The sequence below is a fragment of the Anopheles marshallii genome, chromosome 3 (genome assembly GCF_943734725.1).
Source record: "Anopheles marshallii chromosome 3, idAnoMarsDA_429_01, whole genome shotgun sequence".
Classification (NCBI taxonomy): Eukaryota; Metazoa; Arthropoda; class Insecta; order Diptera; family Culicidae; genus Anopheles; species Anopheles marshallii.
This window is the reverse complement of record NC_071327.1, coordinates 27,086,773-27,373,987: the sequence shown is the minus strand read 5'-3', so window position 1 is coordinate 27,373,987 and position 287,215 is coordinate 27,086,773. Positions and strand designations below refer to the sequence as shown.

At 42.3% G+C, this 287,215-nt stretch overlaps 25 protein-coding genes across 25 annotated transcripts; 15 read left to right on the top strand and 10 right to left on the bottom strand.

Moving 5' to 3' along the window:
• The first annotated feature begins 49,031 nt into the window (after window positions 1-49,031).
• Window positions 49,032-50,439, top strand: LOC128712430 (uncharacterized). Its single transcript, XM_053807323.1, has 2 exons — window positions 49,032-49,957; window positions 50,037-50,439. The coding sequence occupies exons 1-2, from the start codon at window positions 49,032-49,034 to the stop codon at window positions 50,437-50,439; spliced, it is 1,329 nt and encodes a 442-aa protein (XP_053663298.1).
• A 16,981-nt stretch (window positions 50,440-67,420) lies between these two features.
• LOC128714045 (FUN14 domain-containing protein 1) lies at window positions 67,421-68,852 on the top strand. Its single transcript, XM_053808921.1, has 3 exons — window positions 67,421-67,566; window positions 67,634-67,829; window positions 68,670-68,852. The coding sequence occupies exons 1-3, from the start codon at window positions 67,421-67,423 to the stop codon at window positions 68,850-68,852; spliced, it is 525 nt and encodes a 174-aa protein (XP_053664896.1).
• A 975-nt stretch (window positions 68,853-69,827) lies between these two features.
• On the bottom strand, window positions 69,828-70,716 carry LOC128715800 (L-xylulose reductase). The gene is made up of 3 exons (XM_053810717.1): window positions 70,656-70,716; window positions 70,321-70,573; window positions 69,828-70,251 (listed from the first exon to the last, which is right to left on the bottom strand). Exons 1-3 carry the CDS (start codon window positions 70,714-70,716, stop codon window positions 69,828-69,830), a joined length of 738 nt encoding a protein of 245 aa, XP_053666692.1.
• Window positions 70,717-71,335: 619 nt separating this feature from the next.
• LOC128713320 (glutaryl-CoA dehydrogenase, mitochondrial) lies at window positions 71,336-73,110 on the top strand. The gene is made up of 5 exons (XM_053808180.1): window positions 71,336-71,423; window positions 71,536-71,553; window positions 71,779-72,733; window positions 72,821-72,981; window positions 73,046-73,110. Exons 1-5 carry the CDS (start codon window positions 71,336-71,338, stop codon window positions 73,108-73,110), a joined length of 1,287 nt encoding a protein of 428 aa, XP_053664155.1.
• A 436-nt stretch (window positions 73,111-73,546) lies between these two features.
• Window positions 73,547-74,549, top strand: LOC128715071 (uncharacterized). The gene is made up of 2 exons (XM_053809954.1): window positions 73,547-73,781; window positions 73,849-74,549. The coding sequence occupies exons 1-2, from the start codon at window positions 73,547-73,549 to the stop codon at window positions 74,547-74,549; spliced, it is 936 nt and encodes a 311-aa protein (XP_053665929.1).
• A 1,082-nt stretch (window positions 74,550-75,631) lies between these two features.
• Window positions 75,632-76,585, bottom strand: LOC128712429 (transcription factor A, mitochondrial). The gene is made up of 2 exons (XM_053807322.1): window positions 76,527-76,585; window positions 75,632-76,406 (listed from the first exon to the last, which is right to left on the bottom strand). The coding sequence occupies exons 1-2, from the start codon at window positions 76,583-76,585 to the stop codon at window positions 75,632-75,634; spliced, it is 834 nt and encodes a 277-aa protein (XP_053663297.1).
• Window positions 76,586-79,107: 2,522 nt separating this feature from the next.
• On the top strand, window positions 79,108-82,160 carry LOC128714776 (zinc finger-containing ubiquitin peptidase 1-like). Its single transcript, XM_053809656.1, has 5 exons — window positions 79,108-79,427; window positions 79,502-81,218; window positions 81,290-81,638; window positions 81,716-81,927; window positions 82,116-82,160. The coding sequence occupies exons 1-5, from the start codon at window positions 79,108-79,110 to the stop codon at window positions 82,158-82,160; spliced, it is 2,643 nt and encodes an 880-aa protein (XP_053665631.1).
• Window positions 82,161-87,099: 4,939 nt separating this feature from the next.
• On the bottom strand, window positions 87,100-89,144 carry LOC128711817 (homogentisate 1,2-dioxygenase). Its single transcript, XM_053806704.1, has 4 exons — window positions 89,130-89,144; window positions 88,270-88,729; window positions 87,479-88,012; window positions 87,100-87,404 (listed from the first exon to the last, which is right to left on the bottom strand). The coding sequence occupies exons 1-4, from the start codon at window positions 89,142-89,144 to the stop codon at window positions 87,100-87,102; spliced, it is 1,314 nt and encodes a 437-aa protein (XP_053662679.1).
• A 1,050-nt stretch (window positions 89,145-90,194) lies between these two features.
• On the top strand, window positions 90,195-92,130 carry LOC128712428 (glyoxylate reductase/hydroxypyruvate reductase-like). Its single transcript, XM_053807320.1, has 4 exons — window positions 90,195-90,247; window positions 90,973-91,074; window positions 91,141-91,913; window positions 92,009-92,130. Exons 1-4 carry the CDS (start codon window positions 90,195-90,197, stop codon window positions 92,128-92,130), a joined length of 1,050 nt encoding a protein of 349 aa, XP_053663295.1.
• Window positions 92,131-92,506: 376 nt separating this feature from the next.
• Window positions 92,507-93,885, bottom strand: LOC128715460 (glyoxylate reductase/hydroxypyruvate reductase-like). Its single transcript, XM_053810363.1, has 3 exons — window positions 93,815-93,885; window positions 92,702-93,444; window positions 92,507-92,625 (listed from the first exon to the last, which is right to left on the bottom strand). The coding sequence occupies exons 1-3, from the start codon at window positions 93,883-93,885 to the stop codon at window positions 92,507-92,509; spliced, it is 933 nt and encodes a 310-aa protein (XP_053666338.1).
• A 650-nt stretch (window positions 93,886-94,535) lies between these two features.
• LOC128715459 (glyoxylate reductase/hydroxypyruvate reductase-like) lies at window positions 94,536-95,713 on the top strand. The gene is made up of 3 exons (XM_053810362.1): window positions 94,536-94,684; window positions 94,759-95,525; window positions 95,592-95,713. Exons 1-3 carry the CDS (start codon window positions 94,536-94,538, stop codon window positions 95,711-95,713), a joined length of 1,038 nt encoding a protein of 345 aa, XP_053666337.1.
• Window positions 95,714-95,785: 72 nt separating this feature from the next.
• Window positions 95,786-96,543, bottom strand: LOC128715462 (28S ribosomal protein S7, mitochondrial). Its single transcript, XM_053810364.1, has 2 exons — window positions 96,509-96,543; window positions 95,786-96,437 (listed from the first exon to the last, which is right to left on the bottom strand). Exons 1-2 carry the CDS (start codon window positions 96,541-96,543, stop codon window positions 95,786-95,788), a joined length of 687 nt encoding a protein of 228 aa, XP_053666339.1.
• Window positions 96,544-96,894: 351 nt separating this feature from the next.
• Window positions 96,895-97,639, bottom strand: LOC128715463 (transmembrane protein 186-like). Its single transcript, XM_053810365.1, has 2 exons — window positions 97,273-97,639; window positions 96,895-97,208 (listed from the first exon to the last, which is right to left on the bottom strand). The coding sequence occupies exons 1-2, from the start codon at window positions 97,637-97,639 to the stop codon at window positions 96,895-96,897; spliced, it is 681 nt and encodes a 226-aa protein (XP_053666340.1).
• A 266-nt stretch (window positions 97,640-97,905) lies between these two features.
• LOC128715458 (transducin beta-like protein 3) lies at window positions 97,906-100,372 on the top strand. The gene is made up of 2 exons (XM_053810361.1): window positions 97,906-97,934; window positions 98,005-100,372. The coding sequence occupies exons 1-2, from the start codon at window positions 97,906-97,908 to the stop codon at window positions 100,370-100,372; spliced, it is 2,397 nt and encodes a 798-aa protein (XP_053666336.1).
• A 9,346-nt stretch (window positions 100,373-109,718) lies between these two features.
• On the top strand, window positions 109,719-118,693 carry LOC128710917 (pH-sensitive chloride channel 2). The gene is made up of 8 exons (XM_053805782.1): window positions 109,719-109,807; window positions 115,280-115,294; window positions 116,912-117,021; window positions 117,096-117,181; window positions 117,259-117,574; window positions 117,656-117,814; window positions 117,879-118,375; window positions 118,445-118,693. The coding sequence occupies exons 1-8, from the start codon at window positions 109,719-109,721 to the stop codon at window positions 118,691-118,693; spliced, it is 1,521 nt and encodes a 506-aa protein (XP_053661757.1).
• A 1,882-nt stretch (window positions 118,694-120,575) lies between these two features.
• On the top strand, window positions 120,576-122,288 carry LOC128714106 (fatty-acid amide hydrolase 2-A). The gene is made up of 3 exons (XM_053808982.1): window positions 120,576-121,111; window positions 121,192-121,316; window positions 121,387-122,288. The coding sequence occupies exons 1-3, from the start codon at window positions 120,576-120,578 to the stop codon at window positions 122,286-122,288; spliced, it is 1,563 nt and encodes a 520-aa protein (XP_053664957.1).
• Window positions 122,289-122,885: 597 nt separating this feature from the next.
• Window positions 122,886-123,958, bottom strand: LOC128713832 (BLOC-1-related complex subunit 6). The gene is made up of 3 exons (XM_053808701.1): window positions 123,646-123,958; window positions 123,005-123,581; window positions 122,886-122,931 (listed from the first exon to the last, which is right to left on the bottom strand). The coding sequence occupies exons 1-3, from the start codon at window positions 123,956-123,958 to the stop codon at window positions 122,886-122,888; spliced, it is 936 nt and encodes a 311-aa protein (XP_053664676.1).
• Window positions 123,959-129,788: 5,830 nt separating this feature from the next.
• On the top strand, window positions 129,789-138,685 carry LOC128711238 (S-adenosylmethionine decarboxylase proenzyme). Its single transcript, XM_053806105.1, has 7 exons — window positions 129,789-129,937; window positions 134,443-134,529; window positions 136,893-137,403; window positions 137,498-137,590; window positions 137,727-137,747; window positions 138,314-138,469; window positions 138,548-138,685. The coding sequence occupies exons 1-7, from the start codon at window positions 129,789-129,791 to the stop codon at window positions 138,683-138,685; spliced, it is 1,155 nt and encodes a 384-aa protein (XP_053662080.1).
• A 3,749-nt stretch (window positions 138,686-142,434) lies between these two features.
• LOC128714842 (protein PPP1R35 homolog) lies at window positions 142,435-143,162 on the bottom strand. The gene is made up of 2 exons (XM_053809722.1): window positions 142,806-143,162; window positions 142,435-142,746 (listed from the first exon to the last, which is right to left on the bottom strand). Exons 1-2 carry the CDS (start codon window positions 143,160-143,162, stop codon window positions 142,435-142,437), a joined length of 669 nt encoding a protein of 222 aa, XP_053665697.1.
• Window positions 143,163-146,464: 3,302 nt separating this feature from the next.
• Window positions 146,465-210,706, top strand: LOC128715894 (6-phosphofructo-2-kinase/fructose-2,6-bisphosphatase-like). Its single transcript, XM_053810812.1, has 9 exons — window positions 146,465-146,570; window positions 163,904-163,924; window positions 208,120-208,302; window positions 209,109-209,188; window positions 209,264-209,647; window positions 209,715-209,855; window positions 209,930-210,257; window positions 210,321-210,448; window positions 210,605-210,706. The coding sequence occupies exons 1-9, from the start codon at window positions 146,465-146,467 to the stop codon at window positions 210,704-210,706; spliced, it is 1,473 nt and encodes a 490-aa protein (XP_053666787.1).
• LOC128715895 (alpha-N-acetylgalactosaminidase) lies at window positions 152,988-161,280 on the bottom strand. Its single transcript, XM_053810813.1, has 6 exons — window positions 161,078-161,280; window positions 153,961-154,405; window positions 153,715-153,876; window positions 153,457-153,654; window positions 153,216-153,380; window positions 152,988-153,146 (listed from the first exon to the last, which is right to left on the bottom strand). Exons 1-6 carry the CDS (start codon window positions 161,278-161,280, stop codon window positions 152,988-152,990), a joined length of 1,332 nt encoding a protein of 443 aa, XP_053666788.1.
• Window positions 210,707-216,151: 5,445 nt separating the features above from the next.
• On the top strand, window positions 216,152-217,150 carry LOC128711554 (glyceraldehyde-3-phosphate dehydrogenase 2). Its single transcript, XM_053806435.1, has one exon. It carries the CDS (start codon window positions 216,152-216,154, stop codon window positions 217,148-217,150), a length of 999 nt encoding a protein of 332 aa, XP_053662410.1.
• Window positions 217,151-219,993: 2,843 nt separating this feature from the next.
• Window positions 219,994-222,696, bottom strand: LOC128712427 (CTP synthase). Its single transcript, XM_053807319.1, has 6 exons — window positions 222,531-222,696; window positions 222,035-222,205; window positions 221,190-221,946; window positions 220,972-221,128; window positions 220,545-220,683; window positions 219,994-220,472 (listed from the first exon to the last, which is right to left on the bottom strand). Exons 1-6 carry the CDS (start codon window positions 222,694-222,696, stop codon window positions 219,994-219,996), a joined length of 1,869 nt encoding a protein of 622 aa, XP_053663294.1.
• Window positions 222,697-224,175: 1,479 nt separating this feature from the next.
• Window positions 224,176-225,773, top strand: LOC128711560 (outer mitochondrial transmembrane helix translocase-like). The gene is made up of 3 exons (XM_053806440.1): window positions 224,176-224,342; window positions 224,714-224,952; window positions 225,016-225,773. The coding sequence occupies exons 1-3, from the start codon at window positions 224,176-224,178 to the stop codon at window positions 225,771-225,773; spliced, it is 1,164 nt and encodes a 387-aa protein (XP_053662415.1).
• Window positions 225,774-258,154: 32,381 nt separating this feature from the next.
• On the top strand, window positions 258,155-286,787 carry LOC128714303 (Kv channel-interacting protein 4-like). The gene is made up of 5 exons (XM_053809179.1): window positions 258,155-258,578; window positions 266,075-266,266; window positions 286,172-286,245; window positions 286,374-286,586; window positions 286,677-286,787. The coding sequence occupies exons 1-5, from the start codon at window positions 258,155-258,157 to the stop codon at window positions 286,785-286,787; spliced, it is 1,014 nt and encodes a 337-aa protein (XP_053665154.1).
• The last annotated feature ends 428 nt before the right edge of the window (window positions 286,788-287,215 follow it).

Genomic DNA, 287,215 nt, shown 5'->3' with positions numbered 1-287,215 from the left:
ACGCAATTCTACGAACATGATTTACGTTCTCCTATCGAAAATAAATTAAATTTCGCCCTGCAACCCATTTGCCTACTTCTTGTGCCAGGGTGGCACACAGTTTCGGTACACACTTGAATCTGCTTCAAAAGCGAAAGCGGTTATAACTGCATTCTTTTTTTTTCGTTCGTTCCCTTCCCCCATTAGATGCACACGCGATGCACATTTCGCAAGCTGGACTGCAATTGCGCCGATCGGAGAACACGTTTTTTTCCTCGTCTGCCGCCCCCGTGTTCCCGTGTGCGCAACTATTCGCGGTTCGCTATTCAGAGCTTTTTTGTTTGATTGAGGCAGCTCTCCGTCGTGGAGAGGAGGTGAAACTAAAATGTGTGTCAAGGTGTTCGTTCGTGGTGGGCTCCACACTATTTTTCTATCACTCGAGCCATAAAACACGCCGCGGACGGTTGCAGCAGCAGCAAATGCAACTCAAAATTGAGGTTGATTCTAGATATAATCATTTTCCAACTCCGAAGACGTACGTGGAGAGGTACCTCTTTTGAGGTAACTTTGGAATTTAAAGTTAAATTTTTAAATTTTAATCGATTTTTCCCGAATCATATATTCACAAAATTGATCCCTTATGTCATCCTTTATGTCAAAATGCTATGTCCTTTACGAATCTGTACAGAATGATACAACCCTGTTACTGGATTAATTGACACAACAGCTTTCTAACTTATGGTATGATCTGCCCCAATGTTGTATTGGCACATGACTTTACTCGACATTGGGCGGGCGGAGCAGCAGCTAAGAATCTTTCATTGATTATTTTACCTTTCATTTGTGTGCTTATACCATTACTCTTTACGTTACAAATAACTCATTCCAGAACTCACCTGTAAAGAAAAAAGAAATAAATGAAGCGTTAGATTTGGACATTCAAAGTGAACAAGAAATACAATAAACTTAGTTACCAAGAAATTTATTATGATTAGTTTATTTAATTTACTTATGTTTAGTTCACCATCTTTACCACCTGCTACGTAAAACCTTGAAAAGGCGGGAAACAAACCCGGAAATACGATCCCGTCCGGAAACATAAATCCTTCTCCCAAACGATACGTGACGTACGCTAATAGTTTGCAATGCCATCTATTTTATTGGAATTTTATGCAATCCTTTTCAATTTTTACTTGCCACATCCGGCCCAACTGCAAACGCTGGGAAATCAATAACCCTTCGGCTTTGAACTTTGTACAAATTTCTCCACCATGGGAACCATTTTCTCCATTGAATTATGTCTTTCCCCGTGCACACGTTAGCAGAACAGAAAATTGTCAATCAATGTACAAAAGGCCGAAGGAATTGATTTCGATTTCCACGCGATCTAAACACCCTACGCGGAACATACACACAAGGGATTAAAAGCAACCCTCGGCCCTCTTCCACTTCCTTCCCCCCAGAGTGCGATAAATCGTGCAACAAAACACGCATGCACGTGTAACTCGACGAAGAAAAAAAAAACATATCTCGTACCAGCGATAGATTTAAGGCAGGAATGAAGAATGCAGGGAACGAAACGGAACACAGAAACATATCGCAAACATAAATCTCGTGTGCGGATATGACACAGGCATGGAGGAACCCCGTATATAGCAGCAACAGCTGGTTTTCTGTGCGATCGGGGCGGCGGTACGATAAAAATGTTCAGCAAAGTTTTGGGCGAAACACACAAAAAAATGTATGCTCAGTTCGCCAAACTCATGCGCGTAAGGCGATTATCACGCGAAAAAGGGGTTTTGAAATGAGGGCGCGATTTATGGCGATTTCAAACGATAAGCTTCATGTGTGTTCGCACTACTCGTACAAAACTGCTTTGCTTGTATGAGGGGTAGATTTTTCAAAAGAATATTTATGTAAGTTTTGTTCTTAATTCAATTGTATACCTCCGTATCGATAAGAGTGTTTTGAATGCTTATTTTTCTTTATTCATTAAAGTGAATCAATAGGAAGGAAATAATGGTGTAAAAAATCTCCCAACATCAATATTAATTGATCTCTACTTCTCCAAAACGGCAAATCGGGTGCATAAGGGTTATATTTTAAACTAATAAAAGTAGTCAAAATGCGGTCACATACCGAAGCTAAGAAGGATTTTTGGATGTTGGAATAACAAAAGTGGCGAAAAATAAGCCAAAGGGCAAGTATAAAATGATCGCAACACATGATAGCATAATTGTGGCACATGATATCACAAAACAACAAGCGATATTTAGCAAAGTACAAACTCGTCCATATAAACGCGACCAAGGACACTTTTTGAGAGCCAGACGCTGAAAGTTTGTTGATTACTAAGTGAAAACAAGAGAATTTTTGTTATGAATACAATATGGATACAAGCATTTTTTAGATAATAAGGATTTTTTACTAATTAGAACAACTTAGGTGGTTATGATAACGATTGTAGTACGGTCTTACGTCGCACGGTGAGAGCTGCGCATAAACAAATGGCATCAAATGATAGCACAATTGAGGCAGATGATAACACAATAGAGGCACATTACAGCAAAAAAAACCATGCGATGCTAGTCAATTTATTTAAATATCTTGCCAACAGATTAACCTTAATCTCGAATTGTATTATATATGATTTATCGTTATCATATTATTATTAACTTGAGAATATTAATATCATAAAACAGTGATATTTGTAACAAACCTATGAGAAGGTGCAGATAAGCACAAAGAAGTTACATTATTACATTACTGAAAATCAAAACTGGCAAAGAACTGAAATTTGGATGCCAATGTAACACAGATTTAACCCTGATATCGTTGCAAAAACAGATCGTTACCAACCATTAACATGACGACAGACGGGAAAAAGAAAGACTTATTTTTCCACGTGCCGATTTGCATAACCATCCAATTGACGGGGATGGTTTGCCATGGTTCTCGTTGTAAGCAATGCAGCACAAACCCAGACAACGGACGGCGGCGTCCAATGGTCACAGGAAGTCAAAGAGCACAGGCTATGCAAAACCACCCCACTTAACTGGACCTCGTTGATGAATCCGATTTGACAGCCCGTCAGCTCATCCTCCGAGACAATGGGAACACTGGTTGTGTGTGTGTGTGTGCATGCGGTTCACTACTGCCGCGCCAGTGCCTTCTGTCTGGAAATGACCACAGCTGGACGCACATCAAACCCCCGCGTCAACCAGCATCGAACGGCGCACGACGACGCTTTCGTCATGCTATGATTATGCAATCAATAAATTATGCGGGACACGAATACACACACACACACGCACACATCCGTCCTACTGCTTCTGCCAGCGTTCGTCTTCATTCGCATGTGAAGGAAACGCACGATTGGCAATTGCAAAACTGCAACTGCATGCAATGTTTGCGTCAATGATGGGGTGGGCGGTGGTGTGTTCTACCGCAAATGTTGCCTTCCACCATTTTCCACCATTTCGGAAATTCATTTATTATTTTTCACCATCAAATTGCTTCCTTTGCGGGGACCACACGTCGCGTACCGGAAGGACGAAAAGACTTCTAATTAATAATGCATCAACAATCAAACAAATGCAAACGGTATTGTGTGTGTTGTGCATTCGGTCGAATGCGGGAACGATACAGGCTCATAAGCGAAGGAGTATTGAATGCTTTCACTATTGTCGGTGCTCTAGGTATTATTATAAATATATTCGTTAAATGTATTAAATAGTTTCTATGATACAGAAACATAATTTATAGTTCGTATTTATTTTCATTTATTTTAAAGTGACTTTAATAAACACTTCAAGATGGAATTGAGAAACTTATTAACAAAAAAACACAACATTTAATCGCCACAATTCATGGACATGCATAACGTTTTTTAACTGAAATCCCCCGGTTCGCCTGCTGTTTGTGGCACACGTGTGCTAACTTCCATTGTGACCAGAAGAAACACACAAACAACCATAAAAAAACTAAAGCAGCGATTTTACTCCCTGCCGGGCGATCACTTGCGTTCGCAGATACATGCGAATATTATGCGAATTAAGACGGGACCATTGCTAAGACCCGTCATTTGTTGAATCAATATGCTCCCAGTGCGGTTTCCAGTTTCAAAAATGCACCCCAGCTGTTTGCCGGTTGGCTCGTGTTATGCAGCGTAAGAAGCTACTCCTCGCCACAAGGGCATTTGAAGAGGTTCACAAGTGGTTTAGATTGAATTAAAAAGGAAGCAATGAAAAGCTTGGCTGCACGCATTGTGCAATATTAACGTTAATTGTAGTTGAAACATAATATTTTAAACTTCATAATTATAAGTTCCTTTTTTAAAGTAGAACCAAGAAAAGATTAATGATAACTTATCAGAGAATTTGATGCAATTATATTGCAATTTACGAAGTATCAAGTCGTTCGAAGATCAAAAAGGGATATAAAAACAGGCAGAAACAAAGGCAAATTTTTAAAAACATAATATACCATTATTTTGCACGGTACAACAATAAAACAGATGCATTCGTATGAGTATACTTGTGCGAGAAATGTTAGAAATAAAAACAAAACAAAAACTTTATTGCGAAAAGGCATTTGGCGCAAACCTTTTATTTCGCATTCGTTTCGATGCTATCCATTCCTTTCCCTTCGATTCCTTCTTTCAAGCTTTCAAGACCATCATGTAGGTCAGTAATGGCATGGCCGAGAGGCAATACACGGCTATAAAACGCAAGCCATAAACGAGTGCCCAGAGTTCACCAGTGGCCAGTAACGCCAGTTTACCCACTTAGCAAAATTTAAAGCTTTATGGCGGTACACACTTTGCTGCACACAGCACCAAACAAACAAAAACTCGACTGCAATAAATCACTTTCTGGCGTGAACGAAATGGCGCACAGGACATCACAGGAGCGTAATAGCACTTTAATGCTACAGAAAACAATAATCACCTTTGATTTTGTGTCAGAAAGAGCTCCTTCAGTATTGTGTAGGTTCACGTCACTGACTCATTTTTGCATCATATATTCAAAAACTGTAGAACCCTAGCAGTGATCTCCTAAGATTGATCAGTTTCACATATTGAATTTTAGTATTACAAATAAAAAAAACACTTGTTGAATAAAATAAAAAAAAACACTTCTATACATCTAAATAATAGCAATAAAGAGTAAATATATTAATCCTACTAAACTAATCCTTTCTCGATCGCTTGTTTTCATTACAACACTCACAAACGTTACTTCATAACACACAAGTGTAGCTTATTTTCTTTACAAAACCTTTTTTTTTTCTTTCTTGCTGCTCAAAGTGACCTGCCAATGTAAACATCAACCCACAGTGTACACACATGCGTCCTCGTTATCTCTCGTGCTAGGGCCAAACGTTGTACGACGCTAGGCTATAGGGTGCTGGCACAGTGTGTGATGAGGCCATCATCTTTGAAGGCGCTTCACATCGGAACATTTGTGTCGTTCGGGCCGATTGATAACTGTCAGGAAGTGGAAAGTAGGCAACAGAATGTAGGTCACCGAACCCACCTACCCATGCCAGCCCTTTGGGTTATGTTTCCGAGCACGGCCATTGTTACGTTAAATGGTTGTGTGTGTGTTTTTTTTTGTTTTTATCTTCAACCTACAAACAGTGAGAATTGATATCCACATTCGGGTAGATAAGGCCGTTTTTACAGCGTCGGGCGATAGATAGGGAGTGGTGTGCCAAACTTATTGAATCGCGCAAGCGAATAAGATAAACGGTGAGATTGATAGTGAATCACAAAGCAGCTTTTACGGTATCACAAGAACTGGATATGGAATTGCGTGCACAATTTAGTGAATGTTGATTCGACCAGGCTGTTTACGCACATGCGGATTCAAGAGTTGAAATATTGAGTTAAAATTTGGTCGATTACAGTGTGATCTAATCGATTAAAGTTTGATTTATGAAACTAATCACAAATATTTATCGTTGTTTAATTTTTTTTTTTGCAGGCCTTCGCTTCGTGAAGGTTTTTAAGGTTATAAGTAACAATGGACAAACATTTTTTTTGTATGGAGACATTAAATATAGCGTATATCACTGAATTTCATGAAACAAGCACTGGAGTTAAGCTTTTTGTTTTAGAAAAATTACATCCAGATAAGGTAAGCAACAGATTTTGCAAGTTGGTACAATTTAATAAGAGACCTAAGCTCGTATATCACGCATTTTAAAACCTCAATAAAAACCCCTTTTAAAAATAAACATTTAAAAGTTCCAAAAGATAACTAAAATTACCCGAAAGCTGCTGCACATCAGGAAGGACCCTTTTTGGACCATCCCAGAACAGAGATCACCATTAAACGAAGGAAGATAAACAAAACCTCCGTGACACTAAAACATCGACCAGTGGTGATCAGCAGCGTTAGCGGATTATGCTTGGACACTCGCACACTAGCAAAAACAACAAAAAAAAACCCTGAAGCACTCGTCGTTGGTTTCGCTTCCGTACCATTCAACAACCCTTTTCGAGAAGGAAGGGCCACATTTCGCCCGCATATGTGGATGGTATATTGCTGCTACGGACACGATTCAACAGTCACCGAGAGAGAGAGAACCCAAAGCAGGTGGTACACTGGTATGTTGGTGGTCGTCGAAGTTGTACACACCCCGTACACAATCATGCCCAGAAAGATGAATTGATAAGTGTATAGAAATTTATTGCATTAAACTTTTCCTTTAAATGCGTTCAATCTTATGTGATATTCTTCGACATTATAAGAAAGATTATGTAACAAGCGTAATAAATATTTTTGTCCAGCAAACTACAACAGAACTCATGAGTTGGATTGTAAATATTGTCATTAGTTACAGTTCGACATAAAACTATGTGAAAAGCAACTTAATAAACGGCGATGTGATAACGAAGTGACTCGATGATATAATTTACGATCTAAACTAGAAGTCCACCCGTTCCAAGGCAAACAACCGCGAATGAGGAAGCGTACACGGACGGTCGAGACGTAGCTTTCCTTCACGTTTCATCCGGCGTTTATTTTTCGGTCCCGTGACACGGACACGTGCAAACCCGGGGAAGACAGAGCATAGTGTGTATGTGTGTCTCGCTTGCGCTTCCGCATTTCTACCAAGATGTACAGATGCCAACAGAAGGGAGGACACATTCACACGCGCACGTACACACATTATTCTAGGATTCACCCCTAACTGTGGTTGGTTTTTGGAACGCACCGGGGGAAATCGGAAAAGTTGGTGGACACAAAAAAAAAGCCGGGGGTTGTCGCGCATTCTTGTATGGGTGAACGCGTACGTCGCTTATCGGTGACCGAAAGCCCTACCACGCACACGGTTACAATCTCCTCCACCACCAGCAACCCGTTGAGGAGGGCCCGAGCCCTTATGGTAACCCACCCGGGGGCGCACGCCATTGGAAGAACTTCGCGAGACACACCAAACAAAACTCTCTCTCGCGCGTGCATTAGAAATAGACGTGAGGTGTTTGTTGCCAGAGAAAATAAGGGGGAGCCCCTGAGAGCTTAGAAAACAAGCGCCCGCTCTGTGTGTGCTCTGCCCTTTTTCACTATTGCTTCTGGTGGTGTTGCTGCTGCTGCTGCCATTGACGATTTTACGGAACGCACGTAGACCACAGCATAAAACACCACCATCGCGCGAGAAGCGCACCAAGGGGATGTTCGACGAACGGGTGGAGTCCAAGCGAAAAGAGGGGCAAGCAATCGACCGCGAGAGTGGTGCGTTTGGGTAAGCGCAGCCAGCATGCCGGAGTGCCCTTGTGGGCGAATGAGAGCAAGATTGGGATGGAGCATGATGATGGTGGAGCATTATCGTCGAGAAAATAGAAAATCGTTAGGGGTGTAGGTGGTAGGATGGTCGAAAACGGGGAGCAACAGCACCAGCATATCATGCTCGCGAGAGTCAAGAGAGGATCGAGAGAACAGCGACTTGGCCCCTCAAAAGGGGAAGTCGATGTTGTGTACATTTTCTGTTTCGTCATTGTTTTAGTTCTTTTTTTTCCTTGGTTGCTTCCTTCTCTAAAGCGCTTCTTTGCACTTCTTCCAATGTACAAGCTTTCCTCTTACCGTAAAAAAAGCACATACCTTTTATATCAAGACGCTAGAGAGTTTTTTTTTTCGTGTGCGTATATGTTGCGTGTGTTAGTTTACGTATTACTTGATTCTATTTAGCTTTACTTGGGCTGAGTTTTCGTATGATGACTTTTGTTGAAGATTTTACATTTTAAATACAATTCAAGCTATTGTTTCGTTTTGCATTGCAAATTGAATTTTGAAAGTTTACTAAAAGACAAGAACAAGAAGAAGATTAAAATTTCTTCAGAAAATTCTTACAAATAAAGAACCTTTTCAGAAATAGAAGATGTTAAATAAATAAAAAAATAATTTAAAATAACCAACAACTTCAAACAACCTAGTTTTAAATCTATTTTATCAGAAACACAATTATATAACAAGGAATTTTAAAGAAACAAGCATGTTTACTTGATCATCTGCAATGTAAAGTCAAAAATATATCAGTCCGATTCGTTACCGTATCCGTACTGCACCCTGTGAGTTAGATTTGTTTATCCATCGCCCGGAGCCGTAAACTTGAAGGCATAACATCAACATAAGCATACACTCACGTCAAGATTCCAAACTTTGCCGAGATTGAAGAAGAGAAATAACCATGACACAACGACAGACGTACGACTGCATCATACCGAACGTCCGTGTTTTTGTTGTCATTCTCAGACATAACTTGGTCCGCTCCAAAGATGCGTTAGAAATGGGTGAGAGAAGTGGAACAAAAATCAAACACTGCGTTTATGGTGTCCCTTTTAAAAGCGATTAAAACATAATCTGATCTAAAAACTATACTCTCAATCGTTAAAAACGCATTAGGAAAAGTTTTTGAGAGCATAAAATATTTCCAGACTTGAGGGACACAACGAATCGGAACTATTAACTTCCTTGAAATCCTTCCACCCCCCTTTTGTTTATGGTAATCTTTGTTCACTCTGTCAATAAAACAAACCCTTTTTGATACGGTGAATGAACACACAATGCCAATATGCTCGAAGTTACTGCTTTGCTATTCCCAAAAGGAATTACAATGCTGTTGAGCACTTCTCGTGCATTCCTCTCTTTCCCACGCAAGCTGGGAAAATGATGCATTACCGGCATAATTTCATCACAAACAAATTGAATTACCTTAAGCAATCACCATGCCCACTGATAGACCCGCGCGATTGAATGAGAACGAAATCCCCCGCGCAAAACATCGAGAATATACGCGGGGCGATTTTTTACGCGACAATGACACTGAATAATGTGAACAATTAGCGAAATTTCACATCGCCAACGGCATCCACGGGCAAAGTTGTGAGGCCGCACAGCCAGCGGCACACAAATAAAGTAATTTTAGCGAAAATTATTACAACCAGGCAAAAAAGGGTGGTGTAATATACCGGCTGCCGGGTTTTCTGCGAGACGTCGGTTGTTTATTGAGTTAGTAATTAAGATGGCAGGTCTTGTGCATTATTGGGGAGACTTTTTATTAAGAGAGAGAGGCGTTTATGTTAATAATGCTGATTTAGGAAAAAAAAAGTTCCTCTGTAACACACTATAACTATAAGTAATCCGCTTGCTATAACACATTTCCTCAACAAATCGCTCAACTTTCTAAAGCTATACGTGAGTTCTAGAAATAAACAAAAATAACCTTTCACATGCAACATTAAGTTCAGGTCATCCAGGTAAAGGGTGTTCCCCCCCCCCCCCCCCCCCCTCAACTTACTGTCAGTCGCACCAGAAAATAGTACACGAACACGAACCATAAACGGACCGAAAAGAGAAAGGGTCAAACAAACACCACATTCCAAAGCGAAAACCAAACTAGTGGAGAAAGCCCGAAAAGGCAGCATGTGATGAGAAGGTGATGACTAAAACCAAAACTTCAACATCTCACCACATACCCACACACACACGCGTCGTGTTGGGGGAGGTTGTTGACCGTCATCAACAACACTGCTCTGGTTGGTGAGAGATAGTGCATTCAAAGTTGTTTCCATCTGTTCCCACACAACAACATTCCCCAAAACTAGACCTGCATAGGAGATTATCGCTCTGTTTCGAGACCGCAGACACTACAAATAACCCACCGGCTTTATTATACCGCGGAAAGTGTTTATCACACCACCACACACGCAAACACAAAGAGACCCGTCGACAACGACATCACACTGTTTTCAGCTGGAAGTTGTAGCTCAGAACACTGGATGGATCTCCAAAGGAAGCCATAAATCGGGCCCTCATGAAGTCCATGCCGGTGTGTTGCACTCTTCATGCACCACAAACTCATCCGACCATCCTCAGTCGTGGCGATCAGAGACGGTGGCGATCCTAGGGAAAGTAGGAAAAATCGATGAAACTCATACACAATTTCACCATCGTATCATTCAGCTCAGACCAGACAGTGCCAATGCGGATGCGGAGTTTAGCAAAGGTGCAGCGACGTCAACCGAGACATCGGTGTCACGGTTGACAAAGGAGTATACGGTCCGGAGAGAATTACTGCGGATGTCCACAGGCATTTTCCCACCCACCGCAGTAGACGAAACAACACACACACACACACGTTGGGGCTGGACCGACCACCACGGATATCCCTTCCAGGCAACATTTGGATGAAGCAACCTCGAAGAATGCAACCATTTTGACATACCCAATAGTGACATAGTGATGAGACCAGAAGCCAGACCATTTCATTAGCAATCCCTCCCCTCCTCTGTTGGTGGCTGTCTGGAAGCATGGGTTTTCTACCCATACAACGAGTTTACGCTGGCTGCATATTAAATATTCAGCAAGCCCGATTTCCTGGGGCTTCACCCGGTAGACGGTCGTGTGTGTGAACGAGATGATCGTTTATCGCGTTTGGTGAAAATGGTGATTTATCAATTTCTGCCGGTTATTAACGTGAAGGTGGTGGAGTAGACTGTCCACAACAGTTCGGTGGATGGTACAATGTGCTTGTGACGTGAGAGAATTTTTGCACCGTGCTTTGAGGCATTCTAAAGGTATAGAACATTAGTTTACGTGTGAATACTTCAAATAATTCATATCCCTAAGTTAAAATGCTGTCAAAATTAGCGTAATGGAATTTGAACAAACAACGAAATTTAAAAATAATCAAAGCAAAAATATAATGCAACAGTCGAGTAATTTTGTGAATTGATGAGCGATTTTATTTCCTAAATGGAACATCAATCAAATGCAACAATTCCGACAGGAAAGAAATGATTATCGAATGTTTATACAAATTACTCTTCTCTTCTTAAGCCCCCTACCAAGCGATGCCAAGCTCGGTACGACAATTAAGTTAAATTATTCGCACTATGCGATACATTAAAAACATTTAAAACATAAAAGCCCATTTGCTAGTCATCACCATGAGTGGAACCAACGAACAAGAATTCTATAAAATCACACCTGAATGTGAGCCACGGCAAAGTGTACAGGTAATAATCGAATTTAATTGCACAATTACGCACATGCAGCCAGAACACTTCAACCCATAACCGACCCGTGCGTCATGTGTTTCGGAATGATCGACGTTTGACGAGGAAGCTGATGGCGCGGAAAGAGAGAATCAACGGCTGCCATAATCCATCAGTACCATAATCCGTGAAATATGTGTAATGAAGTGTGTATAACTGATTGCAATAATTCACACTTGCTTCGTACTCTCTTTTTTCCTTTTTTATGTAACATTCTTTTGCACCCAGCGTTTGAATGCATGTTACAATTTGTAATAATCAAATTTGATTATCAACACTGTTTTCATAATCAATTTAAAAGAGTTTTAAACACATTAAAACAAAGGTGCAATTTGGAACTGGGGGAGTTTGTAGACGGATACGGATGATTAATCGCCGCAATTAGTATACCTTCACGGATCTTTTAAAGTTTTACACTTGCACTTGCATAGAAGAACATTCAAAATTGAAATAAAAATGCGTTAAATCGTTATTCTTTGCAGTTTAATTGCAGGGTTTTTTAAATGACAGAACAAGGCATGCGCCTACCACACAACAAACGCAGTACATGGCATTTCAACACCCTTAAAAAAGACCACAAGCCATACTTTAATGAAAGCACATGATATCACAATGAAAGCGCGGCTTACCACAACACCAGAACGACGGTAGAAGTGAAGCATCCGAGAAGTATAAACGTGTACTAGAATGGATTATCACTGCCAAAAGTTGATTGTTAGTAACATTTACTGTATTTTTCATGAACGAAAGCATATTTCATTGGATAAATACAGTTAATATTTCTTCGATTCAAAACAAACAACGTTTAGTTGTCAAAATCCTTCGCAGAGCGAATTTATACTTGTCGGATCGTACTTGGCTTATACCGTCTTGTTGGTGTTGTGGACTAAGCCTGCTGGGGTTGTGGTGTCTTCTAAGACCGTTGAAATATCATGTGCTGCGCTTGTTGTGATAGTCGTTTGTTGTGTTCTGTCATCTCAAAAAACCCTGTAATGTTTGAAGATGCACGAATCATTAGACACTCGCAATCTCCAGAGATTCATTAATCTTTTGAACGTGCGTAAGTGATTAAAACAATTCACCATTGAAGATTTATGACTCTTCTTAAAAGCACTGGTTTCTATTGCCTTTCTCACCAATTCATTGCGAAACCCTGCATCATATAGAACTTGGATAGTATACTTCATGGCATTGAGATTCTACCAGTGGCGCCAGCAGTTGTAGAACTCCTGTGGTTAATCAATCAAAACACAAAAACCCACTGCCCACACATTAAAATCGTCCCTGTCTTCAGCTGTACTAAATCTTGCTTCCTATGTTGAAAGATTCTCTCGTTTACAGTGAAAGAGCCATACGTGTTGTGATTCTCGTCTATTTAAAAATGTAAAAACCCCAACCTCGGCCACGAAGGGTTTGCATTCTACAGCGAGAGCTTCTGCCTCCCGATACGAGATCACCGTACGTTGTTCGTTGCTATTGTAACAACCGAAAAAAGGGGCCCGCAGGGTAAATGGCGGCACTACAAACAAAAACGGAGACACGAGAGTAGTATGAGATGTGTGTGTGTGTGTTTTACCAATAAAAGGTTTCCCGCGTTTCATGCATCCGATAAACAGAGTGAGGAATGGAAACTCAATCCTGTTTAATTGTTACAACGACGAACACTCACCGGCCGAAAAACCAGAGAAATCCTTCAACATTCAATTTGGCAGCATGAATGCGTAGCACAGACGTGCCGGAAAGGAAGTTTAGAAGCGACCGGTCTACAACCACCAAAAAACCGTGCGGTAAAACATGACTGATTAGGAAGTGGAAAGGGAATGAAAACTACACACACAGGTATAGGAATGAAAAATGAACCATCAACAGAGGGTAAGGTTTTGGTAGTGTATGCAAAAAAGGGTCTCCCAACACAATAGGTACAGCAGCACAGCCACCAGGAGACAACTTATTTGCCCTTATTTTTTTTACAAAACTCCAGTACTACAACATTCGTTTAAAAAGGCAATTTAAAAGGACGCTGATGTTGTATTATGCTGTACCCCCAACTGTTCCGTTTTCACTGTGCAGACAGTGATCTGGCGGGCAAACATAGGGCACCAACACCAACACTAAAAGGCTACAATTTATTCCTTTCACGACGGTGACGAAGAGTTTAACAAAAAAAAACTGATAAAATATAAATCGTTTGTATGTGTACAGGTGAGGAAAGGACAAAAAAAAAGTTCGTTAAATTCCGTTGAGCATGTATCTTTTGCTCATAAGGCGGCTTCTTGTTGCCGGTGTATGCGATCCCCCGCCAGGTGTTACCTTGCTACGGAGGAAACATTACACATCAGCGCCTTATTGATAAGCAAAGAAACTGATACGATTTGAGCACGTTTATCATTTTTCATGATTGAAAAATATCACCGGGGGATCGGGCGCATCTTTTCTTTTGCAGAGATGTCTTCAAAAGGAACGTAAAATTGTTATAAGAAACTTGACATTACTAAATAGTTCACTATTGAAGCCTTTATTGGTTTGCAGTAGTGTTGTGCTTGGTGAATCTCGTAAGAAGAGTCCTTCTTATGAATCCTTAGTGAGGAGTCATTCAAATCAGAAATCAACTCTCAAAATATTCATGAATAATCAGAGCAGTGGCACGTCGTGTCCCAGTAAGCGTCATGGCAGTAAGCGAAATGGTAGTTAGAGCCCATTTTTGGCAACTGATGACGGCGTGATTCATTAAGATTTATAAATCTGATTCACCCAACACCCAATGATTCTGACAATTGATTATGAAGATTCGCAGAACTGAGCATGAAACTTGGATCTCTGAAGAAGCATGATGATAGGCTTCAATAACAAACAATTTTACAATATGATATAGCAAACGTACGAATAGCCTTCGTTTACGGACATAAAAACAACATAAAAATGTGTAAAATCTTGGGTCTGTGAAGATTCGTCAATCTTCAATAATGCGTAACACTTCAAACATTTTACAAACAATACCAAGGATCCATGTACCTTCAAACATTTTGAATCTTTTTTACAATAAAGCATTATTGTATTTAAAGCAATTTTATTTAACTACGAAAATATTATAAAATCAACACCTTCATTAGCGTATCGAATATCCGTTATTCAGCTCGCGTGATGTGAAACAGACAAAACACGGAGCAAAGAAAGCCATACTCTGATTTCTGGAAGAAGCAATCGCTAGTATCTTAAATATAAAATCCTTCACTAACATACGACTGACACACAGAACGATTTCCGACCGTTTTTTCCACCCATCACGGAACAAAACAAAAAAGGTGATGGAAGGTCGAAGATGCAGCAATCGCATCAACAGCAGCCAGGCACACAACGGCATAGAACATCTTTCTCTTCCCTTCCCTCAAAAATCCTTCCTTGCCGAGGGCTTAATTCGCGAAAAAATTCCGTTGCGAAAACCCCGCGCGTTCTGCGAAGAGTCTGGGCCGGGTAACCCCTTCTCATGTGCCCCTACATTGCCAGAATGGGTTGATTTTTTTTTATGTAAGGCTTTATTTTTTGCTAAACTCCTCGTCTTTGCCTAAACCATAGCTAAACATGTCTGCCCATCAAAAAGTCGTAACGGTTTCTTCTGCTGCTAGTTCTAAGCCCCAACCAGACGAAGAAACGACCGAACAGGGCCGAAGATTGAAAGAAATAAAAAGAAAGAAACCACCAATAAAACCGACCTCGGAATCGATGGGCTTCTGGAGGCAGCAACAGGCAGCAGCACACCGTCGAGGCGGGATAGATAGAAACCTGGCACATGGTTTCTTTTCCTTCAGATGTCTAGTGGGCTACAGGAATCAGGTTATTGCAGAAAACGGACTGCGAAGATGGAGGGAACTCGTTAAGCAACTGTACACAATCGATACCTAATAAAGTCCATTTTATCTTTACTGCCATTTTAATGGTGCGGTTATAACGTAAACCAATTTAGGTTTAATAACGTATTTTAAAAAAATTATCATACTATTCTATTTAATCCATACTCAGCAATTGAATTCATCTCTCTAGTAAACAATGCAGAAGGTAACAACACTGGAAGCTGTTTTGTACAATTGAGAAAATAATAGTCAACTTTTACCACTCCTTTTTATGTCAAACAGGAATGTTGGCCATAAACTTCACCCTTCTTTTAGTCACTTGTTGAAACAGCGTTTTACGACACTCTACACCTTGAGAGAGGGTTTTCTGCTTTCGCACGACAACTCCCGGATCGTATCTTAGAAGCCCGCCGCATGCTTACCTGCGAAAGAAATTGGAGATAGAAGAAAAAATGGAACATTAGTGCATGGGGCTCGACGGTGACGGATGACAGTGAGATGGTCAGTGTAGGATAAGAATAAACCCATGAATAAACAGATATGCATGGGCAGGACAAAGACGAAACTATGGCAAATCAATTTTTGCAGCATCGTACCCATGGACCATTGAACCATTTTAACCAACCAGTTTACTGGGGGGAATAGACGAAACAAGCGAGAGCAAAAAAAAACCATCATACGAAAGAAAAACAACGATCCGGACAAAACTACTAAACCCTGCATATTCCAAGATACCCGGCGTGAAGAATTGCAAAACACGTGCTGGGGAGAACCAACTCTACCTCCCAGGAGAGGGTTGCATCTTCAAGCTTTGAAGTTCGCTTGTGTCTTAAGATAAATGACCTCAGCCCAAGTCCACACACACACACACACACACTCCTAAGAAGAGGTCTCCGGAGTCTAGCAGCGTTGGCGGCCAACGACCCAACAACGAAACCTTCATGCCCAATGATTCAAGGACACTACCCACCTCTGTGTACTCTGTTGGCCGGTCGCACCCTTACACAGGGTGATGTAAACCGTGGACAACGTGAATGCTCACAAACTTCAAAGAGAGAGAAGAAACTCTCATGAAATCGTTAATTTTGTTAAGAATTTCTATTAAAATCGTACTGTAAAACTGTACGATGGATATCATAAGAACATTCTAATGTTTTATATTACTATAAGTATTAAAGATTCGCTTCAAATTGGAATTCCTTTAAAGCCTAAAAACTTCAATTCATTCTAATTGGATGTGGAATTGATTTAGTCATTTAACGGCATCCCCATTTAGTGTGGTTATCAATTACCAAAGTATGCCCATTGTAAACACCTTATCGTTACTTTTCTTAGCTTGATTTGCGCTTGTTCTGGTTGTGGAACAGCAAGACTTCACTTCATTTTATGTCTTTGCACAAAGAGGAAGAGTTTCAAAATGCTTTGTGTTCCATTTTGTTCGTCCTAAACAACAGAAGGGCACACAGAACACGCAGCGCTCGCGCACATGCCGAAAGATTTATGTGCATCGGTTGCACAAAATGCAACCAAGCGCGCGCGTCCGAGGCCACCAACTGCTAATAGCACCACAAGCTAAAAGCAAACGAATGAACGCATCGTGTTATCCATCGGGCCGCGATAGAGCACACACCACAAACACACCGAATCTCGAGACCGTTCACTCGGCGATCGCATTCGTTCCGGTGTGCATTGCCCCGCTTTGGCTGGGAGGTTCTTTTTTTTTCGTGCCATCGTTGTTGCTGCACAAAATTGCAAACTGCGCCCTGCCTGCCGAAGGAATTGATTCCCCATTTCAGCCCCTTCTTCCTGCGCGTAACGCTGTTGGCTCACTCGGGGGGGGGGGGGGGGGGGGTCAGTTATTTGCAGCTATTTCCGTCTGCCCGGGTTCGGGTGCAGTAACTGCGCGAAGGAGAAAACCAAATTGCAAAGCCACAACAAAGTCACATCATCCGACCACACGCCCAACAGTCAGCCGCACACACACACTACACAAACGCGAGTGCGTTTTATTCTGGGACCTTTCGATCGGTGCATTTTACAGCGCGCGTGGGGTGGGAAGGGGGCGAGTTGTCGTTGGGAGTGGGTGACTTTTCGGGGGCAGTATACATCCCCCCGGCGGGTGCGATGATCTCTGCGCTTTTTCGTGCGCATTTTATTCAACAAAAAACGGCAAGTGTTTGGTTTTTTGTTTGTTTGCACTGAAGAAAGATCTTTACGCATGTCTGTTTTATGTTATGTTATGTTTTATGTTTTATTTTAGTTGTATTTACAGTTTATTTGCATTAAACATGAAAAAACCACAATTTTTCAGAAAATCCTACAACAGTTGTTAATAAAATACAAATAAATGCGAACACAACCCCGTTGACGTTGAGGACAACAAAACCTGAAACACGTTTTGTCAAAATCAGCTGATCATTGAAAAGCATACAAATTATCGCACGTGCTCATGCCGTTCACCAACCTCGGCCGTGCACACAACACACATTTATTTTGGTTTTTTTGGTTCGTAGTAAACCAAAAAAAAAATTCAACCAGCCCCCCACAAAAAAGAAAACAGTCATACACTCGCAGAGAACTCGCCCCCAGAAGCATGTTGTTCTCACCTTCACCAACCACCTTTTTTCAAGGGCTCGCAGGAAGACCTGAAGATCGGCGTGAATGGAGGGGGACTCGTTGGGGTGAATAGCTCCTCAAAAAAAAAACCCCAGAACCGGTCCGAAAACAGAAGAAAATACACACACACACCGACAATTACTGTGCACAATGTTACTCGTTACTTTAAACTCTCTGCTTCCTTCTTCCTACTGCGCCCCAACACCTACCGTGGTCTTTGAAGGTCTGTGGGAAGATTGAGTGAAATGCTGGGAGTAAAAATGCACTTGCAGTAAACAAAAACTCCTTCGTAACAGAGACTCATCGCATCCCGTTTCCTGCGTCGTATCTCATTTTCCCCTTTACCAGGGTGGTCCTTGAGGACGACAAGGGTTTTGGAAAACCTTCGAAAGTGGTTGTGTACTGGGGATCCACCAGAATAACGTATTCAGGATTTTTTTTTTACTAAATCTACGTGACATGGTTATTTTGGGATTCTTTGTAATATTATTCTTTAAATTGGTGATATTGTTTGTTTATAACAATCAAGTTTAACATTACTAAATTAATTCAGAGTAGCAATACGGCCTGGCCGTTCTTATTGAATTAAAAAAAATTAATTCAGATGATTGATTTCTACTTTGATTACCCTAGGACTTGCTAAGATCCCTAGGCATTCCTTGAACAATTTCAAGAGCTTGTCGAACTTATAGTTCAAATCTCATCTAGCTAATGCCTCATGTGTAACTCTGACTGAAATATCTGTACAGTCTATATATTTTAGATATCAATTGAACTATTTTTTTTTTAATTAAGCTTCATTTACATCTAAATGATGTAATAATGCAACTGTTAGAATTGGTTGATATGAATAGAAATATTATCTTCAATATCTTAATCAATTAAAACATGATTCTTTTCGTTGTTCGAGCAACGCTCAATAAAATCAAATCAATACTATAACAAAGCTTCAGTAACAGAAGTACAATATAGACAATAGAAATAGAGGAGTTTATCCACGAAGCATGACAAACACAACACCCAAACAAAGTACACGTCAAAACCCAACCCCAGTGAGACTGAAAGCTGGCAAATTGATGGCTATGGAATTGGCACAGTTCTGTCCTCCTTCCTCTCCTGTGCGTAAGAGACCCCCCCCAGTCACCATCGCCATCCGCGCATCATGTTCAACCACCGCCCGCGTGGACCAATTTCCATCGCACAGAAAAGCGGTCAGTCATAAACCAACAAAATGTGCCAAACGGCAACGATCGTCGCCTCAGTTGAATGCACTTTACCAACAAGAACACACTGTTCGGTGGGTAGGATGATGAACTGGGCGCACTCGGGCGACCTGCATGCAGCGATCAGGTGAGTCCCCCTCTCCTCCCTTTGACGAGGCGAGACGCGAACTGATCTTCGTCGCGAGCTAATATTGCGCAGCAAATGCGTCCCCCTTTTTTTTTTACTCGTCCGTTTCGCCTGTTTCCGCACGGTTTGGTTTACGATCGCTAGAGAGACCACGTTTACTACACACAAAACCTCGAAAGATGGGTGTGTAAGAAGGAACAGAAAATAAAACACGCACACACAAACGCAATCATGACTGCGGGCCCCCCCCAATCCCCATCCGGTCCGGTCCCGTCGTCATCGGATTGACCAGGAAAGACCGGCCCAGACCGAGACCGCGAAGAAACCGACCCCGCGAGACGCGAGAGAGAAGGTTCAATAAACTTTTCGTCTTCATTTTAGACACTCGTTCTCGGGAGGCGTTCGACGCTTCAAAGTCTCCCCGCCCCCGTCCCGGCACGCAGTGTAACACAGGCTCCACACCCCGGTTATTCTTTACGAGCTGCTCCTCAAAACGGCGGTGCGCGCATCTGTATTAGTTTGCTTCGGAGGCGCCCCGCTTGAGGCTTGGAGAAGGCAGGGGGAAGCTCTCCCGATCCTCTATCAACCTCCGTCCCCTCCCCTTCCCTCCCATCCCAGCCGCAATAAGGTAGCAACACATGAAGAAGCATGATCAAATGCACCATAAAACGATCTGTCTGTTGGAGGACCTACTCGAAACGAAAACGGCCTATATGCCCCCGGTTTGGGGGTTGTAAACAGTTTTGCCACCGAACTGAATGTTTCGGATGCGCGGTTGTTGCTGTATTTCCGAACCCCGAAGAAAAAAAATGCCTGCAAAACCCCCGTTCGGTTTCATTTTTTTATGAGCTCATCCCTTTTGCTTATTCACTGTATAATCAGCATGAAATACCTGCGCGCGCGTCTTCCTTCGTACAAAATTGAAAAAAAAGAGAAGGTGCAAAAGGAAACACAAAACATATAAATCAACTAATGAGCTTGAACAATAAAAAGGACTAAATCTTCACATTTATGTTGCGACGATTTTTTTTGGCCTGTGTTGCCTGATAGAAGCAGATTTTGGGTATGGTTTAAATACCATCAGACAATAGTTTTAACTCCCAGAGACCCTCAATTCTTAAAAAAGGCACTAAACTTAATATGCTGAAAGAGGTTTCATGGTTGAACATTCATCATCGCAACGCCACAAAGCGCATGGATGTGTTAACGTTAAACGATTCATATTCAATATGGCAAAAACTGTTTAAAAGCGCATAAATGTCTAAATGTTTGTGATTGAAATTCAATTTTCATGTCCACTCACAGATCGCTCTCCTCTGCTTGTGTAAATAATAATAAAATCGACTATTAATTCATCGTTATTTCCTGCGCTTCAGTTCACCCCACGGAAGATGTGTCTTGATGTTTTTTTTTCTCTATCTTTTTCGAGTTTTATGTTATGTTATTTATCACACACCAACGCCAAAATAAATTGTTTTATTTGCACCTTGCTAATTCGACATAATTGGCACATTTTCGGCGTAGCAATGCAGCAACGATCAAGAAGCGTGAGGGCATTATCAGTGTCTAAAAGGTAACAACACACTCCCTTGCTCCTCTCGCATTTCCACCTGTGCCTCCTGGAGACCTCTTCCCAAATGGTACCACATTAATGGTATCGCGGTGTTGAAATCTCTTATAAATTGCACTCTAATCTCCTTGCTTCATTTAGCAGTTTACGTTTTATCATATTCACAGAAACGTCTTGAACCAATGGCACACCGAAGGTGGGACCCCGCTGGACAACGAAACCGGCAACAGCTCCGATGCCTTTTAAATTCACGTGCACGGGATGATGATTGCACTCGGGCCTTTGGCCGATGGTGATGATCCGGTTACCGGTTTTTATTGCTGTTGCAAACAGCGGTAGTCGCAACCACACGAAGCCAACATTAAATAATGGACTGGAAAGCCACGCGGAATGCTAGATGGTTGGGTATGTAACGCATGGAGGAACTGGTTTCGTTTGGTGTTTTATTTTTTCGGGCTTTATTTTGATCCATTTCACCAACACCAACACTCTTCTCCAGTGCATCCGAATTGCGTGGGGGTGGGTTGTAGTATTGTTGCCCTTGTGTGACACAATGACACTTATTTTGCGTGTGCGGTTCAAACCGCTCTGCATCCTCCCCCGGAAAGAAGGAAGGAACGAGAGAATGTACGAAAATTGTTTATGATGCGTGAATCGTTATTGTCAAGATGACAAGTGATCAAACAAGCTGGTGAAAGACACTTTCGTGCGCCACAGATGCTAATCCGCCTTCCGTTTTGCCAAACGGAAGCTTTAAGCAAAAGGAGTGAGGTTTGGTGCGTAAGAATGGCATTTGTTTACATCGGCAGACGGTACGCATGCGAGGTGCCATGGCATGGTTTAGGTCTCTGTTGTGGAACATAGAATTTGGGTCATGATCACTAACGGTTTACCATAATTACACCTGACATTAAAGCATAATCGTAATCTATGTGAAAATCTTGACTATGTTTCGTGGGTTTCTTTTTTTGTTACATCCAGAAATATTGAAGATATTTAAATATATCTTCTCCAAGATGCTCAGGAAAGTCTGAAGTCCTGGAATTCGGAGTTCCCAAATCCTTCACGCCACTCTGCGTCTGTCCATGAACACAAGTAGTCGATTACCTTTTGGAGTTAATCTGGAGTCTACTCCGTAAGATCCCGGCGTTGGATTCGTTCGACAACGGGAAAAAAGTGAATTCACCAGTTTAGACGAGTTGAGTCTGTTGCTCTGTATCACGTCTGTATCATCATGATTTTCACACAGAACTTGGAAGAATTCTTATAAAAGTCGAACCCCTAATATTAAAACAATTCATCCAATCAGTAAACCTTCCGAAATTGAACGTTTCATGCGTCACCTTCAATTCAAGTTATAATTCCTTAGCTCAAACTTCTGTGAAACTATTCTACTTGTGTTCTACCTTTCGTTTCCATTCCACGTGAGTCGTGGTAACATTCCTAGAAACGATAGCTCCCCAAATGGGAATTCCTAGGCACACACACGGAAAAATAAACCGGTTCCTCTGAGTGACGCGATTAGACCTCGATAACGGGGTTTTGCGAACATTTATTTTTCCTCAATTTCTGTGAGTAATCTTCTAATCCAACCCGTATTGAACGTTATTCGTTCGAGCACACAGGTGAAATATTGGAATCGGTGTCGCCATAATTCGCGTTCCCAACTGGTTTTTGATTCAGCATCAAATTGTCTTCCCCTTGCCACATAAACACTAGAACACACACAGGAAACTCTTATAAAGCATTCTTCGCCCATTCGACACGCAAGGTGTAAAGTAGAATACAGCTGTGTAGGAAAGGAGGAAACATTGGCCAGGTGAATTCCATCGATGCGAATCGAAAGCTGAAGCACGATGTAGGGCCGTGACGTCAGTAAGTTCGCTTGGACACCGTCATTACGCACACCAGAGAAAAACACATCAGCATCACACGCGAGAGAGCGCGTTGACCGAAAAATGGCAAGAAAGTTAAAGAGCCCACACACTTGCGAAGGAAAGGAAAGAGCGGCATACTGCGACATGCTCCAAAACTCTAGCGCTATTCGCACATCCTCTGTGTCCATACATCCACTAACCGCACGATTGCGATGTATATTCGCGTCCCGGTTTTTTTTCCCCACCATCGAGTGGACCATAGTACGAGCGGCACGCGATATATGCGAGGCACTTCCACACACTTGCTCCAAACCCACCAGTCAGTTTGCGCCAGTATTTGTATGCGGGTCCGAATGGGGTCCACCCCCAACAGGTCACCCCCCAAAGTGGTGCGCAATGGTGGATTATTGGACGCTACATAGTTCGAAGCACACGCAACCACAAGCTCGTCCGTACGCGCCGGGGAGCAGCGCACGTACCCGAGGCTTCCTCGGGACCTGATCAGCGACACGATCGTGGTTCGTTGAACTTTTCCTCTCGCAACAACTCGCGATCATCTGCCACATACGGGGGTTCTTTCGTGTTTTTTTTTTGTGTGTAATATCCAATCCGTTTAATGAATCAGATTGACTCTGATGTCAGTTTACGATGTAGATATAATTTCTATCGACAAGTTAAAAGCCGACGATCACTCAGTAGTCTGAGTTCAGCGTTTAGTCAATTAATCGCAGCAGTATATTTTGCGCAAAATGTGCACAAATATTCAGAAACCGCGATGCGTACGCGGTACCCCACAGTACACAGAGAGCACACGGAAGAGAGAAAGAGCATACGCAGTACTGCAAAAAGAGAACACTTCAATTTCGAGAGCCAGCCCCCGAACGACATTTCGTTGAGGTAGGTCAACAGATTGGCGGAGCATCTTGTTGATATGGAGTGTAATTAAGTTATTGTAATAAAATTCAGACCGATTTCGCTACCGCCCAAAAGCAACTTGTTGAAGAATTTTGAAAACTTTTCAATATTCAAGAATAACCGCAACTGGCACAGTCTCAACACATCCCCCACCGAATTGCGTGCGATAGTTTGCTTTGCAGTATGTTTACACGATCGTAAAACTTTGCGTGCGGTTGCATTAGAAGCGTGACGTCGTTTATACAACAAACATCTTCGGAGCAATAAAAAGTAACTTTTATGTCCTAGCAAACGGCACACACACACACGCAGGGAAAACATTCGCGCCCTCCTTCAGCGAAACGGGAAAAAGAACTTTCCCTTTTTTTTTTTTGGTTCGAAATTCGCAATAGCGCAATACGCCCGAGACACAACATAAATGCATTCAACCGAAAACTTGCAACCATGTTGTTTCGCTCTCGGTTATACTTTATTAGATTTATCAACAACGGTCGTAAAAGAGTTGGTAATAAAATTACTGAAAAACAAACAGCACTGCGGATGATGGTTAACAAGAACAGCATGTCAACCTTCATGAATATCTGCCCGTCTTGGGTGTGGATATGTGGCCGTTGAGATGCGCTAAGTTGAGTTTATTTTTATGGCACAACTGAAGTTTGTGCGTTTGGCCGTGCCCCCGTGCATTGCAGGAAGGGGAACAGACACGGCAAGAATAACTTTCTATTTTAAGGGTGCATCCATCGGGATGCATATGCCCGAGATTACGCAGCGCATTGCATCGCAGCTGCCCTTTTTTTTTACCGGCAACGCATCACAATCCCATAAGCTCGTCCAAGATTTATCCAGAGCACATGGCACGCTACCTACCCCGTACATATGTACGTAATGCCATAGTTTTTTTTTCCTACTGCTCACTGCAAAACTATGCTTAACGATTATTACCACATCGGCGATTTACTGTACCGTCAGCACACAACACGTGTTCGAGAGGTGCAGTAGTGTACATTTTGCGTATGGCCAACTATATTGCTTGCTTTATTGCACACTAACACACCGGCAAATAAGCTATACTAAATATAGGCTACCGCTTACTATCATCGTAAACCGTCGGCTAATTATTGAGTGGACTGACCGCGAGCACATCAGCTGATCGGTGATGGCAATGATTTGGTGCAAAAAAGCTAAAAATGGCCATCCGGTTCGTCGTAGATGCTATTAAATTATCACAATACACCAGAGATGGGAAATTTAATTCTTTTCATGGATTTGTAAAAGAGATAAGAGATAAATAGATAAAAAGATAAGAGTAAGAGTTAGAATGAAGATTTAATTCTTAAACTCACTCTTCAATATTTTAATAATTTCAAATAAGCAACGGGCGCGAAAAAACAGGGAGGAGGGGGGGGGGGGGGGGGGGAGTGAGGAGGAGATGAGGCGCTGCCTTTATCTCATAATTTAAATCGTGTTTTAACTCGCGATTAAACTCTTTATTTCTGTGGGAGTTAACTCATGATTTAATTCGTGAGCTTTATGGTCGCCATGAAGCGTTAAATCTTAATTATTTTAAATGGATTTAATTCTGTGTCAAAGAGTTATAAATACTCTTCTTGGAGATTTGAATTAACTCACTCCCTAGAAATATGTACATCATTCATTCATTCTGAATCATTATGTACATCACAACAATTGTTATGTTACATAACGACATCAAGCAACAGTTTTGAATATCTGTTAAAGCTTACTCATCGATGTTTGCATACGTAACGATAAGTAATCCCTAACCGGCTGCAAACGTCATCGACCAGAAATACACGTCATGAGTCAAACCTACACACAATCGAACGATTAATTTATTCGAATGAATGAATATATTTCCGTGAGTAGAGTGACCATATTTATCGCTTTGTTGCTTTATATGTCACGATACATACGATAGAGTCCGAACCAGGCAAAACCGTCGCTGGATGATGGAAGATAACAAAAAAAAAATAGACACATTCTCTTGTGATAAGCTGGCGCGATGATGACGTTCACGTTTGAATTTCAATGGTATTTGTTTAACAAAACTCCGCGCGTAAATACCGCCACAAATGCGGAACACGGCTATCCATCTGTATCCCATCGATAAGCACGTGCTTCCATGCGACTGCTTCTCTTCCATTGGCAGCACAATGAATCACGCCTTTACATTCCTTACAATATTACCCGTTTTAGACGTTTTGGACACGTGCTATGCTTGGTTTCGGGAAAATATCCTACGTCGCGCGCAGCTGCACCCGATTTTTCACGTTACCCAACCGATGCTCGTGGGCTACGCAGGATTTCCACGGACAGAGCGGAGATCCAATAACGGCACATGTTTCGGCCAACTGTCACTGCACTCTCTTCCTGTTGCTCTGCACGCCGTGAAAATTGCCGGCATGTACGGTCTGCATATTAAAGATGCTCCTTGTTACATTACTTGCATCCCTCAGAGCATAATTATTGAGCGGAACAAATGGAAATAGTTCACGCAACTAAACTACTTCAACCGGAGTGATGCATCGAAACGCAGCGCCTAATGTTAAGAAAAGCCACCGCAATGCAACAAATGCACTTTTCAGATGACATTAACGCGTCCGGATATTGCTGGATAGGAATGAGAGGAGCATGGGGAAGATAATGTAACGTGACAGATTTTCATTTCCGGCTGCATTAAGAACGCATTAACAAGCTATACTGCTTGTGGATGTAAGGAGGTTTAATAAGCGTTTCCTGTTAAACGATGCTCTAAAACGTTACCGTGAAACATTAATGGAGGTACCATATACCAGACTAAAAGTATAGCACACTTTGACATTTTAACATTGAAACACGTTGGAAACCACCGAAAATATTCATTTAAAAAGAAAAACCTCAACAAAGCGCCATAAAGGAATGAAACTTTCGCCCCGGTTACATTACGAGGAGCATTATGTCTTCATGATTATGATTATGCCAAAAATACTAGAACAGATTATGTGCACCCAAATTGCTCAACAACCTGCTTCACAGCTGTAAAAACTGTGAAAAAAAGAAAAAAAAACAACTTACGCAACATGAGATGTGATTTGCAGTAAAAGGAACGACGCTCTTAACTCTTCCAGTGTGTTCTGATGTTGGAGGAATCTTCTTGAAGATTCATTATCGCAAATGAATCATGAATTAGTAATGATTTAACGAATATGCTATAGCTTTCACAGTAAATCTTTTACACATTTGAACATTGGTCTAAGGTATATTTACACCGATTTTAAATTCTTCAAGGAATCGTGAATTTTTAGTGGCTCTTGAAGCTTAAAAGAATCATTATTGTTCCGAAATTCAAAAATCTTCAACAAAAATTATAAATCTTTATGAATTCTTGAATATTCAGAAGGTCTTAAAGCTTCATGCATCATCAGAAGCTCTTGAAGCTCCTCAGATACATAAATCTTCAGAGGCTCTTGAAGTTTCTCAGGTTGCTGAATCTTCGGAGGCTCTAGAAGCTCTGATCCATGAATCCTCACAGACTCTTGAAGCTTTAGGGATTCATCAATCTTCAAAAATATATAAAATTTCTAGAGCTTCAGGAATCTTCATAAATTCGTAATTCTTCAGAGATTCAGAATCTCCAGAGATTCTTGAAGCTTCAGAGGTACATGCGTCTTCTTATGTCTTATGTTAACAGTAATATCGAAATTCCCAACTATTACATAATCAAATACTTTACGCAAATGTTCATCCTCCTATCTGTAGTGAAGTGAATACTTAAAAAAGCATCCATTTTGAAGTAATAAAGTTTAATAAAACAAACAGATGGTAATGTTCCTTCCCCACCTTAATGGGTTGAAATAGTGTTGTGCAATTATAGACTATTCCCTTGATCATTCTTGCTCACAAACAGGAAATTGTGCAATCTTCATTGCCTCTCCTATCTGCCTGCCAGCCACAAACTAAACCAAGCACAAAATCCCTGTCTTCTCAACCTCCACATCATCCTGACACGATCGAGCTGCCCACAGTCTTCCAGCTTCGACCGTCTTCCAAGCTAGTGTCACCCGGGTTCCAATGGCGGCAATCCGATCACAAGAAAAGCCTACCGCTTACGGCGCATTAGAGATTGCATATATCCTATGCGGTATGGCGTTTGTAGCGTGCCAGCATAAAACGACAATCTTCAAGTCACGATCGTACAAGGCACAGGGGGAAAGGGGGTTATACTGCGGCACGATCGTAATACTGCAAACTGTCGCGAATGGAGGACGTTGAAAAATGAGAACGACTTAACGAGGTACAAACTCCGCGAATCGCAGCGTGCAGCAGAGTGCAGTGGCCTGCAGCAGCTCCACGCGAAACATCAAGCGAATGCGATGTTTTGTGATGGGCTCGAGCGGTATTTTTTTGTCATTCGCAAAACTGCACTCACAAGCACAGGCGCGGGCTTTGTTTGCGCACCGACCCGACACACACGGTAATGAGCGCACACATTGCTTGGGACACAATCGTTTCGCTACCCACGGTACAAACAAGTACCGGTCGAGCTTTATTTTAATCGAATGTAATACTATTTCTGGCACGCACAAAGGGTCTTGATTTTCCTTTTTCTATATTTGAACCACGGTTGCGATCGCTTACGGCAAACGAAGCCAAAGAGCTTACGCAATAACACGTGAAGCGTAGGAAAAACGAAAAATGTTAGCATACAGTATAATAATAAAGAATATTATTAATTATATTGACAACATTTAATATATTTTCCCCGTAGCAAGGACTGTCCGGCTACGTGGTAAAATTGAGTTTAGTAAGCTAACAATGGCAAGCATGACCTAGAATGTCTTTACGCCAAAAAGAGAAGGAGAGAGAGAGATTGAATAACTTTAGAACAGGTGAAAAAATACTAAAAATTAAACATAAAAATACAATTACAAAAGACATGTGCGAAAAATGTTATAAGCACAGCGAAAAAAATTGTTAAACGATACCAGAACAAAAGTAATAAAAAACACCAAATATTTCATCGTACAAATTATCTAACATGAGAGGTGTGAAAAGCAACGAAAAACAAATCTCATAATAAAGAGAAATCCAATGTACTGACGACAAAACATACCGTACAAATCTCCGTAAAGTAGTGTGTACAACGAAACAGACAGCAGAACATATGCAAATGCAAGATTGGGATCCATAAAAATGGAAACGGATTTATTGGATAAACGAATCAAAGCATATTGCAAACAAAAAAACGCACAACTCTGCTGACGAACGCATCCAAACACACACACACAATAACACACCACATGCATAGCACATGGTCTGGAAGTACACTCCCCCCTCTCCCTGCTCTACCCGTACTGGAAAACCCGTTAGATGGCCCCTTTAGTTCTTTGTTTCCCTTGGTAGGCCCGTCGAGGCAAAAACTGCGGTCTGGCTGGAGAAGCAGGGAAAGGGGTGCATTCGTACTGCATCCCGTCACCGTCCACCCCACACAAACACAGACGAGAGGATTCGCTGCAGTGATGCATTTTGCATTTCGCACCGTACGGACACACACAACACACACATACACATCTAATTCTACTGTTTAACGTTCGTGGTCTAACGGTGAATAGAGTTTGCTATTCCTATGCTATGCCTTCCTCGTGTGCTTTTCACTGGACAATTTCTGTTGGGACAGAAATTGAAACATAGCAGAAGTGCGGTAAGAATTCTTCTGATTTATATGAAATTTGTTGGATAATTTTTATATGTTTTGGTCTATGCACAATGTTAGTTCCTCCAGCAAACCGGATCAAATCAGATCTGAGAGATCAGCAGAATCAGAACTCTTCTCTTCTTTTTAAGGCTAGGAAATTGCAATTTTCCACGATTTTACCATGAGGTCAGTAACTCGTAAGAATACAGTCGATGCCGCTAAATGTTGTCTAGTAGCCACCAATGTTTGACAGTGGACATCAATGCTTATCTCTTATTTACGAATTTCTGTTACTTTCTTCATGAATTTTTGTATGTACACAACATCTAACGAAATACACTTCTTTTTTTATTTAGTTGATAAATGAAAATGAATTTATTGTGTATAAAATGTTTGATTTTAAGATCTAAATACAAAACTCAAAAAGCCTTGCAACCATGTTTTCTTTAATTCAACAGGTGAGATTCGATTAAAATTTCAATTGTGTTCGTTTACGCAGAACTTTGACCATTTTTCATGTTTTTTATTGATCTAATTCTATCTAAATTATTTTGGAATAACAATATTCCATACATGTGAGGTAATACTTGCGACAAAATTGATGATTACAGGACAAAAACTAATGAACACTCTCAAAAATTGGTAGCAACGAGACAAAAAATTATTAGTTAGAGACAAAATTTAGCAGCAACGGCTCTAAGCACAATTTGTTTTGATATAAACTTCATTATTTCCCAAAAAATCGACAATAAGTTGCAGTTTCTGATATAAGACCTTTCAACTTAAAACTAAATAACAATATCATTCACAATAGATCCTCAAACCATGAGGAAATAACACTGATGCAAACTTACTTGTACATCCCACATTTCCATAAGACATTTCCGTAATCTCCTATACGTATCTTGTGTTTTTCGTTTTACTTTTCTCTCTTGTAGTTTGCCACATAAAATCCCCACTTGTACGATAAAAAAATACTCCTCATTGATCCCCGCCGGGAGGGCGAGAGCATTTGGGCTGGTGGTACGGGCAAATGCATCTGTTTTTATTGCAGCTTTCACTCGGGCAAATCGCGCAAAACTTGCATCATGTCATCGTCACCACCGGCTGCTCTACGTTGCCGTTTCAGGTTCGCACTGCCATTGTACACAAACTGTTTAAATAAAAGACCACCACAATCAACCGTCATCATGTCGCGCGAGGTGGCCCTCCGCAGCACAACACAACGGCACTGGGAAAAACAAACACCGCAACGCAGGGCTCTGCTGTTTGTGCATTGCATCGCGTTTTACTCCAACAATTTATCGTATTTATTTTATACCCCCCAGGTCATCCGCCCGTGTACCACCGTGCGCCACAACGCAACGGTGACCCCCATCGAGGGTGGCAGTTGAATTTATGATCCAAAGCAAACGTACTGTGTGTAGGATTCTTACAAAATAGTTTAAACGGAGAAAATTCCAGGTTGGAGTGACGTCTCTCTCTCTCTTTCTCTATCTTTTGCTCTGAAGTTTAAAGCACTAGTTGGAAACACCCATTCCGTTTCTTAAGTTGACATATAGCCATCAACACATCTTTAAAAGGTTCCATCATTGAGCAAAGCAACGTATTGAACACCCAACAAATAATTGAGTCCAAGAATGTATCACATAAGCGTACCACGACCAGCGCGCTGAGCTACTAACAGCAGGTTCAAAGTAATCCTCCGCAACTGCTGCTGCTGCCTCGAGCACACCATAAGAAGCAGACGGCCGTTGGGCGGTGGTGGACGCTAATGGCCTACCAACCAACAATAAACACACAAAATAGAGAGAAAGATAGAGCGAAGCGGAGGCACAGCAAGAAAGCCAATGGAAAAAAAAGCAAATGGACGAAGGTGATGCTCCAAACGTAGCGGACTGTGCAGGCACGACATTCAACAACGAATGGAACCTGAAACCCTTTATACACCCGTGAAACGCACTTCCCGCTCGTGCACACGCATACTTCGCAGACGTTTCCTCCAGAAGCGACTTCAACCTTTGCGAAGGCGACCTGGAGATCTTCTCCTGAAGGTAAACGAAATATTTCTTTGTTTGCTTCCATTGACATGGCCGGTATGAGAAGGAAAGAGGAGTTTCGATTTACGTTTACTCTTCTTCAATACGCGAAGGGGTTTTATTTTCTTCTAAAGTGCAGCGATGCGTCCTAGATAAGGGTGAACAAGAAGATCTTAATATTATATTAGTTTTCGTCTGTCCATTAGGTACGAGCAATGGTTCTGAAAGAATTAAGCTATAATCATTCAAATATAACAACAAATAAAAATAACCTAGCTTTAACCAGACCTCATGACTGTCTAACCTCTGTTTGTTGGGCCGGTTAAATAGTACAGTCGGTAGCGGTATGATTCAACAACATACTTCCTCTCCCGGCCTTGGTTCAAATCTCAAGCGGACCTCATACGCGCAGAACTTAAAATCAACTTTTTCCGAAGTTTATGACACTCCATCAAGGAGAACTCGAAACTTGGAAAGCGATTTTCCCAGGTAATTTTGCATTCTACTTCGATTAAACCACTTACTGCGAATATAAAAAAAAAACCATCCCCTCCAGCTCTAGTCCAGAAAAAAAATAAGAATGACATCACACACACACACCCTGTGTACATGGTGGGGTGGTTGTTCCATCCACCATCCACCTCGATAAGGAAAGCAAACGAGGAAGATCTTACGGGGTGCAACATCGCGCGGAGCAAACATGGCCGATGACGACAACAACCGGCGACGACGATCCAACGATACTAAAAACCATTACCTATCCCAAGGCGAAAACCCCGCGATGATTCGCGTGTTTCGTTCGGCTCTGGTTGGCCTCACTAGTGTGTGCTAATCATGTCATGGAGTGCGAGCGGAGGGCACTGTTTGTGTTAGAGATTGTTAGTGGGGCTCGCTGAATGAATATAGTCGGGAAAAAATGCCTCCATTATAGCAAACGGAAACAACACAACGACAACAATTCGAGTCTCTATCAAAAGAAACCACCTCTACGAGGCTCTTTCTCTGTGTGCGAACACAGGTCTACCGCCGACAATCAAAATACGATATTTAGCGATACACATAAATGCAACAGAATATTGCAGGTCGCAACTGTGAATATGCATTCTCGCTGTGTCGCTCTGAAAAAGAACATTGATTTCTATTTTGAGTTTCAATGCTTTATGTTCAGCTCCTTCCACTCGCTTGGCCTGATAATTGTCCTTCGGAATGCATTTTCGCTTGTTTGCTATTATTATTGTGGTTTTTTTTTTTCGTTATGTCTGATGCATTTCTAGGTCTTCCAACACAGTTACGACCGAGCGTTCCCTCGTACTCTCTATTTCTTCCACCAAAACTCATCCAGGCCACCCTGCCGCCGGGTAGGATGGGCGGTGTGAGTGTGCCAGAGCGAGGGGCAGCAACAAACGTGATTAAGTCCCCGACCCAGATTCAATCCAGTTGCAGCTGCATTTTGCAACCACTATCGTTAAAGGCTTTACCACGACATTGCAATTACTCGCTGAAAGATAAACGGCCATGGTGCTTAGATACACCAGGCCCAATACATATATAAGCCTATAAAACCCCCGTCTCCTTCAAGGGCAGTACAGGTTTAGATGATCGAACGTGGATAAGTGGATCAAAGAAAAATGTTTCATAAAATGGTTTCATATACTATGGAATATACTGCAATATGACTTCTAACCAGTGTGTAAAGCCCAATGAAAGTTATTATTCTACAATATAACCCGCCTGAGGCTATCGTCTCGGCCTTCAATGATGAAATCGTGCAACCAACCAAGCATTAGAACGATGCCGTTTTACTGCATTCGAAGCCACATCGATGGCAAGCGACAGTGAGAGAGTAGTGGAAAACTCTGGTTAAACTTACCCACACATAAAACGGAACACAACCAAGTGCATCAACGGCATGCAAAAATGAACACAAAACAAAAGCAATTGCCGTCTTAAAGAGAAACGTAAGCACGAAACACCCAACAGGGTGCCGTAGATGCGTTGGAATTTGTGGAACTGATGGAGAACCGCACGTCTAAACATGTGTGAGATAGAGAAAATGTAGAATGAGGTAAGTTATGATGGAGGAAATCCTTTCCGAACCTTTTCCTTTTTATATGTGTTGGGTACTATTTAAATAAAGGTTGTTAGGTACGAATTTCCAGGTTCTCCAGAATTTTCCAACATTATTGAGTAACTAATCATGAGAGAGTTAAATCTGAGATTACCTATTAACTCATCCTTCGAATTTTTACAACACTTGAGTGAGTTGTTAGTCTTTGCGAAGTAAGTGAAATCTCAATCAATCTAAACTCCTCACTCTCACATCTAACTCACTCAATCGTATTTAACTCACTCTTTTCGTGAGTGATTTGAGTCACTGAGGACTGAAATAAATCACCAAGGAGCAATAAAATGCCTAGAAATCCAAAACTAAAAAGCGTAAATGTGGATCACTTTAATACGCAACACATATTCTTTTACGATTGTTTGTGAAGATAACAAAACTGATAAAAAAAAACAAATGTGCGCAAACTTCAAACCGCACTCACACCTGTTTTTTTTTCTTCAAAAGTGTCTGTTATATTTTCTGAACATTAATAATAAAAAAACAACCTAAGTTGTGCAAACAAAGCCCAACCCATTTCCACCTGTTCTCGAACGGCACCAGCAGAAGCAAGGAGACACAAAAGCAGCTGAAGAACACACTCAGCTTTATTCAGCAAGCCGCCGTACAGCGGAAATGAGGCGACGAATGCTGCGGCACAAGAGAAAAAAAGGGGAAAGAGCAAAATAAACATCCCCGGCGCAAAAGACGACCGAAGGGCGCGCGTGGTGTCGACCGACGACGCGGCGCGAATGCAATAAACGTTTGACCTACATTTTTGGCCTGTCTTCGCAGTACAGTTGCCGCTGGTTGAAACACTTCAAAGTACTCGCTTCTTGATGGTCCTCTGCCTGCTGGATTTCTACCAGCAAGCAGCATCATTAGCCAGTGTCAGTGTGAGAGGAGTTCCTCTTAGGTTCTTCGCTTTCTTTCCTAAATGCATAAACCAACACATACAAACAATTCCTACAGCAAGATCCTGATCTGACGCAGTTGGGCAGATCGGAGAGGAAGTTGTGGCATTAGGCGGCGGCGAACGCAACCAGAAAGATGACAGGATACATTTATTGCATGCGACTCATCAATCAGGAAGTGGATGGGATGTTAGAGAGAAGAAAAAAACTTCGGAAAGTTGTATTTCCGGTGATGCATTTGTTTTTTTTTTCCTAAAGATATCGTCTTCAGATGAACGGTGGAAAGTTTATCAAGTAAACCAATATTTTATATAAAATAACAATATTTTAGAGCTAGAAGAAATCCACAATATTTTAGAGTTAGAAGAAATTTATGTTTAGAATTTAGTATATATTTTGGGATAGAAAACGTAAAAAAACATTCATCATCGCACAACCAGACGTTCTAGAGTTAATGCCCTCACTAAGTAAACTTTTGTAATATGAAATTAAAACCCCAATTATATTGATTATTCGAAAATTGGTAAAGCAACTAAAAGGCCACTTATTATTGCATAAAACTTTAAGCAACATTTATGTAAAATTTGTTAATGTTGATGAACTTTTTTAATAAAAGTAAAGTTGTTCAAAAATAAAACATTATTTTGAATAAATATCAGAATTTAAAAAATCAAACATCCAGAAAGAATAGCTACAAACTGTTTAAACTAATCTAATCTAACAACTAATTAAAGTGCAATAATAAATTTATTTTCAGCAGGATGGAATACATATAAAATTACTCCAATAGAGGATTCTTCTAAACAATATCGGATTCTTCTCACAAGTAAGCACAAATAGAACAGAAGCTACCAGCAGAACACAGTGGCCAGAGTGGTGTGGAAACATCGTTTTCCTTTGTGTTTGGCGTTGTGTTGTGTACTGAATGCAGTTGTGCAAGTTGCATTCTCGTGATGGGCAACAAAACACACACACACAAACGCATACACACAAAACCCGGCCAGGTAGTGAAGTTCGAGATCAGGTGGCAAAAAGAAGGTAGGAAAACCAGACCGTTTTTTTTGTTGTTGTTTGTTTGTGTGTTACAACCCCTCATGGGAAAAGAAGGCAAAACTGGGGGAAAAGAACCCCACTGCCGGGGAGGAGAATTGATGAATATAAAGACGATGCCTGAAATTGATGCACCAGCGGGCGTGCAACCGTGCATATGATACTCACAAACACACACACAACGACGAATAATGTTTGGGTACGGGGCTTGGCTTACCTTGGATTCTGCTTTTTGTGAAGGTTTGTTGTTTCGACCTGTCTAGAATCTGTTCTGTTTCGGTTCGCGTTGTTCCCGAAGCCCCCGAGCAAAAAAAAAAAACAGCTCTCTTTCCTTAAGCAGTCGCGTTCTTATTACAAAAACGGTGAGGTTAGTCCGTTTTTTTGGGTTGTTGTATAGATTTTACAGTATACTTCGACAGGAAAATGATGCTGAACACTTCTTCACTTGGCAGTGATACGATTTTGAATTTAATATTTCTTTTCAATATTAAAATTCTTTCACAACTTTCTGCTTACTACACTAATTAATGTGGCAGCTTTGTTTTCGTTTCGATTGAGTATGAACACAGTTGGAAGAACACACTAACACACACACATCCGCAGCGCACGCAACATGTGAACAGACCCACGGGGTACGCACTCGGCACACGTTGCGATCGTGATCTCACACACTCTCACTCGCACACACACGCGCACAGTGGGTGTTGTATCTGTATGGCGAATTAAATGATTTCAATCGCTGCCAGAAGGCGAGTCGATTGAGGTGGGCAGTGGTAGAATAAAAAGTATGCTTTCCGGCACGGAATCTTTGCACCTTCAACTATATCCTAGGGATTTTTAGAGGAGTTGTCAAAAAACATTAAGTTAGCAAGTTAAAAAATCAAACAACAAACGATTGAAAGAAGCCTCTTAATGATTTGTTTTTGTTTATATAAAACAATCGTACAAGCATGCAGGAAAAGCATCTGCGTTGTGTTTTCCCCGCATGACACCATTTTTCCTAGGCGTTTAAAAATACACACATTAAAGCATCGCAACAAACCAAAAATTTCACTTCAAATAGCTTTTCTACGGTTTCCCACACAACAGCAGAACCAGCAGCAGCAACCCTGAACTGTGTCATGCGTTTGCTTTGTTTTCGTTACAACCACACACGCACACATTGCGCACTGGCTTGGTGTGTTGCAATCAACACACAACTGTTGCCCTTTTTTCGCCATATCAATCTATTCCTTGCTATTACCGCCGCGGTTAAGGAAGATCGCCCCAACACGTGGATTCGTGCCGCTGTTCTTGTTTCATATACAAAATAATCCATGTTTTCCGTAAAAAAGGGTAATCAAAATGGACAGCGTACTGATGAAATCATTTACAATTCAAAACACAAAGCTAGCGAGGCCCTTTTTCCACCTTATTACACTCGGAAGTAAAACCACTCGTGATCGAACAGCTTTCTTGACCTTCCCAAACATGCAAATCAACACCCAACTGTCCGAAAACCGAAGCAAATCATCTTAACGACTTCATTTGCTTATTTTACTGCTGTTGGTGTACGTGAGTGGGCCTTCTTTCACTTCCAACAGTGACGTACATTCTTCCAACACTTGTTTGGATCGATTAGATGCTGCTCTAAAATTAGTCTTATACGGCAAACGACAATTTGTCGTCCAACTCTATTTTGTTTACATAACTGTCAAAACCATCAAACGCACAAACACAAATAACTCAGCAGCAAATCATATTTCAATGCAAATCAAAGAATTTATAATAACTTCGAACCGAGCGATGAGACGATGATATTCTTTTAAAAATTGGTTATATGTATTATGTTATATGAATTGAAGACGTCATAAAAAAACAAGAATGATTCTCCAATGTGTGTCTGATATTTGTGATGCTCAAGAGGCATGCATTCAAACTGTGCCAACTACATGTTTTTAAAAGGATTAGAGAAAAACTAATTTATTTTACGACACCTTTTTCCATGTTTAAAAGGGTTTTTTTTATAAAAACTTCATAGATTTGTTTTTGGCATTTATTGTACAAGATAAACCTTAGAGCAGTGCCTGACACCGTGACACCGAACTTCGCAACACGTAACAATGAAACATTTTTTTCAATTTTCTTGTTCTATTGAATTTTAAAGAAATCCAACCTAACTGACCGATTCCTCGCATTCCCTATTTGTGTGCCCCTTTTGTACTACCGATAAAGAAACACTTTTTGATAAAACAATACACACACACACACCTATTCATCAACGCAAGGAATAGAAAAAAAGATGCCTTCAACAACAAAAAAAAAACAATTCTTCCTACAGAAGAAGAAGGGCAATCCCCCGAAAATGTTTCCCGTGAAAATCGGCCAAACACAAGGGAAAAACGGGAAATGTACACCACCATCAATTTCCCCATTACTCTTCGCCTTCCTTCCTCGTGATTGCGCCCAGTAACTTGGCTGCTTGCGAAGAAAACTGATGGCAAAAAAACCTGCGCTAACGGTGAGTAGTAGTGAGCAACGTGAGGGCAGATTTTTCACGCTCGATCCATCTGGCACACGCACACCCCGATAGGGCTCACAATTGGCCCTTTTTTCCACCCCCTGTGATACAACACGCGGGAGATGGGACGCAGAATGGTGCCACCCTCTCCGGCCATCGTTGAATAAAACACCACCCGCTTTAAGCCCGGGGTGGGCCGCGGCTGATAAACGATGACGTGCGCGTGAGGAGCGAGCACCGTGAGAGGGAGAGAGATGAGCAATGAGACGGTGTGAGCGCTGTGAAAGCGGCTGCCTGTAATGCTCGTTCTCGCTCGCTCAATTACGAAACGACTGCAGCAGCGTATATTACCGTTTCTTCGCGTGCTGTTGTTGCGCTACTGTTACTTATCTACTACTACTACTGATCGGTACTGCCCTGCCTACTAACAGCACGAAAGCGTGTGCACGCACACAATCGTACGTTGACAAGTAAAAAAGGTTTAACACATTCACGAGCACACGTACTATTGCCCCAAATGCACGGTTAGTAGGCACGAATTTTCACGCCAGTGTCGGACACGCACGTTAGTAGTAAAGAATGGGAACACACCTTCGGCAAAACACCACACAAACACACGCGCGCGCAACGCCCGCACTACTGCTCGAGAGGTTTACAGGCAAACTATTTTGCTGTGCTGGATGGATGGATGATAATTCTGGCTGCACTTATACGCTTCTTTCCAGGGTGTTATTTCCTTTCGCACTGCACACTACACAATACGGCACACTAGGATGGTTTGCAAACAATCGATTCGCATGCACACACACAACAGCTAATCACTTTGCTGCTGCTCCTTTTGCCTGCTGTTGCGCGCGTTCTGCCGTTATACCGTATTTCATATCCTCTCTCTTTCTCTCTCACTCACCCGACCCCGTTTTCGTTTTCACTTTTCTTTCCCTTCTTCCCCACAGCTCGTTACCGTGCGTTCAGACCAAAACACCCGAGCAGCGTGACGTGCGCGCGTGACGTCCGTACGCGCTGGATTTTCGATTCGAATTGAATGAAGCCGCTCTCGTCGACCGTGCTGATACCGTGCGCGTAAACCGGTTGTTCGGTTGTTTTTTTGGCCGCGGAGAGCACACATTCGGTACTCTCTCACCTGAGTAAGTGCAGGGCTGTTCAACCGGTTTTGTTTTTTCTGAGAATAGAACTTGTTCTACTTGGTAAAAGCCGGTGCAGCAAGGCTACTGAAATGATTGAAAAGGACCCAATGTGTCTATTTCAGTTAAAATAAATTTCCTAAATTCCTAGCACCAGGTCAAGAGACGCTCAGCTCTATTGGCTGGCGATTTGTTTACCAGTTTACTATCCCTAGGAAAGAATCAGATGACTTCAATTTTACTTATAATCTAACGACTAAATGTTACATAAAAATCTAACGTGAAACAGTCTTTTATATTTAAGTTTGTCTTCAATATGATTCAAATTCATCTGTCCGCGCGCTTTCATCGGTTCAGAAAAGTAAATGCTTTCCAGCTATTGTGCATTGTATTATTGATTGGGTTATCATGACTTATTTGTTAGGGCTGAGACTAAGAAATATTGCGGTAACATTCATTCAATGAAACAACAGATTAAACATAAGCAAAACATAGACCATAGAACATGGTATTCAGATGTAATGCGGCAACATATTTATGTGAAACAAATCTATTTATTCCTCTTGCAGCAAAAATGTTCCCGCAGCATATATTTCATCCATAGGTTCACGCAATATTTCGAAGTCTACCCGGCTCCCATTAGTCATTAGTTATAAGCAAAGCGGCATTGGAGTTTCCAAAGAAAATTATAAGCAATTTACAATGTAACTTGTTATAGACGTGCAGTAACTTAGTTGCTACTAGCCTTCAGTTACGTAGATCCAACCAGTAAACCCCAACCTCGTAAATCTATGAATTATAGTCTTGAATAATTGCATTTGATTTTGCAAAAAAATGCACTGAATGTTGCACAACTTGGTCGTGTTGACACGGTCATGCTATTTCCGCAAACTGATCAGCACCCGCCAGTTTGCATAAATTGTAAAAATGTGATTCCCATTCCAGAATAGACCGGAAATATCTGCACGAGATTATGGAATTAAGCTTGAACGTCGTTTACACATCCGAATCTAACTGAAACCAAGCACCAATTTAAACAAAATAAGCCAAATAGGCAAATGGTTTGCGCAAACTGCGTTTAAACACAACGATGTAACTGAGTACTGAGTTGCGAGAGTGATGAATCCTAAACGATGCATGAATTTTTAGTCATTCAATATCTTCGAAATTCTTTAACTAAATCTTTGATGAGTTAAATTATAACTACAATGACTCTTAATATGAGATTCAAATTAACAAATCAAAAAACGATAAGTTTAAAGAAAATTTCCAATATAAATTCAAAATGCTGGATTTTTTACGAAAAGTATCGAATCGTGCTGGGAATCGCACGTATCTTAACCTTCCACTAACAAAAGAACGCAATGCGTTTTCAACGAAAGACGAACCCTTCAATCTCTCATCCATCGTCCATTGCTCAGTCCCATTTCTGAGCTCACAGTATGCGGAGCTTCTTTCTCACTTCCCCACTAGGCCGAACGAATTAAAATCTAAACTACTCTCTTTCTGTCTTCTTCCCGTAACTACCGGCAACTCGCATCCTCGCTTTACTATTAACGACTTCCGTTCTCTCGCATGCTCACCCTCTCCCATGCGCATTCCTTTTACCGACACAAATTTTACTCCTCTTCTTCCGATTTCTTCTCACCACTTCCTGTTACTTCATACGAACTTTATACGCACACACACACACACACAACCTTCATGATTGTGTGCGAACGCGCATTGATGATACTCGACGACGTTCCCTTTTCCATCCCCTAATCGGGCACACATCAATGGAACGGGAGAGCTGAGCGAGCGAAACCGCGAGTGAGCATGGTATTGGAGGGTTCGAGTCGTCACGTAGGCACCCCGACGTCGGCAGGACAGATGCGAACCGATGAGCTGCACTTTTTTCATTACGGCATCGATGCACTTTCAGTTCGAATTCGTAGTGGTGTCGCTTCCGAATGAACACTGTGCGTCTGATGAACCGGCAGTTCATTCATCCCTCTTATGAGATAGGACACGGACCAGTAGACGGCAAACTGCTGCTTCGCAGACTAATCTAATCAAACGACAAACGGCGTTCTAAACAACCCAGTAGCAGCAGCAGTTAGCATGCAAATTATCATTCCAAGATTGTGTACCATTTGAGGGTTGGAATCGGCAGCTTTCGAAGGAAATAAGGCTGCAAGATGCGTATGTTTCCGTGTGGCTCTAACACACATCTAAAACATTGAGGATAAGCTTAGAATACGAGCATTGCTTACCGAAGAGAGGAAGGAAACAGGAAGAGAACTAGAGAGCACAAACGGAACCAGGAATTTCCTGGATGTGGCACCAACACACACACACACACACGCACAAACGTTGCTTTCTGAACGAACCCTCCGCACACAGCGGAGATTGTGGCCCACTTGGGAAAGGGAAACATTAAAGGATATGATTCTATCGGGACACAGCAGGCCGACCTTCCTATGGGCAGAGGCTTCGCTATTTCTAAGGTTGTGGTGTGATCACAATCGATCCAGTGGAAAAAGCTTATCCTTCCGATGCGATACTTTCGAACTAAGATTAAGCATGTGCCAGTTCAACCAATTGATTTCATTAAAGAATGTTTTGTTAAACAACATGAGCAAATGACATACATTAATTGGAAGAGACTCAACTAGTTGAGGGTAACATAAGATGCACAACAAAAAGTGTAAAGTACAACGATTGTAAATCATTTCTTCTTGTGATAATAATATTGACGTAACAAATTTTTGAAGTGCATCGTATAAACTCAACGTACTTATTGATATTTTCTTATTTGAAGTTGTTACAATCATTTTAATTTATATATTATTATACAGACCAAGTGATGTTGCATATTATATGATGTTTTAAACATTATATTATGTTATTTCAACATGAAATAAACACTACCATCAATCCTTTTGACACAAAAAGGCCAACCGTATCCTATCAACCTTTGCGTCCAGTAACATTTGCCAATTGTCACGCATTAGAGCTTACCAATTGACCCAACAGAAGCCTTCCTTTATCTTCACAACCAATTCCAATTCCCTGGAAAATTCCCTGCTCATTGCACGAAATTGTTGGCGAAAAAGGGCGTTCGGCAATGGAATGTTTTCCTTCCATCTTGCCACCCCACAGCAATGGGCAATTCGTGCTCTCGGGTAGCGCTCGGGAGGGACGACATTGAGCATAAACGTAGAGACAGAACCGAAGAAAAGCGCGTTTCATGTGGAAAATTTGGTATAAACAACAACAAACATGCGGGAGAGGACTTATGTTTCAACTCGCGCTGTCTACGACCACGACACCGTACACCGTCGTTTCCTCTGAAACGGCAGGGAAAAAAGGGACAAAAGGGGCCAATTTTCTCTCCAAAATCGATAAAAAACCATGCTCCCGTAGGAATGGATCCGAACCACACATCGTCGCGCGTCGACTTTCCCGGGAATTGCCGAGAAAGTGTGGAAAAAAGACTACCCAACATATCCCCACGCGCTACGAGCATTTGCGGGAGCATTATGCGGTGCCCTACCATCGGTAAGGGAGGGTGGGAAGAAACGCGAATGGAAAATTGTTCGAAAGAAAAGAGAAGCCTAATGGAAACGGAAGCGCGGTTCCACTGTTTACGGAATGAGAAAACCGGAAATGGTAGTGCCGGTTCCGGGAACCGTTTCCGGTCAAGCTAATGAATGGACCAGTAGCTGGACATGGATTGGTAGCGAGCGGTTACTTCGAAGCTGCCACACAATTACACGTAAGAAGAACCGCTCTTCGTCTATTAATTTGTTGTTTTCGAAGTAATTGGAGTACAAATATCCAGCAAAGTTCTGCTTGGAGCATCAACTGTTCCACCTGGTTCGATTGGACAATCGACCCAGTACAGCTCAACTTAATAACACCAGCACTACTTCATATTACGTGAAGTTTACTTTGGAACTATCTATCGATGCAACAGATAACAACAATGTTTACTGTCTAAATACAGTAAAAAGAAGGGTGAATGGTTCATGGAAGACATCTTTATTCGACTCAAGAACTTATGCTTTCATCACATTTACAACTTGTAGTGCTGTATGATCATTATCGCACAAAATCATTCAACATTGTCAAACAACTTAATCATTTTCTTTAAATACAAATATTCCGCTCACTTTATGCCGTCGTTCCCTGTGAGCATAACCATCTCTCCTTCCTTGAAAATAATAAAAAAAAAACTTGCAAGCCGCTGTTACATCATATCAATTCCCAGTATGCACCCGTGGAGCTTCGCAGCGATAGAGCAGTGACTTAGACACCTCTTCTAATATATATATTTTTTGCCCTCAACCTCTTATCAGCAAGTAACCGTTGGGCAAGCCCTACACGTTATTCACAATTTTGGTGACATGCGTTCGACAGTTCCGACCACGTTGGCGAGTCCCTACTCGCTATCGTCCATTTCATTATCTTGCACTCATGCCACGGGAATGACGGGGTGGGGTTTGATAAGGTCTGTTTTTTTTCGATAGAGAAGTTACATTGACGCTATGGGAGAGGGGCAGTGAAACGATTAGTGTCGAATCGTTAACCCTACGAGCGCCGTTAGGTCATGATTAGTGTCCAATTCGGAGTTCATTTGCCATGATCGATTAAAAAAGATCATAGATAGGCAATCTAAATTTCCTTGCTGTAATGTCCTGTTACAACTTGTGGAACAATGTACAGGACTACTGCATATGTTAAGTAGACGTATACAATATGTCGTAAAAAAGTCAATCATATTTTTCAGATATTTTAATTTTAGTGTGCTTTACTTCTTTAAAAACGGTGCGCCTTCTAACATAATTCTAACAGAATTCCAATTTCAGAAGTATCAGTACCTTACCAAGAAGAAAATCCTTAGTAGATCTCAAGCCGTTTTGCTCTTCAGAACTTTAAAGTAAATGTATATGAAGTTTTAAACTACATCGAATGTTTCTGAAACATATTTGAAGCGAACTCTGAATATAATGATGTTTTGATGAAACATTAGCTGAATAAACTAAAGAAATATGTCTATGGTTAAGTGTTGACATTTCAAAAATGTTAGGTTCAGTGGAGCACCGATTATCCGGGTGTCCGATTATCCGTTCAGCTAGGAACTGACAGTTCCAAAGGAAATTTGACATAGTCCGGTCTACACCGTTGACAGAAAAATGAAAGAACTAATTTCATAAATAAAAGAGCTCAAATAAAAAAAACCAACTGGAGTTTCTTTTGCAACCATAAAACACACAGGAAAAATAAATTATGCACTAAAACAGCCCTACCAATGATGAATTATACGCTGATTTTTATCATAAAAATGCAATGTGTCTATTATCCTTGTTATCCGATTATCCATCGATTATCCCCGATGAGCACGGATAATCGGTGCTCCACTGTAATTGTACTTCAACGCTCATGATTACCAAAACATTCGAATTCACAACCTTCCAGATAGAACATTGAACTTAAATCAATTAGAAAGTTCAAAATCTCCGATGTATTGTTATATCTAAAATGTTTTAAGAACAACGAAATTTTCAACACTGATTTGATTTTAGATATTCCAGTATGCAGACATCTCATTATGTGCGAGCTATACATTAATTAGAATGATGCAAGGATACATTCGACGCTAAAGAAACCAGACCACCAGATGGTGTCCAACTGGTTCAGTTGTATGGCAAACATTCTAACATTCACGATGATTATAATAATTGTTGTGGTAACAATACGAGACCAAGCTAATGAGTTCACGATCTCGTCGGTTGAACACAACCGGTGTCCACATCCAAGAAGTGATTAAGCTTTGGATAATAGGTTAACAAACCTTCCTTCAAAGGTGGTTACCATAAAAAAAAACCGGGGGAAGAGAAGAACAAAACGCTTCACAGTAACATTGAAATGACAGGTTGAGAGGGGAATTTTTGGCGGCGAACTATATATAAATATACATACGAAAATCATCATTAAGCGTCGAACCATAATGCATCTTTGCCCGATCAGGCGAATGACCATACTGCATACGACGGGGACGAACGAGGGTGCACTATACACCACAGCACAACGGCGAACACACTTTTTCCGATCTAATTTAACCACCGACGTAACCCTGTAATTACCGCCCGAGACTTAAGCGGCAGAGTGTCAGTCCCCGGCACAGCAGAACAGCAGATTATCCCGAAAAACGAGAGTATCCTTGAAAAGCGACCGAGGAGCCGTATATGAGGCGCAAAACGTCTGGAGGAAGTGATCCTGTGCTCATTTGGATACTTTGTGTGTGCATGCTGCTGCTGCTATTGCGAGCAAATTCTATGCGTTTTTAACTCCAATCTGCAAACACACAATAAGGTTAGCCAGAGTTTTGCTCCTCTACACATTTACCGCAGAATAAAGACTAACCCTTCTGCGATAGAACGTTTAACGTAGAAGAGACGGTTGGCAGGCGCAGGGTGATGGGATATCAACCCAAAAAACGGAAAAGATTTATCGCTCCTCGAAGGCTCCCAAAAGCCCGGGGGCCTCCGAAGGTCCCGGTGCAGAAGCCAAACCAAAAGGAAAGAGCCAAAGCCGCAGCAACGTGTTGCATCAACGATACGATCGCGACAGGACAAGGTCAATGTAATCGAACAAGGCCAAAAACTGCGCCCGCCCGAAAGGCGAAACAAAAAAGATGCAACATTTTGGGAGCATTCGGAATGAAAAGAAGCGAATTGCACAACGGGCAGAATCAAAAAGCGAACCGAAAGTGGGAGATAGAGAGAGAGAAAGAGAGAAAAACATAATAAGTCTAACATTCTGGAAGACTTCAAGATCCCGGGTGCATTTTTTTGCTTCCGTTTTATATCGTGCCCGATTAACCCTGTGCAATGAATGGCTTACACTTCCCGTTGATGAACACACCGTTGTCGCGGTTAGATAATGAAGTGTGTTTTGTTTTCTGCTGGTGTTCTTGATTGCAAATTAAGCACAAAAAGAAGGAATATATTTATGTGTCACATTTGAAATACTTTCTTATTCGCGTCCAAATTTCGGTAGAGTCCACGCTGCAACAGTGTCACCTTCTAACGCTCACACAAAGAATGCATTATCGAATGCGAAAACAAAGCAAAAGAGCGTATCGTATAGAATACGAAAGTGACGGAATTGATCAGCCGAAAACTTTCAATTTAATTGTGGCAAATGAATGGTCTAAAATAAAGTTGTGTTTAAACATAAGGCAGTGGTCGGCAATGTGTGTAAATCCAGCTTGGTAAAATATTTTGGCCGGCCCGATTGAAAATTTTGAAGTTTTTCACAAACGAAACAAAATCTCTTCACCACGACACCAACAATGTATGTGTGTGAATCATCATCGTCGTCAAATGTTTGCTCAAAGATCCTCAAAGATTCATGAATCCTCAAAGATCCATGAACCATTCAACCTTCACGACCTTCCACAACATGACTTTCTTGGAGCTTTCGTACGTCGTGTACCAATTAGCGTTTAATAAGCCCCAAGAACTCCAAGAACTAAGTTGCCAAAAATCTGCCCCAACTGCCATTTGGCTTAAGGCCTCAACAGCTACTGCTCCGAGCATTCGTGGATTCTTTTGGGAGAAGATTCATGATTTGTATGACTCCTCACTTATGAAAATGAAAATGTCAAAAATCATGAAAACGTTCAAAATATTTTACTCTGTTTTTTTGGAAGGACAATGTGGGTGTAACTTTAATCTCAAGTTCTTTGTAAGATGTGCTCAATATTCTACAATGGATTAGACACGCTAGAATATGGTGAGCTAGTCATGTCAGCACAATGACACCGAACGACCCGAATTTGACGAATTTCTAGGGGACAACGCTCGATTGTGTGTATTTAGCGTAGAGGAACTATGCAGCAGACTTAGATCAAAAAGCGTAAGAATCAGTCAATATTCCTTTACAAGAAACTATTTCGTTCAATGCGTGACTAAATACCGAGTTTACCAACATAATCACTGTTAACACTGTTAACTGAGAAGTGCCGTTCAAACGGATGTAGAAATACGCGCAAACGCTGTCAAATTTCGTGCTAGCGCAACGTCGCGCTCGTAGCTGTTACGGAAAACCTTTAAAATTGAATAACTTTTTAATGCGTGATCCAAATTGGATGAAATATTCCAGAGAAAATTAGGATATTTTTTTAAATTTCTAAATCTATTAAGTATTTTCCTTAACTCGTTTGAAATGTGCAAACACATTTTGTCGATGTTTTTTTTTCAATTAACAATATTCAATTATAATTATGTTGTATAGAAAATTGAAAATAAATTAATAAACGCTTTTTGTTGCCTAAATAACTTTCCTCAAGCATTGAAAACGAAAATCTATCATTTTTTACAATCCAATAAATCGGTATTTTTTGCTTGAAATCAGGTTTGTTTTGTTTTCTGTTTTTTTTTTTTTGCATCTCCGTTTAGTATCTGTTCAGTACTCGTGTTAAAACTACTTTACCAATGGCACAAATACCGGAATAAGTCAAAAACAGAGTGTTCACAGTAGAAAATATGGAACAGAAAAAATTGAAAAATATGTTTTATTCGTGTTGATTTCATTAATTTAGTATTTCACATTTTCTAGAAAAAATCACATTGTTCATGGGTACAAACAAACAAAAGCCAATCAAAACAAAAAATAATAAAATTCAACGGTCAAAATCCACACATTTCAAACACACACTGGAAATTTCAGTGGCGCTGCCAAAAACTGGTGTTCACACGTATGTTGAACAATTTCGAGCGCGAGTTTCTACATACGTCTGAACGGCGCTTGAAAACTCTATTAACTTCAATAAACAATATTTTTTTTAGCGAGCTCCCTTTCATTTGTCATGACCACTTACAAATTTCACCAGGTTGTCTTTTTCCCTTTCATTTGTCATAAACCACTTACAAATTTCACCAGGTTGTCTTTTTCCATTGGTTGAAAGACTTACCTAAAAAGAAAAACAAACAAACAAACAAATTTACATAATTAATAGATAATATCCACCGAAAAGATTTAAAATGCAAATAATTTATCCCATTATGTAAATTGCATTGAGCGATAAAATGGTACGCGTCGAGACAGATGTGTTAGATGATTTAAATCATTTAGATGAGACACCGGTACGCAAATATAAACCAATAAAACCGTCTAAATTTTACTCACAATAAAAAACAAGTTCCTGATCGATGTGTTTGCTATCCAGGCACGATCGAAATATGATCATATTGAACACTCCATCATATCCTTGGTAACTTTTTATTGTTTCTCTAAATACAAAACTTATTTCTGTAGTTTTACGAGCCTAAATGGAATCATGGGAAAGTCGTAAAACATCTTCCGCAAGGCAAAAAAGTTTCCCGATGATAGATTTGATCATTATTGTATCGTAAATCATGCTTTTCTGCACCACATCCGAATAGGCGCAGGAATTTATGATGGTCCAAGATATTTTGCAAAACAAAGCATGCATTGAGGAACATTTTCCGTTGTTTAGGTGACATTCTTTCGGCAACCTCCAAATTGAACAGTCCTGCGGTTTTAAAACATTTTTCGGCTTCAATCCAAATTTTACGTACAAACTATCTACGAGCATGCAACCGACTACCACTGCGGAAACAAAAGGTTAGTACCTTCAAGTGAGAAACATCGTTCGACATGATAGCACCTTTATCGCATAATACATTATTTCTAGAGCGATTCAATTTTTCTGCTATAAAGAAAATGTTCAGTATGACGAAACCAGCTGACAAAGCTATAGTTGAAAATGTATCGAAACCTATTAAAGGTACGTATAAAACCTATACAACTAAATTTACAAACCAAACAGCTAAACTCAATAGTGTTCCACTTCAGAGCCAATGAAAAACGATAATAAAAATGCAAATCTCACGGATCTTGATACCAAGCAATCACAATCTGAAATTCCCGCTGCACATACAAAACCTCGCGATGAAGAGCTAGTATTGGGTAAAGAAACGTCTTCTAAGGAAATTGTGGAATTAGAGCAGTCTGAAAATAAGGTGCCTCCAATGGACATTATCCCCGAAACAGAACAAATGGATCTTACTATAAAATCTCCTCCGGGAAAAATTCCCATTGAAACGGCCTTGCATGATTTACACACTATAGATGTGAATTCTAATCAAACGTCGTCGAAAATGGCAATGCCAGAGGAGTCACCTATCAATTCCGATCAGCCGAAGGACGTTTCGGAAGATGTGCACACAATTGTGAACAGTGAACATGAAATCCCATATGAGGATTCCATTCCAACAACGCCAGCCGAAATATTGCAAGATCATAGCAATTCAATTCCAACAACGCCTGCCGAGACATTGCAAGATCATAGCAATTCAATTCCAACAACGCCTGACGAGACATTGCAAGATCATAGCAATTCAATTCCAACAACGCCTGCCGAGACATTGCAAGATCATAGCAATTTACGAGAGTTTTACACCATGGCACACCCTGCAACAAAAATGCAAATAAGTGATCCGAAAGAGAGCAATGTCGAGGCCATAGTGAAAAGGAATATGTTGCGAAAGAAAAACCAAAGTTCTACGATGTCTCTTAAAGATAGACAGCAATCATCGAACAAATCAAGCCAAAGCTCTCTCTATTCGTCCTGTCCATCAACATCGTCCTTGTGTCATTTGACCGAATTAGCACAGCCAAAACCGGCAGCACTGCATAATACTTTGTTGCGTTTGCGGCAACTTCACGGTAAAGATGCGGAACATCTCGCTAATATCGAGCGTCATCTACGAGGTCTTCGCAGCGGGTAAGTTAAGACGACATATAATTCTTTCAAATTTCATTACCTAACAATCACAAATACACTTTCATTCCATTGCCACCAGTCCGAAAAGGAGATCCGATGAGAGAACAAATGCAACTGCCGCAAATAACGCCACAACACGAAAAAGGACGAGCAAATCAGCGCGAACTCAAACGAAACCGTCGATAGCCGTCGATGAGAGAACGTTGGGCGAACGCGAAAGCCTGGCTTTGGATAAATTTGCGTCGAATCTGTTCACCAAGCTGGAAGCAAAGCGGGTACTTGAGAACTATGAAGTCTCCAGGTTACAGATGCCGGCGGAGATCGGATACTACCGGGCTGCGTATGATGCGCTGGTCACAACTTTCGGGCAGCCGTATCACAAGTGTACGCTGGAGTTGTATCAGCAATTGGCCGGTGAACTTGGTATCCAGGCAGAGATGTTCGTAATAGACAAAACACCTGCTATTACTAAAGCTCAATAATAATAAATAACCAGCCGCCAATGCGCAATAAAAGGAGATAGATGGTGAAGTTCCAGTTGAAATTCGAGGTATTATTGAGAAAATATTTTGGACTAGTAGATATATAGTAGACTAGTAGACTAGTAGACAACAGTATTGCTCTTGTGCTTAGTGAATCTTTTGATAAGAGTCAGTCATATGATGCTTTAATGAGAAGCCATTCAAATCGGGGATCGACTCCTAAAAGATTGATTAATCCTCAGAGCAGAGACAGATCATCAGAAGATATATATGCTCATACGAGGAGGACATAAATATTGGACGATTCGTGAATCATAACCCCATCAGTCTCTATTCAGTCCCCTTTTTCAACCCCATCAGTTCAATGCAAGCACATGATATCACAAAGGCCGCGAACCTTATCACAAAACCCGTACTACGGTATCAGCCAAGTACTATCCGACCAGTATAAACGCGCTTTGGGAAGGATTTTGACAACCAAACGATGTATGTGTTGATCTGAAGAAATATTTACCGCATTTACCAAATTAAATATATTTTATTTCATGAAAAATATTACAGCGTTGTTTAGATGACAGAACACCACAAGCGCCTATCACAACTAGCAGCAAATGACATTTCAACGGCCTTAGAAGACACCACAAACCTAGCAGGCATACGTCAATGAAACCACATGATATCACAATGGAAAAGCGGCTTACCATAAAATCCTTACGACGGTATCAGCCAAGTACGATCCGAGGAGTATAAACGTGTCGTAGGATGAATTATCACTGCCAGACGTTGATTGTTAGTAAAATTTACTGTATTTTTCATGAACGAAAGCATATTTCATTCGATAAATGGGTTGTCAAAATCCTTCTCAAAGCGCGTTTATACTGTTAGGACCTTACTTGGCTGATACCGTCGTACTGGTGTTGTGGTAAGGTGCGCTGCCATTGTGATATCATGTGCTTGCATCGAACTTTGGCTGATGGGGTTGTGGTGTCTTCGAAGGCCGTTAAAATGTCATGTGCTGCGCTAGTTGTGATAGGTGCTTGTGGTGTTCTGTCATCTAAAAACCCCTGTAAATATTAGTTTACCTGTCCCAACCAAATAATGCTGCTTGAACAAAAAACGTGGCATGTAACAGTAGCATCTTCATCGACTAATATGTTATTCTTCCCTGGGTCCTAATGCTCATGCATAACATACAAGAGACGTAGTCGATTGTTTTTTTATGTTTGCTTTACTTGTGGTAAAAGAAAATGCAGTACAGCAGAGATAATTTATTCTTCATAATATTTATCTTTGTGCGCCACGGACCGCGCGTACCTGCGCTCATCGTGAAGAAATTTATCTTCCACCAAGGAACATGCTAACCACCAGCAGGAGCGCACCACACAAAACTTCAACAGTGCGACCAGTACATACCCCCATAACTGGAGGGTGGCGAACGTGCGGACATGGTTGCCATAAATTTTCATTTTCTAGTGCAGGAGTGAAAAGTATGAGCGAAAAGTAACACGAAACGCCCTAATCCCAAGGGAAGAAAGACCGTTAGCCAACAAGCCAACGTACGGCATCGACTTTCGCGCGGATCGCCTTTTGCTGGGGCCTGCAGGAACTGCAAGATACCCGCAGTAAGGAAAATCTCTCCAATAGAAAAAAAAAACCCCTGAGAGCGGCAGCGATGAAAATCCAGATCTCGCGAAATGTGAGGAAAAATCTGGCACTCCCAAGAAAGATATCCGGTGGAGATTTTCTTAGCTCACATCCGGAAGTTTCGGGATAACCGAAAGGAATCAAATATCTTTCACAACCGCAAACGTCGCAATTTTGATGGTAAACATAAAGGAACACTTAAAGCACATGGTTTTTCAAATAAAAAACGTACATAAGTATTTTGCTTCGATCATTGTACTGGAAGGAAGAGCGAAAGACGCGTACACACGGAGTTAAAATAAAAATTAAACAACAAAAATTGGAAGCTTCGCACATTTTTTGTCGGATATAAACGAAAGCTTCGTCTATGTACCATCTTCATGACTTGAGGCATTCATATCATCCGCACTCTTCCGGATCCTTTTGATGTTGAAGAATAGAATGGAAAGCTTCACAGCAACACCATACGTCCGGGAAAAATTCCCAGGGTTCAGAAGTCCGTTGGTATGTACGGTAAATCGGGCATCCTCCGAATACACCGATAGAGCATCCGTGTAAATGCGGGAAAGCTGTGAAAGCACACACCCAAACACATGCTGGCTGCCGAAAATCGACCGAATGCCGAACGGGACGACACACCGGCAACCAAACCAAAAGCGAGTGCCGTGCAACGACCACATAATCAGCCGGTTTATGGTGAAAAACACCCGCCAGCCGTAGGGGAAGAAACACGAATACATAGCGCCAGGGCGGAAAAATGTCTTGCTGAAAAGAGAACCGATGCACGGTAGTTTTTCGAGCAACCACCTTTCGCGCAAACCAAGACGAAAAGTTAAACCCAACAGTTGATGTTTATGTTTTTTCTATGTGTCTCCCAGCAAGAAACTTGAACTGTCGACAGCATAACGTCCCTTTCCCGTTTCTTCCACAAAAGGAATGTTTCGCGCAAACTTTCTTCTCGTTAGGATCGTTTGGATAGGTAAAAAAAAAGGAAACATGCCCAAGAAAAACCGCATCACCACGCTTCAAAACAAGGAAAACCCAGGGACGCATCATAAATACTACGCCCGCCCAAACACGATTAAGAGAACGGGGCTGTGTACAACACCTTCCCTGGAGCGGTCGGTGGGTCCTTCGGGTGTTCGCGTGGGAAACTAGATGCTAGAAGTGAGCAGTTGAATCGTAGAAGAAAAAAAAAAACAGTCCTACGGTATGTATCTTTTATTTATTGCTCTACTTCTTGCCCTATGCTTCCTGTCCGTACTCCCCATGATATGCAAAGAGAGCTTAGCGCTTAAACAGATCCTATCGTGTAAAGAAAATTGGCTGTCGGTGTTTAAGTGTGATAAGCCCGTGAGAAGCCAGACAAAGAATGCCGGCAAATAATGGTTTGGTAAGCTTTTCCACAACTAAACCCGGCATTTACCCGGACGCCCGTTGGGTAGGTAAATGTCACACCGTTTCTTGTAGTGAAGTAATGGAGTGAAACATGAGAAAAGAAGTCATGAAAGCGACATGAAATTTATAAGTTTTATAAAAGATTGATTTGCATATTTGTTTATAAATAAACATAAATGATACACTTAAAAAAGATACACAAAAAACGATAATACGGCAAAAAGACGTTATAAATGTAACAAAAATATATAAAATAAAACGAAAACAAAAAATAAGCAAAAACATACAAAATGATGAAAATGAATGAAGTGAATGAATGAATGAAAAATATTAAAAGAGAACAACAACAGAACAATAAAAAATATAACATCAACAATAAACAAAAACATGAGAAAAGAAATAGGAAGCCTCATGACAATTATAAGTTTTATAACAGTAATATAACGAAAATGATAAATTGAGATAAGATACAAAATAAAGCAAAAAAAAATACCAAAAATTAAAGAAAATATATTAAAACGAAAAGACATCACATAACATTACAAAATCACAACAGAACTATAAAGCCATTTACACAATTTGTTTTACTTTGATGGAAAATACGAGAAAATCTTTTCCCCGACCAACGTACATTAGCCGGACAACGCAAGCAAAATATCGATACATCAAAACGAACACATTGCACACTCACTGTTGTAAGCGGTTTCACCAGGTTGAAGGTCCTGGTCCGGCTAGAGACACGGAACGCTTTAAGCTCTCAGTTCGCCAAATCCAATCCCACCATTGCACACCGGCGCGACCGGCGTTGTGGTTAAAGTTTGGCCCTTCCCGACGCGAGGAAAAACCCAGACGACAATAAACGAACCCTGGGTGCCGGGGACGCTGGTGGCCAGTACGTTACACCCGAAAATCGTACCAGACCGTCGCAGTTGCACTGCACAAACACGACACAACACAACCGTAGCCGTTTTTTGCGTGTGTCGGTGTACCATTTGGAAGGTTGTTGACTTACACGTAACCCCCGCGGTACGTTTGGTGGGACGAAACAGGTTGTAAATACGGGTTGAGCAGACAAAAACAGACAGACAGATAGACAGACAGTCAGACAGACACCGGTCCGCAGTTTGGGTGCAAGGACGTACGGATGCGAACGCTCGGGCGCCGCGCCACGTGGTGTGCAACGGACGGCTGAGCGGTTGCAGTTGAACTCACGTGCTAGGGTGCAAATTTTCTTGCGAAATGGGCGAGCGCAAAAGGACGAAAAATTACACCGGCCGGTCGCATGCGGGCCACCGATACAATCGCATCAAACGCGCCGCTACCGGGGAGCGCCACGGAACGGTTTTATGAGTTGCTTGCACGTTTGCTGTCCGTCGCCTGTGGTAGTGAAATGTAATTTCCATTACGCTTTACGGTGGAAAACTGCGAAACTGCGTAGCATGGTTTGCTGCAGAGACTATTTTCTTGGAAGAAAGCAACCGGAAGGATGGCGCAAAAGGTTCGTCGCTTGGGGATGGGTTAACTCTTGCGTTCAATTTAATATTTAATGTGAAGCAAAGTTTTAAAATGTTTTTAAGTGCTTAAAGTGTAGTTTTTTTTGTTGTATAAATATTCAAGTATTCAGTAAGTTAAATTATAATATTTACGTTAATACTTATGCATTGTAACCGAGTATGCCTGGGATATAGCAATTTGCAAGCAGGAAATGTCTTGTAAGATTTGTAAAATTTTCTAATTTTTTTAAAAATATTAATTATTTCATAATATATTTTAAAGTTTGATCAACATTAAAGTACAATAGAATTATCACTCACAAAGACTTAAAAAAGTGACCCCTAAAGACATCTATTCTTGAAGGGTTAATACATTCAATCGTGTCGTATAGTTCCCACCCGACTTCCCACCGTCCTCTGGTCAGCTTGAGGATAGGACACGGTCACCTACCCCACACCACGCCTTAGGACACCCACCCCGTACAGCAAATCTGATTGTTTGACAGCAAAACGGCTTATCTTCGCCAGTGAAGCGACAGAAAAGACAAGACACCGTTACGATTGTTTCGGTGCTCGGGAAAACAGCGCAACAAACCCGGAAAAAGCGGGGGCGATGGTCGGGCCCTCGCAGGAGTAGACAAGGACCACCATCGGTCGACCAAATGTGGGTGATAAATTGGCTAGATGTTGACTTCAAGTTTATTTTCCAACTGTAATTACCGTTGCCCTTTTTGTTGTCCCTCTCGACTATTGGAAGGATTGGTTGGAATCTAAGCCCCCCGAAGGGGGGCAATATAACAACGCTAGCGTAAGGATGTAACGCATGCCAGCAGTGAACCTCCCTCCCAGTGATAGGGGTGTTTCCTGCAGGAAAGGAAAATGCCGGGTGACAACCTTTCAACGGCTAACTGTCAGCAGCCTTTAGCACCGTGTATTGCAACGATGCAACCAGGAGAGAGAGAGAGAGAGAGAGAGAGAGAGAGATAGAGAGAGAGAGAGAGAGAGAGAGAGAGAGAGAGAGAGAGAGAGAGAGAGAGAGAGAGAGAGTTGAACGTTGAAATATAATTACGAGCCACCGGTTCATTTCCCTTTCTGGAGGATCTCTCATGGACTCACGCTGTATTACGTGCAGTGTAAGTTATTGGATTATCTTCATCGTCCAACCGTTGCGTATTGGAAGTTAGGATGACACGAATGAAGATCCTAGACGTTTGGGTACGATGAAAACAAGGGAGTTGTGGAAGTTTTAGATAAATTTAAATGGATAACTTTGTATCTAATACAATGCAGATTGTGAGACCAAATCTAATCCTTATTTACAATAAATGGACACAGCACTTGGATGATTTAACGTTATTAGTTATCGCGAAACTACTCTTTCAAGACATTTTGGACCCTTTTAACCGATTAAAGAGCTAAATACAATCAGCTAGTGATGTGCACAATGAAAAATGATTTTTTTTCGGGTTGAAATCCTTGAAAAGAATTAATTTCCCACCTCTACAATAGATGATTAAAAATTAAATTCTAATCATACGTTGCGATAGATCCCCTATTCTTCCTTATTTGAAGCATGCCCAAACACTTCCGTTTACTACCTCAACAACCTATTAAAGTTGAATATCAATTATTTTTACTGTTCGTTTCCTGTTTCACAAATTGTCGCACATTTGGACACATCCGCTTCTCATTTCGCTATTTGCACAAAAACGAAGCGAACGCGAACGATCTGATGTACTCCTGTGTAGCACAAATCCTGTGTAATGCCGCCACGTAATTTACCGACCCGAGTACGATTGATCCCACATCCGGTGCTCCAGCGGTCATTGACCGTACCCTGACTGGTGACTGTTCGTGTGGGCTGTGTCTCGGCAGAACCCCCCATGAATCCCTGCAGAAATCCAAACCAAACCAATAAAGCCATCGCGCACACCACACTTAGTCCCTCCTTGTCGCCATCGAATGCTTGGCCCCTTCGGCATTCGGGGTTTTTTAGGACGGAGTGCGATAAATCGGTAGCCACAAACAAAACCACCATCGCGTATCGCGGTGATCCACAGTGTAGCACGCGACTGTGCTAGAGCGGACACTGAATTGCGTCCCGGGTGAATCCAGCACGGGAACTACATCGAGAGGCGCAAGTCCCGCCAAAGTCCCGGGTGGTGTTTTTAGAATTAGAAAAGTAGCTTCGGGCAACGCGAAATGGAATAATCGAATGTGCTAACGCCATAGCCATGCGGTGGATGCATGCTGCTCGTAAATGGGTTGATTGATAAGTTGCATGTCCGAAAATGTGGCAATAAAATAATAAAGTGTTCCATTTCTTTATTATTTAGTGCATACTCCCGGTTGATTAGCGCATTTTATGACCATATTTGATTATAGTTTGTGCACAGAATGGTCCATTTAATTTATGCTGTCTGATCGGTTGCCACTTAATTAAGCGTATAGTAAAAAAAATGAAAAGTAACTAATTCGTCCAAGAACATGAAATTATTGAAACTTAATCTCAACATATCAGTTCAACAAACTCCAAGAAAATGTTATTTCGCACCAAAAACTATCAACTTTTCAAAATCATTCGTTACATGTTACACCGATCACGCGGTCAACAACTCAATTTATACCCTTTACTTTTCGTTACCGTCTAACGTGCATGTGCTATTTTAATGTGCACCGATGATTATTATCGATAACGGCAGGTGAAATATGCAATATCCACCGTTAACTCTTCCCCCGGCCGGTAGATTTTGCAAAACTTTTACCCTCGTTGCGAATGTTCCCATTACAAACAAGCTGCGAACAAACGGTTCCATTCTGGAACACGTAGCGCTATGGTTTATACACAACACTACCCAGCACGGAAAGCAGGAAATTTTCACTTATCAAACCCACCTGGAAAATGCCTGGCTGGAACGCCCACTTACGGTCGCGGTTTGATTTAGTGTGGTGATAATGGGTGTACAAATTGCATCGTACTTTCATTACTTTCGTTTTTTTGTTTCTCGGTGTATTTGCAAGGAGTGAGAGTGCACTGTAGATGGAGCTGCCTTATTGTGAAAGTTACACCATAGAACTTTTTTTTTAGGGTTACATCTAATGTGAGACAGTCACACGATTGCCGACACAACCCTAATTTTACAATTATGCATTTTTTACACGTAGATTGTAATGATAGGGGTTCTTCATTTGTTTTATCAAGACATTGGAAAATTACTATCCTTAGGATAATAATTGCACACAGATTTTACTATTGTACTTCTATTATTTTCACAAGATATACTACTTCAAGTACTTTAAGAGCGCGATTCTGTAAATGTCAATGATTTACAAAATGGTTCCAGTTAAACAAGCTATTTTCATCATCAAATTCGTCAGGTTTTTGCCATCAAAAACAAGAAAAAGTTTTGTCAAGTAAATTCCGTAAAGATCATCAGAAAATAAATAAAAGCCAATTGGTTTTGAGGTTTTTGATAAGTTTCCAAAACTGCTGATTCTTTCTTCGATTTCTATTATTGGAATTCTTTAAACATGCTGACTGCGTATCTCTTCTTAACGAGACAATCATTAAAATACTAAACCTGGATCAAATTATAGCCAAAGCCTCCAGACATTATTTCTCACATCCGTCACATCCGACACAGCCGTATTCATTATTTCTCTCCTTCAAAAGTAATCGTCTAAATGGAATAACAGCATAAACCATCATCCGTTGCATATCAAGTATTCCATTAGAAAACACTTTCAACCTCCAACCCCGAAACGCAACCATTCCCAAATATCGTACTGTCGCATATAAACCGATGGCGATGGTGAGTTCATTTTACACCACACTGAGCAAATGCGATACACGCTAGGATGGACCAAAGTCTGGATGATTCCGCTCCAAAGGACAACAGGATGGAAATCAGGACTGTGGAGGATACTGTAACATTGAAATCGTACGTTGAAATATTGGAATATACGCACCAGGTACGAAATACTATGGCAGTTGCCAAATAAACGTAAACGGCAGTTGCCTCACGGTACTACAATTATTCCAAACCTGCTACGAATATGAAAAGGAAAGCTGCGTGAATGTAGACAATTAGTCGAAATAGCAAAGTCACGACAGGTCAGAACCGGACAGTTCCGGAACCCGGGAACCGGCGAAAGTGTCCGTATCATGTCATCCCTTATGGTACGAATCTCAACCCCTTTACCGTTGCGAAGGGATGATCCTAAAAAGATGAAACATGTCCAAACCGAACCATTATTTTGAGAATATCTTACTTACATAGATATAACTTTAATTGAAATAATAGTTCTCCTAATAAGTGTACAGAGGTATAATTAAATCGTTAACTTATTCAATATAATTTGTTGTCCTACCTATAACACCCGGCACAACAAAAAGGATCAAATTACTTTTGATAAATAATGGGGATTCAAATTGTCGCTTCATCCTCCACATGAAGTGGTCTAGTGTCCGACAGACTGAAACTCCAAAAAGTAACCACATGGAGGGTTTTTATGCCGTACGACCTTGTCGTTTTCTTTTTACTGAAATTGACCCTTTTTTATTTGAATGGCAAAATCTCATCTTTCATCACAGCACCGTAAAATTAGACTCGTTTAGCGCGAGGTCAACATTATTTGCAAATTTAATTTTATTTGCATTACAAAAATATATTACTGTACTGTTGGTTACTTACTTATCCGGCGCTACAACCGCTTCGCGGTCTTGGCCTGCTGCAGGAATGCTCTAAAGTAGAGTTGTGCTTAATGAATCTTTGAATGAACAGTCATTTTAATGAATGTTTAGTTAGGAATTATTTAAATCAGGAGTCGGTTCTAAAAAGATTCATGAATTCTCAGAGCGGCGGATCATGCCCCTTGGAGCCATAAGGATTCAGATTCATTTATTCTGTTCGAAGATCCATTCGGATTCATGAATACGAATCAGATTCACCCAACACTACTCTGAACCGCCCACGGTCGAGCGCCGTTGTCAGTCAATCTGTTATTCCGGTCTTTCTGGCGGACGCATCAACGCCATCACTCCATCTCAATTTGGGCCTACCACGCTTCGTTTGTCCATGTGGACGATCTAAAAGGACTTTACGGGGTGGGTTGTCCGGTGTTATTCTCATGACCCTCCAGGGTCTGGCTAGTCTAATCCGCTGTACGACAGTAAACCGTACAGCCCATAGAAACCGTAATTGTAGCGGTTCCTCCATTGTCCTTTCACTCATACGGGACCAAAATCTTTCAGAGCATCTTCCTTTCGAACGTGGCTTTCGTCATTTTTGTACAACATCCATGTCCATCCAGAGCGGTTGTGAGTACTGGAACTACGATGTACTGTACTGTTACAATCACAAAATAAAATAATATAATTTGCAGGAATAGAAATATGTTGAACATGTTGAATAAACTTAAAACCACAACCCTATCGTTGCGAAACCTTGCGAGGTAGCAGTAAACTCTGCCTTTACAAGATATCCGTTTCGCTCACTGTTACCGCCGTATTCAGGAAACGTCAACGAACCGCCGGACCAATTCCACTTCTAACCGAGACGAACATTATGTATGACATCCGCCGGAATGCTAGAGGCAGGATTTCCAACCTCACACAAAGATACAACCGAGCTTAAACTATTGCCAAAATCCCCATCCAAAAATGCCTATTCACCACATTCGGTTTGGTTTCACATTGCACTAATGCTAGATGATTTGTGATGCCGTCAGATGCCGGTTCGGAATGGGTAGATGCATAATTTACGCACCGCACGAGAAGAGCGCACCAACGTCAAGGGCCAATAAAATGCAGGAGTTCTGCAGCAGGGAAACTCAAGTAAAGGTCGTGCTGCTGCAGTATATATCGAAGATTCAGTTGCATCAATGATGATCCCTGTCTTAACCATCACAATAAAATGCAGTAAATTACAGGGTAAAGCTTGGATTAATTTATTTGAATGTTTGACATTATTCATGTACTAAAGTAAGTAAGAATTGGATCATAATATTAAGGAACCATTCTGTAAGGTTCCGATAAATATTACATGGTTTTGAACAATCAATTCGTACCTATAGCCAAGTGCTTCAGTTGTCGCAATACATGTACACCACTTTTGGACAGAAAACAGAAAATGATTACAAACATAGTGCTGATTACGGAATGTACCGATTAAACGATGGTTTTAATTAATTAAATCCTCCGGCACTTGCTGTTCGGCGGACATCATAGGGACCACTTCGATATAAAAACGACATTTTTAGTTTTAACTTCGATACATTTCCTACCATCGTACGTAGGATTTATGGATTATGTTGAAAAATAAACATTTACAAGGTTTTCAAAAATTAAAACCCGGATTTTGGTATTATTCCAAACTAGAAACCGCGCTCAAATTGGACGAAACATTTCTGATTCTGAGAACATAGTTCTCGCCAACTTTGAACTTTGATTGTTTTATTAAAAAGTGTATTTAGTACATCTAATCCTAATTCCAAAAATACATTGCAACTTTTCAATTAAAGGTATTGAAAAGAAAGCTTCTAAATAGTCATGTGTAGAGCGCTTCCCTAAATGCCACCATTCCTAGAAGGTTTTCGTTGAACGAACAACTGTTTCGATGCCACCGGATATGCATCTCCCCAATAGTAAAGCCATCTAAATTCAATCCACATTACACCCAGCGTTTTCGGTTTTCGGCCCTACTGCAAATCGATTCACCCGAAAGTACGCCGATTTTGCGTCCGTTTCCGAACAAATGCTAGTAATGGTTGAAAGTTCGAAAAGTCCGTGTACTTCATCCAACATTCTGCTGTCCCTTGCGGCTCGCTTTGCCGTCGCACAAAGAGACGCACACACAGTGTTCTAGCGCGTTACTTTGTGCTCTTTGTGTTTCGAAACGATCGAAACCCGGCAAACCCAGACACCGGCACAGACATGGGCGTTTAGTGAGCATGAGGGAGTAGAAAAACCACGCATGGTAGCATATTTTCGGGGTGGAAATGTTTTGTCTGGCTTGTCGCACACCCGCCAGAAAGCTCTAAACCGTCCGTTCGCGAATGAGCCTGGACTGTGTGCGTGTGTGTGTTTGAGAAAGTTCGTTGACGTACCGGTGGGGTTCCTTTTTTGGGGGGTGGCAAACCTTTCCCTGGCAAGATTCGGACTAACAAGGCAGCAGAAGTAGCTGGAGGTTTAAAGGGGGATTTGAGATTTAGAATGAAGCTGATGGAATTTAAAGCAAACAAAGGGTAAATAGTCGTGCATTAGGGCGTGTCTCTTAAAATGTAGCTAAACTAAACTTCAAGATAGGGAAGTACCTTCTGGTCGGAGGGACATTCAACAAATAAATCCCTGAGATAACATTGAACAATTGAATAATGATAAGCAATAATGATAAATTGAATTTGAAAAAAAACTGGACCACAACTGGACTGGACAAAGCTGGAAAATGTTTTCAAATATCGCTTTACCATACAATGCTTTGTATTATTCCTTTGCAACTACGTCCAAGGAATGCACATTTTTTATCAAATTCCCTCATCATTCGCCAAAAAAAAAGATAACGTTTAAAATATTTTATATCCCCGATAAAGAATCGAATTTACCTAATCCCATCTCGTTCCAACGCAATCCATCATTCATGCACGTATGGGCGCAACGATGACACACCACCGTCACGTACCGGCGGAAGACACGTGCGACGACGTGAACCAATCCTAATACCACCGAAAAAAAAACATTATTTTTATGCTCTAAATCGGTGAACAGGAAAGGAAGCAAAAGGTACTACCGCCAGCAAAAAGAACTCCCCCTCGCTTGGATGCGTTCACGCCGTAAGACGCGTATGAGTCACGCAGGGGTTGGGGCGGCACACACCTAACCGCTCCCGAGCATGCAGCAAGTATCCAAACCGTTCTGGTAGGGCTTCGAAGAATCGAACCGAACTTTTTCCCGTGTCATCTTCATCGGTTGGACCTGGCGTTCTGCCCTTGCTGCGTGGGGAGTAGAGTACGCATTCAACAAGTCGTTGAACTCATTATGGAACAAGTTCATCCGGGCCGTAGTTCTTCATGCGAGCGAGGGTACGGAAGACGACGTGCCGGTTCTCACGACGTACCTTCGCGGGTGGATCGGTGCGTATCAGTTGAAGATGATGCAAGGTGGAGGTGTACCACAAAAAAAAACGGGAGGTGGCGGTTGGCTAAACAGGAAATGGCTCACGTGAGGAGCATTCCTTTAGATCGAAAAAAAGAAAACGAGCTAACCGGTGCTAGAACACGTGAGGGAGAGCAAAACTATTCGCTCTCCCTAGAACTTAGCTCTAGTACTCTTCTTTCCAACTTTCCAATGGCTAGGCGTAGAACATGTTTCGTGCTAGTGTTGATTGAAACACACAGCATAAGATCTTCACCGGCAAAGCATAGACCAGTCGAGTGCAGAGAATGGCGTCAAGAAAAAAAAGAAACAATCAACCGGCCGTTTGCTAGTTGCTAGTTCTTTGGAAAGCCAAACGGGTTTCCTTTTTTTTTTTGTTTTGGTACCATTAAATGAGACGAGAGAAAGATACACTTGCTAACATCTGACGCAGGAGAGCATACTTATTCACCTTTGACGTGATCTTCCACGATCAGATGAGGATAAGAATCCAACATGGCACTGAATGATTGTAAACGCTCAGGCGATGTAGGTTATTGTTCGGTGATGAGTAAATATAATATTTTTTTAATAAAAATTCTAATAAGTATCGATGCTGAGTCCGACAAATTCACAGTACGTTTCATATGTCAAATAGAACGTTGATTAGTGATGGAAGTCTAGGTCCTAAACTCTGTAGTCATATGGTTGATTGAAGCCCGTTGGGTTGTTTTATTTGTGCGTATGTAAAAGAAATACTCTGCAAAATCCATCACCCTGGTGTGGAGACCCTGTTAAAACACGCACGATGGCACAGTAGATGTTGGACTGTGACTACGTATTCCAGCTTACGGGATCGACAACACAATGTTGTGAACATTAATATTCCATAAAACTTTAATATTATATTTTGTATGTGTGTAGTTAGCAATATAGTTGCTCGAAAAAAAGGAAAGGACGGAGGACCCCAAATAGAATTAGAATTGCAATTTGTATTACATTACAAGAATAGTATTCACTCATATGTTTAAATTCGTTGTCTAAAGTTAAACATTTTAATTTTTAAATACATTCCTATTATCCGCTACGCCAATTACTGAATATTGAATAATAATTTGAGAAAAGCGGGGGGGTTTCCTTTAAGATTGCATTACCTTCATTCCTTTTAGCATTAAACGGCATGATCTTATTTTCTATTCAAACCTCAAAACATTATCTCCTATCATTCCTGAGTTTCATAGACATTCCCTATATTACCCCTCCAAAAAAACTACTGAATTGCAAAAAAGTTAATGAAATAAGCAATAGGAGTTTGTAGTTGCCTTATTGACTCAGTGTTATTATCCAAACATTTAAACAAAACTAATTCAGTTAGCCGAAAAATAAAAAAAAACTGTTATAAGAAACCCTTTATCATTGAACCGTTTAGCAATTTCCTTTTTTATATTCTTTATGAAGAATCCTTTCGGGATAAAAAAAAACATTAAACTCTTTAGTAGAACATGTACAAACTAAATTAAGGGATATCTTCATCGCATATCGCACTTTCACACTGCACTTAGAAAACTGAGGTAAAAATGCACTTGATTGCAACACAAAAACACGCACACGCTACACTATGTACTTGATTTTTGTCCCTATGCGCCTTTCCATGGAACTAGCACACAATTATTCACTAATAACACACATTCATTTAACCGGAAACTTTTAGCCATTTTGTCAGAAGACCACACGCGACGAAATTAGAACTGTCAGTGCATTGAAAGTACTTACCATCTGAAGGCATTGTAGTGGAAGTACACCAACCCTAACCCGTACAGAAACGGTGCATCTCTCCAGTGATCCGGCTTCAAGGCGTAATACTTCTGGTACGCTGATAAGGCTGCAAATCATCAAGCAAATATAAACTGTTATAAATATTTGTCCACATTTTCATTTCGTTTCGTTCAGGTTACCTTTTTCGTAGTCCTCCAGCAGCAGATGGAAGTGGCCAAGTTTGCAGTACGTTTTCGGATCAATGTTAATATCCTTTTCCTCGTCACTGGTACTATTTTCTGCCTCCGGTATAACTTCCCCTTCCGTACTATCTTTTATCGCTACACTGTCATCTTCGGTTTTAATCTCATTCACGGCAGACGAAGACTGTTTTGTCTCCGCCGCAATCTCGGTAGACATTATCTCTGCCGGTAGACTTTCGTCGATGGTCACACCAACATCGCAAAGGGGATTGGCTGCTTCCTGCTTTATTTTAACCACTTCGGACAATCCGGCCTCAGCTGATGTTTTCTCCTTCGACTTCTCCTCGTCATCGTGAGCCTTCTTCTGGTTGTACGCCTGGATAAGCATACGCTCGATATATTTCACCGCCTAACAAAAAGATAAACCCCATTGCAGGGTGTCACAAGTAGACGAAAAAGTTAGCAAAACAAACGCATTTCAAGGTTAAGGACGTGCTTCACGGTGACCCTACCTTCAACACCAGTGCCTTCTTCTTCAAGTTTTCCGGTGCTGATAGCTTGAGAAACCCATACTGGCGGCTGAAACGAAATGCATAGCAGTTACTTGCGGCGTTGTTCGACATTCTTTCCTTCCTTTGTGTGGAGATCATTCCGCATACCTGTCGAGCGAAGCGAGTGCCTGCAGTTCTTGCGTAGAAACGCTGAATTCGCCGCTTTCGAGGATCATGTCCCTGTTTACCAAACGCAACGATGCCAAACACAAATCTCAACTGGTGGGAGGAAACCGTAGGAGGAGGAAAAAGGAGAAGGAAACACTGTTCACAACACACAAACACTAAACACAAATAGCACACGGAATTAACGCATCGTACTGCGAGTGGTAACCCGGGAAGGATGTTCAGTAGTGCCTCACGGTAATCGATCGAACTACGCGAATTTTCCTATTTTACACGATCGTACGCACCGAAATTTGTGATAACGCGCGGGGCCTACGAAAAAACACTCTCCACTGACAACTGTGACGTGAGCGTACTCTGCGTGCGTGTCCCGTTTAATTTCGAAACGCAAAAACTGAATGTTTATGTTTACCTAAACTGCAGAACAAATAGCACCGATCAAATTAAACTGAATTGCACAGAAATAAAATTAATTTATTTACATTCTTCGAATGGTAAAAGTTTTATATTATGAACAATTTAATTTACACCATGTTCGAAAATTCCGCTCCGCGTCAAAGCACAGCTGTCACAACTGCCAAACGGCGCTGGGCGAAAAGAGGAATAGGGAAAAGAAAACAAACCCATCAAAGCAACTTACAGCTTCTCGCGAAGAAAGACGGAAAATTCACCACTGTGGTTCTAGAACAAGTTACGGGTGTGTGAGTGCATTGGGATTAGGGAGATAAGTAAAGAAAAAGGAAACCCTCTTCTAAATTTTACTTCCCCGACGCGAAGAACCGGTCAAACGTTGCAAAATTAAACGGAGGTCGTCGGGTTCGGTGAGTTTTCTCACGCGGACTAAATCCAAGCTGCGGAAAGTCTTCTCAGGTGAGGGAAAAGAAAATCCGAAAGCATGAAACCTAGTGGGACGAAAAGCGGCTTTCCCGTGATGCGATGTTGAGGGTGTCGAAACATGCCGTGAAATTATGGGACGGCGTTCAAGTTCAATGTGGTTCTAATACTGCACGACAGTGGCCTTCGCTGAGGTCATGATGGCGTCGTGTAGATTCTTCTTGTAATTGCGCTGTGGAAATGAAAAAAATTGCCACTAATATTCTAGACAGATTCTTGGGTGAACAGATGAGTCAAGAGTGTATTTGCGAATTTGAGATTCTTATTACGTAATGCATGGAATACTCGTGCAACAATCGTGGCATAGATGTACTGAAACGGCTACAACAGCTGCATTTCCCTCTCCCAATGATGCATGTAAAAATAGAAAAGCTTCGCCACATTGGAATGGAAAGTGAACCAATTTTTAACGCAATGTATTTTTGCACGCTTGTCTCACCTTTTCCGAACAAGCCCAGGGTGGCGCCTGTCCGGAGTTGATTGCCAGAGATAGCAGATGCTTCAGGAATTAAGCAGAAGGTGCATAACCCCTTTCGTGATCAGCTGATACACTTTCGTGCGCGCTATATGTTGCCATAAATTTTGGCGGTATGCAAACAGAATGATAATATTCTGCCTTGTGGTTTTATTATGATCTGCAGTAGATAGCGCTTGTTTACTATTGCATCAGCGAAAAGAAAGAAGGATAAAAAGTGACACAAACGACATACTTCTTTAAAGGCATTCCTTTCGAATTCTTCCTGTTTTACTAATTATTTACTAATGTTTTCTTTCCTTCCCACAGGAATGAGCGACGGAAAAGTTAAAAAAGACGCAACTAATAAAGAAATCATCAATATGAGTGACGCCGCCGGATATCTTGACCGTTTTGTCGGTGATGTGAGCAAAAAATCGGCCACCAAACAGATACTAATCGGTGCTGGCAGTGGATGGTAATTGAAAACGACGCTTGGTCATGGTAAACATTTGCTAAAACTGTGCATTTCTTCCTTTAACCAGGGCAACCGGTTACATCACGATGAAAGTAGGCAAAATGGCTGCTATAGCGGTCGGTGGTGGTATCATTTTGCTGCAGTTGGCCAACCATCAGGGTATCATTTCTATCGACTGGAATAAGGTGCAGAAGAAGGTGGATAAAGTCTCAGACAAGGTGGAAGAAGCCGTCACCGGTCAGGGACCAAGTTGGGCGGATAAGGTGAGTATCGCTGTATGTGTGCGACGAATTTATTACGTTTTCCCTCCTAACCGTAGAACAAAAAGAACGCACCGGCTGAAATAAGATCACTAGAGCTTTTTAACGGTTTTTCTCCATTGCCTTTTATGTTCCATATCCGTGTTATGTCAACTCACATCGTCCTCACATCACCACGGTTCACGGTGCTGATGCCTTCATCTGCTTACAGGTGCTAAAGATTGCCAAAGAAAATTCATATCTGGCAACTGGATTTGTTGGTGGTTTTCTAATCGGTATCGCTTCATAAACAATGATGCTAGGGCCTTGGTGTAAGGAACGGAAGGGAAACGATCAACAATGCCATAAAGCAGGCCGTACACGCAAACGAAGGACGTGATACACTAAGAACTACAATCAGAGCGTCAAAACACAACTTCTTTACAGTTTCAAATCGATCGTATGATCAAAAATCTTTCTTTTTTTTAGAGACACTTTGGTTTAGAAACCCTCTACAAAAACTGTAAATGTTTTTCTTTTTTGTGCTACGTTTCGTCTCATGTTGCTCGTTGTGCACAGTAAAAATATGATTTTAGCTCTTAAATAAACAACATTCCTATCGATTTTTGTCTACGATAGGGATAACCACTAAGTTTTGTTTTTTGTTTTGTTCATTTAATTTTGTATTTAGTTTGCAAATGATGAAAAACCGCCTTCCTTTCATTGATCTCCATAGGGAACATAATCGGTTTCAAAATTGTCATTACCGCGTAGCTTTTAAACGAGACATGAACCAATGTATTTAAGCTTTAAACTAATGTTTTTCAATCTGTTTTTCTCCTTTTTTTAAATTCCATTTTACAGGCCGAACGATTTGTCGATCGTAAACTGAACCAAGCGGAAGATGTACTGAACAAACGCACGAAAAAGGCTAAAAAGTGGTACACCAATCTGATCGGAGATGAGTCCGGGTGCAAGGTGAATGATCTACACATTTTCCTGTGTGCCTTTGCGGCGGGCGTTGCAATCGGTGTGGGTACTGCTTAAATGCGCAACAAGAAGCACCCAAAACGTGGAATAGGCGCACACTTGTAGAGGGGAATTGATCATTCTCACATAACCATTCGAAGTCTGTACACCTCAGGGCAATTTTCTGCGAAAAAAAGACATCTGAAAATTCCCATGCAAGGTGAGAGGAAAAAAAAGTGCGTTAACGGTTATTTATATACAGCATAATAACCGGTAAAAACGTTCCAAAAATCCAGCTATAAATCGAACAAAAGATCCCCGATAGGAATGTGATGGTAAATGTCTCACCGCGAATCTCGATCATACAACGTTCCATGTTTTGTTTCACTATTTTCCCTCTACGGTTGTGTTACAGTGATTTGATGTTTTGTGATTCTACACGTTAAGTGCGAGATTGCTATTCTATGCGCCATTTTCCATAATGAATATTTAAAACTATTTGTGTTATAGAATTTAAGTACATTCAACCGCTCGAAACGCCTTGCCCCGCATCACACATCTACTGTACTTAAACGTTTCGCTGGTGTAAATCTAATTCGAGACAAGGAAACCGAAACTCGAAACTGAAAAGGGAAATGAAATGGCGCACAATACCCTGAATCTTCTTTGCATTACAACTAGACGCCAAAGAGCACTAGATTTCCGGCAATAATCTTCATTAGATCCGACTGAGAGGGAACAAAAACACCCAGAATTGCCACAATGAAACAATCATATTTGTGTGTAGCTTTTAGTTGTGTTTAGAAACTCGATACCAAACAGCAATTAGTCAAGAAACGTTCTTTCCATTACAACCGCATTACGTATATTCATTGAACTATCTTTAGTTATCGTTCTAAACCCAGCTATCGGTAAAATATTTATGCTTTTATTTCATGAGTTCTCTTACCACTTTAGAAAAACAAATGTCACACAATAAATGGAAAATTTCAAATGATAAAACATACCAACGCGGTTTCCTGTGGGATATTTTCTTCAGCATCCGATCACCACTCAATTTCCAGCCAAAAATCCACCCTCAATCGGCAGGGTGTGCCCATTGATGAAGCTTGATCGCTCGCTAAGCAAATAAATGATCGGTTCCACCACCTCGTTTACTTCGCCGAACCGTCCGAGTGGAATTTTTGCCTTCAGCGGATCTGCCTTGGCCGGATCGGACCAATTGTCCCGTCCCATGCGTGTCAGAATGACGGTCGGATTAACGCTATTGACGCGTATCTTGCGTGGCCCAAGCTCAAGGGCTAGATTTTGCGTCAACCCATCGATGGCCGCCTTGGACATGGAGTAGGCACAGTGCCCGTGAATGGCCTTGATGCCTGCGAGCGACGATACGTTGACGATGCTCGATCCGGGGTCCATTTTTGGAACGAGAATCTGAGCAACGTTAAATGCAGCTTTTACATTTATATTGAATGTGCTAAAATACATAAAAAATAAGCTATAAATGCATCATTCTGCGAGCGAAATTTGCGTTATCCTCCTTTACCGATCGTAATCTTCTTCGGTTAGCTCGAGAAAGGGTTTGATAACAGCAACACCGGCATTATTGACCAATCCGTCTACCTTTCCGAGCGGTGCTAATGCGGTTCGGGTTTCTTTCCAGTCGCTTAGATCGACCTGAATCGTTTCAACCCGCGGACAATCGCCCTTCAATTCGTTCAGCGGTCCTATCGATCGAGACACTGCGATCACCTTTGCACCCAGACGATCGAGCGTACGGCACAATTCATTTCCGATGCCTAAAAGCAAATGTCAGTCAATTAATTATGTTTTTACCTTAACCCGATTTACCGCCCACGACATCGTTGTTCGTTTTCCTACCTTGCCCGGCACCTGTTACAACGATAGTTTTACCCTTAACAGAACAATCCATTACATCCATTTTAATCCAACCCGGACGACGACGCACAAAGTACTTGAATTGACACTTCAACGAATGGTCCCCGAGCTTGAAGGAAGTAATCTTATCAGCTTAAATTTAAGTACCCTGTCCAGTGGATGCGTTACTTTCACGAGATTCGCTCTTCGCTCAATAAGGATGCATTGCTAGAATATCTTCCTAGCAGCTAAGGAAACCGAGCGAATTGTGTATGCGTATGTTGCATTTGCGCACCATGAAATTGCTCGCGCAAAGAAAACAAGTTCTCTCGGTTCGCGGAGAGACTCACACCCATCCAATCGGGTGAGGGTGTTATCAGCTGTTAGTTGTAGAACCTGATAGGAGAACCCACTTGAATGCGTGAAACACTGAATGTTCAACATACATTCGCCTCTCAACCGGACACATAACAATCCTCTCCCTCAAGGGGCATGAGAATGGCTCAAACTCTACTGTGTCCGTGGTGTTCTTCACTTTACGTCAGTCTTTCGCGAGCACCGTGCAAAAAAGGAAGTCAACAAAAGAGCGCCCAACATTGTTGCGATCGGGGTGAAGTGGAATTTACGCACCAACTGTGACCTCATCGTACGGGAGCTACGTCAATCGGTATCAAATAACAAAAATGGCCTTACGATTATTGTTTGGAAGCAAAGTTCTTCAACACAAACCAATTGCCAATGGACACGGGATCTTTGCACGATTCAGCCGAGGTAAGATCGATTCTCCATTGGCCACATTGTTATCGTGTTGCGAGGAATGTGTTGTTTTGAATAGTTATTGTGCGTACGCCTAACTCCACTACCCATTCTGTCCTGTTTACAGCGGCGTCTACTGATAAAGGTAAGTCGTAGGAGATCTACCATTCATCATCGCGTCAAGATCTTGTCGTCGTCAGGCGAGCCTTTTAGATGGGCGATGTGCGAGAGAAAAAAAGACAACGAAAAGAATCTGCGCGATAAGATAGCCGGGCGGTGTGTCCCGTTCGGTTGGAGGTATGTTGCTATGTTTGAGTGGGCAATTAATTCGTTGCTTTCCTATCTTCTTCACTTCCTCCCCCCAATTCAGGCCCCACTTTCGACTGGGAGGATCCGCTGAATCTGGAATCACAGCTGAAGGATGATGAAATCGCTATTCGCGACTCATTCCGGGCATACTGTGAGGATAAACTCATGTCCCGTGTCATCGAAGCCAACCGGAATGAAGTATTTCATAAGGAAATCATGAAGGAACTCGGCTCGTTCGGTGTACTAGGTTGCACGATTAAGGGCTACGGATGTGCCGGTGTTAGCAACGTCGCGTACGGATTGTTGACACGTGAAGTAGAACGAATCGATTCCGGTTACCGGTCTGCTTTCAGTGTACAGAGCTCACTGTGTATGGGCGCTATCAACGACTACGGCACTGATGCACAGAAGGAAAAGTATTTGCCTCGTATGGGACGCGGTGAAATTATCGGATGCTTCGGATTGACCGAGCCCAATCACGGCAGTGATCCGTCCGCAATGGAAACACGTGCGGTGCACGACCCAAAGACAAAAACGTATGTGCTTACTGGTAGCAAAACGTGGATTACCAATTCCCCCATCGCGGATCTTTGCATCGTATGGGGTAAAACGGAGGATGGGAAGGTGCGTGGCTTTATCGTAGATCGAGCGGAAAGTTCCGAAGGTTTAGCAACGCCCCGGATCGAAGGAAAGTTCTCGCTGCGTGCTTCTGCAACGGGCATGATACTAATGGATGAAGTCCGAATTCCGGAGGATAATTTATTACCGAACGTGAGTGGCATGCGTGGACCGTTTGGATGTTTAAACAATGCGCGGTACGGCATTGCATGGGGTGCGCTTGGTGCAGCTGAATCCTGTCTTAAGGTGGCCCGCGGGTATACGTTGGATAGGAAACAATTCAAAAAGCCGCTAGCCGCGAATCAGTTGATGCAGAAAAAGATGGCCGATATGCTGACGGAGATCAGTCTCGGATTGGCGGCCTGTTTGCACGTCGGACGTCTAAAAGACCAAAAGCTGTACGTATTCCTAAAGCGATAGCAGAGAGTAGCTAGGGGTTAAGATTGTTATGTTATATACATTTTTTGTTCGTTTTACCGGTACAGACACACGCCGGAAATGATTTCAATGCTTAAACGTAACAATGCCGGCAAAGCGTTGGAGATTGCACGCGTAGCGCGTGACATGCTCGGTGGAAATGGAATCGCCGATGAGTACCACATTATTCGCCATGTGATGAATCTTGAAGCGGTTAACACTTACGAAGGTAAGCAGAGAAAGGGAACGTTTCATCAGTTTGTTAAAATTTCTTTATTTCTATTCGCTTCAAGGAACACACGATATCCATGCACTAATCCTTGGACGCGCAATCACCGGACTGCAGGCATTTGCTTAGGACACTAATAATGCTACACTCAAACACTTGCATTACACTACTTGTTTGTAAATAAAGCATATTTTATGTTTACTCCCAAGTTTTATTAAATTTATTTGGTTCTGCACCAAGTAGAAACGATGCAAATGAATAATTTTTGAACGATATTTTGCATTCAGGAAAGCCGGTTCAAATGTTTACATATTGTACCCCCGTTTGACAGTGGTTGCGAAAAGGCCTTTTAGCTCGTGTCAAATTACGATTATGTCAAAATTGTAGAACGAAGAGAACAAAACGAAGAAACCAAAATATTCTTTTCCTTTCTGCGTGTTTGTTGCGTTCGGACAAATTTGTGCACTCTGCAAAGTGAACCACTTTCGTTAACCGGGAAGTAATGCGGGACAAATTATAAACAGGAAATAAAGCTATTAATAAAACAGCCACAGCGTACATAACAATGGATGAATCAGCCGAGTTGGTACAGCAACCGAAAACGCAAGAAGAAATTTTTGCAGCACGGCGTGAAGCGCGGCGAAAGAAGATATTGGAAAACTCCAGCAACAGACTGTCGAAAATTGTAGGCCAAGAAATATCTCCACCTTCACCGAAGTTGACCGATACAGTGGTAGAAGAAAGTACCAGTACTACCAGCTCGGACAATTTCAGCTACGAAACATTTCCTATAGACGATGGTAAGTGTCGCATATTTGCATGACGTAGCATTACGATTCGGTTTACATCTCGTTTGTTTCTCCGTAGAAAATACCTCCGATTCTTCGTACGGCGTTTATCCCGATCCTATGGATGAACGGCTAGAGTACATTAGCCCACAAGTTCAAGCACTTCTGGCAAATTCCGGGTTAAACGATGATTCCTTTCTAAACGCGATGAGTGGCGGACCTAGTGGTTTCGGCGGTACTAACGCTAATGGGGACATTTTCCAACTGCTGAATACACTTAACCAAACACAATCGAATGGAGGACTATTCGGTGCCGGTATGGGAAACGCAACTGCATCACAGCGCACTTCCGCCACAAGCCAACCTACCTCCACCGAACGCAACAATTCCTGGTACGCAAGAGCGTTTCGTAGTAAAATTCATCTCGTAGTTGCATCGATCATCACGTATCTGTTATTCGCTACAGGAAACGATGCGTATATCGGTAGCAACGTGTTCCTACCCTTGCTAGCATGGGCATTGATCGAGCTGCTAATGGTCGGCACATCGGAACCGGCCAACGGGCAGATGCTGCTCAGTATGGTCTTTATGCTCGGTGGCGTACCAATGAAAACGTCCCACACCATCTTAAAGGTGATGAACACGTTCAACAAGGTGCTTAAAGATGTTGCCTTCTTTATGTTCTTTTTCGTGCTTACCCACCTGTTGTGGAGTACGCTATGGTTGGGTATCGAGCTACGGTATGTACTAGGTTACGATCAGCTCGTAGCACCCTCGTAGTGGTGCTGATTCCATGCGTTCTTTTTCTTTTGTACCTCTTTCAAACGACCAGAGGAGAAATCAAACATATGCTTCGGGAAGGGAATAAACGTCTTTAATGTTTCACTTGTCCAATCTAAATGTAGCTGCTGCCATTGTTTCGTCTAATCGTAAACTAGCAACTGTTTCTCCTTTTTTAATACTACCATTTTATCTCGTCGAAAAACTGCTCCCAATCTGGTAGAAGTATACCAGTGATGAAAAGTGCGAAAACTGAAGGGAAAAAGTGTAAAAGGAAAACGTTACATAAAATAAAAGCCAGTCAGTTTCTTCTTACACTACATTCTGTAACAGATAAAACGGTCAAACCCGCGTTAGTTGTTATCTTGTTTACAACAGAGGCATCATTTCAAATGAATCATATGGTGTATTAGTAGTTAGACCAACTCATCGTAATGTTAACATTCAAAGAACACTTCGTGTCAGGCACAAATGAAGAACACAAGCGGATAGATAATTTCGGAAGCGAAAAAACACACTGCCAATTTTCTTCAATTACTAATCGTTAGCTTTATGATGTCTACCTTAAGTCGTTAGGAAGATGTTTTCCATCTAAATACGCGAACATCAGAGTTTAATAGCAAAATGAAATGTGAAACATTAAGTTCATAGCAAATATAAATCACAAAAGAAAAACAAAATGCAATCAAACAAAGGTAGCGGCAACAGGAACATGGATTGGTTTAACATGGGCACACGTAAAACCAGTACGACAAGGCTAGCAACAAAGCCCGGTCTTCCATGCACCGCAACCACTGTCAGAATTTAAATATCGATTTCAACTTGTTCACTATACCCTTCTGTTCTGCTTGCTGCTGTGATTCCTGCGTGGAAACCTTGGCGGATGCCGACGATGGAAAGTTTGTTTGTTCACTCGTGTCCCTACTCGCCTGAGGATAGTTTTGGTCATTCGATACAATGGCTTGCTTTGGTTCGACCTCCTTCTTTTCGATGGTACTTGTAGCATGGTTGAATGTATGTTCGTTGCTGCTGTTACCGCTACTACTTATGTCATCCCCAGTCAAAGCGGGACACCCGAGTTCCTATGGACGAGTTGTGGTGGAGGTAGGGGATTTTTTCTGCTTCTGAGCTGGGGCTGGGTTAATTCTAGGCATCGGAATACCACCCTTTTTTGCCATCGAAGATGCTGGCGATGGTGGTAGCAGAACGTTCTTCTTCCGAACCGCTTCCACATTTTCCGTCGACAGCATTTTGTCCTCCCATTTCTTCATCTCCTCCTGGTATCGTTTCATATCGGCTTCGGCTTCCTTGTTGTACGGTTCCTTTTCCGCATCGGTCAACTGTCTCCACTGTAGGCCAAGATTTTTCATCTGCATTTTATTGTCCTGCTTCGACAGTCCGAGAACTGGTTTGTTCTGTTGACAGAACCGAAGATATCCATTAATTGGCCGTTTCGGACGACCCAATTCCTTTAGCAGGCGCTTTTGTTCGCGTTTGATTTTTCCTTCATTGCGCTGCTGTCGTTCGAGCTTTATCTCCTCCTTCTGAGCGTCGGTTAGCTGGCTGAGGTACTTTGCATTCTTTTGCAGCCAAACTGCCTGCTCGCGTTTATACTCCTCCTCGTACTTTGTCTTGGAGGTCTGATCGAGCGATTGCCACTTGACCGCGGCTAGCTTCGCTATTTCCATCGGGGTAGCTTTTGGATTAGCGCTGGCCAGTGAAGATCGAACACCCTGGACGTACCTTATGTAAGCGTTCATGGGTCGTTTGGGTTTTAATGGGACAGCTTCGGCAAAGTTTAGAGAAGTCGTGATATGCAATCCAGAACATTGTGCCGATGCAAGTTGGCCGGTTTGCCTGAAAGGAGAGAGCGTTCAAATGAATTAAAAAACTGTACCTCCGAGGGAGTACGGTGTACATAACCTACAGCGTCTACAGCGTCAAAACAAAGAACCCCACAAGAACTAGCAAACTTACCACGAGGAAAGCAACAAACGTGGACTGCACAACAGTCTTGCCAGTGTGTTAAACTGCATTTTGATTCTGGAATTGCAAAACGCTCGTAAAAGAAGCCTAATTTAGAGCGGAATAAAACTTAACCACTGCGTTTTTACGGCAAGCTTGCCTCTTCTGGCGTTGCCAATTTGACAATAATGGTTTGTTTACTTTATATGCGCGCTTCTTTTCTTTGCAGTTCAACTGTCAAAGCGTGATTTTCTGGAATCAAACAACTTAAGAAAACACACTGAATAATCTCTGTAGATTTTGGCGGATGTTAAAAAGATGGGAAAATAACCGCGTAATCTTATTTGTTTTTTTGTTTTCGTAAACTGGCCGCCATTCGCCCATCTTCGAAAAACATCCTTCCGTTTCGAAACGCCTCGCATGAGTGTGCGTGAAAGCCTTTTGGTGACTTTTGCAGGTCCTGTCAGTGCTTACGTAACGTTGTTGACATCGCGCGCGTCCAGCCAAAGCAGCTGAGCAGGGATACAACGGGCGCTGCACGTAACGAGGTCGCAAGGAGCATAAATATGCTCCATTCATGATCGGAGAGAATCTCCCCTTCTGCTGCTCCCCTTTTTATAAACCTACACGGTACCAAAACCGTTCGTTGGGTTCCTTTTTGCTTAGGGGTGAGTATATCGGGTACACTCTCCAAGTGTACATACATATGTATGCGCACACTGATGAAACAAAAATTCCATTTCCAAAAGACCGGCACCGGTGAGAGAGAGAACAATGCCGTCCTTTTAATGCCGATAGGCCTTCTCTTAGGTAGGCGTAAAAGTGGGACAAACTCATCCGATATTGCGGTTGTACACGAAAGTACAACAGAGAAAAGCTTCTACATCCGCCCGCCTGCTACGATGTTTCTGCTTCCCCTCGAACCAGACGGCTCGAGAAAAAAGGAAACTGGAAAGGAACGAAAAAAAAAGCCCGTGAAGCAAAATTCTGCAGTAGTGCTTTTCTTCCTGTCGTAAACGGAACGGCCGTGCGTTATATCGCGACGTTCGATATCGTACTGGTCGGGGATGTGGACGGAATGTAGGCTCCTTTAGCTGGGGTGCAGGTTCGTGTCCTGCAAAACGGGAACCGATTGCCATTGCTGTTGGGCCATCTAGGAAACGGCACTAAACACACAGTGAAACAGTTGTAAGGATATTCGTAAAAAGAAGGATATTGCCATTACCGTTCCTTATCCAGCCATCGGCCAATCATCAGAAAGGGCACGGGAGACGGCACTTGTGAAAGCATACCCAGGAAGCGTCACGCAAAAGGTTTACGGGAGTGACGGAAGTGAATGATTCGTTAAAGAAGTTCATCCTCGTACATCTTGAACCATCGTTAACCAGCGGACCAATAGGTGTCATATTAGCAATTTGCTAATGCAGTCAAAGTTCTACTCAAGGAACGTAAGTTGTGCTTGCCAGGAAGGATCAAATCGACAAACCAACCGTCTGTGGTGCATTCTTTGTTTCTTCCTATCTGTGGCTTCAATTACCTTCCACCGAACGCAGGTTACGCAGGACCCCCACAAAATATTAAGGCCATTGACTGTGTGTTCCGAACCACCGCTAGGTCTGTCGATAAGACATGCAAAGAGAGTCACTCGTGTGTGTGTGTACGTGTGATGGGACGATTCGGTGCCCCAGTTCTGCGAGTATCTATTCTTAAAGAGCCATTCTAATTGATTTTTCTTGCGTCGCTTTTAAAGAAGCTGTACCGTTTGTGATACTGCCCCACAATATGCCAAGATAGAAGAGAAAACAGTGAAAGTGTACTCCGCTCGAATAAGCATTCTTTCGCAACGCAACCATCGACCTGACCTGCAGTGGCAGTAACCTCTTCCACCGCATTGCTCTATTCTGTTCCATAAATCAATATCAGCGAGTGTATGTTGGGTAAGGGTATAGCATCGTCGTTTTGCGAGGAGGTCCTTGCTGTGCTTTTGTTATGCGCCCTCCGTCCTGTTTATGCTGCACGTTTGGCCGATTAGCCGCTCCTGCGAGTTGTTTTGTGTTGGTAGGAAACAGCACGGATTCGCATGCAGCACGCGGTTTCGGACCGTCCCCATGTGTTAGCGAGTAGAATTTTAAGTTTTGTTCAGCATTTGGTCGTCCGCATGTCGGAGATGAACCGGGCGCAAGAAGGACCTGGGGTGTTTCAACACGCTAGCGACATGCAAACCAATTTCGGTAAGCGTCGGAATTGAGGCGCTTTTATGTAATCGGACAAGAAATTGATAAGTCGAACCTTCATCCGCACATCCGTGTTCGAAGGATACGTAGCGTTCAAACTTCAAGCGTTCATTATCTTTCACGTTATCGTGCATCAGTTTGCTGTTGCTCTCGTCGCAGCGCCTCACCACGAATAAAAGAATCTATTTTTGACCTTAAGGGCTTTTCGGATATGAAAACAGCCAACCTGCCGCACTTGATTGGAAGTGTTTTTCATTGATTTATAACGACCCCTGTTCCAGTGGCTAGGCTTGGCTGACGAGTGGCTCATTAGAATTAATTTGCTTTGCTACTCCACAGAGCACCACTGTCAGTGAACGATGGCTTCACAGAATGGGCGCGAATCCAAGGATGGTCTCACGCAAGGAGGTGGGAGTGGTTCCACCGCGAACGGCGCACCGCTACAAGGACAGCAACAGCAGGAGCATTCGTGTGAAATCTGCGGCATGTCCGGTCTGTCGGATGACGCGATGCGTGACCATACGCGACAATACCACGTGGAGGGAAGTGCACAATGTCCGTTCTGTGGGTTGTCCGGTGTACCGGCAGCCGAGCTACTGCTCCATGTGAACCAAGCTCACCTGGACTACCTTACGCCCGAGAATGAACTGATGAGCTTCATCGACGATCAAACACCAAGGTAATGCCTGCACTTGATCGGTACTCGGCAACCGATCAAATATACAATGGAAAATACATTAATACACTTCTAAGCTTTTGCAGTGTCGACGGTGATTCGGATTCCATCTCCGACTGCCGCGGTTTATCGCCCTCGATTACATCTGAGCTGTTGACACCGATGTCAACTAGTGGAATGAAGGCGGGTTTCAATGGCAGTACCATCACCACCATTACCACCACTACCAGCAGCAGCAGTAGTGGCCACGGTATGATGCTGACCAGCGGTAGTGGAAGTTTCACCACCATTTCGTCCAATACGGGAAGCTACAGCAATCATCATCAGGCATCTTCCCATCAACCGGGTTTGACACAAACGCATCACAACGGAACCAATGGTGTGCCGTTGACAGGGAAGATGATTGGAAGCTCGTCAACCGCTGCTAGTAGTAGCAGCATGAGTAGCAGCCGATCAAGTTTGGGAAGTAGTAGCACTAATCTAAGTAACGGATTACCGAACGGTACCACATTGACGGGGCACAGTTCGAATGGGAAATCTACCAGTCAACACTACCACTTTCCCGACGTTACGATCGCATCCGGTAGTAATGGATGTATTGCTGGTGAAACACACACAAATGGTACGGCAGCAACTGGTGGAACTAGTGGTCCTGTGATGAATGGTGGCGGTGCCGGCTGTACCACACCAGCTGGAGCCGGTGCTGGTGGACAAGGTTCTCCGCTAAGATCACAGCTAGGATTGAAGCTTAAGTCACACAAGCCAAACTCCTTTAGCATCGCCACAACCGGCTCGGAAGTGGCTAATGGTGGACCGGATGTGAAAGGAGCCGGTGCGATTTGTCCAGCCACCATGACGATTACAACGATGGCTACCACGATCACAACGAAACAAGCGAGTCCTCTGCAGTGTCTGCTGTGCCCGTATACTTCCGACAACCCGACGGTGTTAGAGGAACACATTAACCGTTCACACTTTGATCCGCTCAGTCCGGGTGTGAATGGGGCGGGTGGTGGTGGTGGCCCGGGTGGCGGTGGAGCAGCAGGTGGAAGTGGGCAACACGTGGACACGCTCAGTGTTTTACAGTGTCCCATCTGCAATCGAACGTTTGAGTCGGGTTCGGATCTCGAACTGCACGTAAACATCGAACACCGGGACATTCTAAGTCCTGCCAAGGCAGACAGTGGTCGGGCTACGAACGGGACACCGTCCGGTGCTGCAGCACACAATGGCAGTTATGGCGGTAGTAGCAGTAGCCTCTGTCCGGTGTGTGGCATTTCGTTCGATCACATGAAAACCCAGGACATGGAGTACCACATCGAGAAACACTTTTCGAAAAGTCCACAAAATCCGTACCAGGGTGGCGCTGTTGGAGGTGGAGGTGGTAATAATCCTTCCGGTGTAGCGGTGGATCTAGAAAAGCAAGCGCAAAAGTTGCGCGAACAGCGTGAATTTGAAATGTTGCGCGCTCAGTACGGTATGGATGATCAGGGTAATTTCCGCGAGCAATCGGCAGCCGCTATGCAGCGCGCAGTATATGCGGGTGAGATGAGTGTGGCGGATTACTACGAGCGACAAGTTGGTTTGCGGGCAGCTGAATCTCATGGTGTAGATGATGGTTCGTCTTGCACGAAATCGGTGTCACCGCGTGTACTGTCGCTGTCATCCACTTCACCAAACGTGATCAAAACGTACGTCTGTTCGAGTGTAGATCACTATGCGTCCAGCTACGGCGATAAGGGATGGGGCTGTGGCTACCGGAACTTGCAGATGATGCTCTCCTCATTGCTACAGGTAAGTTAGTCGCCGTATACAAATATCTGCCGGTAGCTAGTTAAACATCTTACTTCATGTCCAAATTGCAGAACACCTCGTACAACGAAGCTCTCTACTCTGCCTGGGGATCGCATGGGCCGGCACGAACAGCTATGCCCAGCATTTCTCGGTTGCAACGTATGGTAGAGGCAGCCTGGGCACAAGGTTTCGACATTCAAGGTTCGGAACAACTTGGTTGTAAGCTTTATAACACACGCAAATGGATTGGTGCAACGGAAATTGTGACCGTTCTGTCGTGGTTGCGTATCCGGTGTGAATTGGTCGATTTTCACCGGCCCACCTCAGCTGATGGGCGCCACCCGGAGCTTTTTAATTGGGTGCTGCGCTACTTCGAAGAACCGCGCATACATACGCCTCCATTGTACCTGCAGCACCAAGGTAAAGCTTTTAATCATCATATACCTAGTATTAGACAGTAATCTGCAATGTATTTTTTAAATGGTCGAACTATTTAGGTCACTCACGCACAATAATAGGAATCGAACAGCGAACGTCGGGTTTGTCTTTGCTGGTACTCGATCCAAGCCATGGTCCTCGGCAAGTTGCAGCACTCGGCTCGTCACAGGATTCGTTACGCTTGATTCGCAAAAACTCTGCGGCGATGCGTGCTCCACAATACCAAGTCGTGGCAGTAAAGGGACTGATCGACACCGAGGATCAATATCAGGTGAGTAGAACGTGGAGAAATTTCAGATTAATTTTTTTAGGCAAAATTTTGACAACTATCTTCGTAGCTAAAGGGCAATCGAATTTTTATTATTCGTTGAATAATTTTCGTTATTGTAAGATGGAGAACGTTTTCAGGGTGTTGAATGTTTCAATAAATAAGAGAAAAAACTAATTTTCTTTCCCCAGGCTAGCAAAGTGTTGAAATCATTACGAATTCCCCCTGACCGTTGACGAGCTTCGCTGTGCTTCCGGTCAGTTCGTCCTAGAGCAACAGCAGCACAACGTTTTAATAACTCCAAGCACTACTGCTACAATAATGTCTACCTTTAAAAGGAACTGCACGCGCAGCAAAAAGAAGTGATCGAAACCTTTTAGTTTTTTTTTTATAATAATCCTAACCGTAAGCTTATTCGTTTTAAATGCAAGCGACGAAAATTGCACCGTAAACTTAAACAATGCACACAGCAAAGCTAACAGGAATGCATTAGATTAAGCCCAATACAATAGCAAATGCGCTACGTTTAAAAAACAGTACACACTATCATTGCGGCAATTTTTGGAGAGTTCTTCTTGTGCTACATTGTTTTGAGTAACGACAGAGTCGGTAAATGTCTGTGTACAGGGAAAAATGAGAAATCAATGTTTCGAATGTCCTTGGCGCCTCTAAAAACTAAAAATCAAACTAGAAACAAGCTGTTATAAAGGATTTTGTGGGATCTTAGCATAGTTGAGAATTGGTTTTATAATATTTTTATGGACGTAAATGTTAGTTTTGCCACTTTCATCTTTTTATCTTATTTGGTTCTTCGATCTTTGAGGTGTCTGCCATTCCTAATGGGTGACCCGGGACTTGAATGACTTATCTACGAATAATTAGACGGGCGTGATCTTTAGCCATTTACGATCGACCATATTATTTAACCTAGCCTGATGATCGATGAACGATATTGGGAAAGGTTTCTGTTGATAGAAATGTTAAATTATTGTAACTTTCTTGTTATAAACTTTCGTTCAATATTTACTGCATTGTGTAAGCTTTAAGTTAGTTAAGTAAGCTTTTACTGAGAATAGCGTAATTTGCTCAAGGAAACAAAAAATAAAGCAATTTTTACAAAAAAATACAACTATGTTTGCTCGTGCGTCTCTCAGCACAACAACCAGTCCATCTGTATCGTTTCGTTCATTGGTCCTGCAAAATAATTATCGGTAAAATCGGGTTCAGATACGATGTGATGTTATGCCATTCGGACATTCTTTGGAACGTATGCAGAAAACATTTCTAGTCCCCCTAATTGAATGTACACTGTAATAGGCTAGAGACGCGCAAACCTCGTGAGGAATTCAAACGGAAAATTAAAGGTAGCACACATGACAATCCTTTTTCTCCCCTGAAACAATTACAAAATGCGAATTGTATAAACGAAAGGCAAAACTATGCAAAGGGCGCGGCTCGAGCATGAGAATAGAAAAGCAAAACAAACATGAACAACACAACACGGTACACCTGCAGCAGCAACAAGAGTGATCCTAGAAAACTTTCAATTAAAAGGATTGTGATATAGTAAATATCCACGTGGAGCATGCTCCGCCACAAAAGAGAAAATGAACAGGCTAATAGCCCCTTTCGCAAGGGAATATACAATACACAATTATAAAACTAACAAATGCCGTATGCACATAACGCGGATGGGTGAAGGCTCTTGGATAAGCATTAATGCACGCGATGGTGAAATTCGAAAACAAAACGGTACAAAATAATACAATTCGCAAGCGAGCATTGTTCAGCAGCCTGTACGTTATGTACGTTTTTTGCCCAAGCAGTACTAAAAACTTAAAACTAATCGAAACAAAATACTAAGTAAAACGGAAGGGCCCAGAGTTCGACGATACGAAAACGATGAAAATGGTTGTAACGGTTTTCCTTAGCCTGATACAAGCAATTATGTGCACTGAAATATTCAATCGCATCATCATTAAAATCATAGCATTGTCAATAGTTTTATTTTACGCTACTTGTAGCCCCTTTCTTACTAGACATTCCAGGCATTCAATGCAACCTAAGCAACCTAACAAGCAATACAAAAAAAAAACCATAATTAGTGACGGTACAGTGAATATCTTAATAGCTTTAACACTTACACGTTTAGTGTGATCTCTTTTAAGCGTACACATTTGCTCAGGAGGTAGGATTAACGAGAGTTAATTTAGCGTCGGCATAAGGCACACGTCGTACGTAATATAATTTAAGACATTTAATTTTTGCTACCAACTCAATCATTGTCATTGAATTATATAGACACAGCGCAGCGCTTACCGATAAGAATCGAATGATTGTGATTATTTTTTTACGCAGCTTTCACAGTAGTATCGTTTTTGATGTAGCTTGATTTTCTTTTAGTGAACAGCAGACGAGCAGAAAATTTGATCCAGTTAACAATAGGGTGCAAATGCCGCAACTGGCAACTTTGCAGCTCGAATATAGAGTAATGGCAATCGATTATTTGCACAGAACCGCAAAAGCAGAAGTGTGTGTAGCCTTTTTCTGTAATAATTCCCTCTACTTGCAACAATCACAGCTTATCACCGTCCATGCGTGCTGCATTTGTCATGAAATATAATAGTGTACATGCTGATTTTGCTAACTATTGCATAGCCACACAACGTAACCAAACCGAGAAATGGGAGGAATTGATAAATTTGCGGCTGCTATACCCGTGTGCGGCAGTAAAATTATGCTGAGAATCAAAAGTAGAACGGAAACGTGTGCGTGTGAGTGCGCAACATAATGCGTAAATAATGCAAGCTATTTAAAGCAACAATTGAATTGTTGCATTCTTTCAGTTCCTGTGCGCCACAAAGTTGCGTTACCCTGCACTAGCGAAGCGGTAATCCGCAACCCTATCGAATGTCCCCCGGTACTAGACGCGCGAAGTTTAAGTGATAGTAAACCAGTAGCGAGGAAAGCGACATTGAAACACCAAAAAAGGGCGCACTGTACCGAAATTGCGAGCGTAGTTGAAGTTGAGTACTGAGTATATATTAAAACAAATTTAAATGTTAAGGTAACAAAAATACTGCAAGTACCTCAACTTGGACCGTCCCCACTTGTGCGGTATGCTGTCTGTGGGAGGACGTTGAAGCACATGCTGTGGGATATGGGATGTAGAGCGGTAGCAAGCAAGATGTCCATAAATTTCATAATTCTTCGCGAGTCACGGAATTGCTGAGCACCATTTTATTGTGCTACGAAGTTGTTTGTGTTTGTATCGATTTGATTAATGTTAGCTAAAGTAACATAATAGACATGGGTTTTAATTCGATATATTTATATTCGAATATATTTTGCCACCATTTGTTGCAGAAACACCAATGAAACCAATGAGGACGCGTTTTGGTGTCTGGTAATAGCGTAAAATGATTCGCTTTACGTCGTATGCGTACTTCTAACGATCATTTTGTGTAGAAGCTATTTCAATACAGTGAGTGCTATAAATTTGTGAACTTTTATTAACAGTGTGAGGCACCGTAATACGGAACGAGAACTAGTAACAAAACTAACCACTCTGTGAATACGTTAATGTAGGGTGTGGAGGGTATAGTATAAGTCGCGTCACAAGCGAATGAAGAACACAATGAGATAATAAGCAAAACAACATACAAGAAAACTGCTGTTTATTTTTGTATGAATGAATACCTAAACTTATATAGTTCCATCATATTATTGTATTCGTAGCTAGAGGGGCAGAGGGGAAACAATTTACGGAAACAAACAAATGCACACAATCACGCACGCACCGCAAATACACACTGCGCCAAACAGGACATGTGCAGTGGGCAAGAAGATTACGGATATATTAACAAAACAGTGGCAAACAAATAGTCACCGACAAAAAAATGTAACACGAACGTCAAAACTTTAAACCAACTTACGTAAAATGTAACAAACACACACACGGTAATAGAACAGAAAAAGAAGGAAATTTCGAAACAAAACGGTCCTTTCGGCCACAAATGTCGCCGGTGGGGTCATGGCTCCCATTTGGTTGTACCCAAGTTTTATGTGAATTGTGTACATTTCGGCTGCATTACTTAAAATGGCATAAACAAACATTTGGCTATCGCACAAAGGCACAGGCTTCTCTTCACCCGTAACTCGTTAACAAAATAACCGGACATACGTGTATTCCGAACATACTTAGTACCTATGCTTCGTTTAATCCGTCGAATTAAGGTTTCGGTTGTAGACGGTTTGAACCGTTACCACAAAGGCACGAGGGTGCTTAACAATTTGTTCGTTTTTTTTTTTAAACAACAATCTCAACATGGACATTTATCTGTGCCTACCACCATACTGGCGGTTGAGCTGTGTGCACGTGTGCATTGCAGGTGTACATAGAGGAGTAAAGGAAGTAGAAAGACATTTAAAACTAGATTAAATATTTTGGAAGAGCGTCAAATTCGTTTCATGGTGTTACATTTCCTTTTAGTTCAAAAACAATACAAGAGAACAGAGCGAATATATAAATGGAAAGGAAAAAAAGGAAAAAAAAACACACAGAAATAGTAAAGAGGCAAATCAAACGAGGCAAAAACGGTGATGCAAAACGATACGAATCATAAACGTTCTTTTTAAAAACAGTAAAATAACAGCAAAACGTCGGTAGGGGCATGATCGTATGTGCCGGCACAACTTTAATTAATCGCTACCAAGCACCGCAAAATGGCTATCGGGGGGAAAAAAAACCGTGTTCGAGACGCGAATAGCTATAAAAAAGGCACAATAAAAAAAACCCCTCTATGATTGAAGTGTTTGAAGCGAACACATACGAGCCATGAAAACAAAACACAGAAAAATACCGCCCGGTACATAATTTTATCAAATTTGCTTCTTAAAGAAATATATCCGTAATTATCGTACACAAACAGAAAACAAATCCAATACAACAACCAAAACAAGGAAACGAAAAAGGATAACAGAAGAAAATCAACGAGATGATACAAAATGGAAAAAAAGAGAATAAAAATATAAGACGAAACAAAAAGACCACAAAAGCAAAAAAGTTACTTAATTTCGCAAACGTGTCGAAAAGAGTGTTTAAAGGAGAGTATTCGTCGGATTTCCCCGGGAAAGAACGTTTCTAAAATCATACACTCCTACGGGGTACGGAATTTACAAATGGAAGTGTTTTTCCAATGCTTGCCAACATTCGTAGTACCGTGCGTCCAACTTCTGGCAAGTTTCTTCACCCCAGCGTGTAACGGCCATACTCAACGAAGATTCGAACATGAAGGCTTGCGTACCATCGGCGATACGTTCCGGTTTAAGTGCCGCATTCGAAGCTCCCTCAAAGCACCGATGATCTGGTCCGTGTGGCGTCATCATGGAGTGCAGGGAGGCCCCGCCAGGCAGGAAGCCACCCTCCTTTGCCTCGTACCGACCGAATATCAATCCCATAAATTCGCTCATACAATTGCCTAAAGCGTTGAAGATAAAACAGATTAACTTTCGAAAATACGATTCACCTTTTGATGTGTTCGGAACTACTTACGGTGGTAGTACGGAGGACGGAAGGTATTCTCCTGTACGGACCATCTCGGTGGAAAGATAACGAAATCGGCAATGGCCGTACCGGGACGATTGCTCGGGCATGTAAGCACGGTAAAGATGCTCGGATCGCAATGGTCGAAGCTTACCGAGTTGATCACCATGAACCGGGCGAGATCGTACTTGTACGGTACATAGTTACCGTGCCAAGCAACCACATCGAACGGTGAACGGCCCTGCGTGGCAACGAACAGCGCACCCTGGAACTTGGACACGATTCGGAAGCCATCGACCGAACGATCCTCGAAGTATGCCGTCGGTGTAAGAAAGTCCCGTGGGTTGGCTAGTCCGTTCGCCCCGATCGGACCAAGGTCCGGTAGACGGAAGTGGCCGTCGTACACCTCGAGAATGTACCCACGGGAAGGTCCTTCCAATGCGACACTGAATCGTATACCCTGTGGGATGACACATATTTCGTTCGGTTGCACGTACAAGCGGCCAAACTCGGTCGTAATGTCCAGCGGACCTTGTTGGGGGACTAAATTACGAAGAAAGGGAGGAATATTTCGATTATTGAAGGGATAGATCAAAAAGGAAGCCTCGCTTACGTAATGCCAGGCTATCTATGACTTGAGTTAACAAGCTGCGTGGGGAAGACACCACCCATGAGCGGTGAGACATCCCTACTAGTAACTAGGGAACCTCATGGTCCCATACGAACTGGTTTGTGCAATATGCAAATTTGATTATCGTTAACGTCTTCTTCTGATTCATTAGTCATATCCATGATCTTACCAATGAGAAAGTCTCCATCACTGTTATAGAACGCCGTATCCTTCATCGAGCAGTTGGCAAGGTACACATGCACGGCCAGTCCATGTCGGGCACGGACATCACCCGCACCGCACACCGTATGCAGTCCTGCCACAAAGTCCACCTCCGTGCTGTCCGCCGGCAAATCGAACGGATTCCAGCGCATCTGGTTCGGATTCGGGTGCTGCTCTTCCCAGCCGGTTCCACGCAGGAACGGTGCCGCACCTTCGAATCGTTTAAACGGTTGATGTACAACCGATGGTCGAATGCGGTACAACCACGAGCGGGTGTTTTCGGTGCGCGGTGCCGTAAACGCACTGCCCGACAGCTGTTCCGCGTACAAACCGTAGGGACATTTTTGGGGCGAATTTTGTCCTGCCGGGAGGGCGTTCGGGAAGCGTGAATCTTCCGACGTGAAATGCGACCCAAATCCAGACAGATACTGTGAAGTGAAAAAATCGAAACCATTACTACGCTGTACATAATTTGGGTGCTTAGAACATGCTGGATTATTCCTTGGTATCACACAACCGAACCGAATCGAATGGAATTTTAAAAACACGATTAGAAAAACTGGTTTCATCATTCAGATACCAAGGGTGGACCTGTTAACCTGTTTGGATGCTTTTCACTTGGATACAGACTGGAGGCTCGTCAGACCAATTAAAATGCAGAACGTAGATGGGACAAAATGGACAAATTGACACGCAATTCTCTGGTACACTAATTGTTTCTTAAACTTAAACTTATTTAAAACTACTGATCGTTGATAATACGATTTTACGAACACGACGTCAGTCTTATCTGTAACGACACTAGAATCTCGGTCTTTTCTCTCGTACCTCGTACTCCGGCATCTTGATTTGTTAAACGGTTATCTCTCGGATGCTGTGTATACACTTTTACTTTTATCTTGCGATCTGTTCCACCACTTGTGATGTGCGTCTCAGTGTTCTGCACTGCACCCCTGTTCACCTGTTTCGGGATAAATCTCTTCACCAGAGCGCCCCAACTGTTCGAATAGTGACAGTCGACTGAAGTAAACCGGGTTGGTTCCGGTGGTTATTAAGCATTCAAAAATATTCTAATGCCCAAACCCATCCTCCCGCGTTGTACCGCGCTGCATTTGGTTCCCCACCCGTAAAGGATCGTCATCGTTCTCGCGGGCTTGAGGGACAACGTCAAACCGGATTCCTGTTCGTCGATCGTATTCCAGTTTTGTGACGATATGCAACGAATAAAGTGTGGCTGCGTTTGCGGGTGGAGGACATTCAGGGTGTGACGTAGTTGTTGTTGTTGCCAGGACAGAAGAACGCTCTCGCCGGTCGCCGTGGCTGGCGATAACAAACAACACGTTAGGACGGTTGTTGCTGGCCATTTCACGCTCGGTGTAAGATCATTCGATCTTTCCGACTGGTTTGATTGAAAATTGCTGACTCACGTCGCATATGTTGGTGATATCGATCGTTTTATATTAAGCAGAGTTCAATTTAAACTTATATTCTACCAATTTAGCTCATCGAGTTGTCTTCCTTGCGATGGCTCGATGTTCTTTACGCAGATAAGATAGCAATTTCGTTATGAATATTTTTTTGCGATAAGATGCTAATGCTGAGTAACGAGTTACGCATACAACCATTCAATCGAGTGTAGGTCAAATCTTGTCAATCCAGTTTTCTAAAGCTGATTCAACCGGTCAAAGGTTTGGTTCCCTTCGTACGTTTATGTTCGAATCAGTCGATGTGCAGTCAGACGCTGTGTAACGATCGGGCAACATATCAACATTGCACGTTTCGTAAAGTTGTTTTTGTACTATTTTGAATTCGTGTCGATCGAGTCGATTCAATTATAAAGTGTTGAAGCGTAAATTGGCTACGATTGTTGGTTGAAACATGAACGAAATAGCCATGAGATGTATTTTTGTTGCTCTGTGTTTGTTTGAGATGTTGCAAACAATCAGGTATGTTATTTTGATGAGGCATTGAGCCAAGTTTCGCACATTGACTAACAAACATTGGCATTAAGTACCAAGTAAGCTCAAGTATTTCAATAAGCACTATCAATACAACTTCAAAGGAGTGAACCAACCGAAGAAATTGACTTGTTTGATATCTTTTTTATTTAAAAATTAAATTAAATTTTTAAAAACATAAGCAATACCCTCGGAGGTGTAGTTTTTTTTCGAACCGCACTGTCCGTAGTACTTCGCTGTCAAATGATTTTTGTAAACAACCTGTCTTTTGGTGCAGCACATCTCAAATCAGCTGTACAATTTCTCGCGCTGCGGCGGTAAACGGAGGTAAGAAATAGAAGCAACAAAAAACAACAGCGGCAGAAAACGCACTCCGGAGAAAATTCCGGTAGAACGAAAGGGTAATATTTTCACACGTTATCTTCAGCACATATGCTGCACTTGATCCGTTTGATCGCTACTCGTTGATTGTTGATATAATGATTGAAACGAACAAAAAAACATTAAAGCAAAGTTTGCCTCTCGCGACACGTTGATAACACGACGGGCGTGCGTACCAGTGTATGCGTGCAATCGCGATTAGAACAATGCTTAGTGTGAGCACTAGTAAGGGAGGCTACAAAGGGTAGAGTTAGCAATAGTTCAGGAACTTGTGCAGTGAAGATCACAGCATCGGTTGCATTGCTATTTTGACTTTAACCAATTTTTTCCAGTGGACAAACGCCTTCAACGATGGTGAACTCGGGAAATCGCCCCGTCGTACTGGTTACAAACAAGGAAACACCGGAGAAGGGTATCAACAAGTTGAAGCTCAAGTATGTAATGATGGTTAATTCCCCTCACTGGGTTCGGAAATCATGTATGTTGTCCTATTCTTCTAGATGTGATGTTATCTTTCCCAAAAGTCATCCGGCAACACGAGACGAGATTCTGGAACTCGCAGGCCAGGTCGATGGAATAATGTGGGTTGGTCATATGGCGCTGAACGGTGAAGTGCTGGATCGTGGAGGCGAGCGATTGAAAGCTATCTCTACGATGTCGGCTGGCATGGATTACGTAGATATAGATGAGTTCCGGAAGCGTAAGTTCCCGCTTGGATATACCCCGATCGTGCTGAACGATGCCGTAGCAGATTCCGCAATTGGGTTGATGATTGCTGCTGGTAGACGGTATCACGAGGGACGTCTAGCCATCGATCAGTCCCAGTGGCAGGGAGGCCCACAGTGGTTGCTCGGACAAGATATTAAGGGTAGCACGGTGGGAATCATCGGAATGGGTGGAATCGGGCAAACGATTGCTAGGCGGCTAAAGGGTTTCGACATTGGACAGCTGTTGTACTCGGGTCGCCGACCAAAACCGGAAGCGGAAGCGCTCGGTGCCAAAATGGTGCCACAGGACGAGCTTTTGCAGGAGAGCGACTATTTGTTCATCGCTGTCCCGCTTACCAATGAAACGTATCACCTGATTAATGAGACTACGCTGGCCAAAATGAAACCTACGGCCGTACTGGTAAACGTGGCGCGGGGTGATATCGTCGATCAGAAAGCGCTCGTAGCAGCCCTTAAGAAAGGTACGATCTTTGCGGCAGGTTTGGATGTGATGACCCCGGAACCACTGCCAGCTGACGATGAGCTGTTGGGTCTACCAAACGCAGGTAATGTACCACGCCCTTATTTGGAACTTTATCAATCTTCGGGACGTCACGATAGTATGGTAATATCACTTTCACGATTACTTTATCTTTTACAGTTGTCGTTCCCCATCTGGGTTCTGCTACGGTTCAGACAAGGAACAACATGGCCGAAATAGCAGCACTGAATGTGTTGGCAGGAATCGCCAAAACGCCAATGTTTTCCCCCTATCCGTATTAATTCCAGTGATTTAACGTATGCCTTATACTGGGGGGGAAGGGCAAGGTACGATTTAAGATACATCAACGTTCACGCTTATCAGTTACAAAGGTAACAAGGCAATGCTGCATTAAAAACCACTCTCTGTGAGCCAACCTAACCAAAAAAAAAGGAATTAAAACGGTTTGTATGAGCACGACTCGTAATTAACGTAATAATTTGGTAGTTTCGGAAATGTTATGACTGATTATACACAGGTAGATAGAGTTTAGAGGTGGTAATTTTATGTTGGAAGGCAATAGAGATCCAACTTTACTAGTATTTGTAATCAATTAACATCCTTTTACACCATTAAAGTGCCTTTGATATGTGGTAAAACTAGTGGTGGCATTTTGTTTTATTGAAATTGTGATGGCATCGTTTCATTTCGCAATCCATGGATTAAATTTTCCACCGCCCGTATAGCCATTTCGTCCCGCGTTCTTTTCGTGGCCGTTCCCAAATGTGGTACAATCACTGTGAAGACACCAAACGCAGAAACATTAACAAAAGAAATGTAATATGAGGATAATTGTCGATAAAACTTTCTTACCACAGTTGGGTAATTGAAACAGTTCACTGTCTGGTGTAAATGGTTCCGTAGTTACGGTATCTAATCCTGCCGCTCTTATTTTACCACCTTTTAAGGCATCGATCAATGCGGGCTCATCGACTATCGCACCTCGTGCAATGTTAATAAGTATGGCGGAGGACTTCATCATTGCAAATGCGTTGCGACCAAACAACCCGAGTGTGGCGTCGTTTAAAGGACAGCTAATGAAAATGAAGTCGGAACGTACAAGAAGCTCCTCGAACGGAACATGCTGGGCATTAAATCTATCAGCACTGGTTTTAGGAGTTCGACCACTGTATAGAATTGTACCGATATTGAACCCTTGCAATCTTCGGGCGATCACCTGTCCAATTCCACCAAATCCAACAATTCCAACAGTGGAACCTTGGATTGATTGGCGAGAGTTACAATCGTCGCAGGAACGCAACAATCCATCATTTGCGGCAACCATCAGACCAATTGCCAAGTCCGCTACGGCATTATTTGGGATGAACGGTGTGTGCCCAAGGGGAATTTTCCTTTTAGCCAATTCTGCAGTGTCTACACAATCTACACCATTCATCGTAACCGAAACTGCTCTCAGCTGAGGTCCACATGCATCCAACACCTCCCGATCGAGTTTCATCTTGTAGTTGGTCCACAGAAGTCCATCAATACCCGAACAGAGATCAAGAATTTTAGCACGGGATGGAAAGTCCTCCTGGGGTACGATCACGTCACAACTAGCAGGATGGGGAAAAAGAATAGCTATTCCGAATCCACTAATCGGAAACTTATAGGCTGGGCACACACGTACGTCCACTGGACGTCCAAAATCCACGAAGTCATACAAAAATTCAAAAAAATTGGGTCCTGCCGTGGACGCGTCCACAAGCCGTCCACAAAGCACGAAGTGAAAAAGGAATCGGAAATAACTATTAGAATGACGCGTACAGAGCATAACGGGCTTGATCATACGACAAATGCTGTCTCGCTCGTGCGTACGGTAAAGGATAGGCGTTTATGTTCGGCTTTGCACGAAGTTGGTGTGGACGTGGGCAGGACGTGGACGTCCCGTGTGTGCCCAGCCATAGCATCAATACTGATACTCACTGTTCGCGCAGTAACTTCAATGCTACCGGCTGCACCTGATGATGGGTTACCAAAACTCGCGGTCGTCTCATGGCTTCACTTCAGAAGGTCACTGTTTACCGATGGAAAATATACAACACACAAACAAAAACTAGCAACAGCAGCAGGATCTTCATATTGACACTGTTGATCGGATCGCTGCCACACAGTTCACGTTACCAAATGCTATTGCGGTGATACTCGTCGTTGGAATTCTATTTTGTAACCTCATCCGGTAAAACAAACACGACTGATAACAATTTTGCTTTATTTGAACAAGTCTTGCAATCAAAAATACGAAATATTTTATCAAGCTCCTACATGAAACATTGACGAAAGAAGAAGGTTAACTATCAGCAGTTTGCTATCAGCTGAAAATATTAATGAAGCAAAACTAATAGAAATTATCGGCAAGAATATCGATCATGTGTAAAACAACAAATTCCGAAAGGAGAAGAGGTAATTATATTTATCAAAAAATTAGAAAGGTGATTAAAATAAATTAAAACCCACAGCAAACGGGGATTCAAAAAAATGTTTTTGAACCCTTTTCGAACACGTGGTGATCGTTTCGGTATTCAACATGAATTTCCTTTTAAATTTTACAGAACTATTTACTATTAAGCACGTGGCGTTGAGAAGAAAAACAAAAAAGAAAAACAAGTGTTTTGTCGTGCCCATTAGCGAATTCTTTGTGCTTATCATGCGTACCGGACTTGTACGGCTCGCACGATCACTGCCAAAGATGCTGGAACCACTGCTAGTGCAACACAATTTTGGTGTCCATCGTCCGAAGTTGGCAGTAACGTGTTCCGACATTCCCACCCGCTACATCGAACTGCTGCAGCAAAAGTTTGCACTCGTGACCTTGCAAGCTGACCCTCCGAGCTGTGATATTCTATACCCTTATCGTATCTCTCTTCCAGATGTGACGTGATCGTGTGCCAAGGTACAAACCGTGCCGATATACTGCGTTCCATTTCCGGTGCCGAAGGAATTCTATGGCTAACGGCGGATCGACTCGATTCGGAAGCTCTGGATGCAGCTGGGCATCAGTTGAAGGTGGTCTCTACGATGACTTCCGGTATGGATTATGTAGAAGCGGAAGAGTTTGTCAAGCGTGGTATTGCTCTAGGACATACACCAAAAGTTGTAAATGATCCAGTCGCGGACATTGCGATCGGGTTAATGCTAGCTGCGGCTAGAAGGTTTCACGAAGGTCGGCTGAAAATCGCCAACGGGCAGTGGGAAATGCGTCCGCAGTGGATGCTGGGACAGGATGTACCCGGTTCGACGGTGGGCATCGTTGGATTTGGTGGCATTGGACAGACGATTCTAAAGCGCCTCAAAGGATTTGACATCGGACGGTGCCTGTATACGGGTAGAAACCGAAAGCCGGAAGGTGATGAAGCGGGTGCGTTGTTTGTGGATTTAACCACTCTGCTACGGGAAAGTGACTTCGTGTTCGTAGCCTGTCCACTGACGGAGCAAACAACCAAGATGTTCAATCGCGAAACATTTGCTCTGATGAAACCTTCCAGCGTGTTGATCAATGTAGCCCGTGGAGGGATCATTGATCAAGTAGCATTGATAGAAGCACTGAAAAGTGGTACGATTTTTGCTGCCGGATTGGATGTCATGACTCCGGAACCGTTGGACACTAACGATCCACTCCTATCGCTACCGAATTGTGGTAAGTGGTTAGTATGTTTTATCTCTTTTCCATATAATTCTTTGTTTTACAATCATTTACTTTCAGTTGTGGTTCCTCACCTAGGAACAGCTACTAAACAAAGCCTACTGGATATGTTTACCATCACCGCTAACAACGTTCTATCCGTTCTCGCAGGTGGATCGCTTGTTGCGCCGTTCCGTAAGTGATACAATAAATGGTTATTCATTTAATTTACTTTTTATTGACTTCGTTTTTAATCTGGCGCTAGTTTTCTGCACTTAGCTCCAACGGTAATGAGCATAGGCACGGTTAGCCTCACACTGACGATGTAGCTCGTGTTTCCGCTTTACCACCTTCCCCTGGTTGGCGGCCGCATCCAATATTTCCCATGCCATTTTTTCCGGCAAGTGTATCGTACGTTCCTTTTCCCGAATCGCTTCCAGCAACCACTTCATCGCGATAAAGTACGATCGTTTTTCCGTAATCGGTACCGGTACCTGATACCGCACACCACCACGCTTAATCGGTGTCAACTGCAGTAGGGGGCGACAATTCTCTACCGCCAGGTGAAGCAATTTCCGTGGGTTTAGCTCCAGCTTTGCCTTTTCCTCTTCCGATTCAGACAAATGGTACCGTTCCAGCTGTAGTCGCTTGATGTTTTCAAAACCTTTCTCTACCAGCTCGCGGGCAAGCTGCTTGTTGCCCTGTTTCATTACATAATTTGTGAACTGGCTGACCAGTGGATCGTAGAACACGGAACAGTTCTGGTTGTTGAGGGCGGCCTTGATGGGTACGTGCGATATTTTCGACAAATCGCCCGTCGTTTGTAGTTCTTCGATTTTTTCCCTGCTCACGATCGGTTCGATGAAGTGTGGCCCGTACTGGGACATCCTTGCAACCGGCACGATGCATTGTGCTGCAGCAGTTTGCCTATCCGGGAAGAATGCGTGTGAGTATTTCAGTTTATGAGGGATGGTTGGTTAGCAATTGATTCGTTCTACCTTTGCACAATTGTGCACACTATGCTTCGAAGCATGGTGGACGATCGATCGATGCAAAATAGCACAAAATTAAATGCAAAACATTACGTTCCTTGGGACCGGTTTTCTCCACCACACCAAAAGAATGTTGTGTTGATAAGTTTGACAGGACGTAAACATGCAGCGGGATGTGTCAAAATGGTACGCAATTTGACGTTTCGGTCAACCGAACCGAACCAAAACCAATTGATATTCTTGGATGGATATTGAGTTTCCTCGATTCGTTTTGCTTCTAACTTCAATAGTAAAGCACGCCGATGAATTACCAACTGGTGTAGAAATAACCCCAACTGTTCAATAACTTACAAACAATCCATTTTATTCGTTTCTACTCATGCTAGCGCATGCTACTTGGTAACAACTTCATGGCCAAATATTTTGTTAAACGCATGTACGTCGTAGATTTCGCCATACTGATGAACGAGCTTATACACATCGTCGTTTTCGTGATTTTTCACCGGAAAATAAAGCTTCAAGAACGATTTGGGCAGTTCAGTTCGGGACACGAGATCATCCACGGAATAGATCCGGTTTTGTCGTTTTCCTTTCGCGTCCAGAAACGAAATCTTCACCTTGCTCAATCGATCGTCACAGTACACGAAACCAACGAGATTATCCGTTATCAAGCCGAACAGTGAAAATGTAATCGTTGTGGTTAATCCTATAAAAGAGCAAATCGTTTATTCTATTGTCGTTTGGACTGTTTCGGACAAAGTATACTGTACCAATTGCTCCAATGATTTCTGCTGTGGTCATTGACCAAATGTCGAAGTACGCCATCCCCATTGATATTGGGACGGAAATACCGGTGAAAACCGCCGGATAAAATTTTAGCCTCTTCAAGGAGGCGGTAATCATGATTGACGGGAAGTGGTAAATTGTGTTCCAGTTCGTAGCTTTTTCCTCATTCCGAGCTGGTTGTTCTGTGCTGGTCAGTGCCGATTTTGTGGAGCAATGTTGTGCCAACCCACCGAATGAGGGTCTGTTGATGGTGGGTTGAATGCAGACGATTGATTGCCGGGTGGTCAGTGATGATATAACACTGCCCTTTTTAGTACACAAACCCTGAAGGATGCGAAACGTTCGCAGCATATTGAAGAATTGAATGTGAACTTTGGATTACAATCAGTATTATTTTACTGGGGACCCAAACCCGGGAACTATGCTCAAATGTTCACTACAAAATATTCTGCACCAAGTTGGTATTTTGACAACACACATTTGTGCGCAGTACTAGAGCAAATGAAAACATTCGAATGTCAAAACGCGCACGCAGTCACAACAAATCGCGTTTCAATACACGTGCTCCGTATTTTCCCGACATAAATTTGAAATTTTTATTAGAAAAACAGTGCAAAATGAATACGAAAGTGAAACTAAAAGAAGTGTAAGTAAAGCATGGTCTTCAAACAGATGAATAATCAATACCTGATGCATCTGCAATAATCTTTTTTAAGGTACGAAATCAAACAACAGTACAAAGCGTTCTACACCGGCGGTACAGTGGCGTGGAAGTCCGATGGACAGCAATTTTTTTGCCAAAACAATGGTACCATAAGTATTGTATCGATAGATAACCTGCACGAACCGGCTACACTTGGTGAAGTACAAACGGACAGCGAAATTACTGAGGATGTCATCTATACGTTCGCCATTGGCAACACCGGAGCCAGCATCGTGTCCGGCCATCGTTCCGGGTTGCTTAAGATGTGGGATGCTGAAACGCATACAGTTAAGAAAATGTGGAAAACCATGCACCAAGGTCCAATTTCGCGATTGGTCTTTAATCCATCCGACAGTGTGATTGCTAGTGGAGGTGCTGATTCAACAATTCGCCTATGGGATCCCACGGAACAGGTGTGTCATGGAACGCTGCGTGGCTGCGAAGGGATGATAAACGTGATCGTGTTCCATCCAGACGCGGACAGCAAAATCTTGGTTGCAGTCGGTGACGATACGAAGATTCGCGCCTGGAACTATGAGTCGCGCAAGTTGATCAAAACGTTCGAAGGACACTTTTCGCGCGTAACGGGTGTATCGTTTACCGAGGATCGAACGCACATCGTTTCATCGGGCAGAGATAAAATTCTCATTCTGTGGAATTACGATACGCAGCAAGCGGTTAAGACGATCCCAGTTTACGAAGCGCTTGAGTCGGTCGTTGTTCTACCGACCGGTATAAAGATTGCAGGCATTAAACTGAAGAAAGACAAAATTTATGCCGCGTGCGGAGGAGAAGATGGTCTGGTAAAGGTGTGGGAAATGACTAAAGCAAAAATAATTTACAAGCAATCGAATAGTCTCGTAGCGAAAGCGTCCGAAGAAGGCGGATTGGCAATAACTCATCTGTTCTACAGTCAATCCCTCGGTCGGATGGCCGTAGTGTCAGCAGATCATAACATTTTTGTGCATGGTTGCGAAAGCTTCGAATGTGTTAACCAGCTGTCTGGGTTCAGCGATGAAATCCTGGATTTGGTACTGCTCGGAAAACAGGATCGATACCTCGCGATGGCTACGAACAGTAGCGACTTCAAAGTGTACGACACTACCACAATGAACTGTCAGCTGGTAAAGGGTCACACAGACATTGTACTATCGCTGGCCGCTAACGATCGGTATCTGCTGTCCTCGTCGAAAGATCATTCGATCCGGTTGTGGAGTTTTAGCGAAGAACCGTTTACTATTCGCTGTGTCGCAATTGGACTCAAACACACGAACGTGGTTGGATGCGTTACACTGAGCAAGCATGCTGGTAATCTGTGTGCCAGTGTCAGTCAGGACCGTTGTTTAAAGACGTGGAAAATTCCTAAAAAGTTCAACCAAGAACCAGAAGACGAACTACCCCGGCTGCAGTGCGCGCTGACCGAGCTGGCCCACGAGAAAGACATCAATTGCGTGTGTATTTCACCAAACGATCGTTTGATAGCGACGGGGTCGCAGGACAAAACAGCAAAACTGTGGGATGCAAGCGATCTTAGCGTGGTTGGCGTATTCCGGGGCCACACGCGCGGAATTTGGGCGGTGCGGTTTTCTCCGGTAGATCAAATTCTGCTCACCAACGCGGCTGATTGTTGCATCAAGCTGTGGTCACTGGAAGACATGACCTGTCTGAAGACGTTCGAAGGGCACGACAGTTCGGTGCTGCGCGTTGAATTCCTTACCAACGGCATGCAGCTACTATCGGCCGGCGCCGACGGGCTGTTGAAACTATGGTCGATCAAAACTTCCGAATGTTTGCAGACACTTGACCGACACGAAAATCGTATCTGGGCGTTATGTGTGACGCGCAACGAAAGCGCGTTCTACAGCGGTGGTTCAGATTCCCAGCTCATCCAGTGGCAGGATGTTACCGAAAGCAAACGCCAGCAGGAACTAGACCAACGCAAAGAGACACTCCTACAGGAGCAGGAACTCAGCAACCTGCTAAGCGAACGAAAGCTTCTGAAAGCGTTGCGCCTTTCGCTAAACCTCGATCGACCACTGAACACGCTAAAGATCGTGAACGAGGTAATCAAAACGCAGGAGCATGGTTTGGAGGAAACGGTCCGCAAGTTGTCCAACGATCACAAGGAACGACTGCTACGGCATGCGATCGAGTGGAACACGAACAGCAAAAATTGCCGACCCGCACAGCTAGCGTTGCACGTTCTGCTGCAGGAAGCGCTCGCTGGACGGTTTCAGGTGAGCGAACTTAACAAACACCTCGAGGCCTCGCTCCCGTACACTGAGCGACACTTCAAGCGACTCACCGAGTACATGAAAGATCTAAAGTTTGTCGAGTATTCGCTAAACTGCATGCAACCTCATGCTGCCAAGATGGATTAATCGCAGGGGAATGAATGAAACAGCATCAGCTGACATGAGAGTAATAAGCATAAATAAAGGATGTGTAATTCCGATTCAATGTGTACATTGTCCAGTGTATTGGCTTAGTTTCATTACTTAACACTATTCCAGTCGCTCGGAGTGGCTGGAGAACCGTGCCGGTCGTCACCGTAGTAATAATCTCGTTCGAGCAGTAAACGTGGTTAATTTATTCACAATTATCTGTTTACCGACGCTTCTGTTTGGATAAGTTAAACGCGCTCTTGCTCGGATGTGCTCGCACTAATTAAACTGCTTTCAACCAGTACACGAGTGTACCTAGCATCCGGTGCGAGAAAGTAAGTCAAGTTTAAGACCACATTAGGCGGTGGTGGAGTTTAATCGGAAATACCAAGGCTAGGCGGTGTTTGGTGTCGAGAATGGCTTAAGAACCGAGTTTTAAGTAGATCAGATATTTCTTCAGACAATTTAAATCCAATTTTCAAAACATTCTGTGCATATCTTCAACCACTTTTAATGATATTTTTAACACATTTAATCGTCTCTGTTGCATCTGTTTACTAAGCTGCTATTATACAAAATTAAATTGGATTTAAAAAAATAGTTTTCAAAAATGGAAGACTTTTAAAATGAGATGATAAACTGGAAAAAAAATATATAATGTCATGCTGGCAGAGTCAATATAGATTTCACTTTCAAATTTAACAATCCCACTTATCGTATCAATGATTCAATGCGGAGCCAGAAGATCTTGGAAGCCGTTTGGCGCGCATAACCCAGAAACCATTCATTGCCCTTTTTTTCGCCATTTTTATCATACAATTATCGTGCAAATAATGAACCCTGCGCTGGCTGCGAATCTGCAGTTATTATTGTCCTTTACGGCACATTATCGCAACGCACTTCTGTCGGGAGCGCACTTCAAAGTCATCCCCTGGCTCACCCACCCCCCCCCCCCCCCCCCCCCCACCGGGAGTAATTAGTATTCACACCTTGTGCGATGCCGGTGGGGTAAGCGCAAATTGGTATGCTGCATCTCCCGATCCTCCCGATACGGTTTAATTAAGTACGAGTTACCCGTTTTCTGCTCCCGACCGTTTGACCGGGGGTGGCCCTGGTAACCCAGACCGTAACCTCGAACTTTTTATCGGAGAGAAATGTTCTAACACCGCCCCATGTCCATTGGCTTATAGTTACATGTGTGTTAGTGACTGTGAAAAGCACTATACACTTATCTTTTGTTGCCAAAATCCCTTTAAGAAATGTGCTTATTTGTTTTCTCATTTGCAGTGATCCAATATTTGTCCCAACACACACACACACACACACACGAACTGACGCAATTCTACAGCGCGTTTGTGCGGGGTTTACTCTCAGGCGGTACGGTTCGTGTACACTAATTAACGTAACGATCAAATATTTACCCACCAGATATTTGGTGGGCCGACGCGTCTCTCCCGTCGTGTTTGATTATGACACCCGGCCGTTTCATTGTCGTGTTGTGGACAAAATGGAGCGATTTAATATTTCGCCCGGTACCGGTCATGGCGCGCCGCATGTTTTTTATTTTGTACACTTAATTACGGGCCTTCCTTACTTCTGGTGCTGTTGGAGCAGTGATTCGGTTGGCGCAAAACACGTGCTGCACCTCAACCAGTAGCCTTATGATCGGGTACCTCTGAACAAACATCATAAAACCAGCTTCCGTCATTTGCCTCCGCAAGCAACAAAATAACAACAACCCCTTTCAACACCGTTATGCACATGTTTTACCCCAAAACCAGAGTTGGCCAGTTTGATCCCGTATGTACGCATGCACTTGAAGGCGTTAATGTCAAAACATCCTGCCAAGGTTTTCGGTTTGCTACGCGTGCGATAACACTTCCCCCGGTGACTTCCTACGTTGGAAATCAGTTCTAATTGAAATAACTCGTTCGGTTCGGTAATTGTTCGTGTTGTCATCTTGTTGCGGCCGATTATGATCAGATCTACCGGGTGCGGAGTTGCATGAGCCGGGAACTGTTTACACCTGCCGGCGCGGAGTTGATCGGACGGTTCGATTACATATTCTTGCCCATTCATGGCTGTTTGTTTCGTTGTCCTCGCAAAATTGGCAGCAGCACATCGCTGTTCAAGAATGGGCAACGAACTGCGTTCCCTGCGAATGAGTGTTATTTCACACAGCACAAACAACCCGCTGACGATTCATCACATTATGGCCACATGAAATATTATCATTTCCGGAAGCTTCGATGACGATCAGGTTTGATCAGGATTGATCAGGTTTTTCGATTTTTTATGAAGTATTATTGTAATAAATAATTATTACACTTATTTTATATTTAAAGTCTTATTGCTTATTTTTGTAAAATTTCTTTCTATTTACGTTTTGTAAAATTATTTATTTCTTCTTGTTGCTACAAACGGCCAGGCGCCTCCAGCTTGTTGTGGACCATTAAGGGGGTAGTACACTAAAGTCGTGATTTTTTTTATGTACATGAAAAATATGGAAAAAACAAATATTTATTTCGTTGTTTTCCGGCTGCAAGAGTTGTTTTTCGTTGTCTTTGGGTAATTCCTCTTGCCGCTACAACAGGAGCAGCGTGGTACCTGTGACGGGCAACCTAAGCTAATCGGCGGATAATATGGGGACCGCATCGTTAAAGCTACAACACAGTCGAATTTTTTCCCTAATATTTGATACAGTTTTATGACATCGTACGTAGGATTTTTTTTTGAAACCTTCAAGAAGAAATAATTTGCATCGCTAAGCGTTAAATTTTAAGGGTCCTGAAGCAGATTTTAGGATGTTTTGATTAAAAAAACCCAAAAATTTATCCATAAGAGGCACTTTTTAAGATAAAGAAAAAACAGCTACGTACGATAGCAGCGGAAATTATATAAAGCATGAAAATTTAAGTTGCGTTCAAATCGGACAGGAGAATGTCCGCCAACTTTAAAGTTTAAAGTCGCCACTCAGAGCTCTGTGACGTTGCTTGGCTTTTCGGACAGTAACTTTGAAACGAACAGATTTTTAAGCTTATAACACGTTTGTTTTTACTTGCGTAGTGCGCATTGCTCATATGACTAGCAACAAACATATCTACATGAAAATGATACACAGGGATAGGTCAGTACCGAATGCACCCGCATCGCCGTAGAAACCCCGTTTCAATGGGCAGTTCGCCGATGGTAAATGATTAAAAACCATCTTCTTCGCACGATCGTTCCGTTGCCTTCGATGTGATATGGTAATTGTTGGCACCTGTTCCCCTCCGGATTGCCGTCATCGAGGTTTGGCCCCAAAAAGGTTGCTAATTGAATTTGATAATCGAGTACCACCCCTAACCGGGCGGGATGGGTAGCAATCTGTAGTCGATACGATAATGAAGATGTATGCGATAAATTGGCCAGATCGGGGCCTGCGTTGCGGCTGCAGCAGCACCAGCATCAGCAGCGCATGCGGAGTGTGCACAGATCGTTGACATAATAGCGATTCGCGCTTTCACCTCAACTTCGCTGCGGCTTTTGATTGTGATGAGTCATGGCGATTGCAGCCCTGCTGTATTATGACCTCCGTGGGTTTTCCGCAGGAAAGGAGCAACGAAATGCTTCAAAGTGTAAACAATGAATCAAGTATTAAATGGGAGGATATGGTCCAAGCCAGTGTTGAAGCATTTTTATAACGCTGGATGAGTAGTTAATTGCCTTGTTAATACAGTGCGTGACATAATTATATATTCACATGAATTAATAATTTATTTTTTGGAAAAAGTTTTAGAGATGGATAAACGTGATTATCTTGGATGTTATAAGGAAAACAAAAGAAGTTTGTGATTTAATTGCCATGAGAATAATTTTTTTGCCTTAAGAACGGGGCCAGGCCGCATCGACGTTTTTTTTACCACGTAAGCCTGATAGTCCGTCCTTGCTACGGGGGATTGGTCCGGTCCATTCGTGTGAAGACCGGCGCTGCTACCATCATGCCACCGGTCCGCCCCAAAGAATAATTAATTATTATTAAAATATATCTGGTGGGAATTATATCCTCCATATTTATTTTCAGCTGAACAAAAAAAAACATGGGAAAAATAACAGTTAAATCAAAATTCATAAATAAATATGTGATACCCTTGTTCAAAACTTACAAATAGTTTACGGTATTAGTACGTATAAAGGAAAAAATCTTCGTGTTTTTGGCTCAAAAAAGGGTAATAACTTATGTGGACATGATGAAACATTATTGACCAAAAACAAACAGTTTTTTTATTACACTTTGTGTATATTTTTACCAATCTCGTTAATATTTTACTTCTGCCAGAGCTTTATCACAGATTTAGGGTTTAGCTTTAATTTTTATTAAAAAAGCTTCTTGCAGAATTGATCAAAAAGCCACCCTAACCTTACGCATAGCGTGTGCGTAGCCATTATTCCTGGAAATTCTATTTTCGTACCATACAATCAATGTTGTGAAATGGGTAGCGATGTGCTTCAGATGCACTTAAACGCAACGTGTTGTCCGCTGGTCCAATGGTCTGTCTCGGTACTGCTTACAACAGCTATTTCGAGAATGGTGCGGCAAAATCTAATTCAAGCTACGGGACAAACGCAAACATGAACCGTCCGCTTGTACCACCACTCGGCGGTAAAGTGTTTGCGGACGAATTGTTCAACAAATTCATCATGCCTGTAAATCGATTTCTTCTGTTTTACATACTACATCCACTGGCCGGTACTGGCGGTTACGAGCCCCTCGAGTGGTTAGTGCGGGCCGGGAAGTTGAACCACAGCTGCAAACCACTCGTACGAGCATCAAAACATCATAACATCATCATTACCATCAAATCGAGGCGCAGAGCAATTTCTAGGGTTGTGCGTTGCGTTCCGTTTGTTTTGGTACCGCGATATCGTACCTGTTAATTGTGTTTACTTGCTTGTGGTTTCAGATAAAATAAAGAATTTGTTTTTTTCGTCTCACCACGGAATTGACAAGTTTATTGAAATGTAACAAATGACGGGCAAGAGATTTTAACGAATCGTTTAACAATATGCTGCTTATTTTTTTTCCAACGAAGTTGTGTAGAATCTCTAGTGTTAGTAGCCACTAGTATGCAACACTTATTTGTTTGAATACTTAACTTATTTATAAAATTTAAAGCCAGTATTTCTAATAGTGGAACGTCGATTATCCGGGCATTTTCGAAACGGCCGGATAACAGACCCTTCTACAATGAACGTTTAATAATTGAAGATGAAAAAGACAGGTCAACAGGTCAATTCATATATTTTTAACATTACAAGTCATTGTTTACTTAATATTTGGAACATTTTCTAGGGAGTTGCACTAGATAAACTCTTTATAAAAAACGCTCAAGTTCCTTGCGATCCAACCAGTTGAACGGTTAAAAATTCAAAACTATTCTACTAGGTGTCATTTTTTAAGCCCACGGATAAAAAGCCCGCCGGTTAATCAGATCCCGGATAATCGGCGTTCTACTGTATCTATTTTTTCCATTTTTTAAATAATAAAATTTCTACACAAATTTCAGCAAATTTTTCTTCTATTTTATGCTCAGTACCCGAAAGATACTTTTCAATCCATTTTACACTGTTAGTGCATCGACACGTACCGAACACATTGTTCCGTTTGTTGTTCCGGGGAAGATCTTCCAACGGTGGTTGCTAAGGTGACGGAGAAGCCCATGTTTGACTTCATTTTCAAATACGGACGTTAGTATGTTTTTGTTATCACACTGCACCTTCTGATTGTTCTCGGCGCGTTTTGTTACGCTTTTTGGCATGAATCACAAAGCTCTAGTAGATGAGCAATCCAGTGATGAAATGATTAATGTTTGCTTATTTGCCCAGCCATTCGCGTCCGTTTGCATGCTAAGTGTTGATAAAAGCATAAATTACAACTTTATAACTAGCGGGGAAGTGATTAAGTGATCATAATAAGCTTTATTTAGTTATGCATAGCAGATTTTTGGAGGGTTTACTTAAGCGTCATGACTTGATTCGCTAATATTGCAAAACATTAGAACAATCTTCCCTTTTTTCTCTATTTGTCTACCAATTGTCGGGCATGTAAATTACCTGTTCATGAACTCGTTAGCTCGTGTTTCTTCTGCATCACTTCCATTACTTCCTTAACGGCTTGCTTCCTCTTTGTTGCTAAAGGCCTTTTTTGTCACCTAGCAATGGGGTTGGTTGTTTTGCCGAATAATTTCAATTTTAAACAAAATTTCAGAAGCAAACTAAAAATCGTGACACAAACACAGACTCTGGCCTGTTGTCGGGGGCGGTTGCGCCAGGGACACTCGCAAGACTCCTGATTGGTTGGCCGGTCCGAGCACTGGTCTCGGATGACCTCGAGCGGATGGGTTCCGATTTTCTTTGTCACTCAATAAATGGTCATAATGGCGCTGAACAACGAACGCGTCCTTCGGTGACGAGAATCGTGATAACGAGATATTTCGGTACGAGTACATTGGTGCAGACCGGTAAGGAATATTGATGACAGCTATTGGATTATTTTGCCAAAAAAAATGATTCAATTGATGGGTGTCCATTTGATTTACTGTTCAACATACTATTCATATTCATACATACATATTTTAGAGCCACACTGTACAGTGCTAGATTACTTATTACAATGTGCTAGATTACTTATTACAATGTACAACAGTATAATGTTAGCGTTAGTTAATTATTCGTATTATAAGATAGAATTCTTTGTTAATCATCATTGGTATCCAAATTTATTTGCATCGGAAAATCTGATTATTCCGAACCAAAACGTTCGGAATTTTACATTTTTTAATATATATTCAAAAAATCCTACGTACGATGATGGAAATTTTATTCAAGATTTATGGAAAAATATCGGGGTTATTTTATCTCTAATGTTGTGACTTCTATAATGTTCGTCGATCAGCATGTTACATGTTATTGTGTATAGATATGGTTAACACTTCCCAAAATTTATGAATTAATTTTTTTATGACCTTGAAGATATTAAAAACCTTTCATTGCCGTATACCAAACTATATCATAATTTAAAAGTGTAATATTGGAGAAACCTGGTATATAATGTAAAATTTATTACTTTATAGTTTACAAGTTGGATTCCATCGGTTACCCAAGTTGAAGGTTGTCGTTTTTTGCGTTGTATAAAATTTTTTAACTAAGCCATTTTTGCGTACCTTATAAGAATTTGAGTCTTATTCGACTTATTCTTCAATCGAGAATTCTTCGAGAACTCTAACCGGCCGAGGTTTTGAGTCATGACGACCTAATGGTAGGTTAACATTAAAATTAACTTCAAACATCTACTAAAAAAAATATATTCACACATCTCAATTATGACATCTAAGTTATTTTCAAATGATAAACGCATATATTCGCCTTGGCTTCAATAAGTTAGCGGCATAGCAAAAAACCCAAAATCGGGTTTCAGCTTTATAAAATAGTTTATGTATACGTGGCTTCGCACTACATTTCTGGATTAATTCAGAAAATTTCTTGAATTTTCGTAGAAATTATCACCACTTTGCAAAACAAATCATAATCCGCATCGAATTTGGTTCGATCAGATGATCACACATAAATTAAAGAATAAAACCTTAAATTTGTACTAAATTGTTGTACTAAATTAAATCACACTATGGTGACTCAAGTTGGAACTGATTTTTTAATTTTTTATCAATTTGGTTTAATTAGAATACATAAATTAAAGAATAGAACACTAAACCGTGTTGTTGTACTAAATTTTTGTACTAAATCCATTCATGCTATCGTGGCACGAGTTGGCACTGATTTTTTTGTTTTGCTTACGCCCGTACTAAAACAAACGTTGCACTATCAAAGAGACCGACAAAACGAACAACCGCCACCATACGGTGGGTCCCGGAAACCGAAGGCTCTCACTCGCGCCCAGCATCCATCGTGCGCCGCACGATTGCGTAGGCTCGTGTCCTGCCGTCTCACCAACTCCCCACCACCAACGTAGTGCCGGTGCCACCCGATGGCGACGTCATCAGCAGTATATCATACTAACAGGAGCAGCACATCCTCTTCCACCATTTTCGCTTGGCACCTTGCGCGACCTTTGCTGGTTCGTTGGCACACGCAAGAGCCGCACACGCACACAATTGGCGCAACGAACGCGACCCGATGAAGACGCGAACGCGAAGACGGCAGACCGGCGGCAGCTCGGATATAATCAGTTGCTCGCGGCCCGCGGTCGAACAGTAAGCAAAGCAAAGGCTCCGTGAACCGACAGATCACCCGGCCGACGATCACGTGCAGAACGAGCGCACGAGCAGCAGCTGTGTCCGTGCCCGTCTACGGTCACCACGTTTCGCGTTGCGGCTATTAGATAGTGTTTGAAGTGTCATGCGTGGGTACCGAGAGAATATTGAATGGTAGAAGAATCGAACGAAAGTGCGTTAAAATTGTGTGGCTGGCGCGAGAAACGAGCTGGCAAGCGAATTGCGTACTGCTACTCCAAAGTGCTCCAACGCAGTGGTTGTTTTAGTGTTTTATTTGGCACTTGAATGGTAAAAGCGCCATCGTCAGCAGGCGTTGATACACTGTTCAAGTATATCTTTTATTCCGGAGTGAGTTCTGGCCTGCGTACGATCCAATCGAGGGTAGAACAAGTGACAAGGTCAAAGGTTCTGGAAGGATCGTTAGATCCGGGGTGTGGAGCGATGATCGATTAAGGCAAAGGAAAAAAAACGCAGCTCCAACCACTCGATCGCAATAAGCGTTCGAGGTGCCGCAGTGAACCACGTACAAACAACACGCTTTACGAAACATTATGTGAGTTTTGCCACGGCCCATTTCGAAGCGGTCCTTCGGGTATCCTTCACGCAAACGTTCGCAGCGCTCCCAGTGAGTAGCGCCCAGTTGCCCCACATAAAATACGGATCCTTATCGGTTTTTTGATATCGGTCGCGTTAGTGTTTACGCGATAACCCGTGGCGGTGTTTTCTCTCGACGCAAAAACGACGCAATCGAACCGTTCCTAGCACGCTTCAAGATGAAGCTGCATTCGCTGTACGTGTCGCTGGTGTGCCTGTGCACTTTGGTTACGGTCGTGATAGCGCAAAATGGGGCTACCGATGGGGTGACGGTACCGACCGTCAGTGTGACGCCACCACCCCCACGGGAACCGTTGCTCAATGAAACGGAATTGGTGGATCTGAACCAGCTCAGCAGCAGCACGGCGCTACAAGCCGTGACACAGCCCTCAACAACGACCGTTGCGGTATCCTTCGTACCGGTGGACAGTTCCAGCACGACGGCCACACCGCAAGGGACGTCCACCACCCAAGGAGCAATGTCCCCGGAGGAAATACAGAAGTTGCTGCTGCCTCCGGCAACAGTGGAGGCCGACATCTTGCACGTTAACGTCTCGGACGATAATCGGCCGAACGCTAAATCCAGCAGCAAGTAAGTAACTGCCGCGCTTAATGACTGTAATGTGTGTCCGAATCTGAATACCGAGGGTAAGGGTAACAAAAAAAAAAAAACAACCGAGAAGTTGTTTAGGGCCATTACCGACAGTATTGATCGTTAGTGGATGTCTCTTAATTTCAGTATATTAACCACTAATTCGATGACTTAATAGAGTCATTTTGAAGGATAATTAAGCTGTGACTAAGCGGCAGCGCAATATATTTTTTGTTGAAGAAAACTTTATAGACGGTGGCTCATCGTCACGTGTAGGTATCCGCATCTTCTCAGGTGTTTTCTACAGTGATTTAAGCACGGCGGGATGATTTGAAAGCGATTTTAGTGATTTAAAGATGACGAAGGTTGTAATGTCAATTCTGTTATACAAACGATCACTTCTGTTATATCATTCGGCTTGAAGTTTAGAAACGATCGTAAATACCCTCAGTACTTGACCAAAATCTGTACTAAAAACTCAAATTTCACCCAAACTGTTAGCTCAGCAGGAGTAAAGATAAAACCATGAGAAACCTCTATTGCGCAATGTTTAATCGCCACTCCGCATACAGGAAGATTCGGAACATAAATCTGCGAACCCTATTTACCAGCCAGGTTTGTCAATCCGTATGTGTGTATTCACATCCATCGCCGTAGTGCTTAGCGTTCCTTTGCGGGGTGCCCGTGGTAGACATTTTTATCTCGCTACGGATGCAGTTGGCAAATAGCAGCAAGTGCTTACAAAGCGTTACTTACAATACACCTCACTATATACATAGATACGTGCGGGATCTCTGTGGGTGTGTGCTTGAATGTTGCTAGAATAAGAGGAATGATTCACATCTTCTTCCGATAAGGTTCTCTCTGCTAGGCGGCTGCTTTAAATTGCCACTGTACACCCACGTACGAGCACGTACGGTGAATACATTTTTTTATCTGTTTTCCAAACGATCCGCATAGAACGTTATTTGTAGCAAAGTTTCGATTGCTTGATTAATCATGTATTGACAACTAGAGGTGGCTTCTGGTTTAGGTGCGCTAGGCAGGTAGCTGCAGTTTTCGTGTCACAAAACCGACACAATAGATTGAACGGACCGAACTGCCGGACACGTTGTTGAGCGTTCTCTTGAGTGCCGAGTGCGTCTCAGAGTTCCCGGTGATGGACGTGCTAAAAGTGATAGATGACCAGGATCTTAGTATTTTTTTTAGTACAGAGTTAGCGTTTGACAGTTCGATGACAGATCGATGAAGGTGGTCTGACAGTCAAAACACTCTGCAGTGGCCTTTCATTCCGTCTCGCACGTGATCGTATTAGCAATGATCATGTATGTGCACCGTGTGACTTCCAACATCCATGCGGCATTCTTTGTCTTATGCGACCTTTTGACATTTACCGCCAAGACGATGAAAAACAAGATCATCGGTTTTGCTTTTTTTAACTGATGCAGAACCGCACTGGAACAGGTTCGTAATGGAACGGTGGATCTTTATTAAAACTGGAAGAATGTCTGGGACCACCCAATTGGATGTTGGGGTCGATTGCTTCACATCGGTTGTTCTCCAACACCCGGAGTGGAAACTGCTCGAAGCAACATGAAACCGGTTCAAAAGTGTAAATAAATCGCTGCTTCGCTGCTGTTACTCCACCGTAACTTCCTGGCATATATTCGCCGCCAAAGGGACAACAGGCTACACCGGTAGCTGCAACGGTTTGCAAACAGACCGAAAACACACCAAACCCCTAGCGAACCGGTGCCGGATGATGGAGTCGCTCCGGACATGACAAGTTCAATGCCGCGTACGACATTGAACGCATTTCTGTTGGCGCACTGTTGGACGTGCAACACTGTTTGCACACGCGTGTTGCAGGCCGTGTGTGATCGCGGTACCAGTGCTTCATTAGATTCGCACCAGTTTGTACCTTTCCCCTTCTCGTGTTAGCCCCCGTGGCTGCCCAGGCGAACGCTTATTAAATGGTGTGCTTTATTGGGTTCGATTTTATCGCCAGCATTACACACGGTCTACACAGAAACTCCATTAACGCGGGAAGAAGCTGTGCCCGCGGTTCCTGGCGCAGGTATCTTGATCGTGGTCGTGTCGCGCCACCTGCACTTATCTTGTTTCGGTGTACTCTTTGTGTCGTCAGAATGGGCAATGAATGGTTGGTCTGAAGTGTACAAATGAAAAGTTTTACATTGTTTGTTTGCTATCGCTAAACATGTTAGGGAAGCAAATTATGGAAGAAATTTTGATTAGGAAAAATGTTTGCTTAATAAAAAAAATATTTCAAACAACTAACAACATCAGCAATGGTTAATTTTTTATATTTTTTTTCTCGAAGAAGCATTCGTTAATTATTTTTACCGAAAAGTGTTTGCTATTTTGCAGCTGAAAATAACATCGTTCAACCGGGGAGCGTAAGAGAGCTGTTTTTGAGGCTTGTGATAGAATGAGTTCCGACTAATTTCGGAATCTTTCAATCCCATGTGACGGGCCGGCAGTAATTGACAAATCGTGCCGGCAATTGAGTATCATCAATGGCATCTTCCTCGTACGGTGGAAGAGTGTGAAACAACGAGGCGTGATTACGCCGTGGTGTTGTCCCAGTTTCCGGCCATTAAATATGTCGCCTAATATGGTGCACGTGAAGTGAGTTAACACTGCTTTTTTTCCGGGATAAAATTATTCTCTTCGGTTGGGATGTTTAGAACAGGTTTAGAACAAAACGAGAGGCAGAGGCCTCGATGTTTATTGATCAGGAAACCGATGTTCGGGGGAGAAAAAAAAATCACATCCTGTTTATCAGTTTCTTGCAGCAAAACCCCGACGAGTATTCGGAACCGTGGGAACGTCGTTGCTAAAACATGTCACACGATCTAACCTTTTGCAAGCATCTCCAAATTCTAAGAGCTCTTTATTGCTTCCCAACCCGCTCGTCCAAAGAACTGGTTTTGGCGGAAATTTTGCGATGACGGCACAGGGATGGCAAAACAACACTGGTCCTCGTCCGAAAATCGAAGTGTGTTGATCGAACACCAGCATCACTGGCCGAAGATATTTGCCCAATTATTTCATTTTTCGCCTCAATGGCCTTGATCGCATCATAAGGGAGAGAGAGAGAGAGAGAGCAAAACGCGTAACATCTTAGCCGCTTGGCTCGTATGCGCACGTTTCTGGTACGTGTCCGGTGCGATATTTCACGTGCCACCCCGCTTGTCCGTTTTCGAGCGTGAGTAACAGCGCCAGATCGCTCGTGAAATGTAAATACGTCTTTTTTTTTGCTGTAATTGGCAAACCATTTTTAATAACGCGGAACCTCTCTCTGTCCCTCGTAATGTAATTTCGCAGATCGTTGATCGCTTACAACCAGTAACGTGCGGGAAACAGGACAGGGAGAGTAAAAGGGGTTTGTTAGATAAAGGATAAAACTCGAAGGAGTCCGTCAAACGGGTTTAGTTAGAGATTTCGAGCTAGAGCTTAGTTTTTTTAGTTAGCTAAACGAGCTTAGAAGGCTCGCTTCAACCCAGCTGCCATGTGCGCGTCGTAATGAAAGTGAAACTCAAGCATAGCTGTTAACCCTTGCAGGCCGCGGGGGCACGAAGCAAAGTGTTATTAACTCGGTCACGTTTGCACAGTGGTTCGTAATTGATTTTGCGGTTAAATGTACAGTTTATGAGCGAATAAAAAGATTTATTAGCTTGTTGGGTGTAATGGAATGCGAAGACAAAATGCCACAAAAACCTTGATAACTCATAAAGGTTAGATACAAATTACCAAAGAAAAGTGTGTGCACGATTCTTTATAAAAGCAATACTACTCGATAAAAATAAAACCGAGAAAATTAAAATTAATCAAACTAAATTAAACAATAATAATGAATTTTCTATTAGTTTTTAAATTGTTATTTTAAATTTTTGTTCCTGTAACAAAATCCCTATAAAAGTTTAATGGTTTTTGGATTTTACCGCAGCGTTTTTTACCTTGGGATCATCCAATGAATATATAATTAAATGATATTAGTAATTATTTGTAAGTCTCATGGCTATTCTAATAAATTCTTCCGATAAATTAATATAAAATATGCCATTGTCGTAATATTGGTTATCGATTTTCACAATGAAAAGTGAAGATTAAGTAGTAATGGTGCTGTAATACAGATATTATAATTACTATCCTCTGCATTCAACGGTTGATTAAATGTACGTTGGCGGTTAGCAGCTTTATTAAAGGGGAGACAAAAAAAAGTGTAACATTAATGAGTGTCACCAAGCCGCAGATGACTTTATTACGTTCGCGCACGGCAAATAACGATCGAAGATCGGTGGAAGGACGACCCCCCCGAGGATCGGTACGCGTGTGAAAGAAGGGAAGGGTTGGGGAGAGGGGAGAGAAAAAACAGTAAATCGCTATCGACAGTTTCCAATTACTTCCCTATTGCTTGGTGTACGATCACCATACCCGTACGCCGGTACGCCGAGGTTCGATTTTGCGCTGCATACAAATCGACCAAATTTATGAAAACGTGTTGAGCACGTTTCATTTTTTTATCTTCCTTCCGCACCCCTTCCCTGGTGCGCCACGCCTGGTCGAAACATCAGGGCCAACCAACGGATCGCTTGGTACGGGCAGGTTTAATCGCCTCCCCGGGGCAAGAACCTTGCCTGCTCACAGCCACCTCGAGACGCCACTGTGCGACGTTGCATATTAAATGCATCGATTGCACTCTGCCCCAAAAGTGTGCCCAGAACTTCCCCCAAAGTGCGATGGGCAATGGTTCGAACCCAATTGATACGCACACAGCGATTATTGGCCAAGCTGCGCGTGTCCTTGATCTTGACGGAGGAGAGGCGAATAACAAATGTACGAACTCGATCGCCGCTGTCGTTAACCTTATTGCTTAATCGAACTAAACAAATTTAATGTTAACGCTTTATCTCCTACCTGCAACAGAACGCGTCCTTATCGGTTATCGTGTTCATTGGCACAAGGGGAATGCTTTAACCTCCCAGCGGGACATTTCGAATGCGTTGCAAGCATTGATCGTAAATTAAATTACAACTCATGATGCAATTAAGCCACGGACACGTCTAATCATTAAACTGTTGGCGATCTACGAGACGCGGGTGTGCGTAACAGTGGTAGCGAAGAATGTAAATAAAGGAGTTGAGCGGTGAATGAAACGACGCTGGAAAGATGTACTGTAGCGTTTTGGCGTTCTAACTTCTTAAAGTAATTGGAAATAAAATTTCCTTTATGAAAATGTTTTATTTTCTATACATTAAAAATGATTTAAAGTAGATATACGACTCGGCCGTTCTTTCGATAAATAGAAAAAAATGGTTGAAAGTAGAGTAGAGTCTTGCTATATCAGTATAGATAATAATACTACCATCTTGTCTAGAAAATTGCTATTTTATGGTATAAAATATAATTTAATTTTTTTAGAAGCAAAAGAATAATTCGGTTTCACGTGTGAATTATAATTGTTTACTTGAAGGAAGACCTCTTGATGTATTCTGTTACAATATTATTCAAGGAGAATAAAAATTCTTTCTTTCCTATCCTTTCTCATATTTAAAGAGAATATGAAACTTCTTAGATGTTTATCTAATTGTTTTGGTTTTCTGCAACAAATATTATTTAATTAATAATTATAACCATCCACAACTAGTGCAGATTGTTAGAAGTAGACATACACCTATGAAGTACGCATCGGCAAATTGCTAGGGAATAAATCAATAGATTTCAACAGCATATTTCAAACGACGAACCCTTAATTTCGGGTAATCAATTTCAAGCGACGAACCCTTGATAGATCTGGGAATAAATCAATAGATTTCAACCGCAGATTTATAGCGACGAACCCTTAATGTAGGGTAAAAAGTTTCTTCATGATATTCGACAAGATTTAACTCTCTTTTCTGTATTTTGATCTATTCTTAACACTTATCTAACTCCTAAAAATTGCCATAAAAAAGATAAAGTTAAATTAGATTATTACTTACAGTGAAAACTAATTGAACAAGTTGAAACAATTTCAATTTGACTTCTTTGTTAGGAGCATCAAGACCAATGTTGTACGAAGAAAATATTGTATTGTTTGTTAAAATTGTGGTTAGTATTGACAGTATTTTTAAGCCCAATTATTGCCCCATGGATGTGTTAAATCTGCTAAAACACATAATCGTTCCGAAGAATACAAATATTTCGCATGAATCTTATAAACGTCTGTTATGTTTCTCAAACGTAACTTATCAATACCTTATGGCAGCAAATCCAAGACATTTGTCATGTATCATTAAAGTGATTTTTGGCTACAATCAGGCAATGGTTGGCATAACCACTGGCGTGACTTTATTCTTAACCGCATACAATTTTAGTTATCAACCTTCAACCATAATGGTGGTTAGCGAATCAGAAGTTTAAGGACAACGATTAAACCATTCTGAAAGGTGTCATTTGCTTCCGTTTGCTCTAATCCGTCAGTTCGGTTGTTTTTGCGGTGCGTCAGCTAAAAAAGGCCCCCAAACTCAGTGGTGGTGAAACATCTTCCTCGAAAGGCGCACCCAAAACTTCCGCATGATGCAAAACCGGCATCGTTGTGTTACCGCCTGGCGTCGAATTGCCACGAATCGGTTTCGGTCGGTTCGCATCGAAGCCACATTTATCATGCACGATGGTGCTCGAACGCTCCCACTAGACAGCTCCAGCTGTGGGTCAACTTAATTCGCCCATTAGTGGAAGAAATAAGCAAGGCCACGGGGGTGGCGGCACAACCGGTGAGCAATGAAGTGCGTATGCTCTTTTGATTCCCTGCCCACAGATCATCTCAATGCTCCTGCCGACTCGAACGACTCAGTGCCGATCGTTGATGATAATGTTTCGCTTTGCGCAATCTGACATCACGTCCTGAGTGCCGTGACAATGACGTTTGCGGTTGCATTTACTACGAATTCAAGCATGGTTTTAGAGGACTTTTACATTGTTTTCCACTTGTGTCTTAGCAATTGTTGGGTCTTGTTGTTTGCCTTGTCTTTTGCCCTTTTTAATGGAATGATTGAAATGTAATATATTTCACAGAGAATCCGATTGTCCCACGCTGGAAGGAGCGGATCACCTATCACAGACCCAACTTCTTACGAGATTAACCCACGTCTGTCGGTACGATCGGTTGGAGCGTCCCAAGCGAGGTAAGTTAGTTCATCACTTGTGCCCCCCTAAATAAGTCACAAACTTTGTACTAATGATATGGTCATCCTTCCAGAGTCTGTCAACGGGACCAATGGACCGGTAAAAGTGTACGCCCGTGCCTACATATACTTCATGCAAAACTTAGAAGCTCACGATTTGGTAAGCCTTGAACAAATAGATGTAAAATCATATTTCCACCTCTAATGTAACGACCCTTCCCAATACAAAAAAAACAGCAATTTAAAATTCACGCCCTGCTACAGTTCCGGTACGTCGATCCGCGATTAGTATTCCGGGAAGTGGCACCGAACCGAACGAAACCGATCATGGGCGAACAGTCGCTGCGTGATCTGCTCTGGGTGCCGCACGTCTTCCTGGCGAACGAGCGCAGCTCCGACATACTGGGCACGGCCGAGAAGGACATTCTTACCTCGATCTCACCCGACGGTACGGTGATCGTGTCGACGCGCATCAGTGCCACACTCTACTGCTGGATGAATCTGCAAAAGTTCCCGTTCGATGAGCAACACTGCTCAACGGTGCTCGAGAGCTGTAAGTGAATAGAGGCAGATCGTTGCTGGGAAGGTTGAAGTTAACCTTTTTTTTTTCTTTTGGTGTTGTGATCTCCACAAGGGATGTACAACGAGGACGATTTGGTGTTGCTTTGGGAACATAAGTCCCCCGTTACGCTAGCACCAGAGCTGCATCTCACCGAGTACGTGCTGCTGGAGATGTTCACCAACGAGACAGTCATTAATGCGGATTTAAGCGATCTTCGTCACGGAGCATTCGGTAAGATGATCACATTTCGGTGACAGTAAACGGTCAACTAACTTGCCTGCCGCAATTCCCACAGCGGGTAACTACAGCTCGCTCAGCTTCACCGTCCATCTGGCACGCGAAATGGGCTTCTACATGATGGACTACTTCATCCCATCGATCATGTTGGTCGCGATCTCGTGGGTAACGTTCTGGCTGCAGGCCGATCAGTCGGCACCGCGCATCACGCTCGGTACCAGCACTATGCTGACGTTCATCACGCTAGCATCCGCCCAGGGCAAAACGCTCCCGAAGGTGAGCTACATCAAGGCGTCGGAGATCTGGTTCCTGGGCTGCACCGGTTTCATCTTTGGCAGTTTGGTCGAGTTTGCGTTCGTCAACACAATCTGGCGCCGGAAGCGCAACGTGGAGGTGAAGAAGGTTAACAGCAAGCATGTCCTGAAGCAAGCGATCACACCGCGCCCGGCACGGAAGGACATGAGCGGGCTGCACAAATCCCATTCCTGCACCTCGTTGGCCGATTCGGCCACTACCGTTTCGGCTAACTCCTTCAACAACTACCTTACCGTGCATGTATGTATTTGCGTGCTTTACTGCGTTTGGAACGGAACAAGCTTTGACGATCTCCTATGTTTCTTTTAGTCCATCCCGCAGAAAAGCCCAAGCAGTGCCACGCTGCCGATAATTTCAACGACTGACGCTGACCGTGCAGTAACCGACGCCGTAACGATCCAGATCGAGGGCCAACCGAACAATGTTAATGGAAACGGTTGGACCACTATGACACCACAGGAGGTAGCGATCTGGATCGATAAACGATCCCGTTTCGTCTTCCCGATCGCGTTTGTGATCTTTAACATTTTCTACTGGACGTTCGTGTACTACGTTTGAAAAGAGCGGTTGGACTGTTGGACGAAACGCAACGAACGATGCAGCAAGAATGCCTTACCAGTCATTGTTTTTTGTTTTTAATGCGAACCATTCCGTACACGGATTCACAGATAGTATTATAATGCGAGTCAACGCGTGCAGCCTCTTGCCTTGTTGAGGGGTTTTTATTTTGTTTGCACCGCAACTTCGTAGCAAACACATACTTACCGAAGATTAAACACTTAGCAATTATTATTTATTTAAACGACGTGCCTAAGACCTACTGTGCATAGTTATGTGAAAAATAAATCCTTTTAATGATAAGTTTGAACCGGACATGAATCGTGTTGTTTTTTTTTAAATTTTTTTGTTAGAATTCATTCTGAATATAAATAAACAAAATTAGCATGATGCTCGTGTAGAGCTATTGATCAGATTGATCTTTGAGCTGATTGATCTTTTCAGACTTTTGGCCGATCAGTTAATTTATTGTTGATTCAATTGGAAAGTAGTAGCAAATGAACACTATAAACCAAGTGCTGAAAATCATATTGCCGTTGTTGATATCGAACGAGACGAACATACACATACACACGGAAACGAGCGTGTTCATCGGTTGTCGAATTAGTCGCAAATGAATAATACACTGAGAAATAACAGCTTTTCTTTACAATAACACTTAAATCATAAGTCATACGGCCTGGCCATCCCTATTGAACTAAAACAAAAGCACTTAAATTATCTTCGGTATCTCAACTGATATTTGGTATTTCATGGACTTTTTTGTTTCCTAAATACTAGCAGAAAAAATCAGCAAATGCTATTTGACGTACTAGGCAAGTTCTTTATATTACGAAAATATTAATTTTGTCTTCTTTGTTTACAATAACAATAATTTACGTTTGTTGAGAATGGAGGATATCTCAACAAACTTTGACATAATTTGACCTCGGAAAACAAAAGGTCCAGAAAACCCAGTTGGGAGCATGGAAATTAAAACATTACGCTGAATTCGAAAACAACAAAGTAAAAACATTATTGAATTGATTTTTACATGGAAACGTGTTGAAAAAGTTATGAGTTTCATGCAAAAAGTAACCAAAAGTTTGGGTAATTAAAATATAAATTCAGATTCCCGCTAAAGTTAAATGAGTTCATGTAATTTCTATTGAATTTTCAAAAACGGTTTTAAATACACGGTTTGTTAAGTTTTGCCAGCCACTAAGATATAAAATGAGCAGAGTAGCCTGTAATTTTCACCCGTAGGCACATTTATCCTAGTTTATCTACGAGCTTTGCCCATAGTGCCGTTTGAAGAAGTGCCGATTTGTTTACGTTTATGACGGATTTCATTCGAATTACAGCACACATTGCTACACACACCTGTTTATTTTGCTGCCGTCAAGAGAGGGACCGGGCGCGTTGGATAAAAAAACACTCCAATCCGTGGAGTTTCAGTAATCCCGCTAGAGCTGTGCCGAGTCATTCGGACATGCGTTAGTGGTGGTAGTGGTATAGTGTGCACTTTTGTAGCAACCTGTTGGAGAGATTCGATCGCCGCCGTCGACGTCGCGCACGCATCTTACGTCTATTGTACAAAAGTGTCCCAAAGGGAGAAAGTAGCTGCTGCTTTGTATCGATTACGTTGGAACTGATATCGTTTTATCAGGGCAGTATTTGGGAAGCAGCCGCAACTTTCATATCAATCAGGTAGCTTATTTATTTTGTGAAGCACAGTGATAAGAAGGGTTTTATTCCCGTACAACGCACTACGCCACACACCATCGGCGATTGGTTTGCATAAATTAAAACTTTCTCCAACTAAATGTGATGTGGAGTAGTTTTTGCGTTCGACTTTCATGCAAATTTTCCCCCAATTTCAGTGACTATACTCTCGTAAACCATGGCTAGAAATCGTTTCTTGGTGCATTTCTTTGCCGTACTGCATCTGGTGATCGATAAGTTGTTATGTATGTGCCTCAAGTGGTACTGGGGACCAAGCAAACAACGCTGTCCAACATTGCAGCGCAAGCAGATGATCGTTACGTACAGTGCGGTCGAGCTGGCCCGGATGATCCGTACCCGCGAGGTGTCCTGCTACGACGTGATCAGTGCCTTTATCGATCGGTTGAACGAGGTCAACCCGCTCGTGAACGCGGTGCTTGATGGGCCGTTCATCGACGCCCTCGATGAGGCACGCCGCATCGACGAACGGTTGCAGCAGGGTGCGATCGGTGAGGCTGAGCTCGCGTCGAAACCGTTCCTCGGTGTACCGTTCACTACGAAAGACAGTACGGCGGTCAAGGACCGGTTGCACACGCTAGGTATCCTCGCGCGGCGCACTGTGAAAGCGAACAACGATGCCGAGTGCGTACGGTTGTTGAAGGAGGCCGGTGCAATTATCATCGCGACCACGAGCATACCGGAAATCAACCGATGGTAATGGAGTAATTATAGTTCTTGCAGGGCGGGCTAATGTTCCGGGTGCGTTCATGTTTGTTTTGTGTTCCCCCGTGTAGGCAGGAGACGCGTAACAATATTATCGGTCAGACGAACAATCCGCACGATAATCGACGCACGGTCGGTGGATCTAGCGGTGGTGAGGGAGCGCTTCTAGCGGCTTGTGGAACACCGATCGGATTGGGTAGGCATGCTTTGAGAAAGAGCGAGTTTTGGCAAACCTTTTCACAGATGCTACACATTTTTCTTTCCAGGAACCGATATTGGAGGTTCGATCCGAATGCCTGCCTTCTACTGTGGTGTGTTTGGCCACAAGCCGACGACGGGCATAATAAACACGCGCGGCTGTTCTCTGCGTACGGGCCGTGAACCTTCCACGATGGTTGTGGCCGGACCGATGACACGCTATGCCACTGATTTGCTGCCTCTAATGAAAGTGCTCGTAGGGCCGGAAAAGTCAGCCAACCTTCGATTCGACGAACCGACGGATGTTCGTAAGCTGCGTTACTTTTACATTCCCGAATCTGGGGACATTAAGTGCAGCGCTGTGCAGCCCCAGCTTCAAAAAGCAATGGAGCGAGTGGTTGAACACTTTTCACAAATAGCCCCGGGTGGAGTGCAGAAGATTACACTTAGCGGATCGGATAGAACCACCAACATGTGGCGCTACTGGATGACGCAGGAGCCGGCCAATTTTGGTACGCTGTTGGGCAACGGAAAGCCGCTCAGTCCGTTGGTGGAGCTAGCAAAAAAGCTTACCGGCCGTAGCGAGTATACGATGGCGTCGATCTACTCGCTAATGGACACGCTGTTGCCACAGGAAAAGGAAGATGTTATCAAGGAGCTGACTCGATGCTGTGATCAAGAACTGACCGAACTGCTCGGAGATGACGGGGTGCTGTTTTATCACAGCACCACCCATACGGCACCGTACCATTATTCGGCGTTCGTGAACGTGTACAACTTCAGCTATTGGTGCTTGTTCAATGTACTGCACGTGCCGGCCACCCAGGTCCCGCTCGGACTGGATGGAGATGGTTTACCGCTTGGCATACAGATTGTGGCCAGTCGTAACCGTGATCGTCACTGTTTAGCGGTGGCCGAAGAAATCGAACGTGTGTTTAATGGACGGATCCCTCCCTTCATTGTAGATTAGTGGTCTATGGTGGTGATACAAAGTTTGAACGGTCCGCTGAAAGGGTCATTGGGGTTTCTCATCGGCGAAGAAAAAACATATAAATAATCATATTATATCGATTATTATTCTCCTTTGGTCATGTACTGTCCTATTTTTGGGATCGTCGACAATATTTATTCGTTAACTTATGCAAATGTCGTTTGTTTTGTGTTTTTTTTTGTTCCGTATCGTACTTTCATTAAAATAATAATTATAGAACGTGTTTATGGCGAGTAAAAGTTGATTTTGTCTTGTTAAACTAAAGTCGGGGTTTATACGACGATTATACTATTTTCGCAGTGGGTTCTTTTTGCGTTATAGATAAGCCTCAAATAATATTAAATAAAATACTCGTTCAATTTTCGAAAGTGGGATAAAAGAAGGTAATAATATATAGCACGGAGGGAATATTGTTTGCACCTTGCGTGGCAATAGCGATTACTTCTATCAGGAAACGGGCCTTTGATGTCCTGCGTATTATTCGCGGGGTTAATACCAATAAATAATCTCTCCTAACGCACTACCCATTTGCGGAATGTACAATCCTTATCGAAAGTGATGGTGACGGGGTTCTTTCTAAACGTTGCTCTCCAGCATATCGACAAGTCTTTTAATTTCACGTCTGGAATCAAATTATCAACAAGAAGTATGTTTTAGGAAATATTTGATATGCATGATAAGAACACTCTACTTACATTCGAACCGCTAGCGCTTCGGCCGGTTTGATTGTTTTGGAAATTTCCTCCGCTTTGGCCATTATCGTGTACATACACTTGATATTGCCGTCCATACAGTCCGTTAGCTTCGTGACGGAGTTTTTGTAAATCTCCACATTGTCCGCCGTTATCGAGGAGATTGAATGCAGCACGCTGCACAAGCTTTCGGACAAATTGTCCACCGATGCTGCCAGTGCTTGTGCTTCACGTTCGATTTCATTCAGCACGTTCGGATCGACCGATGATGCCGAGGCCGGGTTGGTGGCGACAAATCCACCTCCGTACGCTGCCGATCCTCGCCCGTAAGCACCACTACTGCTACCGGGCAGAGATAGATTAGCACCACTCGTCCCGGGCGCAAAGCTCAATCCACTAAGCCCGCCGCCCGTTGCAGCAGATGGTGTGCTTTGCCGAGAGCTGGACAGATTGCACGAATCCTTTCGCGTCACCGTTACCGGGCTGGCTAGCTTTATTTTGTACTCCAAGTTTTCTGCCACAAAGTGTGTCATGTTACCATCCACCCGTACAGTGCCTTCGAGATTGTACGGAAATGAGGCTGGATAGTAGAAAAGAAAGATACGATCGGTATACGGTAACGAACCAGAACATTCGTCACATACCTTTCCGTCCATCGCACACCAACGAATCGGGTCGTTTCTTTGTCTGTGAAGAGGATGAGGATGATGACGATCCATCCGGTTGGTTACCGTTGCTGGCACCGCCATCCGTTTCTTCCGCTGCTGTACCAGCGAACAAGTTGTGGGTGTAAGCGATTTCACTGTACGATTCCGTCATCGCGGACGGGACCTCTTCGCCCAGATTTTCACCATCATTCTCGTGACCTTCGGAGTCGTCCCCAGCGTCAGGTCGATTGTCACCTTCTCGGGCAGCACCAGCAAACGGGTTTCTTCTGCGGTGGTCGGATTCGCTCATTGCTCTTGTTTTCCTATATATTATTCTCCCGCAAACACAAATCGATTTAAACACTATTTCTAAACGTAACGCTACACTTTGAACTTTACTCGTTTGACTAGAGGAAGCATCCACTATCCATGATAGTGAAACGTTTCGCAAATCTCCGTAATAATTAAGATTAAAATTAACAAAACAACACGAACGATTACATGGTCGATATTTTTTCCTATTGAATCTTTTTTTTTACGCTTCTACTGTGTTTGTTTTGATTGCTGCATCACTGCTGTCAGATTATGCTGTCATTTGCAGGGTTACTGTCAAAAGAGAATTTCCCCTCCAAATGCAGAATGTGCCCAGCTCGCAAAATTTGACGTTTAATCTGACAGCCTGCAGATTCGCAGACTATACGGCGGTTATGTCAATAGGGGCGAAGCCATCATTGTTTTCGAAAAGTTTATTTCGAAAAAAAAAAAATGAAATGCGACATTCGAAAAATTTCAAACAATTGCTTGAAAATATTAGTATGCCATTTGAATTGCTTTGTTCGTTGTGTCGTTCGTTTTCCCGAGAACTTGCCCATTGTATTCTGTTGTGCATTCGCCTGGAGTGTTGTTCTTCTAGCACTTCCTATGATGTTGAGTTCTGTTTTCTGGCGTTGTGTTCAGTGATACTGCTGTGGAGGAGAGAAGAGAAGGAGAGAATTTTTTTTTGTTCCTGTACAAATTCTTACTTGAAGAGGTTTGAAGTCCATCAATATCAGGATCAGCTATTCCGTGCGCTACGTCTACTGCTAAATCGGTGGTGTTTTTCGTTGAAGTTGTGATCCAATAAAAGCCACCACGAACGTACCAGAGAACTTAATATCATCATCTTTGTTATCCTACATTCGGTAAATATGGCATTCAAAGACAACTTGAAAATAATTGTTCTAAATTTTGCAATATATTTTAGGAAATATGGAACAAAGCAGACAAAAACGTTGTGCAGCAGCCTCTTCTAACACACTTCCAGCAGCGTTAGACCACACATACAGTCGTGAACTAGTTTCACCGGAATCAACAAGACAAAACATGCAACCTACAACATCTACGGTAATCATCCCAACGCAGAACAATAGTCATGAGAAAATTGATATTTTGACAAGAATGGTTAAGAAAATAGGAGGTGAAATTCACCTAATGTTCAACGTCATTTGTTGCGGTCCAGGCACTATAAACAGAACCTTTAAAATGAACAAACTTAGTGATGAAGATAGTTTGAAAAGTTTCGACGAAAAGCTAGGAAACGACAGTCTGTATATGGCAGAAGTCATAAGTAACTTGCTTTTTATACTGAGCCAGGAGCATGATGTCGATCGTAGATTGAACATCATTTTAGAACTCGTTTTCGAAAGAGAATTCCTTTCTTTATGCAGCTGGACAGGGCAAGGGTTCCCTGGACCAAAGGTTCAGTTGGAAAAATATAAAAATGTATTGGGTCTGTTTAAATTTGCAGGAGGTATAAAATTCATCCAATTAACGGATGAATACATTAAAAACTTTTTTGTAAAAAAACTAAAACAAGGAAAAAGCAGATGCGCTGCTACAGGTTTGCGAATGTTCCAAACTCAAAGTCGCAGACATTCGGAATGAAAATCCAAATGTTTCTCATTTGTTTAGGTTTAGTTATGAGTGTAGTCTCATTATTATCTATTGAATTAATGTTACATCAATACCAAATGGATCCGGATATTATGAACTTCATTTTCTTCAGATGGGAATAAAACACGAAAGTTTCAACAAGAAACATTTTTTGGTTATTCAAAGCATCAGTGGTTTTGTTTTGAAAGAAATTTTACAATATAAGAAACATTTAAACCAAAGTTAATAAGCGATTAGAAATGTATTTGTTACGTTAATGTATGCACGAGAGGAGTGAAGTAATATGTACTTCCGTTATCTATTGAAACGGCTACTATTTTGCATAATATGTTTGTTATGGGAACTGCTATTGAATAAGTTGATAAATCCGCTATTCTTCCTGTGTATACGTGTATAATATTCGCATCAGGTGGATAACTTAATGATGGGTGCTTCTCTAATAACGGATGACCAATTAATATTAATGGATTTGATGATTCTTGTACACCATCGAATTTTACCAGTGTATGGTCTCGGGTTAAAAACCATCCGTCTCTGTTTCCCTGCCTTAACTGAAATTTAGCTGCTACGTGAAGTATTATTACACCTTTCTGAATTTTTAAAAATGGATATGATATGGATGGATTCTCATTTGATACTTTTTCTATTTCTCTTAATTCGGATAGTCTGCCTACAGCCTGCTCTAGGAATTTACTTCCTCCTCTGATTAAATGTTTAATGTATTGTAATCTATTTTCAAAAGAATATGCGGATATGGAAGGTAGTGGTCCAAATCTGTTAACGTCTGTATAAATATGAAGAAGATTATGAATATTAGTAGTTATATATGAACTGTGATAAATAGAACCAAACTGTTCCACAAATTTTTCCATTAATTTTGCCGCATTGCTATAATGTCTTTCGTAAACTTTCGATGAAAAAATTGTAACTGCAACGTAATATAAAGCAAAATGATCAAAAGCATCCTTCGATATTCTATTTTTATTATTATTCAGGAGTATCAGCAATGAAAGCTCTAATTCGGATATCTATAAACTTTCCGTTGATAACGATGCCTTGATCCAAAATTATATTCAGCTCGTCTACGAATGGGCGCAAATATCCTTCTGCATTCCCCGGTTTTGATAAGCCGCAATATATTCCGATGACCATAATTGGAACCATTTCAACATTATGCACCTGCATCAAAATCGGCCAAAGTGCAGTTTTGCCGCTGTTATGGAGGGGCAATCCGTCGATGTTAATGTTGATTTCAAAAGTGTTAACATTAGGAATCTCTTGGCTGTAAAGTAACGTACAACAACTGTTAATAGTTAATTAACTTTTTAATATTTATATCGTAAGCAAAACTTACCCGAAATAATATTGCAGCGACTTCTGTACTCCTTGATACCACAACTGCCCACCAGCTACACTCACAATTTCGTGTCCAACTTTAAGAGGAGTTTTTAAAAACGTCCTAGAATCTTTTGGCAGAATGAAAGTGGTGCTTTCCCGAAGCAATACAAGCAACTCGTTCAACGCAGCATGTGATATCTGATACGATAACGCCCAGGATCGTAATCTATCTGAAAATGCACTTGTATCATTTTCTTCGTCTGTCACGTTTTCATATGGCAGGTTCTCATCGAGAGCATCTTCATCATCTTCTAAAATAATCTGTGCATCATCGTCCACTATCGTATATTCCATTGGTGCTTGATCAATGTCATCAGGTCGCAAATTATCTAGAACGGAAATAAAATTTGTCATCTATAACTTCTCATACTCATGTTGTTTGCGTTCTAATAATTGTACCTGCAGCATCCGCACAAGCGCTACTGCTAGTTCCTGACCGATTTTCTTCTTCCAGCTCCTTTGCACATTGTTCCCACAATAAATTCCCCACTTTGGAAACTTTATAACTCGTTTTGGCTCGTTTAGACCGTTCCATTTTATTCAGGCGCACACAAATATGTCACAATAAAACGTTTCAAATTTCTTAACAAATTTACCGCGCACCTGCAAAAAACGTAAACATTCGGACTGACGTGACCTCTCTGCCCTCTTGCACACACACTTCTTCCCTTGGCCTATCAATTGAACTTCAAAATCGTCGCAGTCACCATTTTCCACCTTTCTCATTGCCCCTTGCCCGAAAAACTGACAGCATTTGCGGGCTGGGATCGATGAACTGATCTCAATTACGGTTATGCTTGCTTGCAGCGACCCCTTAGTATTGGGCAATGGGATCCAGGTCGAATTATAGCATTCGAAATCAATGATCTGATTCAATCTAGGACATTCTGGATTTCGAGCATCTGTCATGGTTAAAGTTCGGGATTAACATCCATATTATTTATAACTTGAATCGAATTATTGCATATGAATCAGGCAATGCCAAAATTTTGTTATCCTCCGTGCTTTAGATCCTAACAATTGGTTTTTATGTTTCATCTGGCCCGGATCATTCGGAACGAATCATACAAAGAAAGTTTCACTTTAGTCACGAGGTATACGCGCTATGCGCCACATGGCATACCATGCTGAAGTAGTGTTGGAAAGATTGGAATTCGGAAGATTCGAAGATCCGATCCCTTGAAGAATCCGAACGGTTCGGATCCCATATGACGGATTCCAAAAGGATCCGATCCAATTGGGATTCCAAAAGGATTCGATCCAATTGGGATTCTCTTTGGAATTGGGAAATGGATCCGATTGGAATTCTATAGGGTTTCTGTTGGGAATTGACCCAACCAACGTGCTCTAGCGCTAAGAAAGTTTTTTTTGTTACCGTGCAATTACAAACCTGGCGCGATTTATCTCAATGAGAATTTTCCTCTATGTATATTCGATGCAAAGTCGGTTATAAAAAAAAAAGTTATAAAAAAAACGTGACGATGTTGCGATGACAACGAAAAGCCGTTTCTTATACAAAGACTTTTCATCGAATACAATTGACGAAAATCTCATGAAGGTGGCCTAAGCCTAAGCAAGAGTATCTTATGACTGACGTCATTCTTATCTGGTGGAGTTTTGATTTTTGATGGCATACTATCGAATCATCTGATTTGTGCAGGCCAATCTAGTTTTGTTTTGTTTTTATCTGTGTATGACATTGGCAGAGAAAATGTGAAAAACAACTGGAACCTAGCTTTATAAACCAAAAAAAAAAAAACATAATGCTTCCAGCTATGAGCTGTGAAAATTGGAAGGTTCCATCGCACATTTACCTAAAATAAAACGCCGTACAGGCAACCGTACAAGAATGATGTCTTTACGCGCCCACTCGACGTATTCTGCCAACATTATGACGGATTGGAATTCGAATCCAAAGAAAGATTCAGATTCGGATTCGAATCCCTTCAACGAGTCGATTGTCACATCACTATACTGAAGGTACACTGAAGAGCGCACTTTGTGAGATGTGTGGCCGCCGTTTCTACTCGATTCACACGCGTGCGAACAGTACAGCATATGTACCCTTTCACGCACACCAGCGCACCTGTATGCCGCGTTTTGCGTTCATGCATGGTCAGGGAGTCTGCTCGCATCGGTCGCTCCGTCAGTCTTCGTTTTTCGCGTGCGTCGAAAAGACTCGCCCCCCAAACGTTCTCTCTCTCGCGGCTAAGATCGATTTTTCTTAGCAGAATTAAGAAATCAAGTGCAAGGAAAAAAAGGGCAGTGGAGTGTTTCCTATTTTCCTTTCTCCCTTTTTGTGCTGAAAGTGCATCTTTTCAGTTACCTGTTTTTTTACAATCCCAATTTATCGTTTGCACACACGGTTTCGTTCGATTTTGCGAGCGCATCGAACGTCGTCGGATTCTTCTAGAAGCGTTTTGAACAAAACGAGCAAAGTAGTCGAAGTTAAATTTTAAATATTCCCAACGCACTCCATCTCTCGTGGCACGTGCTAAATGGACACGGGAAGTTTTTGGGCTTGAAACACTACTAAAAGCCTCCCTGCGCTATCGCCGGAAACGGTAAGCAAGTTAAACGATATTAACTCACTCGAGGCCACGCGTGACGTGTGGCAGGAAAAAAGAGACACAGAGGAAAAGTATCCGCAAAGGCACTACGGGACTTACTTATTCGGAGTTACACACCTGCAGGACAATTATCCTACGAAAGGAAAGCGTACGCGTCGTCGACTACGAGCGGCAGGTGAATTCACCATCATCAAGCGAAAAGGTGTTGAACTACAGACGTAAGGAAGCGCAGACAGCAGCATGGCGGAGTCGGAGGATTTAAGTAGTGGCAGTAGTAACAGCAGTAGTAGGGAGGATATGCACTTTTTCGAAGGTGTCGAAAAGCTGTTGGAGATCTGGTTCGAACCGAACCCAGCGCACAAGAGTGCCGATCTGCGAAAGATCCCCAGGTAAGTAAAAAGTGGAAATAGCAACAAACTTCCGCCGTCTTCAGTAGATTATCACCCTCTCTCTGTCTCGCTCGACTACTTGTCGTTTCACCTAGTCGAATTGCAATTTCTTTTGTGTACGGATCCATTTTCAAAAATCAGCTGAAACTACGGGGCCAACCCTTGACAGACATGTGTGTGTGTGTACTGTGTGTGTATGCGCGAATGTAGGTTTGTGTGCACGCGTGTGTGTGTGTTTTTTTCACGGGACGACCCGGCTGGGCCTGTTTATATGTGTGCGTTCCACACAGTATGCGGCTTGCGGAACATATGAGATGCTGCCGTGCTGTTGTGTGCGTGTGCCGTATTCTAATGCGCTTATTGTTAAACCTTCCCGAAGGGGAAAAGCGGTATCGATGTGCGCAAATTTACACCCGTCCACTAACACCTCATCCCCTTTTCCTTTGCGGTCGTTCTTTTTTGTGTGGGAAAACGTAAAAAAACGGGTTCTTTGCACCGTTCCGGATGCACTTATCGATTTGGCGCGTAGAGAAAGCTTTCCTTTGTTCACATCAATCTTGCTTCTCTGCATATCATGTCGCCACCACCTTGTTCATGCAATCTCGGAAAAGGAAGTAAAAGTAGGAGGTAAAAAAAGAAAATTTCTGCCGAATGTTCTACGCTTTTTTTCCTGGGTTCAAAATTGACAGCTCTCAGCTGTCAGACATACGCAGAGTTGTGGAGAGTTAAGGCGAGAGAAGGGTAAAATTATGTAATTTTCATGCCAACGAATGTGAATTCATAGCCTTTCATATCTTCATGAAGCATATCAGGTAAACGTTAACATAAATTTGATAATATAAGTTGTTAGCACAGTTTCTACCAAAGTGATCGGATATAATTGCACAGTGTCGGTTTTTTTTCAGCCTTGAAAATTTACCGGCTTCTCTGTCAAGTTATGCGCCTTGTGTAAGACAAGGACCAATCATACTTACTTTGAATCCAAAGCGTTTTCCCTTTCTTTCCACCCTTTTTTTCATGAGTACAGGTGCACATTTGGTGCTCGGTGCAGGATGTGTGGACTGGTGGGAGATATGTACGTGGTTGTACCGAAAGTTCGTTGTCAAGGATGTTTCTTTTTTGCAAGCACACAGGATGATTAATGCGCTCGACAGTACCTGACTGTATTGGTTCTGTTTCCACTACACACACTCTCTTTCTCTCTGGTTCCAAGGCCTCCTGGTTTTTAGCAAGATGACAAATCAGCACATCGGTGACAATTTGAGCCAAGTTCATCAACATGTTATGCTGTAGTATTGCGAGCTATTTATAAACGGTGTCTCAAAAATCTGCCAATAATTTTGCATTAATGCGCTAAAGTAAAAGTAATGTTCCAGACCGCGAGGTGAGCAAAGTTTTGGCACCAACTCCCACATTTGCTGAACGCTACGCCTCGGAGTGTATGCGAGCACGTGCAGGAATCGTTTCGGTGTGCGTGTCGGTCCGGTTTCAGGTTCGATGCCAAGTTTGGGATACAGTGGATGCTTCTTTTTCGTGCCGCCTTTCCTTCAACCCATCTGTATCAACAATCACGCGTTTGTCTCGTGATATAAATGAAGAATACAATTTATGTGGATGCCTTCGGGTATCTTTGATGTTGCATCTTCATGGGATATACCAACAACGCCATGCCAGAAATAGCATTCACTTGATAATGGTCTAATGTTGAAGACCTTAGCCCTGATATCATTGCACGAGACTGGTGACGATTGCGGAAAAAAATCAGAACTTCACATTTGGCTTATCAATCGGTTCGTAAAGATTATTTGCGGTTGACGTGACGAATGACTGTGATCACCCTGAGACACCCTCGTAATCGCAGGTTTTCATTCGTAGCATTAGTCACATTAACAAACAATGCAATCGGAGCACTTTGCAATATTTAAAACCAATCAAACGTTAATGGATCATTTTGTTTCCCACAACTGATTGAACGTAAATGCCAAAAAAATCGACAAATATCACGCGTGGAATGTTCCAGAACATTTTCAAAACAAGTCACGCACACTTTCATCGCTGACATTGCTGCACTGACAGTCGGCAAAGGCGTGTCGTATACGAAAAATCGGACATTCATTACGCATACGCGGATAGTTTCCCATACAGAAAACGCATACATCTAGGTTGGTGTCTTCCCCTTCCCGTGGGGAACGATGGTTATCAGCCTTTGCTCACAAGGGTTAACATTTTGTCAGCCGGTTGCTTTGACTTTGGAATAAATCAATTGGAGTCTGCTCTTCTCATCGCGAGATGAGTAATGTAAGTTGGCTGTAGAGAACCTCTCCTGGAAGAGGATCTTGCTGGAACATGGTTCGTTTATGTGGTTTGGTTCAATGGTTGGAAACAACTGTTCTGTGATGCCGGTTTTGCGTAACTTGATAAGCCCGTGACCCATGGAGGTGGCCTTTATTGCCCGCGTGTTCCCGTTCTGCTCGCGATGTATGACGCCGACGACCACTCTAGGCTATTCCCGATCCTAGTGTAACGTGCCATTAATGTCCAACTGCTTCAGCACAAACCGAAAGGGTCATCTTTAATAGGCTTCTGTGCGCGATAAGCAGCGGCCAGTAGATAGAGCCGCGCAATCCCGGCAACGCTATCAACCACGTGGCGTTGGTCGGCGCTTTACGCGCTGCGTTTGTAGATGTACTGGATTCGTTTTGTTTTACCGGCATCATGATGCGTGGCTGCTACATTTCTCCCCACCTTAAGCGAGGTAATACGCAAACGGCAAGACGCATTGACGTGCGCATGAGTGCGTTCCAGCATCAAGGTTTGCGTTTGTGGTAGTACTGTACGCCGGCTCAGAAATCAGATGTTTTTTTGCGGCATTCGATGTCCACGCTTGTCCCGAACGGGGATGGTAAACAGTCGCGATCCAAAGATCGCAGCGCATTGACGTTCGCGCGGTTCGACTAAATGCGATCAAATGGGCAAGTAATGACGCCGTAGATGAATGTAGTTGTAGTGCTGTCCGTCCGATCGACAGGAACATGATGATTACATCGGTACGTCGATCGTAGATTCATCACAAACGTTCAGCCAGTTCAGAACATTCATCTAATAAGAAACTCTTTGCAATAATATAAAAAAAAACCATTAAAAATGATTACTTACGAAAATGAACTGGAAAATGAATGAAACATACAGGAACCTGGCAAGATATTGATAAACTTCTAACTTAGCAGGATTTTAAGGCACATCATCCGAGTCCATAAACCAATTTAAATGGAATTATTTTTTGTCAGCAAAATCTTCGAATGATAAACTAGAAGAAGATTTGTTTCAAAACACAAAATCCCTTCTGGATATTTAAGAATCTTCGGAAATTTAAGATGCCCTAGAGGTTTATTAATTCGTCTTTAGAGATTCTTAAAATATTTTTAATGGTTCTTTATACATATATTTAGCGATTCATGGTGTAGATTATTTTGAGATTCGATCCATGATTTCGATGACTAATTTCACTAAGATGCATTCAAATGAGTATTTTTGAAGTTTTACTTGATAATCTCTCTGTTTTGTGCTTTATTTTTTATTACAATAGCGATCCATTTGATGGAACAAACGAATGTACCAAGAACACACTATAATTTCATCCCTTACAAGTTGGTTTATGTGTACACGTGGCCAGTTTTAATCATGATTCCTTCTTAGCGCTTAATTACTTGCCGGAAGTACACCCCCAATCTAATATCATGTCGAAAATAGTAACTACATTCATTGTGACAGTGTAACTAGTGGGAACGTATTACTTTGTAATTGCCCATATCACAATGTTGATGATTCAATTTTATTGCTTTCATGTGCCTTTGCACTGCATACTAAACTTTCCATCGTACACAATGCATAGAATGTGCTGATGAAAGTGGTTTTGTTCGAGCAATACGCCGGCACAATCTATACCCTGGTGAAGCGTTTAACAATGAGTTGCATTGATGTAAGCTTGTAAAAAAAAGGCCTAATAAGTACTTTTTTGTTGAAACAAGCGCAAAGTTCTATTTTAGAAGCATACTTTTCAATTCGATTATAATGCAATTCTGTATTATGGGCGCATATGCACACAGACGATAATTAAACGGGCCCCACCCCATATGCACAATGTTCTTTCCATTGGCGGTTCACATTTCATTAAATTCTGCCACACACCGCTCACACGTTTCTGTCCGTAAATAGATCCTTTATTTGCACCTTCATTCGCGCAAAAAGCCCCTTCGACCTTGGGCAGGTGATGTACACATGATTCGGGTACGGTATGCCCCGCGGAACTTTCCAGCCTTATGTAATCGATTTTCCTGACCAACCTTAGTCATGCGAGGTTTTTGCGAGGATTTTCCCGGAATAATTTCCACACCGGCAGAGTACGATGCGCTCCTTCCATTGCTCTCGTTTCATAATAAATTTTCATCCTACTTGTGCAGTATTCGTTCTAAATTTGATTCAATTTGCTTCCCTCCAAATTACAGACCGATGTGGGATGCACTGCTGAAAACCGTACGATGCGAAATCATCAGCTTCACCAGAAACGACCAGATCGATGCTTATGTGCTGAGGTAAGAGGTTACAGCTACATACGATCCACCGTACATGTGTATGCTCCATAAGAATCTGTTCAGACAGGTGGTTCATTTTAGCTGCGTTTGGTCGTGAATCATGGGTTTATGATACCCTCCCCCCCCACATATATGTATATAGCAGGCAGGAAAAGGATCGGCTGTGGATGAGCATTAGTTGTACGGGTTGTCGGACCGAATGGTGCTTTTGTTTTCCGCCTTAGACGAGCCCCACATTTGACTGCAGCCCTAATGCCTTATTGCCAACCCCCATGGCAGTAATATTTGAAGCGAAATGAGCCTTTTTTATGGATGAATGGTTGTAACCTTTTGTTGCATACCTTTTTCCTATTCATACAACGTTAAAGCTAAGGTTACAGAAGCCTCTGAGGAGAGGTATTTTAAATATTTATCTCAATATGACATAATAAATGTACATCCAACTGTTTGGACTGATATGAATCAAATGGACAAAGTCATTGCATGTGAATGTTCTTGTTTGCTCCTGTTTTCGCTCATACACAACCATCCAACCGTTGGTGTGCCTTTATTTACTTTTAAAAATATACGCGTCACACTTGCGTGCATAGTATATCGTTATAAAATTGCATAATAAGCCAGGTTAAAAATTGGTTTACTCGGAAAAAGAAGGCACCAACCATATAATGGTCGATGTACACAATCGTACTGGCCGCTACTGATGCTACCGAGGCGCTAGCGATTGTTGACAGCAACATTTGTTTGCTTAGCACTTTTAGACGCAGCCGGTTGTATTACCGAGTTTGCTAATAAGCGGTACAAAAATATCCTTCTAAACCTGCCTTTCTGTCCCTAATCTGCCGCGTTCAAAACAGCATCTTAGCGTTTGCTTCATCTTTCGTTTGCCTTCACAGAACAGCTGTGTTTTTGTTTTAGTTTTTCGACAGTATATTTATCCCCCTGTGCTGTGTTTCGATTTTCTTTTGAGTTTGGGGTTTTTTGCAGCGCTTCCGAAAGGAAAACTTATTTATACCCACTTGTGGTTATTTTGGTTTCTATGCTGAACGGAGTGTACATTTTAACGGCTTGTTCCGTTTCTTGATGTGTGCGCAATGAAGTTCGCGTCACGAATTTATACATCACGGCAGGGAAACAGATGCCTGTGCTAGTCAACAGAGAAATATATTAGACTGAATGTTGGGATTGTGCAAAATGGTTCAATGACAGAGCAACGCGAGCGCATAGTCAACGATTTGATAATTTGCCTTCAAACAGGGGGACAAAAATGCCGGCTGGTTGTTAGACTAAGCATAGGATCGTGCAGATTTACGCTCTTGACCTTACCGCAGGCGGAAATGAACCTTAACGTCACAACGGCCATCGACCTGGCCTGTGGCAGCTATTCGCCAATTACTCTATTAAATAATACTGCCTGATAACTTGCTGTTGGGTCGTGCGTAATAATCGGAATTGGGAGAGAGAAATTCAACAATGCCACTACGTCAATCTTAATGCGACCTTGTAGGTCTTTCTGAAACTTCAACAAATTCAGTGATAACTTTACCATTTAAGACAGCTGTAGTGTCCTTCAACCACGCATGCCTCACAAATCATTCATTTATAATTCGGGCATTCTCTAATGAACCTGATGCAGCAATAGACCTCTTATCTTTGAAGTTAGAAAGCAAGGAAATAAAACGAGCCAATTCATTTTTGCTACGACCCTCTTGAAGTTCTTGAATATTTACTTTTATGATAGGGATTTCGCTTTCGTCTTGAATTGCCGTCCGGTTTCAATCAACTGTTTGCCAGAATAAAGACACTTTCCAACCGCCCAAGAATTGGCATCTTCATATTGTCTAAAGAGATAACGTGATGACCACGCTCTAAATGTCAAGGATCTTTGTGATAATAGGCGTTCTAGAGTGTACACAGTCACGCCTAATCATTTGCTTTGTCTTGTCTGTCAGAGTTTACGGTTAAGCTAAAGATCCCTGACGTTAACTGTCCGATTATGGCGCTGAGAGCAATTCATAGATTGCCATTGATCCATCTGGAATGATGGGGAAGCACTTTACCCGGGTCGTGAACCCTCCTCCTTGAGTACACAGAGATGTAACTAACCGATCCGTATTTGTTGATATGATCGGCAGTCTAGAAGCCACGATTGGATTTGCTAGCGTAATGTATTATGCAATTACTGATTGAGGCTCTATCTCTTACGTTTGTGTTGGCTATTTGTGCTTATTTTTTTACGCGAGCCCCGTGATACTACATTCGACGAACTTTAGACAACTTTCTTGAAGAATTCTCTAGTGTTTTGTTTAGTCTTTTGCTGGATAATGATCGTAAATATCTCTGGAAATCACTATGCTTCATTGCAGTGAAAGCAGCATGTTTGTGTCCAAGCGTCGTTGGATTCTAAAGACATGCGGTACCACCACGCCGTTGCAGTGCTTCGAACCGTTGCTGCGCCTGGCAGCGGAAATTGCCGGTTACACCGAGATCGAGGATCTGTTCTACTCGCGCAAGAACTACAAACGTCCGGAGCTGCAGGTGTCACCGCATCGTGGCTTTGACGAGGAGGTCGCATTTCTCGATTCGTTCTTTGAAGATGGGCGCGCCTACAGTTTGGGTGCGATCAATCGCGACTGCTGGCATCTCTACACGCTGAGCCGCGGGGGAGGGGGCTCCAAAATTCTCAAACGCAACAACCATCTCCATCAGCTGATGGAGCAACACCATTCGGAGCAGCAGCACGAAGCGCAGCTCATTGAAGCGTCTATGCAGCCAGATCCGGATCAAACGATCGAGATCCTGATGACGGATCTTGACCCGAACGTGATGGCCATCTTCACCAAGGATGTCTGCACAACGGCCAAAGAAGCTACCCAGGTTGGTGTTGTTGTACAATTGCAATTGCAATTACAATTTGTAATTAATCATAACGAGTTGTTTTTTTTTTATGTATCTCCTTGTCTTCTTTCAGAAATCGGGAATTCATCGTCTCCTACCAGGCATGGTCATCGATGACTATCTCTTTGATCCGTGTGGCTACTCCATGAACGGCATCTCGAAGAATGTAAGTAAAATGTTTGTGTACTACTGAATTTGTAATATTTATAAAACTGTGACTTTATCTATTTCTATCTTTGCGTTTCTTCCAATAACGATCACGTGGATATGTGGACTTAATTCACAACACTACACGTTATTAGTGTGGCAAGAAATACAAAGAGGTAATGTTGGTATCATTTTATGAAGAATAATGATATTGCTTCAAGTTGGTGTCATTGCTTGAGAGCAGATTTTATTTGTGTGCACAACATGTTAGCACAGAGTTGCATGAGTTATTCTAAAATGATAAATTCATAAAACATAAACATTTGCTTTGAATTTTGGAATTGGTTTGATCTAATGTTGAATGAATCAAAAGATTCATTAATTATAACAATAGCTTGATCTGTTATTTTGTAATATTTTTTATAACATTTTTGTGTTTGATTATTGATTTTTGGCATGTTATTGAAAATGATGAATCAGCTCATTCATAAATCCGATCTTCCGGCTACCAATTGCTAATCCGAGTTCGGAACAATAATCTTGCCATGAGTAATTACTTAAGCACGTTGTTGTTTTCATGTTGTGCAATTTATAATAACAGTTATCCACAATTGCCGTTTGCATTAAGACGTTTGAAGTATTTAACCTGTTTTCCTTCGTTTCCATTTAATAGAGAATTTAAGTCTCCCGTCTATCTTGTCTTGCTTATCCTGAAAATCGTTTCATTTTTCTGCACTTTCAGGGATGTTACATGACCATCCACATTACGCCGGAACGTGAGTTTTCGTACGTCAGCTTCGAGAGCAATGTCGCGTCATCGGATTACGGCGAACTGATCAAACGCGTCATCCGCACGTTCCAGCCGGGTAAATTCATCGTAACCGTGTTTGCGAACAAGGTACGTACGATCACGTAGAGTATACACTCGTATGACACATACTAATTATCATTGTATTTCGTTCTCTTTTCTTTGCAGACGTCGATTGCAGCGAATGCAAACCGCGAGATTGAACATCTGGGCATCATAGATCAGTGGAAGCGTCGCGACATTCAATACTCGCGCTTCGCCAGCTATGACCTTACGTACGCCCAATACTGCAAATACCCTAGCTGAGGTTTACCGTGCCTAGCTCCACCGGCAGGGGCTAACATTCCTTCCCCCGTATCCCTTCCCGTCCTTCCCCCATCGGCTGATGCGTTCTCTGACGATGGTCCTACTGTTCCCGCTCCTCCGTCCTCTACAACTTCCGCACCAACTCGTCCCGTAAAGCGCAATCTTTTGCATTTCCAAAATAACATCTCCACAACAACGTCTCAGCATCCGCTACCGATTGGATTCGTAAAGCTACTCTTTGGTATCTTTTCCGCGCTTACATCGTTCGGTGCCGGGAGTGACACCATTAAAGAACCGTACCCATCGACCGGTAAAACTGATAAACGCGTCGGAAAATGTTTCAAACATCAGCTGAACAAAGATCTAAAGCCTCAAGAGGAATTTCAGTCAATTCCCGACCGTTTCTACTCGCATCTGGATCCGTACCGTGCACTCGGAAATAAACCATCTCAGTCGGCGCAATCAAAGAAACAACCCGAATTGGTAACGCCCATGTTTATCGAACCGCAGTTCCAGCATGAAATAGCTACCGCGACTCCGGATTGCAACGAGTTACAGTTTTACGGACAGCTGAAGAAGCTGCTCGACCTTCCGGTTCTGTTTGCGATCTTCTTCGTGCAGCTTATATCGTACGTGCTCGTGCTGAACATCGAGGAATGTTCCCCGCTGGTTCTGTTTTCCTGGTGGCGCAACAAGATATCCTGAAATTGACTAGCCGTCGTTGCTCGCCGCAGCCTTCAGTTCTGATTACAACCGCCACCATCAACACCATCACCACCAGGATCATCGACATCTTTGCGATACGTTTGTTATGTTGAATGTTATTATTATGTTAATAATAATACGGTAGCAGCAGTACAAGCAGCAACCAGATCCGGATGGAAAGCCGAACGCCGTCAGCAACTGCAGGTTGTCGGTCTGCATGCATGCCAAACGCTCGCCTGCCATTGGTCGCGAGCTAATCTTTGTGCGTTAGGTTCCGTTGCCAACGAGCGGCAAATTAGGACATCTTTGTTTCGTGCGTCTTCCTACTGTAATGAAACGCACATCGTTTCCACGGTAGATTCTAAGTTTATCTGCATTTCACTTGATCATTCTTACCGCCGTCAGTTTGAGGAAGTGACCAGAAGAAGAAGGATCATGAATCGTTGGTGTGTTGAAAAGTTTGCCTCCCATAAAGGAGACATTTCACTAGACCTAACAGGACATGATAAACCGAACGGACGTCAGCATTATGCGCCATCATCCCATCGTGGACGTCTTCAATCGAAACAGTGGCGAAAAAGTCATTTAAAACGGAGCGTGAAACCGAACACTTCTAACATTTTTGCACCACCAACAACACCAGAAACAACCACCTTAGGGATAGATACCTTAGCAGCAGTACTGCGAGTCACTCCACCTTCCGTACGCATGGTCGATGGACAAGAGCAACTCAGTGCCCACCAGGACCAGGAACAACAAAGCAGCCATTCCGTGGTACTTTACTGTGTAACTTTGCTAAATATTGCACGACTTCTTGCACCGGTTCAACCCATTATTTTTGCCTTTCTAATCTCACTCGATCTGTACTCGTAGCAGCGATTGTTAGCCTCTTGCAATCGGAACCTCCCCGGCGGAATGCCGTTTGCAATTAGGTAGCATTTATTTTTACCTACTGTTCGGTAGCCTAGAGAGAGAGAGAGAGAGAGAGAGAGAGAGAGAGAGAGAGAGAGAGAGAGAGAGAGAGAGAGAGTGAGAGAAAAAACCGCCTCACTGACGATAGCACAAAGAAGAAAGCATTGAAGACGGTGTGGAAGGATGATGTTTTACCCATTTCTTTTGGCCACTCCACTTCTTCCGATAAGCGGTAGAAAATTTAAATGGTTCCTTGGTCAATTTCTTCCATTTGTCAATCTTTATTGCACCCACCATTCATTCCCTGCCGGGACGCTGTTTGACGATTGATTGAAGGGTATTTTCACTGTTTTATCACGTACACACAGGCACAACACACAATTCATCCCTTCTTACCATTTCGATCAAGAGCAGAATTATGATGAAAGTGAAGCATGAAATATTACACACAAATATAATACAATTATAGCTCTATAGCACAAGCTATAAACGTTACAAGATTATATAAAGCGCAACACAGTTTGCGTAAGTTTAAACTAATCCATTCAACCAATGGGAGTAAACAAAAATACATATTGCAATGATTATATGAAACAGTAATAACCGATTTTCGAATAACCAAATCCCATAAGCATTATAAAGAATCTTACCAGAAAAACAACAAAAAACATGAAAAAAGGATAAACGGTTTGTGTTAGACACAGAGCAACAAAAAAAGGGAAACATTTAAATAAGCAAAAAAAACAGTTTTTAGAGTTATTTTAATGCTACGATTCGTGAAGAATCATTTAAACATTCTTAAACCAGTGTTTTCCCGTTACCGTATGGAATGGAAAGGTTTGAAGTATGTAGCTGGATTTTCACACTTTCTTTATATGCTTTTAGTAACATATTTTTATTCTCAAAAACACTGTACGTGTAATTGATTTTACTTTCACGCACTCTCTACTTTTGTTTGCATTAAGTTTATAGTATAAGAATTTTGTTTTTTTATGTTCTTCAATTATGTGTGTAATCATTTTTTATATTAACTTGATTTCCTTATCATTTGATGTGTTTCTTAAATAAATGGTGTATGAGTTGGGAATTAGTTGTCTTGTTTCGTTTACATTTCAGCAATATGTACCGGGCCATCATATCTGAATAACTTTATGAACATGGGGCTAGAGAAAACAGCACATTTTCGGTATCTATTAAATACAAGCAATTCGAACCAGAGTTCCAAACACTTAAGATGGAACAACCGTATTTTACTAGCACAAACAAACAGAGAAGGTTAACGTAGAAAGTATAAATGTATTGTGTAATGATAGAATTTGAAATCTTTGTATGTCTCCCACGATGGAAAACCAGTGAACGCAAATAGCAGCAACAAATGAAGATAACCGATAGACTCGAAAGATGTGCTAAACTCAGTTGGTGTTGATGATGGTCGATGGGATGGTTCGTAATGGGGAGAAACTGCACCCCCACAAAACAAAGAAACTAGTGATGAACTAATGGCAATTTGCATGTGATTGAACTAAAGTTTTAGGATAGAACAAAGCGGCGAATAATGAATGCGAGGATACTGGTTAGTACGATGGAATTCAGCTCGAAGGATTACTTGACTAATTTATTTCACTTCCATTCTTCCTTTACTCTTCTATTCTAGTGGACAGAGGGTAATGAACGTAAAGTATTCTAATGTTTAAAGTGGAGCATACTTGGCTTTAGCTTTACTTTCTACTATCAAATCTTCCACTCTAATCTTGACCCTAAGTGTATGTACCTTTGCATGTAATTAATAATTTTTCGATGCCGAAAGAGAAAGAAATAAAAGCCGAAGGAACATAGAACAGCTGTGATGAAGATGGATGAGCAAAAAGGGCTAAGGTGCTGTTAGAGAGAGAAAGAGAGCGAGAAACAATTTAAAATAAGGGAATGAAACACAATTCAATCATGCTAATTAAACTTCAAACCAAACGGTAGTACCGCTTAGAGCATCTCCCGCGCCCCAATGCGGAATATGTATTAAAATTACGGTTCAATGATCGTTTCTAGAAACAAACATTTCAATAAATGCTCAAAAACGACGCATACTCGTCTCGAATGTGCTTATGAATGTATCGATCGGTCGGAATAACTAGTACTCAGTGTTCCTCCATTATCCGCATCACGTACTCGATGTTTTGGAAGTTGTTCCAGGAGTCCCCTGCAGCAACGCGGCCCAGATTTGGTGTCGGAACGTTCGGTACAAAGTCAATCGTAAAGCGTGGTATCGGACGCAAGTAGTCGCTTAGCGTTGGTTCCGGGTCCTTTTTGTCCTTGGAAAAATACTTCGATTTGGCGGTGGCGGTTGAACGGCTACCGGGAGCGGGCAGTAACACCGTATCGTTCACATTAACAGGTGCTAGCTTTTTAAACACAGCTAGATCATACTGATGATTCAACTGCTTCGTTATCTAAAAAAAAGGTAATGGATGCATTCAGAGAGAAAGATGGATTCGTTTAGTGTGTTTACCTGTGTATTAACGCGTTTTTTACTGATGGGTGTCAGCTGGGTCATGTTGGTGATTGGTTGAGCTTCCATTTTTTTAACCGATTCAATCCTTTTGCTTAAACCGAGCATAGTGTGTAGTTCTGGTTGCTTGTATTTTGTTGCTTCGGAAGTTGATGGTGCTGCCGTGGCGGATGATGCCGCTGGTGGCTCAGCCGATGGCCATCCAGTTGAGGCGGGTGGTTTAAGGATCGATTTCAGCGGAGGTGGAATAACATTCTCGCCGTCAGATGATTTCAACACGCTGGCGGTTGTGCGGGACAGTGGAACGTCCACATTGCAGAGGAATCGCTTCCGATTTCCGTGCTTATGTTTGCCCATTTTAAGATCACGTTTGTTGCAGTTGCTGGAAAATTGAAACTGGTGCTCGCTTTGTTTATGTTGTAATTTTTTTTTCGCTCTCTCTTTTGACAGCCAGCCGAGCGAAATGTCAAAACGGAAGACTGTTGTAGGGTTTCGCGGAGAAAAAGCGCGCATTTTTTGGCACGCAGTAAATAATGTTTCACGAGACATTGTAATGCTTATAAAGGATTCTATTTTATTGGATTACAAAAAAAATCATAAACAATGTTTTGAACGCAAAGAGGTTTGGTGTTAGATGCTATAAAATTTATGTTCTTGGAAAACACACTCTTTAAATGCTATGTCCCTTAAAGTAAAAGCTGTGAGGGTTAATTTCCACCACGCTAACTAGACTAGGAGAGTTCAGAGAGAGCAGAGTAGCAGTAGTAGAGAATTCGGACTTTAATTCGTCTTGATTATTCATCAAGGATGTCACCACCAAAAGCTTCACGCAGGCCACTGAGAGATGGACCTTATCCAAACCTGGCCAAACTCTTTTAGCTGCGTTCGAGAGGAAGATGCTCAGAAGGATATTTGACAACGTTTGTGTGGAATGACAATGGAGGAGGCGCTACGATAACGAACTTTACGAACTCTACAAGCTGTGCAATCTACTCACTTTCGTACGGCGTATTAGACTCGCCTGTTTCCGGTGTGTTGGTCCTATCATAAGAATAAAACAGGACAAGTTAGTCCGAAACATCCATTTAGCTCGTCCACATGTCCGATTTGATATGAAGTGATGACGTTGATGAGTCTGCCAGAATGGTCATGATATTGGATTGGCAGATGACGGTGCTCGACAGCGGTTTACAGGGCTTTAGAGGACGAAACAGCAAGTATGTATTAATGATATTCGTGGCAATTCTTTCTTTAGGCCCACTCCAAGAGGCGCGAGTCATTCTACCGGAGGTTGTTGTTTGCAGTTCAACGCAAAACATCAACACAATCTGCTGTGCATGTGAATTGATCATGATACTACCGGGACCATTGCTATCACGCTTGCCCGGAATCACACGGAAAATCCATGGTGTCAGCGCCAATACGATGCCACGCATCGAGCGACCTTCTCTGCGTTTGGACACAAACATACACACGTTGCTCTAATGCTCTTCGGACGGCCTCCACATGCGAATGCGCACAATCCCAATCTAAGCTTGTTTAGTGTGACTGCTATTGCTGTCCGTTAACGAACTGCGTTCGGCGCGTAAAAAAAAAAAGGAAACACTTCACGTTCTCGCATCGTCTCATTGTCGTCTTGCAACACACTACTTTACTCTGTGCAGGTCAGTGTGCGGGAGCAAAGTCGAACGTTTCATCTGCCGCTGAACGGCATTTTGATTTGTGCGCTCGGTGCGAAGCGGTGTCAAGAACTATTTTTAAATATCCTTGCGCGGCGGACACGTCCATCCCTTTCGGATAGTAGTAAGCGCGGTGTTTCATCTGTGTGCAGTGATCGTTTGTTACCGTGCTACCTTAGTGGTGAATTTTTACTCTGGAAGAATTCGAAAACTTCCCAAAAGACAGTTTCTCATCTGCAAAAGTGAACAATACTAAGCTGGCTTATAAAAATCGACGAAAGGCTGGCTCGGAAGCAGCTACTCTATCGGCATTCCATCGTACCCGCCATCACGATTGCTTTGATCTGGGAAAACTGATCGAGCACACCTCTTCCGATCACTTCACTGAGCACTGAATAGAAGAAGCGCAAAGTTAGGTTACCTACAAGAGTGTCAGTGTCAGAAGTGTAAGGTTAAGGTCAGCCTTAATATAGCTTTAATCTGTTGTTTCGGAAACAACCGTACGGACAGATCGATTGAACGGAACGCATCACCTTGTCTCAATTCCGTGTCGGTTGTTTTGTTATTGTGAGCTTAAATCCTCACGATTCGTCGATTCGAATTCGAACGATCCGGGCGAGCAGAATCACCGAGCGTGTTACACGAAACCTGCATGTAGACGTGCGTTATCATCCAAGCTCTGTCCAAGTGAGCGTGATAACAAATAAATTGGCTTCAACGTGAAGTGGAAGCGGCGATTTTACCGGCGCCTGCTACGACTGTAAACATCGAACCTGTTTCGTCGAGATCAAGATCGTCTTCTCATCGAGATCGATTCGACCAACAGAAGCTCTACAACCCGGCCTAGGTGCAGCATCCAGCAGATCTGCGGTGCTCTGCGTAGAAGAACGAAAACAAAAACAGTTTAATAACCTTCCCGGCGGTCAACGACAATCGATTATTAATTGCGGAACCGTGTGATAGAGCGGGAAAGCTGTGGATTGACTGTGCTCGAAACCGAGAGCGATTATAAAGCTGCCGTTGTCGAGATTGAAGGCGCGCGAACCGGCAGAGCGAAAAAGAGAAGCTACAACGCCCAGACAAAGATAGTGCGAACGCGAGACACTGCTGGCGGACGGGGCGAATGTTTTTGCTCTTGCTAGTACACGCAGTGCAAAACGTTCGGTGAGTAGTGCGCCTGCCCGTGGTGAGACAACACAACAAGAGAGTGCAACAAGCTGCAGCAAGCCCGCGTTAATCGATCAGCCAGGTGCAATTGCAAGTGCAGAACCGCCAAAGAGTGCCGAGAATATCAACAAAGCGGTGTAGAGCTATAGGGAAAAGCAGTGCGTCTTCGAGGAATTGGTTCTTCTGCGTGCGGTGGGAAGAAAAAAGTTCCAAAATAAAACCATTCCACTAGAACTCTCACTCATTGCCAGCGACAGCTGCGTTCTTGAAGCCATCTTTGATCCGGATCGGAGCGAGCGCATTTGTTTTGATTGTCAATTGTGTCAGCTGGTCGGGATAGAAAGAAGCAAAACAAAGCGAGAGATTTGCAGTGCGCTTTATATCCTTTGCAAAGTGAGTCAGGAACTTCCGTGATTTGGACGCTTCTATAGTGGACATAATACGGTGTGTGCTAGAGTGTTCCATCCAAACAAACGCACGTCCTTGGCGTCTTGCTGCCCCGGCTGTGACTGCGTGTGTGGTGTGCGAAACAAACGTAGAACAACAACATAAAAAAGACAATCTTGCCGAGCCTTCAACTTGCCCTGCTGTCAGTGGAACCTCGAAGCAGGAAGTAATATCGGACACGTCTGAGAGACACCGCTCTTCTAGTTTTTTCCTGCACTTGAATCGATACAGCTTAGACGGAAGAACAATCGCCGGACGTGTTGTTTGTCAAATTTAGTGCGGATCCGAGACCTGATAAGCCAATCTGTACCACCGTTGTTGATAGTTTCACAGTGAACTGGAAACGTCCCGTACCGTCCTTGCAGCATGGCACCGATTGCGACAACGAACGAGCCCAAAATGGCTCAGGGTGGTGAGGAAACGCTCACGCGCCACGCGGATGCAAATCAACGATACTACACGGCCACCAACCGTAAGTTGCTGTAGTTCTAGCGCCCGGGGTTACCCAAGTGGTCATATTAGCACGCGATACGGGTGTAACCAGCATGTCCTTGATTTGGCTTGTTTTTTCTTCGAAAAGGACCTACGCTGCATCATTGACCTAGTTCCCGCCCGAGGGGCTTGTCATGTGCGTTAACTCCGACTTTTCCTGTTTGCGAATGATTGTGGCAGGCAACAGAGGGGAACGGAAAGTAAAGCAATATTGTTCCTTCTTACTCGATTTCTTTTTTTTTACTAACGCTTGCTCTTGAGATGTTTGAAACGTTGATCGTCAATTTCACCCGGAGATTAGATTATTCTCGGAAGTTGAGATTTAGTGACGTTCGTAGGCCGGTTCATTACATCAGCTTTCCCAATCAGGGTGGGATTTTGTTTGCCTTCGCAGGAAGAAATTTTCCACTGTTGTGAAAAGGATTTGGACGAATTCACCCGTGACTAAAGCAAAACGATTGGAATTTTCTTTTTGAGGATTGTATTATTAAAGTCCTTCGCTTAAAATCCATTGAGAAAAAGTTTCGAATCTAAACTCTTGACCCGAACACCGGGATATAGTCAAAACATTTTAGATTGTGAGCTAGTGATGGGTTACTCAGAATCAGATTCAAATGAATCAGATCTTTGAACTGAATAAATGAATCTGAATGTCTATTTAAAAGATTCATGAATCCTCTGAAACTCATGATGCGCTCTGAGGATTCATGAATCTTTTGACAGATGATTCCTGATTTGTATAACTCCTCTAAAACGATTCATTAAGCATAACACTAATTAGATCTGGATAGACTCGATCCGATATTCCATCCAGAGGAGGATTCTAGATTAGAGATTGGAGGATTCCTTTAACCAACAATAATCTGGTTCAGGGATTCCATCTCAGAATCTGACCCGGATCTCATTACCAACAGCAATCTCGTGAAACATACGGGAGATCAAAAATAGAGTATAGCTTTCAAAACATTTCTTTCCCAATCGCAATTAAACAAAAAACAAACAAAACTTATTAACCTGATAGCTTGATTAATCTGACATACTAACAACACAAAAAAGTAGACGAATTTCTTATGTAATAAATCTTTCGACAAGTTTCAGTCCGTAGTTTACTAATTACTAATAAATCACTAATTAACTAAAGGGAATACCAATTATATTTGGTGATAAAAAGTAATTACAAAAATGTTTAATTATCCGATCATACGTTCATATGATCATTGCAAATTGACTAACCCGTTAGAGGATCAAGCCCCAAGAAAAAAAATCCCCTTCGTATGACGTTGGTTCGAGTTTTTCCCGCAAGATCGCGCAATCACGTTAAGCAAGATCAGTTCATACGATCAAGTCTCACTAAGTGATTTGACTGTCTGACCCAATTAAAGGTGGAAATACATGCCGTGAGCTCATAGGACATTAGTAGAACAATGCGTTGTTTACGTAGTTTCCGGTTTTATTGCGAGCGCAGGGTTAATTGGGTTTTACGAGAGATATCGCGGGAGATTGTGGGTTTCTCGATCAGAGTCCATACGACTACGTACTACGTACTACGAAGATTCAAGAAAAGTTATCGAATATGATAGAGAGATTAACTATTGATTTCCTTCGCTTCTTCCGGAATCACTAGAGATATACAAAGAGTAATCGGAATGTACGGCATTGTTCAACTCAATAAAACTTAAATGTCTTATCAGTGTCCCCAAAGATAGTCTACCTATCGCAGTGTTTTGCGATTGCATAGACATTTATGGGGCTATTTATTGGAAACAAACAACCCTCAGGACACAGTCACCATGTGGAATGTTCGAGGTACGTTGATGAACTTCCAAACATTTGGGTCAGTGCAAAACACATCACCGTGCGCGAAAGGGCAAAATACTTTAATCGACGAAAATTGAAACTCACCGGACGAGGTCATTTTAATCAACCGTGCAGTGTGGTACAGCTTATATCTTGAACCATGCTCGCCATTTGGTCGCCAACCAGTCTAGACAATTCCAGACAGTTTGCCTCAAATGTTCGTGATAAGAATGAACCTAGCATCTAGTTAAATATTCATGGGATGCTCATGTACGGATGAGATAACGCTTGATAAAACGTTCAAGAAATCGTTTCTGTGCGGTAGCATGTCTTAAAGATATTTTTACCACCGATATAAATACAGTGCTTTCTGTTCGATAGAACGCCATTGGTGCCATTGTAAAAGACGACGCGTTTTGCTTAAAACAAATGCTTACGTCATGATGGGACACTCCTCCTGCTGCTGACGCGTTTTGTTATCGTTGGACCAGAAAAATTAAACCTCACGGAAACGTTTATTCTTCCCACATTTGCTCTGGTTTTCTGGTAGATGATCTCGTTACAGCTAAATATACATTTATTTGTTTTGCTCTCGCTGAACAACAATTTCTTGCCGCGTCTGATAAGGGTGCTTTCGTGCCGAGTGCGGGTTACTGATAAACTCAATTTTGAAATTCATGAATGTATTTTCTTCAAATATCGTTATCGTCAAGTATAAAAAAACCACTTTTGTAGATCTTCAATACGCAGCGAATGTAAATAATAATCACTTTAACAATTATCGCACGATAGACAACACAACTCATTTGCGGTTCGTAGAGTAATCGGAGACGAATTAAGTCGCAGATAGTCAAACCGGTCCCGGGGGCTCGGTTTTGCCGCACGACAACACGAATTGTGTAGTTTATGATGGAAATGTGAGCGACCTGTTGCTAATTGTATTATGAAATAAATACGCTCACTTGACGCATGGGTAGATGCTGTTGGATACAAGCCACAACAATATGTGCATTAGGTTGGTGCAAAAGTGATGTGCATGGTTGTTGAGGGAATAAAAACGTTTCATTTACTAAAACATATTGATTGTACTAATATATAAACAAGATTCAGGTATCTTGGAATTAAAATATAACATTTTAAAATATTTTCACTTACTGTCAAATGCACTTGACATGTTTGCTAACACTTTGAGCTTAGCAACAATGTGGCTCATGTCCGTATGAGGCCGCAATATCCAGTTAGCGGTACAGTTGAATAACTATTATCGTGTCGTTCGATGATAACAGGTTGCGAAACAAAACACCTGGCTAATTTCACAACTCACCAATGAAAAGGTTTGTCAACTGTTAGAACTCTTTGCATAGCAATTAACCAGGTTTGCCCTCTCACTTAGTACAGGAAGGTTTTATTTGCCTTTACGCTTCTGGAACCAATCTGTCCAGCCGTTTGCCAGTCCACGGCTGTTCTACTTTATTTCGTACGATTTTGTGCAAACAGAAACCAGAAGAGTGATAATTGTGTATACGTGAAGGTGATAACTGCATCCGGCAAGGGTACAGGTTATGCTTTGTAGATCGTGAGTGTGTGATTGGAAAGCTACAGCAAACACAAAAACAAATAAAAGAAACACATGTCTGGTTTTTAAATAGATTAAAAAATATGTAAAGTAAACTACAGAAACGAAGTTGGAAATACGAAACCAGAACGTGGTAAGTACATAAAAGCGTACAAGATAATATAAGCATAATGTAAGTATGGTCAAAAGCATCATAACACAGTCAATAAATAACTAAGTAAACAAAAAAAGCGAAAAGTAGGTAAGGAAAAGAAAGAAAGAAGAGAGTAGAAGGAGTAAACAACAATACAGAATTGAAGACTAATAATTCTAATATTACAGAAAAAAGGACACAATAACCAATTAATTAATTAATTAATTAATTAAGCAAGTTTGGTGTAATACTGTAGTACAATAATTAGGGTTGAATTTTGGGATGAGTTTAGAACAGACGTATAGTTGACGCAACGTTTACAATAAACCCTGTCAGGGTCAATGCAAGCAAAATTGTCTTATCTTGTACAAAACGACATCAATCCACGCCTGGTGATAGTGAGAGCTTTTTGCAGGCGACATTTGATTGTCGTTGCTGTTTGGTTCTGTTTGTGTAGCAAAAAGGTACTCAAAGGCTTGCGATGCACGTGTTGGAAACATATGCTTTACCTCTAGGAAAAAAAAAACCCAACCAGATGCACCGTAGATAAGCATCTGGGAAGCGTCGTGTATGAGCGACTGAAGGCAGTGTTCAATGATCTACAATTCACATTTCAGTGACTGATGATACTGCTATTGCTAAGATCTGGTTAAATGCAAAAGTTGGGAATTCAAATCAGAAGGCAAGAAGACTTCAATTTCATACAATCCTTGGCATGACAATAATCCGATTTCGTTCGAAGGTGCTTGGTAAACAATTGGTAATGAACGCGTTTTCCGTTCGCCACGAGTTGTTCCTTTCACGAGGAAATTGCACGGCTCTAACCGCACGGATTGTACTTTGGAACGGAGCCAGAACTCGCGCTGCTCACTCTGGATGCAGTTCCAGCATCCAGCGAGTGGGGACGGGTCAGCTGATTAAATAAACATTACTCTCCGTCTCCATCGCATTACGGTCTGCCGGGTGCAACCCGACCGAGGGTGTGTTTTGCGTTGGTAGATGAGTTCAATAGATGGACTTTGGTTGCGTTGCATACGAGTACGGCCAGCTAACTGCAGCGATCGCGTTACATTACGCCTTGTAAGATATTAAAAAGAACTCGTTCTTCGGCGTTCATTTACTTCAGGGAATAACGCAGATAAGTTACGCTGCTATGTAAGAGAATTTAAAAAAAAGTTACATAAAATGTGAGAAAGATAGTAAAGTTTTGTTGTAGAATTTAGTTCATAAATAGTTTATGACTTTAAGGCGCTTCAAATGATTGTTTTCTTTAGATTAATGTAAAAAAAAAATTAAGCTACTTTGTTAAAAATCTACAAAACGATATGTTTGTCAGTTAACTGAACGCAAAAATAGCAAATACGTTTGTTTACAAATTAACCGTAGAGCAATTTTTAAAATGCTAATGAAAACACATTTCAGAAATGTAGTAGAACTAAAGCAAAATTTTGCTGAAGTAAAAAATATGTTAACAATGTGAGTTGAATGTTACTTCACCGTATTTTCAACAAGTTATCCATATAATTACGGATACTCTTTACCACATGCTTGAGATGAGTTGAAGGAAGATATGCTAAATTGTAACATACATAGTGTATTTACACACCACATTGTTGAATTCTAAATAATCTTCAAATGTAAATAATTTGGAAACCTGTTGTAGTTTATCGATTGACGCAGAGTATAAAAATGTAAAAACGAGTAGAATATTTACTACATTTTTTTTGATTCTAGAATTTCTTATTACCTTTCTTCTTTTCAACGTGATCTTGCCTATCTTGTACTGGTTTACTATACTAAAAACGGACAAATATCGTGAATTGAATGTTCTCGCATTTATTTGTTAATTTACGTTCTCAAAACATCATACTGTTGATAATCAAATTCATTTATTATGAAAGTCCATCATCGTGTAGTTCTGTTTCGTATCGATTTTATTCATTTATTTATTATCTCAAATTGATTTAGTCAATAATTGGTTTTGGAAACTATTAAAGAAATAAAAAAAAACAAGGACATCACACACTCACTGCCCCGGGACTGTCCCGTATCATAAATTATACAATGTACAAACCTAACCTTATGCACGTACCAAGATCATACACCACGGATTCGGATGGAAAACCCCACACCAATCGGGATCGGTCTGGGGTTTAGGCAAGGTAGACGAATAGCTAAGAACTTCTAGCCAATCGTTGTGTGGTGGTTTCTTCTATCCCGGAAGGGGAGGGTATAAAAACTCGTTTTCTTTTACAAACCGTTACGTAACGTAATCATATCACTGTGGCGCTTCAACTTCGCCCAAAGAGCACCCGAAAACAGGCTCGTTAGCAAGAAAGCACACGTTTTGTATGAGAGCACCATTTGGTTTTGGCTGCTGGCGGAACGCGTTGGTTTGCAGTGCAAGTATGCATATGCATTTCTAGCTAGTTAACACTCGGATCCTACGCTAACAGCAAACAGTGCCAGAGGACTGCAAATAAAAGCCATTTCTCTGTGTGATCGCTATTGTCGATTGTTGTTTTCCCTTTTATAGTTGTGTGTTGTCAGTTTGTGTGCGTAAAGGAAAATGTAAGTGTTTGCTATTAACTGTTTTTCCATCAAAACTGGCACATGATTGTTTCTGCTTGCTGCTGCTCGTGATAAACTATCCTTAAAGAATTGTTCCTGTATTTCTTACATCACTATCGAATAGTTCCATGTTTTAATGCACTGAAACATGTTGAATTTTCGCCTGATGGAGATGTGTATGTGTATGGGTATTGTTGCTACAAGAAAGGGTCTAGATAGTGGTTCCGAATGTCCCGGACATCTTTAGTACGCTGTCAAACTTTACGTACAGCACAGAATGAGGTTCTTTGACCCGCCGTTTGAACACCACTACGAATGGTTTAGTTAGGATAGCGATAGAAGATGGGATTGTACGGTCTCTTGGAGAAACGCTCCGGCTGAACATCGGCCCGTAGTATCACCACACCGGATGGGTTCACCTTCACCTTAATCTTCGTCTGTGGGCTCAGCACTCCGTAGTCGACTTCCTCGTACAGGTCCTAAAACGAGGCGCGTAACGTTATTATAATGCACCAAAGTGATTTGGTTTGATAAGCGATTTGTCATACCTCAACCCTGTAGCCCGTGGGGGAAATAAGACCCAGCTCGCGTAGGGTCACGGCCACGTCCGATGGTGTACCGTCTGTTCGCCGGTTAACAAAGGCGATCGCGTACGAGTAGTACGTCTGGTAGATGGGAGTGATCGGTCGGGACCAGATCTCGATGCCCTTGTGCTGTTGCAGGAGGTGTGGCAATAATAAATATTGTACCGTTAAACCGTAATGGATTTGTGATGTGAGATTTTCTTACCTTATAAATTCTTCGCCCCTGGATACCGAGTGGATCTTGATCGACCGCAATGATCTTGCGGTTCTGTAGAATCGCTTTAAACTCTGGCCGGATCGTACGCAGATCAACCGACATCATGAGCGGAGCGGCCATTATAGCCCAGAGCGCCATCTGCGTCTTGGACTGTTCGTAGCTGAGTCCAAAGTTTCCGATAATCAGCTGTAGCGAAAGGAAATTATAGTAGTATATCTAACATACAAACGTTCGATGAGTCATTACCATGTCCGGATCGTTCCAATGGCCGGGTCCAGCATTCGGTATGATCGCATCCTGATTGTTGCCATAATAATCGATAATGCTCTCCAGTGACGCCCAGGAATCTTGAATGTCGTCGTAGTTACGCCACAAATTACAATGCTGAATAATTGACGAGTAGTTGGGCTGCGACAGGGTGAACAAACGAAATACATTATTAGAAACTTCTTCATGTGACAAATTTCTTGGAAACCTCTATCGACAACCCACATTCATGCCTGCATAAATCTGATAAACTGGCCAGCTGCACGAGTAGATCATCGGACGCCCGGTAGCATTCAGATTACGTCCAAATTCCGGATAGCCATGATCCATGTCAATCGGCAGAGAGTAGCAACCGTCCAGCTTGACGTAGTCCACATCCCACGACGCAAACTGGGCCGCATCGTTGGCGGAGAAACCGAGAATGCCTGGATATCCGGCACACGTGTAATTTCCGTAGTCTTCGTAGATACCGAACTTAAGACCTTTCGTGTGCACGTAGTTGGCCAGCGACTTCATGCCACTCGGGAAGCGACGTCGATCAGCGACCAGTTCACCGCGCGGTCCGCGTGATTTCTCCAACCAACAGTCGTCGACATTGATGTACTCGTAGCCAACGGCAGCGTATCCTTCGCTCACCACCAGGTCGGCCATCGTACGGAAAAGGTGTTCACTGAAACGAACGCAAAACAAGATGTTTTAGAGAAGAATAATTCACAATTATGCTAAATATCGGCTAATTTAATTGAGCAAATAAACCTTTAGAATGTTTTTCTTTTATTTGGCAAGAAGTATCTTGTACTGAGCACGTTTTGAGGGCGATCCCCATCTTTTTCCAAACCAGGAGCAACTGATTTCAACTTTGTCTATGACATTGTAGAACCGTAAAGTCGAGTCACGCAACATGCAAATGTGAAGTGAGCCAAAGGTGCACAGGAATCTTCTGATGATTTGTGACCTGCCTACGGCATTCGTTCACATTACCAAGAGAGTGTTGGCGGTTCGTGATTTCCGGGATCCACATCAGTCGCTCACCTCACGGCGATTAGCTACACTGTAGGTCAACTAACCTATTCTGTGTGTTATACACCAATCCAATTGATTTTCCTCTATCCCGCTGCTGCCTTTATTCGAGTGCAGCTTCGAGAGAATAACAAACACACATAGTGCCCATAGTGGACAGTACGACACAACCCACCATCCATTGGCGACGTAGAATCGATGACCCAGTTTAACCTAAATGCAGTGACCGCAGCACAATCCACTCGATCTTCTATCCATGTTCGTGTTAAAATCTTGCAAATGACACGATCTTGGAAGAGGACATGACTTGACATGGATGCCCGTAAGCAACATCCAGCAGAAGCGCTGCGGTACGATTAAGCGCGGACTGCGGACCAAGAAGCGTTTGATCGATCGACACGATAGTACTTCGCGCGTTAGCGAGGGGCTTAGCGGATCATCCCTATTTCCCGAAGGTGCTTGGGAAGGAGATTGGCATCATCTCACCGTGATCACAACGACACAAAGCAAGGGGTTAATAATCCATTGAGAATGAGCAATATTGTTATATTCAATTTATCCACGGCACCTTGCTTCCAATAGCGTCGTGGCGGGTCGTCGTTATCGGCATGGCCTTAAGGGATTGGCTCGCAAAACAATCGAAGCGATCGAACCTGCTGAAGCGTTTTGAAAAGAAAACAGCTTCGTGGTGGTGCCGAGTTTTAAATAGTGCTCGTCGATGGATTATGATGAAACGACCGGCATAAAAGGAGGGCCTTGTACGTCCTTGTTAAAGAAGATTTGACATGCTTTTTTTTTGTTTGGTTAGATGAACGTTCCCATCCAAAGGAAGGTGGATCGAAATATTGGAATTGGAAGTGCTTAGGTTAGGTAGGTTGTTTCTATGGACATTGAGATACGTCTGTGAGCTAATTAAATATACCCTTTGGCGATGTGCGAATGATTTAAGGTGTTTAGTTTTAGCATTAAACACACAAAATTATGGCTCTGGTATAGTTTTGGTTTCAAGTTGTCCTGAACAACGTAAAACCTCAAGCAATCTTCCAAAGGTTGGATCATAAATTAATAAAAAGTGTTGAAAACGTGCTGTTGCTTTTGAATTTTTTCATCCGCTACCTTTTGCTGATCAGAAATTGATTTATGAACCGAAGGCCAACATCTTTTTTGTATGTTTAACTGTGTGAATTAAAATTCTTTGAAATAAGAGTAACATTTTATGGATGATATAGATGAATGCGACCTCTTCGGCCTTTGTAGGTCAAGCATTTACAGTAAATGGTCCCTTCAAACATGTACTTCCTTGCTTTCTAGCAGATCTTGATCTAATTTAAATGATGGTGACTCAAGTGAATTTATCCCATCCCATTCGGGGTTTCCAGCGTGGAGCATTTCTCAACGATCCTCGGGCACGTTTGGGTACTTTGGTAGCGTCTAGTGTGTTGTCAACCCGCTGTTGAACCGGGCAATAACTCTTCCCAAACATAAACACTTCATCGCGTGAGGAACGCATGTTTACACATCGGTCGCCTCTCTCTCTCCACTGTTTCCTGTCCGATCGACAGTTGCATTGGCGCATGCAAAACTCACCCCCGATGCTGTGAAGATTGTCACCGGGAAGGTGTTCGTGCGCTGGTGACCATTTCGGTGGTGATAAAAAATTGTTAAATTTAATTGACATGAGTACGATCGCGCACGAACACGAAACCGTTCACGTTCCGATGGAAGGAAACGTTAGAGAAAACGGCGATGGTAACATACACACGGACTGGGGCCGATAATTATGCTCATTATGCAAATGAGCGACCATTTCCTAAAGCCCTCGCTACGTAAGGGTTTCTCGATGCCTGTTGGCGCGTTCGATCACCCAGCGGCAGCGGGTGTCCCGATGCGTCCCGGTGAATGTCCGAGGAAGCAATTATCTTCCGTCAGGGCAACCCACGCCTGCCGCAAGCTGGGGTCAATCAAGCAGACATGCACGGAGCACCGAATAATCGGAACAGCACACGTAATCTTGCCACATCTTGGCAGAGCTCAGAACGTATACGCGGGAGGATGCGAGTCGTTAGATGACTTCAATTATAAAGTTTGTTGCAAACTGCGATTCCCTCCCCATCTCTCGTCTTATGTTGAGAAATTGGAAAGGACCCAATAAAATGGTATTTGCGTCCAGAATTCGTGCCCAGGCGGTGCGCGGATGTCGTACCTCAAGCGGGAGACTTCAGCTCAAGTTGCCAAGTGAGTGGCAAAATCCGGTGAAAACGTGACCATGGGGTGGTGATCGATTCGGTGCTACCATCTCACGAACCAATCGATCAGTGGGTAGAATGCGCGTCACAAATCTAAATTGCTGCATAAGCGGCATTGTTTCGGGGAAGTCTTGTATTCCCGCTACAAGTTATCATGACATTACTGAGATATTATGTGGAAGAGTGGGAGCGATATAGGGAAAGCTTGAAATCGTATAACAATAATTAGATATTGCTTAGCAAGCGAGTATGCGGAGCAGATGAGCTTAAGGAATCTGTAATTTGGGCCTGCCACGCCTCCACTGTCCATGTAGACGACATAAAAAGACTTTACGGGTTGGGTCGTCCGGTGTCATTCTCATGACGTGACCAGCCCACCGCAGCCTGGCGAGTCTAATCCGCTGTACGACAGTAAGTTCGTACCGTACAGCTAATAGAATTCGTCATTGTAGCAGCTCCTCCATTGTCCTTCCACACATACAGGGCCAAAAATCCTTCTGAGCATCTTCCTCTCGAACGAGTCCAAGAGGGTTTCTTCAGTTTTGGATAAAGCCCAAGACTCAAAGGCGAATGTGAGTACTGTAACTATATAAGTTCGTCGCGACAATTGTTTTGAATGGAGTTTGCTCAAACTATAGAAAGACCGATTGGGAGCCAGCACCATAGCGCGTAACTCAACATCAATGTTGTTGGCGGTGCTGACTTTTGACCGAAAATAGGTGAAATTTTGGACGACTTCGACTGCGTAAGTTAGAATGTGTAAACAGGACCGCCATCCTCAGCTTGGATTTTGCCTCGTTAATCTTCAACCCGAGATTTAATCATTTCTGGCTTACTAGAGTTAATTTTTACCACGTTGCTGAAGAGTCAGTCTTTGCTACGGGAGATTGGTTGGGATGGCATTTTGGACTGGTCCTGTTGTGTCCACCGGCTAACTTATACCACTTATTCTAAATTCATCTTGAGGTATTTGTTTGTTTTGTCTATCTTTTGCTCAAGTAGAGTATTTTGAGCTACATCCTAATGTTTCTCCTTAGCTTGGTGTACCAATAACATCATTCCCTGGTGTTTTAATTGGCATCACAATGCTCATCAATTTGGATGCGATGACCCCCATCACGCTTTAGTTTGTCAGTTGAGTGAGTTTTATGAATGATGTTGGTTTGACTGCAACATGTGATGGTTAAACTGGAGCAGCGCGTCCGGACATACATCGTTTTGTAATGCAAACACACGTCCAGGTTGGGCAACGAAGCTTCGGCTACGGGTCAGAATAATTGTCTGCCGAAGCTTTCGTAATGTTTGTGACACTCAAATCCGCCTTACGACACACGTGAGCGTTGGTGGCTTCAGCCCGGCATCGTTTGGAAGGTTGATCTGATTTATTGATCTGGCCAGAAGCTTACAAGCGAACACGATTGGCACGATTCTCAGTCCATTTATCGTACCAGGGGGCTGCCGCGGGAAGAACGCTTTTCGGTTTGTGTTTGCGTGCGATTTGTAACGCAACCGGAACGTGTGCGCCAAGAAGTCGTTACGTAAGGGTGGTGAGAAAGGTCACAGCTGTTGGGAATGTTGGGCCCCTGCTCGCACGAAACCCGGACGGGGAGAGTGGGAGGCACTCCTTCTAGTGCGAGTGAAAGATGCTGCCCAACAATGGACCTTAAAGTGTGTTACTTTTTTCGGGATTTCCATTACCCGCGAATCGTGCACAAAGTATTATGCCGAGCAATTGCATCGATTTAAACACGCATAAATGTTAACCCACGAGAAGGTAAGGTTTTTTTTTGTGTGTGTATCCAAAGGTCCAAACGAAGACATTCTCTGGAGCGTTCCTTTTCTTTTACATTTCATCCCAGCAGCTTATGCAACAATCGATCAATAAAAATTAAATTACGCTTCTGCATCTGCCTGCAGCACCTTAGCGCGGTCATATTGATGGTTGCCTTAAGAAGCCATAAATGCGGAAAATGGTTTAGAAGTTTTTCACACACATTTTGCATCCCGGAGGCGAACTGCGACGTTACCGGGCCCGGACAGTGTTGCAGCGGTCATAAAGAAACGCAAAATATGAAGCGACCGTTTTGTCGTGACGCTAGCGGAGGCTGATGCTAAATCCGGTAGGCAACGTTTCACATCCCCATACAACGCTGGTGACCTTTTTTTCCCTTTTTACACGTTTGGCGCTTACTGACAGCATGGCAGGAGGATGGTGAAGGGAAAACTTATCGAACGGAGAATGATGGACTGCTTTTGGTTGCGAGGCAAAATGATCATGTGATCTGTTGCCTGTTTTTATCATAAATAATCTATCCCGGTGGATGGATAGTAATCAAGTCGATTGATTGAATGTTAGTTAGTTTCTTTGATGGATGGTTTGGTAAACAAATATTCTTCCTTTGTTTGTGATTATTGCTATATTTCTTTGGATTTTGTGTTTATAGCGTACACCTGACCATCACAAAAATTCATTTTTATTTATTGTGAAACAATTATGGCAATAATTAAATATTAAAATTCTAAACAAACTGTTAAATAGATCTTTCCAATGTAATAAAAAAGTGATGACGTCTATTTTAGCGTATTGATTCCAACTTTTTTTAGATTCCTTTTGGCTACTAAACAATATGACAGAATTCATCCATTGACAGCTAATGAACTCTTGCAGCGATCAGGACCATTACGCACTGTACATTTGAGTGTCAATTTACCGTTTTCTGTGCTATATTTCATACGATCTAATATTATAATAAATAAACAACTTAAGGGGTCCGTCTAAAGTGTGGCCGATCGGTAGTGCTGGAAGGGTCTTCTAGAGAATTAATTTGGTATTCTGACTACTTTGGAACAATCTTCAAACATTTGGATTAAATTGTACTGAAAAACTATCATCGCTAATTCGATGTGGCTTTAGAAGAGTTAAAAATGGCCTATCTTATTAGCCTCGAACAATGTACTTATATTTACTTATTTGTGGATTTTAAGAATATGTCCTTACGGGGGTCGATCATTTAATCTCTGTAATCTAAATATACCATTCAGTTTAAAAGGTCTGAACGCAGTATGCAACATTTGTTTGAGATCTCTTTTCATGCTCTACAAAGTGTCTGAAGAAGAGTACTCTTTCAATGTGAGATATAAGTAATTACAATTTAGTTAGAAACAAAAATACAATTGCATTGGAAATATACATCTGTGCTCACTTTAATTGGACAATTTGAAGTTGAAAATACTATAAGATTCATTCCGATACACGCAATTTGCACATTAGCAAAATTACTTTCACTTTCCACAGAGAAATAGAAAGAAGCGGATAGCAGTGGGTCAATAGAAACCTCCATTGAGTATACACAACGCGCTACACCACCACGAGGGGCTAAAGTTGTGCATCGTAAATCATCGGTGCAACTGACCGACTCCTGCCAGCAAGCTGATCGCAAATTCATGGCCACGGACGTGGAAATTGCGCAACTGTAACGGTGCAAAGCAACAAAACCACGATGACTCCATTGTTGGAAAATGTTTTCTAACTGCGCGTCCTCCGTGGACTACTAACCAATCAAAGAAAATTGGACGAAAACAAAAGTTTATCCACCAAATGCGCTCATCCTGCAATGGTGGTGTAAGTAATGGCGCATAACATAGCACAACGCAATCCAACACTTTGCCGTTGTTACACGACTCGGGTGGCCTTTCTTATTTATGCAGCGTTTGAGCTATATTTGCCTTGGTGGCGAACTAATTTGTACCAAGGAATTGGGGTGTGCCGAAGCCCCGTAAAGTTCCTGTGCCACCGCCCTTAAGGGGTTTCCGAGAAAAAAGCCTCGCGTGATGATCGTGCACCGATTGACTTGCAAGTTGCCTTTTCCATTCGATAGCACGTGCCATGAGGCCTTTACATTTTATTTTTTATAAAGCACCTTTAAATGAGTGTGATTTTCGTGCCTAGCGCGGCCAAAACATAAAATGTTAAATCGTGCAAGATGAAATCAATGAACGATTTTTTTCCATTATAAACTAAAACATATTCAACGGAAAGTTTGTGTTTTGAGAGATGAAGTGCTAAAGCGGCTCACCTGATACAATTCTCCGGATCACCTTCGCAGTCCGTGTTGCAGCGGAAGCGTTCCCACGAAAGCCATCCCATGGGTGGTGTTCTGGCGAGTCCGTTTTCGAGACTGTAGATGCAAACCGGCAGCACGGCAATGCATAGAACCGTCGCTAGCAGCATGGCAGCACGCATCGTCGCTGTCCCTCCTTTACTTTTACGCTGTGTCATTTTATGTGGATGAACGTTTGTGGACGAGCTGCACAAGTCAAGGTTGAATATGAATCTGAAATGATACAAAGAAAAAAATGAAATGAAAGTTTCTTGATTAGATAAAAAATACGAAACAAAAATGTGGTGGAACATGGGTGACATTTGCTCTAAAATATCATGCTATAAAATTTAAAAAAAAAAAGTATTCATATATAATATAATTTAAACCACAGCAATACGGCCACAGCAGTACGGCCTGGCCGTTCTTGTTGAATAAAAAAAAACATGAAACATTCTATTAAAAAAATTCTCTTAAAGTTTATTAAAAAAACTTTACAGACTTTAAGGACAAAATATATAAATCGCTTTAACAGTACAATAAAACTGATCAATTATATATTTATTTAAAATATTTGATTATAGTACATTCCCAGTAGCGAATTGGTTTTACATGTTTAGATACATTATCAATCTTTGCCCAATGTCGAGTTTATAGAAGGATTTATTAAGTCCGGATTGTATATGTCTACGGGCAAACTTTCGATCAAGGTGACGATGGACGATGGTGAGTTATTTGCATAATTCACCAAAACTGCAGTGTTCTATGGATAATCAGTATGCCATGAGTCACATATATAAGAAACATTTAAACGCCATTGGATGTAGCGTCACCAGTACCGGTCTAGAAAAACCTCGGAGTTCTCGAATAGTGGCACAAAGAAGAAATTTTTTATCCTCAAACCACAGGAAAGGTTTGCTTCAAGACAGCTATAAAAAAGATCTTTTATCCAAGTCGCTATATTATTATTTGCATAATTCACCAAAACTGCAGTGTTCTATGGATAATCAGTATGCCATGAGTCACATATATAAGAAACATTTAAACGCCATTGGATGTAGCGTCACCAGTACCGGTCTAGAAAAACCTCGGAGTTCTCGAATAGTGGCACAAAGAAGAAATTTTTTATCCTCAAACCACAGGAAAGGTTTGCTTCAAGACAGCTATAAAAAAGATCTTTTATCCAAGTCGCTATAATAACTCCCGACGGTATGCACCTTTAATGTGGTTGTAAAATAAATCCAATTACTGGATTGAGATTGAATCAAACTTCATTTCAATTTACGTTAATTATATTTCATTAAACATCTACAGCATGAGCGTTACACACTCGTTGCTCCACACATAACCAGGAAAACATCTGGCTACGGACCAGCGAACCTGGCAGCGGGACCATAATGAGATGTTGGGCGAAATGATAAACAATTTGCCGGCGCTAGGAACCTCCCCCCACGAAATCACCCTAGTGGAGGTGTGGAGTTGGCAAGGAGAAGTCATATAGGTAGTAGGTGTCGAATATTAGCGCTTGATGATTATACTTCATTAGACATTATGCAATCGTATGTGATACCACCCCCGGTGTATCGGCAGTAGCCTAGCGACACAACAAGTCCACTGTACGATACCTTTCCCGCTCTTTAAATCGTCGAGCGTGTGAGATTCGGAGAAAAGTGGCAGAAACTATATGGACGTCTAGCGTATGGGCGAGATACCTGGACGAGATGACTACAATTTTGCAATGTTCCTCAAGCTGTCCGCACACCGGTACGATACCGGATACATCAAAGAGCAGCAGTTGATTAGTTGGACACCACCGTATCGATCACCTCCGAACACACGCCCCACCACGGGTAATAACGGGTGTAATAAACAATTCCCCGCAGGTCAGCAATTCGCTCATAAATCGTCTCCAGTGCGACCCGAGCCCCGGCGTGAATGTATCATGATCGATCGACATGATTAACTCTCACACTCCCGGTTGTACGATCTGCACGATGATGGGTATAATTTGAATACAATGCAGAAATAAAGTAGTTCCCGGATGGCGATCACATCGACATCAATCACTTGCCTTAACACTGGTTCACCCACCAACCCAGGCTCGCCTTTGAGATTTATTTTAGCGTAAAATAGGCGTAGATCGGAAGGTTCGATGTTAGCGCTTGTTATTTGTGTGTAGCTTTTTTTTTTCTACACATCATTGCCTACCGGCTGTCACGAAAGTACACAGAATAGCGTGTAATTTGATCGACGAGGCCAATTGGGTTAAATCCACCTAGTTGCACACTGCAATCACACAAGCAGGATGGAATTTTGGTACTACCAAAAGGACATATTAACCGATGTTTAGAGCAAAATCAAACTGATTTCTGCGTAATGAAAGTCGTGGAAAAGTTGTAGAAGAGCTGATGGAGATTCAGTAATTCATTCGTTAAATAACCTTCTACTAAGAGAAGTCAAGAGGTATTTGTTATTGAGATTAATTCTTTACGTTATTGAGGAGCATAAACTAAACAATTGATATCCGTCTATAATTATGGTGATAAAAACTCTATTGTAAAGTTGTAAAACGGTGTGCTAAATTAAAGCTTTACGAAGACTCAACCTTGTGCCGGGTACTTTTCGTTGTCCTTGAATTCATGTCCTCGTCTAAATCACCGGAGAAACGAACCACTCACATTAAGTTTCATTTGACCCAGTCCTTGCTTTTTATCACTTTACCCATAAACTTTGCCATCGTGTCCACTCGTCGTCCAAACGCCCCAACACTAATGATACATCTCTTTCCCTTGTTCGTTTCAGGCAAAAATGGCATCAATGAAGGTGAGTCAACACTAATCGCCACCAGATTAGTCACCTCGAACTCGTCGAACTCGCCCGCCCCAGATTCTTGCCAGGCCCCCGCGTCCAAGTGGTCCAATTCTTGACCATCCACACCGAACTATTACGGCACACTGAAAGGAACCACCCTCCGGCATGTGAGTTTTCAGCTCAAGATCATCTCAAGAGCAACTCCATTTGGTAAAGGTAATTTTTCTGCCCTCGAGCAAAATTACCGTTCGAATCGTTTGTACGAAATCGGATCATGCCCGTTCGCGTGGTGCAGGTATGATCCGCCCAAGCGCCGGATGGAAGACGGCACATCGAGTTAGCCGAAGGTCAGTAGGCCCCCGACCGCCAACCGCCATTGGAGTGCGTTACTTGTCGAAAGGATGGCAATGATTAGAGCTGACTTTGATGTGGACAGCGATACGGAATATCGATGTACCTTGAACTTTTGCTTGGGCGGCTTACGCTGTACGGTCGTACGGTTTTTCTGAAGCCCATCCGTGAGCCGCGAGCCTTCGTACACATCCCACACCGCGCCATTCGTCGTGGGAAATTGTGAAACAGTTAGATGTGGAGCGGTTGTCGGGTGGTTCGCTTTATGAACCTCTAATAGCCTGAAATTATAACACTCTCACGCCCCGCACTAAAGCAACACAAAAAAAAGACAACATATACCATGGTCGCCCGGCTAAGGCGTTCCGAACATCCCGCGTACTTCTCAGACGAGTAAATTGTCCGTACATCCAGCGTACATTGATTATTTGCTCGGCGGCTCGGTGTCTTTTTGGTGTTTGGTGGCACGCCTCGTTTTGTGAGCAGTGTGCAATCGGTGCAATTGGAATATGGTGGCGCTACCGGGGAGGAACGATAGCTCGATTGTGACATTTGGATCGATCGCGCAAGGAGCGCGCAAGGAGGTCACAAGAAGGGAACCATTTAGGATGTTGGTATAGCACCGCCAAGAAGCACGGGCACTGACATTTGAGCCGGCTGGGAAGGGATCGGGTCGCACATAAATCATCGTCGAAGGTTTCTCATAAAAGGAAGTACGCATTCGGTATCGTATCCATCGGCGGTATGCAATTAAGATGCGATGCCGAACGCGTGAAATCTCTGCACTTGAAGTCGATTTAGCGGTTTTACACTGGGGAGGGAAAGATTGGGCGAGGTAAATCTAGTGCAACAAAGTGTTGCAAGCTGTAAATGGTGGCGAATGATTTGTAAGATCGGATTGATCGTAAAGATACGACCTCTAACGGTTGCATGTATCCGATGTAAAACAGTTGATCCATATTCGAGTTTAAATATAGTGACTTTTGAAGAATGTGTTTTTTTCAGTCTTTTATAAATAAGCTTTGTTTTGTCTTTTATAAATAAGCCTTTTTGCTGACTTAACGATCTGGGCTGGATCATCTGTCTATCACATCATATACATTTGGCTGTCCCAGGTGAGATTTGAACCCGGCCTTGTCGTGTGAAGATCAGCGTCTTTACCGCTAAGCCATCGAGCCATCCACATTTTTCGAAGCTAATTCTTCATAAAAGTGATCATATTGATCCTTGTTGCAACAGATATTGAGAATATCATATTTAGTTTAAAGATTTATGCACCTTCAAATCCCTCAATTAATGCGAACTTTCGCACAAATTGTAAATCAATATTTTGGGAGCAATTTTGGCAGCAAGTTGGCTTTGGATATAAAATTTAAGTATAATTTTTTGATTGTTATTGGTCTTACTGGATCCATTAGCCAACAAAGAACAAGAACATAATTGAGGACACTGAATTGATTATGTAAAAATGTGTGCAACTCTTAAAACAATTACAATTCCATGCGCAATACGCATGCCCAACGCAATCCTACAGTTCTCAAGCTGCCGCATTCTTGTCGGTGCGACCTAGAAGTTTGGCGGGCAATATTGTCTGTCGAAATTCTTCGCCATTATCCCGATAAAATCTTGACTGTACGGTACCGAATTGTTCACTATCAACAATGCGTACGATCGCATTGACGGGTGTCGGATGGAAATAGATCAAGTAGAGCAGTAGGTGTGGCTCATGTTTAAATGCTTAAGAATTACGAGACCACATGATTTGCGTATGAAACATTGCGATATATCGCCGCACATGTTCATACATGGCTGTGGGCATACAGGAAGGAACCACAATCACAAATCATAGCTCGTGTGTGTGCACATATCTTCCCTTCCCGTAAACCATCCAACGGCTATAGACATTCTGTGGTGGTGGGTTATGTTTTCTCTCCAGTTCTTCGGCACCCTCCACGGTGTGAGACACAAAATAAAGCCATTGTGTTGCATGCATACCGCACACCACCCTGCTGTTTTCCATCCCATCTCAGGTTGGATGGTGAAAGAATCGGTAGTAGTGCACCGCTCGGTTGAGTAAGCAAAGTGGCAAAGTGCACCACATTTTCAACGGTTCGTTACGCCCTGTGGGAAGGAAGACACGCGCAGGAAGTTGCACATTACACGATCGCCATGTAAACTGTCGAGCATATAAACGGTTGGATGGATAAGGCCGATGAGGCGAAATTGAATATGGCTCCATTTGCAAATAATTTGACCACTTTTTACCTATTTTGGGAAGGAACTGGCAGGGAAGCGCAATCAGACAGCAGAAATTATAGTGTCTTTAAAAGTCTTCCAAGCGAGCGACATTATGATGATGGATTTCGATTACCAAACTTTGTGCCGGGATGTGACGGAAGGCGTAACGTCCGGGAAAGGTTACACCCGTATGTTTTCGCGGTTTGGCAACAACACACGAACAAGCGAAACGATGTTACATTTGGCTGCAAGCCAAACGCGAATTGCCGCCATCATCGTCACGTGAGAGCACGTGGAGAGCAAATGGTCAAAGTTGTGGGCAATATTTTAACACGATTACCGCACACACACCGCATGAATGGCGGCACAAAGTAATGGCTGACAGTAATTATCCTAATAAATAGCTCACTTGGTTTAGCGCTGGAAGGCTGGAAGCCAAAGCCTTTACGACCGCTGGAGTCGGGAAGGGTGCAAACATATAATTAGTATTGTTCCCACTCGAAAGTAGCGAGCATTAACGAACGAGAAGAAATGTTAAAACTGGAGCAACGCGTACGTTTGTACGGAGATTCTGACCAAACGCGTATCGCTGCGAGACCTTTTGTCGGGTGTTTTTACCATCAAAGAAGGGACACAAAGATGTCATTTATGGTGTTTTATATTTCAGTACAAAAAGTGCTACTCCATTAGTAGTTGTGGTTGTTAAAAATGGTACCAGTCTCTTAACATTAAGTGTAACTCCGTGCAAGCATTATTGGATTGATTGCAGTGTTCCCTCACACACAGGAACAATAGAAAGTATGTTTGCGGGCGCGCACGCTTTCAGACGAATCGGATCCGAATCCACTCACATCGGGTTTTTTTCCTCCATACTCCGGACCATCTCGTCGATTGCTTCCAGTTCACACGAACTATTGCGCAATGGGGGGGTATGCGCTGGGCGCATTCCGCCACCAATTCATCTCCGCTTTAAGCTTTCGCCTGAGCAGTGCGCCATTTGAATAGTGTTTTGTTTTCGCTCGGTTTGGCATCACGACCGTCGATTCATTGCGAGTTTGCGCGATTGCGGATCAAGTTCAAGCCAACGGTTCGACGTTGCGTTTGTTCCTGTGTGACACACCGATAGCTTAGCGTCGGTGTCACATTTGACACACTTAGGTCAGTGGTTCGGTTTTTTTTTCTTTGCAAAACGCGGGATCGTTAGCAAGAATTTAAACCCGCCAGCGTTTCGTACGCAAGGGCAAACATCAGAGGCACTTCTTGACCATCTTGTTGTGGAATTGATCGTTCGTTAGCGCATAAGGGTTTTTATTGTATTTCCCAACATATGGGTAAAAAGGTTGACATTCAAAATAGCAAAAGAGCAGCTGATCTGAAGACTAACCCAACGCCGAACAGTGGTCGAAGTGGTGCGAGAAAATGATGGTCTATATTCAACATCGTTGTGTGAGAATGCCTGAGTGAGTACGTTGGGAAGGGATGTCGATGTCCAAGCGGGAAGGAAGTGACCTTTTTTCTACATTGAATTACAGACACTTCACGCAGACTTGAGCAGTGTTTGGTTTATTTAATTAGACCGCTCAAAGCTTAAATGTCAACTCATCTGTTTGCTAGAATGATCGTGGGTCACATCGAGCTCGTCATTAACATTCAGCAATGCATTTCTTGAAGGTTCATCGGGAAGCAACGGGCACTCTTTCCATCTCATTTGCCCGTGAGAATTTCTCATCTTGCTTACATTACCAACCAATAGTGCAATAATTGCACATGTATCAAATTTACTTTCATGATATGTTATTCGTCATACACAATCAACGTCATGATATAATATCGACATTAGTGTGCTTATCACGTTGATCACTTATTACCGGCAAAAAGAAAGCTTCCCAATGGATATCCATGGTTTCTATTCGCGTTCGAAACAAGCTGCCTGCTCTAAACGTGACGGAAATTGTACCACATATATCATAGTTTCGATTTACAAACAATTTCACCTTCATAATGCATCGGTGGAAGAAAAACATGCGTAAAGTGATCGCAAACGTGTGGTAAAAATGGTTCGTCGTATCATTATCATAAATTTTCGAATTAACACGCACGACCGGCGCTCGTTCGCCGGGTGTGTGCGATGCGCTGATGGTAATGCTATCGGCATTTTATCAATTCTTTTCTATCGCTCGCTCGATTGATGGCCCATCAGAAGTCAGTCGAACTGCGACCTAACAGCGGGAACGATGTTACACACCCAGCGCCGAATTTATCGGTCTCATAATTGTGTTTCGACTCCATCCTTCCCATCCCATTAGGCGAAAATGGTAAGGTGTTGATAGTGGAGGTAAGTAGCCGATTTCGATTACAAAACTGGCCGGGTGAAAATATCGCATATCGTCAATATCGATCAGTTGATAGTAAAACGTGCGCGTTCGGAAATCGACAGTTCATTCACTCGCCGCTCAGTGATGGAACTCCGACCACTTCCAACCGGGCGGCACTCACGTACGGCGTTACGCGCTCTAACGCCGCGATTAGTATGATAATATATACGGCACCTTACTAAGCCGTGCCGTTGTCGTGCTGTCGTGTTCATCGTCGGCTAGTCTGCACAATTGTGCTACCAGTTTGCTCTGTGTGCCTTTCTTCTTTCTTCTTGTGTTGCTTTATTACCTTTACCACCAGCAATGAGACGACAATGTGTCAAAATGGACGAGGGCAGCTACACACAACAATCGGTGACGTTTTGCTCACAGTTTAAGTGGTCTTCGGTTGGGAGGTAGATACAACGAAAAATGGCCCAACGGGTAAAAGACACGTCGTTAGTTGACCGGTTAGATCATTGCGAGGCTAGGAAGGGAAGTGCAAAAGGTAAACTGGGGAAGTAGACAAATGGGAAAAACAACATCCATCATGCTTTACAAAGCAGGAAGGTGATAAAGCATACAGGCAGTCAGCGTAACGCTAAGACGGAAGTACAAGGTACGACACCTAAAGCGAGCCACACCGGGGATTGAAGACGAATACATCACACACTCGCCATAAGGAGATCAAAAAGGGGTTTGCACACTGTTTAGTTGCATTGGAAATTGTCTTTCTACAACGATTAAACTTGTTTGAATGGTTCAAAAAATCAAAAGACTTGTCCGCAAGCGACGAACCCTACAACCCGGACACACACACTGAACAAAAGGGGATCAAAAGAGTGCTTGCCCACAGTTTAGGTCGTCTTTTAGTCAAGTTGTCTTTAATTTACGACTGTACGTTTCCACAAAAGCACCAATGGTTAAATTTCGTTTAAAAATGCCTCAAAACATCAAAAGACTTGTCAGCAAGCGACGAACCCTACGAACTCCCGAAACGTTACTTCCTTAGCTGCACCGGAACACACATACACACACACACACCCAGTGACAGATTTAGATTCCATTTGTTGCTCCACCTGATCGATGACATGACGGTCATTTGCGCGTGACATCCGGCGAGGAAGTTCGTGTGGTCACGGCAACACATGATAACGCGGGACCCGGGACGGCAGCGAAGGCGTACGTTTGTGGAAAGTGATTACGAAATTGAAAGTTTGCGATTGAACCATACTAAATGGGTGCTGCAGTCACTCCACACTAAGGCACACGGGCTCGTTGCAATAATGCTGGGGCCGCGTGCCGTTTATGCTGGCGTTACGTTTTACCCGCCGTGCGGAATATTGAAATGCGCGCGTCGAAGCGTTTTCCGCACTGGGTCTCTTGGGTGCTCGAGCCGTGCTGGAATGGTGCGAAGAAATTTTTGCATTTCTCCACTAAAAGGTAAACAAAACCAAAAACCGATCAATCACTGTACTGTCCAGCTGTAATTGTTGCGATAGAAAATGGTTCAAATTTAGTATGACTGGAGGGTAGTGTTAGCACCTTCGCGCATATTTTATATTACATCAAAAAGACTGCCATGTGTGTTCCGTGATGGGGTATTTATTGAACTATGTTTGTAGTTAAAAAATATATTTTTAATTGTTGGTCTCTTCTATACACACCTTTTCCTACTGGGTTTCGGAACAAAATGTGGCGGTTACATTCCAGCGATACAAAGCACACAGGCACAGTTTTCCATTCCCGAGATTCGGACGAACCATGCATCGCTTGCTTGCGTTTTGCATCGCTTATCGTTTTGCAGATCGTAATCACGATGCAATTCCGTTTCTTCGACACATGTTTTCTCTACCTCGGGCAACACGCACTAACCTGTTGAACTCGCGCATATGAGCAGTGCTAGTGTGAGACGGAGAGTAAATCAGACACAACCGCAAACGATCAACCAATTTTGCAACGATCGTGACATATATTTCATTCTCACCTACAAACACACACACAGTAGTATAACGTTTATTTGCTGTGGAATTTGACAAATTAACAGTCTCCAATTTTAATTGACGTCTTTTTGCCACCGCCAGAGTGCGCAACGCAACGCTTAAGTGTCATGTCGTACTACGCACGTCAAACAAAGTCTTTGTTTTGTTTAGCGCCGCGGTTTTTGCAATATTTCACTCCAATTCGAGCGATTTGTGGCTTTTGGGACACATTTTTTCTCACCATTCCTTTTTTTTGCTGCTACTCATTTAGTGTACGAAACAGAATCGAAGCAGATATTGTGCAACGAATGTGAAGTGCGTACGGAAAAAATGGTACACTGTGTTCAATTTTTCTCACTGAATTAAGTTTCGCTATCGGGGTTTTGGGCTTGTGGCCCTCCCCCAAAAGGGTGTCACTGCTTTTAGTAGTGGATGTTGCGTTACGCCATCTATCGGTAAGTGAACTAATTAACTCTAGTCGACTCCCTTTTCTCACTGGATAGCAATCGATAACGATCTACCTGTTCATAGGCTTTCGCGATCGCTTACTAATTTCTATATCGTACGTTGGGTACGTTATCGGTTGTCGATCAGATAATGCTCTCGATGCGATTTAGAACACCGCTTGCCCCTTTATCAACCCCTGTCGAGCATCAGTCAGCATTGAAATGATAGCTTTCCCTTTTCCCCTCGTACGAAAAGGGCGGAAAGCAAAGAAACTCCACTTTAATCACAACAGATCACTCGAAATCGATCGATAGACGATGGACTGGAGCTTTAAAAATTGAAAGTTTTTCGCTTTTCACGCAGGAAACTCCGGCAGCACACCAGCAGAAGGTGGTGAAACAAAAGTAAAGCCCCCAACAAAAAAACGATAAACTGGTGCACGCAGTGTTGTTAATGCTTTAAATGTGATCAGAGATCGTGTGGTCAGCGTGGAACGCGAGTGTCAAAAAATCACCTCAAAAAACTGGCTTAATATTTTCATCCGGCTCGTTTCACACTAAACCCCTGCTAAAGCCATTTCTAGGCTGGGTATAGAGCACGGTACCAGATTATCGCTCGGTTTCGGTTCGCTGATGATGGTGTGGCTGTTGGCATTTCTATCGTAGCGCTTATCTGGATCAGCTTAATTCCGGCCCAGTTCTAGCTGAAGCGTGCCACAGACAAATCCGAATTGGCTTTTAGCGCCACCAAGCACACCCCATCCGACCAACCACGAACTAATGGGAGGCTATCATACTTAATTGTCCGCGGTTTTACCTGATCGTGGCGTTTTGTGTTGTTTTGCGATTTACTTCGCACTGTCGTTTCGCCAAGGTTGAGAGCGCATTTTATGGGATTTTGTGTTTTAAGGCAAAGTTTGCAATTTCTTTGCCAAATTTAATTATTCTCTTTTCCCCTGCATACAACGACCCGTTTTGCTACTGAAAACATGGAATGTAATTTCAAAAGTAAAACAACAATTGCATGTTTTATTCATCTGCCGAGTGAGTTCGTCCGGTAGGCCGAAAGATCGGTCGAAACAAAAACGACCTTTTGCTTCGTCTCGCACGATCAGAAGGTTTTGATTGCCATTCTGCGAATGGCACCGCTCGCACGTCCGGCACAAGTTTGTTTTACACATCCGCCCCACAGGTTCGCTATGCTTCTGGTCTATTTATTGCATAAGTCAGCCCATCGAGCCCGTTTGCCAAGTACCCGGGCGCGAATAATAGAATAGGTTTTGCCCATCGATTTGAATGTTCCCAGCGGTGGAGTTTTGGTGCGGATCGGCTCGTTCCACCTCGGAGGTGAATAAAATAAAATGTGAAAGGATCAAGAAGGCCCCCACTTTTTTTTTATCATAAATCGAACCTTCACATTGACTTTGCGATACGGACTCGGGAGAGGGATGTTTATTGCTAGTCTTCTGGTCGCGATCGGGTGAGAGGCGACTTATTGATTGCGGAACCAAAGTAATTCTGCTCGCCACCAGTATTCCCAAGCTTCCTCTTGTGTGTGTGTTTTGTCTGCTATAGCTTGATCTCTGCTGATCGCGCTTCGATTGTTTCGATCTCCGGTTAGTTCGTTAGGTTCAATATTATGATTTATTGATTTATTTATCGTATTTGAACCGGAACTTTTAACAAACATCGATTTAACATACAAGCATATGCTATGATTTATCGCTACTTGACCATGGTTGACTGTAGAAGGTAAATGCGGTTTATAATCGGCGGGATTTTCTTGAAGGTGACATCAAAAGTTCAATCTGAATGCATACGGATCTGAATGGTTAAACGAATAGTCTAATCAGTTTTGCAGATAAAGTTTAATCCAGCTTATCGGAACTACTGTATACATAATAAAGCATAACAGATTAGTGTAGCGATTAGAGGATTTTATGTCTTATTTATGGAATAGTGTATTTTATATGCATGATTGAAAGGTATTCTATTCTCATGGACCACGTTGAGAGTCTTGAGCTTCTGAAACCTTATCTACAATGATTAATTCTGTAACTTTATATAGCTTAATGCGCTGATTCCGGAACCTGTTCCCAAATTCTTCAAATGATTTCTTACATTCTTAGACACCATCTTTAAACAGTGACAATTGTGAATTTTGTGACAATTAAATTAGACAGACTCTTAATGACACTTTCGTACTGGAAATAGACCACAACGCGTACACCTCATTTAGCTCCCATCATCTTTCAGCACCAATTTGTATCGCTGTACAAAAAGAGAGCGAAAGTGATTTACAATTACTACCAATTACGAGATGTCTCGAAGAGAACCGACCTTTCCCGAGCACAAGCGGCTGAGAGCAACGATCGTTAGATCGGGTAATTGGAGCAATCAACCAAACCACGTTACATAATTCTCCCTTTGCCATTTTGCTCCGTCCAATTCATTTCCCCGTTCGGTGCCAAAGTACTGTTTGTTTATGTTTTTCTTTTGCCGTTCGCTCCATTACGCATCGGACGATTCGACTATCGGACATTGAAACTCATAATTTTGCAGCTTATGTTTACAGGGTTTGCGGGAGGTTTTTTTTTGTTTTTGTTTCACTGCCCAGTGCCATCCTTTGCAAAGTCTCGTTTTGCGTGTTTACGGTGACCGAACCTAGCGACCTACGCGAGTGTTTCGATTGGGGTACTTTTCTTCATTTTCCGACATTTTCCGCACGCTTGATGGAGCTTCCGTTTCGCGCGCGCAAAAAAAAACAGGGTAGCAATTTCCACCGGTTCGTTGCATCGTTATGTTGTTATGCTTTGGTGCATCTTTGTTTTTTCCTTCTCCACCGTCACAGATTCAGGTTTGAATATTATTTTTCCATTTTTCATTGTGCAGTTTGCGTTGTTTTTGGTTGTGTTTTAATTTTTGCCTAAGAAATTCAACACTTTGTGCAGCCGTTTGTGGGGAAGCCCTTCTTCAGGGGTCTTACAGCTATTTCCTGCCTTGTTAACGAGATTTTTTTCCCCAAAAACCTTAAAAGCATCGGTAGCGGTAATATAGTGGGACGTTAAATTTAATAATCTAATGCCTCACGAATTGGGACCCGCCGCGCGATGTGCCCTTTGCGTCTCGCTTTGTGAACCACACGTGATTTATGCGAGTTGTTTTTACTCGCGTTGTTTCCCCCCCCGCCAACTGAACCATTTCGACGCTACAGCGAAGAAGAGTGTGCTCCTTTGTTGCAGCAGAAAAGGGAACGGCAAACAAATGCAATCTTCCAATGCCGGTTTGCTGACGATTTATACAAATTATATTATTAAATTACCATGCAGCATTGAACCGGCATGGTTTTGGGGAATTGTTTTCCAACGCTCAGTTCGTTTGCTGCCCGATCGGCATGACGCTAATGATGATGGGCTATAACATTTCCACAAAGTGGGAGCGATTCTCCCAAGCCCTTCGGCCCTCTTTGTGGGCGAGTGAGTGTGTAATTTGCGCCGGAAGGAAAGATCACCGGGCGGCGAGTGGCACGATTTTGACCACCGATTTGGTAGGCGTTTCGTGCGGGCGTGTTCAAAACTTAAAACCTCGAGGATGCATTCACCACAAGTGCATTAACTAGGCATTACCAACCACCCCCGAGCGAGGAAGGAGACCACAAAAATGTTGTTGCTATCGACTGGAACACCCATTTACCGGCGGAAGGTGTGTCCGAGATGAATGTTTTCGTGTGTTTTGTTATTTGTTTGTTAAGGGGTATTTCCGACCGAAAAGTAACGCTAATCGTGCGCTCGTGGCCGTTAGTTAGGGATGTAAAAAATTGCTATCGGAAACTAAGCAACGGCTGATGATGGTGAAGTTAAGGCGGGAACTGGCGAGACGGGAGCATAGCTTTGGCATGTTTTACAGGTGTTTCTGGTGTTGGATACCGAAAGCAAAAATTCGTCGGTACGATTGAACAGCAAAGTGAATTAAATCGCTTACATGTGGCGGATATTGTTTTCCGTATTGGTGTTACATTTCGCATGAATCACATTACATCGTTTGGTGTTTTTTTTCCTGTGACGTGCAATTTGAGATCTGTTTCACTATTTGATTAAGATGTTTCACTGACTCAAATAGTCCAGACGAGTCATCTTGTCTATAAAACAAAGAAAATTCAGGACTGTTGAGTGCTAAGAATGTGACTCATTTTCCCTTGAGAACAAAACATACAACTTTGTTCTTATTTAAGTACACAAATTTGTGAACCGTTGTCTTACGTGCCAGACGTTCGATGTTTCATTAAATAAAGACATATACCGAAACAAAGAATATGATTCATAGGGTATGACTAATGATGAACGTCATTAAAATGAGATGTTAACGAATATTTTTTTATGGAGGATATATTTTAAGGGAGTGATACAATGTTAAACATTGTTTGTAGTGTCCACTTTATCGTAAACTTTGACCAAAATTCATACGACACTCCTACTCCATACAAATCGAAATTCCAAACAGTGCCTCAAACACTCACAACTCATCTTATTATCTCAAACCCATGGTGGATTATCTCAAACCAATGGTTTCTAATTTAGCGAAAATTTTCACTCAATAACGATTAGTTTGATCTGAACATGATGAAAATTTTGAGATTTTACTTTCGTACATTTTATCGCAATATATCTTTGAATAAAATCTCTTCTTCAATATCAACACCATTTCAGGTTTATTGTAACTAGTGATGGGTCAAGTAACTCTTTCGAATGAGTGGAGCGAACCGCTCTTCGTGGTGAGCGGTGTGCTTGAAATAGCTCTTTACTGTGCGAATTACGGTACAAAGTGTACGCTTAACGCTGTGCAAATAGCGTTAAAAAGAACGCAATGAACACTGTGCGATCAGCGCTCCGAAGAGCGCTGTGCGATTGGCACTGCGAAGAACGCATTGAGTACTGTGTAATTTGCGATAGAAGGAATCAATTGAGTTATGTGCACCGTTGAATGCGATCAGCGAATTTGAAACGTGGGGTGCTATGAGAGGGAAGAACTATATTTCTTTATATTTTTACCTAATAAATACATTAATTTGTAATTATTACTGCGCACATCGCTCTTTGGTGCGCTCAGCGCGCTCTTCGGAGAGTAATTCGCACAGTAAAGAGCTACCTGATTTTAAATACGAAGCGCACTGAGCGTACTCAGTTAGACGAGCGGAGCGATTGTAGTAGCTCTTTCGCTCACGATCCAACACTGATTGTAGCACTAACACTTTAAATCGATTCAAAAATCTATTATGAACAATCCGTATTTACGCAATCAAGCACATGCGTGTATATGTACTAATGGAGCACGCGATACAAAATGGAGCGTAATGAACATTTCTAATAAAGTTATCCTCTAATGTCTATGCAAAACCGAAGGATCTTGTTACGACAATTAAAATCTCATTTTCGATGTTTCACAATGTCTTACCACCCCCGTTTGCAAACATTAAACCTGACAGAGTTCCTGATGCTTTCGCTTTCTCAAACGGCATCTGGAGCAAAGGTGCTGCTCGCAACATTGGTGGAGCAAACATTTTCACCAGCCGGTCGCGCAATTATACCCCCGGCGTCTATCACTGTAAAGTGGCCAACGCGAAGATTGCAATTTGGACCACACCGCTTAGCGCCGTTGATGTAAGCCCACGAAGGCGAACGGGAGAAATTGATTTTAATGCTAATTCTAATGGCCTTAAGCGAATAAGTGAAGGAATTTAACGACGGCGAGATATGCCGACTCCGTTCTCGGCCTCTAACTGACAATCGACACGGACCGCGCAGTATGCATGCATGCACCGCACTTGGGAGATCCGTGTGCATCTTCGACCTTTTCACAAATGCAGCCGGAGGACATTGGATCGGTTGCTGGGGCGAGACCCAACGAACTGGTTGTTCTGGTCGCGCATTTCGTAGTGGATAGAATTAATCTGCGGCGCCTAGGCGTTGCATCATTCGCGCAAGCGACGAGCAGTAGATGCGCACGCGCGTGTGTCTTATGGTGGGTGTCGCAGGGGTGGGCGATGGAAGAATAGAAAACCGCGCTCGAATAATACAAAGAATCGCAACGTCCTCAGCGGCGAAGGTGAGCAACAGCCTAATTATACGACATGTCTTTTTTTGTTATTGGTGGTTTGGAGGCGTGTGCCGAAAGGCGAGCATCATTATATTGAATGTATCTCTTTGGGCTATGTATGCTTGTGTTTGTCTTTAAAATGCTATTAAATAAACAAAAAAAGGCGTCTAGACTAGAGACGGTGCTATTTTTGGGGTGGCTTTCGCATGTTCCGTTGAATTACGATAATAGTTGCTACCTACTGGAACTATGTTTCCCCAGTTGCTGGGCACGATTAGGTCGTATTTTATATCTTTTTTTTCTTCAGTTTTGTCTATTTGGGCAAAGTGTGAATTGAAGAAGGAATTCTAAATGGGAAGACTCCAAATAGATGCCTCATTGATGGCCATATTAAAAAGTCTAGTAGGAAGATAATAATTTTCCAATAATTTGAAGCATAGGATTGAAAAAGTTGTTAAAAAACAGCAGCAGTTTCATATAAAAAATTTATTTGGAATTAATGAGTATTCAAAGAAGAAACTTTATGTTTGTTTCACTTTCAAGTCTCCAAGTCAATAGATAAACAAACGCCCAAGCTATATTTCGGTTTATTTATATACGTCTCGATTGTTGATTTAAATACTTTGCACAGCACATCATGGAGAATAGTTTGCAAAAACCGATAGGCTCCCATGGCTATCACGGCATCGAAAAATCGCAACTTCCCACTGTGACTCTAGCGGTCGTTTAAAAACATTTCTATAATTTACTATCCCCGCTGCGTGATGCATTTGTATAAATTAACAACGTGCTCAGTTACAAGCACCAACTCCTCAGCTGCAAGTGCTCGCTCACTGGTAGCAAAACAGATGCAAATCATGCGTATCCGTTGGAGCTTTACGTTTATTTTCCACCCGTTTGAAGTGTGTGTTTGGTTTGTAAATAATTCAGCATAAAGAACACTTGTCTGGGAAAGGAGCAATAAAAGAAGTCCATGAAAAAGGTGGCCAACACGCAGCATTACCGGAGATGAATGTAGATGGCACCGAAACGATGGCTGATGTCCACAGTTTTGTCACGATGATTCTTTTGTGTACAGGCACCGTACGTTCCCTCAGCTGAGAACGGCCCTGAGCTGATGGTGTGAGCAGCTGGAACTCATTAGCTTCTGCGATTGGGTTTTTGTTGAATATATACGCACTAGCGATAATTTGACAGCACACAAATCGCACAATTTTGCACACCTTCCGTTGCATCAGTCGGGGGTAAGAATTGTCTATCGACCGCCGGTAGGATCTTACTCCCATCACTCATTGCCAGTCGTCAGCAGTCGTCGACAGCACCAATTATACAATCACGCAAAGGTTTTTTGGCATCAAATCTACGCGTGAAATCAGTGATATGTTTTTTTTTCCTGCTTTATTCCTCCATCGTTGAACTTCTAAACACGACAGGGGAACCTCGCGTAACCTCGTCGAGGCTTCGCATTTGAGCCCGCCTCATTTCAAAGTACCACCTTAAGCGACGAACCTGCTCAAAAACAACAGAGCGTTGAAACAAAAACGCCAAAGCGACCGGGTTAAGACACTCCGTTACGCAGCAGGGGGCCGACGTCGACGGGCACATTTCGCGACAATCGATGGCGCGAATTTCGGTGAAATTGTTTCACACGGGAAATTAAACGCTCGATCACCGAATCGATGGATGAATGATTACGCTACGTTACACACGGGTGGCAGAAAATCGTACGTCAGCGAAGGTGATTGAGAAAATCACATCATTCATTTCCTTGCAGTGGCCGGCTACGATACAGCATCGTACAACCGGGTGATGCTTCCTTCCGCGAAAGAAAAAATAACACATCTCCGTCGATCATGTCGCTCGGTTTTGGGATTGAACAATCCGCATGTGCGGTGTGATCATTGTCTTCCTAGGAGATGTTTAAAAAATGTGCTACCCTAGGAAGTTGATTGGTAAAAATTGCTGCTCAACCGAGGCGGAAAGTTGATTGACTTTTCCGGAGTATGTTCATTGTTGCGAATGTTGTGCATTGGCAAGGGCATGGGTACATGGGTTGACATCGGATACACGAGCCCTTCACATTCGCTAATTTTAGGGGGCATTGTTTCCTGTGCGGTTTTGTTATTATCCATATTAGATTTTTTTTTCAACAAATTTCTCCTTGCCTATTGAAAGCTTTTGAAAATTTATACTGCTTTATTTGCGACCGCCTTTTTTTATTTCCATCCGTTTAAACCTTCCCCTAATATATACGATTAACTAAGCTAAATAAACAAAACCAGTGATCAGTTAGTCGAGTCGATGACCACTGACATCAACTGACAAAATATATAATCCACTGGAACCAGTATTTAAACCCCATATAAAGCTTAAATTACGGAAATGTTATTTCATGTTACAATAATGATTAAAAGCGATCGTTTTAATTTAATTTTAAACTTCAAAGTAGACAAATTGAAAAAGAAATGTATTGCTTACGTGCAAAAGTATCGATTTTATAAAGTTTATTACAGGAAGACCCCGTGATACTCGGTTCCTCTGATACGCGGATTCGGAAATACGCGGTTTTAGTAAATTTGACAGCTGAATTAATTATAACACAAAAGTTAAACAAAAGGATGACAAATTTGTCAAAAATACTTTAGACATTGTTTTCATTCAATCATTGAATTGCTGAATAAATTTGGATGCAGAGAAGGAAGTCAACTATGTTCCTTTGTAGTATGAACGATTTTACTCCCAGTTTCGACTTAGCGGTCCGCTATAACCCGGAAAAAAATCATCTATCTCGAATTACCGCGTAAGCCGAATCCGGGAGTAAAATTGTTTATACTTCAAAGTTACAAAGTTGACTTCCTTCTTTGAACTTATTTTCTTCTGCAAAGCAGACGAATTTTTGAAAGAATACAATAAAATAAATTAAAAACAAATGGTTTATATAACAAAGGAAGGTTTTTTTCTGCTTAGATTTTGTGCTATAAATTAATTCAGCTGTAAAATTTCTAAAAACCGCGTTTCTCCGAATTAGAATATAAGAGGAACAGCGTACTTCGGGTACTGCCTTAAGATCATTTTAACATATTTTAAAAAAATATATTATAAATTGTCTCAAACATATGTATAACATTAATCTTATTTACAAATTCTTATAAATTTTAAATCAATGTTTACGAAAACAGTTCGTTACGTATTTACACACGTTTTCAGAGGCTGCAGGTAATGTGAACAAACCAACAGTCTTGCTGAATGGATTTTACGATTGAAAATTAATGACAAAATGAGGCATGACTTAGACAGACACCACGATTGCCACACATAAACATTTCTTCGTGTAATCAACCCTGCACTGCCCTCCCATTAGGATTTAGATCGCGATCGCAATCGATACTCTCGCCGTAAGTAGACGAGATTTATGACTAAGCAATGATTGCCTCTCCCTGTATGCTCGCTCACATCTCTGTCACCGGGGCGAATGACGTTTGCCGGTTGACGGTTGCGAGATGGTGCACGTTGGTTTCGTTCGCAGCCCAGAACCCATAACCATCACATCCACTCCCACATTCCCGATGGTGATTGATTTTTGTCTGTTGGTCCGCTCTTCCCGTGGCGTGTTGTGGACTCCGTGTGTCTTTTTACGGCGTTGGAACGCCTTCTCAACACCAGCTACTTTTAACGTGCATGTGCATCATTTTAAACAGTGGATGCTAATGCTTAGCCTGTCTACCATTCAATCTGTAGCGCTTGTGTGTGTGTTTTTTTGGTTTGTTTTCCATCTCGCTCAAATTTTTACTACTTCCATTGCTTGGCGCGTTGTACACGCGACCCGGCACGAACTATTGTGCAATCGTTGTGTGCCCCGGGTCTGCAATAGGTACTACAGACTGACGCTTTATGTTGGCCGTGTGAACTAATCGAAGGAGGGAAAAAAACACTCATACAATCTCAATTCAAATGGTTCAGCTGATTCTATACCGTACACAGAACCACCGGGAGGAAGCGACACTAAGGAGGCAAAGAGACACACGGTAGTAAAGCAGCGGGCCAGCTTGTGTGCCAGTTTAGATTGGGCTTTGGGAGGGCCGCGTACCAAGCGAGGCAAAGCTTTACCTTCGTGCCGTCCGTCGTTGAACGCCCACCCGCACAAATCGATTTTCCAATGGGAGAGCGCGCGCGCGCGCTGGAGCATGTGCAACTGCAAAAGATGCATTTTTTTTTTGGATCCCCGCATTTCCCGGTGACTGCACGATCATACGGTTGGGTCGTCCCGATGCATCTGCCATATGTTTGGACCATTGGCAGCGGCTTTCAAATGCCACGGTGCGCGGTGTTTCGCTTCAGTGTCAGCCGGTTGCTCTCGTTTCGTTACAAAGGCAGGAAAAGTCGGCCATATGGATAGTTTGATTTGAAGCTTTACTCTGTACCACGGCTAAAGGTTACCTCAAAGGTTACTGTCAGTAGGTCTAAGTGTGTGATGTAGCATTACGAAGAATGGGTAGCGGTCCTGATTTTTCAAATCTCTGCCGGTCTGTTATGTAAATAAAGTTGTACAACAATTTCTAAATGCAATAATTGGAATGAGAAAATGGGAATTTGTAAGTTAGTGTGTACAACATCAGCAGATAAAAATAAGACACATTTCCAGATGTCAAAAGTCATATTCCTTTACTAGACTTCAGATTTCGCCTAATATACAGCATCAATACGACCAGCAGTCTATAGATTCTTTGTTATTTTAGTTGAAATGACCACGTTGTACATTTAAACTGTTTATATAACACTTAGACAGAAGACATAGAATTCCTCAATATTTCTTGAGACACAGAAATCCCATCGAGAATTCAAGAGACATTAAAATATCTATATGAAACAAATTTAAAACAGCAGTGATCACCAAAACTGCTGCTTTCTACCAGTCAATCATCGGGCGGACGCACTTAATCTAAACGTGTCGAAATAGCACTAAATCGTCGTCCCCAGACAATGCTGTTTTGCCTTCCCAAATTTGCATTTTTGCCATCCAATTTGCAACTCGCTCATAAAACGGCAAAGACCCAACGGTCGTGCTCGGATTAAAGTGTTGCCTGATGTCTGTTTCATGGCATTACGATGTCGTTGCCACGCTGAGAACTCATCCACCGATGTAAACCAGGGGAGAAAGGGCGTGAATGGGGTTGAGGTGCATGTGTCAGATGATAACTATCGCGAGCCATTTACAATCCGTTCGGTCGCAGAAACATAACTATTTAGGTAGACGGAAAGACCGAGAGAGAGAGACAGAGCGTAAAAAAACACACGAACCTGCAAGACAGCTCTATTTGTACCCTATTTAATAACAATCGACCGTCGCCAAGCGCCAAGCTACGGCCGTGGATTTTACAACTGTGGGTGTTTCGGACGATCGTTTGCATACCGCCGCCAAACACAAACCGGCAGCTGGCACCGGGGGCCCAAAAAAAGCACCCGACAGATGCCCCAAACTCAAATGAACCGATAATGCAATCGGCTTCAACGACCAAAGCTGCAAATTGCTGTGAGAAAGTTTCTTTTCATGCGCCTGCAGAAGGGCGCTGTGTAGTAGAAGGTGTAGAATCACAGCACAGCCCAGCATACACAATAAAGTGTTTTGTGTCGCTATTTTTTTGCGGGGGGGAAACCAGCGTCCACCACATGAACGGAGAACGCACCAGCAAAAACAAGCACAACAAATAAAGTGGTTTATGGTGAAACGGTGCTACGAAACAAGACACACGGTACATTCTCACCCACAGGCAGGAAGACAATTCACAGCCAACACCGGATTGTGACAAGTGGGTCGGCATTCAAATTCGGCTTGATGCAAACACCTGTAAACAATTAATCATCTCCCTAACGGTAATGCGATTTCGCCACCATGTACCAGGTGGAAACATTCTGAGGCGCAAACATGTAAACGCATTAAAAGAATTACATTTTTATTTGCCACCCTTTCTTTTGGGAAGGATGGGGGTCGTTTAAAATGTTGCATTGAATGGCTGAAGGAATGGAAATTCCTTCGCGACGTGCCAGTGGTCCAGCAGCTCCACATTCGAAAGACGAAAGGTGAATATTTGCATTTATTTAGCAACACAGCTTTTGAACTTCGGATGATGCTCGTAAATCGTATCGGCTTGTTCTAAGAATAACATCCAAATTTATGCAAATGCCAATTCGAGTCGCAAGGGGAAACGTTTAATCTTTTAACCGGTTTGAAAGAGCTGGAATTCTAAAAGAGTTCAACAGAGTTTTTAGTTACTTGGCGCGAGGTATAAATACGATGCCAGAATCCAAGAATAACTGAAAATCTTCCTCGGAATCGTCTTGATTTCCATTTAATGGTCACAATGAACCCATGTTTGTCACAAAACTTGCAGCTGATTTGAATATGTTCTTAGTAGTTTTTACCAATAAAATGGCTGAAAACAGCTTTATAACTGCAGATTGCACAGTTCCAGCCATGAAATATGTTATCGGTGCATCTTTGCTGCTATCCTTAATTTACATACCTATACCTGCAAGCATGCGGTCCGTGGGATTTTAATATCGATGTATTTTTAGAGCATTATAAAATATTGTGCGACATTGTTAATTGGATTGACATTTCCCCAGGATCTTACCTGAAAATGAAAAGAAAAGAAAACACCATTAAAACTGTGAACCATTTTATTCCAAATTGGGCTATCAAAGGAAGGGATTATCTATAAGATAAAAATGGCAACCATTAAACTTATCTAACAGGTAAAGGTAACTCCAGACACTCGACCCTTCCCGATCGTGAAAAACAATCTTCACACAGACTCACACTCGCGAGACACACCTTAAGGTGCAATACATTGGATACATTCGTTGTTCCGATGGATATCGTACCGGCGTCTACCGAGTTTGCTGCACCACAGGTGCATCTTCTGCTAGATGTCTGCAGTGCATCGAAAGGCCAAAGGTGTACACCATTCCGATACCCATCTGGACATGGTTTTGTCGGCGATGGAACTTCTGTGTTATGTGTGCATCGTTTGCATTCCTGCGAGTAATGGGAAAATTATGCTCATTGGCAATGCTGTTCTGCTGATGATCCTCACCGTTGTGAGTCAGCTGACATACCGTGATGTTGCAGGACGCACGGACGTAGTTATGGGCGCGGTTATGAGTTATGCCATAACGCACTTGGTTTTTATGCTAGTGTTGTTTAACCTCATTTTGATATATCATATATCATTAGTATTTTATTCGTAGTTTTTAGACGAATAAAAAATAAAGTATTTTATAGCAACTCTCCAAATTATTCACCTTTAGCTCTCTGTACTCTTCGTTAATAGAAGATAAACATCATCTGTTTAAAATGGACTGATGCTTTTCTCTTCAAATTCGATCCACTACATGGGCGTGGAAGCTAAACATGGTTAAAATTGACCAAACCTTCCACAGACAAACAATTGACTGCACCTGACACATCGGACGCACAGTAGGGTACTTTCAATACAAAACGATGGCCATGGGTGCGCGCTTCGTGCACCAGATACCAGACTTCCGATCTTAACGAACAAATAGTGCGCTCCTTTTTTTTTGCCTCACCGAACAACCCCAACTTTACATCTCCCGTGGTGAAAATTGAACGATCGTAACAGACGGTGCGTTTGCGAGGATCGTCCTGTGCTCCCACGCTACATATATTGGATCTTTCGTGCATTTTATTTACCGACGACCGCCAACCTCCCCCCCCCAAAATGTATTATAATATACCGCGAAGGGAGACGCGGTCTCAGCGTGTGTTACTTGGCGCAACTTTCAAAAAATTGTTTGCACGCGCACTCATTTGTTTTATCTCTTTTGGACCGAAAATTCATGCGTGAAAGCGAAAGTTCCGCACCAAACCGGGTCCGGTGCACCCGGCCAGCACGGTTGTGAAGGTGCGGACACAAACAATCAATCGCGGAACAATCAACAACGAATCACGACCAGCGATGGTACGATGACGTTGTGCGGTTTACTTTCCGATCCGTCCAAGTTGCTCGCATTTCGGCCACTCAGACGCCAAACGCCGAGCTTCCGAAGGAAGTGTTGGAGTATGTTTTTTTGTTTTTCGTGTGGTTGTGTACATTTTCGCGCAAGGAAGTTTCGTGCGACGCTGGGGACAATGGTGACACGAACCGGCTCGTGAAAAGGAATTTTGCTTGCTCGTGGCTCCACTACCGGTACCGGGCGTATGTTTCGTGCCCGGGTGTGTAATATCGCCTCGTGAGGATGGGCTTTGGAGTGAAGCATTTCGATGCGAAAACTAAATAGTTTGTTGCTATTGGACAGAAAAAGAAATTTACCACATGACAATAACGTGAAACAGTGGTTTAATGGAGAGTCTTCGGAAGGCATTATAAATTCTGCATTCATCCTCCGAAAAGTTCCAAACAGGGGACGTGAATACGTGGCTAGGTTAGGTCTTGTCAGAGAGCCTTTATTGCACTATTGTTGTACATATTCGGTGTCTATTCAGGGTTCGTCGTTTGTTACAACCAAGTCTTTTATGATTATGTTGGTCATTTTTTTTCAAGCAGGAACTCAAATATAACTCTTTGTTTATGTTTTTTCTTCGTATTGGTGTGATATGGAAGGTAAAGCTTTAACATTCTCCAGTAAATCATTCGACTATCAGATAACACTTGAAACCAATAGTACCTGAGCATAAGACATGTGAATGTTGCTCTGTTTATTGTGGTGGAAACAAATGACAATGGACCTTTTTAGGTGTGTTGCTTGATACGATCACAACCAGCAGCACGTTATCTACGTTGTCTTTATGATATCATCACATACGATACGTACGTGCTATAATGAGGTCTTCGGACAATACCACTGCCTAAAAACGTGCTCAAACAAACATTTAACTTAAATACTTAACGGACAGTTAAGTTTACTTCAAAAGAGCATACAGTTAACCTATTAAGATAAGAGTTATAAAATTTTCTGGGTAACATAATATAGGAATAAAGGAAATAAATAATAATTTGATGTTTGAATAAATTCAAATAATATGTTTTTTTTTTCAACAAAACAAATGTTGCAATGCAAATGATGCAATCAATAATTATAAATGATTAATCGCATCGCATTCAGCAATGAAAGTTCTCAATCTCACAGCTACGTTACGTTGCCCATGATCATTTCCGGCTGTTTGCGTGATCCTGAAATGTTAGAAGGCACAAAACACCCCTTAAAACAACCCTCCCCACGCGACACGAAACATAAAATAACGTTCCGCTCTTAAAGTGACGATTTTTAACCCATTCCCATCCGGCACCGGCTGGTTAAATGATGGGAAGAAGCGCGTTCGCGGGCTGTCGACACGATCGGTAAACGTGTAAAATCACATCGAACCAGCCGCTCGAAACGCCAACCGCTTAATGTCAAGGATTTGTCGGTCCGTGTACGGACCGTCAGATGGCGGCATCGTCATGGCGGCACGTGGTGGTATATCGGTATCGATAGGAAGGTGATCGATCGATCGATCGAACCGACCCGATACCGTACCGGTGCTGTGTGTGCATCCGGAATCTGGAAAAGGATTTACCGCATGCGCCCAGCGTGTTCCTTTTGTCATTTCGTGAAACAAGGCTAATAGGTCATTCTAATGGGCAGTTTTTGAGTGATTTTCGCATTGCAATAACTTTACCAAAACGGGGCCGCAATCCGGCACTGGAGGGTGGCAAGAAGTTCACGCTCGCGTCAAAATGATGGATTATGGGCTACGAACGCGCGGGGACGTTATTAAATTTGAACGTTGCACATCTTCGGACATCCTTTCGGTTGTGCAAAAACTGTAGATTCCCATCCCACATCCGGGACATACATTTGTTTCGGCCAATTCTACCCCGAAGCAAGGTAATAAAAAGAAGGGTTGATTCACTATTTTATCGTTTTCTATTTTTGGACAATAATATACAAAAAAGGTAGTACAAATTATGGTTAGTATTTTTTATTGACCTTCCGCTCATTTCAAGTGAAAAAGCAAAAAAAAACCGGTAAAATTTTTAAAGCGAAATCTGTTGCCATTTTGCAATGTCCATTGTAATCCATTTTAAGATACAAAAGACAACAATACTGCTTGTTTTTGTATTCTCATGTTGTTTTTTTTTTTTTATTTTAGTTTTTTCTTTGGGGGCATGTATATGAACCCCTTTTTTGCTTATTATTACAGGGTTTTACAATAGATATGATATGGTGTGGCAAACTAACTGATTCGCGCAAGCGAATAAGGTAAATGGGAAGATTGATAGTGAGTCACAAAACACTTTACGGAAAGGCAAAAACTGGTTAATGTCAATTCGTTCAGACTGTTTACGCACATGCGGATTCAAGAGTTGAGGTATAAAATGAAATATTTGACGATTAAATATGATAAAAACTATTCACAAATATGTATCATTAGTTAACGTGTATTTCTATTCTGCACATCATATCCAGTTTTTGCGTCTTCATAAAGTGTTTTGTGTTTCACTATCAATCTTGCCGTTTATCTTATTCGCTTGCATGATTCAGTAAGTTGGGCTTGCCATATCCTATCTGTTGTAAAACCCTGTAAGATGCAACCAAAAGCAAATTTAAAATAACCATAAACATCAAACTTCTTCAATAATTTTTTTTGTCGAAATCATCTCCTCATCACATCCATTTCGTTAATGAAACCCTTCAAAGATGAAGTCATTAATCAATGAACCTAACGGAACTCGCAAACCGGAACCACCACGGAGTAATTGATTTCTTTTTTATCTTCCCAAGAGTGTGGCATTCATAATTGTTTAGTATTCCTTCTTTTTTGTAGAAGAATCATTCGACCTCATTAAAAATTGGACACACACTGTATATTGGGCACTGCTTTGGGCGTGTGTTGAACACCGGACTATGTCTTAATTACATCGGTCACATCGAAAGAAGCTCCGCTGAAAGATCTCGTTATAATGACTAGCTCAAACGGTTCGAAATTGATTGCTGGAATATCGTTTTAAATAGTGTCTTCACCAAATTGAGCCATGGATGTGTGGTTCCCGGCTAAAGGGAAACCCACCATACCCTTAGGCCCTTTTGCGTCATTTGATCTTGATCCGTTGTAGATAAACATCTTGAAAAGAAAATCCAATAAAATACCGAACTATTCAAGATGTTCTCCTTTTTTGTGGTGGATAATTGAAAGAAGATCAGCTCGTAAGGCTCGTTATAGAGAAAAAACGAGACCCGTATGACCTTGAGCCGCCACAAACGATCCGAACGAAGCCGGTGTCGCTTGTGGCTACGTTCACAAATTATGTGAACATCTCTCAAAATCGCACCCCGTTGTCCCGAAGACAACGGCGTATGCGTATGCTTTTAACGCACCGTATCGTGGCGCTAATCGAAAATAAAACAGACAAGCTAGAGAAGGAAAACCCGCCGTCCGTAGGGCGTCCCATGCCTAACTGCATGTGACCATGCTCCCATACCGAAATGCCATCGCGAGTGGATCGCAAAGTGAACGGTCAATGAGCACACGGAGGCTCCGATTTTGGGCACTCGTTAAATAGCGGGATTGATGCAGACACCGCACAGTGATCGCCGTGTGAATGGGTGATCTTAAATTGATTGGATGATCGTTCGTTACAGGCTCACAGGCGAAAAAAAGATGAATTAAAACGAACAAAAATCACACAAACACAAAAATTGCTACAGAATGCGGTTATAGATTTAGTATTGTCCAACAAGGTGAAGGGAACGCGCCGTGTACTGGGGGAGTTGTAAGTTGTGCGCTTCTACTTCGGAGGACTCCCGGTACGCTCAACCTACAAAAGTTGACGATCGTACAACCAGGCAGATGTGGTTGTGTTTTTAGCTTGTTGGAGCCCCCCTATCGGCAAAAGGACAAGCGGATTTCGGGGAGAATTTTCATATTAGCGACTACCATTATTTGACGGAGGTGACCTCAACGCCTCAACGGGGAGCACTCGCGTATTGCCTAATCGCATGTCACGGCGCACTGTGCGGCGATTTGTTAATCGATTTTGAATGATGACCGCAATGAATGATTTGTAACGAGAAGCGATATTAGCAGGAGCGCATCTTGAGGAAGCTCAAATTGCCTAAAATTGTAGGATTTTAAGAACCATTTAAGATACATTGTATGTTGGTTTTTTGTTTCTGAAATTGATTCCATCGTTAACTGCGAGTTCCCTCAATCAAATTCTCGTTACGTCGATACTCTGGTATGGTAGTAAATCTGATCGAATTTCACATATATAAACTTGTCTGACATTTGAAATGAGTAATCGTTCATGATTTTTTATTTGACATTGAATTTTCCCATACAATTATACTTCTCTTAGACAATAAACCCTAACCCCCGTAAAGATCATGCAAAGAATTTGTCTATTTATGTAATATAACATTTTTCATTTGCAGTTTTATACCCAAAATAGACCCCATAAAAGCCATTACAACACATCACATACTGTAATCTCATGCGATTGCTTGTCATTTCCATTAGAAGACGCAACCGTTTTTGGTTCCACAGCAATCCCGTTACCGTTTCCGCTCATTTTTATGATACCATAAACCGGTAATTGTGGGGTTACGCTGTAGCTGCCAGAGGGATCGCTCCACACGATGAATGCATCCCAACGGTAATGGGACGTCTCCTCCCATCTTGGAGCCGTGTCGAAACACAGATAAAGCGGAAGCTAGCGTAGACAAAACGAATGTGATCTAATCGAGTGAACAACATGATTTCCATCGAACTATTGTCTGCCTGTAGGATGAAGATTTCTCCCTGGCATGTCCCTTAAATATTCTTTCTGCACAAAGAATTGTGCAAAATGTGCAATTACTCCAATCGACACGGGTAGCACTTTTACTTTCGCTCACTCAATCATCGGTCACAGGCGGTGATGTGGGTGTACGAGAAAGAAAATTTTTCTTCTCATGATCCTCAACTGATAGACGTCTGATTTGTTTTTTTTTCCCTCTGAAGCAGCAAAACGAACAACACCCGCTCGTGTCCTGTCTAGCCTTGGGGGGGAAGCAGTTTTCCTTTGTGCAGCGAATTGCAAACATTTTCTTTCGCTTTGCTTACAGCAATACTAGGGCAGAAAATTGGTTGCCACGTTTCATTTGCAATTGGTTCGATCGGGGACCATTTTTTTTTTGTTGGCGTATCTCTTTTATCCTAAGCAGGAGCCGCAAGATATTCAATGGAAGCCACGGATAATTAGGGTGCAATTGCAATGGGACCCCGCTTAGCACACGGAGGTGGTGGCGTGGGTTCCATTGAAGGACAAATCGGTTCGAAGAAAGAAAATTGCATTCAATCGAGGAATGTTGAACAGTAGGTGGAAGAGACTAGCGTTCAAAGGCAGCAGGAAGAAACAGAAAAACTAAAATCCAACAAGATTAATTTCTTCCAATTTGTATTAAAATAGCATTGTTTGTTGTATATTGAAGATTATGGAAGCTCATAGTATTGGCAAAGTACAATGACTTTAAATAATAGTTCGAGTATTGCACGGGTTAAGGTGTTTTAGTACTAATTAACATGGATTTGCTGCGACTTTTGTACTCACTCCGGAGTTTATGTACATTAATGTGTGTTTATCCTTTATTTTTTTGGAGCTCATTTAAAAAAAAAATGATTAGACTATTTTCCTAATCAAAGCTTCGATCAGCTGCTTGACAAATTTCTAAACAAACCATTCTGCCAGCAGATCTTAACCAGGTTAGGCCATGTTTCCCGTATGCTAAAAATGAAAACAAAAAGGTTTAACAAAAACAACTAAAAGGCTTAGTTTATCATTCAGATTTACGTATTGTTTAAAAGAATTAAATTTAAATTAAAATTTCTAAAATTTAAAAGATTTTTCTCAAATTATAGTACTGCAAAATTGATCCCTTATGTCATTCTCTATGTCAAAATGCTATATCCTTTACGAATCTGTACAGAATGATTCAGCCCTGTATCTGAATTATTTGACAGAAACAGACTGAAAGCTTAAGCCTGCTAACTTATGATATGTTCTGCCCCTTTGATTGTTATCAGCAAGTTGAGCTGTTATACACGGGAACAATAATTCCCTTTCGAGGGAAAGCAACATGGACCTCAGTTGAACTCCGTTAAATTACAGTTTTAGGGTGAAATCTGTAGTTATAAGGTTTTTTGTTAGTTATTTAAGTCTGCTTTTCATTTTATTCAAGGATTCTAAAACAAACTAAACTTAAACTCTTAATTATGGCTCTCTTATATTTTGTCATACGATCATTTTCAAATAAGTGCCAATAAAATAAAAAGAAATGAGAGTAGTACGATCCAATTCTAGAACTATTTATCAATTTGATATGGCCTATTTGGTTCATTTCTATCGATCACCCTACATTTGAAAGCCCGGATCTGGATGATCCACATCATACCATGCCGAATTCATCCCGGTGGCTTAGAAAGCATTTCCAAGCGAACTCATCCATACCATCAAAGGAAAAGACGTTTGCAGACGATCAACCATTAAAAATAAGTCAGGAGGTTGAACCGTGCCGCTACCATAGCATCCAATAATTAATGAACCGCAGCCAAGCTGTCTATTCCCTGGCATTACTTTCGTCCCCGGTAGAAGGAGTAGCAAATCGTTTGAAAATTATATTACGGGTTCGGGAGCACGGTGCACAACGATTATGCAAACATAATTCGGTTTAGTTCACCGTTTCAGTTGCACGGGATGTACCGTGTGGTTCCCACACAAAACACCGATCCAGCGGCAGGCAGCCCATAATCAAAGCATAAAACTTAAATAAGCACACCGCGTACAGTGGATCAGTAAACAACAACAACAAAAAACCTGAACCGCAACATTAAAACATTAATGCCGCGGATGAACAGCTGTTCTCTCTGAGATGGGATTAGTGTCGGCTGCAGGGGTTTGTGGAATGCTTTGTTTTTCGATTTGTTTATTTAATCGTTGAACGGACAAAGTGCGACGCGTCGTCGTAAGACAACGGCAACAGCGTGGTTCGAGCGTCATGGCACGATCCAACGGAACGGTAACATATTTTGCGCTTGTTCGCACTAGGTCAAAACCCGTTGTCAACGGGTTTCGAACCATGCGCGATTAATGATTTAATTTAGTTCGTGTTCTTAGTGGAAAAGCGAAAATCCCGCGCAGCTCGTCCCCGTTGTCGGTTTCCAGTTTCATTGTGACGATACGATCATTATTACACCGTTTCATGCCACAGCTACAGCTGCCACTCCGCCGATCGTGATCGATTTTACGCAGGTTCACTGTGTTACGGTTCATCGCTGTAGTAACGCTTTGTGACGCTTGCTCTTGTCCGCGAACGCAAAATTAGGTTTTTATACCATCTCTCGAGCGAGCGATCGTGATCGGTTGTTTGTTTTTTTTTGGTTCAATTTTCCACCCCGTTTTGGGGTGGGATAGCTATTTAAATGGCCTGCCGCAGAAGGAGTTATAAAAATTGTGTCAATCAATTTAGTAAGGGTAGGGAACCAAATCACACAGAAGGTAAAGCATCTGCTCTTGTTGGTTTTGCGACATTGTGTTTAGCTCTGCGTAAGAAAAAAAAAGATAGTTAAGACAACGATAAAAATCGATCTTGTTTTTGCTTGGTCGAGGTGGAATATTACTTAATCCGCAATCATGTTTAACCATTTTTAGTACAAAAAAGGAATTAATATCGCGTCATAATTATGGCTATTTTATTAAAGTTTTTATGTTGGTTTGTTGAACGAAGAAAGGCATTGTTTAGTTTTGCCTGATGGTCGATGAGATACGCGAAGAGATTTTTTTTTTGCTACAGCAAAGACATTAATCATTTTCATGCATCGTTACACACCGAATGTTTAAATTATTCATTAAAAATGTAAACATTTCGCAATCGAAACATAAGCCCCAAAAACATTCGTACCGCTCAAGCTCATATATGCTCAGCTTCGCCGTTTTATAGGGGGTGGTTTTGTTGATTATTCAATGCGCTTCAGAAGCTTCCCCAATGAGATGAGCTCATACATAATACTGGCAAAGTAAGTACACAAATTATCTCCTCAACAGTTACTGCACTCGAACCTCAAAGCAAGCCACATCTGCTCGCCAATCAATTACTCTATGGAGGGTGGTCTACGCGTGATGGTGAGCCCTAGCATATATCTCGTGCACCGAAAAGTGCATCATAATGCACCGCGCACCGGCAACACCACCGCAACGGTTTGCACCGCAAAGTAACACCATAACGGCGGATGCCGAGATGCTCTCTTTCTTTTCCGCGCGCACCCATTGCAATCATATACCAATCCGCGAAGAAAGTGAAACTTTTCAACCTGCGAGCGCTTTCGGCCGACGGATGATGATGATGATGATAATAAAAGGTAAATATGCTTCGCCAAATCATCCCTCGGAGGCATCCCCGTTCGAAGTTCGTTGTTTACGTCTGCATTAACTTTTGGTTTACCTTTAATGTGTGTGATGTGAGGGTGAAGGGAGACAGAAGCAGGGTTAAAGCTTTTCTTCTACGGTGAAAAATTGGGCCCGTACTGATGGAATAAAGGTGCCGGCAGAAAATGGCATACGCACCTTTATTTAACTCCCCTTGTTTACGTTCGCAATGTATCGCTTCGCTCGCAAACTCTGGTATGGGCTGTATTTGCTTAAAATAAATTAAAGCAAGATCACCAAACATAAGGCCAAACCAACCCCAGAAATAAAGGCAGAAGGATTAATACAACACTTTCTTTTGGGGGCACACATAAAAATGTACGGCGACGTTCGCAGGCGTTCGTTTCCGTCTTCGATGCTCTTATTCACTGTATTTATCGATTCGCAAAGTACATTTCCCGTTGATATGTAGACTTTTTTTCGCTTTACTTATTTTGCTGTTGTTGCGCTTCCACCGTAGGGAGGGACGGGAAACCCGAACGTGTCCTATTCCGGACAAAAAGCCCGAGCGCCCCGAGCCGGTTGTCGTCAAAAATGCAAAGCAAGCAAAACACATCCAAGTTGGTCGGGGAGCGGAAGGATTGGGCCGGAACCAAACGAAAGGAAGAGGAAAACAGTACAAACGCCCGCTGGTGTACAACACATGGAAGTGGAAAAGCGGTTCAACTCCACCTTTCGCCGATCGGACGATTTTTCCTCCTTACCGTCCGGATCCGATCGACGGCCACGCCGTCCGTTTCGGCGAAGGCAGTCTGTTTGACTTCTCCTTTTACCGTGTACTTTCTTGGGATCAACTTTCTTCCTCCAAACCGCTAAACCGCTTGGGTACCGAGTGAGCAAAAAGGAGTGCGCGCACACGGACCATTCGGTGTTCATTCGTTCACCGCTTTTGACCCGCCGGTCACCGGATCAACGAATGGGATGAAATTGATTCGAAATCGAAATTTCATGTGGGGTAACGACTGCCGTGTTGCTACTTCCAACGGTGTTCCACAGCCACCGATCCGTCAGAGCGTAAATCGATCGTTTATCAATCGGGACAACGGGTGACGAGCTCTTTTTTTTTTTGTGAACCACATTCATTCACACAACGCCATTGTTGGCGCGCGCACCAACGGTTCATGTGAAAAGTGATTTTGATCAATTTCTTTCACCTGATTGAGGTACGATTCCGGTTTGACCGCATGACGATTCCGGGCATGATGGGCCATCTTTTGCACCAGCAGCGATAGAGCATGTGACATAAATTGTTTCCCCGTGCCGCGGTATGAGAGGAGAATGTGTTTTATTGAGTCACAAAGAGGACGTAAAGCAATGACAAGAAAAATCAACGGGGAACGGATAACGCTTTTTGAAGGCTTTTAAATAATGATCTTTCAAAAATAGAACTGCAAAAGCTTGAAAAGTAGGAATTTTAACAATATTGTCAATAAATGCTGTCAATGTCAAGAGGATCGGTTAAAAGGTTCGATATCTTACGCGATTTACTTTCTAAACGATTAAACCTTGTAGCTTCTACGTTGTCCGAATATCCGAGGCATTCATGCCGTATTTTTGGGAATCATAATTTATATATAAATTGGACTCTTTTATCAGTTCGAAATTCTCATCAAAACTGGTGTTGGTATTCTTTCATTCCACTGCATCGCAATGTCGTACAGCGTGCGCCACCTCTTGTAGGATCGTTAACAGGTCTTCCGGTTTGGGTTTTATCCAACCATACAAGTTTAAACGAGCTTAATTGAACTCGTGTGTATGTAGTGCAAACGCCGTAAAATGCATACACGATTATTTTCTCAACGGGAGCCTCTATCGATGTCACCGCTGCATGCATGAACAGTTGGTATGAACATATTGCCAGTAAAGTGGAGAAATTAACGATCGTAAGAAACTTAATTCCTTGTTTAACATATCTTTTTTTTATTCATGCCAATCTGTAGTGTATTTGGATTCATTCGCTCCTGAATGTCCGTGGTGTTCATTTCTGTTCATTATGGCATCGAAAAGTCCTAAATTTTACTCATATTCTACTTGGGCTTGTTTGCTAAACTGAACCAGCGTGAATGCAAGGGTGGTTTTAGTGGTTTGAGTATCAAATTGACTGAAAAGTATATTGTTGATGTGATGCTTAAATAATTTTACATGCTTGTTTTGTTTTATTGCCTTTTTCTCCTTATCTACACACTAAAATCTGTAATTCAAACGTGTGTTTTGAGCATTAGGACAAAACAGAAATGAACGGAACGAAACATCTGTCATAATAGTGATGAGTTAAATTACCCGCCATAATTTCTCCACAACGAGTAGGCCCGGAACTGACGGCGAACTACTAGAGACCCCACCCCAAATATCGTTAAAAAAAACCCCCATCTCTCCCATGTTTAGCCCACCTTTCGCATGATGACATCAGGCCCAAACACCCGAACACATTTAAGGGACGGCATAAAATTTCAATTAGAATGCTAATTATGAGCCACCGTGCTTCACCCTGCGGTGAGATTTGTGCACGGTCCACCATGAAACCGTCGAGGTTTTGTTGATGAACTGCGCGAACCATAAATATGCGTTGCGTTAAAGTGTCATGCGCGTAGCCACCAACCCCACCCCATGCTGTGGTACCGATTAAACGTCACGTTTGAAAGTGAAAAATCCGGCCCAATGAAAAGACTCGCCCCAGACAACCCCGGGCACGGCAGGGAGGTTCAGGGGGACTTTTCCGTTTTTTGTTTTGGGGTGGTGCTGCGAAAATGGAAAAACATACACATCACACACAGACCTTCGTCGCTTTAATGCACGGTTATTTTTTTTTTTTCGGGGTGTTATTTTGTCATGGGAAAATAGGACTCGCACAGGTGTGCGCAAAATCGTTAGGGCGAGCAAAGCGAGCAAACATGATTTTGAATGAGTAATTTAAATTACCTACTGAGGCAAGGCTTAGGCTTTAAAATCGCCGAAGTGGTGTGGTGTTGGGAGACGTTATGCAATTCGGAAACGCTCATAAATTATGCACCCGCCCGTCTCCTCCACGCTGCGTGTGCCAACGAACGCAGACGAATCGCTCCATTTCCCAGGTGCAAAAGCCGAATCAGAACGAGTGTTAGACTCGAAATTATTTAATTAACAACCATCCGAACCGACCGCTCCAGCCGATTGTTCTAATTTTGCATTGTTGCAGCGATGTTTCCCCTTTTCGGGAGGATCTGTTGTCGTAACAATTGCACAAATCGCAATTGCACAACTTGCCGCTCTGTTCTAGGGTACACGTTCTGGTTTACTCACTGTTCCCCATTGCCCATTTTTCGAAATTGAAAACGATCGCATTGGTAGAAGTTGGTCCACTTTTTTTTTTTGTTGCTGCCCACATTTAGACTGCGCTGAAGGTTGCTTTCGATTTCTTCTGTTGGTCTTTCGTTTTTTTTTTAACCCGAAGCGTCCTGGGCTTTGTTTGCAATCTTCGCTCTCGGTATGTTAATTAAAACGAGATCGTGTGCAGTTTTTGACACAACTTTTTGTTTATTAGTTTGCATTTTTATTTGCATTTTGTGTATCAGTGGTGTGATTTAGTGCACGCTTCATTTTAATGCAACGCTGAATTTTTAGCGGTTGAAAACTGAAGCGGTGTGAAAAATTGCGAAAATGATGCTTCAAAATGGCACACTGAAGAGTAAAATGTATTCGCATTAACAATATTAAATTTTCTTTGCATAAGATGCTCTCCAAAAACTGTACAAAATTGAGGACTTCCGATAAAATTATTCATAAAAAACGAGTTTTCTGTATCTACTGATTCTTGGTCTTGGTTTACTAAACAACTTTGCAGATATCTCGTTCTTGTGAATAATGTCATGCAACACTCACCATCAACATTCTCTTATTGGTTGGTGAGGTAAATAATACGATATACCTCATGTTCTCTACTGGTGCGCACACCAAATGTTCATGCATGAAAAGATCACAATTACCGTGCCTATTCTTAGAGCCCTTATCATCGACCCTGAACTAAGATGCAGCTGCGTGTGCAAATGATGCAGACAAGGGAGGGCTAGTATTACCAACTCGCTCTCAGGGTCAGACCTTTCTTCTTCGAAACCTCCTTCGTATGATGTGGCACACTATCGGCAACAACGAATGCATGGGTGTTACCGTTCTTACCATATTCACATTGAGCCAATGGCGAACCTCAGAACCTGTGCCAGAACCGGTGACTAGCGAGGCGGAATCAAGGCCAGTGTAAATCCATTCTCGGTTGCTTTCGTTTACTGGTTGGAACCAGCGAACAGGTTTTTTTTTATGTTGGAACGATTTTTTAAATTGTGTTCCATTTAATTCGGCAGTCTTTCTGACATATAAAATATCTGAAGAATGGATTAAATTTGCGAAACTTACTTTTAAGAACAACACCACAGAACTAAGTGACCGACTAAAAATTGGACTGTAGCAGGTTTTCACATTTGAAACCACTCCCGACATGTTCGAGAGCCCAGAGTCTGAGAAGTAGTATCAAACTATTCCGATTGGCGACAAGCTGCAAAAAGATGGTGAGCATATAAACCATCTCCGTACAATTCCGCCACGAAATGGTTCGGCAGTGGACACACAAGATTGTATGATCTTTCTCCTGCCCTTCGTCATCTTACCTCTGGTCCGATGGCGGGCCAGTGACCGATCATACGCGAAGCAAAGGAAAACAAAACGATCGAGTGATCGTAATAAAATAAAAGAAATGGAGAGAGGAAAAAACAGGTTTTTCCCTTCAACGTGCGCCCCCTATACTGACGTAACGTCAACGGTGGCGCGCGATCGCACTGAAGTTGGTGACTGCGACCCGTTATGCAGACTAGCCAAGAACAAGCCCTCAGACTGGCTGGTTGAGGAGCGAAAAAGCCGTCCAAAAGCCATGCGAGATGGTACGGTGGTGTCTTGAAGGGAGTGAGTGGCAAGTTGTAAGGCGTTCGGATGGGATATAGCAAAAGGAACCTCCGATTGACCCACACCCGGGCGACGCGAGCTACGCTGCGTTTGCCCACGGCGTCTGAAGGCCCTCGGTTCTAATGCCAAAACCGAGCATCCCGTGTAGGTGTGGAGATGTAGAAGACTCGGAAGAACAGTAAGACTCATGGAGGTAACATTTTCAACATTCCTTTCCAAGTTCAGAAGTTGATTGAACTTTCGAGAGGTCCTTTGGGGGGTACTTTTATTTGCTGACCAGAAACATCTCCTACACCCTTCCCGGGAATAAATAAGCACTACTTCTTCCTCGAACATTAGCTAGCAGTATGAAGCGTTATACATTTTAACAAACCTTTTTGCCTGATGTAAGTCTCCGGTACGAGCCCGGAATATGCTGCAGTCGTTGGTGATTAAGATAGCGCGAGCAGCAGACAGCGGCAGGTTACGTTTTTATCCTCCGGGCCCTAAACAACACACCGACGTGCACGGTCGACAACACTCACACACTTATTTCTGCGACAAAGCCAACACAAACTTCCCGTCGGTTTCGTGCACTGAAGCGGAAGCGAAACAAGTTTTGGCTAAGGCTCAACCTGAAACTCTGCACTGGATCTGGTGTGGTTGTGTTTTATTACTTCGCTCGTTGCCAAACCAATTTTTCCTTCGATCGGGCCCTTTTTGCCAAACTGGCTCTCGTGGTTGCGTTGCGCAAAAATTTCTTTCTCCTTCCTCACTGATAACAGCTCCGCTTGTACGACCAAGTGTCAAGCGTGACTCGAGATAAGCGAGCAACGGAACGCACACTGAGCAGGGCCTAGAACTGAGAGCACAAACACACCAAACATACGCACCGCATACGAAGCACAGTACCGAACTGATCTCACTTACTCGTTGGCCGCAAGTTGAGAACTCGAGTTAGATAGTGTTGTGTGATAAGTGGGAGCAATTGCGCAGAACTTTCCACCAGAGATAGGTCACGATCATGTGTCTGGAGCTGTTTATCGCGATCGGTTCTAGTTCTAGCTGTTCCACGTAACAGACACGCCAATTAGAACGCACAGAAAAAGGGGACGTCGACCGCGGAACGCACAAGTGAACGATCGCAAAGTATCTAGACGTGCCTTATCTGTCAGAAAGCAAATTAACTTATTTTTCGTCTTCGAACTGTTTCCTACACCGCGGGGTAATTGTGAACGCACCGATAAACACGCACCTGATGGATGGATTGATCGGCGAGCACGCAAGACGCTTTGCAGACTCGACCGTTGCGATCGAGAGCTAGGGTTAAATTGTGCAGAGCGGTTGTTAACGCGGAAAGCCAAACTGTCGAAGTGTGTTGCATCAAGCGTGCACAGTGGGATGGCGTGATGAGAAACAGTCGTCAAAATGTGGAGAGAAAAAAACGATGATTCAATGTATGTGAGGTACATTTTACTATGAAACGTGAAACATTTCATTTCTCTAATAAACGTTTAATACAACATAGCAACTAGCAACACATAGCAACACTAGTCATTCTATTGCAGACATATACAAATAATAATGCAACAATCGAGGTTATTTACTTTTGGTAAATAAATGGAAAAAGTGTGAAAAACTGCCACTCAACAATTTAAACTAATGATTTCCGGAATGTTAGAGGTTTCAACAAAATCGTTACAGTTGAAATTTGAACTGAAAATCATTAAAAGTATTGCAGTGTGTTCATTAATTTGTTTGGTGTGGTTTTACAACCTCATAAAGAAATAACTTATTTACTTAAGCTCAAAGTACTATTTGGATAGTTCTCTTTGTTAGTCTGGTTGTTTGAATTGTTTACTTTTATTGTTACTCTTCAAATTAAGCAAACTTCATTACATCGTTCTGTATTTTAAAAATGACTATAAAGTTGTTTTTATTCCAATGCTAATACAAATTATTGTTAGTAATTTTCTTAACTATTTTAGAGACTGTTGCTTCAACATTTAGGTGTTCTATTGAATTGTCTATAAATTAAAAATTAGCTATCTTTAAACGATATTTACGAAAACGATTTATTTATTTTGAGAACAGCTCACTAGCAGTAAGGATGTATATTTTCCAGTACACTCAAAATTTTAAAAAAACCTATTACACCCACTGTTTCCTTACTTACGCACAGACCACCCGATGTAGCATTACAGCGTGCAGGCAACGTCGCGCAACATTCGACTGTCGCGTCCCGAATGCTAGAATGTACTACCAACCGTGTGGAGCACACGCATCGATCGTTCATCATAATTGAGCAGGAAAATTGAGCAAAGCAAATAAGTGATCGCGGTGTGGCGATCAGTTATATATCTCGTTTTCACCCCCTCGATAGCTCCACCATTCGTCCTTCTCGTAGCGGTTTCGGTTTTATTAAATACTCTCGTTGTGCGTCGCGGCTGCAATATCTACTTTGCCGCATCCATTACCCACCAGCAATCAGCATCATTTCTTGCGACAAGCGCTGCTCGCGCATGCAGACACTTTCATGATCCCACTGTGGAAAAGAACAAAACCAACTTACAGTTGCTGCCTTTCTTTACATTTCGCGCAGCTTCACGGCTTCTTTAGGGCAAGGCCACGCAAATTATCGCAAAGTTGAAAGAAAAAAACCACGCGAAACGGAGTGTGTGTGCCCGCCTCCATGTACGGATGCTCCGATGCAAAGGTAGCGAACAACAAATTCGCAAGTCTGTTGCCAAAAATGTGCCGACCAGTTTCATTAAATCAATTACACCAACCGGGTCGGTAAGACCGGTGCTGTGATCCAATAATAACAACCCGGGCTAGATGCTGCAGTAGCCGTGGAAAGCACATGTTTCCATCTAATGCATTTCGTACCATAAATCGGTTCGATGGTTACAGCAAGATGCCAATGGAGTCCTTTTTTATTGTTTCCGCGATAAAATGCAGGCAAAAAAAGCGAATATTTGATTTATATAACAATCGGTGAAAGACAAGCTTTTAGCACGTAGAATGTTTATATCCAACCAATATATTGGCTTTATGAGAAGCAAGGCAAAGGGAGCAAGTTATTTGCCGAATATTCTGTTTTGTTGGTCGGTAAAATAACGGGTTTACTACTGCACCTTTTACGGGTACGTAAATTGATGGACCAACTGGTCCATCGTAAGACGTAAACTGGAGCAGATTTTAAAAATAGTGACCGTGTTTACAGCTCTACTTTCTCATAATGCGAAAAAAGAGAAACAGAATGTAGAGTGCAATGTCACGTTTAAGTTTTATACGTTATCAGTAATTATCGATACAGAGTTAAACATTTAAATATGATTTATTTAACTGTTTATTGCGATTTCCGACTTGGAGATCTTGTTTCTCTGATCTTTAATCAAACTGTTAACAACTTTTATTTAAGTCTCGATTCTCCAATAACGATCTCGTTGCATGCTTGTTAGTTGCACCAGATGATAGGGGCAATGTACAGGCCCATCCCAGCCCTTAGCGAAGATCCACTTATGCTCATTAGCACACAAAACCTGCCCAGGGCACGGCCAGACTCGCTCGAATCACTGCGCATCTGCACCGCGCGCTGGTAACGCATAAAACCACAATCACCTCAGCTCACTTTCAATGACAACCCCGATGTAAAGCCGAGAAAGTGAGCTTTGCAGATTGATTGGGACCTTCTCCACTGCACTCTCCTGGCCGGAACCGATTCGTGCCAATAATGTATTCTTATCTTAACCTACAAAGACACCTATCTAAACCGCCAACCGATCTGCGCAACGCTCGCATAAACTGTCCGGGAAAATTATCCCGTCGCGAGTTGGAGTCGAGAAGTAAACAAAACGAAAAAAAAAAAATCATCCACCATCCTCGAAGACGGTTCAGTCGGTCAGTCAGTCAGGCGAACTTCTTCTGGGCGGGAGAAATCAGTTCAGGGGCATACGGTTGGTTCGCGATTAAGCAAAAGGATCGCCCGGTGGAGTGGATCGGGAAGGGAAAAAAGGTCAACCGATTTCTCCCCACCGGGAATAACGATCTGTTCCTTTTGGTTGCGATTTCTTCCTCCTAGCAGCAGCAGAATTAACGGGTCTCTCTCCCGGGTGTGTATACGGTAATAATTCTGTCGAATAAATATGCTAATGTGGGGCTGATATGTGTTTGCGATCTTTTTGGCATTCGAAAAAACAAGTTAACGGGTGGATGTGGGTTCTTCTTATGCACTTTTTTTTAAGGTTTTAAATGTCCTGAAAGCTGTACGGACTTATTTGAGACTGCGAGCAGCAGGGTTACCTTTTATCAGTGAAAGCACGAAGAATTGTGGGGTTTCTAGATTATCGCTTTATTACTGAAAGTTTTAATTAATACTTGTTCCGCATCAGTTCTTTCACATCAGCAAATAAATATGTCACATCAGTTCTTTTAGAGAGTTTTCGACCGTGCGGTTTACTTATTGTGCACTTAGCAAACGAAAAGATTTCAATTATATGCAAGCCATATGGAGGATATTTAAAAGAATAGAAGAATTAAGAATTTTCATGCGTATAGTTATTTATTAAACTTAAACGAAGTGAAAATGACTTTCGAAAAAACACCGTTATTGGCAGTATTGACGCCTCAAATATATATCGCGAGTCTAAAAATAATGACGGTAAAATAAAGTTTCGTTAAGCATAAACTACTCCTAAACATGTACATATTTATACGTGGAAAGTTGAGATTTTAAACCACTTTAGATCAATCCGCTCGATCGCTGCAGTGGATGTCGTAGTTGCATAAGATGCCTTTTAACCGATCGCTATCGTACCGATCTCCTGTCGTACGCACGTAAATGCATAAATATGTAGCGCATACACTAGTTTTCCGTCCAATCAACCGGAACGTTTTCGCAGCGAAACTATCAGGAAATTATCAAACGCATTTTCTCTCCACCAGCTGCGTGTCCCTTACGACTAAGCCTCAGTGTGTGTGTGAGTGTGTCTGGCATGTATGTGGGCATCGGAACGAATCGGGTTTGTTTATCTATTTTCCTTTTTTTTTTTTGTTTTTTTTCTACTCCATGTCCAAAATGCCGGCACTTCGGGAAGAAAAACTGTCGGACCATATGGCGGCAGTAGCAAGACTACGACGGAGTATAAGCGACGAAGCGCTCGATCGCGTTGGTTAATTTATCGCTCCAAAGTTGCACGAGTGTCACCCGGTTTAGATGATAGTTGCCCTCTCCACACACCTTCATGGTATACACCTTGTTCAATCACAGTTGATCGCCCAAGAGGTTTTTTGATAGAGGATCAGAGTAAACTGTATCAAGTCCATTGCTGCTATTACAGCGCAAGATCATACACCAGCTATTACGAGTAACATGCTGTAGTGTTCCTCATCGGAAGACTGTTTTTCCTATTTCTCTCTCGTTGCCTTTATCAGTTTACTTTTCTGGTTTTCAAAGGCAGAGCTAATGGTTGCTTGTTTTCGGTCGCCAATCAAACACGTTCTTCGGGCGACATCGTGGAGTTTCAGGATATTGAGAAAGTGCAATAGAAGATCCATTACAGTGGAAGTATCATACGCTTTTTTTTGTTTTGAAAGATTTACATAACGGATTGGTAGTTGTAAAATTTCTATAAATTTTTTCAGAAATATACAAGATAAAAAATAGTATTTAAAAACTATCAGTAAATAAGTATTAGATATTAAGAACGGTATGATAGATACTTAAACAATGACAATGATCAAAAGATCAAAGCGATTTAAAATATTTTAAATCGCAGCATTACCAACATTCGAATCTTTTTTTATTTGGAATTCCGAATCGCAAAAGAAAAATAAGAAATTCCGCTAAAACAATGCACTAATTTAAATTGTGACATAGTAAGGGTGAAAAATCTATTTTTATCCCTACTATTCTTTTCAGAGGAAAGTACAGCAGCACGAAAATAACAGTTTGCACCGTGGAACGAAACAAAAAAAGATCAAACCAACGTAAAAAAAGTAAAGCAAAAACAATTCGTAATGTAAACATTAGCTAGCAAAACAGCACGGGGAGGCACGTCCTGCAACACGTCATCGTGTGGTCACAAGACCAAACACATCTTACCAAGACCACGGCAACGAAATTGGTCCATGGTAGGGTTTATCGCTGACATGCGCACTTGGCCATTAGAAACCAGAAGGCTCTGCTAGTGCTAGGGAAAACATTGTAAACAACAAAAGGAAGAACTAAAAGATATAGCGACAGTCTGTCTGCCGGTTTTTCTTTTTTGCGAGGGAAAAACTAGCACCAATACACATTTTCACCACATCCCGATCGGCACACGCTTGTCGATAGTGGACGATACGGTGAAGGATATCTTGCATCATTTTGGTGTCGATTAGTTAAAAATACACATTTATTTTCAACATAACAATAATTAATTTCATTTGTAATTCTCACAATAAACAACAGTTTTCGTGAGTAACTTTACCTCCAAAATTCTGGCACGCTTTGGATTTGATGTACCAATATAAATGCACCTTTACACAACCGTCAGTACTGACCCCCACAACTTGTTGCTACTTAAATATTATTGATGTAAAAAAAAGAAACAAGCAAGATCAATATCCCTTGAGGAAGAATTTCACAATTCAACCAACGTTGACCGAACAATTTTCCAACTGCCAAAAATACCGCAAGGCACACATTACTTCACTTTGCCCGGTGGAGTTAATTGTTGCTTTAAAATATAGCTTTACGGTCGGGAAGCGATACCGTACGCGTTTGATAATGTTTGACAAACTTCAAGAACCAACGCACACACCCACAATCGCGGTTGAGTCGCTCTTTCTACACGCTAAGCCCAGCTACGATACGCATTTCTCCGTTTGTTGCGTACGCACATGTTCGTGTTCTCGGTCGAACTCGGCAAGGGTTGATTTGAATGTTACTTCAGACGATTTAACATTTCTTACATTTGAACGGGATTTGGGAAAAAAGAATTTCGCAAACGTTTGATAAATGTGTGAAATGTTACTTTTATACCTTAATAACTTAACCTTGATAACTAATGTTTTACATGTCCTCGTGATGGATTCTTTAATAAAATCCAATCGCGATCCTTCTCCCTCACAAAGGCCTATTTATCTGACGTTTGTTAAATTGTAGAATTTTCTTGTAGTTTGAGGTTTCAGAAATATCCAAAAATTTTAAATTTCATCATCAGTTTCCAGAAACGGGCACAACTACCATCTAGTACAACTACTAAAAAACTTGAGGTTTCCACGGGGCATGATGCTACACTGTTCATGGGATTCATTAATCTTTTGAGAGTCGATTCCTGATTTGTGTGACTCTTCTAAAAAACATTAATTAAGTATAATACTAATAATTATGTGCTCAATGTCATAACATAGTTTGCTCAAAACAATGTTTTGCCAATCGCAAATCGCTGTCCCTCTAGAAATTCTCGGAGATTTGCAAACCATGAAATTTTCATCAGGTTTGCTTTGTACAATTTGCTAGAACTAATCGGCGGCGGCTCGGTGAAGTATTGGTAACGGCGCCGGTCTTCACACAAACGGACCGGTCCAAAATCCCATCCGGACCAATTTCCCGTACGCAGGACTATCCAGCTACGGGTAAACATAGTCAAAGAAAGCCAGACAATGGCGTAGGTCTTAGACTTCCAGAGGTTGTTGTGCCGATAAAGAAGTCAATATATGAAATAGTTTTTCTTCTCAATTTTCGAGCTTCGGAGGAACATCCTCCCCTAAATCAAAAAGATGATTAGAAACAGAAATTAATTGAAAAGATTTAGTAAGAGTTGTGGCATATATTATGTAAAATACTTCTTCTAAGTATTTATCTTATTTAATCAATTTAGGGCTTTAAGGATACGAGATTTGAAATTTAGATTGAAGATACGAGATTGTTCAGTATTGCGAAGATTTCTCTAAATCACTGCAAGAAAATGTCCTTTCTTTAGCGCGTTTTTCGGCCTTGCAGATTCTATTAGTGTACAGAATTTAGTAACAAATGTTTATGCTCACACCAGTTACTTCCAAAACCACCCTCGGGTTCGATCTCGTCTCGGTTTCGGTTTCGCTTCGTGTGTCTGTTTTGAATGTCTGCTCCTTTGCGCGGTATCCGCCCGGTATTGAAGTGGGCCCCCCGCCAGTTCATTGGCTTCGTTTCGGGTGTGTGAAGCGAGAGTAGAGCGAGCGTTTGTTGCTCACAAAAATATATACCCCCCCAAAAAAAAAAAAACGGTAAGACCCTTCACTGGGCCGGTGTATCGAACGCACCTCTCACGGTAACCAACGACGCACACATGCGCCCCACAGACAGCCACCTTTCGGGAATGGATGTTCCACCAAACGCATACATCCAGAACGCACCTTTTTTTGTGCTGTTGCTGGTCGTCTGCTCTCGTCGCTCCCTTTAGGCTAGAAAGACCCCGTTTTGTTGCGAGAAGGTTGGGTTCTTCGCCCCGCGGTAGAAGCGAAGATGTACGTGACGTGCAGTGCACGCGTGGTGCCGTATCTGGTTGTGGCGGTCTCGTGGTAGTTGTGGTGGTGCTGCTGCTGTGTGCAGGCACCACACGTACGGTCGGAGCAAAAACGAAAGGGAAAACTACGATATAGAAAAATAAAACCCCTCGCCCCGCCAACACACAGACGCAAAGCGAGCGCCTGTGTCGTGCCAGGCAGTGTTGTGAAGCGGTGGAAATTTCACTTTTGTTTTCAGTTTTCCATCGCAGCACCCGGTGCAGCATTCGACACACGTATGAGCTGCGTTGCGGCTGCTGCTGCTGCGTTCGTTGACAACGACGACAACGACGAGGATGGTGATAACGACGGCGATGATAAGTGCAGTGCCACCGCAAGTAAATAGCATCGATTTGTTGGGCACCCGCCGTAGACCATTCTGTCAACCGGTTTGCGGGTCAGCAGCGGGCGAAAGGGGGTTGTTGTTGTGTCTTAATTTTTATTCGGTTGCCTTGCCCGTGTCTCAGTGTTCCAATAAGCAGTAAATCGCACAACAAAAGGTTACTAGCCCAGAATAACTGCTAGTGTAAGGTGTTGTGTATTTGTTTCCTTCGCAATGGAGAAGCCAAATGTAGTGCCATACGTACCAATCTTATCAGCAAAAGATGTTCTTTTTCCTTATTACTGAAGTGTTTGCTTAATTCTTGAGGAGTGTCCAGAAGGGGGAAAGAGGGACTAGATCGATTGTGGCAAGTAATTACGTGCTTGCTGTCACGAAGATGTCACAACCGATGTTAACGTAACGCGTTGATAACACGCCTCCACGAAAGAATATCCTTAACCTACAGTCAATAGCAAAAACTTTCACTCATCGCTGCTCTTTTCTTCTCACGCCAACAGGAACACGCGATGGGGCAACGATGGCGGCAATACCGGCCACACTAGCACCCGGGAATACGGTCAAACCATGCCCGCTGCGAGCACCGCTCGTCGTCACCGTCGTGGGACTGCCCTGCAGGGGGAAATCGTTGGCCGCACACAAAGTTGCCCGACATCTGAGCTGGCGAGGCGAAAGCGCCAAAGGTAAGCGAGTAATAAACCATCCGGCCAAGGATGCATAAAATCTTCACGCGACGCATTGTAATAATGCAACCCTCCGGTCGTCATCCGTACCGGTTCATCGGTTGTCCAAAATCTGCCGAAATGGCTTATGGTTTATTTTACAAACGGTACACCTCGTCAGTGGAAAAGTGGAAAAACGGTCACATTCAATGTCACGCACCAAGGTCACTGGTCACTGGATGTGTTGTTGTTTACGTTTCGAAGGCGCAAACGAACGTTTGTGCGGTTTGTTGTGTGGATTTACTTAAGCCGTTACTTTCACACCAAGTCCCACAGCCCCAGTTACAGTTGCGGTACGTTTTTTTTTTCGAGGCGGGTGATTTCAAGCAGTTTGTTGTCTCAGTTGCATTACCGAAGCGGAAATGCGATTGTTTGGTTTGATGGAATTTAAAAGTCAATTCGTGACATGGTCGGTAGGTGGTTTTTCGATTGCATCAGTTAAAAACGCGATTCGGATATAAATTTCAAGTTCATCACACAGCTTTAAATGTACATTAATTGAAGGAAACTTAAAAAAGAATTAAAGCAATTAAAAACAATAGAAATGATCTTATTAATAGCAACAGTTTTTATAGAGGGCTTGAAACTTTTATAATTGTAGTAATAGAGCCATTACGCTACGTTAAGTCACCCAACAAATATGAATGTGGGATATTTGGACCTTGATTTTATTTAAAATAATTAATACACAGTATATGGATGATTTAAGTTAAATTACGATTTTTTTTCTAATCTTAACATGCTTCTTTTTCTAATCTACTTTGCAGTATTTACCGTGGATGAAAATGCTACCATCGAAACGTTCAATGAGATTAGTCTTTTCTTCAAGGAAGGAAATAATGTGGCGGTATGTATTCCTTCCCAGACCAGTAGGAACATTAAACAAAATAATATTAATATTCTCGTTGTTTTTCTTTTACAGATAATCGATGGAATGCACTTGACACGGGCCACCCGGCAAACGGTGGCCACCTATTGCTGTGATGCCGTCTTTCATCATCTGCTGATCGAGTTCACGTGCAACGACAAATGTCTGCAGGAGAATGTTGCAGATACGGTACAATTTTACCGTCAGCTCGATCAGAACGTTGACTGGGAGCGACGCTTCCGGGCGAGTAACGAGCACCATGCGCCACACTTTGAACCGTGCACGGCCCTCGAGGGTCCGCTGATTACGGTGAACAACTCGGAGGACCCGATGCATCACTCCGTAACGGCGCGTGGTGTTCGTGGTGCTATACAGACGGACATACTGGGTGTGTTGGCCAGTCCTGTTATCCGCCAGCAAACGTTCTACTTCAGCCGGGTAAGAAATGGCATCAGCATAAAAAGCAAAAATGTTGTCTAATTATGTTTGCTTTCTTTGTCATCAGCACGGTGAATCGGAGTATAACGTATTGGGACGTATTGGTGGGGATGCGGACTTATCTCCACGGGGCATGAAATATGGGGAACGGTTGGCAAGACAGCTAGGGGGTCCCGGATCTGCACCGGATAGTCCTCGACCGAAACTGGTAGGAAGAAATCAATATAAGGAACGCAAGAATCCAAAGTTTGTTTACAACTAACGAATTCACAATATTTGTAGATCTGGACATCTGAGTTGCGGCGTACGATCCATACCGTCCAGAACATCCCAGGACCGCGGGCAGCTATCAAAGATCTCAACGAGATTAACGCTGGCATCTGCGAGGGACTCACGTACGAGGAAATACAGGAGAGATTCCCACAAGAGTTTGCCTGGCGCGATCAGGACAAGTTCAAGTACCGGTATCCGCACGGCGAGTCCTATCTGGATCTGTTGCAACGTGTCGACAGCGTAGTGCAGGCTCTATTGACCAACACCGATGTGTTGGTCGTGTCGCATCAAGCTGTTCTTCGTTGCATAATGGCATACTTTAAGGGTGTTAAACCAGGTACGTTGGGGATTAATCTACATCGGTTTAATTGGTAATGAAAATTTTCCATTCCGATTTTAGATGATGTGCCGTACATTAATGTGCCATTGCACACACTGCTTATTGTACGATCGTATGGGTATGATTTTGTTGTGGAAACGGTGCCACTAAAGGTGGAATGTGTAGATACTTACCGCATTCAGCCGAAGGTAAGATCTTGACTATATTGATTATATTCAGTTTAGTTTAACGAACGAACGACGAACATTCCTGCGTCTGTTAATATTGTTTGACTATTGCAATGAATAAGATATCAGACGACAATAAGACGAACATTATTTTAACATTTTCTCTTCTTTTACTAGAACTGTTCTACTAGTCGCACCACAGCTGATGCCCTAACAACTGTGCCGGCCCATTTTGATGCACCGCTTACAAATGTCAAACAAATGTCTACGATCAGCTAAGAGCCTCACGAAACCACAAGTAGGAGTACGGATACTGCTCCCAGAAGGATTGATGTGAATGTGGAAGTCGTATTCGTCTGCTATAGCTTCTTCCCAAGCGTACACAAAAATAAGGCGTGATGTTACCTACACTTTACAAACTGCATCTACAATTAATACTTTGTCCGTTCGCTGTGGTAGAAGCGAAATGGCAAGTTTGCACAACCAACAATACACGAGAAATCGCTTTTAAAAACAAAAAAAGTTCATCCATAACTGCAACGCCCGCATCACACACGGATCTTTCAACAGTTCTTCCACAATTGTTTGTACAAATCGGTAGGTGGATAACCGCAGATGAAGCCCGCACACAGTGCAATTGAGCGATAGGAAATGGATTTTATGTAATGCTGTACACAACACGCCTTACGGATGCATTTTTTATTGGCTAAACAGAGGATCCATTTTAGGGCTGCTTAAGGTAATGGGCTGGGATTATTTCAAGGGAAAAGGAGAATGTGGTTGAAAACATATGATAGCTACTCCCGGTAAATCTAAATGAGGTTGTAAAGCGAACAAGGCAAGAGACATACAAGGAGAAATGTTTGATAATCAGCTGAAGAAGGATGAAGATTCGGAAGAATGATACAATGCATTTCTATTGTTTCGGTATGTTTTAAGACCAGGCGAGTGAATTTTTAGACGCGTAGTCACAAATTACAGTCGCAAAAAACGCAAGAATCAAGCAAAAAGTTTCAGTTGCAAACACCATAGAATTATATCAATTGGCATAGGTGGATCATTTTGCAAAGCAAAAGTTTGAAAGATCTGGAAATGATAAAAAAAAACATATAAATACGGGACACAAAAGTTGCAACACAGCAGAAAAAGAAGCAAGTTAATTGATAAAAGAAAAAACACACACACAATGTTGATCAAATCACACAAAAACGGCATAAAATGTTAGATACTAGTTGGGTAGTGAAAGTTTATTTTTAAATGAAGTAAGAAAGCTATTGTTTTAAATATATCTTATATAACAAGAGGAAAATAAAACAAAACCAATGGAGTTGAACCAGATCGAAGCGATTCATGGGATGTTTTGGGCGTAAACGGTTTCCAATGACTTGATCTAAAATTGGATCAGCGAAAGAACTCGACAACCTCTTTTAGTCCTGAATGCGGAACGTTCGTGCAAAATTGTTGAAATTACTCCGTTGAAATGCAAACCCCTGCGCTATTTTGCCGACTCTTGGTTGTTTTGATCTTTTTGGATATTAAAGAAAGCAGGAAGCATCGTAAATGGAAGATCTGTTTTACAACTAATACTAAAAACTGTGCGTAAAACACCTATTGGAAATGTTCACAATTGTTTTGTTTTGTTCATTTTCTTTAGTGAATATTTTAAGTACTAACAATCCATATAACCGGGGCTAAACAATATTTAAAGATAAGTCGTGGCATTTCCAGTCTAATTACATCCTGTACAAATTAATCAAACTACGTTTTTGTAAACAAATTCCTTCGGTTGTGAAATATCTTTAACGCACTATTGTTCTTCAGAGTCAACATCGATGACGTCGAAAGACATACGCGTGTCACATTGGAACGCTCTTGTTTTTCGGTTGATACACATTATTTGAGTGTGAATTTATTATCGCAATCGTGACGCAAGCGGCAATCGAAAGTAAAGCGAAACAGTTGCTGGTGAGCCTGCGCACATACACTGACTCCTAACGGTGCGGATTCAGGTTCATAGAAAGGTCATTCGCAGTGGATGTTAAAATAGCAAAAACAAAACATATTAAGGTAATCTTCAAAGGGGAGTGTCAACAACAGGCTAGGGGAGGTGGACTATTTCCAAAAAAAAAACAGATGTGAGACGAAGGTCATATCAAGCATGGAAACATGGAAACGAAATTGAAAGTGGCGGCGCACAATTATCAGCCATCAGGGGGCTAATCCAGCAAGTCGTGCCCCCGTGTAGTTTGGTATGAAATCGAAAGCAACCGCGACAAAAAGAAGATTAGAACCAAGAAAACGTCCCTTCTTATCAGTCGAGTTGGATGAGCTGCTGAAATCTATTTACGGTGTTCTGTTGTCAATGGGATCCCGAAAACGAAATTATTAAACGCAATACCGGACCATAGGCAGAACGCCATGTCATCGATTGTTGATAAGAAACACATCGACATCTTTGGACGTACTAAAAGGGCTCGGACAAGAGCATAAAACTGCATTCAAAGCAATTGAATCTGATTAAGTATAAAGGGTGTTCGAGGTCCAATCGTTCTCAATAATTCCCTAATTCGGCAAATACCCTTGTCCAATGTCAAATCGGGTAGAAAACGCACGTTCTCCGATTCCTGTTTGGGTCTGATGGGAAGGAAAATCAAACTGTTTTCATTTTTCCTGAGAGAAGCCATACACCGCTAAAAAGAAAGAAAAGAAAACCTCTGCTCAACGAGACAATTTTCCCCGCCGTGTACGATAGTGTGTGAGAGAGCATCGGATTTTATGTTTCGGTGTTTTCCCCTCACGATCACGTACATTACACTAACTAGTGGTGTTAGTGTCAGGGGTTTGCAAACAAATGTTAATATCGGAGTCAAATTTAATTTATTTTATCCTTTTATCACGACTTGTTCAATGTAAAATCTAATTAATTCATAATTAATATTCTTCTCGATACAGTAAATAAACGCGCCAAGGATAGACATTGTAGACTTTATAAACAACTTTAAGCCAGAAACACGTTTATGCCTAATTCAATCGTGACATGAACTCATTACTACAGCCAAACGCATGCTCTCTTGCACTACTGCATGTGAACTAATTGAAGGTGCTGGTTTTTAGATGAAATATGTGCAAAAGTATGTACTGTAACCTATAACATCAGCATACCGTAACAAATGAAATTTTAAATTCATATCATGAAACTCAACTTCCCCGTCGTGGTCACGGAATACAGTAGGTAATTTACGTCATCTATGACGAAATTGGATGGTAAGAATGACGACCCTTTAACCGATTATTGCGCTTCACATGGAATGCGTATTGAATCACCGCTTGCAGCACCGGACAACCTGGTTTATTTTCAGCCATATAAGGATTTCTTTCTCTATCACAACTAATATAACACAATACGTCATGCAAACATATGTGTCCTTCTGATGCTGGGCGGGCTTTTGTTTGTAAACTCTTACAAAGGTTGTATTGCATGCATGTGCAAGGGTGGTTCAATTGAACCGCGTATGACCCCAAACAAATCAAAGTGTTTAAAGCCAAAAATTATGCTTGCCAAAAAACGAAAAGAAATAAAAACAAACCGCATTTCTGGCTCATGGTTGCGCGATCGCATTTATCCGCAGATATCTGTGTGAGTTTGCCGGTTGTATGGATACGCCGTTGAGTAACGGGGGGTTTTGTTCCTCGATAGCATAATACATCGAAGCGACACAAGAAAGAAAAAAGACTCTCGACTCGCGCCACATGCACATGGCAAGCATGAGATGCGCATGACCGGCATACGCGCGGCTACACACAGAGATGACACTACCACCAGCAAAACGGCACACAGCAGCATTTAACGCCCGGAACCGTTTGCCCTTGATTGGACCTTGTTTTCCGTACAACTCTCCGCGGATTGAACGCTCGACACGACACTCAGTTTTCAAAAGCCGACGTGTGAACACGCGCCTCAACCTTCCCGGGAGCTAATAGGCCTCAACGGTGAGTAATTCTATGTGGATCCAGAGGAAACCCGGTGTAGAGTTTTGGAACAGGCGGCGAGAACTATTCGTAGTCCCCCTGCATAAAAGCATCCTACGCATTCCAACAAAACGGTGATAGAGTGTTGCGAAAAAAACGGAGCCATCGTTGATCGATAATTGCTGTACGCCCACGAAGAAAAGTGAAATTAGCGGAAGAAAAGTGTGTTTTTTCTACTTACCGCTGTGCTGTTGTGAGTAAATCGAGCTGTTGGTGATGATTTTCGCCATAATTTCAAAGCAGACGCTTCGGCTGATGCTTATTCCCCAATTCCCAATTCCCCCTCGTATATGGGATAAAAACGTTCTGGAAGCTTCCAATTTATCAACTTGTGAATGGGGCGAGGTTCTCTTGTTGTGCTATAAAGAATAATAAAAATTGTGAATAAAAGTGCTCACAGTTAAGTGAATAAGCTTCAATCGGAATAGAGAACTTGCTCATTTAGATTGGATGCTGATAAGAACAGGAAAAGGCAGTTCCGCTCGAACAATTAATGACGTTGTTTGCACTTACGCTTTCACTTATAGAATGTACCATCCATCTTTTTTACGGGCTGCGGCATTATCATTTCAACCTAATGACCTCCCGTGTGTGTGTTGTATGACGATGTTTTATTGATTGTATTACACAATCTCGAATCACTTACGGTCCCTTTGCCGTGTAGGTTTTACCTTGCTGCGAGCATGGAAAGCCTCACAAGAACTTGTTTTATAGAGTTCAAGCTTATCAATTGATAATCTTACTCTAATAAATTGTTATTGATAAGTAAAAGGTGCCTTTCCGGTAAACCGGCAAACGGGGATAGCTGCAAGAACAATTTTTCCATCTGACCTCTAAACGACCTTCCTTGGTGGACGCGCGCGTAGTGTGCACATGGCCATCTTGGTAGTGGTGATCCGAACGCACGCGTGTGTGCGTGTGGCATCTTTCGTTTGTTTCTACCGGCTTCTCTCGTGCATCACGGTTCAGATGATGTGTTTGTGAACTCGGAACTGATATTTCTTTTCCTCTTGACGAATGGAAAATTTCCAGACCCCAGGACAGGAGTATATTGAAAAGTGAGAATACTATTGCAATTAAAAAATAACCACGGATCACACAATACCCAATACGCTGTGACGTAATTCTGGTGCATATTTATGCAATGGCGTTCGAGGACTCTCACAGTTCATGACTGTGTTGGCCTGCTACGATCGTTAATTTTAAATAGGTAACACTGAGGTACCATTGCCCGCTACTTCGATAGATTTTCCCAACGGTCCGATGAATGGTTTGCTTAGAAAAGTGTTTCCCATCTCTCCCCCACCAAACCTGGCTTAGCTTCTATTTTTAACCGCGATCCTGTGGTACTCACAGCTGCTAAGCTCGTGGCTCGACAACATTTCCTTTTCCGCGAGTTGTGTAATCGTGCGATGTCACACTTGCGTAAAATGAACTCTGTTCTGTGTTTTGATTCCATTATTAGACAGACCAAAACTTACTAGAGGTTAAACTGGTAATGAAACGAAACATCCTAATGTTGAATTAAAACTCAGACGAATGAAACCGAGATAACACTGAAAACCACACGGAACAAACCACTTCCCGGTTACTTGAAACTCAATAAAAATTAACTCATTTCCTTCTCTTCTTTTACAACAGTTCGTCGTTCGTTCGTGAATCAAGTCGTTTTACTAAAACACCCCCAAGTGCAACATGTCGAAGATCGGAATTAACGGATTTGGCCGTATTGGTCGTCTGGTGCTGCGCGCCTCCATTGCCAAGGGAGCCCAGGTGGTGGCGATCAACGATCCCTTCATCGGTGTTGACTACATGGTGTACCTGTTCAAGTACGATTCGACGCACGGTCGCTTCAAGGGTGAAGTGTCCGCCCAGGACGGTATGCTGGTCGTGAACGGTCAGAAGATTGCCGTCTTCCAGGAGCGTGACCCGAAGGCCATCCCGTGGGGTAAGGCCGGCGCTGAGTACGTCGTTGAGTCGACCGGTGTGTTCACCACGATCGACAAGGCTTCGGCCCATCTGGAGGGTGGTGCTAAGAAGGTCATCATCTCGGCCCCGTCCGCCGACGCGCCGATGTTCGTCGTTGGCGTCAACCTGGATGCGTACGAACCGTCGATGAAGGTTGTGTCGAACGCGTCCTGCACGACCAACTGTCTGGCCCCGCTGGCTAAGGTTATCAACGATAACTTCGGCATCCTGGAGGGTCTGATGACGACCGTGCATGCCACCACTGCCACCCAGAAGACTGTGGACGGCCCGTCCGGCAAGCTGTGGCGTGATGGCCGTGGTGCCGCCCAGAACATCATTCCGGCCGCTACTGGCGCCGCCAAGGCTGTCGGTAAGGTCATCCCGGCCCTGAACGGCAAGCTGACCGGTATGGCATTCCGTGTGCCGACCCCGAACGTATCCGTTGTCGATCTGACGGTGCGCCTGTCCAAGCCGGCCCCGTACGATCAGATTAAGCAGAAGGTGAAGGAAGCCGCCAACGGACCGATGAAGGGCATCTTGGACTACACCGATGAGGAGGTCGTATCGACGGACTTTGTCGGTGATTGCCACTCGTCCATCTTTGATGCCAAGGCTGGCATCCAGCTGAGCGACACGTTCGTCAAGCTGATCTCCTGGTACGACAACGAGTACGGTTACTCGAACCGCGTCGTCGATCTGATCAAGTACATGCAGACCAAGGATTAAATTCCTTATATATCGGTGCTGTAGTGTGGGCGGCGGAGACAAAGAAGACAACCGCTGCGTGCTGTAATACTTAACGCTTGCGAGGATTGATAGAGGGATGTGGGTGCATATCGAAAGGATGCAGGCTCGAAATTACGATCGAGACGAAAGCGGCAACTTTTCTATTGAATTTCGAATTTCTTAAACTCTCGTATGCTCGGGCTCGGGGAGGTATCCTTTTGCCATCGTTCTTAGATAGCGGTAAGGATCACCCACAGTTGGACTTGGCAGATGATGAGAGAATGGAATTCGAACCTTGTTTCCGGAATGCTGCTTCGTTTCGTTTGTATATCATGCGTTTCCTGACGATAATTATTAGTCAAACATCAACGTACAGCGCCTACACCGCTATCGCTTTTGCCAGCAACCATTTAATTCTAATCCGTACTGATCTCTCCACCCTGGTTCTTCTCCTTTCACTGGTTGGAAGTGAAACTGTATGGGGGAGCAGCACCTATCGGTGCCGAATGGCTTGACTATTGGCAAAAAGCAGAAAAATCGAAAAAAACTCTTCGCTAGCGTAAAATGTTATAGTCGTAGGTTGTGTAAACATCATAATAATGTAAACGATATATGATCGCCTCATCGTTATACATATTTGTTGCATGTAATAATGAACAAAATTAACACATACTACACAATAAACAAACACCAACCACACACGCACACACACACTTACAAGTACACACTACAGACGGACACATACACACGGACACACATGCGCAGAAATCCCAATGTTCTGTTTAGTTGGTAAGGATTAATGATATAAACGAAAACAATAAATTTAACTGCTAAAGCGTTACTAGAACCAAAATTCCCATTACCCAGTTGTAGTTTCATTATGTGTTGTTTTCGCATAATTCAGATTTGAGAAAGATTCAACAATTCACCTAGAATCAGGATAAGGAGGTCATCGAAATTAGATAATTCCTATGCCTGAATTCAGCTTGTCTGGAAACTGTGTTGTATGACAAGCGACCATTTCTAGGACCAAAGGGAATTTGTAGCATTTCTTAGTAGATGCAGATTGTACTTGCGATGCCATGATCTACTTTCAAGGTTTAACCAAAGTTATAATTACAATGGCAAACATTTCAAGATACGTCAGCCGGCAATAATCCGTGGCATGACATGAGAATGATATCGGATTGATTTGTTTAAAAGTTCGCCAGAAAGGCCGTACATAAAAAAGTGTTCGTTTCGGATATTGCTGTTGGGGCAAGTCGTTAACAGAACAGCAAATACACCCAATAACTGTAATATTAGATTTATTATAACTATATTTCAAGCAAACACAGTACAAAAAAGGATAACTTCTGTTCAAGATTTTTTATGTATGCAGCTGGTGTATTTCATTCTTAAGATTATCTATTTCGTATTTACCTATAGTTCACAGTTTTTAAGAAAAGGCAATCTATTACCGGAGTTTTCACTCGTTATTTAATCATTTTTATTATACGAATCATAATATCGTAATCAGGAAAAGAAACAAAAATTTTTGCGTATGTCTTTTCTCGCGTTTTGGCCACAACCGAACTGGAAAGAAGCAACGGGATGCGTTGAAAACAGGGTAAACTTGTAATTATTAACGCTGGTTTTGTAAATGGTTTTATTATTTATAACTAAAAAATATAAAGAAAATAGTATATATGAAAACTTACAGCATGAAGAAAGTGTGTAAGTATCAGCAGGGACGTCATGCTTAATTAGTTTTGAGGGTTGAATTTTACTTACTTATCGTTGCCATATGTGGTCACTGTCTTGACAACTAATTAACACATCTCAACCCAACCGTTTTGGGAAGATCAACTTTACGGAAATATATTTCATACTATATTGTTTTGAGACAAGGTTGGATGCATTGTAGAGTAAGCCACAAAAGTTATGGAGTGAGATGCACTTTTGACATTCATGCTGCTGTACAGTGACGGACTTCCTTCTGAACTATTTATCTATGCTCAAAAACTTACAAGCAAAACTAAAAGGTTTAATCGTTTACAATTTTTTTCTTTTCTAACGTACCGAATTTGTTTCCTAGCTATGTCGTCGACGAAGCAGAACGTTTTATGGTAATAGTCCAACTATTAAGTTCGATGAATATTAATCAGAACAAGAAACGTATGTTTTCGGTTGTATTATCGAAAAGGCAAGATAATCTAATCCAGGAGCTTTCAAACATTTTTTTTATGAACATGAATGTTCGCATTTCTCCCACCATCATTAGCCATTTCACCTATTGTACACAAGAAATCTCTGCCGATCATCAATTCCTTCATGAAAGTTTGCATTTTGAATCACATTTCCTATCATTAATCTTAGATCCTTTTAAAAATATTTCTTTCTCATCTATATTTTAATGTTTCATTTTTGTAGGTAAAATTGGTGACATTTTTAATAAAGAATATAGGCAAAGTTAAAAAAAAGAAAACTAATTCTACTGTAAGAGGTTAATGCGATCGACAGACTCAAACTCTGTAGGCAAAACGATCAACATAATCAGTTCCATTTTTCAACTACCTCGCATAAATCTTCTGTTCAATTGTATAAATTTTCGATTGTTTGTGTTTTGCTTGCAATGCAGCGATAGAAATTAGATTTCTTTATAAAACTATTGTAACTTTTTAGAATGTCTAACTCGAAGTTGAAAATATTTCATTCCTCAAAACTTTAAACTCTGGCTTGAAAGTTCTACAACGTCACAATTGTGTTGGAAGAATTGTTTATCCCACTTTTTCTTCTATGAAACAAGTTTCTGTTACTATAGGAAATTTACATCCTGTTATGAAGGAACCACTTACCCACATTTAATCCGTTCCATTTTCGTACACTCCGTTCAGCTTGGCATCGCCGTTCATGTGTGTAACGGGGACCGCTGCTTTGGCCTCGTGGTGTACCCCGTTGGCTCGTTCGCGAATCTGCTGGAGATCATTATCAGTCGAATTGTCGCGCACCGACATCGATGGGTTGGCGGCGGCGTTGCACCGCTGATGAAGCAATTTTGCTCCATCCTCCAAATAGGATGCTAGCTTGCCTACCGAGGCAAGAATCAGTCCAAGGAACGGTGGCGAGGGTTTTAACGGACGCGACAGATACTCCGGATGGAACTGGGTCGCTACGTAGTAGACGTGATCTTCCAGCTCCATGATTTCCATACGCTCCTTTTCCGAGTCAGTACCGACAAAGCGCATACCGTGTGACTGTAGCTGCTCAACGTACTTTGGATTAACCTCATAACGGTGACGGTGACGCTCCTCAATGTATTCCTTGTTGTTATACAGCTGGCCTAAAAGGCAACGGAAGAGATTAACACAATGTGCTGACACTAGGATGGAAAATGTACTGAAGAGCTACTAACGTATTTTGCTGTCGCCCCGGAAAATGGTTGTACGCTTTCCAAGTCGCATGGTTCCTCCTAGTATGCCAGTATGATGTTCGGGCATATCAATCACAAGCGGGTTGGTCGTTGTATCGTCACATTCGGTTGAATGCGCGTCCTGTATAAGAGTGGGAATATTACATTATATACGTATGCTGGAATATGTCTTAAAAGCTTCTAGCGACGATTAATTTGAATTTAGACTACCCAAAAGATTCATTAATCTCTGAGGAATGTCAAAGATTCATTAATCTTGTTAATACATTCACCCAACACTACTTCTGATATGATTCTAAATGTGTATCGATTGTGGAATTGTGGAATAAATTAACAGGAACAATCTTCATCAACAGTATGATAACCATATGCATTGAATTTATGTCGTTAAAAAAGCAATAATACTCACCTCCAATTTCAATACATTACGCGCAAATTCAATGACGGCGGCCTGCAATCCTAGACAGATGCCAAGCATTGGTTTACCATTTTCGCGCGCCCATTGACAGGCACGGATTTTTCCTTCAATGCCACGGGAACCGAATCCACCCGGCACTACAATACCACTGAAAAGATACAAGCTAATTAATCAACCAGGAACCCATTTAAACAGCTTTCACAACATACTGGCTGTTAGTCAGATCATGCCACGCATCATAGTAGAGGTTGGGATTTTCCATTTTAGTACACCGCTCTAAATTGGACGAATCGATAAACGTCAGGTTCAGCTTATAGCCGGCCGCGATGGATGCGTGAAGAAGCGATTTTATCACGGATGCATAGGAGTCTTGCAGCTTGGTATACTTGCCGACCAGGGCTATGTTCACCTTTTTGTACACATTATCCACCCGTTCCGCTAGATCGCGCCAAGATTGCATAAAATTCGCCGGTCTCGGAGTGGGAAGGTTCAAGTGAAGACGCTCTTTCAATATGTCGATCACACCCGACTGCTCCATCAGCAGCGGCACGTGATAGATCGATGACAGGTCGTGTATGCAGATCACCTGATTCGGTGAAACGTGACAAAAGTTGCTGATCTTGTCCTTCACCTCATCACCGATGGGGTTCTCCGATCGGCACACTATCATATCCGGACTTAAACCGAAACCACGCAATTCACGAACGCTTGCTTGCGTTGGTTTGGTTTTCGGTTCACCCGTAGCACGGGGCAATGGCACGAGTGATACGTGTGCGACACAAAAGTTTTCCTTCTTTACGCGAAACTGAAACTGACGGAAGGCTTCGACGAATGGCATCCCTTCGATATCACCAATCGTTCCGCCCAGCTCGATAATGCAAACTTCCGGCACTATATCGTCCTTTACTGGCGTTACTGCAACCCGTTCGACCCATTCCTGTATAGCGTCTGTTATGTGCGGCACCACTACAGAAAGTAAAAAAAAAAAGACAAACAAAACAGTGACAACATACAATTGAGGAATACAAATTGAGGCTACATTCTAATTTACTACCTTGCACGGTTTTTCCAAGATACATTCCGATGCGCTCCTTGTCGATCACCATTTTGTACACCTTGCCGGTAGTAATATTATTATCTTTGTGTAGGACAACATCTAAAAACCTCTCGTAGTTACCGAGATCCAAATCTACCTCACTGCCATCGTCAAGCACGAACACCTCGCCTGCAAAAGAGATATGGGAATGGGTTGAATATTTACCAACTTATAATGCGAATATTTAACGTCACGGATACGGGTAATTGCATACATATTGTTTGTCTTTTTCTGATTGTTTCTCGACGCCTCAATCTGGGTGCAAACAAAATGTTACCGCCACGGTCAAGTTCAGTTGAAGGTTTAAAAATAAACGAAACCTTTTCCACATCGTATGTCTTGCGCGCGTTTGTTAGTGAGTGTACTCGGTTCTTTTCTTTCTTCGAGACTACCGAATGTGTTAGTTGACGTTTCGTTATTAACAATATGCTTTCTTCAGGACTTCATTTCTTACCGTGCTCGTAGGGTGAAAACGTTCCAGCATCGATGTTAATGTAAGGATCGATCTTGATCGATGTTATCGGTATGCCACATGCGTTCAGCAATGTTCCGAACGAGCTGGCGATAACTCCTTTGCCGACGCCGCTGATCACGCCACCCGTCACGAGTATGTACTTCATGCTTTTGCTAAGACGTATCGCCAATATTTGTTGTTGCTAAATAACGTCACCACGTATTCACTGTCCAGTCTGACCGGCTAGTGAAAATGGTGATTGATTGGGTCGCACTGCAAAGAACAAGTACAGCACACTTTATACAAGAACTTTCACGTTTCGCGCTAGAAGTAACGGTTCGCCGAGCAAACGCATATGGCAACGACTGGTTCCGGAATGGGAAGGCCTTCACCGCAATACGCGTGTACTCGAGTGCTCAAGTACCAGACGCTCCATCTGCACGCGTTTTCATGTTGCAATATTTACTCACCGATTTGTTTATTGTAGCCGACTTAATTGTTTGTAAACAAAGGACTGCGGTAGGTAACCTTCCTCCGCAGGGCCACCAATTTTCCCTTTCGGCCGGGTTCGATTAATTCCGCAGCGCTAGCAGGAAGTGTATGGTGCCGCCACGAAAAAATGTGCTTGCAGCGATGCGGATGCAGACCCGTAGCACTTTTTACGCTATCGGTGTGTAGTGTCTAAACCTATTTTCACCTATAAAATATCGCCTTTTGGCGAAAGAGGCCAATGCAAGCGAAATGACCTTTTTTATTCACTGTCTGGCACACGAAATAAATCTGCGACGGAATTCAGAGAAAACACGCGGCTTGAGGGTTTTGTTTCGATTGTGAACTGTCAAAGTCTGACTTCAAACAGGCGCGCGTGTAGGGATGGGTATGACAATTGATAAGAAACCGATCAGTTGTGCTTTGGTGGAAATGTATAGCCTTCGAGCTGAATGGAACTCAACAATTGAAGCAAAATTAAATTTTTTCCATGTTTTATTAATTTTCTGCACAAATAATGTTTTGTATCTCGCAATTCATTGTTCCCGAAATGTTTTAGTTTTGCGTTTTCGCGTTCGTTACAAACCATTTGACAGATGTCACGTGCTGGCGCGCATTTGTTTGCGCGAGTGCAAAGGCAATTAAGCAGCATTTACACGTTCCGAAGGCAATCCGAGGAAACTACATATTTCGTAATTGCACGAAATTGTACGAAATGAAGCTAAATTTTGTTCCCAAGTATAATTGAAGTATAGATTTGCTTGTGGTAAACTAGTTCGAAATGTATGATAAGTATTATTTGTTAATTGTACAAAGCATTTTTATTTTCAAATGGGAGCAGTGTAAGCTCTCGCTAACCCCGATTACAAGTATTCAACTCGAGATTCTATGCACGCTATACATTCCATACTTTTCTTTGACAGCAACAAAGAATTTTTGCACGAGACAACAGGAGAAAAACAGCAAAAATATTCAGGTGTGAAGAGAAAAAGATCGTAGCAGACAGGAACGCAAGGAAAAGCCATTTTATCATTGGTTACGATTCTTGCTTCGAGCTCCGGCGAACGATTCGACCGGACTGCAGTGCAGGTTGACACGGATTGGGACAAAACCCATCTTTGGAAGGCGCCACCACCAGTACGCAACACTTGTAACCATGTCCGGAGTGAATTTAACACGAAACGAAGTGGTGCAATTCGTTCTACGTATTTCGCTGCTATCAATCGTCACCTACTACTCGGCGAAATGGTTGATTCGTAACCTGGATCCCTCCAACAAGAGCAAAAAGAAAGCCATCGAACACGCGGAGGACATTCTGAGGAAGTAAGTGGTACAAAGTCCGCCGGTCCTCCGTACACAGGTTGCATTAGATTGAAACGTCGATTCAGCTTTTGTTGTGGCGCCTGTCTGTACCTAATGTTGACCATAGTTCGGATGAATGAAGTGCTTTAGAATATCGACAGCGGGGTGGTTATTTTTACCTGTGGGTTTAATGGTGGGTTTAGCGCAGCCTTGTGCCGTTATATAACCCGTGCAAAGGGCTAAGAGCAGAGTGCACATGGTTCACGATGTAGACGACCGCCAGCCTTTGCCATTCAGCTTGCCTTTTCATTGCTGTGTATATGAATTAACACATTTTTACACGTTTTTCATTCATGGTTTTCAATAATAATGTTATATTTTCACAATTTTAGGTTGGGTCCTAGTATGAAAAAATCTGCACTACAAAACTTGAACGAGTATGAGATGGTCATTGCATCACATTTGGTAGTGCCGGAGAACATTGCCGAAAGTTGGGACAGTATTGCTGGGCTTGATGATGTGTGCCAGGATATAAAGGAAAGCCTCGTGTTTCCAGTGTGCCACCGTGATATGTTTGCCGGATCGGCACTCTATCAGCCTCCAAAAGGCGTGCTTCTTTACGGTCCACCTGGTAAGCTGCGGAGGAATTTCGTCATTTAACAATTATTATTCATGACTGATCCTTTGTACGCAGGTTGTGGTAAGACGCTAATCGCCAAGGCAACTGCAAAGGAAGCTGGCATGCGTTTTATAAATCTCGACGTTGCGATGCTGACGGACAAGTGGTACGGTGAATCGCAGAAGCTGGCTTCAGCTGTGTTTTCATTGGCGGTTAAAATTGAACCGTGCATCATCTTCATCGACGAGATCGATTCGTTCCTGCGTGCGAGAAACTCTTCCGATCACGAAGCGACCGCCATGATGAAAACACAGTTCATGATGCTTTGGGACGGGCTCAACACCGATTCCGAGTCAACCATCATCGTGATGGGTGCCACCAATCGTCCGCAGGATCTTGACAAAGCCATTCTGCGGCGGATGCCAGCCCAATTCCATATTGGTCTACCGACCGAAGATCAACGGCTGAAAATTCTTCGGCTTATCTTGCAAAACGAAAAGGTTGCACCGGAGGTGGATTATATACAGCTAGCCCGAATGTCCGCCGGATACTCCGGTTCGGATTTGAAGGAAATCTGTCGTAACGCGTCAGTCCATCGGGTACGCAAAGTGATGAAAAGCAAGGAGATGATAAATGCTGTCCGTGCGGCGACAAACGGAACTGCCGGTGGTTCATTGTCGAACGGTGGGTGTAATGGGGTGGCACAGAATGGAGCAGTAGAGTTCAGTACGCCCGCCATTACGATGGAAGATTTGGTAGAGTCGTTGCGTAGTATGAAACACTCCAAGTATACAACCGGAGTGCTGAACGATGCTAGAATCGATTTGGATTAAAGCCGTCGATTCGTGTTTTTTTCCAAGCAGGCAGTAGCTTAAGATAATCCCAAAAAGCAAAATGTAGGATGTAGCATCGTTACAATAGTAACAAGAGGTAGAATAGCTTCTCAGTGGTGATCTATATCGCAGAACCAGATACAAAAGAAAATGGGTGGAACATTGAATTCATAGCAAAAATCGTACGCTAAATTCTCAGTTGATAGTTACGTAGTCGTCGAATAGTAATGCAAAAATGTTAGGTGATGATTATTCGCTGTGGATCCAGTTCCCGTACACTTATTTTAAGGTACCATTTTTAAGCGAGAAAGGCGATGCGATGCAAAAAAAAAACTAGTGTCAGTGTGCATAGGTTTATCATTGTATTTATCCTTAATAGGAAATGTTGAATTTACGATTGTTGTTCACAAAACTATTAGCTGTAAACACGTTTAAACGTAACTATACTGCACACAAATCGATACGGCAAACACGTCAAATGTGAAAAAAGAGCATTAACTATATGATAAAATACGCAAATGTAGCTGACGGTAAAAAAGAACATAGAAATAGAACGCTGCGCTAGCATCGCTTCACCTGTAAAAGGGTTTGTAGTGCTGGGATTGCTACCCGTTTGTGTAGGGTTTAATGGTTTTGATTGATACAGTTGTTTATTGTTTCACCATTTCAGTTCAACTTAATTTTCGAGTGTGATTTTCGGTTTTTCTGCTTTTAACCTTTCGTCTCTCGATTGGTGGATTCCGTTTGATGGCATCTTAAAATGTAGGTTTAGCGTAAGGTTTGTAATTGGACAACCAGTTGTAGATACTTTCAGTTTTAAGGCCATGGCGTATAGAAAGGAATAACACAACAGTTAATAATTAACAGCTGAATAAAACATGATTGAAATTTATTTCTCTTTGCTTCTTCAATTTTGTGATATGTGATAAATATAATTGTATTATAATTGCACTCAATGTTTCGTTATTCATTCAATTAACTGCACTTGCTAGATTTTTATAGATATTTTTAGTCATAATTGTGCGTCACAAGGCGTCTCCATTCAGGACTAACCTGTGTAAAAAAGCTTTAAATGCTTCTATGACAATTTCGTGGTTATGTTATCTGATTTGTAATTACTATAAATTGTAATAATAATTCTTTAAGAGCTGCGCGAAAAAATACACAAACAAAATACAAAAAAAAAAAAAAAACTGGTGCAAGAGAGTACGGCAACAAAACTTGTTGTAGAGGTCAAATGGACTCTCACGAAGTGCCATTCCGTCACATGGCGTTACGGCTAAAGAGCACTTTGCCTGGAAAGCGAAGCGAAAGTGAATCGCTCTTGCACAACGCACAGCCAGACGCTCTCGGCCATCACGACTTGTAGCCCGAACCTTGCACGAAGGAGATTGCCACGGATCCGCGATCCGAACGGAAGGATAAAAGGTCCTTGCCGATCTGAGCACCATCGGTAGAACGCGTTCGGCATCGCAAGTCAGCAGAACTGGTCGCAAAGCAGCGGAGTATAAAGCACTATATCGTGCCAGTTGAGTATGTTTTGAATACGCAGTGTGCTAAAGGATTTTTTTTGAGTAATAAAAGCTCAAAGAAGCTCAGTAAGAACAAAGCAGCAGTAAACAGTGTAATACAATCGAAAAGAAGAAACGCTGCAACGGTAGTAAAGGTGAAACGGTGCGACTCTGTGTGCGACTCTCTATTCCCAGCATAGCGTTTACCATAAATTGTATCATTTACGCGCGGGGGACCAAAACTGCGCAACGAAACGGGTCTGACGCCAGCTTGTGTGTGTGTGTATGTGTATTTGTGTGTGTACCAATGTGCGCGCCATTTTCCGTGGTTTGCCAGGCCTGGTAGCAGCAGGCTGTCAAAAAACGTGTACCTCCATCACAGCTGCGTGTGTATGTGTATTGTGTATTTGTGTACGAATGGAGAAAGGGATGGGAATGTGTGCGTGCGCGTACACCATAAGGATTCAAAGAGGTTGGCGTTCGAAATCGTGTACACCATCGTAGTGTACATAATCGTCTATTGGCCCCCAAAATGAAAGCAGGACAAAAAAAACGGTCAAAGTAATAAACGAACAAAAAGGAACCCGTAGTACACATATTATCGTGCGTGTGTGTTTCTGTGTAGTTGTGTGGATTGGTATTTTTTTGTTGTTGTTACTAAAACCCTGAATCCCTTGAAACAAGAGACGACTAATAACGCTGTTACTGGTACGTTTCAAGTGAAGTATGTTTCGGTGCCTTCACGTCCCGCACGGTGCGGAACAGTGGTTTGTGGCGTTTGTTTTTGTGTGCAAAGTTTACTATAACGTAGCAACAAAAAGGGAAAAACACAGAAAGGACGAACAAGCACAAAGGGAGCTTTTATCAGCGACATTAGCATGGTGTTTTGCTGCGTAGCGCAAAATCTCACGTGGCGCGTTAGCACGCGTACAGGTCACGCAAAGGACTGCACTGGATGAGGGGCGGGAGCGTCTGAAAGCTGTTCAGGGATGCTGCCCGTTGACGGCTCATTGACGGGAGGCGTTTTTAAGGTTTTGCTTGTGATCGTCCTGTGGCGTTGCGTTCTGTGACGCAATGTTGTCGCCTGTGCCGCATACCGTACCAAGATTAAATTCCATCCTATCCTGTGTCGCTACTGGCAAACCTTTTCTCCCTCGTCGACTCAGGCGACTGTCCGTTCTTGTACGTCTTTTTTTGTTGTTAGTTCCATTCCGGCCGTTTGGACGGAAGGAGTTAATTAAAATAAACTTATTTTACCACAGTGGATGTAAACGCTTATCGTCCGGGCGGCTGTTTCAGGCTTCTATCTTATTTAGCCATTTGCAGCTGTGCTGCCATTTTCTTCTACGTCCTTTCCTGTGTTAGTAATTCATCTAGGGCGATTGAATTAAACGGAGATGTGCAAATAATGGCTCTATTTTCCCGTCAGACAGTGACCTTTCGTTCGACGCGCCATTGCTTTGTTTATTTGAAAGGCAATACGACATTGTTCAAACTTCCTTTATCTTGTTTTGTGTTTTCAAATTAAAACTTTTTCAGTTCGTAACCATTCTCGACTGTTCTTGATTTAATTTATTGTTTTACACAGAAAAAAATCACTTTCCTTTCCCTATTTATGTCCTCCCCGATGGTACGTGAAAAGCACGCGTAAAAAGCAAGCATTTTTGTCGCATTTGGTATGCAGCCGGGCTGTGCTGGGTTTGTCGCCGAGGTCTGACAGAAATGGCGAGGTTCACGCACAACCCCCCGTCGGCGGAAGAAGATGTACGACGTCACGAATGAGTAGCCCCCACCATGGCGTACATGGTGTGCTTTCTTTTTTCGCGTCTCCTGCTTCATTTTGTCCTTCTACGCAAGCTCTCCTGGGTGGCAGGGAATGAAAAAAAAAACCCAACCACACTTTCACGTCGCCTAAAAGTGTCTCCGGTAAAGTGTGGCTTAACAACGGTGGATATACAAAGAAACAATGCTACTGATAGACCAATCTCGGCTAAAACCATCCCTCTAAAACAAGCGCTTTGCCCATCGGGCGTTTAAGGGGGTATACTATGGCTTTCGTTCTCTCACCATCAAGTAGAGACTTCATCGCGGCATTGGCGTTGGTGGTGCTAACGAAATCTGATGGCAATCGGTTGTCACCACTACCGGAGGCGCACTAGCGCATCACACGTCCCGCTTCTTGAAGACGTGGCCATGGGCAAGGTCACAATCGAGTAGCAAGCTTTCTGGTCAAATTTCGGATGAAAATTTGATCGTCATCGGCCAAGAGTTGGCTTGCGCGGCAAGCATCGTGTGACCGTGGTCTGGCTGGTGTATTATATTCCAATGCCAATGGTGCTGCGGGCGTTTGTGGCTTTATTTCTCGTCACTTTATTCCCCCCACATTTCGTTTGTGTGAGAAGGATTTAGTCCTTCAGCCCAAGACGCATGCTAAGGCGCTTGGAGCAATATTGCGTTTGTGTGTGTTTTTTTGTAAGAACAGGCGCTAGTATTGGAGTTTTTTGTCTACTTCAGCTTCGTAACATCTTCTCGGAAAATAAACGCACAAAAAAAAAGAAGAGCTTGGTCCGAGATACCGGCAAATCACCGTCGGAGTAAATTTTTCACTGTGCTCTCCGGCCCCAGTTTTGCTTTACTTTGCTGTTCACACCCCGGAAAACGGAAGCTTAAAAGCCAATGGAGAATAAATTACGGACGAAGCCTTTTTTCTTTATTGTTCCATCGGCAGCTGTGTGCGTGTGAGGTTGGGATTTTTCTCATTTTTTGTTTTTTGGGAGGTACAGGAAAGAGTTCCCATTGGCCAGTGGGCAAAGGGAAAATTGAAAATTTATAACCCTGTATTCCTTCGTGATTTAAATTGGGCTTGAATTAAGGAGCGAAGGAAGGACGAGTGTTTGCTTCATGTGTTGTCAGGATGAACAGGGACATTCTTTGGTGATTTAAATCAAATCATTAAATATGCAGCAGCTACTTCATCTTCGGTCCTCTTCCATCCTCTCTGCTTGTTTTTTTGTATCTATATAAATTCATGTTTCTTCGTCATGGTTTGTCTCTTTAAATAAATAAAAAAACAAAATGCATATAAACGTGCGACATAAACTTGCGGAACACTACGAAATACGTGAAACAACCATTACCAACGACAAAGTAATAATATGCCCCGGTTTTTCGTAGGCTGCATCCGTTCCCATCCCGAGGTGCACATTAACATCAATTTTCTTACGAAACAGTGATTGTGGAAAACTGTCAGCAGGTGTGCTCCGTAGTACCAGTACCGTTGATTGGAAATTTTACCGTGGAAAAGGACGGAACACGGTGGACGATCGAGCAGCGTGTGAAACGGCATTGTGGCCGAAAGCTGTACACACGGAACCGCTGGACACAGACACCGCATACAGAAGCGTACGCGAAAGGTAAGTAAGCCAACAGCCAGATGGAAAAAGTTTTCCCAAATAACCTTTTGTCCCTCTCCCAAACACCCGCTGCCACACACACGAGACACTTTGCGCGCACACAGGTAGAATAATAAGATTTGGGCGAGAGCTCAGGACATTAGATTGTTACTTCACTTCCTGTCACCGCTTGCCACGCCGACCGGGTAGGAAACTCCAGTAACCGGGGGTCGACTCGTTACTGCTGTCGGAACTTGCCTCCCGGTGGCATTATGCACAAGGTTTTATCGTCCCGCTGGCTTCCCACGCTTTCACCGGCAATTGCAGAGCTTGCAACTGCAACTGGAGGGACAAATTATGGGTCCCACAGCACAACACTTGAACGGTGGCTGGCTGGGTTTTGCTTTAAAGGGTTGATTTTAACCATTTTTCCTGTTTATCGTTAGTGTGCTTACCGGGGCTTTTCCCTACGGTGAGCTTTGAGGTATGAACGTCTAGTGATGGGCAGAGTCGGATCAATCGCGAACTCCATGAAACTCCGGTGTAGGTTACTGGTTAATTCTGACCTTTGTTGAACGGGAGTTGAAGATTCTTGATTAATTGTACGAGAAAATGCTTGGTTAAAACATGTAGAATATCCACAAAGAAATCGTAGCAAAAGTTTGAAAAAAATTATGAAAAGTTAAGAAAAACTTTGGAAACTCCCATCATGAAGTTCTGAGAAATATTTGGGATACTGATCCAAAACCCTTCATAATCCTCAAGAAGAGCTTTGAAAATCCTCAATCTATATCTTGAGCGAAGCGCTAGAATTCTCTGGGAAATTTGCTGTTGCATTATAGAGATGAGAAATTCTGTGTAAAAATGTCTCAAGAATTCACAGAAAAATTTTCGAAAAACCTCTGGGAAAGTTCCTGAAGACGTAGTTAACAACGATTGATGTCGTACAAATTGAAAAACTTGAAAAGATTATCGAGATAGTTTGAGACATACCAGACGAGACTGTAGTGTTCGCAGTAGTCCGGAACAGTCCGAACTATTCGGAGTGGTCTAAAGTAATCCGGAGTTGATTCCGCAATTGTTTCATCACCGGGGCATCTGAGTGGTTTTCGTGGGTTGGCCATCACTAGAAACCAACTAACGGATATGCCTTTTTTATCACACCAGCTGGGGACAAACGGTATGACCGAAAAATCTCATCCCTCACCGTGGGTGAGGCTGTAATGGTTCTCGTTTTATAGTTGCTTCCGTTTGCACCGCTGCTTCGTAGCACCATGACTCGGCTCGGTCGGGCATAAGTTTGTTAATTTCCCCCCTCAAACGATGTGTACTGTAATGATTTTCATTAAAACCATCGCCGGGTTCGGTCTTTGAAAGCAGCAAGCGGAATAGTTTGGTGTGACTTTGTTGCGGTGTTGTTAGTGGATCGAGTTGAGGAAAGTTTTATAAGAACAATTTACGCGATTTAGTACGATCGTGGATGGTCATGAACGCTGATGATGGAAGAAGATTGCTTGCTTTAGCGTGCGGTACTGGAGGATGTTGTGGCATTTTTGCTTTAAATAGTAGAACAAGTTTTAAACGAGTGACAGTCACGCCCAGTAAAATGTGCGCTGAATATTACAACATGGCAAAAACTTTCACTAACAGTAAATTTGAGTAATGTCCGGAAAGTTGGAAAAGCTTTATAGTGTCCGTTTCCGTAACGTCAGAGAAGGCTCCCCGAATGTTGAATCATAGATGCTACTGCTACGAAACATGGCTATGCTTTCAACTATCAACCGACGCCGTGTCATACCTTCGTTCCCGTTCGTACTAATTTATTGACTTACGATCATGCCCGCGCGTTTCGCGACCATTTGCCTCCCAAGAACGAGATGAGAATAGAGATTTCGCATCGGAACCATGCTGACAGCTGACTGTTTACACTTACCGTACGGTGTCGGAACCGCGGATGATACGCGTCGCCATCAGATATTCGGTTCGTTCGTTACCGGGAACGGGAGGTGCCGGTGGCGCAAAGGGTTAGTAAATGACATTGATTAAATTTTCAGCATGCGCAAAACATGCAAGCACGATGCATCGCCGAGATGCATCCTCATCGTTGTACCATCAACGGCAAAGTGCAAGGCGCGATGACAGACTGTTATCATCAGCACATTTGATCGTGATTGGAATCCACTTTTTTTCAGACACATTTCGGACCTTAAAATGGAAGAGTTTTGGGGAGTTATTCAATAAATGTTTATAAAATTAAAGGTTTATTATTATAATTTATTTTCCGTTTATTATTAAAAAAAATCGTCAACATTTCCGTAATCAAATTAATTTTCTCACACTTTCAGAAAGAATGTTAATAATTTAAGACATATTATTCAAAATTGATTTTTTTATCAGAGTATCTCATTTAAGCGAACGATACGCTTCAATTTCATTATTAATATAATGATGTATTGCGACACATCAAACAAAAATGGAGGTTTAAACCACGTTCCTACCAGCCAAGGGTTAATGGTTGGCCAGGGTACACGCGTGACCAACCGCTACGCTACGTGCACTTGCTTGGGATGCGTCGAATGTTTGCGGTTTTTTTTTTATCAGACGGAACTGGGGGAAAAGTTCCTGATCATCGCATAAGCGCATAAACGTGACATCATCAAACATCGAACCAGGACGCTTCATCGATGGCACGCCACGCGTGCTTTATGGTTGATAATTTATTGCCTTCGGTTTTCGCCCGTAGCTGCGTGGGATGCATCGTCCTGGGGGCGACAACAGCATGGTTTCCATACACCTTTCCTGCTTGCTGATAAGTATGATAAATGCATGTCTACAGCAGAACGGAAGCGATGAGAGTTGACATGCCGGCGAGTTATTATCGGGCATAAAAACACAACCGACCGGCTTTAAACAACCAACTCGATAGCAGATTAAAATTTATGCCAGCAATTAAGCGCATTCAATAATGGTCTGCATCGGACTGAAACACCCAAAAAAAAAAAACCAATGTGCAATCCGCGCAATTGTGCGTGGAATAACACTTCACTGTGAAGTGGTAAATTGCGCCGAAAGTTTCCCGGGAGAGTGGTACACCCAAAATCCAACGCAAAAACCCGAACTGCGTACGGTGGTTGAAAACCGCCGCTAATAGCTATCGTTAGATTTAATTATGATTGCGAAAACTAAAGCAGCACCAGCGCGAAGTGCAGCTTGTGCAATGTTATTGAATTATAACCTCACTGTGCCGATGGCGCCACTATTCGCGCTCCATCGAACAAGTTGCACCTTGTGTGCGAGTGATGTGCGAGCAGAAAGAACATTTAATGTGATTTAAAGAGGGGTTTGGGTGGAGGGGAAGGAAGGGGAGAGGGACAAATGTACTTGGGATAACGACATTATGAAATGAGCTTCGCATAGTGGCACATGTTTCCGGTGGTACGGCGATGATGATGGTATGAAATAATTTTAATTGAAAACTGGTCCATTTGTGTGGGAATTGTGAGGAATTTGCGCTTTGGTTTCGTGGCTACCTTTGGAGTGGTATTTAACATTTTCAGGTGAGTTAGTGTACAAAGAACTGTCAAACCATCACGCGGCATAATTCAAGTGGCATACTTTTATCACCTGTAATTGAAAATTCTAGCAACGCTTGTTAAGGAGGAAACGACTTGCCGTTTTACAATTTTCCCGGTCGGACCGTTTACGAGCAGACGGTAACAACAGTATCCATCCCTGGGGGAACGTTTGCTTCCCTGTAAAATGCATGCGATGGGCCGGCTGGATCGTTTCTTATCATTTCGCTCATTTTACGCAAAACATCAAAGGGAATTGGGGAACTATTTACACACCCCAAGGCAGCCGCTTTCTTCTTCGAGTCGGTTGTAGACGCTCATCGTTTAATGATGCACAGCCGTTGCCGTTACGGTAGCGTTATGAGCTTTGTGGTTGTTGGCTGTTGCCGTTTTGGTGAATTTATTAAATAGTTTGATTGCAGTGAGCTTTTCCTGCGGTACGTGGTGGCAAATTAAAATTCTGGTTTATTTAATTGTAGGTAACAATGGGAATTTTAACCTTTTAACCATAAACTCTGTTTAGATTAAAAATTTTCAAAGACTAAGATTTAATTCAAAGATTTAAAGAAACATACTCATAACGAATTCAATTGTTATTAAGTTAGATGATAAGTAATTGTAGAGTTTTTCTCTCTTTCTTTCTTCGTGGAAATCAGAAAACTTTGGTGTATTTTTTATAGCCATATAGCTGAGCAATTTCAAAAGATTATGCCGCTTCATTCGATCCCTTTGCTTCTTCTTTCTTCAAAAAATTGAATGATATCTCAAGAGTTTTATGTTAAAACCAAAGTGTATGAAGACCAGGTAGTCTCATCCCATATAAATTAACAACTAAACCCATGAAAACAATAGATTTCGACCCGACGGATGAAAACAAAGCTTGTTGAAATTGCACAGGAGCATATGTAGTAGCCATTGATCGCCTCATCAAAGTTATTAGTATGTGATCTGCCCGAATCGAATCGAATTATCTGCTTGTAAGTTCTCTCAAAATCGTCTTTCTGTGTAATTGGTATTATACGAAGTTATATTTAAGGCCCTGCGACTTAATTTCTGTAACGTACTTGGTCACGAAAGTGCTGGGAGAGCTGGATTTGGATCGATGGAGGCTGATATGACTAAAGTACACGGGATAGAGCGGAGGGACTCGCAGGCAAAGTGCATTAGTGCGATCCGAAGAAAGTAAAACGGATATTTAAACATGCTAAAACATGCATTCGCTTCCATATTTATGTTATCCCTATGTTTTAACAATTGGTTTTGCAATCATGTTGCATTAGCATGCGTGTGTGTGTCGATGTTTTCGCCTGTTCTGTCAAATGTGACGTTCAATTTTGATTAAAAAATAGGCTATGAGACCACCTGGCATTTCATGCACTTTGGGTAAAGCTGTGGATATTATGTAAAATTCCACCCAAGATATGTTCTGCTGGAAACTAAGAACAAATGAATGTTTAGTGGGATATCCTGCGACTTATTTATTTCCTAATTTACTCGTACTTATTGTGACTTATGAATATAAAATTTGTCCCTAGTTTTTCTGCGGTTTTTATTGTAAAACTTAGTGTAGATTGTTCAGTGCCATGTCGTTCAATATTGTCTTATAATTACACATGTCGTCTTACCAAAGTTAGTTACGCGCTAGAAAATGAATACAATTAATGTAGAGTAGGTGGAGAACTATACATCTATTACTAACTCAAGCAACATTCTCAAGGACTCTTAACTTCACATAAAGGTAAATCTCGTCTAAACGGACCTTAATACCTCGATTGCTGACATTACCGTATTTGAAGGTAATTATTTATTTATAAAAGAAAAATGTGTCCAAAACTACACCAAGTTCTCCTTCGAATGGTTGGATATTGTAGACCTACGGTGGAGCATAAGCATAACCACCATGGGCCATACCATACATCACCATACATCACCATACGAATACGACTGAGCTACCAAGAACCTTTAATAATTTGCCCAAATTAGCATAATTAATTACATGTACGAATACGACGTTACGACTCGTGCAGGTTTTGTGCCCCACGAATACGTGTGCCCCCAAAGAAGATAAAGCAAAATGGATGTGATTTCTTTTTTCTTAACTCTTTAGAAGTATGTGTTCTTTTTTTGGAGACCAGCGTAGGCATCTCCATAATTATTAAGTTAATGTTAAATGTTTAAAGTGTAGGGCTATAAGTAGAAGTTACGGTTATGATTACACCATTAAGATTGTTAAGCAGTGGTTGATATGAGGCTTATATTTTACATTTATATGGATCATGCTACTGGGCCGCCCTAAATAGTTAATCATATAAGTTAATCTTAAACTTACATTCAACCCTAGCACAAAGCTATAAAGATGAATGCCTGCTATAACTGATTGCTTTTAGTTAACTTCAACCTACTGTTATGAACTCACGTGTTGTGTATGGTTTGGTAAAACAAAATCAATCTCTTGCAACAGTTGAATAATGGATGTGTGATTCAATACGATTAGCACCAGTGATAACAACCAGTCACAATAGCAATACCCGCCGTTAAATCAAACGTGTGACATCCGCTTTCCAAAAAACCCATAAAAAGGTTGTTTAATGTCATTCTTGCCAACACTGCACTGTTTTCCCCCCCGCCCCGTACATATCCCGAGGTTAAGAAAATAATGGAATGTGATCCTTACCGGCAAGGGCACGATAATGAAACATAAACATTCCACGTGATATTGGGACCGATTGCCGCTTCGGTGATATACCCGTGGGTTGCCCGTTGGCTTGATGAAATGTGTGTGCGATGTGGCGTACTTTTTTCTCTCTCTCTCTCCTTTCTATTAGCGACAACGGGAACGATTGCAGTAATCGTTTAAAATTCATTTTCACACCGGTTTGAATTTTATTGACTGGCAGCGTGCAAAACCGAGCGTATTGAATTTCGATTTTACATTATTAACAACTCATTACTTTCGCTTAAAGCGCATCAGTAATACGGCCCCTCGTTAACCGGATGGTTTGTGCATTGATTGTAACGACTTTTCGAATCTACCGTAACGTACGATAAACTCGTTTGAATAAGCTTGCTGGGTTGTAAAGGAATGTCATACGGAGTTGGCCAAAGTGCGCAAGAAAGAGAAAGCGATCGATGACGCGAATGCGATTATGGATTGGTGAACCATGGTTCCTTATTTTTTTAATCACACGAAAGCAAGCTTACATGAGAAAAATGCACACCCGTGCCTACTATCGACATCGTTCCACAATCGAATGAACTGTTTTAATAGCATCTTAGCCTTTCAGACGGACATTAACACTTACTGTTAACGATTAGCAAACGTTTGATAACGGCGGGGTGCTTTTTTCTCGTTCCTTGTTTGTACGCTTGTATATTTCGTGCATTTATGTTTCTCCTTCCCGTGGCATGTGAACCTGCAATTGAGCTGCCAGTGCCAAGACCGGCCCGGACACCAAACCCATCGGGGCAGTGATTTTGATAGCGTGCATCACGCCACACGTGAAGGAAAGAGTTGTCGGCACTGCCGTTCGTTAGGTTTCCGTCCGAACATGCCTAGCCACCTTGCTACGGAAGATTGCACAGCAAGTGCTGCACAGCATTAACACTTCATCCGTAAGCTACGGAATCTCGGCTACATCAAACGCGTGCGCTCCGGCGATGGAGGCGCCTGGTCGCGTTCAACAAGTTACCGTGCGGTGGGCCGCTGTGGGATTTAGGTGGTTCCGTACCGTAGGGCCGTGTGTACAGTACAGTGGTCCCGCATATAAATGCTACTAGTGAAGGGTTGTGTGCCGTGTGAAACCCACCCGGTACGGTGGCCCATCCCATCTAAGGGTGGGCTTATGAAAAAGGGGCTAATATTGACCGGACTAACGATGACATCAAAATGTAAAGTGAGGGTTTCTATCCGAACCATTCGAAACTTCCCAATCATTGTAAGAGGTTTAGCAGTGAGGATTAAAATTGTAGGGTAGCACTAATGGCCGTGTATGTACACGTTAACTACGTTACAAGTGGGTGTATTCTGTGCAGAATTTAAATTTCTCAAACAAGCGGAGCTTTAATTTATTATTCAACCATTGCGACTGCTTGGGGCTTTATTTGCATATCTACAGTTACTTCAAACGTTTTAAAATTTGTTGTTCGAAAAAGTGGAAGGTTCAAGATTGTTCAACCGTTTAGTCGAATGTCATAACAAACATGTGTTGAGTTGAGTTGGGCGAACACCTTCGACACCTTCCAGAATGTAAATACAAACAGTTACCCTTTAGAAAACCCGCTCTACGCCTATCTGTTTTGTACAAACACTTTAAATATTAATAAGATAAAGTTTTCTTTCCCATAAGCTAACCGTACTTGCGCCTTTTCTAGCAGCGATTTTTACAGCACTGTGCGGATAAATCGATTGTCGTTCTGTTTTGCAAACCAAAACGTACCGCTCACCCCGGTGGCTGTTGTGTGTGTAAATAATTTTGCTTATTAGCCATGCAAATCAAGAACACCTTCTCGTACCGATGGCAGCACGCTGAGAAAAAAAGCGACTCCGCACCGTACATTACGTTTATCTGTGTGCGAGAAAGTGCCTGTTCAGCACGGCCGAGGAAATAAATACAGCGTAGCAGTAGAGTGGAGAAAGGAAAAAAATAATTTCATCCGTTCCGATTCTGTGGAAACTCGTTTTTCATTTATTTGGTGTGCTTGGTAAAAGGTTCTCCGGGGCGGCTCCGTGCTGCGTTATTGATCCGCCAGATACGCTACACAGCCTGATGGCACTCGCTCTTATCGCATTGGTGGCAAGGCGAGAAAGCTCGAGCAGCTTCGTGCCACAGTAATGGAGTACGAAATAATGAACCGAAATGTAATGGACTCATTTGCCTAACGTTTATTGAGGTTGGAGATTTTTCTGTGGTTGAAGTGCTAAATCGAATTGCTGTTGGTAGAAAAGACAGAAGTAAGTATTGTTCTATGTTTCATGGGCAGGTTCCAAATAACCTTTTTTTTTTAATGTTAATTATGATATTACACCACATCGTATCACAAAATTGCTACAAAATTGCGTATTCCAAAATAAACCCTTATTAAGCCATAAATAAACCATTATTAAGCTGCACGTTCATATGGAAGGATGCTTATTACAATTGAAGATTAAAATTGGCCAACAAAAGCTATCCTTCTTTTTATTGTTGAGTGCTTTTTAGAATGATATGCTTGCTTACACGGAGCTTTTAAAGTTAACCCACACAAAAAACACCCCGTTTCCCCTTTGTTAGTTCACTTATCATGTGGGAAGTATTGGTGATCGCTTTCCATCCCGTAACCCGCTCCAGCACTTAAGCGAATGATAAATGACAACAATAACCTTTTTCCGAGGTGGAAACGGAATCCAAACCGCAACCAACGAAACAAGCAGCTGAAAATAAAAAAGGACAAAAAGCAACCGAAACCGATCCATCCACTCTCGCACTTCCGTTGCGTAACGCTCATGTCAACTTGTGCGGTCGGTTACCCCGGTCGGCTTTTGCATATCAATCATAATAAAATGGCGCCCGGCTGTATCCATTCATTCCGTGGCATTCCGTGCGCAGCTGGGGGGGAAAAAAAAGGAATCAGAGGAACTTCCTGCTTGTGCTGCCTTCATCCCGTTCCTCGTCTTCCAAATGCTGCTTCAAGTACGGTGACTTGACGCTTTGAAGCTTCGTTTCAAATGTATTTTACTCACCTGGTGCCGCTTCGAATGAATCATTGCGCTGGCGATGTGCTGCATTCGTTCGGGTTTGGAAATAAAGCCGAATTGAGTAGAAATTCATCCGCAAAAGGTAAAACGCAGCTCAAGATTCCATTCCCCACCAGGGGGAGGGTATGATACCGCGAACCAGATTCCTTTTTCCTGGATTTTTATTCAAATTTCGTATCCATAAATGCGCGGGGGGAAATGTTGATCGAAGCGAAAGAATAAATTTCTAACAAGCAAGCGAAAGGATCAAACGAAGCAAGTTCGCTACAGAAAAAAGACGAAGCGTACTTCGTCAAATATTATTCTCCCCAGTGGTATTTTCCACTATTTTATTCATGCTCTTCTCAATCGACATGTCTCGTTACAATTTCCGCCACGTGGCAGGAGCTGAAGTGGAGCTTCAATTTTTCTGCAGCTGAAAGCTTCCGGTACACGTTACATTCAGCATCGAAATGCATCGGCAGCATACAGCCCGTTGCATGGCGATGCAACCAACAGAACCACCAGACCAGCACCAGAAACATCATGGTTTATTTTATGCACGTTTTATTCGTGAGTTCCCGGTCGGTGCATGGCCTGCATCAACAACCAGGCAAGCCTGTCGTGCTGGTAACATGGCACCGTCCCTACCATCGCTCACAATGACTCTTTTATAACCGCTTCAAGTGCTTACCGTACCGACACACTTGCCGCGTGTCTCCGTGTGTGTACGGAGCGAAAATTGGGGAAGTTATTTTGCTCGGGCATTCTTTTTCAGGGCCCATTGTTTGCGCAGCCGGGCGGAACGAAGCGGCCACTTGAACTGCAGCTGACTTATGCAACAGTGCTCTTTGGGGTCTGCTTCAATGTTGTCGGCCCGAGATACATTTTGCCAGACATTCCTTCGGCCAGGCTATAAACAATTCCACATTTTACTGATCGTGATGGGTAATGTAGGTCGGGGCTTTGGAACCACCATCTTCACAAACGCGGACGACACTGTTGTGGACGTTGTCAGGGGTCGGCAATCTGGTTTGAATGCAGGATTTAGAAAATTTTATCAATTTTAAATACATTTTTTCATAATTTGTGGTTTTAGCAATATCTAGAAATTTTTTTCATTCAATATACCGACATATTACGAGGTTACTGCCCATAACACACAAACTCATTTCTATACTAAAATAAATACAGTGGAACCGCGATTAACCGGGGCCTGGTTAACCGGTGGGTTGATTATCCGTGTGCTATTAATGACAGTTAGTAAAATAGTTTTGACTTGTTTACCCTTTTAATCCGATTGAACCCAGAGAAACTTGATATATAGAGTTTATCAAGTTAAACTTCTTGAAAGATTTTTTTTATTGTTTATAAACTATAACTTTTAGTATTAAAAGAGCAAAGGGCCTGTCATCCGTGAAAATCGATTAACCGGCATGCGACCGGTCTGCAGTTGCCCTTCAGTTGCAGTCTTCTATTGAATGTTGGCAGTGATATGATCATGATATGACTGTAAAAGACTTCAATTCCTAAGGAAATCCGTCATCTCATCGAGGAAAATACTGATACATATTTTACTGATAGCCAAATATTGGTATACTAAATTAAAGGTCAACCATTTTATTATGTAAAGAATATTTCAATATCCGCCTAGAAAAGCACTAGATTTTGTTTTTTCTCTCAATATCATTATGAATAGCAGGTAAATATTTCCCACACTTTCAAAACTATTTGTCAAGCCCTGAACTCTTCCTAGCGTTGAGCAAATGTTAACGAACCAGCATTATGGTGCTTCCATTGTAGATTAGCAAAACCGGGTAACGGAGGACAAAATTGAGCTGTTCGAATAGACGCTAAAATATGGCACGGAGTGCCGCAACAAAACCCACGGTAGAGACGTAGCGAAAAGTTCCTCGACGTTCATACGCTTCGCCGCATTCGCCAAAACCCATTGTCTAGCGTGATTCTTGGCGTACGATAGGACTCCACTTTCGGGACGGTATCATAAATTGAGGAAAATAATTCACTCCCAACGTTGCCCCGTAGAGGCACTCACTAGGACTGCCTTACCCTGTCGCTCGTTGTGTATGCGTGCTTCATTCACTTAACGACAGGCGGTCGGTTTCTTCCAACACGGATACGACTTTTGGACTGTTTACTGTTTTTTGTCCATGGGGGTAAAAGTTTTCCCCCAGCATGTTTCACCAGACGACCAACAAATGCTAAATAGTTATTGCAAGCCCTTTTCTCATCGTGCCCTGGAATCGGTTGGAACTTTTATCCTCACTTTCGACAGCCCTTTGAATTGCGTTTCCTCTTCCGGGCTGTGGAGACAGCAAAGGGTTTCCTTCCGGCATTCCATCATTGTCTTTCGGACCCGGACGAAAAGTTGTGTTCAACTATTTTAACACCTATCCTTACCGGGTGGCTCTGTGCCCCGTGGGTGAAATGCGAGGGTTCCAACCAAATATCACATCCAACGTATCACGGAACAAACAAGAGGTGGCAAGAGCTTTGCTGGCAGGACGTCGCATGGATGGGAAAGCATGGAATAACTTCTGCAGTAAATAGTTGGCAGGACCATTTGTCGACTCATCGTGATGGGAATGTTATGCACTTGAGGGTGTTGATGGACTGCGTTGGGCTTGAGGATGGAAAATTTACATAATTAGTATAAAAGTTAAGAAATTAAATTTTTATATTTAAAGATTTCGTGTATTAGCAAGAAATTATGTGCAGTTTGGTACTGTTACTTCACAGCAATATTCGCTACATATGAAGTAATGTGATGGGAGATATTCAGGGGATTTCATGTCTCAGGATGACAGGTTATTGACAGGTTGGATACTGATTCAAGTTCGTAGGTTATGGGAGAATAACTTTGTAAAAACAGTCTACGACGGATGAAAGGCAGAACTCTTCAAGATAAAAAGAAATACAATTAGGAAGAGTGGAAATGGAGTGTAGACTAGACAGTGCTTACTGTCAAGACTTTACAGTAACAAGCGATGCTTACAACATCTTGTCCTGAAAGACAACGGTCTTTTGATGTCTTTTCTTCTTTGCTCCATAGTTCACCTAAAGCTGTGTTGGAAAATCAATTACCAACCAAACCCTTTCTCTTCGGCAACTTTTCGGCGGCAAGGAAGCCTATTAAAGCAAAGATCACTCCGAACTCTTAAAGACTATCATGCATTTGCAGGAAAGTTAGAAATATCGAGGTGAAATAAATAAATACAAATAATGAAATGTGAACTCTTAGAAGTTGTTCTGAGGTTCAACGTGAATAATAGAAAAAAATCTTGCTTTCTAGCGGCTCGAACAAATGATAGCGAAAAATTTTCAACAATTTCGCTGTATCCAGGAAACATTAGGGCTTTATTTGGCGGTGTTGATAACCGATAACACCCTTAACCCGATAACATACTTAAGCCCGATAACATACTTAACGGGCAGCCCGATAACATCCCTAGGTGGCCGACTTCTCTTCCCACCGTTAGATCCGCCACTGTATAGAAGGCTTGTCGTATCAGGAAGACGCTCTTCAGTACAAAGTTTGACACCAAAAACCAATTGAAACCCCTGTCGAAGATTGAATTTTGTTAAAGATGAAGTTTTTTTTTTTTAATTCTATAGAAAGGGATTTAGGGTCTGGTCATATCGACAGTACATTAGAACAAGAAGATCAGTTTTAAAATGTTCCCAATGGATTCCAAACTTCTGCCCTTTTGCATTCGAATGCCACCAAACATAAATCATCAAACTTTTGTGTTGCTTTAAACAAACTCTTGTTTGAAATTGCCGTAGAATAAATATTCGCGCCTGACACATTTACCAGCAATTATTCTTTGTATCGCTTTATAATAAATGTCTGTACCATTTGGGGCCACATTCTGCCCGGTACGCGTGACATTTTGCGGTTCAGAATGGTCATTGTTCTGCGGCGAGCGGTTCCTACCGGCTCGATGTCACCGTGTCACAAAACCCGTTCAGTGCCGTGCCAACCGCAGCGAGCAGTGAATCATTTGAATCCGACAGAAATGCACATAAAAATCATGCATCATGAAGCACCCATGTAGGAAACCTTCGTCCAAATACAAGTGGCTGAAGCACAACCACAGACAGACTAACCACATTCGCCAGCACAAATGGATGCCAAAAAGTTTGAACGTCGGATGTGTCGTACGAGCCGTAAGTGGGTTACGGTTTATTTCACATCAAGTTGCTACCAAAGTGAACGTCCCTTTTGCGTCTTTTGTCCCATGTCTGTGATGAAAACGCACAAGAAATCCTTTTGAAGCTGAATTCGATGGGATAAAACCAATTAATCTGTGCTTCAGCCAAATGATTAGATTTATATAAAGTGAAGTACCAGAGAGGGAGCCAGCGAGTGAAAAGGCACAACACGGCTTCGGTCTTTTGTACTTGGTTTCCCATAGAACACCATCTGACATAGGCGGCATGAGGGTTGAAACCGTATAAAGCACCGACCGAACCAATATGCGATTAGGCTGAGATTAAAGCTAGCTTGGCTTTCTTCGGATAACAAAAGCGTATCCTTAAGTTTTGAAGGGTAACGCCAGGCCAGTGAAACAGGCAAGAGCTTATCTGCTCTGATGCCAGCAAGTGAATTAGCTCGGGAAAGGTTCCGGCCCATAATTCATGTGCGAAACTGCACCGACACTATCACGATCCGTGTGCTCGAGCTAAAAGCTTTACGGCGAAAACGCTGAACATCTTCCATTGTGGATGCTCACCGGCTGGTTTCACCGTCTGTGGAAATCCGTTTCAATTGCCCCCTTTGGAGTACCGTGGAATAACTGAAGCTGCTATCTGCTTTTATCTCCTTTTTTTATTAATTTCAACCATTACACAAATCTCTTAGGCTTCCGGAGTTGGGCGGCGAGCGTGGCGGAACTTTAAGAGGGGATGAAAAGTTTTAAGAGAATTTTAAATTACGACCACTTCGTTCTGTGAACGATACAAATTATTTAATCTGCTGTACGGTGGCTGTGTTGTGATGACCTTGGCTGAACACATCCGGAGCCGCCCGACTTAGGGCTATAAAATTTTAAGCCTTTCGGTGAGATTTTTAAGAAGTTAAGAGGATGTAAAATCTCGGTCCGGATATGCCGCTGTAAGTTTTATGTTTACCAAACAACGGCTCAAAGTCCGGTCAACGATGTGCTGTAAAGTGCTATTGGAAGCAAAACTTAGCCTCAATATTTAGAGAAAATTTATTAATCGAAACAAAAACAACAAATCGGAAGTAGAATGAAAAGGTCAATAACGAATAACTAAGTAGGAAACAATGAAATTTGGATGTTTCGTAACAATTAGTTCATGATCTGCATTAGGATCTCCAACATGTGATAGGAAATTGTACATCTCAATTGGAACAGACAACTTAGAATGATTTCTGAAGATTGGAGCAAGAGAGTCCTTCCCTTCCATTGATGCTGGTGTTGTAGGGAGACCGAATTCTCGACTGCAATACGGCCCAACTGGTACGAAATTAACTCAGATAAGGCAACTTTTTAAAAAAAAACATCCCATTGCTTTATCGCTGGTTTGTCGGAGTTCATTTATTTTTGTCAGAGTGAACTCTCAGTGGTAACGATTAGTTATGACGTAAGCTACCGTTTACATCTACATTCGTTATCGCTTAAACAGAATTCTCTTAACATGCTGAATTTGGCAAAAATTCAGCCATTTCGTTAGTGTAGATTTAGCAACAGCAGCGCGCAGGTTATTTGACGAGGGTTGATTGCTGGAACAAGAAGTAACGTAAGATCATATACCATCCTTCCAGGGGATCGAAGAATAGGTTAAGCCATTCGTTGGACTCAAATCTGCGGACCAATTCAAACTGAACAGTTAAACGTGACGGTGGTAGAGTACAACCCTTCTGCGAAAGTGCTAGACCACTGTTGTAAGACATCCTTCCAGGGGATCGAAGAATAGGTTAAGCCATTCGTTGGACTCAAATCTGCGGACCAATTCAAACTGAACAGTTAAACGTGACGGTGGTAGAGTACAACCCTTCTGCGAAAGTGCTAGACCACAAATGAAGTGAAGTCAATTAAATGTGAGATTATTGGTGGTGATCATACAGGAGCATGCTTTCGGATGATGCTTCTTTACGTTTAACGTTCGTAAAATAACTGTTTAATGCCCTTAAATATCAAGGTTACACATTGGAATTAAACATAACTTTTAATCAACGTTAAGTGTTGTAAAAGAGCTTGTAGTCTGATGTAGATTAGTCCTGCAGCTGCGATGATAATGATGCAACCTTATCAGAGACTCAACAGTTGACTCCAACTTGAACTCTGTCCCAGGGAACAAATTCAATACGAGCAGTGGAGTTTTCGCATAAGCGAGATAAGGACCAAGTCTTTGTGAAAACGTTTTAAACACAAGCAACTTATTGTGGTTGAATTCCCTAGTGCAGTCGTGAGATAATCCAGAATAGTGAGTATAAAGCATAAGGCATGAACATATTTCGGTCTCGTTGGAAAATTGAAGGATTTCAGGATTTTATCACAATTCCTGATATTTTATATCACACATTTTGCTTCCAAGTTTTATACGATACTGAATAGATATTTTTACAATGTATAAAATCAGTTGTTGCTATAGCATAGACAAGATTTACAGCAAATTTAAAATTCAGAGATACATTGCTACATACGATATGTAAATCCCCTTAAATGTGTCGTGGATTTCTTCCTGATTTTAATAATAACACTTTATTTTCAAATGCGCTTTTTCTCAGAAAGTATTAATCCTGGTGACTGTCCCCTTCATAACACTAGCTGCCAGTAACGGATAATATTTACGTCACCGGTTTATCTAGCGCATTGCATGCACCTCTCGTCTGGCAGATATAATTGAGTTTGTAATTACAGTATGCCCTCGCATAAACTATCCGGACACTATCTAATGCCCGGTGTAATATCCCTATCTCCGAGCAAAGCGAAGTAAATTAATTTATCTTGTACGCAATCCCATCGAAGAACCTATTAGCTTGATTGAGCGTATCCAGAGCGTACGAGCATGAGGCATTTAAGCGCAGCGAAAGATAGTACGACGAAATAACGAGAGAAAGGGAAGCCACAAGGTGGACCGGGAGGGTGTACATTTAGGATATGGTGCATAGGACATGCTCTACATTGTAGTGCGAAGATCCGATCCCATCCGATTATCCTATCCATGGCATGGCTCGTGATCGGCATCGCAGCTGGTTCGTGCCATTGCACGGTCATTGTTCCGATGCAACAATGAGCTGACATCATAACTTACCCGTTCCTATTGGATGGTCTCACACTGCAGAAGCGACCCGATCGAGGTGGACTTCTTTATACGCCTTCTGCTGCGACGCAAAGCAGCAATCAATCACCAGGCGCAGCCCGGAATAATTCCACCCGTACAACCCGTTTCGTTCGCGAAATTTTCGTTCCACGCCCACTGTAGTGGTGATTGTGCTGGCGTGTCAGCGCGGCACACATGTCCTTGAATCGAGGGCACCATCGATGGACAGCGCCGGAACCGGAATGCCGAATGTATTTGCTGAGCCAAACGAGATGGACGCTGGAGGTTGTTTTCTCCTTTTTTTTTGGTCGTTGCTTCTGTTACGCTTCCCAGGCGTCCATTGTGTGGATCCACGAAGGAAGGACGGTCGTACTTTGTGTCCTCCTAGATCCTGACAATCTAGGAGTGGTGCTGCGGTTGGTGTGAAGAAAACAGGACATTACTCAATATCCCTACGGCTACAAGCGCAGTGCACAATCGGAGGGGATCGATATTGGTGGGAGGGTCGGTTTGGGGGTTCAGCTGTCACATTGGCTATGAAACATTCTGGGAGGTTCAGGAGGTTCGCCCAACCTTGTCACTCGCAGGACTGGTGGACATCCTGTGCACGAGCGCCGGACGGTTTATTAATAGATGAGGCGTAGTACAAACATTTATTCAAGCATATATGTAGCTCCGGGCGGTATCGGGGCGCTCGAATCACGCTGTCATGATGCCGGTTTCGAACCGTCTCGTTAGGTTGATCGTGCAGTGCTTGTGTGCCTTCTGGCAGATGAGTTGTGGAATACTTCATGCCAAACTAGTTTTTAGTTTCTGGGATTGTTTTTTTGTTGAACTAAAACTTGAGCAGGAGTTAACGGGAAAAACGTCAATTCAAAAAAGCATTCAATTCCATCTGGAAATAGGGAAATTCTTCTCTTTTTCAACAAGTAATTAGTTAAAATTAAAAAAAAATTAAAATTAAGTGCAGTTAAAAAAATTAAATACCTTGATGTTTTAAATCTCACTACTAACCTTATTTATATTTCTTGCATTGTTTTTTCTTAACTGATTATTTAAGCAAAACATATATAGTAAATATAGACATGGCGTCTCATGGGGCGCATAAATCTACTCTAAAGTTAATATGTTACAGTCAACATTCCCAAAAATTGTTATTAAAAATGATGAATTGCCAATACTCGAAACCATTTCTTCACGGTTTCGCATTGCTAGTTCCATTACTTCTCAATCCATTACTGTAATCTCGACTCTTATCGAACAGCGCCCAGCTCCAGCTGGCAGATTCGATGTGATTTAGGTGCCTCGCTAGTTGCCGGTGGTGATGAATTGATATTTGCCCATAGTTACCTCCAACCAACCGTTTTGCGCTAATGGATCGGGTGTCATATCGTGCCCGGCACACGGTCAACGCATTAGGAGCGGGATAATGGAGCCTGGAGCAATATCTCCAGCACCAACATCTCACCGGTGGACTAGTGGACACACCAGCCAAACCATTTCCGCGCCGGTAGAAACGAATCGGGTGGAATCTCCGGAGGCGATGGATCTATTCTTTACGGGAAAAACGTAACATGAGCTTAGGTGGAGGCGGTTCGATTGAACTGAGTAGCGCCTTATCAACTACCGCAACACTGCAAGCGACGGATTACGCAGCAATCTTTGACTATTGCTCAAATGGGATAGAGGGACCGTAAAAAAATCGTTACGAACACCAACGAGCATTCATCGAATGGTTCAGGGAATAGCGTTAAGTCTCATTAGAGTGCTACAGCTCTAGTTCTAACCCAAGCACTATTCCAGTGCAGTAAAGCTATCGATGGCTGAGCTTATTGTCAATGGGTCACTCTAGCTAGAGTAAACACACGCAGTGCGCTTTGTGCAGTTGAGTGCACTCAGTGTTGTGCTAGTCGAATGGAAAGATAACACGCCAATCCAGTCGAGGGTGTACGAGTAAACATTTGCCAACGTAATTCTGATTTATATATGATGCATACCGAGCATTCAGCATAAAACAATGCACTCAGCACGAGGACCATGTGCGAAACGTCACTCCCGAAGAAAGGCATCAAGCCGCACGGTAAACGTCAATGCAGAACAAATAAACACAATCCCCAAGAACTGTAGCACTTGAAAATATCAATTACCATAAAACATCTCCCCTTCCATTATGTTTGATAATATTCAAAAGCTTTTCTTTACCGTTGCAAACACTCAAGCCCGAACAAAGAGCTCGTCTTCGTTCAGTGCGCTTTAGCGTTTATTCACCAAAACGAAGTACGTCTCATGTTTCGTGATTGTAAGCGCAAAAGAAAAGCACCACCACATCAAACAAAACAGCAGTCTGGCAGTGGTCTAAGGCACGGGCTCCATGCACGACGCATTTAAGCGATGAACAGCGTTTAAAGAAACCAAAACATCCGCCCGTGACTTGCCATCTGAAACTTGCCATCTAAAACACCCAATCGCCGCGATAGTTGGCCCCGTAGTGCCCGTGTCGTTATCCGTCCCGAGTGGTTGTCCTTTTTATGCTTGTTTGCCTTCTCGCATTCGTCCCCCATTGTTTGCACGTCGCTCACTTTCGTCAATGGCAATATAGACTGACCTTTCGACAGTAACAACAGCACCAGCCCCGATCATGCAGCGTTCAACGACGTCCACATGGAACGGTAAAGTAAAACCAATGACACTAGCGTCGTTTTAGCTGTTGAGGGCGATCGCCCATTTAGACATGGCACTTTGGTGGATGAATTTTCGGTGTGTTTAGAATCAGCCCCAAAGAGGCTAATAATGCGTAGTAAAACCGTCACATCCCCACTGGCACTCGGAAGGGATAAAGTTATCAGACTAATGGATGTGAATTTTGCTGACAGTTCGGTTTGACAGAATTCCTGCGGAGTATAGTTTTTTGCCCCCCCAGAGCTATGATTTACGTGGAAAGCGATGCGAATTCTTGGTAGATTATAGGATTGCGTTGATACCATGAAAGAACAAAATGTTTGAACTGCTAGACGTCTGAAAATCTCCAAATGTATCAATTGTTTGTAGCAGCATGAGAAGATTCAATCATTTTACAAACAGAATGTTACTTAACAGAATGAATGTTAAGTTACTGTACATCTTAAAAACAAAACTTTACATCTATACATCTCATCGCATATTTCATGTAACATACGTTTTAAGTTATTAAGCTAATGACTAGAGGTCTTTCAGAGGCTTATGACATGAGAAAACCTCAGAAGGAATGCAAATAGGTGCTAATAGGAATGCAAGGATCTAAGGCAAAGTCGGTATAAGATACATGTAAATACATATAAAGTAAAATGCAATGCAGAGGCGAATCTTGCGACGAGCCAACTAGGCGGTCATTTGGGGTCAAAATTTCAAAGTTCAATTTCCCCAAATTTCAAGCGAACCTGAGCATCAAGATTACCGACATGCAAAGGCGAATCTTACGACAGGCGATGTAGCGTCGCTAAGGGGCCCCAATGTCACGGAGACCCGAAGCAAAGTTAGGGTGTTTGGAAGTGTTTGTCTGGTCGTGCTATAAAAGGGGGTACTTAAAGATCGTTTAGTCACCCTTTATCGGTGGGTCGCAACTAGCATTCCGATCAGGGCCTCCAGGGAGTTGCATCCGCCACTGTTTCTACTGTGTTTCACTTCAATATCAATATCAAGTTCAAAATGGCAGAGTAGATCTGGGCTATGCATCGACCTGTGTCCTATACAGACTAAGATATGACGTTTGAATCGTATAAGTGACAGATCTCTCAGTAATTACTCTGATCCCCGAGAACGATCAGTAAAGTTGTTCTACAAGCCTAGCGAGGTTATCGAATATAACTAAAGAGGATTAAATAATGAAAACTCACATTTTTTTTAAGGTGTAACGTTTAAAGTTTTCAATTTTTAGAACTAAATTTGTTGACCAAAATTAATCAGAACTTGTATGAAATATTTTTATTGTGGGCTCATCACAGTTACTATATTATCTTTAATACTTTAAAATATTTTTTTCGAAGGAAATTAGTAATCTTTTGCTCTACAGATTAACACTTCGATTATCTGGGGCCTGATTAACCGGCGGGCGGATTATTCGTGGGATAAAAAAATGACAGCTAGTAGAATAATTTTGAATTTTTAGCCGTTGAACCGGTTGACCCAAGAGCAACTTGATATTTTCTATAAAGAGTTTATGAAGTTAAACTCCATGTTATTAATAAACAATAACTTCTAATATTAGAAACATATGTATGCTTTTGGCGTTGACTTGTCGTCTTGTTCTTTAATTATTGCCCATACAAAGTTGAATGGCCTGTTATCCGTAGAAATCGATTAACCGGTATACGACCGGTCCGCAGTTGGCCGAATAACCGACGTTCTGCTGTATTCGGAAAACATAGGTAAAGTGATTGTACCAAGAATCATTCATCACGAGTCAGATTGTTAATGTATCTTTCAACAATTCCTGTTACCCACCAGCTCGTTACAGTAGAAATTCATTATCCGATTTAATCAATGCCCGAAAAATGCGCATTCCACCACGGCAGGTCAATAAATTAAAGCATTACCTTATCTAAAAATACCCCCGAAAACGGCTTACACGACTGAACGAATCCGTCTGTCTGGCGTGCGGAGGCATAATTTATAATACGCTACCCATCCCATTGCCTTCCCCGTAACCCGGAAGTTACGCTCCACAAAGCGATGAAATCACTTTATCGTTCGGTAACCCGGGCGCCCAGGTGGAAGATAATCTACGGGTGCGCATCAAGAAGGATACACGGTTCGGAAGCATAAATCTTTCCACCACACTGAGGGGAAACCCCACCGACTAAGAGGCAAATATAGCGGCAGTAAGTCAGAATAGAGGTAATGAACGAGACGCGATCCGTTCGCTGCAGTGATTGCTCCGCCCGTGAAGCCCGTGAATCGTTTTCCAAACGCATCCTTACGGGTGCAATGGGAGGGTATGGCACCTTTCGCTGGGCACCCATCTCGCATGCAACATGCAACAGTGTGTCGATTCGTGCGGCAATTTATTGCCACCATCACCACAACTCCCGAGCGTGTGTTATCTTTCGCGCGGCCCAATCGCTACCACTTTGGCAACTGTGTTATCTGGCTTCCGGTTTGCCCGGCACCGAAGGATGCAGCTCCAATTGACCAACGTTCCGCTTCAGTTTGCAACGGGGGTGAGTAAAACCGGAAGAAAAATTCACCCAGTATGCAACACCGGGCCACTGAATTGTGTTCGCTTACAGCATGGAAACAGGTAGCGCTAGAATAGCGCTTAGCCACCAAGAATGCTTGCCCCATTCGCTTTCGTCTTCATTGCTGTGGATCTTTACGGGGCTGAGGTCTTGGTTTGCATCGTGCCATGCCTTAGGTCCATCTTTTATTCATAGAGGTCGTCCTGGGCTAATGAAAACCGTTAAAATTTCCTGCACTGCTCCCTGGAGGGGTTTTGAATAGCCAGAGCGGCAGCCACTATTCCATGCGGAAGTCCAATAAACGGTGTGCCTTTCGCTGAGGTCCGCGTGTGTGTGTGTACGGTTTGTGGACACACCATGTGGACACACTTTAATGTGGATAAAATTGCAAATTGGAAGTAAATTGAATCTTTTCCCTTGCATGACCTATAAAATTAGGCATCGCATGGCAAACACGGATGGATGGCGTCGGGGTCCGTGCCGGTGACGGTCGTTTTGAGCATGTGCTACCGAGCTTGAACGGCAACGAAGCACTTGTGAAGGGTGTGTGTGTAAGGAAATTTGTACATGTTTAACCTGTCGAAGAGCACGAAAAAGGAAATACCATAAATGAGCCCGTCGAACGACGTTGCATGTCTACACGAAAAGTGGCAACGTTCGAAGAGGTCACACTTTAATAAAACATCTTGTGTCATCGTCTGCCACCAGAAATACTTCAGTGGATACAGTAAATAGTTTGTGACCACTTAATAACATACCATTTTCTTATTATTACTAAGAAATAATTTATTTAATTTCAATATTTTCAGTAAATAAGCAACTGCTCGTCTATAATGACTCTAGACGATCACGGCATCATTTTCACCACGAAAGCTCAATAAAGTCGCTTATACTTTATGTGACGTTATGAGCACGATGTAGGTATTAGGAGAATATTCGGTATTCTATCTCGATGGAGATACACATCCACAACTTCAAGATATTCCATAAATCATTCCGATGATGGTATAGTCCACAATTTGCACCACATACTGTTTACGACGGTCGCCGCTAGAACTGGCAGCAACATGATAGCGCTGAGCATATCAAACGATAATCAAGATCTTGCCCACAATATCTCATCAGTGGAGACCATCTAACCGAGACCTAGGTGTATGGTAAAAGCACAGAAATTGTGTACAAAGTGGCACAAGATCAGCAAAAGAACAAACATTAACGAGAACACCACGACCACCACCATCGTAAATGATCCATAAAGCGTTGTCGTTCCTGTACGCTCCTCTTCCACCGGCTCCATCGTTAAAGTAATTGCAATTTAATGGGGACACACTGGTCCGCGCATATAAACACACCGGGATCTTTCCCGGGATGACATCATTTATCAGAAGGGAAATAAAACAGTGAAGAAACGACCGAAGCCCGCTTGTTTGGCGTACACTGAGGGCAAGGGAGGCAAGGGATTTCCACGATTGTTCATACACTGGTTGTGTAATTAGACGAGTTATTTAGACGTTAATGGCAACAGGACTTGTAACGTATTTTTTTTTCTCTCTTTCACTTAACTAGTGCGCAATCTGCCCTTTGCTCCTTTAGCATAGTCAATGTTCCATCATTAGGTGTCATTTAGGCGAAGGAAATGGTTTGCTTTGTTTAGTGAGATTTTCATTAATTCCGTTTTGAAAACCCCTGCCCGGATAGAACGGGCTCGATAGTGTAAAGAGGGGTTATCCCGGCAACCGTGCTTTTATTCCATTTGTTTGCCAAGCAATTAACGGAGCTATTACCAACCAGTACAAGAAGCCTTCATTTGAATCCTTTATTACCGAAGGAGTCCCATATTGGTGCCTTACGATTTAACCAACGGTAACTTTTTATGACGATGAAATGGTTCAAGTTTACTTTGAAGAGGTTTAAATGTTAGTGTCGTAAAAGAGGACTTTTTTTGGATAATTTCCGTAACACAACTTCAATAAGTTTGATGAAAGACAAAGAGCTAGATTATCTAATAATACGAATGCGGTATGTCATGATAAAAAATCAGGATAATAATAGGATGTACATAAATACATTTTACATTTTATATGTAAAAAATGATTTGATTTTTGTGATTCGAAGAAGGAAATATCTTCCAATTGATGTGCATTGTATTAATTAAGTGATGAAGTAATTTAGTGATAAGAGATACAAACTGATCGTTTTTGAAAAATTATTTGTAAAATAATTCAAAAAAACAAGTCTTTCGATAATACTCACAAAAATCAAATAAACTGCACAAACAGCCTCTCCAGATTCGACCAAAGAGTCAATAAATAGCCACAATACTCATTGTAACACCCGATCTGAACATATAGCCTCAAAAGGAAGTATGAAGGTCGACCTTTGGGACTTATTTCATGTTATCAAACTGCTAATAATTCTACCAAATCTAATTTTAAAGAGAATTCTTCTTTATCATATTGTAAAGAGAATTCTTACTAACTTACTTATTCGGCGTTACAACCGCTTCGCGGTTTTGGCCTGCTGCAGGAGTCCTCAAGCCGCTCACGGTCGAGCGCCGTCGTCTGCCAATCCATTATCCCGGCCTTTCTGGCGAACGTATCAACTCAATTTGGGCCTACCACGCTTCCACTGTCCATGTGGACGATCTAAAAGGACTTTACGGGTTGGGTCGTCCGGTGTCATTATCATGACGTGACCAGCGCATTGGAGCCTAGCGAGTCTAATCTGCTGTACGACAGTAAGTTCGCCGTACAGCTCATAGAACTCGTCATTGTATCGGATCCTCCATTGTCCTTCCACACACATGGGGCCAACAATCCTTCTGAGCATCTTCCTCTCGAATGCGGCTAAGAGGGTTTCTTAAGTTTTGGATAAAGCCCAAGACTCAAAGGCGAATGTGAGAACTGGAACTATATAAGTTCTATATAATCCCAGCTTCGTTCGTCACGACAGGTGTTTTGAGTAGAGAAGTAGTCCTCAGACTATAGAAAGACCGGTTGGCACCTTGCACGCTTATCTCAACATCAATGTTATTGTCGGTGCTGACTTTTGAAGATAGATGAAATTTTGGACGACTTCGAAAGAGCCCTCACCTATGTCTATGTCATCAGCGTGTGCCAGGATCTGGATTGACTTATAGAAGATGGTTCCCGAAGTTTCCACCTCCAAGTCGCGGATGGCCCTCTTCCAAAAGAGCTCATTGCGTCGCAAAGTTTTACTTTGGCGATTTTTGAAGTCATTGAAGAGATGGAAGGAGTGTAGCTGCTGCTCCGCCATCTTCTCCAAGATCTGCCGCATGCCGTAAAGAGAACTCTTTTCCTACTGAAAAGAATAATAAAGCTCTTTTATGTTGTTAAAGCTATACTACAAAATAATAATTTAACATTGCACTGCTTTAGTGTGAAGTTGTCTATTGCTTTTGGGACTCATTCGACCAAGATCTTTCTCTTGTAAGTTAACAGGAAGTAGTGTCCTGAAATGAGCAGATGACACCTGATCATTCGCAAAGAAAAATATCATTCATCATCTCTAAAATGGCACCCTTAACTAATGATCCAGAACCAATGTCTTGTATTAACTAGCACCTCGTTAAATGGACAGAACAAAAGCGTTTTTATAATAACGCGTAACAGAAACTCCTTACGAACAAACAAAGCCATCTCAATTCGCAATGCTAATGTTTATCAAAAACAGCGGAGAGTTGTGTTGATGGATTAGGCCCCCTTTGTTAAACGTTCCACCGAGGCTAATGTTTTTCTTTTCTCCCATTTCGTAACAACTCTTTGATGGGGATTGTACCGCTGTTGTTGATTTAATTGCAATCAGCAAAACAAACAGAAAGTGAACAACAATTGTTTTACTGTGGTACAGTTTTATGTGGGCACATATTTTGCAACCGTAACGAGAGGTCATGAATAAAATTGGGACGGGTATTTAGTTTTTATTTTACACAGTTTTCACCACCAATTTATCATTCACCCAAAGACCCGATAATCTGTTCGCTCTATTTACACTCTACAATCTACCCGCACCACCATTGCAGGCACTTGCAAATATGGAATAAAAATGGAATGGAATGCAGGCGAAACTTCGAAATGCAAATTGTGCACCGAGCAGCAGTACGACATTCGGGCTGACATTTCACCATGAGCCTGTGCAAACAAGTACGGCTGAGCCGGGGAATAAACAGGGCCCTCCCCAAACCGCAATAGACAAATAGCGAAGCGAAGTAAATGCACTACCGGTTGGCTCGAAAATAGTTGCGCTGTGCCGACGGGGCTCCCGGTCGCTCTATTTTGCACCGTGTGACGTGTGGCCCCAGGGAGATCGAGCCGTGGTGATGAGCGGGCAGAGTTGACACGGGAATCGTTTTTCATGTTTCGGCGATGTTTTATGCCTGCCAGATCGCTATTTTACCCTTAGGAGGAAGTCACTCGGAACTCTCTATAAAAGTGACATGTTTTTGTTTGGTTTATACCACTTTTTTTTTGCCGGAGCCCTCCTCATGTGTGGCTGTGCCGAGAGGAAGTAGTGGTTTAATGTCCTGATCATATTATCATGTTTGAATTTTCACCGCGCGTGCGAGACAGAGATAGAAAAGAACTTACTAACTTCTAAACAAACAAACTCCCTATAATCAGCCACATTTGATCGAGATCGCTACTGGTCGCTGCATGTTTTATAATCTTTTTCACAACACATTCAGCATACCTCCACTCACTGCGGGAATGTTTTCGGGGGAAAGCAAAACAAAAAAAAGCCACCCCCAGAAAAAAGGGCTGATGCAAGCAGCCTGTACGGTCCATCCTTAAGTGGCCTGTTTTCGTATTCATTGGCCGACGTGGCCGTGCGTATGGTTTGGAGAACGATAAAACTTTGTCTACCGTTCGGCCACTTAATCGCAAAATGTGCAATCCTATCGATGCTTGCTAGCTGTTTGGTAGTAGGAGCTAACTTTCCGGTGCTGTTGGTAGACTGTTTTTGCCTACTGTGCTCCGTTTTTAATAGTTTATAGGTTTATTTATACATCTTATTGCTTATACACAAAAATTACAACAAATTTCTTATGTAAAATCTATTAAAATTAAATAATATATGTATAAAATTATACAAAAACTAAGATTAAAAATAGATAACCCAAAAACTGTTCTAACTTTTGCTATTATAACGATTCCCTATTTCAGATTATCCAACTTTGGTGCGCAAACCGGTCCGAACGGCAAACTTTTTCTCACATACAATCTGAATTGCCCCCCACCGGCTCGGAGTACTCGGGAGCAAACTCGGTTTAATATTTAATCGCATCATATCCCAATCACGGGCCCAACACGCTGCACACTAGTCGAGCGTAAAATCCTCACCTTCAAGTGTTATTTCTACCCCTGGATTTGTCTAATTCGGTGAACGTAAAAAAAAAACCTATCGCAGGTGTGAAAGAGCGTGTAAAACAGAGAACCGAATACCACGGCACGACCCCTATCGACAAACCCGGGTGTCATTCGTTTATGCAGGTGTGAAACCACTCGTGCGAAAAAAACGGACCCTAAACCGGTCCACTTTCCGGTGGAGAAGCGTACCGTATCGATAGTGTGCGCCGTGTTTTTTTTTGTCATTTCACTTCCCCCCTGACAACGTGTGACAAAACTTGCCCTTGTCTCAATTCAACCATGGAAGCGGTAGCGAAACCCTCCTCGACACGCACACAGCAGGTGCTTTCGGTGCAGAGTCAGCAGCAAATAGCAATTGAAATTATCAGCGAGTCACCGATTGCCCAGCACCAGCAGCAACAGCCAGCACCACACCAACAGCTGCAACATCAGGAGCTGCAGGCGCACACCCTGCTGCAACAATGTCAGCAGCAGCAGCAGCAGCAACAGTCAGCAGTTCCACAGCCCAACGTCGACATCGTGTTGCGCGAATCGACCCGTAGCAATTTGGTCAGCCGAAAAAAACCCTCATCCGGCGATGGCAAGAAGGGTTCGGGCCATCGGAGCAAGGACGACCAGAAGGGCGAGGGCAAATCGGTGTACCGGAAATTCTTCAAGCGCATCAAAACCATCCTGGACGGTGCGGATCCGGCAGCGAGCAGCAGTAAGTTTTTGCCATCCTTTTTTTCTTTGCAGGCTTGTTCTTTATCCATTTGCTGTGTGTGTGTGCCGTACCAGTCCTCTTGAAATGCAATCAAACCACGATGGTAATTGCATTTGGTATGCAAAAATGGGGTGCCCTTTTTTCGTCGGACGCATCGGCAGATTTGATTGTGGGTGAACCCCTTTTCCGGTCACTGATTAATTTGAACCATCAATCTCGACATGGGGTACATGTTGATGCGAGAGCTCATGATGTTTTGCTGTAACGGCAGGGGGACACAATACAGCCACGGTATGCTTTCCGGCACTAAGGGCACAGGTGCAAAAGGGACATTCCGTTTATTTTTACAATCAACTTCATGCTGTCATGTTGTTGTGTGTCCGTAATTGGATGCGCAGGATGGTAATAAGAGTAGCGAATTGAAAATGTATTTATGGCGAATTTTATTTCGCTTGCGATTGTTTTATTTATCAACCCGGATGTAATTTTCCCATGGGAAATGGCTGTGGAAATGTAATGCTCAATAAATTATTACGCTGTTCAATCACCCTTTTTACAAAGATGGTGATGATTGAGTATTCGATATTATGATGGCTCCCAGGACATTGTCGGTTTTAATTGTTTCAGTAAAATTGGATAAAGTTATTAGCTTTCAATAAACAATGCAATATAACGCTTGCATTTCCGTAATTATTTATTATATGTTGTGTATTGGGCTTAAGAGACGTATTTAAAATTGTTTTAATGGTAGATGTCACTGTCAAGTACTTACGCAAAATCCGTGTATTGTTGCTTATATTTTAATGCCTGACGGTATTTTGTATTAAATTTTCAAGTAATAAATTAACAATATTATTTACATAAATTGACTTAAGAGGAGGTGTACATTCAGGATCTTGAAAAAAGTAATTTTTGGAAAATTTCAGCATAAAAACTCTAACAATGCTCTACGAACAGTGAGGAATACCCACTGACATTACGTCGCAAAACGTGGGACTTCAGTAATTTAAAAATATTTTGAAAGAAGCTACTCAAAAAAACGGCCTGGCCTCTTTCCTTAAATCTATTGGAATGTTAATCTAAAGTAAAATTCATATTAGGTTAGAGGCATTTCCTTCCCTGAACAATAAAAGGGCACCTTCTCCCGAGTGTATTCGATCGGAAAAATCAAATTCGATCATATCAAATGGTTTGAAGAAAATCTGGTTTTCTGTGAAACTTTTCCTGAAGACAATTTCTGGCGTCCTTTTTCTTCAAACTGAAGCTACTTCTGATGTCTACTGTTAAAAAAATGAAAAACAAATTGTCGTTGCAATTTACAATTTTATAAGATTTGTTCCAAATGACGTTTCAATTTTAAATAAAATTATTTTCAAACGTTTAAATTATATAAACCTTAGTATAACATGATTTAAAAAAAAACGGTAGAAATGTCAGTTCCGTAACTCGTTCATTACCAAATCAGCTTATCGATACACCCGCCCTTACATCCGACCTGTCGAACAATCGATGAATAATGAGCGTAAATTTGAAGCTTGCTCCATTAATCACTCCAACCGTGCGGCAACCTCCAATCTCATCAGCACGCGAAAGTCATGTTTTCTAATGGAGACGCCTGGTGCTGCACTTAATGTGAACATTGCTTCAAAACCTCACCCGGCAGAATATTTATTTCTTTCAACCGCTTAAGCACAGTACACACACCATTACGAAAGGCCCATACATCAACATACAAGGCGTTCGTATTCGTTCGTTACATAATATTCCAACCAACAAATCGGGCAAAAGGCACGCGGCTCTGTCAGGCGGCTGTTCATTTGTTACACCATTTATTTCTGTTGTACGCCACTTCGCTTGAAGGGCTTACCCATTGACACACTTCATTAGTGCTAGGAATGGTAACGGCAGTTGTGAAGTGAGTGCGAAATCAAACAACGTCTAAAGTTGTGGAAAAAAAAAACTACAACAAACGAACTGTAGGAAAGGAGTACCCAGGAGCACCCCCCCAATGGTGAGCGGATTTGTGCAAGGGTAGGTTTCCAATCGCTTTGGTGTATCATCGAGTAATAATTGAACCGTTAGGGTGATTGTTGACAGCCGTTACGTTCGGTGACAGTGATGTTCATCCCTGACACAAAGCAAACAAAACGGCAATTGTAATGGAAAGCGGTACGATTGCAGTGCCTATTGGTTCGTTGAAGGATGCAATTAATATTTTTTTATTAATCATAGAAGCACAAGAATAAAAATGCAAAAAGCTTCAGAGGTACAGCAATTTAAGGAATAAAATAGATACTTATTTAACAACTTTTAAAATTGCTATACACAAACACCTCTAAATAATTAATAAATTCATTCTTGTTTACTCACTTCTCAACATGCTGCTTACAAGTTGTTTAAATTCTCCTTACAATCCTTAAGAAACTCTCGTTACCTTCTAATCCAATCAAATAAAACCGTGCTCGACAACTGGAAAACATGTTTAACCTGTTTGCCCTACCCTTGTAGTAGCGGTGTAGCAAATTTCGTACACCTTTCTTTCCCACCCACTCCTTCCACACCGGCCCCGAAGTGCTGCGGTCGATCAAAACAAGATACACCTTGGCAAATTATGATGCTCCAAAACGGCCGAAGCAGGGTGTTTTCTTACTCCTTTCGGAACGCACCGCACTTTTACGCGTGCCACTCAATTATTTAACCAATGGCTGATGGGAAATCCACGAAGCACGGCCCCGTAGGATCGTATGGACATGGCTATCGAAGCGCAAGCAAATTTGTCTAACTATCTAATCCATTTACCGACGCACGATAAACAAACACTTCGACCAACGCGCGCGGTACGCGATGGCGTACAAACGGGTTTTGGCGACGAGAGCTGGTGCACTTTACCCATCCACCCAGCCTGCTGGTGCTGCTTGTTCACTTTCGCTTCTGTTTATCTACAACAAACCACAAACACCCATATAAATAACCGTACATAAACATTACCTTCCCGGACCGTGTTGGATGAGATCGTGTTTTCCGAACCGGCCGTGCGCCGTGTGCCTGGAATTGCCGTGGGGTTTGAAAATACATATTTTCTTAAGACACTCATCACACAACTACGGACCCATGACATACCGGGTAGTGTTGGGATTGTTCGTTTGCCGTTGGATGTGACGGGCGTGTTGAAACGATCGGCTGACAAAACAGCTCAATAACAAAACGATTGATTAATGATGACATCCTCGAGTTGACAAGCAAACCTCGACAGCTAATCATTGACAATCGAAAACCGACAGTCGACCATCCCGACCGGGAGCCCTTCCAAGGCGAGGAGCTGGTTGGGCGTAAAGGAAGCAATAACAAAAACCGCTGGCAAACAAAATGTCCCAACCTTTCGTGGGTACTCAGTTGGAAGATAATGGCTTGAGGCAGTTTTGTGGTTCACGCTTCTTCGAATTTTCATTCCCATTTCTTAGGAATATGATGTAGCAATTCTTCTCAACAGGAAAATAAAAAAAAAAACGCTACATGCAAAATGTCGCAACCCCCCGGGTGGATGTTTTTGCTGCCTCAAAATCCCAGTTCTTGGTGTGTGTACTTGGAATAAGCTGCCTTCTGGTTAGACACGTCTGAAAGATATTTATTATATAGATGCGATTATGGCTAATGCTTTTAACTAGACAAATTTCTTTCCAGGGATGAGGTTTTGAGTTTCGTGAAAAAAAATACTTAGAAGGATTAGCATTGAACCATGGGATTTAGCCATTTTTGTTAGGAAATGCTGGAGTCGTATAGCAATCGTGGTGTGTTAAATTAGTATATACGAAATATTGGGCATTCACAGTTCAAGAACTGACATTAATAAAACACTTTTTTTTTTATTGTGAAAGAGTTATAAAGTTTGACGTTCTGAAGAATTAATTATCAAATAAATTGTTTACGCGAGTTATCTTTTAAATAACTCCCAAAAATTATTGTAAAATAATAACGAAGAATATTTTAATATTGTAAAACAGTGCTCTGGCAGATTTCATTTGCAGTTTTTCAATTTATTTATTTTGTTTATAATTCATCAATTCGAAATCAATTCGAATTCAATCCAACACGCTGCTTTTAAAGAGCTTATCGAATTTTAAATGTAAAAGTGCTAACAATATTTTGATTAAAACTTATTGTTCGATAATTTGTTACCCAAAGACTATAAATAATCGAATTTCATACTTGACAAATAGAAGAATTTATTTTTTCGATACGCTACAATCAAGAACAGTTTTAAAGTGTTACATAAAGTCTATATTTTTGTTATATTATTCGGTTCTACTGTCATACAGCTATACTATTCTACTATTTTGTCTATTTTTACTACTATTTTTACAACCTTTGTAAAATTGTTTAACCCGAACAATTCAATTGATTGAAAAAAATTGGACATGTCAAAAAGGTTGAACCGGCAGTTCTAGTGTTAAATATAAAAATGGGTCCCTTCTCACTGCACCACTGCAACGATTCCATCCGGGTTCCATTGTGTTTAAATATAACAACCTGCCCACCCCACCTGTCGTCCAGCTGTGGAAGCGACGGAGTCACGCGTGCAATCGTTCACTCCTTCTGGTGTACACGATCACGGGTTTCGTGCAACTTGTCAAACAAACGAGCAAAACGATCGCGAACGCGCAACATTTAATGCGCTATATTCGCAGGTGTGCGTACGATGGTGCGAAACCAAGCCGGGTCCAACGTTAACACGTCCACAAATGGGGCCCCCAGTGGTTGGCCCGGACGAGCGCGCTGGCCCGGCGCCAGGGACCGATCGCCGACAAAGCGTGTGCCACAGTCGAAACGAGCCAGCGGACGCTCGCGGTCCGAATGTGTGGACGCGGTCGACCCGGTACGACCGTGCTGGACTGGTGCTACCGTACGATCGTGCGCCTGCTATACCGACCGGCCGACGATCGGCCGCCCGAACCGGTGAACGGAATAGTGGATGGTGCGGCAGCGATTACACTGACAGCGCCGGAAACCCTCGACACCAATGGCAGCCAGTACAGACGCCAGCGTCGACGCCGGGACGCGATCGCGCTCGAGCTGCTCACGGGCAAAGGTACCATCAAGCGTAGGTTAAGTCATTCACGTTGCATGCACCACACGCACACAGGAGACGTAACCCATCATCAAACACACTCACACAGCGAAGAGCCGATAGATTGGCCTGACGTGATCACTCGCGATCGTTTGACGTGTTTTTAGTCGTCATTCAATCGTTGCCACTATTGGATGGGAAACGATCGCGTGCGCTTTCCCCCGGTTTTTTCCACAACCAGAGCCGAAGTTTATCGTTTGGCTTGATCGTTTATATTGTGCCTGGTGTTCACTGTTGATTGTGTACGATCGTGATCGACTTGCCATTTGCACACGATTTATTGCCGAGATTACTCGACTCGTCCTGCGTATCTGCGGATGGGCGAATTATAGGAATGGTTTTGAATTTATAAAAAAAAAAATACAAACACACACAACCACACAGGAGCAACTAATTGAGGTCTGTTTTATGTTCCGCTGCTGTTTTAACCTTAGCGAACGATCGTTCCATTACCACGCGTGTGTGTACGACGGGTGTACATATTGTTTACCAAATATTACGACTGGTGTGTGCCGAACTGAAGGAATTTCTTCACCTTTTTCCCGTCAAACAATTTCTCTAATGTAATCACGTGGAAATGTGCCCTGGTGGTGGATAAAAGTGTGAGTGCTTGTGTGATTTCGTTCGAGTAAGAAAAAGTTTAAGTAAGACGAGATGCATAGCATGAATCATACCCGGTGATGCTTGAAGAAAACCATATCGAGCGTACAAGACGCAAGGAAATTGGTAGCCTTGAAGTGATCGCTCTCACACCACACTGAAGTAATCTGTACTGAAACGCGTTGTGCATGAAGTAGTCAATGCTAGTGCGCGATAAGCAGTGGGTGTAGCGAACTGTGTGCCAAAATTCCGTTCCATTTTGCTTGAACTTCATCCTTCGCAACGATTGCATTCCGCTTTGTTCTTACGATTTTGTGCGATTCCTTGGCTGATAACGTTCCCAATTTCAAGCAGAAAGAACACTCGCTACCTCTGAACATCAAAAGCCGTTCGTTTGGGGTTTGAAATCGTTTGCCAATTCGGTTGGTATGCTAAATTCAACTTCACGGTGGAGGCGTCCGGTGCTTCACTGAACAATTGGATTTTCGGTCCACTCAGCGAGCTAATTAAAATCAGCAAAAGCAATCCAACTTTCGACCCTGTTTTCAAGTGGGCGTTCGTTTAGTTTTTTGGAGCTGGGGAGATAGTAACCAGAGTTATAAGAACGATGGGAATTTTGAACATTCGACAGTTTTACGGTAAGTGCAGTGTTGCCAAACAAAAAGCGACTTGAAAAATATTTATTTGTGAAGAAGCGTAAAATGAACGAATTAAAAATCCAACAAAATTTTGGATAAAAGTAATGTGCTCACAATAATGTGCTTTAAAACATTAAGTTAGACAAATAATTCTCAAACTAAACCTTTAGATGGCTTGTGTAAAATTAATATCATCTTACGAGTGTTATCGTATTGTCGTTTCGAAAATTTGACTTAAGTTTTTACAGGGTTTTTGAGATGACAGGACAACGAAATAAAAAGGCATCCTAGAACACGTTTATATTGGTCGAATCGAACTTCACTTCTACCGCCTGGTGTAGTAGTGTCTTCTAAGTCCGTTTAAATGCCATGTGCTGCACTTGTTGTGATCGGCGCTTGCGTTGTTCTGTCATCTAAGAAAACCCTGTATCATCGTAAATTCTATAGTTTCATCTTAACACAAACTTATACATGAAGCAAATGTTGTTGTATAAATAATTTCTGCGTGGAGAAGTTACAAAAATTAAAGCTCAGTTCAATAATGTCCAATTCTGAATATGATTTCTACAATGTCATGCCACTATGATAATGACATTTCTATTCTATATTCTATACAGTTCTAGATTTTAAACTTCGATGTCTAATAGTTTTTTGAGCACATTCCATAGTAGATAGATAGAAATAGAATTTAAAAGTAGCTCACCGAAAACTTTAAAGTAAACCTGACACTCATGTCTCTTGAGATTATTTCAGACAAATCAGAAGAAGAGCAAAACATGAAAAGGAAAATGTGTTGTAGCGTGCGAATGAAACAGAACCCATTTATTTGTCACCGTACTCATGCAAATTTAAAAATCCATTACCATGCAAATAGCATTCACTAATGAGAAGTGCCCCGGCAAACCCCCAGCAAAACGCGCCCGTAGAACATTTCAACATTCTCCCGTTGATTGTACGGGGCCGGGGTTTCGCTGTCTGTCCGAGACTTTTCATTCTTCCAGCTGGCAGCTACCGTGCGGGGAATCTTCCCATTTGCATTATGAGTATTTGTTTACCACCTTTTTGCTCTGCTTTCTGCCGCCTTTCATGTAGCTCACGTGACTGTTGTTTTTCTTTTCTCTTTCTCGCCGCAGAACCGGAAGCGGAGGATCTGCCGGTGCCGGCCCGCTACTATCCGGACTCGCTCGTCGAACTGACGCGGACGGCCCGCTTCACCGAGGAAGAGATCAAGCGAATATACCGCGGCTTCAAGGCCGAATGTCCGACCGGCATCGTGAAGGAGGAAACGTTCAAGGGCATCTACTCACAGTTCTTCCCGCTCGGTGGTAAGGATACCAAGTAAACAGGGCCATCCGTGATGCTGCTTCCGGGTCCGTCTGTGTCCGCGTTTGTAGTTTACTACCCTCCGGCCATATTACCGCATCCCGTCCCTGTTGTCCTTATTTGCCCCGGGGTGGTAGTGGAACCCGTAGTGTTGAGAATTTTGAGCCAGATTTCGTTCGTCCGGTGATGTTGTTTCGGTTCAATAATACCCTCCTTTTTCAGGGGTGGGCAAGTGTGCTGGCTCCTTGCAGATGAGACTCCGCATCATTTATGGATGACCCAGTTTTGTTTGGATTCGTTCTCCATTTTTTTGCTTTTCTGCATGTGTCGGTTGTGGAATTTCTTCTTAAGCCGTTTTATATTGCCCTCGCACAGATAGCGGTGCAATAATATGCATCGTTACTGCCCATCACGATCGCTTTTAGTGATATGTTCATTTTTATTACCTTTCTCGTGGTTTTCCCTTGTGATGCTTATGAATGTTTGTTTAGTGTTTTGCACGATTAAATGCACCGTACATTATCCATTTCTTGGAAATCCTTCAGTTTTTATTACTTGATATTATGGGATTTTTTTTTAAATTGAATGTCAAGGATCTACAAACACCAAAGGGGTAGTTTTTAATATTAAACTGATTTTAATCTAAACATTTTTAAAATACATTTTATAAAAGGGTTTTTTAGTGAAAGTGAATTTGCTACTCATATAATTTGTCATAATTTGTAATATATTCCAAGAATTATGAGATTTTTAATGGGTTCCTAGCTTCTAGGAAATAGTGTTAATTTCTGAAGGGATCTTGCCAAACTTATCATTATTTAATCTTATGATTCGATTTATATTTTTTTCTACAACTTTTTGCGCAATCTTGAGATATATTTAGTAAAATATGTACATGTTACTTGCTGCCTAAATATTAGGACCTGTTATTAAAGCCCTTATGGAATTCCAAAAATGATTTTCTAACAATATACAACAATTTATTTCGTAAGCATTATGAATGTTGTAATCCAAACACTAAAAGAAGTAAACATCCTTCATAAACAGACATTCAAAACAAATGACCAGCAGGTGGCAAATTAATCACACACAAAGAATAATATCGACTGAACCAAAATACAATCACCTGTCACCTCATTCCCGTGTAGCAAAAATATTAATTTCCCAACAACAATCGCCCGTTCGTATGACTGCTGAAGCCTAAAAAACCGCGTGAAAGCTTTTGTGCGTGAGCGGTATCTCACGGACAAAGGAGAAATAATGATTACGGAACAGCAAAACGACACCAGTCATCTGTAATATGCCGCAGGACAGGAATATGCCATTTGTTTTCGTCCGTGCTTGATGTTGTCTCATGCGTCTTATGGCGCAATACAACATAAAAAAGACCCACTAAAGTAGTCGACTTTGCCATTCGGGGTTTGGTCGTTTGTTTTCGTAGAACTAAATTTCAATGCCGTCCATTTATTGCTATTTTTGCTGCTTGAAGTATGTGTATCATCTCACATTACATTTATTTCAAATTTCAATTACCCCGTTCGGTGGAGTTGAAGCTTCGTGGAGTTTAACATCTGTTTGTTTTGTAAACTATCAGACAAAACAAACACAAAACGGCTCGAGGTTGGGGCAGTAATTAGCGCAAGATTTTAAACACACGCGTACTAGCTGGTGCGCCAGGGACGGTGTTTTGTGTTTCACTTGTTCCGTTCGCTTACAATAATATTGGTAGACGATGGCCGGTGCTTCTTGCCCGAGGGAAAATCGTTTCCGGCGATATTATGATAGCTGGTTGATGTGGTCAAAGATCACATTGTGGAGGGGTGTGCAGAACGTTCGGCCGGCAGGTTTTTCGATATTTTTAGCCAAACGTTCAATTTGCTCAACACGATTATGAACAAATCGATTGAAGTTGGTTCGGTATACTTTTGTTGGACAGAAAACAGAACTTTTGGATTTTCCTTACTAGAGATGTGCCAAAAGAATCAAAACCGTAAACTTCTTGCGGTTCTTAGAAAAAAAGAACGAACTAGGTTTGTAAAAAAAAGAGTGGACGGTTCTTTTTTAAAAGCCTTAAAAAATTATGACAGAAATTGCTATGGAAAAATATGCTGAGAAAACATTTAACACGTTCGCTTGAAGAACCATATATTCCTATTTTCCATATAAAAATGAGAATGAACCGAACTAGGTCCTTCAAAGAATTGTGTACCAATAAAGGAGCTATTTATTTTTCGTCACTTTATCAGAAAAACTTTTCCTATAAAACTGAGGTAATATTCCAAATTCGACCTCAATCTTTTCTGGGACCTGTGTGCAACTTTTTCTGAACTTTGGAGGTCAATTTGTCCTTTGAATGGTTATGTTCAATCCAAGTAGTCTACTATTTTCGCTTCGTTGAAGTTGTAGGATAAAAACTGGTTTTTTCTATTGTAATACAGGATGGTACAGGAAAACCACGTGTTCTGTTGCTTGGTATAACGACGACAACTATCTTTTTAATTTTATTTCTATCGTTATAAACACATTGGTACGCAACTGTTTACGCTCGCTGGTCGACGAGTTCGCTACCGTTTATACAAGTTCCGCTACAGCGCAATAATTCACTCAACAGAAGTTTTCTATACAAATCCCACTACGAGCACTATAGGAACATATCTGTGTTTCGTTTCTACAATGGCACAATTTGTCTATTTTTAAAGCCAACAAACGTTTAGCATATTTATAAACAATTCGTATGATTTTAATGATTTTCCTGTCATGTATAGCCCTATGAAAAAGAGGTCTTTCCTTACAAGATCTTAAGAAATGCTGCTTAATGTAGTTAGAAAAAGTTGAATATTTATGTCCTTTTTAACACTGATTGAGGCCTTTTGTGTTTAAATGATTCTTAGAAGACCAGGGAACTAGCTTAACTATTGATACACTTTTCCAAACATCTAAAAGAGCGAAAGAATCTCGAATTACTAGTCTGTTTTGAAAAAGAACTGGGTCGTTTTAGTTTACCAAAGAGAACCGCTTTGCCCATCTCTATTCCTTGCTGCTAGTAAATGTTTTAATGGCGGCAATATTGGAAGGAAGAAATAGTGGTGTAGTGTTTAGGATAATTATAGCAAGTTTAAACAAAGTCAAGGAGCTTAAAGAATAGTCATGTTGGGAAACATTCCATGGAATTATCACCCCTGTATGTCCACTTAATATTTCTATTACACTTCAAACCTTCCAAAAGTCTATAACCAGCATAAAACAAGTACAAACTCAGTAAGTTGAGTTTGCTCTAGATGGTTACGACTTGGTGCCAAGAAGACTAACCCACTCAAGAGTTTGAAGGAATCAACCCGATGCTCGTCACGGGAAGAATAAACCGCAAAACTTTCCCTGCTCGTCTGTGTCCGTAATGTGGATTCAATCGTCATGTTACGCAGGCATAATGATACATGTGTCTGCAAATATGTTGGAAAGAAACATAAACTCCACGAGAAATTATTTCCATTACATGAAGACAAACAGAACCAAGGTGCAGGCACGTTCCTTCCGTCAGTAACTTCGCCCTGTGCTGGGACTCTTCACATTCGCAATCGGTCAACATTTCGGCACCAAAGTTTGTTAGCTAACAAAGTGGAAAAAAAGATGCAGGGAAAAGTTTCTACGCCGTAAGAAAAGCCGGTAACCAGCCTGGATACCGGGCGTGGCGTGGATGTTATTTCAATTCGCGAGTTGTGGAACAGGTGATGTCATTTATTTTTGGAAAGTATCGCATGTAATTCAATTATGTGTGCTATAAACAAGATTTCACGAAGCCGCTCTGGGAAGTCGAAAGAATTATGGGCTTCGTAAGCTTTGAGGAAGATTTGCTGAAGCTTGTGATAGCTTTCCGTCATCATTACACACATTGGTTGCGATTCATTTGCTGCACGACGGGAATTGGGGAAGGCTCACGTACTGGCAGGATTATTTGTATCAAGGTTTTTGCCATCGCCATTTCTCGTACCAACTTTTCCCTATCTGTTTCGAATGCGTGTGATGTTCGTGTGAAGTTGTGCGACGACGCTAAGCCTCTAAGTGATGGCGATCAGCGATTATTGCGCTGAAACGCTGCGTTCCGCGATGCTGATTCGGATGTTTCGACCACGCACACGCACACGATACCCGGTGAACCACAATTGGTGAGTTGTGCGATTGCAATAAATGCCAACTAAAGCATATAACGCTTGACGGGCACGCCATTAGGTGACATGAATTGTCTGGTCTGGTGCAGAATGGCTGTTTGTCTTCGGATGGGACCAATGGTTTTTCGCGACGCTCAAATCGTTTGGAGGGAGGTGTTGTAACGTAAGTTTATGAGACATTTATTGTGTACACAACACTTCATAACTCGGCAAGGTATGATGTTATAAGTTGTGTGATGCAGACGGCACAGTGCAACAGGTTGTTTGTTTACCGGTGTGGTATCCATGGCAAATGATTACCTTACCATACTGAGGATGGTCGAGGTCTGAATCAAGGCTAGAAAATTCCTTTGTTGATGTTATAATGTACCATGATGAAAAATTACGACTTGACAGGCCAAAACCTCTTGATGTTGCAATGTCTAAGAAGATGCAAAAAAAAATTCACATTCGTGCACATTCATTCAATGAATTGCACTGGCAATTAATGTGGTGCTTGACGCATCTTTAGAAAACCAAAAAATGTTATATAATCTTCAGTAAAACTACATTGAAATCATCCGTCAACTCAAGTAACTCTTCACTCAAGTGAAGTAACGCTTCACTGAAGACTATTTTCTGTTTTCTGACTCTGTTAATGGTTTTTTTTTAGATTCATGAATGTCTAAATTTCTGAGTCTGTGGAGATTCATTATTCTAAGAATTTTTTCTTTGGTATTTGAAACTTTGCACATATGTGGTAAAGATTGATGCAGCTGAAATGTTCCATTTTTATAGCGCTTTTCAGTTCGCTTTAAGACTTCAGCTAGAATCGAAGGAGTCTCTCATGATGCAAACATGTTGACGATTTGTATTGATCCTGTTGGATTTCTAGGGTTTAGCTAGTTTGTAAATATGTCAAATTATAGTTTTGTTTTGTTTATCTATCTTCGCACAACTCTAGGAGCTATATATGTAAACAGGACGCAACATGTTAGGAATATGAACTATGGTAGAATTAAGTTGCATGAACGCATGAATTGTAAAATGAACTCAAGGAGACAGTTGAATAAACAGTAGCAAAGAGAAAGCCAAACTGATCACATCGCAAATATTACAAATTAGAATTACTTTCGCCACTAGTGAAAATTCATACATTTTTGGTCCTTCGAACCGGATTTGAACCAGCGACCTATGGATACAGTCCACCTATTCCTATCTGTTCTAGATAGGAGATATTCCTATCTAGTCTAATTCCTATTGTTTACTATGTGATCGGCAGTGTAAACATTGCATATGTCAGTCGTGACAATGATCCTACTTCCATTCTAGCACGTAGTTTGGTTGTGAGCAGACTGATCCTCTATAGGATTTGGTAAAAGCGCAAGTCTACTCACTGCTCTAACAATTTCCTTTCCTGACCCAGTGCGTAACGTTACAACTCTTACTACGCCGTCTTTACCTGGGTGCAGTGCTATTATTCGCCCTTTCGGCCACACACTAGGTGGCACGTTATCTTCCTTTATAATCACCAATTGGTTCACTTCTAACTGTATCGGTGACGCGTTAGCGTGTTTTGCTCTAGCCTGGAGTTGCTGTAAGTACTCTGGGTACCATCGTGCCCAAATCGTTTGTACATGTTTCTGCACGAGCTGGTATTCTGTCAATCGGTTGTCTTGACGATTACTAAAGTCAACCTCTGGTACCGCTTGCATATTGGACCCTACTAAGAAATGGCCTGGAGTTAAGACTTCTAAATCGGCCGGTTCATTCGACAATGGTACTAACGGACGTGAATTGAGGCATTGTTCCACTTGCGCGAGAAGGGTAAGCATGTTTTCTTGCGTAATCCTACTAACTCCTATCGTTTTAGCTATGTGCCTTTTCGCTGATTTCACTGCTGCCTCCCAAAGTCCTCCAAAATGAGGCGCCCGTGGGGGAATGAACTTCCATCGCATTTCATTTTCCGCACACCAATCAAAAATTAATCTCCTATCACTATCATCAGCTTTCAACATTTTATAAATGCGGTTCAATTCGTGGGCTGCTCCCTTAAACGTGGTCGCATTATCTGAGTGTAACTCAGATACCTTGCCCCTGCGTGCGACAAAACGACGTAATGCTGCCAAAAACGCTGTCGTGGTGAGATCGCTCACCAACTCGATGTGAACTGCCCGCGTTGAGAAGCACACGAAGATCGCGATGTATGCCTTTGTTGGACTCCGGTTCCGGATCGTTGATTTCAGAAGAAATGGTCCGCAATAGTCCACACCGCTTACTGCAAATGGTCTCGTCGGTGTCACTCGTGATTCAGGCAAATCAGCTACTGCCTGCTTCACCAATACCGGCTTGTTCTTAAAACAAGTGTGACATCGATGGTAAACGCTCCTTGCAAGATTTCGACCACCAATCAACCAGAAACGTTGTCGAATCGTTGCCAACATCAACTGCGGACCAGCATGTAGTAACTGCAGATGATATGCTGATACTAACAGTGTAGATAGGTGATGTGATGCCGCAAGGATGACGGGGTGCTTAACATCCTTGGAAATGTTTGCATTTCCCAGCCGGCCACCGATGCGTAGCATACCTCCTTCATCAAGGTACGGTGACAACCACTTTAGCTTCGATGTTTCACCAACACGTTTCCCTCGTTGCAGGTCGTCCAGCTCTATCGCGAATGAATCCCGTTGTGCCAGCTGGCACAACCTCAGTTCCGCACTGCGCAGTTCCGTCGCTGTAAGCGAAGGAACAGCATTTTCCAACTCCTTGATAGAAGTCGGCTTGTTGGACTTGCTCGTTGATACCTTGCTTGCTCGGCTGCATTCGATGAATCGCAAGCAGTAACCCATTACTCGTCTCAGTTTGCTGTATGACGAGAACCGTTCAAAGAGTTTGTCACGGAATTCACACTTCGCTATGACAATTAGTGACACCTTTGCTCGTTCTTCGATGTCACCGTCATCCTTCATGGGTAGTGGTACCGATTGTGGCCATTCATCTTCGCCGAGAACCAACCAATGTGGTCCATGCCACCACCGATCACACTTCAGCAACTCGTCTGGCTTTAGTCCCCGTGAAATGTCATCTGCCGGGTTATGACACCCCGGAACATGACGCCAGCATGATATCCTCGTTTCCTCCTGTATTTGGGCCACCCTGTTGGCCACAAATGGTTTCCATCGACGAGGAGGAGACTTCAGCCAGTACATGACTGTCATCGAGTCGGTCCAACAGATAGTCATCGTAGATGTCGTTAGCACTCGACTCACTTTCTGGAACAATTGCGTCGCTAATCGTGCGGCGCACAGCTCCAATCTGCCAATCGAATGGGTGTTTGCCCGAGAAACGACCTTTGATTTGGCAGCTAATAGCCGCACCGTAGTTGACCCCATGGATTCTGCTCTCACATAGCAGCAAGCTCCATATGCAATTTGCGATGCATCAGCAAATACATGCAATTGTAGGCTAACCATTTCAGCCTGGGACACAAAACGAGGCACACGTACTGTGCGTAGCAAATATAGCGTTGAGTGGAAACTTCTCCACTCTTCCTGAAGCTCGCCCGGTAATGCACGATCCCAATCCCAAGCATTTCCATCATGCCTCAGACTCCATAATCGCTGCAGGAACATCTTAGCCAGGATGATGGTCGGACCCAATAGCCCAAGAGGGTCGAATATACTTGCCGTATACGACAAGACCAGACTTCTCGTTAATACTTCAGCAGGTGGTGGAAGATTGACTTTGAAGCAGAACATATCATTGGCTGGTTCCCAAACCAACCCTAGCGTTGATACTGCTTGGCCATCCTGCCATTCGTGCATCGTTTTGATCGCAAGATCCTCTAGTGGGACATCTCGTAGTGCAGCAGGAACATTTGATGCCCACTTCTTCAATGCAAAGCCGGCTGAATCCAGCATTTGCGAAATTTGCTTGCGCACTTCGATGGCATCTGCCAGATCCGCTGCACCGGTCAATAAATCATCCACATAGAAGTCGTGTAGAACTGGATCTATTGCTTTGGGGTACTGGCCCTTGTGGTCGTGTGCAATCTGTTGCAACGTGCGTGTGGCCAAAAATGGCGCTGAGGCAGTGCCGTAGGTAACTGTTTGCAACTCGTACGTTGCTATCGGGTCGGTGAATCTTTCTCGGTACCGAATTCGTAGCAGTTTGTGATCACTTTCACAATGACGAACTTGTCGATACATCTTTTCGACATCTGCTACTAGGGCTATGGCGTGCTTTCTGAACCTTAAGATGATCGTAAACAAATCATCTTGTACCGTAGGGCCTATGAGCAGCGTATCGTTTAACGAGTACCCAGATGTTGTCTTGCAGGATGCATCGAAGACAACACGTACCTTCGTGGTCGTACTCGTTTCCTTCACCACCGCATGGTGAGGGATGTAATAGTGCGGAGCACTATCATCAACAGGTTCGGTGAGTTTTCTCATGTGTCCCAATGTTTCGTATTCGGACATAAACCTTTTATATTCTCTGTCCATTTCAGGATTGTTCAACAATCGTCGTTCAACGGCAACGAGCCGTCGATCGGCTATCGCTCTAGATTGTCCCAGTACAATATCAGAATCGGTCTTCTGCGGCAAGCTTACTACGTATCGACCTTGGCTATCACGCGTTGTAGTGGCCGCATAGTGTTTCTCGCATTGGTCCTCTTCTATGGACAACGCGGGACCTTCTAGGATGCTTTCTGTTTCCCAGAAGCGTTGCAGCATAGTGTCAAGTGAAGCTTGACTGACGGTGGTGAGGCAGGACCGATGGCTCGAAGCCGATGTGTGGGAAGTATTCCCAGAGACTGTCCAACCAAAGGGCGTCTCTACCAACCATGGTCTGCCTCTACCTAGTGCACGCTTTTTTCCAGTATGCATTTCCCAATATGCATCACTACCGATGACGATATCGATCTTCCCTGGGATGTGGAATGATGGGTCTGCTAACGTGACAGTCGGAATCTTCCATGATGTTGTGTCGATCGGTGTTATTGGAATCTCAGCAGACGGTGATTTCAAAATCAGAAATTCCATAGTGGATGCAAACTGCCCTGACTTCGATTGCACTGCAGCAACGACAGATCGGTTAACCTGTTGTACCGCTTGACCGATACCTATGATCGAAACACTAACCTTTGATCGCGTGGTAAGCAACTTTTGCGCTAAGGATTCCGAAATGAAGTTGCACATGGATCCTGAATCCAAGAGCGCTCGTGCTTCATGCCGAATACCATGGTCATCGACCACCCAAAGCAATGACGTCTCAAGAAATGACATCGCTTGTTCGGCCTTTGCCGCCATCGACACTTTCGGACGTGTGTTGTCATGTAGTAAGCTATGATGTCTGGCGTTGCACGTAATGCAACGATTAAGTGACTTACATGATCTCACTTGGTGGTTTTGGTTCAGGCAGTTGAAGCATAGCTGCTCCTTCGCCACCACTTCTCGACGACGCTGGACATCCCCTTTCAGGAACTCAGGACAGCTGCGAAGATTGTGCGCCTCTTCGCAACCCAACGGGCAAGGTAGCTGCATGCGGTTGGACTGGCCATGCGTCGATTGCTGTGTTGTCGCTGCATTCACGGCAGATTTCGGTCTGGATCCAACCTTTCGCTCGCCGCCGGCCCCCATTGCCGCATTGACCTTTATGTCTTCCGAGAATTCCCGAGTTGACCTGAGAATTATTACACGACTTTGTAAGAACTCGATGAGATCCTTATACTTATCTCGAGGTGCTTGCGACGAATGCTTTTCCCAAGCCAGCATAGTCGAGGGATGCAGCTTGAAGAACATCAAGGTGGTGAGCGGAGCGTCCCAACTGTCGACAGGTTCCTTCAGCTTTTCTAAGCCGTCTACATGACGCTTAAACTCGACGACCAGGTGTGCCAATTCATCCGCAGATTCCGATTTTACCGCTGGGAGATGGTGAATTTTCCGCAGATATTGCCGGATCAACATACGCGGGTTGTCGTAGGTTTTCAACATTGCGGCCCAGGTGCCAGCGTAATTGTCTGCTATCAGCGTGGTGTGCTCGAAGAGCAAAGCGGCTTCCCCCTTCAGTGAAGACAACAGGTACTGAAGTTTCATGATCGGAGGAATCTCTGCTGACGAATCGATCATCGATACAAATCGATCACGGAAGGAGAGCCACTTCGTTGAATCACCATCGAAGGATGGTAATCCGATTTTCGGGAGTCGTAAGCTTGGTCCCGAATGACCCGACGAACCAACACTCGTGTTCGCAAACAACACTGAAGCATTTAGCGGATTTGCTTCACATGGCTGCTTCTGAAGCAAGAATCCCTTTATTTTGCGATACACATTGTCCATTTCACACCTTTCTTGCAAATACGTTTCTAGAGATTCCGCGGACTCATCCAACTCTTCGAGTTTGGAGATTGCATCCATAAAATTGGCATTATGTTGCTCCAACTGTTCCAAACACACGGGAATTTCATTCACATCACTATCAGAATAGTTCAATTTAAACTGCTCAATGTTCTTGATCAGCGTTTGAGCTTGGCGCCTTTTTAACTGCGCGGCTTTAATTTTCTTTTCCATCTTAACGCACTTCACTAATACTTAGATACGGCTGTAGGGTCGACGATCGTTACAACTTGCTATCTTGCATGCAAGTCCTTCAAATGATGGCGGGAACGACTGTTGTGTTGGTGAAGGAACGACTGTTCGAAAAGATGGTCACTTTTCGCGATGGCGATGGTAAAGTGACGCTACGCTCTTCAGAACGCTAAACCAATTACGCCTTTTCGTTGATGCGGCGCATCAACTCACAACCTTCACGACACGTGAACTAAACGTGCACAATTGCGGAACAGGAACAGAGTGTCTCTCACAAACGCCTACGTAATACACGTTTGAACTAAATTCGTGCCTGTGGTGCTAGGCGACGATCGTTGTGTTTCACCGTGCTCACACAACTATAGCAATGCCAAATCACTTATCCCTCAATTCACGTAGTGAAATTGAAATATCACAATCAGCTGGTTACTTTCACCAAATCCTATAGAGGATCAGTCTGCTCACAACCAAACTACGTGCTAGAATGGAAGTAGGATCATTGTCACGACTGACATATGCAATGTTTACACTGCCGATCACATAGTAAACAATAGGAATTAGTTACACGAATTAAACGGCTACAGGAATTAAATCAAACAAGAATTGGAATTATAGAATTAGTACTAGATTAAAAGAATTCTCTTTTGGTGGCCGGAATGTTGGATTTCTAGGGTTTAGCTAGTTTGTAAATATGTCAAATTATAGTTTTGTTTTGTTTATCTATCTTCGCACAACTCTAGGAGCTATATATGTAAACAGGACGCAACATGTTAGGAATATGAACTATGGTAGAATTAAGTTGCATGAACGCATGAATTGTAAAATGAACTCAAGGAGACAGTTGAATAAACAGTAGCAAAGAGAAAGCCAAACTGATCACATCGCAAATATTACAAATTAGAATTACTTTCGCCACTAGTGAAAATTCATACAGATCCTTTGAAGATTCTTTAGTTTTCATATATTTAGAATCTTTTATCTAGCTAAAAGATATATTAAGATTAATTAAACTGAATGATTCAGAAAATAATATGTTTCTAATCTCCTTACATCATACCCATGTCGAAATATTAGTGCATTGGACATTATAAGCAACAAACAGTGACACAAGTAGTTCTCTGTTCTATTCTCTAAAAGTAAGCTTTAAACATAGGGACAGCCGGTGGTGTATTGGAAGCGGGACCGGTTTTCACACGACAAGATTGGTCCAAAATCCCATCAGAACAAATCTTTCGTAGCAAGGGGTGACTATCCGGTTATGTGGTAAAAATTATGTCTAGCAAGCCAGAAATGGCAGGCGTGACCTAGAAGGCCAAGAAGAGAGAGAAAATCTGCAAACAACCTTATCCAAACATACGAACCGTGCATGATATATCCTCTTAAACACGAAGAGCATACGCACCAAACTTCAAGAATGTAGCGCCCAAAAGTTGTTATTTGTTCTTGTGATTGTCGCAGGATAAAGTTAACCGGTACCGTCCATGATGGCAGGAATGATGGAAAAACAGCCAAAAAACCCCCCGAAGGGATGTAAAATGGTTCCACAAAATCCACCAACTAGAATAGTTTCTCAACTACCGGACAAAAGTTTTTGTTCGCAGCAACAGACAGCTATGCTTGACCCTGAACATTACTTTTGAACTACGGTTGACATTTAGTGCCAAACTTCAAAATAACGCCTTATTGAAAGGATTATGGTAAAGCACTAATTTTCTAAGTTTTTCCTCACAATCTGGTAAATTGAAAAATATAATTTAACAATTTATTTAAAAATTCTCATATCAATTGAAATCTGTTTCTAGTAGGGAATTTAATAGAACTAGGGCAATAAATTAACAATGCAAACGAAGAACCCCCGGATAAACAATTGATTTTACGAGAGAAAAAATAACACACAAAAATACATTTACACAGAGGATGGAACAAGGAAACACAAACCACCCAGAGCAGATGAATAGTTCCACAGAGGGACTGCGCCGACCTTATTGGTCGGATCGTCTACCATCGGTAGTGTAAAATGTGAAACCATCGATCTTCAAATTTACGGCTACACGATGAAGTAAACTCGGCCAACCTACACAGTTATCATAAATATTCATTCGCACGCCGATAGACATACGGCGGTTCGGTGCAGGAAAAACGAATGCAAAGATCGCACCTCCCTTCGGAAACGAATCCACCAAAACGGTAAACGCACTCCTCGGGTGTTCCACGGCTGGATGGATGAATGGATGGATATATTTACATAAACTTCATCTCGTCTGTGGCGTTAAAATCAATAACGGAAAAGGAAACCCTCCTGCAAGGTGGAACGCAGAAAAAAACGCAACAAAAAAGAATATTTCAGCTGTCTATCGGAATCAGTTTCATGCAGGCGTCTCATGCAGTTGGTGGAAGCTTTCGCAGTTGGTAATGTTTTGTATATTGCCGGAGAAGGCTACCACCCACCGACAGATTCAATTTCGCCCCTTTTGGTTTTTTGGGCAGTAGTTGTTGTTTTTTTTTTGTTTGCCTTCTTCCTTTATTGAAGTTGTTATATGTTCAAATTTACCAACCGACTCTACCGAGCGCTTACTTCGTATGGCTTCATCACCCTTCCACCGGTCTGCGATGTCGGTTGCGGTATGGCTCCAGCGTAAACTTTCGCCCGGGAAACCTTTCCCGACCGGTCAAAGTGTTTTGCGCTTCGCACAAGTAATTCGATGCTGTCAGTTAACATGTTTCCATTTCTCCATTTTAGCACGCCTCCCATCGCATCAGACCAGTTCTCAAACCGTCCATAAAACAACAGGGCTCAAGTTGCAATCGGTTTATTTTTTACCATGCTTTGCCATATCGAAGAGTAAAATTTATTTAGTTTCAAAGGCATAAACGAGCGTAAAAAAAAACATATCTCTTTTCAACTGTTCTGTTGAGAATGGCGCAGGAAATAGTTGAATGATGTGGCAATGTACAGTCCGGACTAGGAATAACCAAAATTCCATCACACAGTACCGACATAACCCAGCGTTGAGTGAGGAACGACAGAAGATTGGATGTTTTTTTTGGTCGTATACAATGCCACGAAGTGTGTTGCACTGGGTGTGCAATTAAAATTAATAACTGTCGGTTTCGTTTCTGTGAATAAATGGAAATGGAATATTTTCGCCATCCATGCAGCACAGTACAGTGCGTGATTGTAAAAGCAACTTCAAAGGGGTAGCAAAAAATATGTGTATGTAGTTGTTTTATGAAATTTCAAACCAACTTCATCTTTAAGCTTCGAAATGATTGTTGAAAATTGGGGGAAAAAATTTTACAATTAAAGAGATGACTTTTTATTATTTAGTTAAAGAAAAACTATATCCAACTTTTTAGTAATGAACAAGGCTTTTTAGACAATTAACTACATTTCGCTATTGGTTGGAACACATTTTGCAAGCAAAAGAAAACTTTACCCTGAGTTGTGGCGAAAATTATTCAAATGGAAAATTTTCGATTTATTCTGCACCCAGTGCAAACTTTCTCGGCTTTGTCTAGCTTTCCGAACTGTAAATGAAGCAAAGAAAAAAAAAACAAAATCCGAATGACAAATAAAAACTCCATCTCACCAAGTGAAGTCGAACAAAAGAGAAAAAAAGAAGAAGTAGAGCAAAAAAGAAGTTTCAACACCACAAACACATAAGACACAAAGGAAGATAGAAGAAGAGAATTAAATCATCCGATAAATATTCATAAGTGGCATGTCGTCGAAATGAATTGCCAAATTTTCGACTCCCGGGTACGCTCGTCCGGGACTCGACCGTGTACTGCAGACAAAAGCAACCAACAACAACAAAAAAGTCAATTCGGACACAACACTATCCAATGCTCATATCCGTCCGTCATCATCGGGAGCGACTTTTTTCCCCAATATACCTCCGCATAGTCCGTTGACGAATTGTGCCGAATGCCGCAACTGTATTGTCACCAACACCACGAAAACCACATCACCAGGGGGTCCGTGTGTCCTAAATGAATTCCAGCGTCCCTGTGGTGGCACATCCTTCAGCTGGCACGTTCTACAGCTAACCGTCCCGTCCGGGAGGAAACATAATTATGTAAATTATGATTATTCAAAACCAAACCGGCTGCCTTTGCTGCTTCATTGCTTCACCCGCTGCTGTGACATCCCTTCGCCATTCCCGCATTCGATCGCGAGGAAACATCTGTTAATCTTGTCCTCCCGCGATGGGTGCTTATGGTTGGCGTTTGCTTTTGCATTTTGGGATTATTCAATGCAACATGTTATTGTTTTGGCGGAATGCGGTGCTTAATTATGTGCGCACCATTACGCTTCCGGTTTTAATGGTGACACCCGAATGGTGGTCAGTGTGCAAATTTTCGCCCAAAACCATGATTTATGATGCGGGTTTTAATGAGCTACTTAGGGAAGGGTGCTTAATTTAGCATAAACATTTCCGCTTAAGCACGAAGTTTGCGCAACGATAAGCTCGCTAAACCGTCAAAGTAGGAAGGTTCGATTATAGTGTTTTTCAACTGCAATTACCATTACTTAACTTTGATTAAAATCAATCGACGTACAATGGGATTTCTGATGCAGATGTAGGTCTCTCTCTCCTCTCTTCTTGGCGTAATAACCTTCTATAGGTCGCACCTGCCATTTCTAGACTTAATTTTACCACGTAGCCGGACAGTTAGTTCTTGCTACGGGAGATTTGTCCGAATAGGATTTTGGATCGATCCGTTCGTGAGGCTACCTGCACCGCTACCATTACACCATCGGCCTCCTCAACCCTGCCCTCTTTACCTACCGGAGATGTGGATAAAGTGTCCATTGTAATCCTTCAGTTCATCCTATAAAAACTGTCCTCAATTCTTGTCCTTTTATGAGGTAGATAGTGCAAGTTGTACCTATTTAACCGTTTTTTCAAATAATCATACGATGCTTAAGATGTATAAAGTTGGATTATAGAATCAAAAATATGTTTGTAATGTCAACTTTTTTGGGGGCTTTACACGTTTTAGTTTATAAGACACTCCGTCCCACAGTTACAGTTTCTGGACAGTGTAACATGAAAATATTTTGGTTAATTTTCATAAATTTGTAACTTAGCTGTTTTTTTTTCTTTACAAGAAAAATTCAAGCTGTATGTTTTTATGTGTATTTTAATATACTTTTAACATTGTTTAATTTTTCTCATATTTTTAAATAATACATAATCGAAAACATTATACGTACGACGAATAAAAAACATTAATGATGCTTTACTTTTTACAAAGGGTAGTCTTATTATGTCCACCATTTAGTAAATTAACTTCAGGAATATCAAAGTGTAGTGAAACTTTAGTTAAATTTTACATTATTAAAGTTTGAATTTTACTTCACAAAATTAGTTCCTCGAAATTTGCAACAGCATCGAAATTAAAGCCACATTTCGAATAAGGCTTCTTAAAGCCCTTTTTAATTCGAAACAAAATGAAGCTTAATTTAATCATATTCGCAAAAGGAACATCCTTGACGAACGTAATGTGGAAATACCGCACCTTAAACACGCGTTACCAACAAACAAAACAACAATCGACTATGACCCTTTCGGGCGACCAATCTGCCGCACCTTCGTTATGTTATTCACACCACATTTCGGCGATGGGCTTATGGTATGCCTTCGGTTTTTTTGGATTTAATACACAACAGCAACGTAAAAACAGGTAGGCAGCGCAACCAGACAGTGGCAATGATGTCCGTCTGTGAGGGAAAATTCGCACAAAACGCGAACATTTACGCGATCGCTCACCACTCGCCCCCTCGCACGATGCTACCGGAGTTGGGTGGCGACCGATGTAATGCTGATGGAGAAACCATTTTACACACCACTGGCAGCCAGAATTGGAAAAGATGGCAAAAACGAAATGGGGAAACGAAATAACCATATTTGCGACATGAAATTTCACTCAATAATTTCATCATCATGGTACGGTGTGTACACGAGCCGGATGTGGCAGTGCAGAGGTTAGCGGCAAGCTGCGGCATAGTGTTTTATTTTATGCACTGAAAATGCTCCTTCCGTACAACGCACACAGGATCCATACCGAAGGATGAAATCTTGGTCAAAAGGGGATTTTTATGAGGCTGGTCAGTGATGGTAAATGATAGTTGACCACGCAACGCGAGCTACAACTGGACCAAAGGGCTACACACCTGGTCACGCAAAAGGTGTCACTTGTCTTCATTCGTCTCGTTTGCCCACGTTCTCCATTTCATTTCAATTTGCTTCGACGCGTTTGTATTTCCTTTCCATCGATACCTTCTTTTACTTTTCACGTTCTATGTTGGTCAGTTACACGACCGATTGCGTGTGAAAATTACCATAAATTTGACCTTTCCTTACCATCGGTGTTGTGGAAAAAGGTCCTTCAACATTTCGTCTCTCGGCTAAAGGTCAACACACTGATGGAATCCTGCCTGGTGGTGCCCTTTTGTTTCCTCGTCAACCGCTCAAGGGGTCATAAAAATCAAAGCACCAACAATCCGGTAGCCGAAAAAACAACACCGAACCGTAGCTGGCCGGCTTTAGGCTTCCGATACCGAACCTCTTCTTATCAGTTGCGTGTGTCGTAACGGCTAAATCATTTCTTCCGGGCAAACTTAAAGTGTGCGGACCGGAATTGGAAATGGTTTTCCCGAAAGCGAAAGGTTTGATACCATCGGTGAAGGTTCGGCCAGGGTCCTGCCGGAATCGTAAAAAAAAGGCCGACCGGCACAATAATCGATGGGGTATATGCGAATGAACGCCACCGTTTCTATGAAATTCCGCACCCGGTTGCGGATGGCCGATGGTTTACAGTAACGAATACAACACTCATAAGATTGTTTATGTACTTTTTTCCCTCGTCTTACTTCTGCCGCACAAAACATGGCCACTCTGAATAGTTGGTACCATTTATTTGCCGCACAGGGCCCAGATATGGAGTGGCTCACATTTTACCCTCACAAACACACACACTAAGGCGCGGTTCGGTTCGGGGTTTTGTGGCCACAACTAAACAGGCCTACCAGTGGAACCATTAGCGCACCATCAATTTCAACAACCGAAGCATAAATCTCGTCGGGAAACCTTACTTTAAATCCGGACGAAAAAAGCCTTACGAACCGTTACCTACAGGTGCGGGGGGCCGGGGTTGCGGGGTCGGCGAAATCGTCGCTAATCTTAGCGCATAAATTAAGCACAGATCGAGCTTCTGCTAACCATTCCGAGCGGAAAGTTTGTTGACAGCATATTCCCTAGTGCCGGTATCACTCACACCGAGCCAACGAAAAGGATTTTGGTAGCTCTCGTTGTTTCCAGCGCAAAAGCACTATTTATCGGTTGACTTCACAAAATGGTGGACCGGCTGTTTACCTTGCACCACGAGCGACGATTTGCCCGGAGGTACACATGGTATCATTTAGAGTGCGATGTCAATTTTCCTCCGTGCTGCGTCCGTGCTTGACGTAAATCTTTTACCCCGGTGCTCATATATCTTGCCCAGGCGCCGTTTGGTGTGCGGAGAGCTTTTAAACACCACAGCGCTATTACGGAACACACACAATGTGGTAATGTACATATGCCGGGAGCGAGATAGGGTGAAATGGTTTTTTTTTCGTTCTTCTTTTTTGTCCCATCGATGGGACACCATTTCGTGGAACTGTTTGGAGATGAGCTGAAACTGCGATGGAGACGCCTGGTTGCGCTTGCCAGCAAAAGGTAATGGAGGCGCCCAGTACATTGTAGCATCAACGTGATGGAGGCGCCCAGTACGTTGTAGCATCAACGTGATGGCGGCGCCTGGTTGACCAATGTATGAACAGAATCTCACACAACTATTATCCTTGTATAGGAGTTAAAAATACATTGTAGAACAGAATTACGCATAATATCCCCGTACATGTTGTTAATTTGACACCATCAGTACTAACTAGCGTCAAATGATAAATAAAGCTTTTAAACAATTCACCATCATTAGGAAAATTGTAGATAAATTACGGTGAAATATAGCATTCGACACACATTTCTTTACTGTCGGTTAAACAGACTCGACTCTACTTTATCGATAACACCCACCGGGACAAAGGAATTAGTCATTAACATTAGCATTAAGCTCTAGCTTGGAACAATCTCATTAAACCAACCGTTCGGAGGGGTTCTATCCACCAGACTCAAACGATTCCGAACGACTTCATTTGGAATGCTAAATTTTTCCCACTATCGTGCTGTTTTTCAAATGGTGCCCGAAAAGCTCGGCGATCAGGGACCATTATCCCAATTCAAAATGGAGGGTATGTGTCATTTATTAGCCGTTGTGAAAATCCCTACATATGATGGTTGAAAATGTGGACATTTCGCAGCAGGATCATTAACCCATCGAGCGGGCTCAACGATTTGTCCTCTAATTAGAGCAAAAGGGTTCGAATTTAACGATAAACGTTGTCTACGGATCTACGTAACTGCTTAAATCGGATGATATCATTTACTTTGGATGTGTGTTATTTTATTTTTATTTTTGCCAAGGGTGAATACTATTGCTGTTTTTCAAGATACTTTAGTACTAATGTAAATTAATAACGTAACATACAGTAGAAACACTTTTTGTTAACTAATATTAAAATTGCACACTCTACCAAATGCTGTAATATATTTCCTTCCGTACATTTTTTTATTAATTAAAGTAATGCAAAAGAAATATGTAAAATATGATTTACAAATAACACAATCAGATAAACAATTAAGAATCATGAAAAATATTTAATTTAATTAATTAAATTTGTGTTCATTTAGATAACGATTATTATTAAATTAGTTTCGTTTAAATATAACACACTGTTCACTTCACAAAACTTATCAATCAACTGCCCGGTTCATATCATGATTGCATCTAATTTCATTTAACACAACACCCTGCATGTCAACGGCCAGTGAGATCTTATTGGCGGCTGTTTGTTTGTTCCCAGTTCGTGCATCTATCCAAACAGTCGATTATAGCTAACAGTGTCACTATTTCTTTCTTTTCTTTCGCTCTCTCTTTCTCTCTCTCTGGTACGCTTCCGGATTTTCATCGTAAATGGCGCGTGTATGGATGGATGTGCACGAAATAAATAACATCCCGGTTCGACTCGTCCCCGAACTCGTCGCCGAATGTAAACTAATAGCGAGCAGCGGTCAGTACGCTCACTACGTCTTCAATTCCATCGACCTGGACCGGAATGGCTCATTAAGCTTTGAGGTAGCGTATCCACAGCCGTAATACATATATTGGAGCACCACATCATCGTGTCGAAAGAGAACGTCTCAATTTTGCGTTTGCCTCTTTTTGTTTTCTTCTGCCCGGCTTCCGTGGCTCGTCGAATACAGGAATTCGTCGCCAACCTGTCGATTCTGCTGCGGGGTACCGTCGACGAGAAGCTGCAGTGGACATTCTCACTGTACGACATCAACGGAGACGGATGCATCACCAAGGAAGAGATGAAGGAAATCGTCACCGCGATCTACGAGCTGATGGGTAAGGTACCGGAAGGATGCGAGGAGGAACAAGCCATCAAGGATAAGGTCGAACGGCTGTTTGAGGTAAGATGGGGTCCGCCGTGTGTTTTTGTGGCGTGGTGAAGCCTCACTCTCACCCTGTTCGATTTTCTTTGCCGTGCTACCCAAAAACAGAAAATGGATCGCAACTGCGACGGCAAGATAACGCTGGACGAGTTCATCGAGTGCTGCACGAAGGACGAAAGCATTCGCCGATCGATAGCCGTATTTGACACCATCTTCTAAGGACGCCTATCCACAACATTTGCTGGCGCGCTCCGTAACGCTCCATCTGGCCGCATTCGCTTCATTTTGTTTGTGTCCACACCTTCCACACGCACACACGGGAAAACAAGTCCAAATTGCGGCTAGAGGCACGGGCACACTACTCATCTCGATGTCAGGTCGATTTGGGGACTGTCGTGCTGTAGTGCGTTTTATCGGTGTCTTATCTCACTAAGCAAATCACAACGAAATGATATGGATTGGACGTGGAAAAGCGGTGCTCGAATTCTAGCACTCGAATGAATATTCCACACTGCAATAAAAAAAGCACCGAACAATACAGTGTATTGATGTGGCGAGCAGGATGTTACACAACACTCGATTATCGTTGCAACATGCAACAATTATCTACAAACTGTTTAATGTTGAACCCATTACCCGGCAGATTC

Excerpts from the sequence above, each read along its gene's own strand:
- LOC128715071 (XM_053809954.1), top strand. The coding sequence starts at position 73,547 with ATGGATGAATCAGCCGAGTTGGTACAGCAACCGAAAACGCAAGAAGAA. Across the intron at positions 73,782-73,848 it reads AACATTTCCTATAGACGATG|AAAATACCTCCGATTCTTCG; the intron begins GTAAGTGTCGCA and ends GTTTCTCCGTAG.
- LOC128712430 (XM_053807323.1), top strand. The coding sequence starts at position 49,032 with ATGAAAAACGATAATAAAAATGCAAATCTCACGGATCTTGATACCAAG. Across the intron at positions 49,958-50,036 it reads CTACGAGGTCTTCGCAGCGG|TCCGAAAAGGAGATCCGATG; the intron begins GTAAGTTAAGAC and ends CATTGCCACCAG.
- LOC128712427 (XM_053807319.1), bottom strand. The coding sequence starts at position 222,696 with ATGAAGTACATACTCGTGACGGGTGGCGTGATCAGCGGCGTCGGCAAA. Across the intron at positions 222,206-222,530 it reads GTTTTCACCCTACGAGCACG|GCGAGGTGTTCGTGCTTGAC; the intron begins GTAAGAAATGAA and ends TCTCTTTTGCAG. Across the intron at positions 220,684-220,971 it reads GTAATGTATTGAAATTGGAG|GACGCGCATTCAACCGAATG; the intron begins GTGAGTATTATT and ends ACTCTTATACAG.
- LOC128714842 (XM_053809722.1), bottom strand. The coding sequence starts at position 143,162 with ATGGGCAAACATAAGCACGGAAATCGGAAGCGATTCCTCTGCAATGTG. Across the intron at positions 142,747-142,805 it reads AAAAACGCGTTAATACACAG|ATAACGAAGCAGTTGAATCA; the intron begins GTAAACACACTA and ends CCTTTTTTTTAG.
- LOC128712428 (XM_053807320.1), top strand. The coding sequence starts at position 90,195 with ATGAGATGTATTTTTGTTGCTCTGTGTTTGTTTGAGATGTTGCAAACA. Across the intron at positions 91,075-91,140 it reads ATCAACAAGTTGAAGCTCAA|ATGTGATGTTATCTTTCCCA; the intron begins GTATGTAATGAT and ends CTATTCTTCTAG. Across the intron at positions 91,914-92,008 it reads GTTGGGTCTACCAAACGCAG|TTGTCGTTCCCCATCTGGGT; the intron begins GTAATGTACCAC and ends TATCTTTTACAG.
- LOC128715460 (XM_053810363.1), bottom strand. The coding sequence starts at position 93,885 with ATGAGACGACCGCGAGTTTTGGTAACCCATCATCAGGTGCAGCCGGTA. Across the intron at positions 93,445-93,814 it reads TTGAAGTTACTGCGCGAACA|TTGTGACGTGATCGTACCCC; the intron begins GTGAGTATCAGT and ends CCATCCTGCTAG. Across the intron at positions 92,626-92,701 it reads GTTTCAATTACCCAACTGTG|TGATTGTACCACATTTGGGA; the intron begins GTAAGAAAGTTT and ends GTGTCTTCACAG.
- LOC128714106 (XM_053808982.1), top strand. The coding sequence starts at position 120,576 with ATGGCTAGAAATCGTTTCTTGGTGCATTTCTTTGCCGTACTGCATCTG. Across the intron at positions 121,112-121,191 it reads ATACCGGAAATCAACCGATG|GCAGGAGACGCGTAACAATA; the intron begins GTAATGGAGTAA and ends TCCCCCGTGTAG. Across the intron at positions 121,317-121,386 it reads TGGAACACCGATCGGATTGG|GAACCGATATTGGAGGTTCG; the intron begins GTAGGCATGCTT and ends TTTTCTTTCCAG.
- LOC128713832 (XM_053808701.1), bottom strand. The coding sequence starts at position 123,958 with ATGAGCGAATCCGACCACCGCAGAAGAAACCCGTTTGCTGGTGCTGCC. Across the intron at positions 123,582-123,645 it reads GGTGTGCGATGGACGGAAAG|CCTCATTTCCGTACAATCTC; the intron begins GTATGTGACGAA and ends TCTACTATCCAG. Across the intron at positions 122,932-123,004 it reads GAAGCGCTAGCGGTTCGAAT|ACGTGAAATTAAAAGACTTG; the intron begins GTAAGTAGAGTG and ends ATTTGATTCCAG.
- LOC128713320 (XM_053808180.1), top strand. The coding sequence starts at position 71,336 with ATGGCCTTACGATTATTGTTTGGAAGCAAAGTTCTTCAACACAAACCA. Across the intron at positions 72,734-72,820 it reads CGTCTAAAAGACCAAAAGCT|ACACACGCCGGAAATGATTT; the intron begins GTACGTATTCCT and ends TTACCGGTACAG. Across the intron at positions 72,982-73,045 it reads AGCGGTTAACACTTACGAAG|GAACACACGATATCCATGCA; the intron begins GTAAGCAGAGAA and ends ATTCGCTTCAAG.
- LOC128715463 (XM_053810365.1), bottom strand. The coding sequence starts at position 97,639 with ATGCTGCGAACGTTTCGCATCCTTCAGGGTTTGTGTACTAAAAAGGGC. Across the intron at positions 97,209-97,272 it reads AGAAATCATTGGAGCAATTG|GATTAACCACAACGATTACA; the intron begins GTACAGTATACT and ends GCTCTTTTATAG.
- LOC128711560 (XM_053806440.1), top strand. The coding sequence starts at position 224,176 with ATGTCCGGAGTGAATTTAACACGAAACGAAGTGGTGCAATTCGTTCTA. Across the intron at positions 224,343-224,713 it reads GCGGAGGACATTCTGAGGAA|GTTGGGTCCTAGTATGAAAA; the intron begins GTAAGTGGTACA and ends TCACAATTTTAG. Across the intron at positions 224,953-225,015 it reads GCTTCTTTACGGTCCACCTG|GTTGTGGTAAGACGCTAATC; the intron begins GTAAGCTGCGGA and ends CTTTGTACGCAG.
- LOC128715459 (XM_053810362.1), top strand. The coding sequence starts at position 94,536 with ATGCGTACCGGACTTGTACGGCTCGCACGATCACTGCCAAAGATGCTG. Across the intron at positions 94,685-94,758 it reads ATCGAACTGCTGCAGCAAAA|ATGTGACGTGATCGTGTGCC; the intron begins GTTTGCACTCGT and ends TCTCTCTTCCAG. Across the intron at positions 95,526-95,591 it reads CCTATCGCTACCGAATTGTG|TTGTGGTTCCTCACCTAGGA; the intron begins GTAAGTGGTTAG and ends ATTTACTTTCAG.
- LOC128714045 (XM_053808921.1), top strand. The coding sequence starts at position 67,421 with ATGAGCGACGGAAAAGTTAAAAAAGACGCAACTAATAAAGAAATCATC. Across the intron at positions 67,567-67,633 it reads ATCGGTGCTGGCAGTGGATG|GGCAACCGGTTACATCACGA; the intron begins GTAATTGAAAAC and ends TCCTTTAACCAG. Across the intron at positions 67,830-68,669 it reads GACCAAGTTGGGCGGATAAG|GCCGAACGATTTGTCGATCG; the intron begins GTGAGTATCGCT and ends TCCATTTTACAG.
- LOC128712429 (XM_053807322.1), bottom strand. The coding sequence starts at position 76,585 with ATGCAGTTTAACACACTGGCAAGACTGTTGTGCAGTCCACGTTTGTTG. Across the intron at positions 76,407-76,526 it reads CGTTTGTTGCTTTCCTCGTG|GCAAACCGGCCAACTTGCAT; the intron begins GTAAGTTTGCTA and ends CTCTCCTTTCAG.
- LOC128715895 (XM_053810813.1), bottom strand. The coding sequence starts at position 161,280 with ATGACACAGCGTAAAAGTAAAGGAGGGACAGCGACGATGCGTGCTGCC. Across the intron at positions 153,877-153,960 it reads AGATTTATGCAGGCATGAAT|CCCAACTACTCGTCAATTAT; the intron begins GTGGGTTGTCGA and ends ACCCTGTCGCAG. Across the intron at positions 153,381-153,456 it reads AGGGGCGAAGAATTTATAAG|CACAAGGGCATCGAGATCTG; the intron begins GTAAGAAAATCT and ends CTCCTGCAACAG.
- LOC128714303 (XM_053809179.1), top strand. The coding sequence starts at position 258,155 with ATGGAAGCGGTAGCGAAACCCTCCTCGACACGCACACAGCAGGTGCTT. Across the intron at positions 258,579-266,074 it reads GGATCCGGCAGCGAGCAGCA|AACCGGAAGCGGAGGATCTG; the intron begins GTAAGTTTTTGC and ends TTCTCGCCGCAG. Across the intron at positions 286,587-286,676 it reads AGGTCGAACGGCTGTTTGAG|AAAATGGATCGCAACTGCGA; the intron begins GTAAGATGGGGT and ends ACCCAAAAACAG.
- LOC128715458 (XM_053810361.1), top strand. The coding sequence starts at position 97,906 with ATGAATACGAAAGTGAAACTAAAAGAAGT. Across the intron at positions 97,935-98,004 it reads AAAGTGAAACTAAAAGAAGT|GTACGAAATCAAACAACAGT; the intron begins GTAAGTAAAGCA and ends ATCTTTTTTAAG.
- LOC128715462 (XM_053810364.1), bottom strand. The coding sequence starts at position 96,543 with ATGCTTCGAAGCATAGTGTGCACAATTGTGCAAAG. Across the intron at positions 96,438-96,508 it reads GTGTGCACAATTGTGCAAAG|GCAAACTGCTGCAGCACAAT; the intron begins GTAGAACGAATC and ends CTTCCCGGATAG.
- LOC128714776 (XM_053809656.1), top strand. The coding sequence starts at position 79,108 with ATGGCTTCACAGAATGGGCGCGAATCCAAGGATGGTCTCACGCAAGGA. Across the intron at positions 79,428-79,501 it reads ATCGACGATCAAACACCAAG|CTTTTGCAGTGTCGACGGTG; the intron begins GTAATGCCTGCA and ends TACACTTCTAAG. Across the intron at positions 81,639-81,715 it reads ATTGTACCTGCAGCACCAAG|GTCACTCACGCACAATAATA; the intron begins GTAAAGCTTTTA and ends CGAACTATTTAG.
- LOC128715800 (XM_053810717.1), bottom strand. The coding sequence starts at position 70,716 with ATGGATGTAATGGATTGTTCTGTTAAGGGTAAAACTATCGTTGTAACA. Across the intron at positions 70,574-70,655 it reads TGTAACAGGTGCCGGGCAAG|GCATCGGAAATGAATTGTGC; the intron begins GTAGGAAAACGA and ends ATTTGCTTTTAG. Across the intron at positions 70,252-70,320 it reads ACCGAAGAAGATTACGATCG|CACATTCAATATAAATGTAA; the intron begins GTAAAGGAGGAT and ends TATGTATTTTAG.
- LOC128711554 (XM_053806435.1), top strand. The coding sequence starts at position 216,152 with ATGTCGAAGATCGGAATTAACGGATTTGGCCGTATTGGTCGTCTGGTG.
- LOC128715894 (XM_053810812.1), top strand. The coding sequence starts at position 146,465 with ATGGCACCGATTGCGACAACGAACGAGCCCAAAATGGCTCAGGGTGGT. Across the intron at positions 146,571-163,903 it reads ATACTACACGGCCACCAACC|GCAAAAATGGCATCAATGAA; the intron begins GTAAGTTGCTGT and ends TGTTCGTTTCAG. Across the intron at positions 208,303-209,108 it reads GCGAGGCGAAAGCGCCAAAG|TATTTACCGTGGATGAAAAT; the intron begins GTAAGCGAGTAA and ends TCTACTTTGCAG.
- LOC128711238 (XM_053806105.1), top strand. The coding sequence starts at position 129,789 with ATGGCGGAGTCGGAGGATTTAAGTAGTGGCAGTAGTAACAGCAGTAGT. Across the intron at positions 134,530-136,892 it reads ATCGATGCTTATGTGCTGAG|TGAAAGCAGCATGTTTGTGT; the intron begins GTAAGAGGTTAC and ends GCTTCATTGCAG. Across the intron at positions 137,404-137,497 it reads CGGCCAAAGAAGCTACCCAG|AAATCGGGAATTCATCGTCT; the intron begins GTTGGTGTTGTT and ends GTCTTCTTTCAG.
- LOC128711817 (XM_053806704.1), bottom strand. Across the intron at positions 88,013-88,269 it reads TGATGGAGACTTTCTCATTG|TCCCCCAACAAGGTCCGCTG; the intron begins GTAAGATCATGG and ends TTCGTAATTTAG. Across the intron at positions 87,405-87,478 it reads CCGTCCTCCGTACTACCACC|GCAATTGTATGAGCGAATTT; the intron begins GTAAGTAGTTCC and ends TCAACGCTTTAG.
- LOC128710917 (XM_053805782.1), top strand. The coding sequence starts at position 109,719 with ATGTCCCCGGAGGAAATACAGAAGTTGCTGCTGCCTCCGGCAACAGTG. Across the intron at positions 117,575-117,655 it reads CTCAACGGTGCTCGAGAGCT|GGATGTACAACGAGGACGAT; the intron begins GTAAGTGAATAG and ends GATCTCCACAAG. Across the intron at positions 118,376-118,444 it reads ACAACTACCTTACCGTGCAT|TCCATCCCGCAGAAAAGCCC; the intron begins GTATGTATTTGC and ends TGTTTCTTTTAG.